The sequence below is a fragment of the Aquarana catesbeiana genome, linkage group LG02 (genome assembly GCF_042186555.1).
Source record: "Aquarana catesbeiana isolate 2022-GZ linkage group LG02, ASM4218655v1, whole genome shotgun sequence".
NCBI lineage: Eukaryota > Metazoa > Chordata > Amphibia > Anura > Ranidae > Aquarana > Aquarana catesbeiana.
In genome coordinates, this window is record NC_133325.1 from 453223661 (window position 1) to 453512018 (window position 288358).

At 44.3% G+C, this 288358-nt stretch overlaps 2 protein-coding genes across 2 annotated transcripts; one reads left to right on the forward strand and one right to left on the reverse strand.

Annotated features, from left to right (window-relative positions):
• Positions 1–8197: 8197 nt before the first annotated feature.
• On the forward strand, positions 8198–229621 carry LOC141128353 (protein argonaute-1). Its single transcript, XM_073615597.1, has 19 exons — positions 8198–8949; positions 112115–112298; positions 122303–122423; positions 135639–135820; positions 135922–136058; positions 136412–136546; positions 149152–149239; positions 149321–149468; positions 161434–161553; positions 168359–168481; positions 182868–183001; positions 186787–186971; positions 194520–194679; positions 196694–196784; positions 198326–198520; positions 198600–198734; positions 223101–223202; positions 225778–225977; positions 226082–229621. The coding sequence occupies exons 1-19, from the start codon at positions 8925–8927 to the stop codon at positions 226188–226190; spliced, it is 2574 nt and encodes an 857-aa protein (XP_073471698.1). The 5' UTR covers positions 8198–8924; the 3' UTR covers positions 226191–229621.
• Positions 173404–180424, reverse strand: LOC141129838 (uncharacterized). Its single transcript, XM_073617899.1, has 3 exons — positions 180330–180424; positions 176587–177496; positions 173404–173451 (listed from the first exon to the last, which is right to left on the reverse strand). Exons 1-3 carry the CDS (start codon positions 180422–180424, stop codon positions 173404–173406), a joined length of 1053 nt encoding a protein of 350 aa, XP_073474000.1.
• Positions 229622–288358: the final 58737 nt, after the last annotated feature.

Genomic DNA, 288358 nt, shown 5'->3' on the forward strand with positions numbered 1-288358 from the left:
ACCCAAGTACGGAGAGTGCCTTTGTTTAAAGCACTCCCCCGCCGCAGCAGTTCAAATCAAAGTGTCCTTGTCTTCAAGCCAGCATTGCCATACTTCTCGAATTTTTTTTGGACAACCCCTACTTAAGTATGTTGCTTTGTAGAAAGGTAGCGCTTTATTGATTATGTCTTTCCAGTAGGACACTGTGGGTGGTTCAGGTTTTTTTCCAACACAATAAAATAGCTTTACGTGCGTAAAAAAGGGAGAGAAATCATGGTTCTTTGTGCCCTTCGTGGCGCCAACTCCTCCACCAGGCCCAGCAGACAAACTGAGACCTTTACAGGAATCGACACCGAAAGTAATTTCTGTATAGTCCGTGTTACCCCTGTCCAGAACTCCTGTATCGGCTGGCACTGCCAGAATATGTGATCAAAGTCAGCATGGTTAGACGTGCAGCGCCAGCACTCTGCTGCACCGATACCACAGATACCAGCTATCTTCACTGGGGTATAATAAAACCTATGTAGTATTTTAAATTGAATGAGCCTATCTCTGGCCGACACCAGAGTCTGGAACGGGTGGTCCTACATATCATCCCAATCCCCCCCCCCCCCCCCAAAAAAAAATCTGACCAGTGCACCCCATGTATCCTTGCATTTGTGCATTTTTGGCCTTTCCACAAATAATTCTTTGTAAACTACTGATAACGGTTTTGTAAGTCTTCTTTACCCAGCATGTTCTCTAATGGGGATGCACCCAGCTCCAGCGTGTCTGAACTCAACAGTCAGGAATGCTTGTCTTAACTGATAATATCAGAATAAATACCAGTTGGGAAGATTGTATTTATCTTGGAGTTGATCAAACGTAAGTAACCACACACACACACACACACACACACACACACACACACACACACACTATGTGTTTCAGTTGTTTAATGCCAACCCTGGCCCATATTATTGGGTCAAGGATTGCACCAAAGTGGGGTAATCTAGGGTTGAACCAAAGGGGGGTGTCCTGTGACCAACCCCCATCTGCCGATTTTCATTGTCATCTGTGCCCTGTCCCATGCGCGTATAGTGACATGCATCGAGCCAGTCAAAGGCAGAGAGGCCTGGGGTTCCCTGTATACTAGGAAAAACTAGGTAAACAGGTGACAGGTCACATCAGGTGACTTACTCAGAGCTATAGCCAGAGGTTCTATCGCTAGAGCAAATAGGGATGGTGAGAGCGGGCATCCCTGACGTGTGCCTCTACCCACTGGAAACGGGGGAAACGCGGCGCCCAGCTTTATTGCCGCCTGGGGTTTACTATATAGTGAGATCCAGGTTATGAAAACTTCCCTAAACCCCATATGGCACAGCACCACTAGCATATAATTAGTCTACGTAATCAAAGGCTTTGGCCATGTCGAGGGACACTACAATGTAAAGGTGGGTTAAAGTGAAACTAAAAAGTTAGCTAGTGAAGAGGGATTAAAACACCAGTCAGATTTATTGATGTCTGTGTCTCCCCATTATGGCAATTGACCCTCACTTTGTCCTAACGACTGTTTTGCCCAAAGAGAGAATCCAAACTTAGCATGGTCACCAAAACAGTAATAGAGGGAGAGACTAGTTCTGGTGCCTTGCAGAGACCTACCTCAATTTGAAGGGATTTCCTCTTTTTGCCGTCAGTTTTACTGTAAAAGGTTGGGTTTTAGTTAAAGCTCAGAGACCACAGACTCCGTTCTATAATCTGCCTTTTTTAAACAAATTCCCTGGTGTAGAGTAAGGCTAAGGTTCACAATTGTTTTCTCTGCAGTGGATCTCTTTTCAGAGTTTGGCTAAGCAGCCACTGTCAGGCATTGAGGAGGTGATCTAACATTTTTCTTTTTAATTTTTTTTGCTGCTTGGTAATTTTCAATGGGATTGATGCACTGCAACCATGAGCCACGTTTGGGTTGCTATGTGCCTCTTTAACTTGAATGGGTGCATTTGATTGGTGCTAATGATTGTCAACATGACATGTTAAATTAGCCACGATGTGTGAACAGCCCCATCTGGTAGGTGGCAAAACTGCAGCTCAGCTGTGTGGTTTTTACCACAGAGTCTGTGAAAAATTCTCAGCAGTGTGGTGTTTAGTGGAAATCAGTAGCTGCACTATAATGGTTGGGTTTTTGTTAATCTGGATGGCTATTGGGCTATGTCTACCTGATGGCTGGTCACCCTTTCACTGTAACTATAATGCCCTGTACACACGATAGGATTTTCCGATGGAAAATGTGTGATAGGACCCTGTTGTCCGAAATGCCGACCGTGTGTAGGCTCCATCACACATTTTCCATAGGAATTTCTGACACACAAAGTTTGAGAGCGAGCTTGCTATAAAATTTTCCGACAACAAAATCCGTTGTCGGAAATTCCGATCGTGTGTACACAAATCCGACACACACAGTGCCACGCATGCTCAGAATAAATTAAGAGACGAAAGCTATTGGCTACTGACCCATTTATAGTCCCGACGTATGTTTTATGTCACCACGTTCAGAACGATCGGATTTTCTGACAACTTTGTCCGTCTGTGTGTGTGCAAGACAAGTTTGAGCCAACAAACGTTGGGAAAAAATCCATGGATTTTGTTGTCGTAATGTCCAATCAATGTCTGACCGTGTGTACAGGGCATAAGTCTAGAGCTGTATTTACCATAAGACTTCTCCTATGATGCTAACCTTTTTTCACTGTGTCAAAACAACCTTTTTGGAGTTCTACTTAATGGTTGTATTTTGGACAGATTTCAGAATGGTTTGTTTGGGTAGGCTTAGACAGTTTTTAGTTGGATTGTGGAAAAGGGTTAGAATTCTTGTCAAGCTATGTTTACCTACTCCATAGATTGTATGTCAGGCTTTCTCAACCAGGGATCTTTAAGCAGTGAAAAAATGACCGATCTCACACATACAATGACTGCCATCATAATTTCCCACTGACACCTAATGTGTCACTGCTATGTCTCACCCAGTGTAAGAGGCCCACCACACCGCTAATCACCAATGTAAAGAGGCAATTCTCCACTGAACAAATATAATGGAATGTTACCATATTCAGTCTGGCCCTTGCATTTTCGTGACTATGTATAGAGCACAGGAGTGTTGCAAAATAACTGGCTCTGGGTATTGAATGTCATGATTTTTTTTTTTTTGTTTTTTTTTTTTTGTTAAAGGGTTAATTCACCTTTTACCGCAAAACTGCCAATGCAGGTAAGGGGTGCCTGTAGAAAAAAAACAAACTGTGCAGTTTAACCAATATTAAATAATGACTTTGCTATTAATGTAGGGCAGGCCATTTACCTATTCCATGAAACCATGACTTTTATGCCTGGTACACATGATGAGATTATCAGACAAATGATGGTCTTCTTTTTTTTTTGCATGCTAGTCTCATTGAAGATTGAAGAGATTACTAAAGTTATAAAAATTCTCATACAACAGAAGAATTTGGAAGTGATGTAATGTTTAGTGTGTTTTTGAACGACAACTGTACTGATTAAATGAAAATTGCATGATTTGGTAGCGTACAAGAAAACATTTTGTGTTTTTGTCCTTTTGGATAGTTTTGCCTTAAGTGTTGGGATTGGCTTTTGAAAGCTGTGTACCAATGATCAGATTATCGCACGATTACTTAGAAAGCCGTATTTTTTGTACAATCGTGTTAATGAGCCTTTAAAGTCAGAGATTGCATAGCTCCCTCCTGCCTTGTTTCTAGGATGTTGCTTGGACACTTCCAGCAGATGCAAACCCCCTCACATGTCGCTACCTCTGTTACAGTAGCTCTAAGCTCCACAATTTATGATAGAGTAGACCACACGTGCAAGTATTTGAGAGTTCACTCTTGTGATGGTGGGGGTGATCAGTACTGGCTTGGAGTGTCTTAGGAAAGTCCTACTTGCAAAGCAGGATGGGATAATGCCATCTCTGGGAGTTTTTCAGCCCAACTCTAATAAAATGGCCATTGGCTCCTGCTGCTGTCGATCAAATCCAATTACATGGGGGGGCCTAAGTCATACATTCGGCGGCTATGGATGCCGAATGATTCCCCCCCCCCCCCCGTTCAATCACTTTAATCTGAAGAAATAGTGGTTTATCTGTGTCCATATGTAAAGTGAATGGGAGTGATCATATACCTATTAACCAGCTGCTGCACTTTTAGGGTTTTGAGTAAAGTGGCAGGGTCTGAACCCCTTTTGATTTCCTATTGGGAGTATCTCACCAAAAATAAAATTTTTGTTGCAAGAGATGTCAAGATCTGACTTGTATCTTAGGGCAGACTTGTGGGAAAATCAGTGAGCCAATCACACAAACAGAAAATGACATTTCAGGGAGAGTCCTGTACACCATTTGTCAACCCTGTCCTCAAGTACCCCCAACAGGCCATGTTTGCAGGGTTTTTCTTTATCTTGCACAGGTGCTTTAAATAAGTCAATGGCTTGGTATTTTGGACAGCTATTTTTTCTAAGAGAAATTCCCAAAACATGGCCTGTTTTGGTGTACTTGGGGACAGGGTTCAAAACCACTGCTGTACACCATCTTGGTACGAGACACTTCCAGGTAGCCATATTGCACTTAACAGAAAATTGCAGTGCTGCAGATTGCAAAGGAAAGTTAATTGACTGATTTGTGTGTGAATGATTTTATTAGTTTACAAGTTTAACAGCTGGCACAAAAGCCATAGACCTATAAAGAGGCATACGAAAACAGGTGTAAGGAGTTGGAGGCTCACACAGTAAGTCTGGTGTATATTTGAGCCTTCCTCTTGTCTACAACATGGTAATTTAGGTTCACAAATGAAAAAGACTGGTGACATTTTGGTGTCATAGGCAGCTTGTAAAAGATTGGAGTAGCAGAAGCAGGAAAAAAAAGTGAGGTTGTTACAAAGGAGGATGGGTTGAAGGAAATTAGTGAGGTGGGGAGGGTTTTGAGGAGGGTTATGGAAAAGGGCAGCTGGAGGTCTGGGTACTTGTTGGAAAAGGCGACCTTTTTGGGTGGTTGTAAACTCTTACATATAGCTAGTGAAGTGACTGGCCTCAGGTGCTACACAGAGATTAGATAAACGGGTAAAACTGATGTAGGTGTTTTTATCTGCAGTCTTCTCTACCTCTGTTCAAATTCCAGAATTTATACAGCTTGCCTGAGCTTTTAGAAAAATGGGGGTGGGAGAGCTGAAGTCACACTCAGTAAGTAGTACACCGTGACCCGATTGGAGGGAAGACACACACTCTCCCCCCCCCCCCTTTTTTATTTTTTTTCCACGCAGGAATAGAGCCTGTCAATCAGCTTGAGGTTGGAGTCCGCAAAACTTATCAGAAGTGATTCATGTTGATAGCAGGGAAATGAAGCAGCAGACAGAAATTACACTTGCTCTAGATTGAAACAAGCACACAAGTCTACAACCACTTAAGGACTGGGCTTTTTTTTGTTTGTTTTACACTTGGCGTTTACAAGTTAAAATCAGGGGTTTTTTTTTGCTAGAAAATTACTTAGAACCGCCCCGAGCATTATATATTTTTTTTCAGACAACCTAAAGAATAAAATGGCAGTCGTTCCAATACTTTGTCACACTGTATTTGCGCAGCGGTCTTACAAACGCAATTTAATTTTTTTTTTTTTTTTTTTACAAGCTACCAGTTTTGAGTTACAGAGGAGGTCTAAAACTACCTCAGATCTCATATTTACACTTAAATGCAATGAAAAAAAATTTCCCCTTTTAGGACCATTGGCTGGAAATGACCTTTGACAAATCGCTTCCATCATCCAATGGTGTGGGGGCCATCCGTTCCCTCACTCGACTTTATGGCTCTGAGGGGAAAGGACCGGATCTTCTCCGCTGACCGGAATGCGGCGGGAGGGGGGTGGGCACCTCTCCCGCTGTTGGCAAAAGCGATCTTACGGCGAACCTGCCACAGAGACCACTTTTATCTGAAAGCGGTCAGCTCGGCATTTTTTAAAAAATATGGAGTTATGGCCGCTATGTGCTGCCATAAGAACGCTATTCAATGTCAAAGTACCGACTTATGAGGGTGGGCGGTCCGGAAGTGGTTAAAGTGGGGTACACACTATAATCGGAACTGATGAATGGAAATTCGGAATCGGCTGTCGAAAGTTGTGTACACACTATACGAAAATGTTTGCCCGATTTTTCTTATAGGGGCTGGCCTTAAGGCTTGAATAGAGTGGAGTCAAAGTCAGCTGGCAAAGGCTGCTCTCCATATTTACAGAATTTGTCCTGTAAGGGTAAGAACATTTTTAATGACATTCAATTAACAAGTTTTGTGTTGCAATTGTATATGCTAGATTTTTTTATTTGGCTTTTTTTTTTTTCACTATGAAAGTGGCGTTACCCTTTAATTTAGCGGTACAGTTGATTTTAGCTACAAATTCTCCTTGCCTGTATACCCAGATTTTGGACATATTTAACCCCTTCATGCTGACGTAATGCAAATATGTGACCTTTGGCTTTAAGGGGTTGTATGGGGGTGATGTATGCAGCTACAGGCATCACCCCAGTACATACGTAATTTCTCAAATTATATTTTTACACGCGCTTTCTTCTGTTATTACAAGCAGCGGGAGGGGATGCTCGTCCGGGCTTTCCCGTCCCGTGGGGAGGCGTGAGCGGCCAGCCAAACATCCGCGGATGTTTGGCTGGTCGGAGACCCGAACGAAGCCAGAATCTGCTTTGATGGGGTCTCGGATCTAGTAAGCCCGAAGCGATGTCATGACATTACTTCCTGTTTACTTGAGCCTTAAAGGTGCCAAATAAAAAAATAGAAAAATTGACGACAGTATTCAAAACGGCCAAACTGGGCTTTTAAGTGCAAATGAGGGATTTGGGGTCTTATAGACCCTCCTGATTCCTCCATAAAGAGTGCCTATTACTGTCACAAGGAGTGTTTACATTACTTGTGGCAGCAATAAAAGTAATCCAAAAATAAATTAAAGGGACAGTGTAAAAATAAAAAAAGGAAAAAACTCATTTAAAGCACCCCATCCCTCTGTGCTCTATATGTAAGTTGCACCTGCAAATGTAAACCGTGTTCAAACCACCATGTGAGGTATTGCTGTGCTCATTAGAGTGAGAGCAATAATTTTAGCACAAGACCTCCTCTGTAAGGCTACTTTCACACTGAGGCATTTTTCAGGTGCTAAAGGGCTGAAAATGGCACCTGAAAAACTCCTCCCCTGCCAACCCAGTGTGAAAGCCCGAGTGCTTTCACACTGGAGCGGTGCACTTGCAGGACGGGAAAAAAATAAGTCCTGCAAGCAGCATCTTTGAGGCGCCAACCCCCGCCCCAGTGTGAAAGTGCCCTATCTCTAAACTAGTAACCTGTAAAAGAAAAAAAAAAAAAAAATTTAAAGTGTCAATTGCGCGGTCATGCTACACTGTACCCAAACAAATTTTTTATCATTTTGTTCCTACAAATAGAGCTTTCTTTTGGTGGTATTTGATCACCTCTGCAGTTTTTATTTTTTGCGCAACAAAGACCGAATTTTTTTTAAAAAAAAAAGGTTTTTCTTTGTTTCTGTTAAATTTTTTTGTAAATAAGTACGTTTTCTTCTTCGGGCACCGATGAGGTGGCACTGATGGGCACATTTGTGGGCACATGTGGATGGCCATGGGGTACATACTGGGCCATCCACATGTTCCCCTTCCCTGGTGGTCCTAGTGGCGATCCCTGGTGGTCCAGTGTGGTGATCTGAGGGGAGGCTGCACTGATAAACAATCAGCGTAGACCCCCCCCCCCATCACGAGAACCGCCGATCGGCTCTCCTCTACTCGCGTCTGTCAGACGCGAGTGAGGAAAAGCCGATCAACGGCTCTTCCTATTGACAGCGTGATCAGCCGTGATTGGACACGGCTGATCACGTGGTAAAGAGCCTCTGCCGGAGGCTCTTTACCAAGCTTGGTGGAGCGGTGTGTCAGGCTGACACACCGCTCCACTGATCGCCGCGATGCATGCCCCCACAGGTGCGTGTCAGCATGTTATCCTGCTGGACGTCATATGACGCCCAGTCAGGATAACTGAACCACTTCCCGGACGTCAATCCGCTATAGGGCGGGCGGGAAGTGGTTAAGTACCATAGTATGTCGCCATTCCACGAGTGTGCACAATTTTAAAAGTGTGACATGTTTGGTATCTATTTACTCGGCATAATATCTTAAGCATTATACAAAATAATTAGGCTAAATTTACTTTTTTTAATTCATGAAAGTGTATTTCTTCCCCCCACAAAAAAGCATTTGAAAGACTGCAGTGCAAATACAGTGTGACATAAAAAAATTGCCATGATCGCCGTTTTATTCTCTAGGGTCTTTTTTTTTTAGCAAAGTATATAATCCTTGAGGGTTCTAAGTAATTTTCTAGCAAAAAAAAAATTACAATATATAGTATGGGGTTTCCTTCACGGTGCCCATTGTTAATCAGACAGTGCTGGACATCCAGCAGTTATAGTTCATGGTGAGGGACTTCCCTTGCCAAATAATGAAGGGAAAGCTCCCCCATGGAACACACATAGATGCCAATTCTTTCCGGGTTCTACTATCCAGTTCAGTGGTTGGCAAGATAGACCTAGTAACTGCTTCGGCATGCGATGGGAAGATGTTTCTAACGGTAGAATAATGGAATCATGCCCAAGCAATGCGCTGCCATCCGCAGCAACAGATTAGTTAAACAGCGCCGCGACCCTATACTATTTTACTGTGCGCGTATCTAAATGTTTCAATAAAGTTAGTTGCGAGGGAAAAAAAAAAAAAAAACAGCATGACGCTTCGCGATTGGCTACACGGCTCGAGCCCCGGTACGCATGCGTGGGCATGTTGGAGGCTTAGGAACACAGACAGCAACTGCAGTAGAGCAGCCAAAGGGCTAGGCTAGCTTGTACACCAGGGCTTATAGCAGGCCGGGTGGATGGGATGGAAGCTGGACCTTCTACACCAGGTAAGCAATGCCCGGGGCTCCTCCAGCCTTCAGGAGGAAGGGGAGAAGTGCTGCACCTGGAGAGAGAAGGAGGGGAAAAGAGGAAGAGTCTCTCACAGCCTGCAGCTAATGGTGATGGAGAGACCCTCTAAAGAAATGCAAATTGGGACATGTGTTTGATGCCAAAAGGGAGGGAGGGACGGCTTATTTTAAAGCAGAGTCTGGGAAAAGATGCGAGTGGTCCATGGGATTATTCAGGAGGGAAGACACAGGAACCTGTTCTGTGCAGTTGGGAAAACTTCTCCACAACTCTCTTCTATACACACTTCACTGGAGGGTTCACTCTACATCTTCTTCTGCAGGGATGCCAGTATTCTAGAAGGATCTACACAAACACTTTACTAAACCATTCTTCACAGCCTTCTTACTCACATCTCCTCTAAAGGACTGCCTTACACTTCAGTAACCATTATGCATGCATTTTACAGGATCGCTATTGCAGGTTAACACTTTGCTTTGCTTGTACTGTGCATATATATATAATATATATTCTAATTTCTGCAGATAGTGTGTAATATTTACTTTTTGATTGTAAATTTGCAGAAAAATACAAATATGCATGCAGAGCTAACGCTCTGACGCTATCATAAGGGTTAAAGTAGATAAACCCAGATACTGTACTTAACTCTAATACAAGCTTTAATGCATCATTTTCAAACGTTGGTTTCAGACTTTTTTTTTTTTTTTAATTTTCTTTCATTAGCACTAGTGGAGCTGCCTTAAAGTGGATGTAAACCCAATGTCATCCTTTCTGAACTACTGCCACAGGGGTTATCTATAAGGATATACATGCCTCCTGCATGTATCTTTACCTGTCTCCCCTCTGTCTGTTATTAGACCCAAAAAACTGCATATTCTGTGGGTGGGTCTGTTGGCTGGAGTTTGGTGGGTGGAGTCGTGATGTCAGTAGACTCCCCGCCCACTTCTACACTTCCCTTGTCAATATGCATTTTCTCTGTGTATTTCTGACACTGAACTTCTGCTATGATCTCTAGCATCCAGTGAAAAGACAGGAAAGTACCCACATGACTTCAGCATGCCAAATCATGGTGAGGTGTGGAACAGCCAATCCTTGCAGAGCTGCTGAAGAAAGGAGTGGGGGAGGGAATTAAAAAATAATGCATGTCTTAGGCTAGTGCACGAGATATGTAAATCACCTGTCACTCACAGCAAGGGGGAGGATTTGACAAAGTTTTTCTCAGTTTGTCAAGATTTCTCTCACTGAACAATAAAAGAGGATTGCTCAGAGATGGATTAACTCTGTGTGGCAAGACTGATAGGAAATCTTATACTCTACAGTATGATATATATATAAACAAAAAAAAATTTGGTTTTACATCCACTTTAAAGTGATACTAAAGTCAAATTTTTTTTTAGTTTAACCACTTGCTTACTGGGCACTTGCATCCCCTTCCTGCCCAGACCAATTTTCAGTTTTCGGTGCTCTCTCACTTTGACAATTGCTCGGTCATGGAACACTGTACCCATATGACCTTTTTTATCTTTTTTTTTTTTCACACAAATAAAGCTTTCTTTTGGTGGTATTTAATCACCACTGTGTTTTTTTTTTTTTTTTTTTTTTATTGCTAAACAAAGACCAAAAATTTTGAGGAAAAAAAAAAATGTTTTTCAGATTTTGTTATAACATTTTGCAAACAGGTAATTTTTCTCCTTTACGGATCTGTGCTGATGAAGCTGCACTGATCAGGAGCCACTGATGGTGCACGGATAGGCGGCATGGAGAGGTGGAACTGATGGGTACAAATTAGGCGGCACTGATGATGAGGCACTGGTGGGCAGCACATGTGGGCGCTAAGGGGACCGATGTCCCTCTAACAGAAGCCGCAGCTTTTTTTATTTTTTCTTCATGCTGAGAGCGTGAAGGAAAAAAAAAAAAAACGATAATCGGCATCTGTTTATTTCTGTGATCAGGTGTCATTGGCTGACAGCTGATCACGTGGTGAGGGGCCTGCTGTGATAGGCCCTTTACCCGATCTCTGATCAGCCGAGTCTCACGGACTCTGCAATCACAGAGCATTGGAGGCACGAGAACAGGAGGACGTCCTGGCAATTTAAGCCTGCACTCTAGCCGTCTTTTGGCTATAGCACGGGCAGCAAGTGATTTAAAATAACAAAAGTGTCTATACTCACCTGCTCTGTACAATGGTTTTGTACAGAGCAGCCCAGATCCTCCTATTCTCGGGTCCCTCACTGGTGCTCCTGACCCCTCCTTCCTGCTGAAGGCCCCCGTAGCAAGCAGCTTGCTATGGGGGCAGCTGAGCCGCTGCTTTGTGTCCATTCAGACAAGGTCCTAGTAGATGACAGCAATGGCATGCAATGCCAAGCAGCTGCAAGCAAAGCCAACAGAATATTGGCATGCAGTAAAAAGAGGATTCACTCCAGAGATGGAACGATAATTCTCCCACTCTACAAGACTCTGGTCTGGCCGCATCTTGTGTAAGCCGTCCACTTCTGGGCACCAGTCCTCAGGAGGGATGTGCTGGAGAGAGTCCAGAGAAGGGCAACAAAGTTAATAAAGGGACTGGAGAACCTCAGTTATGGGGAAAGACTAAAAGTATTGAACTTCTTCTCTGGGGCGAAGAGACGCTTGAGAGGGGATCTATCAATGTACAAATACTGTGCTGGTGACCCTAGCATAGGAAAAAAACTTTTCAATGAAAGGGAATTTAAAAAGACACGCTGCCATTCACTAAAATTAGAAGAGAAGCGGTTTAACCTTAAACTGCATAGAGGTTTCTTTACTGTCAGAGTGGGAAGGATGTGGAATTCTCTTCTATTAGCAGTGGTATCAGCAAGGAGTATCGATAATTTCAAAAAACTATTAGATGGCTACCTTAACCACAACATACAGGGGTATACAATGTACTATTGACATAAACACACACGTTGAACTGGATGGACTTTTTTTGAAACTCACCAACTATATAAGATTTTTTTTATCTTAATGCATAGAATGCATTAAGATATAAAAAAAAAACCTTCTGACTTTGGAACCACTTTAAGGTTCTTTAACAAATGCCGGAGCTGAAAGTTCACAAAGTGCACAGGCATGGTCCACCATTGATATTTTCAGGAAGCTGGGCGATAGCAATTCTCTCCAGCAGATGCTGAAAGCAAATACAGTGGCAAGAGAAAGTATGTGAACCCTTAGAAACTAGTTTTCTGCAGTAGTTTGCCATGAAATGTGATCTGATTCTCATCTAAGTCACACCAATATACAAACACAATGTAGCTGCTGACTTTTAATATTAGGACACATACCTGTCCAGGGATCCAGCTCTGTCCTCACCCAAGCCAATTGTTCAATTCTGTGTTGTGTGCGAGAAGGCTGCGGGGAAAAAGGGGGGTGAACTTCCACTCAGATCACCTAAGCAATTGGGGCGGAAGTGGGAGCAGGCACCTGTGAAAACCAGGTCCCCCCACCCCCCCCCAACCAAAAAAGTGGGCAGCGGAGGAGGCAAACAACCAGAACTTCACCTTTTGGGTTAAGCTCTGCTTTAAAGTGACAACATACAAATAATCATAGTTTCTCGTGTCTTTGTTGAACACACCCATTAAACATTCACAGTGCTGGAGAAAAAAGTAACAGAACCCCCATAGACTAATTACTTCAACAAAAGCTAATTGGAGTCAGTAGTTTGCAGATCTGGAGTCCAATTAATGAAATGGGGGTAGAGAAGGAAGCGCCACCTGAGTATAGTATTAACAAATGATGTTTAATGACACCAGGTAAAAACACACTTACAGGATAAAAACATATAAAAGGCTCATCTGTATAGGTATGTGGTCCTCGGTGTTCCCTCTGATCCTGTGGTGGTGACGCTGCAGGGATGTTGGGCTGCAGAAGATGGATTACCAGACTGGAGCTCCTTCTGTGGCCATCAGGAAGAGACTAGGGGCCGGTGTGGAGCGCACGTGGAACGTGCATGACGTCACAGGTCGTCCGTCCGCTTCCGGGTTCGGTATCCAGGGGAGGGATCATCCAGGGAGGAGGGCTAGCAGGGAGGTTGAGAGAAGGCTACGCACTCAGAGCCACTGCTCCTTCAATAGGCCTAATAGGGAGGTGTCTGCAATGAGCTTTTATATGGCAGTGCTGTGGGATAACAGGTCCCAGCGTCTGTCAAAAGAAAGCACAGCGCCAACTGTGGGTGGGAGGGGAACTACAAGGTAACATAATATACACAGAAAAAAAAAAAAAAAAGTTATATAATAGTCAGTGTCATGGAAACATATATATGAATGGGGAAAAGTGCATGGTAGTAAACATGGAGACAATATTATTAACAATAGTAAAAATGGGAGCAAAAAATGGAGGTAAGTATAAAAAAAAAAATATATATATGTATGTACTTGTGTGTGTATAAAAGCGAAACATAATAACCAGAAAATGCAACAGTAAAGATAACAAATAAATAAAAATAAAAAATAATAAATACATACATTTAAAAATATAAAAAAAAAAATAAAAAAAAAATAAAAAAAATATGAAAGTGAGAATAAAAATATTAATAAAATATGTGTGTATGTAATGTATGTATATATGTGTGTGTATATATGTATATATATATATATATATATATATATATATATATATATATATGTGTGTGTATGTATGTATATGTATGTATATATATATATATATATATATATATATATATATATATATATATATATATATATATATTATAATAAAATAAAAAATATATAAATAAATAGGTAGAGAAAGGTGAAAAAATTATGGTATATGAAGTGGACATGGATAAGGCATGCATATTGGGAAAACACAAGGAACAGGGAAGCATGTATCTGTGCAGGGTTCTTAAAGATATATAAATATATATTAGAGCAAGCCTACATCTGTAGGGGTGGTCTCATGAGGAAACTAGGTGGCTTAAAGTAGTGTGTACACCTCAATATCCTCATTCAACCCCCCAGGTGCTAAAGTGCCCAAATAGTAGATCCAGTAAGTTTCTTGCTGGCAAACACATTTATACCGCTCAGCGGCAGGGTATGTGGCCAGGATTGATTCAATGACCCACACACTGAGGCCAGCTGTAGATCGGCCGTGGTGAGTCAGGAAGTGTTTAGGGACGCTGTGGTGGTCACGGCCTTTTTCGATAAAGCGCCGGTGCTCCCCAAAACATGCCCTTAGGGCTCTGATGGTTCTGCCGACATATAGTAGGTCACAGGGGCAGGTGAGGCAGTATATAACGAAGTCAGTTTTTTTTTTTTAATCTTTACCGTTGCATTTTCTGGTTCTTTTGTATCATCACCATGGGAATTATTATTATGTTTCGCTTTTATACTTGCATATATATTTTTATATTTACCTCCATTTTTTGCCCCCATTGTTACTCCCATTTTTACTATTGTTAATATTATTGTCTCCATGTTTACTACCATGCACTTTTCCCCATTCATATATATGTATCCATGACACTGACTATTATATAACCTCTTTTTTTTTTTTTTTTCTCTGTGTATATTATGTTACCTTGTAGTTCCCCTCCCACCCACAGTTGGCGCTGTGCTTTCTTTTGACAGACGCTGGGACCTGTTATCCCACAGCACTGCCATATAAAAGCACATTGCAGACACCTCCTTATTAGGCCTGTTGAAGGAGCAGTGGCTCCGAGCGCGTAGCCTTCTCTCAACCTCCCTGCTAGCCCTCCTACCTGGACGATCCCTCCCCTGGATACCGAACCCAGAAGCGGACGGACGACCTGTGACGTCATGCACGCTTCACGTGCTCCACACCGGCCCCTAGTCTCTTGCTGATGGCCACAGAAGGAGCTCCTGTCTGGTAACCCACCTTCTGCAGCCCAGCATCCCTGCAGCGTCACCACCACAGGATCAGAGGGAACACCGAGGACCACATACCTATACAGATGAGCCTTTTACATGTTTTTATCCTGTAAGTGTGTTTTTACCTGGTGTCATTAAACATCATTTGTTAATACTACTCAGGTGCCGCTTCCTTCTCTACCCCTCTCTCATCCATCACAGAGCCAGCTCTCTGAGGACAGCAGCCGCCTAGCCTACCAGCCTACTTTAACCATTACATTACCGGTTACCACTTAACCCTTGAACTTCCAGCCTGTCCCCTATGGAGTAAGTTGCTCAGCCCTTTATATCTCCTGTTATATATGGACTTGTGTGTTTGCGCTTACAGTTACCAATACTCTGTCAATTAATAAAATTAGTTTGGAAATGTGGAAGAAAGCTACGTTAATTGATAAAAGATTCTCAACATTTTAAGATTGCTGTTCATAAGAAGTATCAGGTGATCAGAACCATGTCTTGCAAAAAGGAGCTCTCTGAAGACATGGGAGAGTAGTTGATCTGCAAAAGGATAGACAGGGATACAATGCAATCTCAAAGTGTTTAGGCATCCATCAGTCGACAGACAAATTGTCTATAAATGGAGACAGTTTAGTACTGTGGCTACTCTTCCTAGAAGTGAGTGTTTAGCCAAGATGACTCCCAAGGCACAACGCGGAATCCTCAGTGAGGTAAAGAAGAGCCTATGAGTAACAGCTAAAGGCTTAAACTGGAACTGGCAAACATCCCTGTTCATGAGTCTACTTATACGTAAATCTTTGAACAGGCAGGGTTTTCATGACGATGAGACGAAACTTAAATTGTTTGGGAAGAATACTCAGCACTATGTATGATGCAAAAAGAGCACAGCTTGCCAACATCAAAACATCATCCCAACTGTGAAATATAGTGGAGGCCCGGGAACATCGTGATTTGTGCTTGCTTTTGCTGCCTCAGGGCCTGGACCACTTGGCAACATTAAGGGGAAAATTTAATTCTCACGTTTACCAGAATATCCTACAGGATAATGTCAGGGTGGCTGTCCGCCAGCTAAAGCTTAGGTGAAGTTGGGTGATGCAGCAGGACAATGACCCACCCTAAGCATCAAAGTAAATCCACGAGAGAGGGGCTTCAGAAAAAGAAAATGCACTTTTCGAAGTGGCCCATTCAGATCCCAGACTTTAATTCCATAGAGTTTCTGTGGAATTACTACTGATTCACACATGTGTCTGAGCTGAAGCAGTTTTGTAAAGGTGAATGGTCAAAAATATCTCCCGAACGTTGTCCAGGCGTTCTTCAGAGCTACTGAAAGCGCTTGCTTGAAGTCATTGCTGCCAAAGGAGGTTTGACCAGCTTTCAACTTCAGGGGTTCCCTTGCTTTTTATTCCAACACTGTGAATGTTTAATAGGTGTGGCCAATAAAGACACAAGAAATTAGAATTGTGTGTGTTAATATCTTAAGCACTTTTTTTTTTTTTTGTCTATTTTTGTGATTTAGATGCGGATCAGACCACATTTTAATGGCAAATTATTGCAGAAAAACAGTTTGAAGGGGTTCATGTACTTTTTTTTTCTTGCCACTTTACATGTACACTGAAGGTGGCTACAAAGAGAATTTCGAAGAACCAAAGTACTGTGAAAGGTGAAAAACACATTTGCAACACTGCTATAGCAAAGTATATGTCCTCTGTTTAGGGCTCCTTCATATCACTTAAAGTGTAACTAAAAAGAAGTGCCCCCCAACAGAGTACACAGGGGACTTTAAGGGCAACTATGTTGAATAATGGATTTGTATATAATAAAGTAGAGAATTGAAAAGTTGGTGCATGCATCACCATATAGCACAAGGGTCTTCAAACTATGGGCCTCCAGTTGTTCAAGAACTACAATTCCCATCATGCCTAGCCATGTCTGTGAATGTCAGAGTTTTACAATGCCTCATGGGATGTGTAGTTCCGTAACAGCTGGAGGGCCATAGTTTGAGGATCCCTGATATAGCACATAGGTAAAAACAATGAATGCAGTTGCATCAATTGATATTGTTTTTCTCCTGCTATATCGACTGACGCGTTTCAGGATCTCACAGGAATCTTCAGGGGCATTTCATAGGGAGATTTAGAAAAAATAAACAAACGGTCAAAGACATGGAATGAGCATCGGGGGAGATCAGCTTGAGGAAAAAAAAAAAACACACTTCCCGAGCCATTAAGGTTTGCACTTACAAACTGCCAGTGAATTGGCAGAGATATAAATATATACACGTATGTGTGTGCACATATACGAAGATGACTTGTGCGTAGGATCAGACACAGAGTATCTCAGATAAGCTCCAGTACCGGCTCTCCTCGGGACCCTTTCTTGTAGTGTCCTAGACTTCTAGGGCTTCCCAGCAGAAATATAGGGATGCAGATCTTAGAGATTTGTAGGTGGAATTGAGTTTGCAGGTGCTGCTAGTTGGATGATAGCATGTAAGCATATCGCAGTAAAGTCAAGGGGTTCTCTGAAACAATTTAAAGGTCCAAATTCCCATCTCTTTACCCCTTTCCCAACCACCACCCCCTTTTCCTTTCCCCTCCCCCTCTTTTTTACCATTAGGGATTGAGACGATGTCACTTATTTATAGCTGTCGTCACAATTAAAGTCACAACATTGCCTGCTCTTCCTTACGCTACTTTTATTCCACCCCCCCTCCTCCCCTTTCTTCTCCCCCTCGTTTCCTTCCAATTCCCTCTTTGATACAAATATATAAATACATGCACAGATGTCATAGGAAGTATTTGGTAAAGTGATCCTCTATAGAGCAATGGCGTCTCACCCCAGTAGATATTAGGTTGATGTTAGTGACAAATGTAGCATCCCCAAGACACAAATATATAGAGTAAACTAAAAGGCTCGCCTCTAGATTACTTGTGTCACAAAAGGGGAGTCTAGATATGTTATGATAGATCACATGTAATGACAGCCATAGAGTAACCCAGGTATAAATGTGACAGTATGGTTATTGGCAGATAAGCTAATACCTAAGAGCATACTGTTAGTTCATCGGCAAAATATAAGACAGAATCTCCCAGAATGGCTCTAATAGGTAGAGTGATAGTAATATATTATTAAGAGATAGATACTGATCTTCAGTATAGATACTGTTGTGTTTTAACCACATGCTGGGTCCTGCCTGGCAGCTTGTCCGTGTCATGGCGGGGGCTCATTTATATGCCCATAGGATGCCTGAGCACTACAGCGTGTGCCGATGTACGCTGTACCCAGGTGGTGTGGATCAGATGTAAGCGTGATAGCTGTGTCGTCCGAGTGGGTAAGTATCTTGTGTCCAAGGAGCAGCAAGCCTGAGGGGCGCAGCCAGTCGGCGTCACAGGGGGAACAGCTCCGCACGTCCAATGGACCATCCCCTCCTCGCTGGGCTGTAGATGATAGAATTTGAGGGCAGACAAGCAGTACCATGTACCACAGTGTGCACGGATGCCATGAGACAGTGCTGCTGTCAGAGTAGGAGGGGTACATTGAGGTCATGTTTCTACCAGTAATAATACACGTGGGGAGAGGGGAGGGTCCACATAGAGGTAGCCAAGGGCGGCATTATCCTACCAAATGTGTGGAACCCCAATCGCAAATCCACCTGTGTCAAAAAAGGGGTCCAAGCGGCTCCCATCGGGTCCTCAGAGAATAACAGACAGCATGATGAATATTGTCCGTGGATCTAAAATGATAGTAGGGCAATTAATAAGATTGTGTGTGTGCACCTAAGGGAAATTAGTAAGTGCACCTTATGAATCGGTCAGTAATTCTCAAACTTACATCCCGGGAATTTATACGGCTACCACAAGGAACCATGGAAAGAAAGGACAAAATATGTTGCTAACAGACATAGGTAGCACTGTTTTAACACATTCTGATGCTATAACTTATCAGAGAAATAAAGAGAAATAGATAACCGATATCCTCAATTGGGCAGGGTAATAATAAAAATTTAAAAAAAGGGATGAAGATGAAGTGAGTTATCTGGGGAGGAGAAGAATATAGAAAACTATAGGGATTAGAGTGAGTATTTTAAAGTTCCTTTTCACAGACCCCTGAGACGAACCCCGCCAGGAACGATCTATAGCTCAACTGACTATTCAGTCCTGGTGAATTGTTTGTCCCCAGCTCCATAATCTAGTGGGTTTCCTGCTGGAGCAGGAGCTTTATACTAGTCTCCTCCCCTGGCGCTCGGGTGAATCTGGTCCAGGATCAAAAACTGAAATCTGGGGCATCTGCCCTCATGATGGTTCCCAACATGTCTTCCAAGGGGAAGCTCGGGGGTTAGCTGTCAGGATGCTTGTGACATGTCTGCTTGCCCTTTTGTGAAATTCTAGATTTGTTTATTCAATGTAAAAACTTTCACATTGACAAGTTAGCATGTATACAACACCTGCCATCTTGCAATTGGCAAAATGTTGGGGTTTAAGTGGTTGACCGTTAGGTAGTGTGATATCTGACTTGGTGTTCATATATTCACATGTGGTGCATCCACCACATGTAAATGTGTCAAGCCGTTTGCAGGGATCTGCTCTGAAGGGTCCTACAAATTCACTTTGTACTAACCTGTCCTTAATAGATTTTGCCTTGCGATAGGTGATGGCAGGGTGTGCTGGTATATGTGGACTCAGTGTTGGGTCAATCTGAAGTATACGCCCGTGTTTTTTACTAGTATACTTCGAATTGTTCTGTGTTGATTGTTAAATTTGGTAATCGGTTGAGTAGTTTAGCATTTAGTGGTTGTCGCATTGTTTTTAGAGAAGAGCAGATCATGTCTAGATTGGTTATAGGTTCTCCTGAAGTCCTTCAGGTAGGTGAGGAAGTACCCGTGGCTAAGAAGTCTTTGCTTTAGAAGGTTCTCCCCAGGAGAAAACTCATCCGTTGAGCAATTTCTTCTCAACCTTAAGTACTGGCTATACGGATTAGACTGCACTAGGGGCTGTGGGTGTGCACTGGACGGATGCAAGATCGCATTTCCCGCAGTGGGCTTTCTGAACAGCCTACTGGAGGGACTCCCATATACATTTTTGGTGATCTTTATATCTGCCTGCCCTTTTGTGAAATTCTAGTTTTGTTGTTTGAAGTCTGTATTCAAAAAACACAACACAAAAATCTCAGATATGTCACAAACTGATGAGGCACTAGATGACTTGCTTAGTCTCCTCCAAGAAAAATCTGACCCTACTGATTTTATCGATACGGTAGATATTGAAGCTCTTCTACAACAACACGGGGAGATTTATTTACTAAAGGCAAAATCCACTTTGCACTACAAGTGCACTTTGAAGTGAAGCCGCTATAGATCTGAGGGGGACATCGAAGGAAAATTAAAAAACAGCATTTTTGCTTGTACATAATTAGTTGATAATATCAGCAGAGCTTCCCCTCATTTCAGATCTTCCCCTCAGATCTAAAGTACTTCCAAGTGGATTTGCCTTTAGTAAATCAACCCCATTGATACCAAAACTGAACCACCAGCTAACATGACTACTTTTAAAAAAAAAATCAGACAAATTTCCTCCTTTGTCTGACAATCCTAATCTGGCTGCATTTTGTGAACTTTGTGACTGCAGAGATCAAAAAGATGCATAAATGCAAACGAATGAACAATCTAACTAAAGAGGAGAAGACTGCTTTATAGTCTCTCAAGGACCAATATTCACTGAGCATAAAACCAGCAGACAAAGGAGGAAATGTAGTCATTATGACGCATATACAATAAAAAACAATGTGCAAAAAAATTCTTCAAAACAATTCTTGGTACAAGCAAATCTGTAGAAACACTATTGAAAAATTCAACAATAAATTCTATTCATTAATTGATGACGAATTTCTCAATGGTGCCATTAACCACTTCAGTCCTAGAAGATTTTACCCCCTTCCTGACCAGAGCACTTTTTACAATTTGGCACTGCATCGCTTTAACTGACAATTGCGCGGTCGTGCGATGCTGTACCCAAACAAAATTGACGTCCTTTTTTCCCCACAAATAGAGCTTTCTTTTGGTGGTATTTGATCACCTCTGCAGTTTATTTTTTGCGCTATAAACAAAAAAACAGCGAAATTTTGAAAAAAAAAAAAAAAAATTTTTTTACTTTTTGCTATAATAAATAGCCCCAATTTTTTTTTTTCAAAAACACATTTCTTCATCAGTTTAGGCCAATATATACTTTTCTACATATTTTTGGTAAAAAAAAAATCGCAGTAAGCGTATATTGATTGGTTTGCGCAAAAGTTATAGCATCTACAAACTATGGAAAAGATTTATGGCATTTTTATTATTATTATTATTATTTTTTTTACTAGTAATGGCGGTGATCTGTGATTTTTAACAGTAATGCAACATTGTGACGGACAGATCGGACACTTTTGACACTTTTTTGGGACCATTGACAATTATAAGCGATAAGCTATAAAAATGCACTGATTACTGTGCAAATGTCACTGGCAGGGAAGGGGTTAACACTAGGGGGCGATCAAGGGGTAACTGTGTTCCCTGAGTGTGTTGTGTGTGTGGATGGGAGTCACTAGGTGAGGAGACATTTCGTTTTTCCTACTTAGTAGGAACAAACGATATGGCTCCTCTCCTCTGACAGCACAGGGAATTTATGTGTTTATACACAAATCCCGTGCTGACGCTCGTGCACACAATCGCTCGTGGCCGGCAGCGATTGTGCCCGCAGGCCACGCGCATCGGGTCCCCCGCCGTGCAGCGAGCGTGCGCCCTTTGGTGGCCGAAAAAGGGTAGGATGTACCCGTATGGGGTTTCGCCCAAGAGAGCCATTCTGCCGCAGTATATATGCGTGAGCCGGTCGGGAACCTGTTAATAAAGATACCTTGGGAATTCACCCGCACAAAACATCCAAAAATTCCCACCTTTTTACAGTTTACCAAAAATACATAAGGACATTCACACCCCACCCGGAAGACCCATCATATCAGGAAGAGGCAGCATAAAGGAGAACCTAAGCAAATCTATAGCTGCCCACCTAAGACCACACGTAATGAATCGCCCATCTTACATCAAAGACACCATACACCTACTTAAAAACCTAGAGGATGTTTAACTCCTGAAAGCCTGTTAGTAGCAATAGATGTTGAATAACTCTACAGTGCCACCCCCCACCATTTGGGAACTGCTGCAGTCAAACACATTCTATCCCAGTCACACAAAGATGACTGGAAGATTCATCAATTCATCACGACAGCACTAGAATTTATTTTATCACATAATACCTTTACTTTTGATGGATCCCACTACCTCCAGGTACAGGGGGTGGCAATGGGGACCTGTTGTGCCCCTTCCTATGCCAAACTGTACCTGGGGGAGTGGGAACGCTCTTATTGACGATGAAGAACTATCATCACTAACGAGCCATATCACCAATATCAACGATGTATTTATCATCTGGGAAGGCTCTGCTGACACGCTAAATGCATTCATGTCAGCCATCAATAAAAATAACTTTAATCTAAATTTCACAATGTCCTATATAGTGACACTCTAATCACATTCTTGGATGTAAAGATCACCAAAAATGCAGATGGGAGTCCCTCCAGTGGGCTGTTCAGAAAGCCCACTGTGGGAAACACGATCTTGCATGCGTCCAGTGCACACCCACTGCCCCTAGTGCGGTCTGTTCCGTATAGCCAGTACTTAAGGTTGAGAAGAAATTGCTCAACGGATGAGTTTTCTTCTGGAGGCGAACCTTCTGAAGAAAAGATTTCCCAGCAGAGGGTACTCCCTTACCTGCCTGAAGAAGGCCTTCAGGAGAACCTATAGCCAATCTAGACATGATCTACTGTTCCCTAAAAACAGTGCGATAATCACTAAACGCCAAACTACTAGACTGATTACCAAATTTAATAATCAATGCAGGACAATTCGAAATATACTAGAAAAACACTGGCGTATACTTCAGATTGACCCAACACTGAGTCCACATATACCAGCACACTCTGCCATCACCTATCGCAGGGCAAAATCTATTAAGGACAGGTTAGTACAAAGTGAATTTGTAGGACCCTTCAGAGCAGATCCCTGCAAACGGCTTGACACATTTACATGTGGTGGATGCACCACATGTGAATATATGAACACCAAGTCAGATATCACACTACCTAACGGTCAACCACTTAAACCCCAACATTTTGCCAATTGCAAGACGGCAGGTGTTGTATACATGCTAACTTGTCAATGTGAAAGTTTTTACATTGATTAAACAAAACTAGAATTTCACAAAAGGGCAGGCAGACATGTCACGAGCATCCTTGCAGCTAACACCGAGCTTCCCCTTGGAAGACATGTTGGGGACCATCATGAGGGCAGATGCCCCAGATTCCAGTTTTTGATCCTGGACCAGATTCACCAAAGCTCCAGGGGAGGAGACTGGAATAAGCTCCTCCTTCAGCGGGAAACCTGCTGGATTATGGAGCTGGGGGCAAACAGTCCACTAGGACTGAATAGTCAGTTGAACTATAGATCGCTCCTGGAGGGGTTTGCCTCAGGGGTCTGTGAAAAGGAACTCTAAATGCTCACTCTTATCCCTATATCCCTACAGTTTTCTATATTCTTCTCCTCCCCCGATACCTCACTTAATCATCCTTTTTTTTTTTTTTTTTTTTTTTTTTTTTTTTATTGCCCTGCCAAATTGAGGATATCTGGTATATAGTTCTCTTTATTTCTGTGATGTTGCATCAGAATGTGTTAGAATGGTGCTACCTATGTCTGTTAACATATTTTGTCCTTTCTTTTCATGGTTCCTTGTGGTAGCCATATAATCCCTGGGAGGTAAGTTTGAGAATTGTTGACCGATTTATAAGGTGCACTTACTAATTTCCCTTAGGTGCACACATACAATCGTATTATTATTAATTGCCTTACTATCATTTTAGATCCACAGACAGACAATATTCATCATGCTGTCTGTTCTCTCAGGACCCGCTTGGAACCCTTTTTTGACACAGGTGGAGATGCAATTGGGGTTCCACACATTTTGGTAGAGTAATGCCGCCCTTGGCTGCCTCTATGTGGACCCTCCCCTCTCCCATTATGTGTATTGTTATAGATAGAGACATGACCTCAATGTACCCCTCCTACTCTGACAGCACCACTGTCTCATGGCATCTGGGCACACTATGCATTGATGTGATATAATATACATGGTACTGCTTGTCTGCCCTCTAATTCTAGCATCCACAGCCCAGCGAGGAGGGGATGGTCAATTTGGACGTGCCTTTACTGGCAATCTTATGCGTCATCCCCCTCACCATCTAGGATTGCTGCTGCGCTCCATTATAGCAGGGGCCTCCCTCCGAACGGGGTGGAGCTGTTCGACCTGTGACGCACCTTGTGACGCCGACTGGCCGTGCCCCTCGGGCTTACAGCTCCTTGGACATAAGATACTTACCCACTTGGACGACGCAGCTATCACGCTTACATCTGATCCACGCCCCCTCACCACGTTCTATGTCCCTATCTCTCTGATGTCCTACATCGGCGCACGCTGTAGTGCGCAGGCATGGGAGTCCTATGGGGATATAAACGAGCCCTCAACATGACAGACAAGCTGCCAGGCAGGACTCGGCTTGCGATTTACACAACAGTATCTGTACTGAAAGATAGTATCTATCTCTTATCAATAATATATTACTATCACTCTACCTATTAGAGCCATTCTGAGACCCTCTGTCTTATATTTTGCTGATGAACTAACAGTATGCTCTTGGGTATTAGATTATCTGCCAACAACCATTCTGTCTCATTTATAACTGGGTTACTCTATGGCTGTCATTATATGCTATTCACCATAACATATCTAGACTCCCCTTTTTCCAAAGCCCCCCTAATGTGACACAAGTAATCTAGAGGAGAGCCTTTTTGTTTACTCTATATATTTGTGTCTTGGGGATGCTACATTTGTCACTAACATCAACCTAATATCTACTGGGGTGAGACACCATTGCTCTATAGAGGATCACTTTACCAAATACATCCTATGACATCTGTGCATGTATATATATATATATTGTTTCAGAGAACCCCTCGACTTTACTGTGATATGCTTATATGCTATCATCACTAGCAACACCTGCAAACTCAATTCCATCTACAAATCTCCAAGATCTGCATCCCTATATTTCTTCCGGGGAAGCCCTAGAAGTCTAGGACACTACAAGAAAGGCTCCAGTTCTGGCTCTCCTTGGGACCCTGTGTCTGATCCTACGCACAAGTCATCTGCGTATATGTGCACACACATACGTGTATATTTATATCTCTGCCAATTCACTGGCAGTTTGTAAGTGTAGACCTCATTGGATCAGGAAGTATGTTTTTTCTCAAGCTGATCTCTCACGATGCTCATTCCAGTCTCTGACTGTTTGATTCTAAATCTGTGTTATGCTTTGTTATAGATTGTTTGTTTATTTTCTCTAAATCTCCCTATAAAATGCCCCTGAAGAAAGGATTCCTGTGAGATCCTGAAACGCGTTGGGTGATATGGCAGGAGAAAAACAATATCAATTGATCTAACTGTATTCATTGTTTTTACCTACAGTATGTGCTATATGGTAATGTATGCACTAACATTTTTCAATAAATATTCTACTTTATTACATACATATCCATTATTCAATATAGTTGTCCTTAAAGTCCCCTGTGTACTCTGTTGGGGGGCACTTCTTTTTAGTTACAATTTACTGTGATGTTGGCAACACAAAGGTCTTTTAAGGTGAATCTCCCCTCATTTTTATCACTGAAAGTGTAACTCCACTTTTGATGAGAGAAAAAAGGGAGCTATGTACATTGCAAGAATTTTAACAAAGTTATTAACAAAGCTCAGCTTTTTCCCAGAACAGAAAAAAAAGGTAGTTTGTTTTGCAAACTCTTTCCAAACTGATTCATGAGGGCTCATTTTAATAATCTGTCCACTTTAAAAATCTCTTCAGTGTTATTACTTATCAACAGGGATATAGGTTAATAGCCATATTTGGGCCCCTTTAAGCCTCGTACACACAATGAGAATATCGGACGAATGTTTTTGTTTTTTCTTTGCATGCTAGTCTTATTATGAAAATGAGAGGTTACTAAAGTTATGAAAACAGACTACAACTTTGGAAGTGACGTAATGTATTCTTTCATTTCTGAGCATGTGTCTTCTTGGTCTTCCGATTTAATTCTTTTTTTTTTTTAAGACGAATCCTGTACTGATTAAACAAAAATGTTTCGTTCTGTTATCGCACGAGAAATTTTTTTGTGTTTGTCCTTTTGTATAATTTAGCATGAACTGTCGTGATTGGCTGTCAAAAGCTGTGTACAAAGGATCAGATTATCGTACGATCGCTCCAAAAGTGGTATTTTTTTTGTCTGATTTTTTTCATCGTGTGTACTAGGGATTAGCAAACGCTAGTTGACTGGCTTCAATGTTCTAACCTGTAACAAGAATAGCAAATGAAAGGCGGAGAAAAGTCAGAATTCGTAATTGCTACTTCTTCTAGGTGAGTGACACTTAGGGCAGGTTAAAGGCCAGACAGCTTGCATTTCTGGAGAAGTCAGCAATGGTGAGCAAAATATTTCTCTTTGGGACACGAGCTGCTGTTTTAGAATAAATTGTACTTGCAACTGAGAAGTAATCATTGCATAGCCAGTACATTGGCACAAGCCACCTATATCACTGGCAGTCAAGATAAAAGCCATGTTTTATTTTATTTTTATTTTTTTTTCAGTTTTTTCTTAATTAAACTAAATGTATGGCTGCCTTTTGTTCCATGTATGGGGCAGGCTGGTTGTAGAGAAGATTATCTACTGATCAACTTCTGTACAACAAGCCTGTTGGGTTCTTCCTGAACAATCTGTGTCGCCAACTATAGCTGGCAGCACTGATCAGTGTATTCTGATTGCGGGAAAGTCTCCCTGCTGTCAGAGCACAATAGTAGAGCAGAAGTGATTTCCTCCATCCACATCATGTGTGTGAATTGGTATAGCAGGTCGTTTTTTGTTTTTTTTTTGTTTTCAACCTGCTGCTTGAACGAAAAAAAAAAGATTAACGTATGGCCAGCTTTAGATGGGGTCTCCTTCTTGGTTGGAGTCTTTGTCAGCTATTACAACCATGCATTTGTACATAGAGATGTAAATGAAATTCCCTTCTACTTAGAGCCCTTTCACACCGGGCCACCTATAGCGTCGGCGGTAAAACGCCGCTATTTTTAGCAGCGTTTTCCCGTCGGATTAGTGCGCATTGCGGCCGCTAGCGGGGCGCTTTTACCCCCCGCTAGCGGACGAGAAAGGGTTAAAACCTCCCGCAATGTGCCGCAATAATAGTGGCGTTTTGCCAGCGGTATCCCAGCGCTGCCCCATTGATTTCAATGGAGAGCAGCGGTGGAGGAGCAGTAAACACACCGCTCCTTCACCGCTCCAAAGAAGCTGCTGGCAGGACTTTTCCTGACATCCTGCCAGAGCAGCGCTCCGGTGTGAAAGCCCTCGGGCTTTCACACTGGAGACAATGCTGCAGCTGTTTGAGGGCGGATTGCAGGTGCTATTTTTAATGCTATAGCGCCTGCAAAATGCCCTCGGTGTGAAAGGGGTCTTAAAGTGGGGGTCCACCTATCTATCGTTTTGTTTTTTTATTTTTTTTTAGTTCATTCACAAACTTTTCTTCTCAGCATTACATACTCACATATTGTGTGTAATATGTCCGCCTGTGTCTGATTTCGTCGGAAAGAATAACTTATATTATTCACTGCAGGCGGTTTCCATCTTCATTGTGGGCATTTGAAGCCCACAAGCATTTATTTCCTGGATGTGGTGAATGCTGTGCTCCCAGCATTCACTGCTCGTTCCCGCACATGCTCAGTGGCATCCTGGGAAGCCTGAGACTAGCTCCCAGGAGTCTGGGAGAGGCTAGAAACACGCCTACTCCCACGGGAGGAGAACCAGGAAGTGCAAAGAAGAATAGAAAAATAAAAGGTAATTACAGCGATTTAAATCTTTTTAAACGGCATGTCAGCATCTAGGCAAGGAAGAGAATACATACAGATATTGTTCAAAATTTGGGTGGAACCCCGCTTTAAAGTCATGTGTCATGAAAAGACAAATAACAACAGCTCAAATTCAAACCTCATAAATATGCCTATAAGCCCCCCGTTTACAGCGATGCAACTTATTTGTGTCTATGGAACTGTTTAAATCAGTCCGACTCCAACTTGCACTGATTTGAAAAAGTTTCCTGCACTATTTTTGGCGATATCATGTGCGACTTGCATTGACATTTGTGCATGAAATCGCACAAAAGTTGGTAAGCCGCACATGAAATCGCACTGAAGTAGCGTGATTTCAAATCCACATTTAGTGTGAATGGGGCTAAAACTTGTTTTCCTTTATACAGTTGTCATGATCATCTTAGTAGATTTTTTTTTTTTTTTCCATTAACCGAGGTCATATGAGGATATCTTTGTGTTCAGGTTCCACTGGAAATTCTAAAACTAACATTTGCTACAGAAACTACTATAGTGTCCAATAAAATAAATAAATGAAGAAAATAGAGTAATGGCCAAACAATAGTCCTTCAAAGCAAGGGCAAGTTGTCTTGACAACAACCTTTATTGTTCATATATCAGAAGTACACTACATTCTTTAAGTGGGCCGTGATTCTAAAGTTCTCACAAATTGTGCTAGGAGCACTTTTATAGAAGGATGTCTTGCTTTCACAACTTGGCAAGATAAATTGGATTAAAGTATATGTAAAGCCATTTTTTTTTTTTTTTTTTTTTGATTGAATAGTGAAGGGTTATCAACACTGCCAGGTTTTTATTTCTGTGTCTGTCTCTGCTGGACAGCTTCACTCTCTCAATTAGTCCTGGTAATCCCTGTAATTTTGACAAAGTGAGAACAAAGGCAACATTTTACAATTGTGACCTGGACTAAAAAAGGTGAAGACTTCCAATGTGGGCACTTTTTACTGTGACAACTGTCACTACTTTCCTCTTGCTTCCTGTTGTGTCCATGGGACAGTAAGTGAATGGAAATCATTGGGACAGGAAATAAGAGTTTTTAACCCTTTCTTATTCTATCCGAAAGGAAAAGAAGCTTTGTCTTTGGATATACACTATATTACCAAAAGTATTGGGACACCTGCTTTTTACACGCACATAAACTTTAAGGACCCATTCTCACCTGAGCAACTTCAGCTTGTAAAACGCTCATCTCAAAAGTTCCAAAAATGCCCAACAAGCAAAATCCCATTCATTTAAATGGCCCCTGTTTACATCTGAGCTTTCTGTCGCCTGAAGCAAAACGCCCGAAGCTCAAAAAAGTACATGAGCTTTCTTTTGAGTAGATTACAGGCGTTTTTTTGCTTTTTGCAAAGCAGGGAGAAAAAAAGTCAGATTTGTAAGTAAAAGCAGCATTCATTACACATTGTGAGGCAAACAATTAACCCCTTCTCAGCCAGTGTCACTAGTTCAGTGTCCGTGTACAGTAGTATATCTAATCACCTGTATTAGTTTCACTAGCGACGCCAGTGTCAGTTAGTGTACCGCCCAGCAAGGGTCTGTCGGCACTAGATTTCCCGCTACACTATCACAGTCCCAGTACTAGTCGCTGATCACCACCATTACAGTATAGCGTCTATAGTTGCGTAAATTTTTTTGTTTATATAATAGGAAATAAAATAAAACCCAGTGGTGATCAAATACCACCAGAAGAAAGCTCTATTTGTGTGAAAAATTGATATAAAATTTAGTTGCATACAGTGTTACATGTCCGTGCAACCTTAATGCATTCTCATACATTATCTCTATTAAGGTAAAAAACCTTGCAATGTCTTTGCCTCCTCCTAAACACCTGACACCACTCTCGATCTAGCGGTGTTCCCACCAGCAGCCCTCTCTGCTCTCTTTCTGCATTCACAAGCTTTACTGAGAGCATCAAGAGCTGCTGGTTTCTGCTGCTGTCAGTTAGATCATGTACGGAGGGAGCAGGGGGGCACTCAGAAGTGGAGGAGCGGACAGCGCCGACGGGGACCCCAGAAGAGGAGGTGTAGGGCTGCTCTGTGCAAAACCATTGCACAGAGCAGGTAAATATAACCTAATATGTTTGTTATTTTAATTTTAAAAGATGTAGCTTTACAATCGCTTTAAAGCAGAGCTCTGCTTGTCTACCTCCCCTCCTCCAGTGCCACATTTGGCACCTTGGGGGGGAAACAGGTACCTGGTTTTGACAGGTACCCTCTCCCACTTCCTGGTGAATTTGCCACGGTGAACTCAGCTGGAAGGTCGGCCCTCGCCGCAGCCGGCCCATTGAGAAAGCGCAAGGTCATTCACACATGTGCAGTATGAAATGGCTGTGAAGCCACAAGGCTTCACTTCCGGCTTCTCTTACCCAAGATGGCGGCGCCAGCACCCAAGAGCTGATTCAAGAATCCGCTTGGGTGAGGACACTGTGGGATCCCTGGACAGGTAAGTGCCCTAATATTAAAAGTCTAGCAGCTACAGTATTTGTAGCTGCTTTAAATTTTTGGTGGTGGGGGGCTGGAGCTCCTCTTTAAGCAAGCTGCTTTGAATAGGGAGGTCGGTCACCGCCTTTTTATTTCACTGGTTTACATCTACAATTTTTTTTTTGCCATTCTAGGGTTTGTTCTAACATATCTTTTCTTCCATCATGCACAGTGTTGACATAGCTCTCTTGCTGAGCCTTTCCAGTGATGTTGGGCCATTCAGGCCAAATGCCTCTCTATTGCTTGGTAAAATAAGCAGAATTATACTTAGAGCATAATGTGAAGAGTCTGGGAAAGTTGTTTTGTTTGATAAAGCAACCTGTTGCTCTAATGATTGCTGGTGACTTACTGCAGAACTGGTTTACTGACATCAAAACTGTGTGTTACTCTCATTAGGCATAGTGCCAAAATATTATAATGAGACATTCTGAGAAGTATGATATAATTATCTCTTATCTTAATATACAACCCCAGTTTCAAAAAGGTTGAGTCACTGTGTAAAATCTATATAAAAGAAGGATGCAATGATTTGCAAATCTCATAAACCTATTTTATTCACAATCTATCATTTCAAGAAAAAAATAAGGTCATTTTAAAATTGATGGCAGCAACACATCTCAAAAAAGTTGGGACAGGCCATGTTTACCACGCTGTAGCATCCCCTCTTCTGTTAACAACACTCTGTAAACCTCTGGGAACTGAGAAGACCAGTTGCTGGAGTTTTGTGGGGAATGTTGTTCCAAGTCTTGCCTGATCCAGGATTCTAACTGCTCAACAATCCTGGATCTTCTTTGTTGTATTTATCATTTCAAGATGCACCAAATATTTTCAATTGGCGAAAGGCCTGGACTGCAGGTAGGCCAGTTAAGCACTCCTACTACAAAGCCATACTGTTGTCATAGATGCAGTATGCAGTTTAGCATTGCTCTGCTGAAATATGCAAGGCCTTCCTTAAAAAAAGACCTCATCTGGGTGGGAGCATATGCTGCTCCAAAACGAAATATATTTTAGCATTGATAGTGCCTTTCTAGATGTGCGAACTGCCCATTCCTTATGCACCCCCCTATACCATTAGGTATGCAGGCTTTTGAACTGAGTGCTGATAACAAGCGACATTGCGGCGGTCAGATCAGACGCTTTTGTCACTTTTTTTGGGACCAGTGACATTTATACAGCGATCAGAGCTAAAAATAGCCACTGATTATTGTATAAATGACACTGGCAGGGAAGGGGTTAAGACTAGGGGTGGTCAAGGGGTTAAGTGTTCCCTAGGGAGGTGGTTCTAACTGTGGGGTGCGTGTATTGATAGGGAGTAGAGGGAGATCGCTGTTCCTGATCACTAGGAACAGATGAGCTCTCTCTACTCCCCTGTCAGAACGGGGATCTGTTTATTTACATTGACAGATCCCCATTCTGGCTCTCTGTGGAGTGATCGCGGGTGGTGGCGGAGATCACGGCCGCCAGCCATGCGCATTGGCTTCTGCGCCGCGGGCACCTGCTATTACTGTTAAAGCGGCCGACCTACAGCGATTTGCGCAGCCATGCCAACCTGCCACAGTATAATGACGGCAGCTGGTCGGCAAGCAGTTAAACCGGAGTTCCAGACTCTTAAAAAATTATTTTAAAGTCAGCAGCTACAAATAATGTAGCTGCTGACTTTTAACATAAGGACAGGCATCGGCTCGGGTGCAGACGCTGGCATTGCAACTAAAAGAAACCAGCAGTGAATTGGATTGGATTACTTTGATTTTAGCCTGGAACTCCGATTTAAAGTACTTCTCTAAACTAGCAAAATAATAGTATATATAAACAATACAAGTAAACATACACTACAAACAGCGCTATTGTTGAGCAAAAAAATATATATAAATATCATGCGGCCAACTACGCACAAAAGTGATTACACAGAGAGGTACAGAGTCTGTGAGGTGATCAGGAAAATGTCCATAAGTGATAATACAGCTGAATCGCAGTGTGCACCTTCCACCGGTCAGTAGGATTTCACCCTGTGTTGACACTCTCCCCCTAGGGGGTCAAACTCACCAGAACTCCAAGTTAAATAAGCCTCCAAGAGAAGAAGATCTCCTAATCACATCTCTCTCAGCACCACTCCAGGGGGTTCAGGGGGGGGGTCACAACTCCAAATAAATAGATAACAAAGAAAAAAAGTGCACATAGCGTAATTCTATTTATTTAGGTGAACCCCACAATCTTCACAAAATACCCCTCAACCAATATACGTACAAAAGAGAACAGTCAATCAAGCAGATAGAAGTATTGCATATCACCGTTCCGAAGATCAGCCGGCTCAGTAACCAAAGGAGCAAAACACTTCCTGGTTGTGGATCCAGGCTGTGGTGGAGCGCATACCTCACTTCCGGCGTCGTGTAAGCCACGTACTGACGCGTTTCGTCATATCTTCTCTAAACTAAATGAACAGTAGACCCCTTTCACACTGAGGCGTTTTTCAATCGCTTTTGGGCTAAAAATAGCACCTGTAAAGTGCCTCCCCAGCAGTCTCAGTGTGAAAGCACTCGTGCTGAGGCGATGCGCTGTCGGCGCTTTGCGGGTCATTTTGACCCTTTTTCGGCTGCTAGTGGGGGTTAAAAGCGCCCTGCTAGCGTCCAAAAACCTCCACAAAAACAACAGTAAAGCACCATTAAAAAAAGCTGCACTTTACCTCCGACGCCCCAGTGTGAAAGCAGCCTTAAACCCTGCAGTGTAGGCAAAGCCCCACTGCAAGAGATACTTTTCAAATTTCCTGGAGTTAAGCTAATTTGTTTTATTTCTTTAAACATTCTCACTTTTTCTGTGCTATGCCTTTTTTTTTTTTTTTTTTTTTTTAAGCCCCCGACCATTTAGCTGGCCAAAGACCAGACCACTTTTTGTGTATCGGCACTACGTCGGTACTGACAATTGCGCGGTCGTGCGACATGGCTCCCAAATAAAATTGACGTCTTTTTTTCCCCTCAAATAGAGCTTTCTTTTGGTGGTATGTGCTCACCTCTGCGGTTTTTATTTTTTGCGCTATAAACAAAAAAAGCGACAATTTGCATTATTTTTTACTTTTTGCTATAATAAATATCCCCCAAAAATATATTAAAAAAAAAAACATTTTTTTTTCCTCAGTTTAGGCCGATACGTATTCCTCTACATATTTTTGTAAAAAAAAATCGCAATAAGCGTTTGATTGGTTTGCGCAAAAGTTATAGTGTCTACAAAATAGGGGATAGTTTTATAGCATTTTTATTATTTTTTTTTTTTACTAGTAATGGCGGCGATCGGCGATTTTTATCATGACTGCGACATTATGGAAGACAGAACGGACACTTTTGATGCTATTTTGGGACCAAAATGTGACTGGCAGTGAATGGGGTTAACCAGGAGGGGGCTTTGCAGGGGTTAAGTGTGTCCTAGAGAGTGATTTTAACTGTAGGGGGGATCGGCTATGTGTGACACGACACTAATCACCGTTCCCGATCACAGGGAGCTGTGATCAGTGTCATTAGGCAGAACGGGGACATGCTCAGTTACATTAGCATTTCCCCGTTCTTCCTCTCCGTGAGACGATCGTGGGTATCCCTGCGGACATCGAGTCCGCGGGAACCGCGATCACACTCGCAGAGCTCGAGGTAGCGCGCATGCGACCACATGGTGGCAAATTTAAAGGGACTTACCTGTACGCCCATTTGCCTGTCCGTGCCATTCTGCCAACGTAAATGTTAGTGCGGCCATCGGTTAATGTGTGCAAAACTATTAATGTGAAAATTCTTAAATGTTCATGTGAATAATGCTTGTTTGGAGAAAATCCTGCCATAAATCAATTCACCAAACAGTGCAAACAAGGATGAATTCTCTCCACCACCAGTTTCACAGGCTGCACTATTTCATAGCACAGAAAAGTTATCCCCTCTGGGGAAATGATGACACCTGGCAAACTTATGAATCACAGACCTTAGATGAATGGCTCCTCAATAGGGCAAGAACCCAGATCGTCTTGCCCAATGAATATTATATGTAAAAGAAAAGTAACATCTAGTGCTCTTCATTTCCAAAAGATTTAATAGTAAAAAGGTAAATGAATACACTTACAAGGGAAGCACAATCAGCTTGTGAAAACTGCAAGGCATGGCAAACATCCAGTTTTCGAGATAGCCGTGGTCTGATGTCAGTGCGCAAGCTCCTCCCTCTAGACACGTATCGTCAGGGTGTTGACTAAGCCCTTACTGAGGCAGTCAATGCCCTGATGACACGCGTCTAGGGGGAGGAGCTTACGCACGGACATCAGACCACGGCCATCTCTAAGTGCCCAGTAAGGCCTCATGTACACTGCTGCTGGTAAACGAACATTTAGGAGCAGTTGAACTTTTTTTTTTTAACTGCTCCTGAACGCTTCTTTATGTTATTTTATCAGTACATGTACACAGGTTTGTTTATAGTCGTTTCTAGGCAGTTTAGAGGCTTTTTTTGGAACCCCAAAAAAATGCGTTCAGAAGCTGTGTTTAGAGGCATTTCAAATGCTAAATGCGGCTATCCGCGTTTAGGCACGTTTTCGTCTAGTAGCATTTTTAAAAGGAAACATTTTATTTATTACTTTTGAGCCTGGAAAATGCTAAAAACACACCAAAAACTCAATGATCACAGTATGCAAGCTTGATATACCATGTGATGTTCCCCTCATCAGCCAATTATGCTGTACAATACAAAACTTGCATTACTTGACGCTGTAGTTATAGGAATTTCACTCACCTGTCAACCATTGAGAATTTGCAAACTAGACGGGGTCTAACCTTTTCCAAGAGAACGTCAAAGGTGACAATTGACATGTGTGTAAAATTGAAAAATTTCTCTGGGTAATTACACAGCTGAACATACATATTAGAAAAGTATCCTGTGGACGTGCGTTGAGTCATCAATGGATGTGTCCAGTAGCGACAAACTCTGGTCCTCTCATGCAATTTTCTACGTCTTTGGAGCCTCAGCAAAAGCAACATCAGGAGCATTTCCTCACACATGCTCATCATGGGATCCATATTAACAAACCAACCAAAAAATAACAGCTAGCTACAAGCACACTGCTCTCACAGAATGGCTGAAATGGTTAATAAATACTTGTTTTTAGTGCTTTCTAATAATTTGGGAGGGGCTCCTGAACGCAAACGCGGCTAATTGTCACTAAACGCTGCTAAACACACTTTTTAAACGTGGATTACTAGCTGTGACGTTCCAGCGTTCAGGATAGGTTGAGAAATGTTCCGTGTACATGAAGCCTAAGCAAGTGGTTAAAAAATGTAGCCTGTAAACGAAATGTGGCTAAATGCGAGTTACCGCGTTTACAAGCTTTTACAGGCATTTGGCGTTTCAAATGCCTCTGAACGTCCGTCTTGAACGCATTATTTTCCTTTCCAAAAAATGCTTTTAAACTCAACTTCCTAGAAACCACTATAAACGAACCTGTGTACATGTACTGATAAGATAACGTAGAGGAGAGTTGGGGGGCAGCTGAAAAAACACCCAACTGCTCCTAAAGATTCCTTTCACACCGGGCCCCCAATAGCGTCGGCAGTAAAACGCTGCTATTTTTAGTGGCGTTTTACAATCGGATTAGCGGCGCACTTCGGCCGATAGCGGGGCGCTTTTACCCCCGCTAGTGGCCGAGAAAGGGTTAAAACCGCCCGCAATGCGCCGCAATAGCGGCGTTTTGCCGGCGGTATCCCAGCGCTGCCCCATTGATTTCAATGGGGAGCAGCGGTGGTGGAGCGGTAAACACACCGCTCCTTCACCGCTCCAATGAAGCTGCTGGCAGGACTTTTTTTTCCCCATCCTGCCAGCGCAGCGCTCCGTTGTGAAAGCCCAGTTTACCAGCAGCAGTGTATATGAAGCTTAAGGCCTCATGTACACTGCTGCTGATAAATGCATGTTTAGACGCCTTTCACACCAAGGTGTTTTTGCAGTGTTTTAGCGCTAAAAATAACGCTATTAAAACGCTCCCCATGCACCTCAATGGACCCTTTCACACTGAGGCGTTGCGCTGGCGGGGCGTTGAGAAAAGTCCTGCAAGCAGCATCTTTGGAGCAGCTTTTGGGCGTTGAAAAAAGCGCTTTAAAAACGCCCCTCTCCATTTAAATGAATTGAAAACGCTGTAAAAACGCCTGAATAACGCCTATAATCCACCCTGAGCTGTAGAAAATTCACATGATCTCACAAAAAGGTAAACATGCAAGCAGAAAAGAGAGCATCTACAACAACAGTAGGGCTGCAACTAACGATTATTTTCATAATCGATTAGTTGGCCGATTATTGTTTCGATTAATCGGTTAATAAGCTTAAAAAAAAAAAAAAAAAAAGTGTGGTGTATAATTTATTTAATATGTAAAGTTTTAAAAAAAGCAATTTATTGTTAAATATCTCTATGCAGTGGTAAATGTGAATAACAGACAGAAGAGATATACTATTAGAGGAGATGTACTGTATATACTATTGGAGGATATATACTATTAAAGGGTGAATCTGGTAAATTACATCAGACTCAGAGATCAATATTTTTTTATTTAAAAAACAATGTCTTCCTTCAAAAAAAAAAAAATGGCATTTTAAGAACGTTCGATTTTCTAATCGTTAGTGGGGTCAAATCGATGTTCATTTTCAACCATGGTGACAATTTGGAAATAATAGGAAACTTCTTGGTCAAAGGAATTTTCCGACGGTGTGTGTGGTTTTCCTTCATTTTAAAAACAGCATGTTAAAAACAAGTGAAAATTTCAAACATTCTTTCATTCAGCGAATGTACAAAGATTTTTCGTATGAATATTCTCATCTGAAAATTGATCCGTGTGGCCAGCATAAGGCTCGCTACACACCTATGCAGTTTGCTTTTGGTCTATTTCTGCAGTGCTTTTTGCTGTGCATTTTGATTTTTGCACACGTGATTTTGCTGCGATTTGCGTTTTTGCATTTTTTTTGGCCAACTTGTTGGGCAGATTAAAAAACACAAATTTCTGCAAAAACGCATTACATGCTTTTCTGCAGCTTCTCCATTGAAGTATATTGTACCAAAAAAGCACCGTTTTGCGTTAAAAAAAGTCCCTGACCCTTTCCAAATACGCAGCGGCTAAAAAAAGCATAGATGTGAACGCGTCCCATAGGAAATCATGTAAATGAACTGTAGTGCAACCAGGTCTAAGACGTTTAGTAACATAATGGGGTTAAAAAAAAAAACTAAAATTAGCCCTTTATAGTACAAAAAAAACCCAGATAATCACTACTGTAAGGGGTTCATTTTTTTACTGTAGAACTGTGGAAGTAACATTTTACAGTAGCGATTATTTGCTCTTTTTGTACTATAAAGGGCTCATTTTAGTTTTTCTTAACCCCATTATGTTACTGGCCGATTAATCGATTATGAAAATAGTAATCGATTAATTTCATAATCGATTAGTTGTCGATTAATCGATTAGTTGTTTCAGCCCTAAACAACAGGACTGAACTTGTGGGAGGGTCAGAATGATTAAACAGACCATCAAAGTGCCAAAAAAACTAAATTAAAGTGCCAAAAAAAAGAATCCCAGAAAAATTAAGATTTGAAGTAAAACAAGACACTGCTTGTTACTTTACAAGACGCTGCTTATTTAACATGTTATCACAAAGGATAAACATGCAAGCAGAAAGATAGCATCAATAACACATGCTTCAATAACGCTTGAAAAACGCTGTTAAAACGCCTGCAGCGTTGCATTAATTTTAATGCTAACGCCCCTAAAACGCGGTAATAACGCTAAGGCGTTTTAGGGCGTTTTTGAAGCGCCTTGGTGTGAAAGGGGTCTTAGGAGCAGTTGGGGCGTTTTTTTCAGCAGCCCCTGAACTCTCCTCTATGTTATCTTATCTGTCCATGTACACTGATTAGATTACAGTCCTTTAGAGGTAGCTGAGTTTAGTGACTTTTTTGAACACAAAAAATTGCGTTTAGGACGGAAGTTTACTGGCATTTCAAACGCCAGTACTGCTTGTAAACTCGTGTAAAAGCTGTAACCTGAGTTTAGGCACATTTTCGTTTATAAGCGTTCTTAAAGAGGAACATGTGAGATATGGGAAAAACACAATTTTCACCACATGCTGTTGTCTGCAAGGGGGGGGAGAGGGTGAGACAGACAGGCAGAGAGAGGAAAAGAAACAGGCATAGAGAGAGGCAGAGAGAGAGAGAGGCCGTCAGAGACACAGACAGGGAGAGATGACAGAAAAAGAGAGGCAGAGAGAGAGCGAGAAACAGGCAGAGAGAGCTAGAGACAGAGGCAGAAAGATAGGCAGAGAGAGAGCTAAAGAGAGAGACGGCAGAGAGAGAGACTGGCAGAAAGAGACAGGCAGAGAGAGACCGGGAGAGAGAGAGACAGGCAGAGAGAGTAAGAGACAGAGATTGGCAGAGAGAGAGACTGGCAGAAAGAGACAGGCAGAGTGGCGGGGAGAGAGAGGGGCAGAAAAAGAGAGGCAGAGAGAGACAGGGAGTGAGAGAAAGTGAGACAGGCAGAGAGAGAGACTGGCAGAAAGAGGCAGAGCAAGACTGGCAGGGAGAGAGAGGGGCAGAAAAAGACAGGCAGAGAGAGAGACTGGCAGAAAGAGAGAGAGAGACGGGCAGAGAGAGAGACACAGAGAGAGACAGGCAAAGCAAGACAAGGAGTGTGAGAAAGGCAGAGAGCGAGAGACAGGCAGAGAGAGATAGAGACTGAGACACAGGCAGAAAGATAGGCAGAGAGAAGGGCAGAGAGAGAGCTAGAGAGAGAGACGGGCAGAAAGAGGCAGAGAGAGACAGGGAGAGAGTGAGACAGAGCAAGACAGAGACTGGCAGAGAGAGACAGGCAGGCAGAGAGAGAGAGAGGGGCAGAAAGAGAGGCAGAGAGAGACTGGCAGAAAGGCAGAGCGAGACAGGCAGAGAGAGAGACAGGGAGAGCGAGGGGCAGAAAAAGACAGGCAGAGAGAGAGAGACATAGAGAGAGAGACAGGCAGAGCGAGACAGGGAGTGAGAGAAAGTGAGACAGGCAGAGAGAAAGAGACAGGCAGAGGGAGTGAGAGATAGGCAGAGAGAGACAGACAGGCAGAGAGAGACAGGCAGAGAGAAAGACAGGTAGAAAGAGACAGGCAGAGATGGGCGGGGAGAGAGGGGGGCAGAAAGACAAGCAGAGAGAGAGACGGGCAGAGAAAGAGAGACTGACAGAAAGAGGCAGAGCGAGACAGGCAGAGAGAGAGAGAGAGAGAGACTGGCAGAGACAGGGAGAGAGATACAGGCACAGAGAGAGAGAAAGACTGGCAGAGAGAGAAAGCTACAGGCAGAGAGAGAGGCAGAGAGACGGGGAGAGAGAGAGAGACTGGCATAACGAGACAGACTGGCAGAGCGAGACTGGCAGAGAGAGAGACTGGCAGAGAGAGAGAGAGACTGGCATAAAGAGACGGGCAGAGAGAGACGGAAAAGACAGAGAGAGCACGGAAAAGTGCTTGACATTTTGCGAGCCGATTTTGGGGCCCATATCTCAGGGCCACTTGAGCTAGTGCTAGTTCCACTGTGTTTTTACACTAAATTTGGGGTTCCTAGCACCAAGTGGCCCCGAGATATGGGGCCCCAAATTCGGATCGCAAAATATCATTCTCTGCTGCAGAAAAGTGCTTGATATTTTGCGACCCGATTTTGGGGCCCATATCTCGGGGCCACTTGGTGCTAGGAACCCCAACTTTGGATATGTTGTAGTGCTAGTTCCACTGTGTTTTTACACTAAATTTGGGGTTCCTAGCGCCAAGTGGCCCCGAGATATGGGGCCCCAAATTCGGATCTCAAAATATTCTTTGCTGCAGAAAAGTGCTTGACATTTTGTGACCCAACTTTGGGGCCCCGTATCTCGGGGCCACTTGGTGCTAGGAACCCCAACTTTGGATATGTTGTAGTGCGAGTTCCACTGTTTGCACACCAAATTTGGGGTTCCTAGCACCAAGTAGCCCAGAGATATGGGGCCCCAAATTCGGGTCGCAAAATGTCATTCTCTGCTGCAGAAAAGTGCTTGACTTTTTGCGACCTGACTTTGGGGCCCGTTTCTCTGGGCCACTTGGTGCTAGGAACCCCAACTTTGGATATGTTGTAGTGCTAGTTCCACTGTGTTTTTACACTAAATTTGGGGTTCCTAGCACCAAGTGGCCCCGAGATATGGGGCCCCAAATTCGGGTTGCAAAATGTCATTCTCTGCTGCAGAAAAGTGCTTGACATTTTGCGACCCAACTTTGGGGCCCCGTACCTCGGGGCCACTTGGTGCTAGGAACCCCAACTTTGGATATGTTGTAGTGCTAGTTCCACTGTTTGCACACCAAATTTGGGGTTCCTAGCACTAAGTGGCCCCGAGATACGGGGCCCCAAATTCAGGTCCCAAAAATGTCATTCTCTGCTGCAGTTTACCATCATATTTCTGTGTTTTCTGGTACAAAAAATAAGGTTCCTTTAAAAACACTTATAAACGCAAACGTGGCTAAATGCGGTACCGGCGTTTAGCCGCGTTTGGCGTCTGAAACGTGGAAAACTTTTGCGTCTGAACCCATTTTTTTCCTTCTGGAAAAACGAGGTTAAACGCAACTGCCTAAAAACGCCAAAAAACGAGACTGTGTACATGGACACATATGATAACACTGAATGGGTTCAGGGGCAGTTGAAAAAAAGTGTCCAACTGCCTCTGAACGCGCGTTTAACAGCGTCTCGTGTGCATGAGGCCTAAACGTACGTTCAGAGGCAGTTGGACGCTTTTTTTTTAACTGCCCCTGAACTCATTCAATGTTATCCTATGTGACCATGTACACAGTCTCGTTTATTGCCGTTTTTAGACAGTTGCGTTTAACAGCGTTTCTTTGAAAGCAAAAAAATTGGTTCAGACGCAGATTTAGCAACACGGCTAAATGCGGTACCGGTGTTTAGCCGCGTTTTCATTTATAAGCGTTTTTAAAGGTGCCCTATTTTTTTTACATTAAAAATCTCGCAAATGATGAAAAACCATTAAATTAAAAAAAAAAAATTGTAATTGCTTGCAATGATTCATAGACCATTTGTATACCCTAATGAGCCCTTGTTCCAATCCAATACACCACTAGCATTGCTGTTTTCCGAAGTATAATTGGAATTTGACCCATATGTTGTTAGATTTGAATAAGCAACTTGTGCAGGTGACGTGGCAAGTGGACAATCCACAACTTGTGGCTAGTGACAATCCGCAAAGTGTGGCAGGTGATTTGGCGTATGACAATCCGCAACTTGTGGCAGGTGACGTGGCAAGTGGACAATCCACAACTTGAGGCAGGTGACGTGGCAAATGACAATCCGCAACTTGTGGCAGGTGATGTGGCAAGTGGACAATCCGCAACTTGTGGCAAGTGGGCAATCCACAACTTGTGGCAGGTGACGTGGCAAATGACAGTCTGCAACTTGTGGCAGGTGACGTGGCAAGTGTACAATCCACAACTTGTGGCAAATGACAATCCGCAACTTGTGGCAGGTGACGTGGCAATTGACAATCTGCAACTTGTGGCAAGTGACAATCCGTAACTTGTGGCAAGTGACACGCTAAATACAAGTACACTGCTTCTCTCTCAGCTGCTGCTACTCACTCTGGTCTCACAAAATGGCTGAAATAGTTAAACAATACTGTTTGTTGAGCTTGGGGACGGTCTTATGATGTTATCTTAACTAAACGCGGCATGCAAACACGGCTAAACGGGCGTTTTGACCGCCGGTTTCAAGGTGTCAAAAAAAAATAGTTCAGAGGACTTTTTCTCAGCATCCCATGTACATGGAGCCACGGAAGAAGGAATATGTTGCTTATAGCAATCAGTCAGACTCTTATGCCCTGTACACAAGAGCGGAATTTCCATCAAAAAAAGTGTGATGGGAGCTTTTGGTCGGCTATTCTGACCGTGTGTATGCTCCATCCAACTTTTCTTTCTGAATTTCCGCCAGCAAAAGATTGAGAGCTTGTTCTCTATTTTTCCGACGGAAAAAGTTCTTGACGGAAATTCCGTTTGTATGCAATGCCGACGTTTAGAGAACATTTGTGTGACCGTGTGTATGCAAGGCAAGCTTGAGCGGAATTCCGTCGGAAAAAACATCCAAGATTTTTCCAATGGAAATTCCGCTCGTGTGTACAGGGCATTAGGGTTTTATTTCATCTGCTTTTTGACTGTGTATACATTCTTCAAGCTTGGTATATCTAGAGCAAATTTTCAGAGTTTTGGCAGGTGAATTCATCTTCTACGACACTCTTTGCAAATGTCAATGGGGGATTCAGATTCAAGAACCTGTTGAAATTGGGTATATCAATTTGGACAAGCACCACTGGCTCTGAGCTGACAGTGTCCTTGAGAACCAGTGCCAGATGGGGAGGGGCTGCCTGCTACCCAGCGTACAGAGTGCCTATGCACCAACTTACCGTTGATATTTATTACCTCTAGTTTCATTATCTATGAACTGGAGAGATTTTTTTTTTTTTTTTTTTTTTCATTCCAAAAATTTTACTTGATCCAAGGCTCCCAGTATTGCTGAGAGGCGTTCATTAATCATAGTCCACAACAACTTTGTTTTCACCAGGTCGAAGGGGACTGTGGGTTACTTCCAAGACCTAGCTAACGCAATTCTGGATGCTGTAAAGATAAATGCTATGAGCTTGCTCGTGTGTCCTGGTACTTTCCCAACTGTGTGTCCCAGTAGCGTCTGCTGTGGTGACCTAACCAGGTTCACCTGGGTTAGTGAATAAATAAAGTTATAAATGCGGATCCAAAATTGTCTAACTTTTGGGCATGCCCACCATGTGTGGAACACCATGCCATTCATACCGAATCCCTGAAAACGTAAGGAAGAAGTCCCCGGGACACGCGCAGCCACCCTTGCCAGAACATGTACCATCTCAGCAAAACGTTGTAGTTTGCTTAAATCAATAAAGTATTAATGTACGATTTTGATGCAAATTGTACCATTTTAAACCAGTTGTCAACTTCAAGTGTTTCCAGTATGTCTTGTTCCTATTGTTTCATATAAAACAGTTTCTCTGACTTAGAGGTTAGAATATTGTAGATTTTTGAGATGTAACTTATCGAAAGAGCTGCATAAATATTCCATTGGAGAATAGTTTTTTCATTTGATGCAGTAATAATGCCACTTTGTAAAAGTTGTACCCTAGAGAACTACCTGAATCTACCACGTGTCGGTAAAGTTACTGAAACTAGTGTCATGGATTTTTAAATCGGGCGTCTGATTTTTTTGGGGGGCCTAGCACCAGAAAACTGGTGCCAACGCTTTATTGAATTCCTGTTTGTCTTTAATAGACTGAAGTCTTGTTGTTAGGGGTTACTGCACCATACATTATTGCTGCTGTCTTGAGTAAGCTAGACACTCTTTTTGCATGAAGCACTTTTCCTCATACATATTTATTTTTGCTGCCTTATATGTACAGTGGCTATAAAAAGTCTATACACCCCTGTTAAAATCTAAGGGTTTTGTGATGTAAAAAAATTTAGACAAAGATAAATCATCTTAGAACTTTTTCCACCTTTAATGTGACCTATAAACTGTACAACTCAGTTGAACAACAAACTGAAATCTTTTAGGTGGAGGGAAGTAAAAATAAAAAATAAAATAATATGGTTGCATAAGTGTGCACACCCTTAAGCTAATACTTTGTTGAAGCACCTTTTGATTTTATTACAGCACCCAGTCTTTTTGGGTATGAATCTATCAGTATGGCACATCTTGACTTGGCAATATTTGCCCACTCTTCTTTGCAAAAACACTCCAAATCTATCAAATTGCGAGGGCATCTCCTGTGCACAGCCCTCTTCAGATCACCCCACAGATTTTCAATAAGATTTAGGTCTGGGCTCTGGCTGGGCCATTCCAAAACTTTAATCTTCTGGTGAAGCCATTCCTTTGTTGATTTGGGTGTATGCTTTGGGTCGTTGTCATGCTGGAAGATGAAGTTCCACTTCATGTTCAGCTGTCTAGCAGAAGCGTGAAAGTTTTGTGCCAATATTAAACAAGTTCCTGAAGCACTCAAAAGAGGCAGTCAGATGAGGGTATAATGAGAGTAGGGCTGACCCCCAGTGCAGCTGCCAACCACTGGACAGATAGGAAGCAAAATATAAAAAACAAAAAATCAGCGCTCTATGGGTGAAAGTCAGATATATAAGAAAAAGTATGTATGCATGAAAACCAATGCGCCTTGGATTGGATACAAATTGTTTTTATTGTACTTGAGCTGTTGCCAAGCAGTATACAGTGCTTTGCAAAAGTATTCACCCCCTTGGCTTTTTACCTACGGTATCTCACAAAAGTGAGTACACCCCTCACATTTTTGCAAATATTTTATTATATCTTTTCATGTGTCAACACTGAAGAAATTACACTTTGCTACAATGTAAAGTAGTCAGTGCACAGCTTGTATAACAGAGTAAATTTGCTGTCCCCTCAAAATAATTCAACACACAGCCATTAAAGTCTAAATCACTGGCAACAAAAGTGAGTACACCCCTAGGTGAAAATGTCCAAATTGGGCCCAAAGTGTCAATATTTTGTGTGGCCACCATTATTTTCCAACGCTGCCTTAACCCTCTAGGGCATGGAGTTTACCAGAGCTTCACAGGTTGCCACTGGAGTCCTCTTCCACTCCTCCATGGAGACATCATGGAGCTGGTGGATGTTAGAGACCTTGCGCTCCTCCACTTTCCGTTTTGAGGATGCCCCACAGATGCTCAGTAGGGTTTAGGTCTGGAGATCTGCTTGGGCCAGTCCATCACCTTTTGCCCTCAGCTTCTTTAGCAAGGCAGTGGTCATCTTGGAGGTGTGTTTGGGGTCGTTATGTTGGAATGCTGCACTGTGGCCCGGGTTCCGAAGGGATGAGATCATGCTCTGCTTCAGTATGTCACAGTACATGTTGGCATTCATGGTTCCCTCAATGAACTGTAGCCCCCCAGTGCTGGCCACACTCATGCAGCCCCAGACCATGACACTCCCACCACCATGCTTGACTTAGGCAAGACACACTTGTCTTTGTACTCCTCTTGTACTCCTAGTTGCGGCCACTCATGCTTGACACCATCTGAACCAAATAAGTTTATCTTGGTCTCATCAGACCACAGGACATGGTTGCAGTAATCCATGTCCTTAGTCTGCTTGTCTTCAGCAAACATTTTGCGGGCTTACTAGTGCATCATCTTTAGAAGAGGCTTCCTTCAGGGATGACAGCCATGCAGACCAATTGGTTGCAGTGCGCAGCGTATGGTCTGAGCACTGACAGGCTGACCCCCACCCCTTCAACCTCCACATCAATGCTGGCAGCACTCATATGTCTATTTCCCAAAGACACCCTCTGGATATGACGCTGAGCACGTGCCCTCAACTTCTTTGGTCGACCATGGTGAGGCCTGTTCTGAGTGGAACCTGTCCTGGTAAACCACTGTATGGTCTTGGCCACCGTGCTGCAGCACAGTTTCAGGGTCTTGCCAAGCTTCTTGTAGCCTAGGCCATCTTTATGTAGAGCAACAATTTTTTTTTCAGATCCTCAGAGTTCTTTGTCATGAGGTGCCATGTTGAACTTCCAGTGACCAGTATGAGAGAGTGAGAGCGATAACACCAAATTTAACACACCTGCTCCCTCATTCACATTTGAGACCTTGTAACACTAATGAGTCACATGACACCGGGGAGGGAAAATGGCTAGTTGGGCCCAATTTGGACACTCACTACTTTACATTGTAGCAAAGTGTCATTTTTTCGGTGTTGTCCCATGAAAAGATATAATAAAATATTTACAAAAATGTGAGGGGTGCACTCACTTTTTGTGAGATACTGTATTTTGTTACATTACAGCCTTAAGTTCAATGTTTTTTTAATCTGAATTGTATGTGATGGATCAGAACACAATAGTCTAAGTTGGTGACGCAAAATTAGAAAAATATATAAATAAAACTATTTTTCAGAAATAAAAAACTCATAATTGCCATGTGCGTATGTATTCACCCGCTTTGTTATGAAGCCCATAAAAAGCTCTGGTGCAACCAATTACCTTCAGAAGTCACATATTTAGTGAAATGATGTCCACCTGTGCGCAATCTAAGTGTCACATGAGCTGTCATCACATATACATGCCTTTTTGAAAGGCCCCAGAGACTGCAACACCTAAGCAAGAGGCACCACTAACCAAACACTGCCATGAAGACCAAGGAACTCTCCAAACAATTAAGAGACAATGTTGTTGAGAATTACAAGTCAGGGTTAGGTTATAAAAACATATCCAAATCTTTGATGATCCCTAGGAGCACCATCAAATCTATCATAACCAAATGGAAAGAACATGACACAACAGCAAACCTGCCAAGAGACCAAAACTCACGGACTGGGCAAGGAGGGCATTAATCAGAGTGGCAACACAGAGACCGAAGGTAACACTGGAGGAGCTGCAGAGTTCTACAGCAGAGACTGGAGTATCTGTACATGTGACGACAATAAGCCGTATGCTCCATAGAGTTGGGCTTTATGGCAGAGTGGCCAGAAGAAAGCCATTACTTTCAGCAAAAAAACAAAATGGCACATTTTGAGTTTGTGAAAAGGCATGTGGGAGACTCCCAAAATGTATGGAGGAAGGTGCTCTGGTCTGATGAGACTAAAATTGAACTTTTTGGCCATCAATGAAAATGCTATGTCTGACACAAACCCAACACATCACATCACCCAAAGAACACCATTCCCACAGTGAAACATGGTGGTGGCAGCATCATGCTGTGGGGATGTTTTTCAGCAGTTGGGGCTGGGAAACTGGTCAGAATTGAGGGAAAGATGGATGGTGCTAAATACAGGGATATTCTTGAGCAAAACCTGTACCACTCTGTGTGTGATTTGAGGCTAGGACGGAGGTTCACCTTCCAGCAGGACCATCACCCCAAACACACTGCTAAAGCAACACTTGAGTAGTGTAAGGGGAAACATGTAAATGTGTTGGAATGGCCTAGTCAAAGCCCAGACCTCAATCCATTAGAAAATCCGTGGTCAGACTTAAAGATTGCTGTTCACAAGTGCAAACCATCCAACTTGAAGGAGCTGGAGCAGTTTTGCAAGGAGGAATGGGCAAAAATCCCAGTGGTAAGACATGGCAAGCTCATAGAGACTTATCCAAAGCGACTTGGAGCTGTGATAGCCGCAAAAGGTGGCTCTACAAAGTATTGACTTTAGGGGGTGAATAGTTATGCACATTGACTTTTTCTGTTATTTTGTCCTATTTGTTGTTTGCTTCACGATAAAAAAAAAAAAACATCTTCAAAGTTGTGGGCATGTTCTGTAAATTAAATGATGCAAATCCTCAAACAATCCACACGAAAAATGCCAAGGGAGTGAATACTTTTGCAAGGTACTGTAAACAGAACTGTAGATGCTGGTGCAAAGTGCAGTAAAAAGGATAAAAAGCATATAGCTATATATTGATTAGAATAATTTAAAAACTGTACCACCATGAAGGAATCTTGATAAGGGGTTAACTGTTCCCAGGAGGTTTAGCCAGTTGTTAGTGGTGACACTGCATCAGACACTGCAGATCTGAAGGGGAGCGAGGGGGCCACCGCCCACCGTGGTGATGTTGAGGCAAGTGTACAACATCACCGTGGTCGGCGGGGCCCCCCCCCCCCGTTCCCCTTCAGATCTGCAGAGTCTGATCGTGTGTCGGTAGGAAAAGGCTTCACCATCTCACTCCTGATCAGAGCCAGAACGCCCTCCATATATCCCAGGATGACCGTGGTCTACTACTAGGAGCAGTTAACCCCTTCTTATCAAGATTCCTTCATGGTGGTACTGTTTTTTTAAATTATTCTAATCAATATATAGCTATATGCTTTTTATCCTTTTCACTGCACTTTGCACCAGCATCTACAGTTCTGTGTATACTGCTTGGCAACAGCTCAAGTACAATAAAAACAGTTTGTATCCAATCCAAGGCACATCTGTTTTCATGCATACATACTTTTTCCTATATATCTGACTTTCACCCATAGAGCGCTGCTTTTTTGTTTTTTATATTTGTGCCAATATTGACTGGTATTTGGAACTGTTCATAATTCCCTCTACCTTGACTAAGCCCCCTGTTCCAGCTGAAGAAAAACAGCCCCAAAGCATGATGCTACCACCACCATGCTTCACTGTGGGTATGGTGTTCATTTGGTGATGTGCAGTGTAGTTTTTGCTTCAAACATTTCTTTTGGAATTATGACCAAAAAGTTCAACCTTGGTTTCATCAGACCAGAACACATTTTCCCACATGCTTTTGGGAGACTTCAGCTGTGGTTTTGCAAAATTTAGCCAGGCTTGGATGTTTTTCTTAAGTAAAGGCTTCCGTCTTGCCACTCTACCCCATAGCCCAGACATATGAAGAACACGGGAGATTGTTGTCACATGTACCACACAGCCAGTACTTGCAAGATATTCCTACAGCTCCTTTAATGTTGCTGTAGGCCTCTTAGTAGCCTCACTGACCAGTTTTCTTCTCGTCTTTTCATCAATTTTTCAGGGACGTCCAGTTCTTGGTAATGTCACTTGTGCCATATCTTTTCCACTTGATGAAGACTGTCTTCACTGTGTTCCATGGTATATCTAATGCCTTGGAAATTCTTTTGTACCCTTCTCCTGACTGATAGCGTTTAAGAATGAGATCCCTCTGATGCTTTGGAAGCTCTCTGTGGACCTTGGCTTTTTCTGTAGGATACGACTAAGAACATTTCAGAAAAGACCTACTAGAACAGCTGAACTTTATTTGGGGTTAATCAGAGGCACTCTAAGGCCCCTTTCACACTGGGGTGGTGGGGGCGTCGGCGGTACAACAGCGCTATTTTTAGGGCTGCTGTACCGTCGTTCTTGCAGCTGTATTCGGCCGCTAGCGGTGCGGTTTTAACCCCCGCTGGCGGCCGAAAAAGGGTTAAAATCACTCGTACAGCGCGGCTATAGCCGCGGTATTGCCGCGGTATAGCCGCGCTGTCCCATTGATTTCAATGGGCAGGAGCGGTTTAGGAGCAGTGAATACACCGCTCCTTCACCGCTCCAAAGAAGCGGTTTGCAGGACTTTTTTCACCGTCCTGCCAGCGCACCGCTTCAGTGTGAAAGCCCTCGGGCTTTCACACTGAACAAACAGCGGAGGCTGTTTAGGGGCGGTTTGCAGGCGGTATTTTTAGCGCAATACCGCCTGCAAACCGCCTCAGTGTGAAAGGGGCCTAAATGATGGTAGGTGTGTACTGACTCCTATTTAACATGAGTTTGTATGTGATTGCAGTTTGTTTTTCAATTGAGTTGTACAGTTTATAGGTCACATTAAATGTGGAAAAAGTTCTGAAATTATTTATCTTTGTCTCATTTTTTTGCATCACAGAAACCTGACATTTTAACACTGTGGACATAGGCTTATTATATCCACTGTAGACGTAGGCTATATGTAGTAACATACTAAACTAGTTGTATTACCTTCAACATAGCCTTTTCAGGTTTGTATCTTGGATTATACAATTCATGCTACATTTGCATGTTATGTAATAACTTGGCTATTTTCCATTTGATGGATAAGAAGAAATGTTGGATTACAAAAAAAAAAAACAATCTTGTCTTGATATTTGAATCAACAGAGGACTTGAATTCACTATGTGATATGTGACTTGTACACACAGCAGTACATCTGACCCTACAGCTCTATTGAGGAGGAAGTCTTTGTGGCCAGCACTGATTTATGTGCCTGGCTCCGCTTTAGTTCACCCCAGTGACTTCTCATTTCTTTTCTGTGTGTGTAACCCTCCTCCCCCCACCACCAACCTGGCTGGCAGATGGACAGCCTCTCCAGCAGGAGGGATTGTGGAAAAGCCTTTGCTTTTATGTTTTCTGTAGTTCTTAGCCAATGGTGTTGGTGTTTGCACACATTTAACAATAGATAAAATGCACCCACATTTGAAAATAAAACAGAATAAGCATGTTAAGCAGTCTGTAATTTAGCTGTCTGGATTTTTCCCTGTGTTTTCAACATGACAATCTGATCTATAGACTCCATCATGTTCACCTCTTGGTTGTGGTGTTGCTCTTCTGTCTAGCAAATTATCACTTAATAACCCCCTGGCATCTCCTTTGATTGCTGTTTAATATAATTGTGTCATTTATTTTCTAACCATCCTTTATACCAGATTGCTGTCCTTAACAGCTCCCAGTTCATCACCCCCCCCCCTTCCTTTTCCTTCCCAGCTGTTGTATAGCCCCCAGTTCGAGTCTAATCAAACTGTTAATTGAAAAGCTGCTCAGGTGAAAAATGTAACTGTGTTAGCACAGTATATTGACTGTAAGCCTGTTTGGCAGTTATGAGGTTAAACCTCCATGTTAAGGGGCAAAGCACTGTTAAACTCAACATCTTTAGTGTTCTGCAAAAACAAAACAAAAAACAATGACCCATCATGCTAATTTGCATGACAAAGGAAGGCTTGTGAGGCCTTGTGAGGAGAGAAAAATGTGGCCATCTTTTTGCTATGGCCAATCATGTCTCTCTTGGAAGCACACCCCCCATTCTGCTTCATAACCCTCTTGCACACTCTCCCTCTTTCATAGAGAGTCAGTGCTTTGCTCTCATCTCCTTTCATTACTTTGTTCATTAAACACTATGAATCCCCTCAGCTGTCACAGCCACATTTGCTTTCCTTCTTCTGATCCTTTCATCTAATGCTAGACAGCAGGTTACCGTTTTTACTCGCACTACCAGTGTTTCACCAGCTGTGTACGATCTTCTGTTCAGCTGCATAATATAAGTGATGTTTCCATAAATGCTGCTTCTAGGCACCCAGATGAGCATTACTGCCTCAGCAGGAGCAAGCATCTATAAGGAGGCATCTTTTTGCTTGGGTGCAGTGTGTCTGTGGCAACACTAATAATATAGCATGCAGATGCCATCTTTTTTTTTTCATCTCTTTCAGTGTTAGAGTGGGCCTGCCACTCCAAAGATTGAGTCAATTTGCTTACAGTGGTATCCTAATCACATGCTACAACAACAGGTGGAATTGGAAGTTAACAGAGAACCCTTGCCTTGAAAAAGTTTTATTCTAGTATATCTACACATGTAGAATGCATATTTCAAATAACCAAATTTGAATAAGAGATGTACACAGGGCAACAGCTTGCTAGCCGGCTTCGGCATTCTTTCAGCAAGCTTTAACCAGTGCTAAAATTAACTAAAAACCTCAAGTGCGACGCCCAACTCTTCAAGAGGGCCACACAATAGCAGGATATTTTCATGCTTTGAGGTGCGTTGCATCCACACCCAAACATTTCACTGCCGCTGTATTTTTTCAGAGTATCGCAATGCACACTGAAGTAGCTGGAGTACAATTATCCCCCCCAGCATTGGTGGCAGTATTAATAACCCACAGTATTGGTGTTAGTGGCAGTAATATAAACCCCCAGCATTGTTGTCAGTGGATGCCGTACCTTCCCATTTTTGGTGTCAGTGGGTACAATGATAACCCATAACATTGGTGCCAGTGAGTGCAATAATATCCCTCAGCTTTGGTGCCAGTGAGTGCAATAATATCCCTCAGCTTTGGTGTCAGTGAGTACAATAATAAACCCCAACATTGGTGTCAGTGGTTACAATGATAACCCATAACACTGGTGCCAGTGAGTGCAATAATAACTCTCAGCTTTGGTGCCAGTGAGTGCAATAATATCCCTCAGCTTTGGTGTCAGTGAGTACAATAATAAACCCCAACATTGGTGTCAGTGGACGTAATAATAACCCCCTACATTGGTGTCAGTGGATGCAATAATAACTCCCAGCATTGGTGCCAGTGAGTGCAATATTGACCCCTAACATTGATGTGCCCCCTCAGTACCAATAATTCCTCCTCCCCTGCCCCCCACATTGGTGGTCACTGGCAGTGAAATTCAATCCCCCAGCCCACTGCCTGGTGAAAATTGACCCTCAACTCCCTCTCCAGTAAAAGGTAAGCCCCCCTGGATTTATGGTCATGGCAGTAAAATCCCCCCCCCCTTTTCAGTTATGATCACTTACTTGAACCACATACACCTGCGCCCCTCTCCCTTTCTCTCTCTCCCCAGAATGGGATCTTACTTGTACTGTGGGCATAGATAGCTCTGCCTCACAGTATATGTTTTCTTTCAGTGCCGAATGCCCACACCCTGCTGCCACTCTTCCATCTAACTGGCTTACACCGCATCCAATTTGCAAAACATTTGAAAATATGTTCTATTCAATGTGTCTTGGTCACATATGTGCGTTGCATCTGCACTCCGCATTGCACGAAAAATGTGTGCGTTTTCTAGGCAGTGCTACTTCACATTCCCATCGCACAGGTTCCTAGATAAGCTCTCAAAGTTTGGGTGCTGCAGCAACAACCAGCTGGATACTGGTTCAAGTCACAAAGTTTGAAATTGACAACACACCATGGATCGACAAAAAGTAGCGTCCAAACTGATTATTTATTGCATGATCACAACACAAGGAGAGTGCAACGTTTCAGAGTCATGCAGGACTCCTTTGTCAGGCATGTGATGACTGATGAAGAGGTCCTGCGTGACTCTGAAACATTGCACTCTCCTTGTGTTGTGATCATGTAATAAATAATCAGTTTGGACGCTACTTTTTGTCGATCCATGGTGTGTTGGCAAATATCTACTTTGTTTCTAGGCAGTGCGGCGTGAATTGCAGGCACATAATCTTCAATGGGAACGCATCTGATTCACAGATGTGTTCCGTTGTGAACAGGAATTCTCTCCCCCTCCTCCCCTCTCCCTGGTCAGCTGATCCGCAGCTACAATGGAGAGGAACCGCTGAATGAATCATTTTTATCTTCGCAGGGAAACCGGAGCTGCAATTTGCACCGGACTAGTGTGAACCCAGCCTAAGTGACATTTTAAGTCTAAAGCCTAAACATTTTTTACCTTTTTTAATACATTCCTTGCATTAAGGTAAAAAATGTTTAGGCATCAGTATTGGCCCCTCACCCCCTTTTTGCTTTCTGAGCCCTCATTCGATCCAGCGATGCGCATGTCTGCAGTTCTTCTCTCCCCTCTCTTCCGGGTCTTGCTGTCTTTGCTGGGGCACCCGGAGCCATTGGCTCCCAGCGCTGTCAATCAAAGCCAATGATGAGGGAGCAGGGGGTGGGGCCGAGTCCCGCTGTCTGTGTCAATGGACGCAGAAGCAGGGCTCCAGGGCGAGCATGCACGAGTGCCCCCATGGGAAGTGGCTTCCCATGGGGCACTGGACAGAGAGGAAGGGCCAGGAGGTCTGGCGGGGGACCTGAGAAGAGTAGGTTCGTGGCCACTCTGCGAGTGATGGGGTGGCTATACAGCTGCCTGGATCACTTTTACTTTACAGCTGGAAGTTGACTGAAAAAGTATGAGCTTGTAACTGCTGCTGCAGCCATGAGCTTGAGCTGAACCCTTCACTCTCTTCTCATACTATGTATGTCCAAAGAGCGGAAGCGTTTGAACAGGGCAAATAATAGAGTTAATTAAGTACTTTTTATTTACAGTGTAAAAAATAAACTTTATAAAACTAACATTGGTTAATGTTACATTTTACATTATGCTATTGCTCTGTAGGGGATTTTTTCCTTGTCAAAAGAAGTTTATTGAGTATACAATGTTATAAAGATACATAAAGTAAGTTTACAATGATCTATAAAGTAAGCTCATTGTTTTACAGTAGGGTTTATATAGGTAAATATCATGAAATTTCAAATATTAAACATTGGGTTCACGTAAACCTAAATTAAAGATATATATCATTTCCTTAGTTACTTTTGTAGGTATTTAAATGATTTATACCTACTATACATATTGTTTACAAGTAGAGTGTATATAGGTCAAATAAATTCTGATAGTGAGCTTTAATCGTAAGGTGGAGAAAAGGAAAGAGAAAGAAGAAAAAGGGTTGAAAGGTAGAGGTATGGTCCACAAGGTTGTCCCGCTCGTCAGTTTATTATTCTTTTTAGTTCTCTTTGAAGCCTTAGAATGGGTGTCTCTGTAAGTCATTTAATCTGTTACCATGGCAACAGGGCAGAGTCATTGAAGTTTGACAGGAACTGTTGTTTTATCCAAGGATGCCAAAGTTTTTCAAATTTTGGAATTTGGTTTTGATTGATGGCTACCATCTTAGCATGGGACATTGTATTATTCATTCTGTGAATTGTTTCTGCTAGTACCAATGTAGGAGATTTCCATGCCTTGGCCACTGTTTGTTTTGCAGCCGTTATTAGTTGGATCATAAGTTTGAATTGAGAGAGTGTTAACCATTCCGGTTTTAGATTAAGTAAAGTTAAATATGGATCTGGTTGTATTATTTTTTTAAATATTTTAGATGCAATCACGAAGACTTCCTTCCAGAAGGTTTGGATTACTGGGCACGTCCACCATATGTGTAAATATGTGCCTATTTCTGGGCATCCTTGAAAACAAAGAGCTGAGGTATTAGGTGAATATTTTGCCACTCTAGCGGGTACAAGGTACCAGCGAGTTAGGACTTTAGAATTTGTCTCCAGTGCTAAGATGTTGGGTGAAGATGACTTAGATGTGAGCCATATGTTAGACCAGTCCGTGTCTTCTAAAGTTCGTCCCAGGTCCTCCTCCCACCTCTGAACGTAAGAGGGTCTATTAAGATTTGCTGCTCCATATAATTGATTATAAAGTGATGAAATTGTACCTTTAGCAAATGGATCTTTTGTACAGATTGATTCAAAAATGGATAATTGGGATAATGGTGCATCCCCCTTTAGTAATGGTGTATAGAAATTTTTGATTTGGAGATATCGAAATATCTCAGAGTTTGGTAGATCATATTTTTCTCTAAGCAATGGGAATGAAAGGAATGATTTAGATGCTATGAAGTCATTTAGTGTCTGAATGCCTGATGTTGTCCAAGCTTTAAAAGAATTTGGGTAGATCCATGCCGGATAAAAGGCCGGATTTCTGATAAAAGAAAGGAGAGGATTGTGTGGAGATTGTAACTGATATTTGGTTTTTAGTTTATCCCAGAGAGATAAGAAGTGTTTAGTTATGGGATTATGAATTTTAAAGCGGTCTTTAGGATCAAGCCATAATAAATTTGATATTAATAGAGGGTCATTTTCTGAAGCCTCTATAAATACCCATAATGGGATTTCCTGTTTTGCATGGTATTTGGACAGACTGGCCAAATGTGCTGCTCTGTAGTAGTTAGTAAAATTAGGGTATCCCAGGCCTCCTTTATTTTTGGGAAGATGTAGTGTGTGTATAGGTATACGTGGTTTAGAAGAGCCCCATATAAACGAAGTTGCTCTTTTTTGTACTATTCTCAAAAAATAGGAAGGAATTGGACTCTGAATAGATAAAGCAATTTGGGTAGAATAGTCATTTTGATTGCATTAATCTTCCCTATCCAGGATAAAGGAAGTTGCGACCATTGTTTTATTAGATTTGTGATCTGTCTTAATACAGGAGGATAATTGGTTGAAAATAAGTCAGAATGAGATGCTGTTAAATGAATTCCAAGATATGGGATTGATTTTTCTGCCCATGTGAATGGGAGTGCAGCCCTAGCCGGGATCAATTCCATGTTTGTGAGTGAAATATTAAGCACTAGGCATTTCTTAGGATTAATCATAAGGCCGGATAGGGCTGCAAATCCATCAAGAGCTGGTATTAAGTTAGGACCAGAGACCTGTGGTGATGATAGAAAAAGTAATATATCGTCTGCAAATATACATAATTTGTGTGTAATACCTCCTACTTCAATGCCAGTTATAGTTTGGTTTGTTCTGATGTATTGGGCCATGGGTTCGAGTATAAGGGCAAATAATAAGGGAGATAATGGGCAACCCTGTCGGGTACCTCTTTCGATATTAAAGGCTTCAAATTTGTATCCAGCATATTTTATATAGGCTTTGGGTTTATTATATAATGCTTTGATCCATGTTAAAAAGTGGGGTCCAAAACCCCATTTTTGTAATGAATATTGCATATATTGCCAGGATACTGTGTCAAATGCCCTCTTAATATCGAGAGATAGAAAACAAAAAGGGATTTTCCGTTTTTTAGCAATATGTGCCAATAACACTGCCCTGCGTATATTATCGCCTGCCTGTCTATTTGGCATGAAGCCTACTTGATCTCTATGTATTAATTTTCCTATAATGCTATTGAGGCGTTTTGCTATTATTTTTGCTAATAATTTAATATCAAGGTTTAACAGAGAGATAGGCCGATAATTCACACAGGAAGTATCATCAGAAAGGGGTTTTGGGATCATACAAACAATTGCCATTAGTGTTTCTTGCCGAAAAGAATGTCCATCTAGAAGTTTGTTAAAAGTTTCAGTGAGAATGGGAGAGAGTATTTCTGAGAATGTTTTATAGTATAAAGCCGAGTAGCCGTCTGGGCCTGGTCTTTTGTTAAGTTTTAGGTCTTTTATGGCGTTAGCAACTTTATCTATAGCTATAGGCTCATCCAAACTGCTTTTTTGATTCTGAGATAACTCAGGTAAGGTTATTTTTGAGAAGAAGGATTCAGCCTCTGTAGGATTAAATTCATTGTTTGTCTTGTATAAAGTTGCGAGATGTGAGTGAAATTTATGGACTATTTTAACTGGATTACAAGTGTAAACATTTTTTGATAATTTCAAACGTATTGGTTTGAAAGATTTGTTAGTTGAATTTAATGCCCGAGCCAAATATGTACCTGGTTTGTTTGTATTCATGTAGAAATTGTGTTTGGAGCGTTTGAGGGATTTATCAACTGACTCAGTGAGAAATAGATCGTATTCCAATCTAGATTTTTCCAGATGAGATTTTGTACTCTGAGATGGATTATCTTGAAATGATATGTAGGCTGCATTAAAATTGAGTTCTAGTTTTTTTGCTAGATTTTTGTGTTCCCGTTTCAATAGTGCCATGTGTCTTTGTATTGTACCACGCAAGACAGGCTTATGAGCTTCCCACAGTGTTATTGGGGAGATGTCTGTTGTATTATTAATTGATATGTATTCCTTTAAAGCTTGTTCAATGGCCATCTGATGTAGTGGGTGTTTGAGCATTATGTCCGGTAAGTACCACGTTGGGTCATGCGCTTTTGGTATGGCTGAGGCTATAGTAGTGTATACTGCATTATGGTCAGACCACGGAATCGGAATTATATCTGATGCAATAATTTCTGGTATCATTCCTATTGTTAGAAAAATATGATCTATTCTGGTGAAGGTTTGATGAGGGTGCGAGAAATAAGTGAATTTCTTTTTCATTGGGTTACTTTCTCTCCACGAATCTACCAGATTGTATTTGGAAAGAAGTTGAGAAAAAGGTAATCTAGAGGTTATTTTGGATGGTGTAAAAGGTGATTTATCTAGAAATGGGAGGAGGACCTGGTTTGAATCCCCACACATTATCACTGTTCCTATTTTGTGTGTATTAATCACTTGTAATATATGTGAGAGGAATGGTGTAGGTTGTTTGTTAGGAGCGTAGTAGGAAATCACCGTGATTGCTGTATCCATTATATAACCCATGAGTATCAGGTATCTACCTTCTGGGTCTTTAATTTCTGATGATAAGGTGAATGGTGTGGATCGGTGAAATGCAATTAGAGTTCCCCTTTGCTTGGTACAGGCAGAAGCCGTGTAAATTTGTTGATAAAAAGGAGAAATATATTTTGGAGTAGAATCTTTGGTGAAGTGTGTTTCTTGGAGGCATACTATGTGAGCCTTCTTGTTATGGAAAGTACGGAAGGCTTTGGTCCTTTTTTGAGGGACATTTATTCCCTGAACATTCAGGGAAAGTATATTCAGTGGTGCCATGGCATTAGATCAAATAGTTTTGACTTACTTTTTGTTATGCAGAGCTGACTGCGCAGATCAACCTGTGTGGACTGAAGAGATGAATAGATAGAAAAGAAACCAGTGAATTCTGGAGTAAAGAGTAAACAAAAAACATATGAGATTAGATGATACATTGTATAAATTATTTTTTGCAAGTAATCACAATTTACCTGTGAAAGAGAATAAATATCTCTCTCAGGGGAATAAGTGCCTTCGTCACACTCCCACATAATATGGTTGGGAGAATGAGGAGGGCTAATGGGGGTACACGGATCTTCCGCTTACAGGAGAGAAGTGCTATGTCAAAAGACATCAAAATGATGTTTCATTAATTGGAGTGCAGAATATAGTTTTTGTTGAAATTATTTATTCCAGGGTGGTTGTATATGGTTAGTCTTGCCCTAGGCTAAATAATTCAGTTAGAAAGGTACTGTTAATAACTTTGGTATTGATGAAGATAGTTTGAAATATTTTGGGATTTTAACCCTTTTAGAGTAAACAATTACATATTTTATTCATATGTAACTGTTTAGATATGTTAACTCATAAAATTGAGGTTGTATTGCTTCAGATTAGAATAAACAAAAACATAATTCTAGGAACTAGTTAGGTAATAATATATTTGTTTTAAGAAAAGAAAGAAAAAGCTTCCATTACTTCTGGATTATTGAACATATTTGTCCTAAAAAGTAATAAATCTATTGTTATTACCTGATAATATATAACTGAACAAGAATTTCCTTATTTCACTTATATATTCTAAGGCTATATGAATCAGAAGTAATAAGATATAACTGGAATGTAACATGATCCCACACAGTGTGTGACTATCAGAATGCAGTTACATTCAGTTATAAATACAGGTTTTTTATAGAGAACCATCTCTTAGTATAATAAATGAAGAGATATCAGGAATTAGGATGTCAGTCCATTGAATCTTCTTGGTCCATGGATGATGTGGCATAACGGCCTCTTTTGTGAGAATGATGATTCCCATTTTGTTCTGGAATTTTCTGGGTGCTGCCTGAAGGTGAAGATGATGCCATTCTTCTGCGTGTGGGAGTGTTGCTGCTTGTGGGTTCTGTCAGATTTAATTTTAAAAGGGTTTGTTGTAGTTCATCTGCTGATCTGCTTCTGTAAATTGTACCTTGGTGGTTAAATCTGACTAAAAAGGGGAAGCCCCATTGATACATAATGTTGTGGCGTTGCAGTTCCATTAGTTGGGGTTTCATGGATCGTCTTTTAGTAATAGTAAGTTGGGATAGGTCAACAAAAATTTGATAATTGTGTCCTTGAAAATTAAGTTCCTTTTTTTCTCTTGCAGCAATTAGTATTTGTTCTTTCGTTCTGTAATAATGAAATTTTGTGATTATATCACGTGGGGGTCCATCTTTCTTTTTGGCTGTGAGGGCTCTGTGTACTCTGTCCAGTTCTAAACGTTCAATAGGGATATCTGGCTTTAGTTCTTGTAATAGAGCAGTAATAGTAGATTGCAGGTCTGTCACAGTTTCAGGTATTCCCCTTATGCGCAAGTTTGAACGTCTGGCTCTATTTTCGTAATCTTCGAGCTTAGTTTGAAGTATTAAATTCTCTTTTTTTAATTGTTCCAATTCTGTTATATTTTCTTGGGTTGTAATTTCAATTTCATCCATTTTTATATCTAAGGCTGCGGTGCGGTTTCCCAGCTCTTTTATTTCTTTGGTTAGGCTTTTTGTTATTTGGTCTGAGGTTTGTTTTAAAGCCTTATGAAGCATCTTTTCAAATTGTAATAATATTACTGGGGATACTGAGGAGGCTTGTGGAGAAGTTTGTGAGAGGATTTGTTCTGTATCTGACTCAAATGGAGAGTCTTGCTGTGACATTTTCTGTCTGTGAGAGCGCCCTGATGCTGTATCTTGTGAGGTGACTGGAGCTGCTTCAGCTGCAGTGAGTGCCTGTGAGCTCTTTGTGAGGTGATTTTTATTTCTGCCACGGTTTCCTCCCAGTACCATATTTCCTTCCCAAACTTTCACAGTTTGTTCCCTGGGGCAAAAAGGTTTAAATGGATACCTTTTGAGCCTGCAGGCTCCGCTTTGTCCTTCTCTTCTCTCCTCAGCGGTGTGGAGCTCTAACAATGCATGTCTGCTCCGCTAGGCTCCGCCTCCTGCCTGTAGGGTATTTTTTAAACCGTATTTAAAAGTCACGCTTTAATACCGCTTTAAGAAATGATAAAGTAATTGATAAAATAAACATCAGAACTGTAAAAAGTTGCTCTGGTCCATAAGGAGTATACAGGTGCGGGAGTTGTGGTTAATGAACATACCTGCATGAACGAAGAAAACCTATAATGAGAGAAATAGGTAGGCTGCCTTTACTGAATTTTGCTTAAAATGCTAGTTGCCATAATAAGGCCTCCTTCACACGGTTACCGCATACACTGGATTCCAGTGGCAAGAATCGGCAGATTCTTGCAGCTGGAAAGACGGGTACATGTAAATAGCAGAAGGTGCTCAGCTTGTACAAAGTACTGACAGCAGTCACCACTTTTTACATGTAGTCGCACACCAAGTGGTGACTACCATCAGATAGGGATGGGTGTCCAAGCCTGGACACATGCTGTTCGCATGTAGCCACACACAACTAGGGATGGGTGTCTGAGCCTGGATGCAGTGAGATGTGTCAGAGAAATAGCAGGAGCCGCACTTGCCAGTATCAGCACTTTCCTGTGCGGTAGAATAGCGCTCCGGCGATGAGGATGCGTGAAACAGCGGGACGGCTCACACTGGTGCGCGATACAGCGTGACGGCGCGGGGGCGTGTGCACTGAAGCGCGCATTAATGTGACACCCCCTTGCTGGCCTATAAATGGCTGACCAGCCCCTTTTCTAATTGCTGGTTTGTTTCTCTGTCTCAAGTTCTGCTAACCTATGTTTACCTGTTGTGATCTGGATTGACCCTGACCTGCTCTGATCTTCTCCAGCACTTTGACCCCGGCTTGCCCTAAGGACTTCTCTACTTACCTGCTTCCTGTGCATGACCCCAGCTTGTTTAAAGGATTCCTCTGCTTACCTGCCTCCTGTGTTTGACTCCCGGCTTGTTTAAAGGACTAATCTACTGGCCTGCTTTCTGTGTATGACCCCGGCTTGTATTAAGGACTTGTGTCTACTGGACTTCCTGTGGTTGACCCCCAGCCACTTCCTAAAGACTCAGTCTCAGCCATTACCTTGGGTCTGTTGGGTTAGAACCCCGGCCAGACTTCCTACTCTAGTTTGGTGTCAAGTCTACTCCTGCACGGCATCTCTGCGCTACGGGAGATCTCCACTCAAGACCAACCTACCTGCTGGTAACCCATGCCTCTCTGTGCCCTATACCCTCTGTACCACCTTTAAAGTGGGCGCTCAGCTACAAGGGGAGCCACTCTCAGCATCTCGGCCTTTGTGAGTACCCTGGCATCCGGACTCGGACACCCATTCTAACTGCAGGTAACCACTTGATGTGTGGCTACATGTGAACAGCGATGACTGCTGTCAGCCTGTCAATACTTTGTACAGGCCGAGTGGCCACCGCTATTCACAAGTACCTATCCACTAATTCTTGCCGCTGGAATTGGGTGTGTGTGGCTAAACGATTGTGTGATGGAGGCCTAAAGCTATGAGTTTAGCACTTTCTTAATTACTGTTCGGGGACAGAGATCAGGAATTCTGACATTCATTTGTTGATATTTGTTTCATGCTTATTTCGAACACAGGCAGGCAAACAATCCTGATAAGAAGAAGGCCCCATATATCATTCATGATTGGTATATAATGCACATATTTTGCACACAGTCCATGGCCAGATTTTTTGTAAATCTGCTTGAATAACATAGTTGTCATATAGCAGTGATAGAACTTCTTGTTTTTCTCTGGTAGCTTTTGATTTTACCATATAAACAGGTTTAATATGTAAGTTCTACTTCCATACAATATATACAATTCAGTTTACATGTGTGTTTCATAAGTCCTTATCACTATAAAAAGGGTTAACACACTATTATCCTTTGCTTCCCTGAGTTGTAGGGTTGTAGCTTCAGATTTTTGGCTTTTATCGAGGTCCAGATTTGCCCCCACCTTAGGAATCTGATGTATAAACTCTCAGGGGTAAGAAGGGGAGAGGGTGTGCTGGGTTATTTTTTTTTTTTAGTTCAACCCTAAAATCCATGGGAAAATACAGAGGCAGCTGAATACCCGCAGACATCTATACAAGTGACATCTCCTGACAATGACAACTAGCGCAGGAGATGTGTAGTCATCAATCTGGGTGGCAGTAAATGTTTTAGCTCATTGTCAGGGTAACTAAAAATACTGGAATTTTTTAGGAACCGTTTAATGATGCAATCTGATAGAGTTACTACTTAGTACTGTTATTGCTATACAGGATGTAAAAGGTCTTCTTTTGGGTTCATTAACTTAGAGGGCACCAAAAAAATCAAATATATCTTGCATAATTAAAGTGCTTTCTGATTTTAAATGCTGGTTATAACCCCCTGATAATAATGAATAAGTCCTCACAAAAGTGATATATTTGATCCAACTCCAAAAAAGTTTGAACGCTGTGTAAAATCGACATAAAAGCAGAATGCAATGATTTGCAAAAAGAAGAGGGCCTGAAGATCACGGGCATCAATATTGCGTATCAGCTTTTCCCTTTGTGTACAGAGACTTCTTCAGATTCTCTGAATCTTTTAATGATATTATATACTGTAGATGATCTATTAAGACCCCTTTCACACTGGCACCGCTCCGCGTTAGCGGTAAAGCGCTGCTAGTTTTAGCGGCGCTTTATCGTCGTTTTAGCGGCTAAATGTGCCTGAAAAGCGCCACTGCCAAAGCGCTTTGCAGGCACTTCGGCAGCAGTGCCCATTCATTTCAATGGGCAGGGGCTCCTAAACCGCTCCAAAGATGCTGCTTGCAGGACTTTTTCTAATGTCCTGAAAGCGCACCGCTCCAGTGTTAAAGCACTCAGGCTCTCACACTGGGGCTGCAGGAGAGGCGTTTTTCAGGTGCTTTACAGGCGCTATTTTTAGCCCTTTATCGCCTGAAAAACGCCTCCAGTGTGTAAAGGATCTTAAAGTCTTTGCAATTTTTGCAACATTATTCTGTTATTCATTATTCTGTAGAGTCCATTTTCATCCGATGCCCAGACGGATGGAAAAGTAGGGTTTTCCTTCGTCATCAGAAACAGAGCATAACAGAGACTGATGTCAGCGGATGTTTATCCGCTGACATCCGCTATCCTATAGGGATACATGTATGTCTGTTTTTCATCCGAAAACGGATGGGTGAAAAACTGACATACGGTCCCCATGTGAAAGGGGCCTAAGATACTTTTTTTTTTTTTTTTTTAAACCCAATGATGAACTGACCTATTGCCAATTAATCTAATTAGTTACAGAACACATATAATTTTGTAGTTTTAGTTTAGTATGGAGGCAGAATTTGTAAGGTTATCTATGACACTCCCTATGACTTCCTCTCATTGTGTGGTCCATTGCAGTACTAATGCATTAAGTTAAATCAGCTTTAATGCATCTGTGTTGCAGCACACCATTGTGTACTATAGTGCATTTTGGTGCTTAAAATTGGACCTGCACTATTTTGTCCAATGCAAAGTACTCTTTGGGGCTTTAAAGCAGCACACATTAAGACCCCTTTCACACTGGGGCGGTATACAGGCGCTATTGTGCTAAAACTAGTGCCTGCAAACCGACCCGAAACAGCCGCTGCTGTGTCTCCAGTGTGAAAGCCCCGAGAGCTTTCACACTGGAGCGGTACGCTAGCAGGACGGGAAAAAAGTCCTGCTAGCAGTATCTTCGGAGCGGTGAAGGAGCGGTGTATACACCGCTTCTTCACAGCTCCTGCCCATTGAAATCAATGGGGCAGCGCGGCAATACCGCCGGCAAAGTGCCTCTGCAGAGGCGCTTTGTGGTGGTTTTTAACCCTTTCTCGGCCGCTAGCAGGGGAGTAAAACCGCCAAATACCGCCGCTAAAATGATGGTAAAGTGCCGCTAATAATAGCGTCGCTTTACCGCCAATAAACCTCCTGCCCCAGCGTGAAAGGGGCCTAACACACTGCATTAGAATGCACAGGGGAAAGGACTCTTAAGCCTCATACACACGATTGTTGGCAGGGGATTGTCTGTTGTCCTAAAATCTTACCATTAGTACGCTCCTTTTGACAATTGTTGTCCAACTTTCGGCCAACAAATGTTGAATGGCAGGCTAGTAAATTTTCAGCGGACAACGGTTTGACGTCAGATTTTCGTATGGTCAGTACACAAATCCGTCACACAAAAGTCGAAGTACAAACATGCATGCTCGGAATCAATGCCCAAACACAAAATTAGCAGAAGGGGCCCAAAGGGTGGCGCCAGAGAGCTGAAATTGCTTGTAGTATGTCACTACGTTCGTGTTTGTTGCACGACAAGTGTATAGTTAGTATGTAAGACAAGATCCTGGCACACGCCCTTTTGACAAAAATCTGACGCTCGGTTGGCCAACAATCGTACCGTGTGTATGAGGCTTTAGAGTAGAACTGTGGGCAGGCAACTGACAATGACATATATACATATTTTTAATAAACAGTAGCAGGCACTGTGGAGTTATTCATCCTCACATTTACAGCAGAAAATGCTTCCACTTTCATTTCAGCAGCTTAGTATGTTCTACTTCATTTCTCAGCAGTGACTGAGCAACCTTCCCATTAGGGCTGCAACTAACGATTATTTTCATAATCGATTAGTTGGCTGATTATTGTTTCGATTAATCGATTAATCGGTTAATAACCTTAAAAAAAAAAAAAGTGTGATGTATAATTTAGTTAATATGTAAAGTTTTAAAAAAAGGCAATTTATTCTTAAATATCTCTATGCAGTGGTAAATATCAATAACCAACTATATGGTTAGGGAGCAAAATATCTAATCCACTCTGAGAATAACAGACAGAAGAGATATACTGTATATACTATTAGAGGAGATATACTGTATAAACTATTAGAGAAGAGATATACTGTACATACTATTAAAGGGTGAATCTGATAAATATCAGACTCAGAGATCAAATGTCTTCCTTCAAAAAAAAAATTTTCATTTTAAGAACGTTCGTCCGATTTTCTAATCATTAGTGGGGTCAAATCGACGTTCATTTTCAACTACAGTGACGGGAAAATTTGGAAATAGAAAACTTCTTTGTCAAAGGAATTTTCAGACAGAGTATGTGGTTTTCGTTCAGAAATTACATTCATTTTAAAAACATAATGTTAAAAACAAGTGAAAATTTCAAACAACATTCTTTCATTCAGCGAATGTAAAAAGATTTTTTTGTCTGAATATTCTTGTCTGAAAATTGATCTGTGGGGCCAGCATAAGGCTCCGTACACACCTATGGAGTTTGCTTTTGATCTGTTTTTGCTGTGCATTTTGATTTTTGCGCACTTGATTTAGCGGAGATTTGCGTTTTTGCGTTTTTTTTGGCCAAATTGTTGTTGGGCAGATTACAAAAACACAAATTGCTGCAAAAACGCATGACATGCTTTTCTGCAGCTTCTCCATTGAAGTATATTGAACCAAAAAAGCACAGTTTTTGCGTTAAAAAAAAAAAGTCCTTGACCCTTTCCAAATACGTAGCGGCTGAAAAAAGCATAGATGTGAACATGTCCAATGGGAAACCATGTAAATGAACTGTAGTGCGCTTCTGCAAAAAAGCACCAAAAAACACATAGATGTGAACCAGGCCTAAGATGTTTAGTAACATAATGGAGTTAAAAAAACTAAAATTAGCCCTTTATAGTACAAAAAAAAAAAGCAGATAATCACTACTGTCAGGGGTTCATTTTTTTACCGTAGAACTGTGAAAGTAATATTTACAGTAGCGATTATTTGCTCTTTTTGTACTATAAAGGGCTCGTTTTAGTTTTTTTTAACCCTATTATGTTACTGGCCGATTAATCAATTGTGAAAATAGTAATCGATTAATTTCATAATCGATTAGTTGTTTCAGCCCTACTTCCCATCTTTTAAGTAACTACAGAGCAAGTGCACAATAAGTGCTTAGACCTCACCTGAAGCTGGCTACACACATATCTAATGTGATAACACACACTACCATGCGTTGAGGCATGTTACGTCTGTGGAAAAAAAAGGCCAGGTGCGTTTTCTGATCCATTATGGTGTGTTGGCAACCCATTCAAATGAATAGGCTTCGTTAACACAACACATGTTAACGTACAACATAATACTTAGTAACACTCCTCACTGGGTCAGAAGGGTCTTTAGTGGCATCTCAAAGACTTCACCACTTCAGTTTTGAGAATTAATTCCCCCACAGTTCCTGCAGCTACAGAAACCATTAGGGTTTGTTTTAAAGCCTATTTACTGCTTGCTAAAAACTGTAATTTTTTTTTCATTAGCCTGTCTCTCTCTCTATAATAATTACATGTATACAAATGCAGGCACAACAGTTGTGTCTAGGCACATACAGTATCTCACATAAGTGAGTACACCCCTCACATTTTGTACATATTTTATTCTATCTTTTCATGTGACAATGAAGAAATTATACTTTGCTACAATATAAAATAGTGAGTAAAAAAAAAAACAACAGAACCCCAGCGCTAAGTAGTGGAAACCTGAGGAGCAATCAAAAATACGGAAATAAGTCAATGGAGAGGCTTCTGTGCAAAGTACAGCTGGAAAGAAACCATACCTGGTAGAAACGGATCTGACAATCAAAATGCAATAAGTCCAGCGCTCCAAGGGTTAAAGAAAACAGTCCACAACATTTGAAAAAATTATATTGAATAATGAATACATTTATTAAAAGTAGCAGCTAATATAAAACAGTCCTGTTCACTCACAATAGGGATAAAACGATAAGCAGGTTTATATGGTCACTAAAACAAAATCGTTCTCCCAAACGAAGGAAGGGGGAGAGGGAAAATGGATGGATCAAAAGCAGGCAGCCAAACTGAGTCCCTGCTGGGTTTAGGATGTAATCCCATGGGAAACAACTCACCAGTGTACAGAAAGAGATCCAGCGCATGGAGTGGTGGATATCTCAGCCGCGTGCTGCGGAGAAGATGGAACGGAGCTCCGTCTCACGTAGGTCAGTGACGTCAGAGACTTCCTTCCTGAGTCAGTGTCTCGGCATCTCACAAAAATGTGAGGTCACTTTTGTGAGCTACTGTACATCAAGACTGCACAGAGCCTGAACAGTAAAGGTAAAACATTGTACCAACACACACACACTTCTCTCTCCCTTCAGCAAAAAGAAAGGAAAAATACAGTAACAGCTTACTGAAGTGGGGGACAAAGATATATCTTATGGATGCACCACTGAGAACTACACTGACAATCATGATAGAGAGTTGAATAACTCTCTATCATGATAGAGAGTTTGATAACTGGACTGTAAACATGTCCATCCAGGGTTACAATTTCTTAAAACATTTTTTGGATAGGTCCTACCTGTATGAATTTTATGTTTTGAAAGTTCTGAATTCACTTGACATTAAACTTGTTGTAGATTGGGGGGAGCAGCATTTATTCAATTTATAAGTATAGTTTTCTGGCTTGAAACAAAAACACGAGTCTAAACATAGTGCGAGTATAGGTATGAGGAACAAAGTCATTTAGAATAACCAAGAAACAAACTTCAGGGGTCTCCGGGGTTTGAAGGTCCAAGTGGGTTTCCATTACGTTAGAAAAATAGAGATTGGGACTTTATATGAGGTAAACCGGGGCCGTTCAATTACCCTCCTCCATCCCGGGTAATTATATTGAATAAAAAGAAATATAGACGGGACTTTGAATGAAGCACACGGGAGCAACAAAAGATTGTTTAGAATAGAAAGTAGCTTTTTATTGGTTCAGATTATCATAACGTTTTTTTCATATCAAATTATTTAATGCATTTTGCTATATATAAATATTTGTACTTTTATTATAATTCATTAGAACCAAGTATTGCACATGAGTAAACATTCCAACAAGGAGTTAGTACTTATTGTAGGATACGTGAGATAAATATAACATGATTATATGAATAAGAGTAGATAATTGTACAGACTCATAACAATCTCAAAGATATTACTGAAATGAGGTAGGGAAAAGGAACGGCCATACAAAATTTACATAAATTTATACATATGGTTGTTGTTAGCTCTACGCGTTTCAAGGCCTTATAGCCTATCATCAGGAGCAAAACCTTGATAATTATCTATGGATAAAAGAAACAATAAAGTTTATATATTCTAAAGAAAGTCAAAGGGCCAACCCAGGACATGAGCGAACCCCCCATGAGCTCATTTAGCCAACACACTTACATGTGGGTCCACGCAGTGGTGGTGCGACCACGAAGTTCCGAGACCAGCCAAAAGGGCCCCAACTGGGAGCTGAGGGGACGCGATGCGGCAAGCAAAGCCAAACATGGGCAACACCCCATGTGGGTATGAGTATATGGGATAGTGGTGTTGAATGAGATAACCACATGTGTGGGAGACCTCTGTAAAAAGTTTAACAAAAAAACAGCAATAATGCTATTCTGAAGAAATAGATGTTTGTGTCAATAGTGTGTGTGTGTGTTTGTGCTTGTGACTGAGAAATAAGTGTATGTAAAAATGGTGATGAAGTAATGCAGAGCAAAAATAAAAATAAAAAAAATGAAAATATAAAAAATGATAAAACAAAAACCCAGTGTGAACAAAGATGAAAAATGTGAAGTGAATGAGAAGTGTGGATGAATAAATAAATACCTGATTCTCAGTGATTGAGAGGGAAATGAGGTGCCTGAGTGCATCATGTATCACAGATGGAAACGATGTGATCAATACTAGGTGTGAAACCCAAATGAGGAAGGAGTCCATATAGGCAAAGCCGCCGCAACCCACTCCCCCAACGTCATGCGTGAGTCCAATAGGGGGGAGGGAATGGAAGGCGCAGCCAAGCAGGGGGCCAGACCACCATGGCCCCACAGCCTGAAGCACTAACCAGGCCACCCTCCCAACGGGCTAACAGATGGTAGACTCACAGCCGGCAGCGCTGCGTCAATGGTTTCCATTACATTGAACAAATCATTCCCAGAAGATAGCGATTTGTGTACAGGTCCAGCATATGTGCAACATATCTGCTAGGGCAACACCACACCTGGTGCAATGAATTTCAAGCCCCGTACAAAATAACATGGCTGTGGCATAGTGTGGGCGATGGTTGAATTTGAATTGTGTGAACTTGTCCACAGTACTGTTTAGGGGTGCGCATCTTCACTCACCTCACGATTCGATTACGATTATCCCATCCACGATTCGATTCGATTCCGCGATGCATCACGATTAATACCCAAGTGCCCATGGTTTTCAACGTTTCCTCAAAAAATTAATTCAAGCAGTCAGAAATTTAAGAAATATATTTATTTGTATCTGCTATTTAAACAAATTACACCAAGTTCCCTGCATATAGCAAAGTCTGAACAAGAACAGTGCAGCAGACAACAGTATTTATTTAAAAGAGTACTGTGACATCAAACTGTTGTGTATAATACATACATACAGTGCTGGCCCGGTGCAGTAGTTTACATTTTAATATTTTCTTTTATGAAGAAGTAAACTATAACTTGTAAACAGTAACACCTACATCTATATAAAACAGAGCACTTCCAGTTATTGACTGGCAAACATCACAGTGAACCTGTAACACAGTCACACAGTGTGTTGCAGAACTTCCTGGTTCACAGTGATGAATGATTGTTTGCCAAATACCACCACCACCAGCGCCAGTGAGTCAACACAGATGGATGGCTAGATCGGCGTTCTAAGCTCTCGTTGTGTCACCCAGTCACTTTACAGAAAACGTTACCTGCACTTTACCACGATACACCTGTAACTGAAGCCAAGCCAAGCCACCATTAGAGGAAGTCTGAAAATCCTTGACAGAATAAACTGTCAACTAAATCTAAATACCTTGGACAAATCTTTATGGGATCACAAATATACAGTTACACACCACAATACCAAAAAAAAACACACATCACTGAATCATAATGGTAAAGGGCAGGCCATAGGTCAGGCACCGGGCAATGTCACAGTCAGATATGAGGTCAGGTCGGTGTGTGTTTTTGTTTGTGTGTGTATTTGTGTGATCCAATAAAGATTTACTCCATGTTTTAAGATTTAATTTATTCTTTCAAAGATTTACCTTCCTCTGGTGGCTTGGCGGGCGTCAGTTGTCTTGAATTAAATACACTTTTAGAATATTTGGCTGAGGGTTAAGTTAGTTGACACCTCCAAACATTGACAATTGATTGACAATACACATCATAATGTCACCCAGTCACGTTACAGAAAACGTTACCTGCATTCTACCACGATACACCTGTAACTGAAGCCAAGCCAAGCCACCATTAGAGGAAGCCGGAAAATCCTTGACAGAATAAATCAATTGAAGCTAAAAACCTTGAGCTAAACCGTTATGGGATCAGAAATATGCACACACGTCAGTGAATCAGAATCATGAGAAAGGGCAGGCCACTGGGCCTGAGCCACAGTCAGGCAGGTAATGGCACAGCCACTCATCAGTTCACTGTCAGTGTGTGGTTTTTCTTTTGTGTGTGTATTTGTGTGATCCAATAAAGATTTACTCCAGGTTTTAAGATTCAGTTTATTCTTTCAAGGATTTGCCTTCCTCTGGTGGCTTGACGGGCGTCAGTTGTCCGGAATTAAATACAATTTTAGAATTTTATTTGGCTGAGGGTTAAGTTGTCCCCCCCCAAACATTGACATTTGACAATATACACATCAAGTGTGAAAATTCGATGGACACATTTTTGAAGATTGTGTCCATCACAATCTTCAAAAATAAACTATTTTCCATCTCCCCCCAGTGCTAGCAAAGCTTGTTGTCACTCAAGTTATCACTCAGTCACTTTACAGAAAACGTTACCTGCACTCTACCATGATACACCTGTAACTGAAGCCAAGCCAAGTCACCATTAGAGGAAGCCCAAAAATCCTTGACAGAATAAATTATCAATTGAAGCTTAAAACCTTGAGTTAAACCGTTATGGGATCAGAAATATGCACACACAATACCAACAAAAAACACACGTCACCATCACGTCAGTCATGAATCATGAGAAAGGGCAGGCCACTGTGTGAACAACGCAGGCAAGTGGCACAGTCAGCCACTCATCAGGTCGGTGTGTGATTTTTCTTTTGTGTGTGTATATTTGTGTGATCCAATAAAGATTTACTCCAACTTTTAAGATTCAATTTATTCTTTCAAGGATTTACCTTCCTCTGGTGGCTTGGCGGGCGTCAGTTGTCTGGAATTAAATACAGAATTGATTTGGTTGAAGGTTAAACCCCTAGAAACAGACAGGCAGTCACAGAGCATGACAGACACACTGTGACATTGAACACGCCACAGTCACACGACATGATGACACTAGTATAAAAATTATAAATGGACAGTTAGACACACAATAGTAAGAAAACCATTCTCCATCTCCTCCAGTGCTAGAAAAGCTGTAACAAATATAATATTTATATGACATAATATAGTATACTCCAGGTTCAGTTCACTGTGATGATCATTGATTGTTTGCAATTGCCAGTGCCACGGCCACCTGCAGGCCTGCTGCCACCAGTCACAGTCAAAAACAGTGTGACTGTGACTGCGTTGAGTTGACGCTAGAGCGGCTATAACTGGCGTTATAAGGTCTTGTTGACAATGACATAGGGAATAGATAGGAGGGACTCGGGAGGGAAAAAAAAGAAAGAGGGATGTAGAGATGAAGGGGAATGGTGGGGACTGGGGAGAGGGGGATGGTTGTAGAAGGGGGGTGGGGGGGGAGGGGTATGGCATTGGTATTTGGTAGGGGAGGGAAAGGGGACGGGGGAAAAGGGGAAAAAGAGAGAGAGTGAGAGAAAGAGAGGGGGAGGGGGGGAGAGAGAGAGAGGAGGAGAGAAGTTCTCCACCTTTCTTTCTCTCTCTCCACCATTCCTTCTCTCTGAGAAGGAAGGAAAGAGGGAGAGAGAAAAGAAGGAAGGAAAGAGGTAGAGAGAAAAGAAGGAGGGAAAGGGGGAAGAGGGCCTTAAGGGGAAGGGTAGGGGGAGAGGGAAGGGGAGTAGAGGGACTAGGGAGAGGGCAAGACTGGGAGGGGAGGCAGAGACTGGGCTGAGGGGGGAGAGGGGATGAGGCTTGGTTGGCAATTGGCATCAGTTGTTTGGAACTTTTAGTATTTGGCTGAGGGTTAAAGTAACCCCTACTTTTTTAAATAAAATTTTTTTTAATCTTTTTTTTGACAATCTTCAAAAATCAAAATCTCAGTGGCAGACACTGACAGTGCTGTGCTATAAACAAAATATATAAAATTAACAACACTGGTGTGGTCACTGGTGTTGCAGACTAACAGTGGGCTGGGCAGTGGCACTGGCAGACATAACAGTACATCAGCACTTCCTGGATAAAAAAAATGGGTCACTGCAAGGCGCAAGCAATGCTGCTCAGGATTTGGGAATGTGTAGATTTTTCTGTAAGAACACTAGCTGATCCACATGCTCTGCTTTGAGTGCGCTTCTTTTTGCAGTTACCACATCTCCTGCAGTGGAGAAAACCCGCTCTGCAGACACGCTTGTGCCTGGGATACACAAGTATTGCTTTGACAGCTGAGAAAGGAGGGGAAATATGACCTCATGCTCACACCACCAGTTCAAAGGGTCCTCAGTGAGGTAGAGGTGGGGCTTTACAATATTTTTCCATTTCCTCTTCAGCCTTGGCATAGGGGGTCTTGGGTTCTATTGTACCTTCAGTGTCAGTGAAAGACTGTCCCAGCAAACTCATGAGCAGCGATCTGGCCTTTCTTTTGGGAGGAGATGGAGAATGGTTGTCCTCGATGGGTGAACTTTCTTCTTCTTCAAGAGTTTCTTTTCTTCGAGGCACTGTGACTGGATCCTCCTCATGTATCCTCTTAGATGTAATCTGTGTTTGAACAAAAAAGAATAGAAAAAAATAAATAATACACATAGTCAATTGCCTATGATTCTGATGGGGTGATGAAAAAGCACAGGAAACGGACGGTGCAGTTCTTGCACCGCATCAGATTCAGAAGCGTGGCTTACACTAGTATGTAGCAAGCTGTAGCTAGCTACCAGTTACAGTTCGTTCCAAGAAACATGATGAAATTCAAATTAATTGAATTACCTCCAAGGATGCAGCCTCCTCAGTCACTCCTTTGTATATCTCCAATCTCTCCTCCTCTGTGAGGATAAAAGGCAGTCCCTTAAAGCGAGGATCCAGTGCAGAGGCTGTATGAAGGATCTTCTTCTCTGCCTCACTGCTGTACCTCTTCTGAAGATCTGTTCTGATTGCATTCTTGATCTCATTGATCATGGGTATGTCTCCCATGGTGTCTGTCATGCTCTGGAGGAGTTGTGCATTTAGAGGGGCAATGAGAGAAACTGGATTGCGCTCTTCTGACATCAGCATGGTTGCATCCTACATTGGCTTTAATGCATGCACAGCATCCTCTGCATTTGACACATCTGTTTCGTTGAGAGTGCAGAGATCGGATTCTCCTCTTCTGACTTCTGGAGACAGCAAGGTGGCACAGACTGCAGGTTGTTCTAAGAACCTCTCGACCATGTCATATGCGCTGTTCCATCTTGTTGGCACATCAGTTATCAGCTTATGATTCTTCAGGCCAAGACATTTCTGTTTCTCTTTTAGACAGTGGCTTGCTCTAGTGCTGCGGTGAAAGAATGTGGATATCCGTCGCACTCTGCCAAGAAGCCTGGAGAGTGTGGCCACTTTCAGCGCTCGCTGGGATGCAAGGTTTAGTGTATGGGCGAAGCATTTCACATGGGGGAATTTCCCAACTTGAGCTGCAACAATCATGTTTGACGCGTTGTCGGTCACAAGCACTACAGATTTATCGGACAGTTGCCATTCTTCCACAACACGAGACAGTAGCTCTGCCAGATGAGCACCTGTGTGAGACTCATAAATGGCTCTCGTTTGCAGCACATGCGACAAGATCTTCCACTAACGTAATGTGCTGTCATTGTAACATAAGACTCCGTCGTGACTGAAGTCCATGAATCACACGTTATTGCGACTCGACTTGCTTGGCTCATTGACGCAATTATCTGAGCTTTAGTTTCGTGGTAGAGTGCAGGTATAACGTTTTCTGTAAAGTGACTTTGTGATGGGATCTTGTAACGCGGCTCTATCGTCTTCAACAGGTAGTGAAACCCAGTGTTCTCCAAAACACAAGGGCGCAGGTCCTTAGCTATAAAAGCTGCCACAGCTTTTGTTATTCTCTTCCCCTTTTCAGAGTTGGGCGGCAAAGTTGAGAGTATTGTATCAATCCTTGGCTGAGCTGGGTCTGTTGACTTGGCGGCGGTGGTGTTGGTGGTGGTAGGTGTTAGCATCTCTGAGTGAAAACGGCTAGCGTGGTTTCTCATATTAGTAGTATTCCCTAGATATTTAATTTTTGTGTGACAGGCTTTACACACGGTGTATGACTTGTCCAATTCATGCTTCCCACTTGATTGTTCATGTTCATAAAAGCCAAAATGTGCCCAGATGTTTGCTTTTAAAAAGCTAGGTGCATTTTTTATCTGTCTGTCATTTTGGTCTCCTTCTGCCATTTTTACTAGTCTAGCAGTAGCATACCATGTAATTGTTGTTACAGGGGTGATGACGAGAATGTTGTCTACAAACTCTGTCAGTTTTAAAAGAAGAAGAAAAAAAAATTAAGTGATTAAGCCTAAAGCCTGCCACGAGATCACCAGAAAAGTAACAAGTGTATGTAATTGTATTTGATAATGTTAAACAAATAGTTGTCACAAAATCCTTATTCTACCCCACACGCCGTCACTAGCTACTCGCATCGCAGTCGCACTTAGTTGCTTGTAGTTGCTATTGCTACTAGTAGTAACTATCTTCTATGTGTTAAAAATGTGCCCTCATCTTATCTGTGATCTGTGCTGCTAGCCGGCCGCCATGGTCAGACATCAACTGGCAGTCTGGCACTGCACTAGTCAGTCATTGGTCAATGGTCATTGAACACGTCACAAACAGCTACAAACAACATATGTCCCTGTCCCGCCAACATCCCCCCCCCCCCCCCCCCCCAAATGACAACGTATGCCATTTCATTATTTCTAGTTTTATGTATTCATTGTCTTAGTGAATGATTCACATCACAACTTCATTAGTTATCTTGTTTGTGTATTATTATGGTTTTGCAGCAGCATGTGTGGGGCAGTGATGAGCAAAACCATACATCATACAAAAGGTATCAATAAAGTTGTGATCAATCACTAAGACAAGACATTGGACATTCAATAGATTAGAGATAGACCTACATAAATAAACCATAATTAATTAAATGGCGTTGGCAATGGCATTGGTCATGGATTGGTCACTTAAACTCACTTTCTTTAACCCTTTCATGACTAAGCCTATTTCTCAGACATTTGGTGTTTTTTACAAGTTAAAATCCATATTTTTTGATAGAACATTACTTAGAAAACCTCCAAACATTATATATATTTTTTAGCAGAGAATCTAGAGAATAAAATGGCGATTGTTGCAATATTTTATGTCACACTATATTTAATTTATTGTGCAGCGGTCTTTTAAATGCAACTTTTCTGGGGAAAAAAAAAAATACTTTCATGAATTTTAAAAAAACGAAACAGCAAAGCTTAAGTTAGCCTAAATTTTTTGTTATAATGTGAAATATGATGTTACGCTGAGTAAATAAATACCAAACATGTCATGCTTTAAAATTGCGCACACTCGTAGAATGGTGACAAGTCACAATACGGTACCTAAAAATCTCCAAAGGCGACACTTTTAAAAAAAATAATGGTTACCACCACAGGTTAGAGTTACAGAGGAGGTCTAGTGCTAGAATTATGATTATTGCTCTCGCTCTGACGATCCCAGCGATACCTCACATGTGATTTGAGCCAGGTGCAACTTGCCGAGCCAACTTCATGCGCTTTCTTTGCTGCGGGGCGCTTTTAAAATTATTACTTCTTTTTTCTTATGCATTTCATTTAAGAGGCTAGAGCGACGGAAGGCAGGGGATGTCATTGTCCACTGTCCAGTCCACTCCCGAGTCCCGCTCCTCCGGGATAACAACCAAGCGGCTTTTAGCCGCTTTGGTTGTTATCCATGGGAAGGCCGACGGCCCGGCGGCGGCGCCCACAGTAAAAAACGGTACCGGAGGGATGATGCCTGCAGCAGTGCAGTTGTGGGCATCATCCTGGTATAACCCCCTAAAGCCGAGGCAGCAAATGAGTCCGCTCGGTGCAAAGGGGTTAATGTTTAGGAATACAGAATGGCAACTGGCAAGGCAAGCACCATCATTATTAATATTTTATTATTTACATTTTACATTAATAAATTTGGCATTTGCATTTTTTTTACAATGACAGACAGTCCACACAATGCATCAGAGATACAGAGAGTTACCTACCTGTGATGATGATGACGAGCTAAGCAGTGGCACTCACTGGCTGTTGGAGCGGGTCTCTCTCTCCTCCTTTCCTACTGCTGCGCTGCCTGCGACTGCAAGTGAGGACTGGAGTCTGAGGAGTGGACAGGACAGAATGACAAGTTAGTTTAGTGAGTGTACTTCTTCATTCATTTCATAGTGTGCATGTAATAGTGACACTGACATCATGACATGACAGGACACAGTCAGTTACCTACCTGATTAATGATGATGGTACTATAACTGTACTGCTGAGAAGTGGCAGACATTGTGGCACTGTGTCTGTCTGTCTGTCTCTGACGACTAGCACTCACTGGCACTGCTGGTCTCCTCTCCTGCTGCTGCTGCCTGGACTCAGAGTGAGGACAGGAGGACACGACACACACTAGGACAAAATCAGTGCGGCCTGGTGGCTAATGGCTAGCTCGGGTCTCTCCCAGTCCTGTCTGTGTGTGTCCCCTGAGTGGTGAACGAGGCCAGTCTCCCTCTCCCTCTGTAACAGTACAGGTGCTTGGCTTTCCAGTAATTCTTCACTCACTGTGGCGGAGTCTCTGGGGAGTCCGGGAATCGGAGGAGGTCGCACACGCGCCGCTTGCTGCAGTCTCGTCTCCTCTCTCTGAGCTGCGACACAGGGGGATAACGTCAGCGGGAGGCCGCAGGAAACGGCGCAAAAGCTTCGGCTGCTTTCGGCTCCACTCGGAACGGCGCGAAAGCTTCGGCTGCTTTCGGATCCAGGGCGGCACGGCGCGACGATGACGTCATCATTAATAATCGATGCCTTAAAGCTACAGCATCGATGCTGCATCGTGGGCGGTCGAATGCCGATGCATCGATTTGGCAATTAATTTCAACAGCCCTAGTACTGTTTACATCATAAAACTAAGTAACTGTAAATTCATCCATCCTCCATAAGGTCAGATATATATTGGATCTGTTTCTGGTGGGAAGCCTCAAATGGATTAGTTTATAAAAAGTAGTAGTAAGTTTGGTGGGACCAGAGCAATATAAGTGTTCCAGTGAAGATGTGGACAATTCTACTTTTAATGTGCCAAATTGAGCCACAGTGGTGTGATATGGCAAAATGTATTTAAAGACAAATTTGTTGTAAATTTGTTTTTGTTTTTTTGCTTGAATGCCTGAAAATATAAAGATGCCTTGTCAAATTTCTGAGATATACAGATAATAGGATTATTGGACCGCCAAGTCGAGGTAGGCCATATAGTTCTTCAAATCTGTGGTTATGCCATAAGAGTTTTTGAGATTTTACATGCGGTTGATGTGGTGAGAGAATGCTATCAGCTCTGAGCCAGTTTAAGAAACAAACATCCACTGGAGAAAATTTGTTGCAGTGTGACACAGTTGACCAATGAATATCATCCTTGAGTATCAGGGGGAAGTCCCAGAGGTCTAACCTAGGATTGGTAGAGGGCTTAGGGGAGGATGAGTGAAACCAATCATAGATACAAGTAAGATGAGAGTCTGTGAAGTAGACAAATATGTTGGAGTAAGCCAGCCCACCCTCTGTAGGATTAGCCTGTAGGGAAGATCTTGCTATTTTTGGTTGTGTGTTATTCCAGATAAAGGATAAGATAGTAGAATCTATACATTGGAACAGGATATGTAATTTCATGCTTTTGTGATTGATTTTCCCAGAAGTCTGCACAAATAGATACAAATTCTATGTTGTGCATCCCCTGCAACAAAAATTTAATTTTTTTATGAGATACTCCCAAAGTGCAAATAATGTATAAAGGGATCCAGACTCTGCCACTTTCCTCAGAGCCCTGGAGGTGCAGCAGCTGATTGATAATTGTAAAACCACTCCCATACAGATTCACTTTGCACATTGACACAAACAAACATCTATTTCTTCAGAATAGCAAAAGGTAGAAAACTGCAACAAAGTTTGTTAAAATCCCTGTAATGTACGTACAGTAGATTACCCAGAGGGGAATGTTTTTTTTTCTTAAAAAAAGTGGAGTTACTCTTTAAGGGATTCAAATTTGCTAAGAACTGAGTGAACCTGGATTGCCAAGTATTTACATTAATTTAGGTGCTTGTAGGTAATTTGGAGTGTGTTAAGTAAGTACCAGTATATGGTTGCACTGGGCCTTTATTTGCCTTTATTTTGCTGCTTATTAAACATCCCCAACGTACTCCACAGCCTGCATCATAAAAGTAATGAACACTCCAGCCCATTTGGGTAGATTAAAGCATCGTCTGCATTCAATGAGCTCTACTTCCCCAGAGGAACCCAACAAATGCCGCCCACACCAGGGGATTGTCTAATAGATAGTGCTAGTGGTTTCATGGCAGTAGCAAATAGAAGTGGTGATAATGGCCAGCCCTGTTGGGGACCCTCTGGTGGAAGAAGGCCTCCAAAACATCATGGTTCAAATGTGTGCTTTGGGTCGAATTGACGTGTTTTTTGGGCTGGAATATACAAGTTGGACCCACTTGATTAAACTGGGTCTAAAATGAATTTGAGCCATTGTTGCCCACAAAAAAAGTAATTGGACAGTATCAAATGCTTTTTGAACATCTAGAGAAACAACTAAACCACTCCGCTGCAATATAGCAGCACTGTGGATCTAGATATAATCTCCTAATATTTTCATGTGTACCCTTACCTAGCATAAAATCAGATTGGTCTGAGGTAATAAGGAAAAGAATAACTTTGGTCAAATGAAAGGTCAAAACGTTTTAATGTCACTGTTTAATTCCTCTTCCAGTCCAGGCCATTTTTCAGTTTTTAGCACTGTTACGCTTTGAATGACAATTACTCAGTCATGCAACACTGTACTCAAATTAATTACATTTTTTTTGGAGACAGATAAAGCTTTGGTGGTATTTAATCACCACTGTTTTTTTTGTTTTTTTTTTTGCTACATAAAGGAAAAATAGACCAAACATTTTGAAAAAAATGTTTTTCATAGTTTGTTATATAACTTTCCTCATAAGTCTAGGCCAAAATGTATTGTGCTTAATGTCTTTGCTACATTTTGAAAAAAAAAAAAAATAGATTATTATTATTTAGTCTGCCTGAAATTTAGAGTCTAAAATAGTGTTTCTGAAACTTTTTTGTTTTGTGGCGCACCAAAAAGATCTAAAAATTTTGACGGCACACCTGTAAAGATTTAACAATTTTTGTGGTGAAGAACTTATTTATTTTTACATAAATATTTAGTTTTACTTTCGCTTGCTCTTCCTTGCTTATCATTTAACAGTTTCTTTTTCAGAGTTCCAGACTTGATTAAGTATTTCTCCATCGCTAAACAATGAACAACGTTTATTTATAACCATCAAAAGTTGGAATAAAACGGTCTCTATTATTCGAATATAATTAGAGTGCTTGAGTTCTCGCTCAAGTCTCACGTTACGAAAGGAACCAATGAATGACAGACTGACAGCGATTTTTTTTTCATATACCGTATTTATCGGCGTATAACACGCACCCCAAGTTTAGGAGGGAGTTTTAAGGAAAAAAACTTTTAGGAGGGAATTTTAAGGAAAAAACTTTCAGGAGGGAAGTTTAAGGAAAAAAACTTACATTTAAATGCTCATCAATGCAGCCTTATCAGTGTCCATCTGCAGCCTTGCCCATCATTCCAGAATGATCAGTATCCATCTGCATCCTTGCCCAAGTCTCCATCTGCAGCCTTGCCCAAGTGTCATCTGCAGCCTTGCCCAAGTGTCATCTGCAGCCTTGCCCAAGTGTCATCTGCAGCCTTGCCCAAGTGTCATTTGCAGCCTTGCCCAAGTGTCATTTGCAGCCTTGCCCAAGTGTCATTTGCAGCCTTGCCCAAGTGTCATTTGCAGCCTTGCCCAAGTGTCATTTGCAGCCTTGCCCAAGTGTCATTTGCAGCCTTGCCCAAGTGTCATTTGCAGCCTTGCCCAAGTGTCATCTGCAGCCTTGCCCAAGTGTCATCTGCAGCATGATTGTTTAAATTATCGCCGCCGAGATAGAGCCGGATGTCCTGTGTACTTGGCTCCTCTCGGCTCGTCTCGCAGTCCCGCCCAGTTCCGCCCCTAGGCCCGGCTCCTATGATGGACATACCACAAGTCCAATGGCAGGACTGGGTATGACTGCGAGCGGAGCCGAGCGAAGCCTAGCCTAGCCGAGTACACAGTACACTCGGCTCGGTCTATTTCGGCGGCGCTCGGTCTCTCCTTCCCCTCAGAGGCAGCGGTTCGGCGTATAACACGCACCCACGATTTTCCTATGATTTTAAGAGGGGAAAAAGTGCGTGTTATACGTCAATCAATAGGGTATGTTACTTTTTTTAACTTTTGCGACATTGACTTACCATTTAATTTTTCGATATGTTCAAGGTTTCAAAACGCTAGCAATTTTAAATATTTTTCAAAACTCCCACGGCACACCTGCAAATCTCATGCGGCACACAGTTTGAGAATCACTGGTCTGCAATGTATGCTATACAGTTGTGCTTATAAGTTTACATACCCTGGCAGAATTTATGATTTCTTGGCCATTTTTCAGAAAATATGAATGATAACACAAAAACATTTCTTTCACTCATGGTTAGTGTTTGGCTGAAACCATTTATTATCAATCAACTGTGTTTACTCTTTTTTTTTTTTTCCAAATAACATTTTATTGTAATATTTGTATTACAACAGTACATAATATGTAGAGAACGACAAAATAAAAAAAAAGAAGGAAAAAAGGAAAGAAGAGGAGCATGTAATAAGAGACATGTATATAACAATTCCCTTCATTTTTTCCTATAACACTGCTCAAAACTGTACAAGTCGTTAAAGCATTCAAAGCATAGAGAAAGAAAGAAAAGGGAGAAGAGAATGAAGGAAGAGAAGGGGGGGGGGCATTGTTATAATAACTTGTTTACTTGATCATGGTGGATCCTCTCGAAGATGCCACAGCTCCCATACTTTATTATGCACTTCCAGCCTATCCTGTATTCTGGCCGTCATCTTCTCCATCAACTCCACATCTTTAATCCTGGCGTATAGGGCTTCAGGAGTGGGGGGGGGGGGAGTTTTTTTCCAGTGTAGGGCAATAAGACAGCGTGCCGCTGTGACAATGTGGCGCATTAATTTTTTGTAGGGCGTGGGAATCTTTAATTGTAAGACTCCTAGGAGAAAGGACTTGGGGACCATGGGGATCTGTACTTCTAGGAGATCAGTCAACAACTGTTGGACTGCAGCCCAGAAAGGAGTAATCAATGGACAGCTCCAATAGGTATGCAGGAGTGTTCCTCTTTATTTTTGACAGCGCCAGCAGCGATCGGAGCTGGAGGGGTATATGGCGTGGAGGGTGTCCGGAGTCATATACCAGTACAGGAGGATTTTATAAGTGTTTTCCTTTTATAGGGTACAAAGAGAGCTTTTTGCCGCCTGGGTCCATATCGTCTGCCATTGCTCCATGGGGAGTTCCTCATCGAGGGCTTTTTCCCATTTGATCATGTAAGCATGTTTACCTTTAGTTTCTAATGGGTGGGCATTTATTATTTTGTAAATGTCAGAAATTAGGCCCTTCTGGGCCGTGCCCCCCAGGATTAGGTTTTAAAAAGGCGTTGGAAGGGAGAACTGTAGGTCAGACGAAATGGACAGGGCATAGTGGCGTATTTGCAGGTAGCTGTAAAAGGCTTGATGCGGAAGATCATATTTGGTCTGAAGATCAGAGTAGGACAGTAGCCTGCGGGATCTAGGGTCTACTATGTGTCCGTAATGGAAGAGGTTCCGTGACGACCATGAATGGGACATCTGGTGAATGAGACTGTCTGGGATTTTGGGGTTACAGACAAAGGACATTAGGACCGATTTTTCTGAGGACAACTCGTGTAAGTGGGATAGTTTGTTCCACAATTGACGGAGATGGGACATGGTTCCTAGTAAGCGCTCAGGGGGGACCTCCGCCCTCGCGTTCCATAGTAGGCTGTTTGGGTGGGTTGGGGCTAACCATATTTTTTCAATCTCTGTCCACCTATTATAGGACCTTTGAGTGAACCATGAGGCTATGGCTCGCAGTTGGGTGGCTTGGTAATATTTAATGAGGTTGGGGAATGCAAGACCTCCATCTGAGCGCGCCGCCATCATTACCGATTGGGGAATTCTATGTCTTTTGTAGTTCCAAGTGAATTATAAAGGTCAGATTGTAGTTTATTCAGGTGATTGCGGGGGACAGGGATGGGTAATGTTTGGAAAAGGTGGAGTAATTTCGGGAGGATTGTCATCTTAATCGACGCGATCCGACCTAACAGGGAGATGTGGTGTTTTTTCCAGGTTGTAAGCAGGGCTCTGATGGAGCGGTATATGGGAGGAAAGTTTTCCTGGTATAAAGTGTTGAATTTTGTGGTGATATGCACCCCTAGATATTTCAAGGAAGTAGTTTTCCAGTGATATGTGAAATTTGCCTTCAGGTGTGTCGTTTCCGTATCCGAAATGTTAATTGGGAGGGCCTCTGATTTAGAGGTATTAATTTTATAGCCCGATAGGGCTCCATATTTGTCCAGTTCTGCATGTAAATTTGGCAGGGAGATTCTGGGTTGGGTCAGGGTGAGGATCACGTCATCCGCGAATAATGAGATCTTGAACTCCCGACCCCTGACAGAGATTCCCCGAATGTCCCGGTTGCCTCGAATAGAAGCCGCCAGGGATTCAACACATAGTGCGAATAATAGGGGTGACAATAGGCATCCCTGACGAGTGCCGTTTGTTATCGAGAAAGCAGGGGAAATGGCAAAGGGAGTCCTGACCTGTGAAGAGGGATTGGTATAGAGGTGCTTTATAGCTCTCAGGAATGGTCCCCGAAATCCCGCGTGTTGTAATGTGGTGAACAGGAAGGGCCACCCAAGTTGGTCAAAGGCCTTTTCGGCATCCAGACTGAGTAGCAAAGACGCCGATTTCTCCCTGTTCGCCACATCCACCAGATCAATCACCTTTCTGGTGTTATCACCTGCCTGCCTAAGGGGAACAAAGCCCACTTGGTCTTTGTGAATAAGGGATGGGAGGATCAGGTTCAATCGTATTGATAGTAGTTTAGTAAAAATTTTTAGGTCTGAGTTCAGCAAGGCAATGGGTCTATAGTTAGCACATAGGGTAGGGTCTTTATCTGGTTTAGGGATCAGAGTGATAAATGATCGTTTCATGTCTGATGGGATGGGGGAGTCTCGGTAAAAGGCATTAAAAAGTTTGCACATATGTGGTAAGAGGATGGGGAGGACGGCCTTATAATATTCGTAAGGTAATCCGTCTGGAATGGGGGCCTTGTGAGACGGGAGAGTTTTTATAGTCTGTTCTATTTCCTCCTCGGTAATCGGCATGTTTAAAGTTGCCAGATCAGAGGTTTGAGCTGTGGGACTCCGCTCTCCACAAGGTAACGGTGCATACGTTGGAGAAGGTCTGGGGGGGCGGGATTACTAGGAATATTAGGATTATTGTAGAGGTCCTGATAGTAGTCTGCAAAGGTGTCGGCAATGTCTTTAGGATGGGATAGTAGGGAGCCTGATTTATTCTTAATTTGATGAGGTGTGGATATGTGGGAGTTATCACGTAGTTTTTTCGCTAGCAAGGAGTGTGCTTTGTTGCCTTTATCATAGTACAGTTGTCTTAGTCTGAGGATGGCTTTTTCTACCCGCCCCATAGCCAGGTCGCTCAGGGTTGTTCGCAGGTGTATGACTTTTTTAAGGAGGGTTAGGGTGGGGGACCGTTGTAGTTGGCTTTCTAAAGCCCTGAGTTCTTTTTCGGTTTGAAGTTTTGTGGCCAGGGCATCCTTTTTCATGGCAGATGACAGTGCCATGCATCTGCCTCAGATCACGGCCTTGTGGGCTTCCCATAGTGTGGATGGAGATATGTCAGGGGTATTGTTTTCTGCAAAGTAATGAGTTAAAGTGGATATTAATTCAGTTTTCGATGGGAGGTGCTGAAGGAGGAATGTGTTTAATTTCCAATTGTATGGCCTACAGTTGGCGGAACCTAGTTCCAATTTAAGTAAAATAGGTGCATGGTCAGACCATGAGATTGGTAATATCCGTGCCTCTTGTGTATGTCTAAGCGTGAAATTATTTACAAAGAAATAATCGATGCGTGAATGTGTTTGGTGGGGGGCTGAGTAGAACGTGTATTGCCGATCGCCAGGGTGGAGAGCCCTCCAGGCATCGAAGAGAGCATAACGTCTAGAGAGTCTGCGAAAAAGCTTCGAGTCCCTCAGGGCACGAGCTGGTATTGCCCTGGGGCTCACCACCTGACGATCCGCAGTTGTTGAGTGAGTTAGATTAAAGTCGCCTCCCACCACAAATGTCCCATGTTCAGATTTAAAGAGGCGAGTAAATACTTTAGACAGAAAGTTGTATTGTTTGATGTTGGGAGCATAGAGGGTGCAAAGGGTGAGTGCCTGTTTTTGCCATTGTCCTTGAAGGATGACAAAGTGGCCAAATGGGTCACTGTATTGGGCCGTGCATTTAAAGGGAGATCCATTTTTAATGAGAATGGCAACCCCTGCCCGTTTATGTGGACCTGAAGAGTGTTATATTTGGGAGAAGTGTTTGGAAGCAAATGCAAATGAGCCCCCCTTATCAAAGTGTGTCTCTTGGACAAAGATAATGTCTGCTCCAGATTGTCTAAATTCCCTCAGCGCCAGATGTCTCTTTTTATTGGAATTTAGGCCATGGACGTTTAAAGATAAGATCTTAGCCATGATGTCAATTGGAGGGGGATAGATGTCTTACCTGATGTGGAGAGGGTGTTCGGAAGGCGGTGGGTTGGCTGTGCACATACCTCGAGAGGGGAGCCAGGTAGATTCCACGGGTTACCCGTTGGGTCACATAATGGTGGATAGATGAGGGGATTGAGGACGAGTAAAAAGGAGGGAGAAAAGAAAGAAAGAAAGAGAAACAGAAAGAGATTAGTACAAATCAAACAAGCATAAATTCGAACAACTGTTATCAAACGACCTTGAAAGGCAAAAGGGCCTAGGTCGGTACGGGATTTCAGGGATCCTCTGGGGTCCAGAAGGACCAGTCGGGTGGATGCAAGGGAGCCCTAATTTGGTCATAGAAAACATGAACTGTAAAATAGCTATAACTGCTATCATTTAACCAGGAGGGGGGTGGGTAGAAGTGATATCTCCTACTCTCTCAAATCTCCGCGGAGACATGCCCATATTGTAAACTGAGATGTAAACTTGGGGCGCAAGGAGGGGGGGACTAAGTAAACTATAGTGTCCAGGGCTAGTTCACCAGTGGTATCTGGTTGTCAAATAGGCCATCAGTAAGTATCTTTAAGGTGTTATCACGACATCCGAAGTCATCCATTTCCGTGCTTGGTACTCTTGCGTGACGCATCTTTGTTTCGGGATCTGTTGGATGAGGAAACCTTCTGCCAGGTTGCGGGTGGTGCAGGCGGATTGGTGACCAGGTCCCAATCTGGAAGACGGGGAACGGATATTCCCACTGTGTCGCAGAAGGCTTGTAGGTCCTCCGGGTAGCGTAGGATGGCAGATTTGCCTTGGTTTTTAGCTGTGAGGCTGAAGGGGAACCCCCAGCGGTAAGGGATATTTTCTTCTTGTAAGATGCGCAGTAGTGGTTGAAGAAGTCTTCGTTTTTGTAATGTGATCCATGAGAGATCTGGATACAGTTGTACTTGAGCATTTTTGTAAGTCACTCTGCGTGCTAAGCGAGCTTGTCGCATAATGTCCTCTTTCAGAGGGTAGGAGTTAATCCTACATATAATGTCTCTCGGTTGCGTAGCGGCATTCTTAGGTCGCAAGGCTCGGTGGGCTCTGTCCATTTCTATGAACTTAGTGACGGGTTCACCCAAAAGATTGTTAAACACATCTTGTAGAGTATGTTGAATATCTTCTGGGCCTTCGACTTCTGGAATTCCTCTCACTCGTATGTTATTCCTGCGCCCCCTGTTATCCAGGTCTTCCACGTGTCGCTGCATATCTCTTAACATAGTATGGTGGTCTGCTCCCTGAAGTTGGGTTCTGTGGACTGCAAGCTTGGTCTCTTGGATCTCTTCTTCAGCCATTTCCACTCTGTCAGCTAGGTGTTTAAGGCCTGACTGGAGCACTTGTGTTTCCGAGCGACACGTGGACTTTACATCTTCTATCAGTTGTCTAAAGTCCTCTTTAGTGGGGATCGCCTGTAAATATGTTTGCCATTGTGGGGGTGCTGGCTGGGGGTGCTCTGGCACTGTGGACCACTGGGCCGGAGGAGTGCAGGGTGGTAAGGGTGGAGGTCCTGAGGTGGTGAGGCCTAAGGCCTGGTGTGCCATTCTCGGTGGAGAGTCCCAGGGTTCACTCCAAGTTGGAGTCTGTGCAGGTGGGGTGGCCCCTGTTGCGCCCATCCCCTGAAAGCGGGGATCAGGCAGGCTCACTTTTTGAGCATAAGTGGCCTGTGGTATTGCCCGTTCTCTGGGCGAGCCGAGTGCCTGTGGGAATGTTAATTTTTGGGCCTTTGGTGGTGGTGAATCAGGCTCTGCGTGGCTGTGGGGTGCTGGGCTTACTGCAGGCTCCGGAGGGATCTGGTTAGCTGGGTGCATAGGGACCGGTAAAGCCGGAAAGTCCATAGAGAAGACTGAGGAGGTTGGGGAGTCCGGTTCAGTGCCATGCATGCAGGGATCTGATGCTGTTCTCAGCAAGCGGGGGAACGTTTCTGAGCACTGTGTGTACTGCTGAGGAGGGGGGCCGTCATGGCGCCCTGCGAGCCGTGCTGTGCTGCCTCATGAGGCGGGGATCTGGAAGGGGGACTCACCGCTCCCGGATTAAGGGGTCTGGTTGTGCTGCCCAACGGAGCTGATCCGGAGTCTGTGTGCTTCCGCTGCGGTGAATGGGGCGGTGGGGAGATCCGAGCGGAGCTCCGGGAGTAGGCCGCGGGAGTGTCCGGCGCCATCTTGGCCGCTCCAGTCTGTGACATGTCCGTCGGTGGGAAGAAGGACCGGAGGTCTGTGGAGGTTCCCGGAGGGGGTAATGATGATCCCCTGGCTGCCGTGGATCTGGTGGTCCTGGATTTGCCCATATGAAAGCTGTGTAATGTCCCCTATGCGCTGTTTATTCCCGGGCTGAGAGAGAGCAGAGAGATCAGGCTGCCATCCAGAGCAGCTTCCGGTCACGCCCCTTCGTTTACTCTTTTTTAAATCATAATGGCAACAAAAACTACCCAAATGACCCTGATTAAAAGTTTACATACCCTTGTGATTTTTGCCTGATAACATGCACACAAGTTGACTCTAAGGCTGGGCTCACACTTGTACGACAAACGCTCTGACATTGGAAGCTCATGTCGCATGAAGTGTGAAAATCAATATTTCCCTATGAGAGCCATCTTAACTGGTCTGACACAAGTCGGTTCGACTTTGAAAATGCTCCCTGCACTACTTTGGTCCGACTTTGATCCTACTTCAGCCTATTGAATAGCACTAAAGTCGGATCGCTGTCTTAACTGATCCGACTTTCACAAGCGACTTGTGCTCTGCTGATCTCAAAGGGGAACTCCACGCCAAATTAAAAAAAAAAAAAAACGGCATGGGCTCCCCCTCTATAAGCATACCAGGCCCTTCGGTCTGGTATGTATTTTAAGGGGAACCCCCATGCCGAAAAAATGGAGTGGGGGTTCCCCCAAATTCCATACCAGACCCTTATCCAAGCACACAGCCCGGCGGGTCAGGAAAAGAGGTGGAGACGAGCGAGCCCCCCCTGAACTGTACCAGGCCGCATGCCCTCAACATTGGGGGGGTGGGTGCTTTGGGGCAGGGGAGTCCTGCGCCTCCCCACCTCAAAGCACCTTGTCCCCATGTTGATGAGGACAAGGGCCTCTTCCCGACAACCCTGGCCGTTGGTTGCGGGGGTTGCTGGGGTCTGTCTTTAACAAGGGGGCCCCCAGATCCCGGCCCCCCCACCCTATGTAAATGAGTATGGGGTTCACCTAAACAAAAGTGTAAAAAAATAAAACCTAGTACACAGGTTTTTAAAGTAATTTATTAAGGCAGCTCGACGTCTCTTCCGACTTCTTCTCCCCTCTCCGGCTCTTCTGCCTCCTCCACTGATGTCTTCTGCCTCTGCCGGTTCTTCTCCGCTCTCCGCTGATGTCTTCTAGCCCTCTCTGGTTCTCCCTCTGTCCACTGTCTTCTCGCTTTTGCCGGGTCTTCTCCGATGTCTTCTTCCGATGTCATACCCCAGGCAGTGACATCATAAGGGGCAGGGCCTCCGGATGATGTCACACGGTGACCCCACCCCATGCCAATATAAGTAGTGGCACACCGAGCACCCAGCATTAGAGCGGGAGAGAGCGTTGAGTCAACATCGGAAGAAGACAGTGGGAAAGACCCCGCAAAAGAGCGAGAAGACAGCAGAGAAAACCCGGCAGAGGCAAAAGACAGCGGACAGAGTGAGAAGACCCGGAGAGGGCTAGAAGACCCAGAGAGGGGAAAAGAACCGTCAGAGGCAGAAGACATCAGCGGAGGAGGCAGAAGAGCCTGAGAGGGGAGAACAAATCGGAAACAACGCCGGAGCTGCCTTAATAAATTACTTTAAAAACATGTGTAATGTGTTTTATTTTTGACACTTTTTTAGGTGAATGGGTAGGGGTACAGTGTACCCCATACTTATTCATATAGGGTGGGGGGCTGGGATCTGGGGGCCCCCTTGTTAAAGGGGGCTTCCAGATTCTGATAAGCCCCCCACCCACAAACCCCGACAACCAATGGCCAGGGTTGTCGGGAAGAGGCCCTTGTCCTCATCAACATGGGGACAAGATGCTTTGGAGTGGGGGGCGCAGGGCCCCCCTGCCCCAAAGCACCCACCCCCATGTTGAGGGCATGCGGCCTGGTACGGTTCGGGGGGGGCACTCGCTCGTCCCCACCCTCTTTTCTGACCTGCTGGGCTGTGTGCTCAGATAAGGGTCTGGTATGGATTTTGGTGGGGCCCACGTCATTTTTGCGGCGTGGGGGCCTTAAAATCCATGCCAGACTAAACAGTATGGTATGATCTTTGAGGGGGAACCCATGCCTTTTTTTTTTTTTCATTTTTTGCATGGAGTTCCCCATAAAGACTAATACCAGATGCAGTGCCTGGTATTGTCGGGGATCAAAGTTGGATGCTTGTTCATTGAAGTTGGACGGATGTCGGACTTCAAGTCGTAGGGCAAAGTCGGATCCACAGTCGTATGACTGTGGTGTCGTACCAGTGTGAACCTGGCTAAAGTGGTTTAAATAGCTATTAAAGGTTACCATCCTCACCTGTGATCTGTTTGCTTGTAATTCGTGTGTGAATTGATCCTCTTACGGGACTTTAAAGTCCCATAAGAGGATCAATTTCCATGTAACTAGTTCAATTTGGGATGCGGGTTCACCTACCCCTTAGACCAATTTAGCACCAACCCCTGCCTAGGTAATTCGTGTGTGTGTGTATAAAAGCTTAATGAATTTCTGGACTCCCGACAGACCCTTGCATCTTTCATCCAGTGCTGCACGGACGTTTCTGGATTCTGAGTCATGGGGAAAGCAAAAGAATTGTCAAAGGATCTGCGGGAAAAGGTAGTTGAACTGTATAAAACAGGAAAGGGATAAAAAAAAATTTCTCGGAATTGAGAATGCCAATCAACAGTGTTCAAACTCTAATCAAGAAGTGGAAAATGAGGGGTTCTATTGAAACCAAACCACGGTCAGGTAGACCAACTAAAATTTCAGCCACAACTGCCAGGAAAATTGGGATGCAAAGAAAAACCCACAAATAACTTCAGTTGAAATACAGGACTCTCTGAAAACCTGTGGTGTGGCTGTTTCAAGATGCACAATAAGGAGGCACTTGAAGAAAGATGGGCTGCATGGTCGAGTCACCAGAAGAAAGCCATTACTACACAAATGCCACAAAGTATCCCGCTTACAATACACCAAACAGCACAGAGATAAACCTCAAACCTTCTGGTACAAAGGTATTTGAATTGATCAGACCAAAATTGTTCTTTTTGGCCGCGACCATAAACGCTACATTTGGAGAGGAGTTAACAAGGCCTATGATGAAAGGTACGGAGGTAGATCGCTGATGTTTTGTAGATGTGTGAGCTACAAAGGCACAGAAAATTTGGTAAAAAATGTTGGCAAGATGAATGCAGTATGTTATCAAAAAATACTGGAGGAACATTTGCATTCATCAGCCAGGAAGCTGCGCATGGGATGTACTTGTACATTCCAACATGACAATGATCCAAAACACAAGGCCAAGTCGACCTGTCATTGGCTACAGCAGAATAAAGTGAAGGTTCTGGAGTAGCCATCTCAGTCTCCTGTCCTCAGTATCATTGAGCCACTCTGGGGAGATCTCAAACGTGCAGTTCATGCAAGACAGACCAAGAATTTACAGGAACTGGAGGCTTTTTGCCAAGAGGAATGGGCAGCTTTACCATCTGAAAAGATAAAGAGCCTCATCCACAAATACCACAAAATACTTCAAGCTGTCATTGATGTTAAAAGGGACAATACATGGAATTAGGAACTGGGGTATGTAAACTTTTGATCAGGGTCATTTGGGTAGTTTCTGTTGCCATTATGAGTTAAAAAGAGTAAACAGTTGATTGATAATTAATGGTTTCAGCCAAACACTAACCATGAGTGAAAGAAAAGTTTTTGTGTTATTCATATTCTCTGAAAAATGGCCAAGAAATCAAATTCTGCCAGAGTATGTAAACTTATGAGCACAACTGTATATTTGACAGTTTATCAGTCCCAATGATTTGATTGCATCTCATGTCTTGAAGTTCTAAAATGCAAGGTCAGTACAAATACCCCCAAAATGATCCCTTTTTGGAAAGTAGACAGTCCGAGGTATTTAGTAAGACATGGTGAGTTTTTTTGAAGTTAAATTTACATTTATTAAATGTATTTCTCAGACACTTACAATTACGCCCCAAAACATACATGGGATACCAAATGTGAGACTTTTTCACTGCCAAGATGCATAGGGGAGTCCAAAATCCAAGGCGCACCCTCAGGCTTTCAGTGGGCATGAATAATGCACCCGATTTCCTCACTACTTATGGCATTTCTTGAGGCCCTAATGTCCCAGGACAGGATAATCATCCACAAAATGAATACATTTTGCAAAGTAGATCCTTCAATATATTTAATTAGAGGCATGGTGAGTCTTTCATAGATCACATTTTTTACCAAAAGTTTTTGGAAAATGAAGAAAGAAAATAATTTTTTTTTAACACCCAGCTGTCAGTTATAATTTTTTTAATGTAGTCTTTATTTTGATTTTCACAAACATTGAGCTTACAAAGAACAGAGAGCCCAAACTGGCACGAAGGCAAAGGTTACAGACTTGAATTTATCAATTAAAGCGTATTGGCATATCCATCGAAAACCACACATGTTGAAATACAATCTTATACCCGCATGGCTGAGAGGATTAGACGGCACTTGGAGCAGGAACTCCAAGGGAGAGTGAGGCATCTCAATATCCAAGATCACTTTGATCTGAGCCCTGATATCCTGGCAATATGGCCGCAGCTTTGGGCACTCCCACCAAATATGTAGGTAAGTGCCCTTCAGCCCACAGCCCCTCCAGCAGGCATCAGAGACTGTTGGAAAAATCCTGGCCAGCTTAGCAGGTAATCTATACCAACCGGTCAATAGTTTGAAGCAATTTTCCTGCATCTTTGTGTCTACAAAATTAACATGGGTAAGGTGATACAGGTGGTCCAACTGAGTCTCTGTGAACGTATGCTGCAAGTCTCTTTCCCACTCCCGTATGCAGACTGGCTTACCCCTAGACTCTGCCGATTGCAGCATCTCATACAAGACTGAGATTGAGTGTGGAATGGGGGCAGCTGACATACATAGCTTCTCAAATGAAGTGAGAGAGGATGGGGGTCTGATACTCTGAGGCAAGCTGAGGACAAAATGATGCAACTGCCTGTAGCGCCAATCATCCAGCGGGAAGCGACCAAATTGGTCACGGAGCCAGTCCAGGGATACTAGACCCTGTTCTTGTATGAATCTACCACAATGCACCTCTCTGTCCCTTGCCCATGTACGAAAGTAGGAGAGATGTTCCCCAGGAATGAACCAGGGGAAGCCTCCTAAAGGAGCAAGGGGGGAGACAACAGGAGACAATAGTCCCTGTGCATTGAGAGTGTCCCATATTTTCAGAGCATGGGTGGTGACAGGGAACACAGAATCTGAAAGACCCTGATTTTCTCTAGAGAGCCAAGGGGAGTGAGATAGGTTGCGTCCAGCCAGGAATTTCTCTAAGGGGACCCATAATTTAGTGTGTACATTATGGTGCCAGTTCAGTATCCGCTGGAAAGCAATTACTTCATAATATCTGGAGGGATGGAACCCCCAATCCCCCCGATTTTTTAGTGCGTTGCAGGCCGGGAAAGGCCACCCGGGGGCTCCGCCCTTGCCAGATAAATTTTAGAAACAGGCTGTCGAGGGCCGAGAAGAAGAACCTGGGCAATGATATAGGCACCATCTGTAGTTAGAAAAGAATCCGTAGCAACACATTCATTTTTAAGATACTGACTCTGCCCATCCATGAGAAAGTTGTACGGTTCCATTTTAGCAAGTCTGATCGAATCATTAAAGCAAGGGTACATAATTACTAGTGTATAGTTGGGAGAATTGGACCGAAATATGAATTCCTAGATATTTTATGGAAGAGCGACACAAAGTGAAGGAAAAAGAGGCTTGTAACCGAGTACGCATTTCAGGGGGAATGGCAAGGGGGAGAATCTCTGACTTACTATAGTTAATTTTGAAATTTGAAAGTGAGTGGAACCTCTGTAGCTCAGCCATAATATTAGGAAGGGAGATCAGCGGATCTGCCACATAAAATAGGACATCATCAGCGTAAGCTGACAGTTTGTGCTCCGTAGTCCTCACACTAAGTCCCCTAATGTTAGGATTCAAATGAATCATATTCAACAATGGCTCGAGGGTATAAGCAAATATGAGTGGGGATAGAGGGCAACCCTGCCTCGTCCCATTCCGAATGGGGAAGGAGCCAGAAAGAGTTCCACTCACCTTGACTGAAGCTTCCAGGTGGCTATATAAAGCCTTATAGATTTAAGCATTTTGTGACCGAGACCCAGCCTAGCCAGCACAGCTTGTAGGTATGCCCAGTCCACCCTATCAAATGCCTTTTCGGCATCAGTATATAGAAAAAGGCATGGTGGACTGGCATCTTGCGAGTTTACCCAATGAAGCAGCTGAATTGCCCTGTTGGAGTTGTCCCTGGCCTCCCTCCCTGCTATGAACCCGGTTTGTCAGGATGTACTACAGCCTCCCTGCTATGAACCCCATTTGGTCAGGATGTACTACAGTTGGCAAGATGGGCTTCAGTCGATTCGCCAAGACCCACACCAATATCTTGGTGTTCAGTAGCGAGATTGGCCTATAACTACTAGGGGCAGTAGGGTCTTTCCCTTCCTTAGGGAGGACCGTTATGTGAGCCTTCAGAGCTTCCTTGGGGACGATCGTTTCTGAGGCCAAGGCATTAAAGTATTCACACATGGGGCTAGAGAGGAGGGGGAGGAATTTGCAGTAGCAGGTATTGGTGAATCCATCAGGTCCCGGGCTCTTACCCTTTGGCAAGTCCTTAATAACCGGCGTTATCTCCGTTAGAGTAATGGGTGCATCTAACTGCTCGCTGATTTGTGTTGTAAGCTGGGGAAACTGCGCCTCATCTAAATACTGTGAGAGATGTTCCGCTTTCTGTGTGTACATCGACCCGGGGAGGGTATTAGGGAGTTGGGAGTAGTAGTACCTCAAAGCGTCTGCTATCTTAGAGGGAAAAACGGTCAGTGGGCCTGGGGTGGTGGTGTGGAGCTTGTGGACATGACCGGACGTGCGCTGATGTCTAAGAGCCCTGGCCAGGAGGCTCCCACATTTGTTCTTGAACTCGTAGAATATATGGGATATATGCCTCAGCCGGGCCTGAATTTGGGTCTCTAAAAAAGTGGAAAGCTCCTCCCTAAGGGTTTGGAGTTCTGTTGCCAACGCCTGGGTTCATGTTACACTTGTGCCTAAGTTCTGCAGCCCGAAGTTTAATCAGTAAGGACTGCAGTTCCCCATTATGTGCTTTTTTTAGCCTGGAGCCCTGGGAAATTAACTCCCCCCAACCACTGCCTGTGCCACTCCCACACTGCGGACACACCTGTTTCACCCAGTTTTTAGCGAAATATAGGGAAATAGTGTCAGAGACTCGTTTCAGGGCCACTGCATCATGTAACAGATTCTAATTTAAAAGCCAAGTCCACTGTTTGGATTCTGGGGATAGCTAAGCTAAGGAGATAGAGATATGGGCATGGTCAAAAATAGTAAGGGAGACCCGATTGATGCACCGGATAGTAAGGCTGGGAGATTTTCTTTAAAAAAAAATCTGTGATTTTCCTAAAAAAAACTAGATTCACGATTTGAATCGAGTTTTTTTTTTTTTGTGGACACCGCGCCGGTCCCGAGGAGCTGCGGGCAGGAGTTTTTAGGCGAGGCCGCGCCTTCCGTCTAGTCTGCGGCGTCCGGCCTCGCGGACTAGGCCAAAGCCGCGGCCTCGCCTAAAAACTCCTGCCTGCAGCTCCTCGGTACCGGCGCGGTGTCAGCGCCGATCCTGGGGAGCTGCAGGCAGAAGTTTTTAGGCGAGGCTGCGGCTTCAGCCTAGTCCGCGGCATCCGGTCTCGCGGACTAGGCCGAAGCCGCAGACTAGGCCGAAGCTGCGGCCTCGCCTAAAATCTCCTGCTCGCAGCCCCTCGGGATCGGCGCGGTGAAGAAAAAAACAAAACGATTTGCTTAAATTTTGAATCGATTTGACCTCTCAACTCGATTCAAGATTTAAGTCGATTTTTTCCCCAGCCCTACCGCATAGTGACTCTAGAGAATGTTGATCCACTAGCAAAAGATCTATGCATGTATATACATTCTGAGTGGCAGAGTGGTAGCTAAAATATTTAACAGTGGGATGAAGAATTCTCCAGCAGTCAACCAGATGATAAGCATGCAGGGACTTCCGAAAGTGTTTAAGAAATGCAAAGGAATGTACTGAGTGGCCAGAGGAGGTATCGAGCTGTGGGTCAGGGCTTAGGTTGAAATCCCCTCCTAATACCAGTTGCCCCTCCTGGAATGAGGAAAGAGACTCGAGAACCTTGTCCAGGAATGTAAGTTGCCTGGTATTTGGGGCATACACCGTGGCAAGGGTAATTTTACATTCTAATAGGGTGCCTTTTAGGAAGACAAACCTACCCTATGGGTCTGCATAATGATCTAGGGGAATAAATAGGCAGCTTTTGTGTATGGCTATCGCCATACATACTCGATTTTGACCGACGTGAGTTGCTAAGGAACCATTGATCGTACAGGTTGCTTGGGAAGGCGGGGGACTGAGTCAGTTCAAAAATGTGTTTCCTGCAAAAAAGGATGTGTGCCCCCAGTTTTTTCGTCTCGAGCCACAACTCACTGCATTTATGCGGAGAGCCCAAGTCACTAACATTGTAGGACACAATTTCCAGGGAAGCCATGAGGAGTCCATATGTGGAAATCTGTTGAAATCATCAGAAACGGTGAAGAGGGACCTACAACAGCCTGAACCATGAAAGAAGGAGTGCTGGGAAGACAAAAAAGACAAACGAAGGTCTAAATAACAACATTTAAACATAACATACACTAAGCAGAATGCCTGGCAGGCGATCAAAAAATACCAGTAACGACGGCACAAAGATTGCCACCTGGTTCCATGGCCAAATATGAGGTGGCGAACGGTGCACCACAGTTTTCCCCAATCGGGAAACATAACCTAGGTGTGCGTGCAAGTGCAGCAGCAAAAACAACAACATCCCTATGGGAAAGGGAGAGTTCAGTAAAGATTAAGTCAGTCACTCAGGGGGCCACTGATGAAGAAGGCGACGAGCCATCCATGCGAGCTGGACCATTGCAAGGTCTGTTCTGGCCCCTGGGATGAACCAGTTGCCAGGGTTGCGGGCGAGCAGGAACAGGGATCTCCGGGGAGGTGCGCCAATCTGGAATGTCCATTGAAAGCAGTCCAAGGCGAGAAAGAAATTGAGGCAGATCAGATTTATTTTGCAAGGTGACCTGGCGACCATCTTTAGTGACCGAAAGGCTGAAGGGGAAACCCCAGCGATAGGTTAAGTTGGCATCTTGGAGGGCCTCTAATGCTGCGTACACACGACAACAAATGTTCGGTGGGAGCTTGTTGTCAGAAATTCCGACTGTGTATAGGCTCCATCGGACATTTTCCTTCGGAATTTCTGACAAACAAAATTTGAGATCTGGATCTGGATCTGGATTTTTGAAGATTTCATTTATTGCGACATGTTTTTGGAAAATGAAGACATTTTTTTTTTTACACAAAGTTGTCAATTCCTAAAATATTCCTAACATGCAGTATAGGCATACTTAAAATTACACCCAAAAACACAGTCTAGCAACATAGAGGGGCCTATAATTCAAGGAACACCTTCAGGCTTTCAAGGGGCATAAATTATGCATCTAATTTCCTGACTACCTATCATGTTTTTGGAGGCTCTGGGGCACCAGGACAGTATAAATACTCACAGAATGGCCACATTTTAAAGAATAAATACCCCAAGGCATTTTTAGGAGGCATGATGAGTCTTTTGAAGATTTAATCAAATCTATTTCACACACAGCAAGAGTATACTTGGAATTTCACCCCTAAACACATTCCGCTACTCCTCCCCAGTATGATACCAAATGTGTGAGACTCAATGTTTGGATTAGTTATGTACTGGACATTGTATCTTATGTATCACAAAAATCAACCAATCTTTTCAAAACCAGTGTATTGCAATGTTCACCTCTACGAGTGGGCAGGGCATATAGCTTAGTGTAGCATCACCTATAGCAGTCCCCATTCTATAAACCATCTAAACTTAGCCTACTGGTACGTGGCTGCCCCCAGAAATGCCATGTCCACCAGCAAGGAAGTGTCTCACAGGAAAGTAATCAGTGGGCTGCGCAGATGGGTCAGTTCTCTTGGCAGGCAGAGACGTGGTTACCAGACAGCAGAGCAGTACAGTGTCACCGTAGTACCATTGTACTACTCAGGGGGGAGATATTGTTTTTGCTGGTCACTGTAATGAGAACTCTTTCCTCTCACAGCCAATTGCTTGTGAAAGGAAATGGCGGAAAGGCTGCATCATGCAGCTTTTGTTTGCAAGTGTGATTGATGTGAATGGCCACAGCAATCACATGGTACAGGGCCAATGTTGTTGGCCCTGTACCCTGATCTGTGATCACAACATGCACTGCTGTGCACCCTAGAGGGCACACGGAAGAAGCGGATACGGGAGGTTGTGTTTATACACCCTCCTGCAAATAGACAGCTCCCGTCTGTCATTACATTGGCAGGATGGGTATCAGTTAATAACAAAATTGGCTGGTAAGATCCACATGGTAATCTATGGCCTATATACTAAAATTCTCCCATTCTTCCCATTGTGCTCATTCAGGCACACTGATAGATATAGTTGGTTTCTTTGTGTCACATCTACAGCATGAAGATGTAAGGAACAGTGAGCCTCTGCAAGCAAAGCGTGGCTAATAGAACAGAGGTCCCCTTTATCTTTTGTATGGGCCCCCTCTAAGCATGTTTCCAAAGATACTAGAGTAGAATGACAGGAGGTTCTATACACTACGATATGTTTAATATAAGAGCCTCTAGTGACGCCTCAAAATGTTATTAAACGCACCATGGTTATCTTCCATTGATTGAAATTAAATTGTAAATAGGTAATTCTTCCGGTCCTCATTTATTAAAACAAAGCCTCTAATATAATTACCTTATTTTTAATGTCTATGTAGTGACCACGTGATCTTTCCCTGCGTGCTCCTGTCCACAGGGAAAAATATTTGAGAGGAGCATCTAGCTCCTACTGTATGCTAGATGCTGTATACATCATTTATGGGAGTATAAGTTATCTTCCTGTGTCTGCACATCCTGATTGGCATTATAAGAATCACATGACTTATTTAAAAAAAAAAAAAAAATTGAATGCAAAATAAAAGTTCATGAACATGGGCGGAAGTAACTTGCTGATGTCAACTCAAATCCAGATGGACGGGCTGTTTTTGATGTGTATGGCCGACACACCAGACTTTAGGCATTATTTTAAGCTTTTTAATATGCTGTGAGCATACAGATTTTATAATAAAAATGGATACCCCATTCTATATCCATTGACGGGTAAAACCGGAAGTGTGGAGCACTGCTGAGATGTTGAAAAGGCCCCGGCTGGGTATCGACCACAGGCGCACATTGACAAGGGGTCGATAGGACCTGGTAAGCAGTTCACATTATCGGTGGTGGATTCACACTTATTTGGGTGATGGAGGATGGATCATGACACCAAGTATATTGCCTTTTACAAGTGTGGACTTTTCTTTATCGTACATCATAGGACACAGAGCCTCAAGTAATTACTTGGTGTTTTGGGCCTACCTTCAGGTGTTGACACTGGTATAACCAAGACAGGAAGTTGACTCCCCTATATAACCCCTCCTCCTTCCAGGAGTCCTCAGTTTTTTCACCAGTGTCTAAGGTGTTGGTCACGAGTGAAGATGTGCTCTGAGGAGCTCCAGGGAGGGATCCATTTTGGATTTAAAAAACCTCCACAATGGGATCCATCCTCGCCACTGAGGCCATAGGATGGTACCCGGGCCTCGCATTGAAGAACGAGGTTTTGCCTGTAAGCTTCTCTTTGAGAGCTGGACCCTAGGAACCAGGACGCCTTTTGGTTTTTCATATTACCTGAAGTTGTTCCTGAGGGGTGCTATACATAGTCCAAAGGAGCGGAACCCCTTTAAAAAGGGCCCCAGTCTTTGAAGGTTTAAATACGCTGCCCTCCGTGATGGGTGAAGGTTGGATCTGTCTGTTAAATCAGCAGTATCCTGCAGCGAGGATAAGGTAAGGGGAGAAGCCTAGGAACTGTAAAAAGTCCTATGCCCTTTTCTCCAAAAAATACACACATATATATATATATATATATATATATATATATATATATATATATATATATATATATATATATATATATAAAATGTATAACTGTATGCCTTAAAATGTCTCCTCTAGAGGGAGTATATTACACTTGCCTAGTAAGATGCCTTTTTCAGGAGCTCTGTGTCTGGCTATAGCAGCGGGTGTGGTCCCTGCAGCCAGAGGGGAGTTCTTAATTGAACAGATAGTGTTCCTCTTCTGAGGGATCTAAAGGGGTTATAGCAGTAGTTTATGAACATACAAAACCAGCAATTTGCATTTTTTTTGTATAAAGTGAAGTCTTCCTTTAAAACTAGGAGCTTAACAAACACTGCTGATAAAAATTCCCCTCCCCCTCCCCTCTCCTCCTGGAGAGGTGCAGTAACAGCTGACACTTATGTGTAATCAGGTTCTCACCTGAGGCTTAGCACAGACTCACAGCTCTCAGTTCATATGCTGAAGACAGAAGTCTGTCACACTAATGCCCCGTACACACGGTTGGACTTTGTTCGGACATTCCGACAACAAAATCCTAGGATTTTTTCCGACGGATGTTGGCTCAAACTTGTCTTGCATACACATGGTCACACAAAGTTGTCGGAAAATCCGATCATTCTGAACGCGGTGATGTAAAACACTTACGTCGGGACTATAAACGGGGCAGTGGCCAATAGCTTTCATCTCTTTATTTATTCTGAGCATGCGTGGCACTTTGTCCGTCGGATTAGTGTACACGCGATCGGAATTTCCGACAACGGATTTTGTTGTCGGAAAATTTTATATCCTGCTCTCAAACTTTGTGTGTCGGAAAATCCGATGGAAAATGTGTGATGGAGCCTACACACGGTCAGAATTTCCGACAACAAGGTCCTATCACACATTTTCCGTCGGAAAATCTGACCGTGTGCACGGGGCATAAGAGTCACAGGAGCGCTGGGCATGTAAAGGTGTGTAAACAGGCATTTCCAGCACAGGAAATATTATGGTACTCAATAACAAAGGTTGTTCCTTATGATGACATTGTTTTCTTTTACTAAAACTATTGTTCAGCAAATACCATAATTTGTTAAAGTGCCTCTGCTGTTGTGCGTAGCACATTTGATTTCCAGTGTACCACAAAGGTACCAAGGATTCCACCCCCAGGCGCTGAGAACTCCAGTCATGCCTCCACACTGTCATCCTCTCCGGAGATACCTGACATGGCATGCCAGGGTGATTCATTGGAAGCAATTGGTGGTGCAACTGCTTCTCACACTTCAGATGTGACTGAAGATGCATTCTCCTCTGCCCTGTTGGGCTTAGAAGGAAGATTAGCGGCTTTAATCGCATTCTCCATCCAAGAGGATAGGAAGCATGCTAGATCTCCCTCCCCCACCTCAAACCCCCTTTTTCCAACGGAACACTGGGCACAGGATGAGGTGTTATCCTCTGCGGAGGAAACAACAGTTGATGAACCTTGTGCAACCTCACAATCTGACAGATTGATGGTACAAACTCTTACAGAGATGGTTCATTCCACTTTTTATACTACTCCTAACAGAGTAAGCTGAAAGTCCAGGTCCCTTCTTTGGTTTAAAAAAAAAAAAAAAAAAAAAAAAAAACCTTTTTTACAGCGCTCATTTATGGTGAATGGGATCATCTGGATAAGCATTTTTTCCCTCCAAAGAGTTTCTCAGTTCTCTATCATGGAGGAAAAATTCACAAAGGTTGGAAAGTACCAGCAGTAGACGCTGCAATTTCCAGCATCAAGATGCATAATTGCTTAAGCATCCAACAGATAAGGAGTTGGAATTTTTTTGTTAAAATCCTCCTACCAATGGCGCTATGTTTTGCCATAGGTGCCATAAAAGACCCTATCCTCCAGACGTCACCTCTGGCGCTTGTTCTAAAACACATGCTTAGGACCCTGTGGTTAAAAGGGTTGGTCAGCAGAAGCATCTTGCAAAAAAAGGGGTGTCTGACTAGTTTCCCTTTTCATTGGGGAAGGTTTGGTGAAATACATCCTAATGATTTCTAGCAGTAAAGCTCTTTTGTCCAGTAGAAGGTATAAATGTCCTTTTATTTAAAGTGAAGCCACAACAGCTCACAGGTTAAGTACTCTGACGGCCAGTGCAGCCATGGGAGACTTCCTGACAGACATGGGTTCAGATCCACATGTCGGCGTTCACTAGTGAAGGAGCCACTCCTCACAGGTTAACTACTCTGACGGCTACTGTAGCCATGGGAGGCTTCCTGAAAGACGTGGGACCTCGTCCTCACGTTGGCTCCTTGTGACCTTGGACAAGTCACTTAAACAGATTCCTTCCCCTGCGCAGGGGCAGCTGCTTCTAGTCAGCAGTGACGGCCTCCACCGTCAGACTCTAGGGCATGATTTCCAAGAAATACTGTTCAGATCTGTGCGACTTCAGGGTAGTCCCTGCACTCCTTTGGTACCACTTTGATGCGACTTGAGGTCCATAAACCTCTAGAATACACAGGCATTGTTTCCTGTCGCATCAAAATCACGCCCGACGTATTCTCGGCGGCTAAGGATCACAATAAAATCACACAACTTTGGGGTTGCAATAGTGGAAACTGAACCTAAGAGGAGAAAATATTCAGCCCCTGTATACATGATTGAAGATACGTTTTTCCTCCGCCCTGCAGGGCCTAGAAGGAAAATTAGCGACTTTAATCGCATCCGCTATCCAAGCATGAGAAGCGTGTTAGACCCACCTGAGATCCCTTATCAAGGGAACAGTGGGTAGAGGATGAAGGATTACCCTCAGGTAATCGGGAAGAAAGGCAAACCGAGTACTCCTCTGCAGAGGAGACAACTAGAGTTGAACCTTTTTTCAGCCTCGCAATCTGAGAAATTGCTGGTACAAACCTCTTACAGAGATGATTTTTGCCTCTTTCAAGCTACCTCCAGTAGAGTCAGCTGATAGTTCTGTTTTTTTCTTGCGTTTCCTGTACATATACAGAGCCACGCAGAAATTCAACAGATCCATTCTAGATCTAAAAGAATCTAAATCAGTTCCTGAAGATCTGCTCCTTTCTGTGGAGTCGATTAAGTCAGTAGTTTCTATAATGCAAGGAGGAAAACTTCTGTCGCCTATCGGCATCAGGGATGCATATCTGCATGTCCATATATTTCCCGCTCACCAAAGGTTTCTGCGGTTCGAAGTAGAACAGCAGCATTTCAGTTTATAGCCTTGCTGTTCGGGCTAGCTACAGCACCTCGAGTATTCAAAAAGGTGCTAGCCCCACCTGTAGCCAGGTCAAAGGCACAGGGCTTAAACAGTCTTGGCATACCTAGATGATCTATTGCTAATAGACCAATCGCTGTTCGGAGTAAGGTGTACGCATTACAACCAGTTACCTGGAAAGGTCTGGGTTGCATTCTCAACCTAGTAAAGTCTCCATTAAAATCGCTAAAAGAGGGCTGCAGTATTTTGGGTCTGATCATAGATACAGCCCAGAAAAAGGGTCTTCTTGCCCAGAAAAAAAAAAACACCACTCTAAGAGAGTTGGTGCGGATGGTCAGGTCAAAAGGGAGGTCCCTCCATTCACCTTTGCATGAGGTTGTTAGAAAGGATGGTGGCTTCATTCGAAGCAGTTCCCTTTGCCCAGTTCCATTCGAGACTGTTGCAAAACAGTATTCTATTTGCTTGGAACAAAACAATCCAAGTTTTGGACTTGCCAATGCGGCTGTCCCCAAGGGTGTCCCAAAGCCTCAATTGGTGGTTACTAAAGAATGTCCTAAAGGGTAAATACTTCCAACCACTTTTCTGGAAAGTGGTAATGACAGAGAAGACAACTGTCCAAGTGTTCAAGAACTGAAAGAGCCTTGCCCATCAACATCCTAGAGATTCGGGCAGTGCATCTGGCTCTAAAAGCCTGGACTTCCAGGTTAAGGGATTGTCCCGACAGGTTCCAATCCGTCAATGCCACGGCTGTGGCCTATATCAATCACCAAAAGGGACACCAAGAATCTCTCAGTGCAGTGAACCATATTCTAACTTGGGCAGAAAGAAAAATTCCGTGCCCATCGGCAGTCTTCATTCCGGGAATAGAGAATTGGCACGCGCACTACATGTGCCGCCAGCAGATTATTCCCAGGGGAATGGTCTATTCACCCCAACATGTTTCAGGCTGTTTGTCAAGGATGGGGGACTCCGGATGTAGATCTTCTAGCATCCAGTGCAACAAAGTTAGTCAACTTTGTGTCCACAACAAGGGATCCATTCGCATGCAGAACAGATGCGTTGGTGATACTGTGGGATCAGCTTTTACTCTATGCATTTCCCCCAATTCAGTTGCTGCCTCGACTTCTTTGCAGGATCAAGCTGGAAAGAAAACCAGTAATTCTGGCAGCACCAGCATGGCCCAGAAGGTCATGGTATGCAGAGGTTGTAAAGATGGCAGTGGGGGATCTGTGGTCCCTTCCACAAAGGCCAGACCTGCTCTCACAGGGGCCGATATTCCATCCTACTTTATGAATGCTAAATTTAACGGCCTGGCTATTGAGACCCACATTCTGAAGAAGCGTGGGCTTTCCAGGGCAGTTATTTCTACTTTAATTAATGCTAGGAAGCCAGCTTCTAGAACTATATATTATAGAGTCTGGAAAGCTTATGTTTCCTGGTGTGAATCCAAGGGTTGGCACCCTCGGAGATATATATTATAGGCAGAATTCTTGCCTTTCTACAAGTAGGCGTAGAGATGAAGTTGGCCCTGAGTACTATTAAGGGCCAAGTCTCAGCCTTATCAATTTTATTTCAAAGACCACTTGCTATGCATTCTTTAGTCCGGGGTTTCATGCGAGGAGTGATGCGGATTAATCCGCCAGTTAAATCACCCTTAAGCCCTTGGGACTTGAATTTAGTTTTGTCAGTGTTACAAAAACCGCCATTCGAACCATTACAGCATGTTCCCTTAGTCCTTCTGACTAGGAAGCTGATATTTTTGGTTGCTATATCCTTAGCAAGGAGGGTTTCAGAATTGGCTGCTCTTTCCTGTAAAGAGCCATATTTGGTTATTCATGAGGACAGAGTAGTGTTACGCCCTCATCCAGGTTTTTTACCAAAAGTGGTCTCAGGTTTCCACCTGAACAAGATATTGTCCTGACGTTTTTTGCCAAAACCATGTTGGTTATTCATGAGGACAGAGTGGTGTTACGCCCTCGTCCAGGCTTTTTGCCAAAAGTGGTTTCAGGCTTTCATCTGAATGAAGATATTGTCCTGCCATTGTTTTTTCCAAAACCATGTTCCAAAGAAGAAAAGTCACTACATTATCTTGATGTGGTGAGAGCAGTGAAGATCTAGTTAAAGAAAACTGCTCAGATTCGTAAGACTGATGTCTTATTTATTCTGCCAGAGGGTCCTAAAAAAGGACAGGCAGCATCAAGATCCACTGTGGCTAAGTGGATTTGGCAAGTTATAATTCAAACTTATGATTTAAAGGGAAAGATTCCCCCTTTTCAAGTTAAGGCGCACTCTGCCAGAGCAGTTGGTGCTTCTTGGGCAGTGCGTCACCAGGCTTCCATGTCTCAGATCTGCAAGGCCGTGACTTGGTCTTCAGTCCATAAATTTACAAACTTTTATCAAGTTGATGTAAGATGGAATGAGGATATCGCCTTCGGTCGCAGTGTGCTGCAGGCAGCAGTCTAATTCCTCAAGGTCTGGGGGTACCCTACGGGTTGTGTCTCCCTCCCCTCAAGTAGCATTGCTATGGGACATCCCACCAAGTAATTACTTGAGGCTCTGCATCCTATGATGTACGATAAAGAAAATAGGATTTTAAAAACAGCTTACCTGTAAAATCCTTTTCTTGGAGTACATCATAGGACACAGAGCTCCCGCCCCTCTGTTTTATGGGGTGAGAGTATATTGCTTATATTGCTTGGCTACAAAAACTGAGGACTCCTGGAAGGACGAAGGGTTATATAGGGGAGTCAACTTCCTGTCTTGGTTATACCAGTGTCAACACCTGAAGGTAGGCCCAAAACACCAAGTAATTACTTGAGGCTCTGTGTCCTATGATGTACTCCAAGAAAAGGATTTTACAGGTAAGCTGTTTTAAAAATCCTATTTTTTGCACGTGCACTTTTGGAATATTTGAATCCTGGACTTTTGTTCTCATATCTATTAAGTGTAATTATTTTTTAACGCTGTGATTTTTTTTTGTCATTTACACTAATTTATTAAATTGTGTACACTTATTTTTAAATTAGCGTGATTTTTACCTGTTTATAATATTGGTTATGTTGCACATAATTATTGCTGCTTTCTTGTTTATTAGATGTTGCATTAGAGCAGTTTTTAGATATATTTTTAACATAAAAATATCACTAAATAGTTTTAAAGCTTCATATAATTTATTATATATTTTTTGTGTATTAACACAGTCTAAGTGGCATGTTATATTGTTGACAATCACTTTCACTTCGTTCATACAGCATCTACATAAGTCTCACTATTGATATTTCAGGTACCAATAATTCAATGCGATCTATCTAAGAAGCATGTATATCAAATGTAATATTTTTTGGGTGTTTCTTATGTATAGTGTGTGTCTGGGGGGACTAACAGGGAGGTGACACCTCTGTCAATCATAATGACTAGGAACACATCAGAATGAAGAAGAAGGCAGGGAGGGAGGTGCTTTTTACTCATCGCTTTGTACACACTGAAAATGGATCATGCGCAGAAAAGCTGGCAACGGGGGATCCATAGGATCTCACGCTGCAGCAGGGAAGCAGGCAAGAAGTGAGTACCAACCAGGTTTTTCTTACTTTACATAAAACAAACTTTAACCACTTCCATATCAGGCCAATGCTGACATTCCTCTCCTACATGTAAAAATCATAATTTGTTTGCTAGAAAATTACTCAGAACCCCCAAGCATTATATATATATATATATATATATATATATATATATATATATATATATATATATATAGTTATAGCAGAGACCCTAGGGGGGAAAAAAAGGCGGTCCTTGGAATTTTTTATGTCACACAGTATTTGCGCAATTTTGGGGGGAAAAAAACACTTTCATAAATTAAAAAAATACAACACATTTTTTTTTTTTGTATAATGTGAAAGATGATGTTACGCCGAGTAAATAAATACCCAACATGTCGCGCACACTCGTAGAATGGTGCCAAACTTCGGTACTTAAAAATCCCCATAGGCTACGCTTTAATTTTTTTTTACAGGTTACCAGTTTAGAGTTACAGAGGAGGCCTAGTGCTAGAATTATTGCTCTCACTCGAACATTTGTGGCGATACCTCACGTGTCGTTTGAACGCCGTTTACATATGCGGGCGTGACTTACGTATGCATTCGCTTCTGCATGCGAGCATGAGGGGATGGGAGCACTTTAACCACTTTAGCCCTGGAAGGATTTGCCCCCTTGACAGGCCATTTTTTGCGATACGGCACTGCGTTGCTTTAACTGACAATTGCATGGTAGTATGACGCTATACCCAAACAAAATTGATGTCCTTTTTTTACCCACAAATTGAGCTTTCTGTTGGTGGTTTTTGATCACCTCTGCGGTTTTTATTTTTTGCACTATAAACAAAAAAAGACAATTTTGAAAAAAAAATGTTTTTTTCACTTTCTATAATACATATCCAAAAAATATATATATAAAAAAGCAAATTTATTCATCAGTTTAGGCCGATATATATTCCTCTGCATATTTTTGGTAAAAAAATAGGCGTATATTGATTGGTTTGCGCAAACATTATCACGTCTACAAACTACAGGATAGATTAAGGGACTTTTTTTGTTTGTTTTTACTGGTAATGGCGGCGATCTGCGATTTTTAGCGGGACTGCAGCATTGCGGTGGACAAATCTGATGCCAAATTACACTTTTTGGGGACCAGTGACATTATTACATTGATCAGTGCTATAAAAATGCACTGATCAATGTATAAATTACACTGGCAGGGAAGGGGTTAACACTAGGGGGCAATCAAGGGGTTAAGTGTGCTCCCTGGGTGTGTTATAACTATAGTGGGGATGGGCTCACTGGGACATAACAGAGATCACGGTTCCCGATCACTGGGAACAGAAGATCTCTGACATGTCATTAGGCAGAACGGGGAATCGCCTTGTTTACAAAGGCAGTTCCCCATTCTGCCTCTGTACACAGCGATGTCACTGGCAGACATCGAGACGGCTCGCCCACTATCCTCGCAGGAGAGCCGACCTGACGCATTATAATGATGGCTGCTGGTGGGCAAGAAGATGTATTTCCTGCAGATACAGACTCTGGTTTGTAGGCCTCAAGATATTTAAAGAGATTTACCTGTTTAAATTTGAATTAAGGCCTCTAACATTCCACAAGAAAATAGTAACTTTTGACATGGGAATGGTGTGTGTATGCAAAGAATGGCACCAAGTCACCAGCTCTTAATTAAGTGGTACAAGGGAAAAAGCCATACAAACTAGAGGTCGACCGATATATCGGCCGGCCGATATATCGGCCGATATTTGGTGTTTTTTACTTAATCGGCATTAGCCGATTGAGCGGACTTGCAAATGACTTCTGTAATAGAAGTCAATACAAGTTGCCTGAAAACTTCTGTGAAGAGACTTCTCCCCTCCTCTGGGCAGCCTGCCAAATCTGATAAAAAGAACCTGAAGGATACAATGTTTACACTTATGAATGAACTGAGCTCCAAGTGTAGAAGCTCTCAGTTTAACCATTTAAAGACTAAATCTTTTCTGACACTTGTTGCTTACAAGTAAAAATCCTGTATTTTCTGCTAGAAAATCACTTAGAACCCCCAAACATTATATATATATTTTTTTTAGCAGAGACCCTAGGGAATAAAATAGCGGTTGTTGCAATATTTTATGTCACACGGTATTTGCGCAGCGGTTTTTCAAACGCAATATTTTTTGAAAAAATACACTAATACATTTTTAAAAAAACTAAGCAGTAAATTAGCCCATTTTTTTTTCATCCAAAAGTTTTGATTACCTGTTTTTGTGTATTTAATATTTAAGATATAGTTTTTTTTTTTTAATTTTTTTTCTGTATCACTTAAGGTTGCTTTCACACTGGAGCAGGCATGCGTTGACGGTAAAACGCTGCTAGTTTTAGCGGCGATTTACCGTCATTTTAGTGGCGCTATTCGGCTGCTAGCAGGGCGCTTATAACCCAGCTAGCGGCCGAGGAAGGGGTTAAATGCGCCCCTAAAGTGCCGCTGCTGAAACGCTTTGCAGGCGCTTCGGCAGCGGTGCGCATTCATTTCAATGTGCAGGAGTGGTGGAGGAGCGGTATACACCGCTCCAAAGATGCCACTTGCAGGACTTTTTTTTAACATCCTGCCAGCGCATCGCCTCAGTGTGAAAGCACTCGGGATATCACACTGAGACTGCAGGGGAGCCGTTTTACAGGCACTTTACAGGCGCTATTTTTAGCCCAAAAGCGCCTGAAAAACGCCCCAGTGTGAAAGGGGTCTAACTGATTTTATGAGATGAAGGGGAAAAAAAAAAATCGGCCTAATATTTCGGCCCAAAAAAATAAAATCGGCATCACATATCGGCCATCGCCCACCGCGATTTCTAAATATCGGCATCGGCCAGAGAAAAATCCATATCGATCGACCTCTAATACAAACATCCGGCCATACAATGCAACACTTAAACAGGAATAAAGACATAGAATAACACACAATGTAGAACTCCCCTGTCTAACCCAACTGCAATGGAATGGACTTAATCCAGTAACAGCAATTCCGGACAGGGAATGTGTCCAAAAGGCACATGAATGAGCAACTTTATAAGAAGCATCCTCCTCCTATGTAGATGAAGAAAGACCCAAGGGCCTGCTACCTCAAGGATAGAATAAACTATTGAGAGTATAGGTGGTATAGAGTCCTTGGGCAGATCTCATTGGACGTGGTAGAGTTCTTCCTAAGTCAAGGCACTTTCCACTGTACTGAAAAGGAGAGTTTGCCTTTGGTATACGTCTTTTAATTTAGCAGGGAATATCAGTGCACATGTCCAAGGCTCTCACTTTCTGTTTAGCAAGCTGGAACTGTGCACAGAGTTTACAGACATGAGTAGCCAGGAAATATGGAAACCACTGCATTATTAAAGGAGAAGTCCAGCCTGAGCTTTTTAGGTTGGACTTCTCCTATGGGTCACAGGAGTGCAATCCGTTTTGCACTCCTGTGACCCGTTTTCAGCGGAGAGCGGTCTGAAGTCCACTCTCCGCTGACATCACTGCCATCAGTCGTGGCAGCGCGTCATTCCGACTTCCCAAGTCTGGATCTGCCAGCTGCCTTGATTGATGGCAGTCTCAGCGAGCCGCTGAGTCGGCCTCTCCCTGCCAATGAGCGTGGAGAAGCAGACCAGGAGCGATGCTGACTGATAGTCAGGATCGCTCTGCTCAGGGAGGAGTGAGCACCAAGCCAGCAGCAGTGTTTGGTGGCTCGGTTCTCGGTGCAGAGACGCCGGGGGACAGCTGTAGCATCTGACCGATGCTCCATCCATCGAGGTAAGTATGAGTAGCAAAAAAAGAAAAAAACGAAATTTATCTTTTAATGGTTGCGATTTCTTTCATTCTGGCTGCTCTCAGAATAAACTCTCTATCCTGATAGTTTAGAAGATAAGGGGGTAGGGGTCTGCCTAGGAACCTAGGGGCTCTCTCTATAATGAATCACTAAGAGAGAGGTGGTCATGACCTAATTCTTGTATAAGCCAGTTTTTCAGGAATGCAACAGAGTCTGGTTCCTCTACCCTTTTGGGGAGGCTATTAAGTCTAGTGACTTTAGTAAGGGGGTTAACAACATCTTCCAAGTCACTAACCAGCTTTTCAGTAGCATTTACCCTTTCTGTCATCTTATACATGTTGTGACACAGAAGAGCAAAGTATCTTAAGTTCCTCTACCTTCCCTAATACGTTGATATGGTTTAACTAAATGATCATCAGTGCCACCGACAGGGTTGTCTTTGTTTCTCCTTCCAGCGCTTCTGAACTGGGAGAGGTCTGCAAGATAATGTGTGGTTCAGCCAATGTAGCTGGTGAGGGAAGTAAAGGGACATCTGCAGAATCACCAAAGAGCTCCGTTGTAGATGGCCGCAAGCCTTGTTGTGCATTGAAGTGACAGCCATCTTGGCAGGAATGGGATGTGATTGATACGCATTCTCACCGGAGGCTGCTGCTTGTGCTTGGAAATCCACCAAACAGACCCCAAAGTGTAGAATAGCCTTTGGGGACTTAGAAAGGTCCAAGGGGGCAGCCCCAAGATCCTAGGTCAAGATAGAGCCAGATTGTGGAGGAGTGCAACGGAGCTGCAGAGGAGAGCATCTGTTCACATCATGTGCTACTTCATGTCCCAAAATATGTAAGTATTTTAATGGTGATAGAACTGGCCATAGATTTATTTTAGTGTCTGCGCTGCTGTTTTTCTTTAGTTTGAACGTGTGTTAGTGGTATTTGGATTCTTCCCAAGTGTCCTGATGTTGGCCGAATTGTATTTTGTGGACCTTGAAGAAGTTTTTGCAGTAAAGTTGAAGGTTCCTACGGGAATAAACCTATTCTGATTTAAATATTGGTGTCTGGCGATATGGAGTTGCACTAAGTAGTGTGCATCTTTTTTGGGAAATATAAGGCTACTGTGGATAAAATTTTCAAATGACTCCCCACATGAATTTTATTGTATTATGTTAAAAGATGGTATTTGTGCCTTAATACATTGTAAAATCACATCTATTTATTAATTTATATAAATAGCTTTGAATTATGTTAATTTGCCATGTCAAATTTAATGACCACTAAACATTGTGAAATAAGAGCGAAATATTCAAAAAACTTTTTTAGCTTCAGGGTTTCCAAAGTACAGTGCTATTGCTTTAATGGGTCTGCTTTCATCTCTTTGCATCCTTGGAAGCTGGGACATATGGAGAAATGTTATACACAAATAAAATAGACACCTCCCCTTTTTCTGTTGAAAATTGTCTCTCTAGGCCGGCCTTTCTCAACCTTTTAACACAGAGAAACCCTTCAAATAACTGTCCAGCCTCAGGGAAATCCTACTAAAAATTACTATATTTACAACGCATGATACTTTAGTGTGATGGTCAATGGGAAGAATGCTCCTTACACTTGTGGTCACTGGGAAGAATTGCCCCCGTACAGATAACTAAAAAGGGCAATGTGTCAGTGGGAACTTATCTGAGAGGCAGAACTTGCTCATTGCTCAAGGAACCCCTAACAACCTCTGGAGGAACCCTAGGGATCCATGGAACCCTGGTTGCATTCTAGGCTGCATTCTGCTCTAGGTTGCATTTCTCATTTTATTTACAGAGATAAAGTTTTCAACGTGTTCTGCAGCATTGTTAGTAATTTCTCTTTCCTTTTCCACATGGCAGCCCAAACTGGGTATGTTCCACCATTACAGCAAGTGTTCCAAGCCCCACGCCGACCTGGAATTGGCACAGTCGGGAAGCCAATAAAACTTCTTGCCAACTACTTTGAAGTCGACATTCCCAAGATTGACGTCTACCACTATGAGGTTGATATCAAGCCAGATAAATGTCCCCGGCGTGTCAACAGGTAATGCACAGTTACTTTGTTTAGTACACATTACAAAGTCACCATTCCACAGAAGTGGCTTAGTTTAAGGCTCGGTTCACACTGCCGCAACTGAAAAGTGTGACTTTGCCAGGCGATTTGCTGGCGATTTCAGTACTACTTGGTGCAACTTTGAAGCGACTTTCAAGAAATGCCTGGGTAATCTTCCTGTAATGTCGGATCTAAATCACTTCAATGTAGATGAGGATCCGACTTGGAGGCGAATTCCATTAGTCTATAGGCCCAAGGCCCAAGGATAGAAGTCGCCTTGAAGTATTACAGGAACCTTTTCTAAAGTCGGAGCGACTTCAGTAGTGCTAATTAAGACAGCTCTCATTGACTAACATGGAATTTCACATGTCACACAACTTGGGGTCTCAAATGTGGGATCCCCAAGTTGTGGCAGTGTGAACCGAGCCTTAAGCTTAAAATCACACTACATTTTTTTCAGAATCAATGAGCTTTTGAATTAAAAAAAACTATTAAGTTTCTTTTTGTAACAAATTAATAAAATAAATCAATTTTTAAAGTGGTTGTAAACCTGAAAAATGAAAAACAATATGATCTGTAAGTTGAATAAAGATCAGCAGTAGAAAGCATTTGAGCTTAGTTTGATATCTGTCCGCACTCCCTGTCAGCAGCAATCCGACCTGGTGTTCTAAACAGAGTAAAGCCCACACCAGAAAAAAAATTGGGATGGCCCTCCCCTTCTGTTTTGAGTGACAGGAGAGAGGAGATCTGCTGTAGCGTTCCCGTTGAGCTGTGAGAAAGGGGTGTGTCCCTGCTACTCTGTGGGTTTGATTTACTAAAAATGGAGAGTGCAAAATCTGGTGCAGCTCTGCATGGTAGCCAGTCAGCTTCTAACTTGTTCAATTAAGTTTTAACAAAAAAAACAGTACCTTTGCAGATCTTTGTACCTTTGATACACCAGATATTGCACTCTCCGGTTTTAGTAAATCAACACCACTGTGTCTGTGTAATCTGACCTGGAGAGCCAGAATGTGTGCTGCATGTTAGAGGATGTGATGAGGCTTCTGCTTTGTGATTTCTGGAGTCCTTATGGTTGGGGGGGGGGGAGAGACAGAGAGAGAGAAAGACAGACACGGAGAGAGACATAGAAATAGAGAGAGACAGAAAAAGATTGGGAAAGAGGAAGAGAATATGTTGAGACGAGAGGGGCGTAGTGTGATGTCACGTCTACACCCCCAAGCTCCAGTGCTATGCCACGCCCACAGATTGGCAGGGTTACAACCAAATGAGGATTCATTTTTCACAGATACACAAATGCAGTACAGGGTATAACTGTTATCTGCTAAATTGTGCAAAATAGTGTTGTTTTTGGGATATGGGTTTACCACCACTTTAAGATCAAGTCTGGGAATTACAGCAAAAACCTCTTTTAATGGGCCACCCACCCCCACATTGCAAGAATTACATGTTCATTAAAGGATACGTTCACCTTTTAGCAAAAAAATAATAAATGGACATTTTTTTGCAGGTAAAATGTGCATTTACTATTTTTTCTTTCAGGAGCCTCGAAAGCATTGCACCAGCGATCAGCAGATCGCTGATAACATGCAGGTCTCCTGCAGACTGCCAGTATAAGCTGTTTGCCCGTACATCATACGGGCAGGCAGTTTCACACTGACAGAATCAAAGAACTGCCACAGCGCTCAACAGCGCCGTGGTAGTTTATTGGGAACTACAAACTGACAGCCACGAAGGCTGTCAGTACTTGCAGTTTATGAATTCATAGGGATCTGTGGGCAGAGCCCCACAGGGCCGCGCTCTCTTTGAATTGTGGCAGTGAGTACAAAGTGAAGATCCCTGGATCACTGCCACAAGGAGGGGGGAAAGGGGTCTGATGCTGACCCTGTTACATGTTACACCCTAAATATGGGTATAACACGTAACGTGTTCAGAAAGAAATTTTTAAAATGTTTATTTAAAGTGGAACTACACCCTTTTAAACTAAAAAAGGCAGTCATTATAGCCTCTTGTTTGACCTGCAGTTGCCATGATACTGCACTTGCAATAAGTTGTCACACCAGCCATTTGATGACTTGACAGTTTGGTTGAATGCACAAGCGAATGTGAAAGCTAGCACTCACGATATGCCTCAAGTGTATAACCCCTATTCCAAAACAATTGGGATGCTGTGTAAAATCTGCATAAAAAGCAGATGTAAGGTGTGACGAAAATATAAGCGTAGGATAGTTTTGCCTTAACTAGATGTGGGGTGATCTGTAGAAGTAGTGTAATTGTAGATGTAGTTTAATTCTGGGTTATTAAAAATATAGTATTCTATGTCAGTCATGCACATATGTTCTTTCATTAGCATTTGAAAAGGACATAGACAGTTTTTTCTAGGATCGAAGTGACACCTAGATGCCAATAAAAGTTCCCATTAGAGTAAACATAGATTGCCACCTTCCTGGGGCTCAAAGAAAACTGCTAGTCATCTTGGCTACACGGATCTGCAGGGGGCATTCACAAGGCTCCGGACAGTCTGTAAGCTTTGATTAATATCAAGAGATCTAAGGAACCATTTTTATCTCTCATAAAAGCTAAAATATTACCGGCAGAGAGATGAAAATAATTCCTTTTGATCGTACACCTGATGGGTTACGTGTACATGTAACTCTGCATGTTTAGCAGAGGTGGAATCCTAAAGAACCACACAAAACCGTTATATAGCGCCTGATTGCGGCAGGCAGGCAGTGATTGGTACTGTTGCGATCGGACTGATGCGCTGGTATCGGGAATCCTATCCATGACCCAGCAATCAGCGCTGTTCTGGGCCATTTTGACTCTGGTCATTTCAGAACACAAAACATTTGTGGGCTGAGACAGGAACACCCCCCAGGGTTGATTGGCCAAGGGCTAAAGTCCAGCCCGCATCCATATTTCAATAAATTGGGTAGCCTGAGATATGGACATTGTTCTTCCACGAAGCCAGTTCGAAACTTGGGAGTTCCCACATGTTCCAGTATGCTTCTACTAACAAATAGACTTGGGTAAAGTTTATTTCTGTTTTTATCCCTTTTTATTTTCATAGCAAATTGCCAATTGTGTGTCTTTCTGCATTTTTTGTATCTTTTTTCGTAACTCCTTTTTCTTTGTATATCTTTTATGCACTGCCCACTTTCGGGATATTAAATGATAAAATTAATAAGTGACTTCTGTGTACTAAGCTAGGACTCATATCTCTGGAGAGGTTGTTGTATTTTAGTGCCTAAGTACTCGGTTTAAGTTACGTACCAATCGGTATGCAATTGCACTGTGTGTTGGCAGATTGCATGCAAATTGTAAGCTAACAGATCTTCCAGACAGAGATCTGTGTGTGTGGTGGCTCAGCAGACCAGTCTGCGGACAAACTGTTGGGTGGTGGCAGGCTATCGTTTATTGTGTGTCTGGTGTGTGGGTGTGGGGACAGTGGGAAGAGTGATTAACACCGGGGTTAAAGCTTGCAGGATATCTGGAGGAACCCTAGAAGTGTATAGTAATTGCTAGACTGCTCCCCAACCCTTAGAGTGCACCAGATTGTATGTAAGATTTGTATCTGCCTGTGTGTGGTCAGCTAGCTGGATTGGAGTGGAGTCTCCCTCTAGTGGTGGCCAAAGGTAGTGTAGGCTGTGAAAGTACCGCAGCCAGTCTTACATGCGCAGTATAAGTTCCCCCTTATTCCCTTAGTTCCTCATATACCCCGGTCACGGAACGCATGTCGCGGTTAGTTAGTAGCCGTGGGCGTGTGAATCCGTGACATAAGGATTGAGAGTATATCCCAAAGAAAAGGTGGACTTATCACAAGGCAAAATAATTGAAAAAGGTCTTTTATTATCAAATCAATTAAAATTACATAAAACACTTAAACAACACCCTATTATTAGACAAGGTCAACAGATACCCAATACAACTATTGTGAAGGATCCTAAGTAAATAAGGAATTCAATATATATATATAATTTGTGTAACAAATTACGATCCCTCCACACATTGCTTGTCAACACGTTTCACAATTTTGTAGCTTCCTCAGGACATACTGGGTAGGTACTGATAGACCTTGAATCAAATCAAGGGAACACCACACATCAGACTACTCACAACACATCTACACCGGGAGACCAGCTTCAGATATCGCGATCAATATATGTGTATAAATGACTGAAGGAGGGGGCATGTGTAACCTCCACTGAGGACCGCAATTACTGATAATTTCCAGTGCAAGTAGATTGTGTCCAACAATAACAGCACTTAAAGAGGCAAAACAAGAGGAGGGGACCACCCAAATTCAGCCACCAAAAACAGGTGTAGATATAAAAAATATATAGCATAGTATCTCTCTCTTACTGATAGTACTCCTATCCTGTATTCACCAAATGGTTGTTAAGCCTCATCCATATGTAAGTGTGACGGGAGTCACTGTTGGGCGCAGGGTGATCAAGAAAAGAATGAACCCTGAGAATATGATTGGATTACTTAAAATGGGACAGTAATAGTTATCCACAATATCTCCCAGGATATATGTAAAGACTATTCTTGGTTTGTTTGATTCTGAACTCAACATGTTACTTGAGAGAGCTGATCACATTGGCCTCTAGAACTGGGTAGGAGCCGGACAGTCTACTCCTACTATAGTTTGATGCCTACTAGGTGAGGAGGGGGGGAGATCACTGTTTGTATTGTTAATTGTAATTGTGTTTATACTAATGTGTGAAGTTCGGGGACCACAAGTCTGTCCTAAAGGTCATGTCTCTGAGTCACCTAGTCTGGGTAAATGATTTAGTAAACTAGCTCATGTTAATTAGGTTTCTGGTTACAGATGTATTGTTAGAGTAATATGAGCAGGAAGGGGGAACCTCCTCTTTAACTGTATATAAAGACATGTAATTTGGGTTCTAATAAAGAGTCTGATTCCTGTTTGACTCTCCGTACAGAGCCTCGTCTCGTACTTGGGGGGGAAGAATTATTCGTATGGGTTTCTTGTTCTGCTGATTGGAGTGTTTGGAAGCTGCCTTTTGTGTTCGGAAATGGAATGTCCTAAACAGCTTTAACCCCTTTCATACTCGGGGTGTCGTTACAATTGGTGGCTAGCAGCGGGATGATTCCCACAGCCCAAAAGGACAGCTACAAGAGGACACAGGCCAATGGAAGCACAATATGAACGGCTAAAGCGCTCTACCCTCAAGGACTTACTGGAGAACCAGGGCTGACCGGCCAACAACCGTAAGAAGAGGGACATTATCGCAGAACTAGTCGAAATGGATAGAGCCGAAAGACCCAACACAACCGAAAGGCCCAGCGTAACAGACAGGACACCCGAAGAGGCAATTTTTGTTCGGTCTGTTAACGTAAGACTAGCACATTATGGCCCTAACCCTACAGCGGAGATCATAGACCGAGTTATAGCAGCTGTGGAGGCAAATTGGCTACAGCAAAGAGGTGCTGCAGCAGCAGGAGTCACAGCAGCACCAACTGAAGGGAGAAAGGTACATTTTGCTGCTTTTAAACATTTAATCGAAACAGAAGGGGAGATTGATGAGTGCCTTGATGAGTACCTTGCCGATTTTGAACGGCAATGTGCCCTACAGCAGGTGCCCACAGAGGAACGGGTTACCATTTCGTCTGGGAAATTGTCCGGCCGGGGCAGTGAAGCGTTCAGGACCATCCCAGACGAGGAGATTATGAACTATGGGCTGGTAAAAGAAGCACTTTTGGCCAGGTATGCCGTCACACCGGAGGCGGTTCCGAGAGATGAGCAAGCAGACTGGAGACTCATATACCGAGTGGGCATGCCGCCTACACCGCATGGCATCCCACTGGGTCGCTGGATGCCAAGCAGTATCCGGGGAAGAGGTGCTGCAGCTGTTCCTGCTGGAGCACTTCTTTGACAAGCTGTCCCCAGAAGTCAGATAGTGGGCCCAGGACCGAAAACCTTTCACCTTGCCTGAAGCAGCTCGCCTGGCGGACGAATACACAAACGCCCGCAAACTGGATAACTCTGTGGTGAAGACAACAGCTTGGGTGGATTATCGATCAGCGGCACCCCCTCCAGCTGGCGCCTACCAACCACAGTCGTACCGCACTACAGCACCACCTCCAGTGGGCACTTATTCTCAGCAGCCCAGGTTTAACTCCCAGGACTACTCAGAACCCATCAGGTGTTTCGGGTGTAAACAGCCAGGTTGGGCAGAAGGTCTTAGTGCTCAAGCCTGTGAAGACCGACAAGATTCAGGCACCTTGGCGGGGCCCGTATAAAGTAGTGTCCCAGGTATGTGATACTACCTATGTTATTGCCAGCTGTGCAGATGCAAGAATCCAGCGAACCTTTCATGTGAACATGCTGAAGGAGTATCAGGAACGGCAGGAGGATGTTGCTGCAGTATGTGCCCCTGCTGCGGACGACTCCGAAATTTTACCCCTCCCTGACTTACTAGAGAGAGACCCCCAGACTGACCTCATTAGCCTCGTACAGCTAGGGGGGCGGTTAAGCCCCACAAAGATGGAACAGGCTAAGCGGCTTCTGTGGGAGAAACAGGCGGCTTTCTCCCCACAACAGGGCTACACGACCCTGGCTGTGCATAAGGTAGAGACCCCTGGACAAGCACCCCTTCGACAGCCCCCCTACCGTATCCCTGAAGCAGTCCGAGAAGGAATGCGGAAGGAGATACAGGAGATGATTCAGTTAGGAGTCAGTGAGCCCTCTGACAGCCCTTGGGTCTCGCCTGTAGTCCTGGTGCCTAAAAAAGACGGGACTACAGGCGACTCAATGAGAAGACCACCACTGACGCCTACCCGATGCCCAGGGTAGACGAACTGCTAGATCGTAGAGCCAGGGGACGTTATTTAACTACAATAGACCTGTGTAAGGGCTATTTGCAGATTCCCTTGGCCGAGGATGCTATTTCCAAATCGGCATTTGTTACCCCGTTTGACCTGTACCAGTCTAAGGTCATGCCATTCAGGATGAAAAATGCTCCGGCTACCTTCCAGCGTATGGTGGATAGTCTCCTCGTTTGGCTTTCAGGATTTTGAATGTGCATACCTGGATGACATTGCGATCTACAGTGGGTCTTGGGAAGAGCACCTGGTTCACGTAGGGGTGGTTCTGGACAAGATTCGGGCCGCAGGCCTGACCTTGAAACCAGACAAGTGCCATCTAGGTATGGCGGAGGTGCAGTACCTGGGACACCGAGTAGGGTGTGGGGACCAGAACCAGCCAAGGTAGAGGCAGTAGCTAACTGGCCCACACCCTGTACTAAGACCCAGGTATTAGCCTTCTTGGGGACTGCAGGGTACTACCGACGTTTTGTCCCTGATTATAGTGCTATCGCCAAGCCCCTGACTGACCTGACGAAAAAGAAGTTACATAGACAGGTCCTGTGGACTCCAGCTTGTGAAGCCGCGTTTCTAGCCCTCAAGCAAGCACTTGTAAATGCCCCTGTCTTGGCTGCCCCAGTACCTAAGAAAGGTTTCTTTGTCCACACAGACGCTTCCATGTTTGACTGTGGGCTGTGCTGAGCCAAATCGGGGAGGATGGAGGAGAACACCCTGTCACATACCTGAGCAGAAAGCCATTACCCTGGGAAGTGAGCTATGTGGCAGTGGAGAAGGAGTGCTTGGCCCTGGTCTGGGCCCTTAAAAAGTTGAACCCTTATTTGTACAGACAGGAATTTGCATTAGTCACTGACCACAACCCATTGGTCTGGCTTAACCGGGTCTCAGGAGACAATGGCAGGTTGCTGCGGTGGAGATTAGCCCTGCAACCGTACAATTTCATTATCAGCTACTGACCCGTTAAGCAAAATGGCAATGCTGATGGGTTGTCCCGCCAAACAGACGTCACTCCGGCCTCCTAGTTCCGGACATCCCCAAGTTGACCTGAGAAGGATCAAGCCGGGACTGCCGGAGTGTCCAACAAGGAGGGAGCCATGTGACGGGAGTCACTGTTGGGCGCAGGGTGATCAAGAAAAGAATGAACCCTGGGAATATGATTGAATTACTTAAAATGGGACAGTAAAAGTTATCCACAATATCTCCCAGGATATATGTAAAGACTATTCTTGGTTTGTTTGATTCTGAACTCAACATATTAGTTGAGAGAGCTGATCACATTGGCCTCTAGAACTGGATAGGAGCCGGACAGCCTACTCCTACTATAGTTTGTTGCCTACTAGGCTGAGGAGGGGGGGAGATCACTGTTTGTATTGTTAATTGTAATTAGCTCCTGCTATTGTGAGAAGGTGTCCTGTGTTTATACAAATGTGTGAAGCTCGGTGACCACAAGTCTGTCCTAAAGGTCATGTCTCTGAGTCGCCTAGTCTGGGTAAATGATTTAGTAAACTAGTTCATGTTAATTAGGTTTCTGGTTACAGTTGTATTGTTAGAGTAATATGAGCAGGAGGGGGGAACCTCCTTTTTAACTGTATATAAAGACATGTAATTTGGGTTCTAATAAAGAGTCTGATTCCTGTTTGACCCTCCGTACAGAGCCTTGTCTCGTACTTGGGGGGAAGAATTATTCGTATGGGTTTCTTGTTCTGCTGATTGGAGTGTTTGGTATCTGCCTTTTGTGTTCGGAAATGGAATGTCCTAAACGTCTTTAACCCCTTTAATACTCGGGGTGTCGTTACAGTAAGCATACATTGCAACAGGTTATACAGTCTTCCTTATTTTTGGGTTCGCTAGTGAAGCCAGACCCACTTGCCCTATGTAAAGTAAAGGCACCTAACCTCCCAGAGCTGTGTAATGATGGTGTTCCCGCGGCTTGTCCTTAGACAACCATTTGGTGAATACAGGATAGGATTACTATCAGTAAGAGAGAGATACTATGCTATATATTTTTGATATCTATACCTGTTTTTGGCGGCTGAATTTGGGTTTAAGAATAGGGTAGAGCTGCAGCCAGAAAAATTAGGGCTTCTAATCTCCAATGGGGCCACTGCATATAGCACGTGGTCCCTTTTTGATGAAACAAATCAAAGTTTAAAAAACGTAATGAGCGTTCTTCTAAGTCTAGGGAGCAGACTGATCCAAACGGGACAACTTTCTATATGCACTTGGTCCCCTTTGAGATTGAATAAAAGTTTTAAAAATGTAATGAAAGTTTTTTTTTTTTTTTTTTTTTTTTTTTTTCTTTTTAAGTCTAGAAGGTAGGGGAAAAGGCTGCAATATTATTTCTCGCTCCCCCAGTACTTCTCTCCTGTATCTGACATTACAGGTTTTTGGATGGGCCCTCGTTGTCCTCACCTAGAGTGCAGGATTATTGGTCCTGCATTGTACATGATGGTGACTGCTTACGATCTCTGACTGAAGCACCTTAATTTAGAGAGTGCGGTGGACCAGTTGCGCAGCATGGAGGAAAGCTGCTAGAGGGAGGAATAAGGTAAGTATTACAGCCTATTATTTGACCCCTAGATTTAACTAGCATTTAATTCTTGAAATGTGGGAAGGCCCCACTGCAGCAGTATCTTTTTTTATTCTTTTAGCTCCCCATAGTTGGTCTTTAAAGTCCAACTCTGGGAAACTTAAAAATAATCTTTTGCTGTGGGGCTGAGTCCACACTGCTAGGATTAATTGCTCATTTAGGTCTTGATAACTTGTTAAAGTAGATTTACTTATCTGATCCTCTGCACTGCTAGACTGGTTCCCATAGTGTCTTCTCCCCTACACTACATCGGTCTAAGGTCCTGACATCATGAATACCACTGCAGGGTCCAAAGCCCTGCATTGGACGTGATGACCCATAGGGACAGTCCTCTGCCGGAGCATGGAGGAGCATCATCTTCTGGGGAAGCAGAGGATAAGGTAAGTGAAAGTGTCATTTTCAAATTTCCCAGAGCGGGGCTTTAAGAAACACCAGTTGCCAAAGTGTATCTTGCATTCTAGGAATCTACATTAATATAAAATACAAAGTTCTGTTTGTTTTCCTTTTCTTCACATTTTAAATTTGTGACACTTTTTTTTTTTTATTTGTCATCATTTAGGGAAGTTGTGGAATACATGGTCCAGCACTTCAAGCCCCAGATCTTTGGTGACCGAAAACCAGTTTATGATGGAAAGAAGAACATTTATACAGTTACAGCACTGCCGATTGGTCACGAAAGGGTAAAATACATTTTGAGTCTTGGGTGGGGTGGGTTGGTGCAGTATTTAGGACTTGTTCAGACCAAAATACGCACCATACATTGCATTTTATAAAAAATTTTCAGCACACTCTTCAGGTAGTCAGCATTTAGGTAGGTTATCTTAATATTACAGTAGAGGACTGCTGCAATCTTTAGATGATTGGACACTAGCAAAAACTTTTGCTAGTGCCACCACTCATATAACCCAGCCTACTCTGTCTGTGAGGTTCCATTTTTTTCTATTTTACTTAGGTGATGGACCTGTTCTCTGGAGAAGTACTTTTTCTTTTTAAACCATTTACTCTTTATCACCTGCATCTTCTATCAACAATGGTTTGCTTATTGTTTTGTGCTATCTAGCAGCTTCCAGATCAGTTTTTTTTTTTTTGTGTATATCTCAGGAACTGTACCCAGACCCCACTGTACTTCAGGCGATGGATGCTCACCGTGGCATGAAGTGCAGTGTGTGAAGTTAGCTGCAGAGTGCTATACAGGTCCAGGGTCATGGTCCATTCTATAGTTCCCAGACCCTGAAGATTTCCTCAGTGGTATTTCTTCTGTGATGGGCAAAGCCTGGAACTTACTAGGCCTAGTATCCTTGATAAGGTAAGACAGGGTTTTCCTGTATAACGGTTACTGGCTTTAAACAACGCTATCCGCAGGTAATTGCATACTATGTGGTTTAGTGAGCAGAGGATTGGGGTGGTGTTCATTTTATTTTGGCACTTCCTGCCATTTTGTCTCTTATGTCTTGTACACACGATCGAACTTGTCTTGCATACATACGGTCACACAGATGTTGGCCAACAATTACGAACATAGTGACGTACTAGACGTACTATGTGTTTTTTTCAGCTCTTTAGCTCCACCCTTTGAGCTCCTTCTGCTAATTTCGTGTTAGTAGAAGCTTGGTGAGTGTTGATTCGCGCTTTTCTTTTCGCATTTTTCAGTTTGCGCTTTTCAGTTAGTTTCTGAACAGCCGTTCGTCAACCAATGTTGCGGAATCAGAGGAGATAACGTGTTATTTATTATTGCCTTGGAGTTATTGCATTGACATTATTTTTTTGGTTGAATAATGATTTGATTTGGTATATTTTCTATATTTTTGGATGCATAGAATGCACTTTTTGGTTAAGTTCTATTGGAAGATAGCATGTCCATTTTTTTTTTAATGCACAATAAAAAAATTGTGTAGAATAATACTTGGCTATGTGTTTTACTTTAAATGACAGTTTGGGAGTAGGCAGTTACATTTAAAAAAATACAATGTAAAATTGAAAAAGGACGCCAACATAGTTGTATCTTTGATCTTAAAAACTACGGGATAATGGTGTTGTGGTAACTTGCACAAATAAAATAAAAAAATAAACATAATAATATTATTCTTGATATCACTAGGAAAAAAAAAAGCCTTTGAAAATTTGTTTGCAATAAGTCCATCAGTATCACCAGCAAAGCAGCTTCATTATTATCCCATTAAAGAAGAAAAGAATTGTGCGCTGCATTTGGAGATATCATAATTTGCCAAGTCACGAATGTTAATTTTCCATTATAAACGCTAGTTTACAAGACGACCACTTCTGCTTCCGAGCGTGTTTGTACTTTGGACTTTTGTCCGACGGACTTGTGTACACACGATCGGAAAATCCGACAACACACATTTGTTGGCTGAAAATTTGAAGACATGCTAGCCAACATTTGTTGGCAGAAAGTCTGACAACAATTGTCCGACTGACATCTAACATTTCCCGTCGGAAAATCCGATCAGCGAACAGTTTTGAATTTGGCGCTTTTTCCCTCATATCTGAATTTAGCCTCAGAAGGATGAGGTAACTGCGTCATGCCTCCCAGATAACATGCTTGCACCTGCCTCCTCCACCAAGAATGCATGCTGCATTCCCATAGCCATCTTCTACACAGCCATAGGAACTCTTGTCAGCACATGGGTTGTAGTGGCTCCTTATCTGGACACACACATTCCTCTCTCCTGAACCATGAGTACCCCACTGGGGATCTCCTCACTAACGATGGTAGATCATAGGCGCAAGAGAGCTGGGACAAAAGGGTCTAATAGCTTGTGTTCCACAGACTGCGTACAAGAATCACAGCGTGATAGCTGTTCCCTTGTCCTGGAGCATTATCCTATATGAACACAGCTCCGCTCATCTGACTCTGGCTTCCTCTCAGGCACTCCCCATGAGGTCTGTCTGACCAAAACAGATTTCTGCAACACTTCTAGATTCTTTGGTTTCAAGAGCTCTACTTTAGGGATTAGATCCATGCGCCCCCTTCAGGCACCGTAATCATCTACTACAGGTTCTGTGGGTTGTAGAAAACCTTCTCCCCTCTAAGCCCTCTGTAGCTTCTAATAAGCCTTTTTCGCGCTAAAGATTCACCCCATTTTTGGAGGGGAAGGGGTAGTCTACTTACACTTGCCCTAATTTAGAAAAGACATCTGGAACTTTTCTTTCATTTCACTTTTCTTTTCTCTACCATCTAGAAGATGTGCACAATGAATCCTAATTGCTGTCCTCTTTCTCTCTCATATTTATCAATCTCTACTCACTGCTTAGGAAAGAACAGGGTTTTCCTAACCCCATTCTGACCTTATTAGTACAATGGGTATTCATCTCCTTTCCTACCTGGAAGAAACTTAAAGAGGAAGAAAAACCTTGATGGGTTTTACTTCCTCTTTATTCCCCTGCAAAGTAAAAGCATAATGGGCTAGTATGCATCGCATACTAGCCCATTATGTTGCAATTACCTGCAAACGAAGCCCATGATTTCCCCGCTGGTAGTCGCGTCCATCTTCATCCCTCTTCCTTCAGGGCCTGTAGACTTTGGCTCTGTGACTGGCTGGAGTTGCATGACATCACTCCTGCGCAGACGCACGAGAGCCAACAGTCACGGCAAGGGCCCTTTCTATAGTGCACATGCACCGTTGGCGCAAGCGTATATGTTAAGTATCTCCTAAACCGTACAGGTTTAGGAGATATTTCCAGTACCTACAGGTAAGCCTTATTATGTAGGTAAAAGTGGTGTGTAAGGGTTTACCACCACTTTAAAGTAACTGAAATGAAGTCCCACAAGTCCACGGACCCAGCCATTCGTCTACCCTGTAGATAGGCTGTGCCAAAACTCCTGTAGAGCTGAGGCAAGATCACCTATGGCAGGGGTTTTCTTCCCTTCTAGGGAAAGAAAGCTGAAGGATTATATCCATGCATCCTTGTAAGCCTTTTTTTTTTTTTACTGACAAGATTGGAATTTTTTCCCCTTCACCATGTCTTTGTTTGGTGCTGGATTATTGGGGTACTTTCCTCAACGCCTAAGACAACCGGGGGATACCTCAGAGACTTGCGGCCTCCTAAACCTGATTTCATGCATTTAGTGCCTGACACTGCTTCCCTCTATACCTCCTTAAGGCAGTGCCTACATTCTTACATATTTTTTCCTCTGACCTTTTATTGTTAAGTTGCCAATAGCTGGTGCTATTCTGTTTTACAATGGCATGTCCTTCCTAGCTTCAGTCCTCAGGCCTTGTCGTAAACCCCTTTGCGAATCACCAACTCACTCATTTATAGACTTGGGCAACTATTCTGCTTTCTGTTCCTTAGGTCATGACCTTTGTCCTGGGTGACATCTTTTCCTATTCTGTATTATAAAAGGTTGCCATCTCCTTGTTCCCAGGATTTCCCTTTCTTCTCCACCTGCGGTCTGTAGGAGCTTCAACTCTTGCCTACCTTGCTCAGCTTTCTACTTTAGCCTCCAGCTGTGCATCAGCCTTGCCAAATGAATTGCAGATACCCCTACTTGCCATATTTTCATTATGGTAGCACATTCTTTCTGTTGTATTGGATGCTTCATTCAGGCAGATTAAATTCCTCCTGCTCTGTAGTCTTTGGTAAGACAGTTCCACCTAGTGGTCTGATAGGGGACCTCATCCTAAGTTCTGTACCCATTCCTCATTTTATACATCCTTCTGCTAGGCTTTGCTTACAGCATTTTAATTTGTACACTGTAGGTCCTGGTCGACCTTGTACATCCTCTCTTTATTTTTTGAGACCTTGCACCTCCTGTGCAGCTTTCTACTGAAGAGGGTTTTTCATCTGCTGGGAATCCTGCAAGACCTCATGGCCAAGCTGAGCCCTATCTTTCCAAATAAAGGGTTTTCCTTTCTGGGAATCCTCATAAGAGTGGCTTCTCCTTCTTTCTCTTCCCAGAAATAGCAGTAATTTTGCCTTTGATTCTCCTTCTTCCATTTGGAGACAGGGTGGCCTGGTAGCTGGTTTTCTTCTTGCTCTCCTGAGGCTTTTTTTTATCCTTTGGGAATGTCTATTCTTTGCCCGCTAAGTTCTTTCAGACGGCTCAACATATCGTTTTTTGCTCCCCCTAGAGGTTTGGCTCAGGCATGACATCTATGACATGCCTCCCTTAGGATCTTACCCTTTTCCCTACTGAAAGATCCCCTTTGGGTTTACTTCTCTGCTTTCACCTGGCTGGGTGGTCATTTTTTACCTTTTTCTCACTGGGCTTATGCCGTCTGAGAACAAGTCCCTTCTTCCCTGCCTGAATTCATTCTCCCATTGAGGTTGGGTTCTGGGGCCTTTAAAGCACCTAGTGTTCATACTCCTTCTTTCGGTTTCAGGTTTCTCCCAAACCAGTGGTTGCTAGGCGGCTGTTGAGTTGCTGCTGTTGCTTGCTCCAGCAGCATGGTGCTTCTACTGTTAACAGTTGATTTGGGTCCATTGACCGTTCTTGTTTTTTCCTGTGAACCTGTTGCTGCTGCTTAGCTGTTTTATTGGCCACTCCCCTTAATTAGAATTAATAGGAGAATATAGCTTAGTGTAGTAAAAGTCAGAAGACTGACTGCCACATCCTTAATTACATGTGAAACATGAAAATGTAACCCCTCTGGGACTTTATAGGCAGTAAGTAACAGAGTAGTAGAAGTATAAAAGCAACAAAAGTTTTATTCGAATAATGTTAAAACATTGATATATATCACAAATATGCATTAAAAGCAATAAGGATTCACCATACAATATTCGATATACAGTATTCTGGGCTCATTAGTGAAACCTGAGGTAGGTCTCATGTGGGTAAGGCCCAAATTAGAGGTGGGGTTCACCCAAGCGATTCCCAACATGTTTCGAAAAATGATATGAATTCCTTCATCAGGGAAAGATGAGGACAAAGTACAGTACCAGTATGTTTGCCAGTTTTCCTACCCACGCCATCGGTACTTGGGGACCCCACCACCACCTTCTGCACCATAGCCATACACCACGATTGTACTTTGTCCTCACCACCCGTGATGAAGGAATTCATATCATATTCCAAAACATGTTAAGAATCACTGGGTGAACCCCATCTCTGGTTTGGTCCCAACCCACATGAGACCTACCTCGGGTTACCCTAATGAGCCCAGAGTACTGTATAAAGAATATTGTATGGTGATTCTTTATTGCTTTTAATGTATGTTTGTGATGTATATTAATGTTTTAACATTTTTCAAATAAAACTTTTGTCACGTTTATACTTCTACTACTCTGTTACTTACTGCCTATAAGGTCCCAGTGGGTTTCTGTTTTAGTGTTTCATCCCCCTTAATTAATGCTTGGAAATGTCCCATGGTATATGAATCAATTTCTGTTTTCTGTGCAATAAAGAGTGGAGGAATTTTGAGGTAGCTGTAAATTCCAGATCTTGGAGTCCAGTACGGGCCACAGGTTCCTCTCCGCTCTTCTGTGATCTCTTTATTGCTTGCTAACAAAACTGGAGCCTTACAAAGTGGGTGGGGTTATATAGGGACACTAGGGGGCAGACTCAGCCAAGCTTTTGACAATCATCTCTTCAGTCAACTCCTCACTGACTTCTAATACAACAATAGAAGCAGAGCATTCAGATCAGTGCAAAGGCCATGGGAACCATACCCAGAGCCCACACTGGCCTGTAGTGTTGCTTGGCAGATTGTGCAATGAATGTAGTTAGCTGCAGTATTTTATTTTCGCACCCTACTCCATGAGTAATCCACAGGAAAATACCCTCAAGTGAACATTCCCCGAAGGCCCACACAACACTCAGTCTCATAGTAACAATTTTTCCCTTGTATGGGAGTATTTGTCCTATCCTGGACCTAAAATCCTTAAACAAATACCTTCAAATTCCCAAATTTTGCATGAAATTCGCAAAGTCAATTAAAACCTCTTTAAGACCAGGTGAATACTTGGCATCCATAAACATTCAAGATGCCTATCTGCATATTTTCATCTATCCACTTTATCAGCGCTTTCTACATTGTCCAGTAGGAGACAATCGCTTCCCATTTGTCGCACTACCAATTTCCCTATCCTCTGCTCCACGAGTATTTACAAAGCTGCACCTCTTCTTACCCTTCTAAGAACTCAGGGGATCCAGGTCACAAATTATCAAGACCACTTTCTTCTTAAGGACTCATCTCTCTTCTAGCTATCTGCAAACGTTCACAGGACAATTCTCTCCAACCTTCTCTTTACTCTGGAATACTTGGGCCTCATTCTAGACAGCCCAAGCAAAAGTTTTCCTTCCAGAGGAAATAACTGCTCTCTTTCAGAACCCACACTCAGGACTCGAGCTCAAGGAGACCTCCCTCTGTGAGATCCTCCATGAGAGTTCTGGGTCTCATGGTGGCCTCCTTCGAGGCCATCCTATTTACCCAACACAAGGTTGAGACCTCTCCAACACATCTTGTTGGCTTGAAACAAGAATGCTCCTTCTCATGGCTCCCATGCCCATGCCCCTATCCATGAAAATAAATTCCATAGCTTGGTGGATTTCCAACCCCACCTTGACAATCAGGAAGTCATTTCTGTCATATTACTGGAAGGGTATAATGCCAATCTTTCAGACTGAGGAGTGTTTCAGTCACTGCTCAGGGAACATGGTCATCAGAGAAAGCCAAGCTTCCAATCAACATCCTGGAGCTAAGAGCAATAAGGATGACTGGGCACCACTGAACCCTGCCCCCTCCCCCCCTTCAGCAAGGGGCTAGCATTGTTGCAATCGAACAATGCTACGGTTGTGGTCTACATCATTCACCAAGAGGGTGCCAGGAGTCATACAGCCTTAAAGGAAGTAAGCCAGATCATCTCATGGACAGAGAAATGCTGTCCAGCTATCTCTCCTGTCGACAGCCCTGGAGTGGACAGCTTGAAGGGAGATTACCTCAGCTGTCACTGCCTGGACCAAAGGGACTGGGCTCTTCGCCCCATCTTCAACCTGATATGTCAGAGATGGGGAACCATGGACATAGATATTCTGGTCTCTAGACTTTATAGCAAGTTATCTCTGTTTATGACCAGGACCAAGGATCCTCTAGCACTGGCACCAGATGCATCGATATTTTCCTGGTCTCAGTTCAGACTAAATTATGCCTTTCCTCCTGTGTGAGAACTCTGCCTTGCCTGATCCGCAAAATAGGGCAAGAAAAGAAACTGGTGATTCTCATTCCACCAAACTGGCCCAGAAGAACCTGGTACACAGACATACTCAAGCTACTAAACAGCTCCTTAGCCTCTTCCCAACAGGTCATACTGACAGGTCATAAGGGACAGAGGGGTCTCTGAGTCTATCATTGCTACTTTACTTAAAACAAAGAAAGTCATTTCCAGAAAGATCTAATATTGCACCTGGAAATCTTTTCTTTCCTGGTGTGAACACAGGCAGAAGTTACTGTGCCTCGCATTTTGGCCTTCCTATAAACAGGACTTGACCAGAGCTTGGCCTACAGCACTTTGGTCCATTCTTTTCCAAAATACTTCTGGCCTCACTCTCCCTTTTAAAAGCCTTTATTCAAGATGTATCTCGGATCAGCCCCCCCTCACAGCATTATCTTTGCCCTGCAGAAACCACCCTTCAAACTCATCAGGGATAGCCCCTTAGATGATCTCTCCTGCACAGTTGCCTTGGTTGCTATCACATCTGTCATATATGTCTCTTGTATGGAGCTATTCTTTATTCTTTACAAGGAAATGGTAGTCTTGCGCTTGAGACCATCCTTTCTTCCTAAGATGGTGTCAGTCTTCCATCAATCTTCGACACCCTTCAATTTATTTTTGCAGGTGGGTTCTGGGCCTCATGGTGGCCTTTTTTGAGGCAGTTCCCTTTGCCCTGTTTCATGCCATACCCTTCAATCTGACATCCTCCATACGTGGAACAAGCGATCCAATGCCTCCATCAAGTCAAGCAAAGATCTCCCTGGCATGACAGACCTCCAATCTTGCCCTGAAATTGAAAACCTATTTATCTTCACAAAAGCTATAATGTGGCAACCACTGATGTGAGTCTTACCAGCTGGGCAGTTTATAACTCCCTAACTGTTGAGGGGGCACATTTCCAACAGGAGTTTCAACTACCCATCAATTTTCTGTAGCTTAGAGTTTAGAGTGTCTCTACAGCATTGGACCGGTCTTCTTCAAAGTCACCCAGTCAGAGCCCAATCAAACAGTGCCACAGCAATGGCCTAAATAAATAATCAGGCGGGCACCAAAAGCCTCAAACCCCTAAAACTTCTAATACTCCTGGCAAGAAACCTATAGCCCCAATTCTGAAAAAGTTGGGATGCTGTGTAAAATCTACACAAAAACAGAATGCATTGATTTGCAAATCTCATAAATTCATATTTTATTCACAATAGAAAACATATCAAATAATTAAACTGAGAAAATGTACCATTTTAAGAAAAAAAAATAAGGTCATTTTGAAATTGATGGCAGCAACACTTCTCAAAAAAGTTGTGACATTGTATAAAAAAACTGGCAAAGTACAACCCCAATTTCAAAAAGAGGTGGAACAGGACCATGTTTACCATGGTGTAGCATCACCTCTTCTTTTAACATTCTGTAAACATCTGGGAACTGAGGAGAGGAATGTTGTCCCATTCTTGTTTGAGCATATGCTGCCCTAAAACCTTGATTTTTCTTTCAGCATTGATGGTGCCTTTCCAGATGTACAAGCTGCCCATCCCATACCATTAATGCACCCCTATGCCATCAGAGATGAAGACTTTTGAACTTTTGTCTCGCAATCCTTTTATCTGGACTTTACTACAGGGAGTAGCCCATGTAATAACCCCAATTTGACCTTCAGTGTCACCTTGGGATCTCAATCTGGTGTTCTCTGATCCTCAAGGAGAGGGATTAGGGACATTCCTTTGGGAGAGCTCACCTTTAAGGTTGCCATCACATCTGTTAGGCACGTTTCTGAATTGACAGCTCTCTTTTGTAAATAGCCTTTTCTTATTTTGCACAAGGACAAAGTCACAATTTTGAGACCAAAACTTTTCCTTTTTGCCTAGTTTCCTTTTTCCACCTCAGTGAGGACATTGTCCTTCCTTCCCTCTGTCCTGCCCCAAAAGATGACAAAGAAATTGCAGTACATTGCCTGGATTTGGTCAGGGTTATCGGGGTCTAGGTGAATGCTACAGCCCCTATTTACAAGTGTCTCTTTTTGTCCTGTCCGTGGGCCCTCATAAAGGACACCCTGCCTACCGCTCCACCTTTGCCAGGTGAATCAGCCAACTCATTTTGGGCCTTTGTCCCTAAGAAGAAGGTTCCTCTCTTTCTAACCAGAGCCCATTCCACCAGAGCTGTTGGTGTCTCCTGAGATTTTCAGCATCAAGCATCTGTATACCAGATTTATAAGGCTGACAACTGGTCAACTTTTTCAAGTTCTACCAGGCGGGCCTTCAGGCCTCTGTTGATGCAACCTTATGCTGCAAGGTATGTCAAGCTGTTTTCTGAGTATTTTGTTTGGGTTCTTAAACCTTTCTGTTTTTGTGGGCCTGTTAACAGTTATAAGTAGCTAAGAAAAAGCCACAAATAAGCACAAATAACTTCAGGTGAAATACAGAACTTTCTGAAAACATGTGGTGTGGCTGTTTCAAGATGCACAATAAGGAGGCACTTGAAGAAATATGGGCTGCATGGTCAAGTGGCCAGAAGAAAGCCATTACTATGCAAATGCCACAAATTATCCCACTTACAATACGCCAAACAGCACAGAGACAAGTGTCAAGCCTTCTGGCACAAAGTCATTTGGAGTGATGAGACCAAAATTGAGTTTTTTGGCCACAACCATAAATGCTACATTTGGAGAGGAGTCAACAAGGCCTATGATGAAAGGTACGGAGGTGGATCGCTGATGTTTTGGGGATGTGTGAGCTACAAAGGCACAGGAAATTTGGTCAAACTCGGTGGCAAGATGAATGCAGTATGTTATCTAAAAATACTGGAGGAACATTTGCATTCATCAGCCAGGAATTGCGCATGGGACGTACTTGGACATTCCAACATGACAATTATCCAAAACACAAGGCCAAGCTGACCTGACATTGGCTACAGCAGAATAAAGTTAACGTTCTGGAGTGGCCATCTCAGTCTCCTTACCTCAATATCATTGAGCCACTGTGGGGAGATCTCAATGACTTTAGCCAAACAACTAACCATGAGTGAAAGAAAAGTTTTTGTTTTATCATTCATATTCTCTAAAAAATGGCCAAGAAATCATAAATTCTGCCTGGGTATGTAAACTTATGAGCATAACTGTATATATGTGTCTCATGTAGACATGTGTCTATGCGCCTTATGCAAACACGAGTCTATGCGACATGTGTCATATGCTGCCTTACACAGACACGGATTTATGCGACATGTGTCATGTGCCTTATGCAGACACAAGTCTATGCGACATGTGTCTTATGCAGACATGAGTCTATGCGATATGTGTCATGTGCCTTATGCAGACATGAGTCTATGCGACATGTGGCATGTGCCTACGCAGACATGAGTCTATGCGACATGTGGCATGTGCCTCACGCAGACATAAGTCTATGCGACATGTGCCTTATGTAGACATGAGCCTATGCAACATGTGTCATGTGATTACTCAGACTTAGGTCTAAGCGATATGTGCCTTATGCAGACACAAATCTATGTGACGTGTCATGTGCCTACGCAGACATGAGTCTATGCGACATGTGTCATGTACCTTATGCAGACATGAGTCTATGCAACATGTGTCATGTGTCCCACGTCGACATGAGTCTATGCGACATGTCATGTGCCTTACGCAGACATGGAGTTGTCTATGCGACACGAAAGTCTATGCGTCTTATGCAGACATAAGTTGAGTCTATGCGACACGAGTCTATGTGCCTTATGCAGATATGTTTTTGGAAAACTATGTGCTCTTAGCAAACCTAAGCCTTCAAAAAACATAGGCTTTTAGCAACATAAGCTTTTAGTAAACATAAGCTTTTAGCAAGCATACGTTTTAGCAAACATAAGCTTTTAGCAAGCATGAGTTTTAGCAAACATAGGCTTTTAGTAAACTTAAGCTTTTAGCTACATAAGCTTTTTAGCAACATAAGCTTCTTAGCAAACATACATTTTTTAGGAAACATAAGCTTTTAGCAACATAAGCTTTTCGCAAACTTTTAGCAAGAATGAGCTCTCAGCATGCATCTGGCAAGCATAAACTAATGCACATTATTCTGGAGACACACCACTTTAAAATGCACTGTTAGGGGTGTATCGACTTACAGTTGTACAGGCCCCCCAGATTAAGCAGTAAGTTTGCAGTATATAAACATGACTTGTCTGGCCACACAGTTCTCCCATAGTAAGTACTCACACTTCACCCATCACGGCGAGCTTTGTCATAAAAGACCTTCAGGGACTAGGCCCCCCTTAATGTGGGGTCCACTCCCCTGGACCTGTATACCACCCTGCAGGAAAGCACCTTGGTCAGAACAAACACTGCACAGAGCTCCATTATGCAGGGTCCAGTGCCATAAGGCTGCATTACAGGCAAAACCTTGAGGAATCTTCTCTCCTTCCAATGAGGCTCAGGTACCATCCATTTTGGCTGACAGCTTTTTCGAATGGATCCAAACGAAGTCCTTGATTCTAAATAGAACCGCCCATACCTCCAAATATGCTCCAAGATGTATCACATCAGTGACCATTTCCACCTTACAGACACTGGCAAAAAACTGAGGTACTTCCTGTGTAGGAAGGGTTATATAGGGGGGGACTTCCTGTCTTTTTGGTGTGCCAGTGTCCATTCACCTATAGGTGGCGTATAACTCAGTTAGTTATTATGGTTGCTCTGTGTCCCGTGATGTACGACAAAGGAATAACCGGTTCCGACTGCTTAGTTTATTAGGTGGGATCACAGTCTCGTTATTTAATAGACATACCTCGTATAAATATGCTTTACGCACATAAAAAATGTAATAAATAAATATATGTATAAATTATATGTAAAGAAAAAATGTATTCTTTTTCTAAATCTAAAAGGGAAAGGCAAGTGATGCAAAAGATATTAACTGTACTCTAAAGGTACAGCAATACACTATAAACCTAGTATTGCTCAAGGCAGTTAAAGTCCCCCAGTCTGTCTCTGTACCAAATCCAACAAAGCAACAATATCAGATTGAAAGCAATAAACATAATTTGTTGTATGCAATACATGTGAAGCCACACCATCACCTCCAAAATTAGTGGTAAGGCATAGCAATGTATGATCATTGTTAATAGCACCCCTAAGTTAAGAGCGCTGCTGTGCACCACAATGAACAAAATGCAATTGCTCTGTGCCTTGTTGCATACTAGGTTTAAATAAAGTAGAACAGAACCTTGTTTTTTAATGCATGCCTCATATACCTCAGCACAAGAAACACATTTTGGTGTGTTCAGGTGCATTGACAGCCCATTGAACACAAATGGGCTTATTAACACAATGTGCCTCAATGTTTGTTGATGGGTGCATGTAATGTAAAACCCTAACAAATAAAGCAAAGTCACTTTGTATACAGACGTAACTGCTAGAATATATATTTAAAGGGCAATACTAGTTTACAGTTTATGTGAGGAGATAACATGAACATTTTGGGCACACATACCACAAACCCCCTTATATCTATTGCCCCACCATTTTATAGGTCCTACTTAAGCTGCAGTACTTATGTAGTCTCTCTATATCAGAGGTCAGGTGCTCAGTTGCACAGCCTAAGAAGATGGAGCAGGCATAAAAATTGAAAGACTGCACTATGGTACTTTTACAGTGGTAGAGAAAAGGACAATGTTTACTTGTCACCTCACCCTTTTTCTCTAAAAATATTTGGATGGTGGTCTCATTCTCAACTTGTTCACAGGTTGATTTTGAGGTGACAATCCCAGGAGAGGGAAAGGACAGAATATTTAAAGTGTCTATAAAATGGATGGCAGTGGTAAGCTGGAGGATGCTCCATGAAGCTCTGGGAAGTGGACGAATTCAGCTTCCTCTGGAATCTGTGCAAGCCCTGGATGTAGCAATGAGGCACCTGGCCTCAATGAGGTGAGAAATCCTTATTTATGTGTTTCTAAATAGTTGCTAATGAGAGGAATACTATGCAACACAACAAACCAGTTCACCCAATGAAAAACATTTGTTTGCAGGTATACCCCCGTAGGGCGGTCATTCTTTTCACCTCCTGAGGGCTACTATCACCCGCTTGGAGGAGGACGTGAGGTTTGGTTTGGGTTTCATCAGTCTGTACGCCCAGCCATGTGGAACATGATGCTTAATATAGATGGTAAGTACAAAAATTGTTCTGACTGCATTATTTTATTAAAATGCAAAGCCCAAAGTGATATAGAGACTGCTAAACATCTCAGTTCAGCCTCTGCTTATCAGCACATGTATGTTGCTCAGTTTGCATCAATATGAAATGGCGCAACAATAAAAAATATGAAATATACTTTTAAAAAGTTCATCTTATCTTTTCAGATACTTGTTTTGTAAACACTTTAAATACTGCTAATAATAAGGAAAGTAACCATATGTATGTGTTATATTGTATATATTAATTTGTGCTTCTAAGTTAAGGCATATCGTCTAATCATTTTTATTTCTGTGTCTGAGAATTTTTTATTTCTGTGTTTTCAGTATCGGCTACAGCCTTCTACAAGGCCCAGCCAGTAATAGAATTCATGTGTGAGGTGCTGGATATTCGAAACATAGATGAACAACCCAAACCTCTCACAGACTCACAGAGAGTTCGCTTTACTAAGGAGATCAAAGGTAAGTTGTTTTTGAATGGTGATGCTAAATGAGACAAAAACATTGGCTATGACTAGTTTAATGTTATTCTGGCAGTCTTGGAATCTTTCCATCAGTTTTGGTTGTAGAAAGTGATAGCATCGAGTTGAAAGGTCCGCAGTAATCTCTAAATGGTTTTTAATCCTTCTTTCAATTGTTTTTGATCCTTGTCCAATTTTGAGTGACCAAACATTTGATTTTGGGTGGAAATCGACAGGTATTGGCGGTGGTTGCAAATGATTTCCACTGCAATTTAAATAGCTTGGTTGCTCAAAATTGAAAGGATGGAATTTATGGATGTAAAACTTCCAAAGCGGCCTTGTACATGGTTACCCTTGGTAACCTAAAATTGTTATTTAATCTTTGAACAGATGTGGAGTGCTTAAATCACCCACGTTTCCTATAACTGTGAAGTGTTCTAGCAGCATATCCTCTGAGACGTGTGGTTGAAACATGAGGTCTAAATCTGATTCTCTAGCCAAGGTATCTTTCTATTCTTCCCAAGAGATAGGCAGATCTCTTGTGAACTGTTATAACTGAATTTTCCAAATATCACTTTTTATTTAACTACTAATACCTTTAAAAAAAATTACAGCTGGAAATTACTATAATGCAGCGTACACACAACCGGACTTTACGGCATACTTGGTTCGGGGGACCGGAGTCCGTTGGGCAATTCGATCGTGTGTGGGCTCCAGCGGACTTTTTTCCCCAAAAGTTTGACGGACCTAGAAATGAAACATGTTTCAAATCTTTTCAACGGACTCGAGTCCGGTCAAAAAGTCCGCTCATCTGTATGCTAGTCCGACGAACAAAAACCGACGCTAGGGCAGCTATTGGCTACTGGCTATGAACTTCCTTGTTTTAGTCCGGTCGTATGTCATCAAGTACAAATCCGTTGAACTTTGGTTGATCCTGTGTAGGCAAGTCCGTTCATTCGGAAAGTCCGCAGGACAAAGTCTGTTAAAGTCCGCTCGTGTGTACGCGGCATTAGAAACACAGACATGCTTTGCTTTTGCATATCCCTCTCGCTATAATGTATTAGCGTGATTCTGGGAATAAATATTGGTTAAAGAAAATAGAAATAGGTAGAAATAAGTAGGTAAATACAGATCAGTTACCCCAGGGTGCTGATCAAGCTGACACAATGAATCTCCATTGCTGCTGGTCATTCTGAGAAACCCTGAAACCTTGGTGAGAATGCAATATGCAGCTTTCAAATTTCAGTGTGGTGCCGAGGTACAAGGTGAGTCACCTCCCAAAAGATTGTCTCTGATTTCAGTTTGGAAGGTATTGGGAGTGATCCTCAGCACTGAATTTTCAGAAACTCAAAATTACGATTTAGGCACTGCATAGGCATAATAGCTATTATTCTGTAATATTCGATTGTGCTGTAAATGTTTTCAAGGCTAACTGTACTTATACAGAAAAAGGAATATGGGTATAACTGTCTCATGCTACAGAGAAGTGGGTAGGAGCTTTCTTGGGCTGCCTCAAAGTGAAAGCTGGTCAGTGTGAGAGAGATCCCACTCATGTGTATGTAGCCTGATTGCAGACATGTCAGCCGCGATGCAGAAGGCACCTGAAAGGTCTTGTATATGTCAAGGCAGAACAAACATATTAGCTCATTTTCCTGTACAGAGACCCGTAGAAGGGTCTCTGTACATGGAGGTGTTTAGAGTTTTGTTGCAGGTGGGAAGCAGGTGGGAAACTTGGGACGTGGAACTCCTGGTCTTTAGATTCAACAACAAACTGGACAGATTTGTATCTGTTGGGACAAGGGATCCTCTAGCCTTTGCAGTGGATGCCCTGGTGATTTGATTAGATCTGTTCTACCTAATTTACACCTTTCCCCTCAAATTCCTTCCTTGCAAGAGGTTATTCTGATTGATCTCATTGCACAAAATTGGTCCAGGGGGGGCATGGTACTCGAATATAGTCAAACTCCTGACAGAGTGTCCGTGGGCCCTCCCATAGCATCCAAACCTGCTGTCACAAGGGCTCATGTACCATTCTGCTTTACGATTGCTGGCTTTAACAGCTTTGCTATTGAATCTCAGGTACTGACGGACAGAAGTTTTTTGAATTTGGTCATCCCTTCCCTCTTGATAGCTAGGAAGTCCTCTTTCTGCGAGGTCTTCTACTGAAGTTGGAAAACATACTTTGCTTGGTGCGAGACAGGAAGTTTTATCCAAGGAAATGTTCCTTGGAATTAATTCTGTCTTTTCTCCAGTCGAGTCTTGACAAGTCCTTGGCCTTAAGTACCATAAGGGGCAGATCTCAGCTTTGGTGTTCCTTCTTCAAATGCTTCCTATTCCTTGGCAAGAGCTTTTGTGCAGTTTATACTTTGCGTGTCTTTAAAGGGGTTGTAAAGGTAAAAATTTTTTCACCTTAATGCATTATATGCATTAAGGTGAAAAAACTTTTGACAATACCGCCGCCCCCAGCCCCCCCGTTTTACTTACCTGACACCTCGAATCTCCGCTGCTCGTTCCCGTCATCTCTATTGCAGCTCAGCCTGGTCGCTGATTGGCTGCAGTGGATGGATTGAAAGCAGCGCAGCCATTGGCTCGCGCTGCTGTCAATCACATCCGATGACGCGGCGCGCCGGGGGGCGGGGCCGAGTGATACAGTGAGCGGCTATACCCGCCGGCTGTATCACGGGAGCGCGCCCGCAATAACTAACCACCATGCGAGGGAGCTCGCATTAAGGTGGTTAGTTCTTGCGGGGAGGAGCTGGAACAGCCGCCGAGGGACCCCAGAAGAGCAGGTTCGGGGCCACTCTGTGCAGAACGAGCTGCACAGTGAAGGTAAGTATGACATGTTAGTTATTTAAAAAAAAAAATTACCTTTACAACCCCTTTAACCTGGTTTTGTTGGTTCCTCAGAAACTACTGTTTGAACCTACCAAAGATATTTCTGTCCCTGTCTTTACTCGTAAGGTTGCTTTCCTGTTTGCCATTACTTTGGCTTCTAAGGCTTCCGAATTGGCGGCTTTATCCTCTAAGGCAGAATTTCTCAACTCCAGTCCTCAAGGCGCCCCAACAGGTCATGTTTGCAGGCTTTCTGATATTTTGCACAGGTGATTTGATCAGTTTCACTGCCTTAGTAATTACCACAGTTGTTTCATCTGAGGGAAATCCTGAAAACATGACCTGTTGGGGCGCCTTGAGGACTGGCGTTGAGAAACACTGCTCTAAGGAGTCATTCCTTGTGCTGTACAAGGAAAGGGTTGTTTTGCAGCCCCTGGCCTCATTTTTTGCCCAAGGTTCTCTCTTAAACTTTAACCAGGACATTGTTTTACCATCTTTCTGTTTTACTCCTAAGCATCCTAGGGAGATTGTTCTGCATTGTTTGGATGTGTTTTGGGCTGTGCAAGTCTACCTCTTAATTACAACCTCCATTTGTCAGTCTAACCCCCTTTTTGTCCTGTCTGAGGGGACTCGTGAGGGGCAGGCTGCTTTTTGTTTCACTATGGCTAGGTGGATAACTTATGACCTCAAGAGGAATATTCCTCCCTTTCTGTTCCAAGCTCATTCTACCAGAGGCATTAGTGCTTTTTGGGCTTCCTAGCATCAGGCTTAGGTTTGTTCAGATCTGTAAGCCGGCCATCCAGTCTTCTGTGTAAGCTTGCTATATTTTATTAGGCAAAAGTTCAGGTCTTGGCAGATGCTGCCTTTGGTCTCCCCATCCCTCTCTGGAATTGCTTTTAAACATTTCATTAGTATAAGAATTAGCCTGTACGGTGTCCTGTGTTGTATAATAATGAAAATAGGATTTTTGATTTACCCGTAAAATCTACAAAAAGGAAGGCATGTCGTGAGTGGGAGAGGTTGTGCAGAGCTGGGGCAAGCATTGCATTTTGCTGGTGAACAATCACCTGGAGATAATACATAACCATTGGTCTAAAAATGAGCCAATCCTGTGTCTTGTAATGTATTTCAAGAAAATTGGATTTTTGTTCTCACCTGTAAAATCCAATTCTAGAACTACATCACGGGACACAGAGCAGGCTATAAATCATGACTACCTCGGTTATGCGCCACCTATAGGTGAATGGACACTGGTAGAAAAAAAAAACAGACAGGAAGTTCCCCTATATAACCCCTCCCACTCAGGAAGTCCCTCTATTTGTAACAAGCAATGAACTCCCAGAAAGTGGAGAGGAACCTCTGTGTCCCGTGATGTAGTCCAAAACATGGATTTTACAGTTAAATAAAAAAATCTAGTTTTGTTTATCGTACATCATAGGATGTAGTAGAGCAGGCTATAAACTATGACTACCTAGGATCTCCCAAAGCAATGTACATGAGGAGAGGGAGACACAGCATCCATTGTCAGGCCCAAGGAAAACGACTCCACAACAGTGCTGCCCAAAAAAACCTTGTATAGATGTATAGTAGAGTTAGCCTTTACTGAAAAAGGTGGAATCTTACCCTTCAAGTCATAGACTTTGACAATAAACTGACAAATCCATCACAAAATGGTCGACAGTAGCTGCCCAGCCTTTCCTAGAGCTTTTAGGAAGGACAAATCATGAATCCAACAACCCGAAGCACATCTAATGTGTGCAGGGCTTTTCCCCCTGACTGAGGACAGGGAAAAAATGAAGGTAACACAATTTCCCGATTTAGATGAAAACACAAAACCACCTTTGGCGAGAATGATGGATGATGACCCAATACTACCATGCCATGTTGGACTACTAAAAACTGCTCCTTACAGGAAAGAGCTGCCAATTCCGACACTCTCCTTGCCGAAGCGATTGCCACCAAAAAAACAACCTTCCCAGTCAAAAGGACTATCAGAGTCTCATGAATCGGCTCAAAAGGTTATTTCTGCAAAACAGATACATTCAGTTCCCATGGACACAGGGGAGACTGAACAGACAGTACCATAAGGGTTACCCCATGAACAAAAGTGCATACCAATGAATGGAAGGCATTTAGTCTCTGGAAGAAAGCTGCCAGGACCAATATCTGGCCTTTAATGGTACTTAAGGCCAAACTTAATTCCACCCACAACTGCGGAAAAGCCAAAGTTCGACCAATCATGTATTTACAGAGATTAAACTTTCTAGCCTTACACCAAGATGCATAAGACCTCCAAGTACTATTATAAATCTTTCTGAAGGAATGTAGGTTTGACTGCATCAGAGGCTCCTAGATCTTTCATCTCCTGGGTTTCAATAACCAAGCCATTAAATACAGCATCTGTAAAAGGGCATCCACCGCCAAGTTCACAATGTTGGTGTACTATGCTCCCCTGGGCCAAGCCGGTGTGACTAAAATTATCAGTGTTTTTTCCTCCCGGATCCTGTGTAAGAGACGCGCAAGAAGCTGAACTAGTGGAAAGGCAGAAATTAGGGAGAAATGGTCCCATGGTGTTACTAGGGTGTCCACCTTAACTGCCTGCGGATACCTCATTCTGGAGACAAACCTGTCTAGCTTTGTATTTAACCCGGACAATAGAAGATCCACATCTGGTGTTCCCCAACACAAGCTAATTGCCCTGAACACTTTGGGATGTAGAGACCACCCTCTTGGAATCAGTTGCTGATGACTGAAAAAGCCTGCTTCCCAATTCTCCACACCTGGGATATGTACTGCTGACAAGGCCATAACATGGCATTCTGCCCAACCTAGAATACGATCCGTTTCCTTTTAGGCAGCCTCACTCTTAGTGCTGTCTTTATGAATTGATATATGCCACTGCTATGGCATTGGCCAATTTGGACTCTGACTGGAAAGCCCCACAACTGACTTGTCCAGTGCGAGACGAACTGCTCAATGCTCCAGAATTTTGATGGGTTAAATCCTTTCCTGAGGATACCATATTCCCTCTGTAAGAGAATGCCAGAATGGCTCTCCATCCTGTCAGACTGGCATCAGTAGTCACCACCTTCCAGACAAATGGAAGAAACGTCTTCCCCACCTCCAACTTACGGGGATCCATCCACCAGTTCAACGCCCAAAGTGTACTCAGGCCTAAGGACATTCAGCAGTCCAACAACTGAACCCTCCTGTTCCACTCCCAAGTTATTTCTCTGCAACAGCCTGGAATGGAACTGTGCATATGGAACTGCCTTGAACATGGTAACCATCTTTCCCAGTAGTCTCATACAAAGACGACTTGTGTCTTCTCATTTCTGATACCTGATTTCTCAGAAAGAGGCTCGTTCTCGGAGGCAAACATACCTTTAGATACTCCAGGCTCTGCGCCAGTTCCAATGCTGATTTCTCCACATTGAGAACCCAGGCAATATATTCCAGTGTACGAATCATGAGGGATACAGTTTCCCTTAACTGATGCTCCATCTGTTCTCTGAGCATAGATACCCTAGGATGTACACTCCTTGAACCTTTAACATGCCCAGCACTGGGCCTAACACTTTTGTGAATAACTGTGTAGCTGTGGCCAGTCCAAAATTCAGAGCCACAAACCAAAAGTGCCGTTCCTCTATCGCTACTTGCAAGAATTTCTGATGCGCTGGAAAAATTGGAACATGGACATATAGATCCCTTATGTCCACTGACACAAGAATGTCTCCCTGCTGGAGTGAGGCCACCACCGAATAAACTTACTCCAAACTAAATGTCTGAACCTTGAGGAACTTGTCTAGACCTTTTGAGGTCCAAAATCAGCTGCACATCTTTGTTCAGGTTTGGGATCATGAAGAAATTAGAGTAAAATCCGAGGAATCTTTCAGTCATTGGAACCAACCTGATTACCCCTTGTGCCAGCAGATGATCAAGTGCCTGAAACAATAATGTCCCCTTCTGCTGATCTACAGGTACATTTAATCTCAAATTGTGGAGGAGGAAATGTTCGAAACTCTAACTTGTACCCGTTGGGGATTGTGGAAAGGACCCAATTGTCTGCAATCACTTCCTGACAGACTTCCAAAAAAGCCCACAGCCCCCACCCAAACTAGTGGGGGCGCCCCTTTACAGTAAAGAGGACTTGGATTCTGGTTTAGCTGAATTGGCTAGTGAGCACCTCTTTTGCCCTTGGCCCTGCATACTTCCTCTGGACCCAGCCATCTGGGAACGCCGAAAGGACTGCTTAGATAAAGTGGAACCTGAAGCCGAAGTAGAAAAACCTCTATATGAGGTAAGCTTGCCCTTTCTCTTGAGTGGCAAGAGGTAGCACTTTTTCTTTTGAATATATTTATCCAAGTCATCAGAGAATAGGCATTCTCCATGAAAAGACACCCTGCCAGTAAATCCTTACTGGGCAGCTCAGCAGACCAGCTTTTCAGCCACAGAGCCCTACGTATGTGAATAGACACGAGTGCAAAACAACAAAATTTGCCGCATAAAGTCTTTCAGAGCATCTACCATAAAACACAGGGCCTGCAGCAACTCCCTTTTTTTTTTCTTTTCTTTTTTTTTTACCAACCGCGCGGTGATTAAAGTACAACTAAAGGCAAAACTTTTTTTAAGTGTTGGATAGAGTGGAGAGGGATTAAAACACCTGCCAATTGTTATTGCTTTAGGAAGATTCACCCTCTCTGCTTGTCATGTTTACCATTATTATTAAAAGTAAAAGAAAAATACCAAATTTTAGGTTGTCCCCAGAAAATTATTAGAGGGGAAATCTTCCAATGGTAATACTCATTCTGGTGGCCTGGGGGTCCCAAAGTGATTCCCTTAATTTGCAAGGATTTCCTCTCACTTCCTGTTATGAGACAGGAAATAAAAGGGAAATCTCCTCAATGGGACGCAGATGGCAAAAAAATTAATTGACAGGAGTTAAGACCCTCCCTTACTATATTCAAAATAAATAAAACTTTTTTTTTTGCCTAGAAGTCTACTTTAAAGGCTAAGTTCACCTTTATTTTTTTGTTCTAAATTCCAGCTTCCCCTAGCTTTAACCACATGCCGACCGCCGCACACCGATTTACGTCGGCAGAATGGCACGGGCAGGCAAACATGCGTACCCGTACGTCCCTTTGAAATTCCCACCTAGTGGGTGCTCCGCGGGAGCATGCCCACGGGTCCCGCAAACTTGATGTTCACTGGCGGTGCCGAGGTTGCGGTGAGGAGAGGCAGAATAGAGAGATGCCTATGTAAACAAGGCATTTTCCTGTTCTGCCTAGCAACATGACAGGGAACTACTGCTCCCTGTCATCGGGGGCAGTGATCTCTGTCATGTTGTAGTGAGCCCACCCCCCTACTTTTAGAACACATCCAGGGAACACACTTAACCCCTTGGTCGTCCCCTAGTGTTTAACCTCTTCCCTGCCAGTGACATTTATACAGTAATCAGTGGCTATTTTTAGCTCTGATCGCTGTATAAATGTCAGCATTCCCAAGATAGTGTCAAAAGTGTCCGATCTATCGGCTGCAATGCGAGTGCCCGGCGGGCGCAATGACTATTTCCCCTATTTTGTAGATGCTATAACTTTTGCGCAAACCAATCAATATACCGTATTTACTCGAGTATAAGCCGACTTTTTCAGCACATTTTTTATGCTGAAAAAGCCCACCTCGGCTTATACTCGAGTGAGGGTCTCCCACTGTGTCATGCAGTCTTAACTGTTCGGCGTCCGTCCACTGTAACAAAGCCCCGCCTCCTCCTCGTCCGTGATAGACGGAACACTGATACAATGCTGGGAAACTGAACCAGTGTTCCGTTTATCACAGATGAAGAGGAGGCGGGGCTTTGTTACAGTTGACGGCCGCCGAACTCAGACTGCAGTTGCATGGCACAGCGGGAGACACCCACTGTTTGTACTCAAAGGTACAGGTGGGCACAGTGAGGCTGCAGATGGACTCAGTGAGGCTGCAGATGGGCACAGTGAGGCTGCAGATGGGCACAGTGAGCCTGAATATGGGCACAGTGAGGCTGCAGATGGGCACTGATGATACAGGTGGGCACAGTGAGGCTGCAGATGGGCATTGTTTACCAGTAGCTGCTGCATTTCCCACCCTAGGTTTATACTCAAGTCAATAAGTTTTCCCAGTTTTTTGTGGTAAAATTAGGTGCCTCGGCTTATATTCGTGTCGGCTTATACTCGAGTATATACGGTACACCTATTGCGATTTTTTTTTTTTTTACCAAAAATATGTAGAAGAATACATATCTGCCTAAACTGTGGAAGAAATTTGTTTTTTTTATATATATTTTTTGGGGATATTTATTATAGCAAAAAGTACAAAATATTGCTTTTTTCTTCAAAATCGTCGCTATTTTTTTGTTTATAGCGCTAAAAATAAAAACCATAGAGGTGATCAAATACCACCAAATGAAAGCTCTATTTGTGGAAAAAAAAGGACGTCAATTTTGTTTGGGTACAACGTCGCACGACTAAGCAATTGTCAGCTACAGCGACGCAGTGCCGAATCGCAAAAACGCTCTGGTCAGGAAGGGGGTAAATCCTTCCGGGGCTGAAGTGGTTAACGTACCTCTGTCTTTTAGGACAGGCTTTACCTCAGCCTCCAGGGTGTTCATAGACACTTCCTCCATTACTTCATGTTCCGTCCTGAAATTTGGGACGGAAAAACCAGGAGAAGGAAGTACTTCACCAGATGACCTAATTAACACACACCCTGCACCTGCCCTCCCCTTCCAGGTAATTGCTCCCACCCCCCTCTGCAGTTACTGTATTTCCAATGCAGGCAATGTCAGCACATTTCTCGCTAAATGCACAGCCAGGGTCTTCCTCGTTTTGCATGTTACCTTCTTCTTGTATAAGATTGTTCCTTTTACAGCTTGTGCAGAAGCTGAGTGATAACCGCCTATGTAGAGACGTAGCATTGAAAACAGGAGAAGTGGGTCCCTGTAAGCCTGTAAAGCTCACCATATAATATATAGTCGGATTGTACAATCTCCTTTAAATCTACCATCAACTATGTAATGTAAGGGCCTGCCTGACTGGATACAGAGTTATTGGATAGATAGGTTTGTCCTCCTATTATATGGTTTTGGTAAATCTAAAGGCGATTGTACAATCAGATAAAAAAGGAAGGAAAAGGTCTGGTGTCACCCGTAAACCACCTCCATCCCAATATATGCAACACTAGTCACACTTTCGGTGCCATTAATTTTTAATGGTACCCCAAATGCAGATGCAAACTCATATTTTGCCACGTAAAAAAATAGCAATAAATACAGCAAAATACGTAGTAAAAAACATGCAAACCGCAACACGCCAAAATGTCCTATGAGCTACTTTGAAATCAGTGGGCTGCCCTATGTGTGTCACAGGAAACATGAGCTAAAAAATGTGCACTTCCACTATGCTAGGTGTGAATGGGACCTGAATGTGAAATTTTGTGTTTACACAAGAACAATGAGGCCCCATTCCCATCTGCAAATACATGGCAAACAGAAAACGCATGTTTTGGAAACATGCTGCAAACGCGCATCTCAATTGCGTTGCTGTTAAATGTTAATGGCACCCAAACGAGGGTAGCAGACATGCGTCCGTCATCTGCCTGTAAAGGTGAAATTGGCCTTATAGCTGCCATTGCAAGCTGCTTAGCATAGGAAGCTTTTAAAAGCATCTCCAGTCTCTTGTCACCCGGGTCTTTGAAGACCTGGACATTGTCACCTGGGCAAGTCAGACTTTTATTACCACAGGACACTGCTGTATCACATCAACTGTGGGCATGCTCCACTTTTTAAAAAAAATGTAATCCATTGGATAAAGTTGAGAGAACCTCTTTGGCAGCACAGACCTCTTATCAGGGTGATCCCAATCAGCATACATCTCAGAGAAGATGCAAGGGAAAAGATTGTGAATTCTGAGGTGGGTGTAATGACCCCAAAGAGGAATACTTGATGAGGATTCAGCAAGAGGTAATCTGAAATCAGACCAAACCAATTTAGCGAGGGACTGCATTAAAACCCTCTGAGCTTGAGAGTCAGACTGTCCCTGAACCTCTTCAAGCTCAAAGCCGTGGGACCACTCCTACTTCTTACCATCTTGTTCTATGAAGGCTCACATGCCTGCAGTTTTTTCTTCCAGGCCAACCAAAGGAACAGCCAAGTCATCTTTGGTGACATAGGCTGAAGTTGATGCCCCATGTCGGAAAACACAAACTCGGCAGGACTACGACCAGAGTCCTTAGGAGCTGATGATGGTTCTCCTTCGCCCTTCCCAGCTGCATTCCCCCCCAACACACTTTTTGGAAGACATTTTCCAAGTGTGCTGGAGAGGTAACAGGGTAACACCCTCGTCCTTTCCTTGTGGTCTACTCACGTGCATAATGCAGAGAAAGCTTGCCCTGTGTCCTCTCTGCTGCATCGCCCGTGTGTTAGGTCCTGCTATCATCAGAGAGCCATAGGAGAACCGTCAGCTTCTTCCCCATTAATAAGATGGCTGCTGGCTCCACCTCTGTGATGCACTTGCGCTTCCTCTGTGTGTACATTCTGGCTTATGCACCCCAGTACACGTTCACCAATACCACTGAAAGAAGAGAACCGCCTCACAAGGAAAGATCAGCAACCTACAGTATATTGCAGAAGGAGACTTTGACCCAGAGCAAGCCCCATAGAAAATTAAACTTTTAAATATGCAGCAGCACAGGGAACACAAGAAACAACACTGCCCCTAGTGTACAAAAGCAGGAAGACATCTTGGGCAGACTTTACTGTGACTGGTAAAGGGCCTTATATTTGCAGGGACACTCCCCATTCTCGCCATAGGATCTGTCCATTACAAGATCAAGATCCAATCTTCAACCTGCACATCGGGCAATGCCTAACCAGATCCTCAGGGACTCGATCTATTTTTCTTTTGGGGTTCACTGTCCTTGACCTGTACAGTACCCTACCGGAAACACTGTACAGTACCCTACCGGAAACACGTTGGTCCGTAAAAACTGCGAAGGGTCCCGTATCCGTGCCAACTGGCGAGCAATACCTTCCTAAACATCCATTTCCATCGAAGCGGGGCCTGGGTACCATCCACCTTAGCGTCCCAGCTGTAGTAATGGATTCAGATGACCAATCTCCTAATCCCTACTGGAATCACTTGAGAATCTGGTACCAGCATACAGAGAGTTGTACTTTAGTGACCAACACCTTTCAGACACTAGGAAAAAACTGATGAGCTTCCTGAGTAGGAGGGCTTATATGGGGGGACTTTATGTCTGTTTTTTTTTTTTTTTTCTGTGTTCGATCACCTATAGGTGGCGCATAACCCAGAAAGTCATGATTTATAGCCTGCTCTGTGTCAAGTGATGTACAGTCTTACAGGTTAAAGTAAAAATTCCTTTTTTTTTTCACTCATCGAACAGATATAACAAAACACTTCAAGTAGTATACACAACACAACAAAAGGAACAAATAAGAGAAGATCACTGTTAGGGTCTACATATACTTTAATATCACTGATTTTGTGAACACATTTTTTCTTTGTGAGAAAGGAATGGTTTTTGTCGGCACCAACTCTGTAGTAAACATTTACATTTTGCAGACGTCCTGCAGCAAGCATTTGTAAGGAAGTCAGACCAAGCACTATGCAGTTCCTGGTTTGCATTTATGTGCTTATTTCTGTGACAGGTGTGCTTTTAAGACATTTGAAGGCATTGATATAGTGTGATTATATAGTGGCTAACTTGTCATCTGATTGGCAGGTTTGAAAGTGGAAGTCACCCACTGTGGGCAGATGAAAAGAAAGTACAGAGTTTGTAATGTTACTCGCAGGCCGGCCAGCCACCAGACGTAAGTAATAATAAAGGCCATTACTTATGCCAGTGTGAGGAATGAGAAAAGTTTAGTAGTATATTGTCTTATGTGTCTTAGGTTCCCACTGCAGCTGGAGAGTGGCCAAACTGTGGAGTGCACAGTAGCCCAATATTTCAAGCAGAAATATAATTTACAGCTAAAATATCCTCACCTTCCATGCCTGCAGGTGGGACAGGAACAGAAGCACACTTATCTACCTCTGGAGGTGAGACCTTGATTCTTGCATCATACTTCTATAGAACATTTGATTCTTCCTGATATCATAGGAATAGATGTTTCATGTTATAAAACTGTTATAGTAAGTTGTGTCTTTAAATTTACAAATAGTGTCAAGCATATTAAGGCATAGTGGAAAGCATCTGAATATTTCTGCTGTTTTTGGCACAACAGGCTTACTTAGGCTGGCCATACACTAGTAGAATTTTGTACAAACTTTTTCTAGTTTTAAAGTGTTACTAAACCCTCAGTAAACAGTAAAATCAGTCTGTATATGCAGCATAGAATGCTTGTTGTATTCACTGTATAACTTAAAGGGGTAATCCTCTGCATTGTGTAAAAAGGCTATTTTGTCCTGTATGCATAGATCCTTCCCTCCCTGCACTGTCTATCTGGGGAAGGCCAGCTAACACAGGCAGGATAGCTGACCTGCACATGTTCAGTTGTGTCTTTTATGCTGGAGAGAACATCTGCTTGTTCTCAGAGCTAACCAGGTCACATGATATTGACATCACACATGTGGGCGTGTATATAGGCTGTAGTGGAAATCGCCTCCTACCTGAACTCTCAGCACTGGAGAAACTGTGCAGTTTATCACATGACCATGGTATACAGATCATCCAAAAAGGTATATATAGTGGCAGTATTTTAATGTAAAAAGATGATTTATAAGCTGTGGGCACTGTGTGTGTGTGGGGGGGGGGGGGGGGCGGCGGATGAACTATTTTCATATTACTGGGTTTAGTAACACTTTAAGAACATCCCACTCCCATCTTGCCTTCTTCACCCTCCTCCTTCTCCTAGTCTCAGTTGACATTTCTCCTAATCCTGGCCCGCCATTTTCCAACTGCAAGCCACATATCCAATACCTCTCCTCATCTGGCAACCACCGCAAAACACTCAGTTTAATTTCTATGCCCCTGTTTCCTCAAAGCAGCACAACAATCTCATGTGCCCTTTGGAACACTCGCTCCATCTGTAACAAGCTAACATCTGTACATGACCTCTTCATCTCTCATGGCTTTAACATACTCACCATAACCGAAACCTGGCTTCAAAATTTTGAATCAGCTTCTCCTGCTGCCCTCTCCCATGGTGGTCTACATTGGACTCACCCCCCCAGACCCTACAGAAAGAAAGCAGGTGGAGTTGGATTCCGTCTATCCCCACAAAGCACCTTCCAAGTCCTTCCTATCCCTCCCTCTCTATCCCTCTCCTCTTTCGATATGCACTGTATTAGTTTGTTATCTCCTATTTCTCTGAGGATTGCAGCAATTTATCGGCCTCCTGTACCCCAGTATCGCACTTTCTTGATGACTTTGATGCCTGGCTACCCTACTTTCTCTCCTCTGAAATACCCACTATCATTCTTGGCAACGTCAACATTCTTGTCAATGTTAACAGCTCAACTACAGCTCAACTTCTCAACTTAACCTCATCTTTTGACCTAACCCAATGGACACATACTTCCACCCACTACAATGGTAATACCCTCGACCTTGTATTCTCCCATCTGTGCAATCCTGGCATCCTCACCAACACCCCCTTTCCTCTCTCTGATCACAACCTCATCAGTTTCACTGTATCCTTGCCTCCAACCACCCATCCCTCCAAGCAGCAAACAATTATTCATAGGAACCTTTGCCACTTTAACCCTTCTCTTCTCTATTCTGCTACTGACCACCTGGTATATGACATCATCTCTCCCCTGACCTGGCCACCTCTGTCTACAACAGTTCACTCTCATCATCACTAGATTCACTTACTTCTCTAACCAAACGCAGAATCAGGCCCTGACCGTTACAACCCTGGCAAACTGACAACACTAGAAATCTCAAGAGACATTGCCGTGCTCTTGAACGACTGTGGCATAAAACCAACTGCCTACAAGAATTCACCCTATATAGATATGCCCTTCTAAAATACAATTCCTGCCTCCATGCTGCCAAACAAGCCTACTTTGTCTCTTAATACCTTGTCATCCAGTCCCCGTCGGCTTTTCTCAACCTTTAACTCTCTGCTTCGTCCCCCACCCCCTCTATCCACTAACTCACTCACTGCCCAAGAGATTGCCAATCACTTCAAAGACAAGATTGATGCAATTTGTGAGGACACCTTCACTGTGCGTACATCTTCCCCACCCAACATACCTTGCCTAACAGCACATTCAACACTCTCCTCTTTTGAATTGGCTACTACGGAAGAGGTTACAAAACTTTTCTCAGATGCCCACCTAACCAGTTGTCCCTTGGATCCTGTTCCCTCACAACTACTACGGTCACCCTCTTCATCTATACTATGCTCCCTCACTCACATCTTCAATCTCTTCCTCTCTAGTGGCACCTTCCCCTCCCCTCTAAACCATGCGCAGATCACTCCCATACTGAAAAAGCCCTCACTGGACCCCACCAACCTGAACAACTTAAGACCCATCTCATTGCTCTCATTCACCTATAAACTTCTAGAACGCTTAGTCTACAACCGTCTTAGCTCTTACCTCAGTGAAAATAACCTTCTTGACCCCTTACAGTCTGGCTTTCGCTCGCAGCACTCCACTGAAACTGCCTTACTAAAACTCACTAACAATTTACTAACTACTAAAACCAACAGCCAGTACTCCATACTCCTACTACTTGACCTCTCTGCAGACATTGATACCGTTGACCACCCTCTCCTTTTCAATAAACTCCATTCCCTTGAACTCCAAGATTCTGCTCTATCCTGGTTCTCTGCCTATCTATCACAGTGCTCCTTCAGTGTTACCTACAACTCTGTCTCCTCCTCTCCATTGCCCCTTTCTGTGGGGGTCCCCCAAGGCTCTCTTCTTGGACCCCTTCTCTTCTCTATCTACACCTCCTCCCTTGGTCACTTGATAACTACCCACGGCTTCCAATACCACTTATACGACACTCAAATCTATCTGTCTACTTCTCACCTCACTCCTTCAGTCTCCTCTCGCATTACTAACTTACTAACTGACATATCAGCATGGATGTCGCACCACATTCTTTTTTTTTTTTTTAACACAGGTAATGTTTATTGAATAAAAAGTACAGTACACTTGAGAATGCAAATTAAGTATCGTATACAGAAGTATTTGTAGAACCAAATTTACAATGTTAAATGTTATGGTCTAATATACATGCATCATGGGAACATGAGTCATCTATGCAACTTCCCTCCAGTCTATTTACTTACGTAGCATTCTTATTCGCCAAATATTTTGCCAAACACCTGAGAAGATTGTAGCAGTTTTAGGTTAGACACCCCTTTTCGTCGGGGGACCACATGCCTTCACCAGGGACCCTCAGCCAAAAAGAGAGACGAAGAGAAGGAAGAGGCGCTGCATAAGACAGACGCGGGGGAGGGGAGAAGAATAGATCTCCCCTATATCTGTAAACCCCACAGCCCCAAACCCTCAATCCCTCCGAACCAAACGTCAGAAACATCACATCCGCCCTTCTCCGAGAGGTCCCCCTGGGGGGGGGGGGCTCTTGGAAATATCTATATGGTAAGGTGTCTAGCTTCAACCCAGGCCGCCCAAATTTTGTCGAACTTCTGAGGACAGTTTCTACCCATATAAGTAAGTTTGTATAACGGCAGTACCGCATTAACCTGAGCCCGCCACGCCCCCACCGTGGGAGGGTCCTCTGACTTCCAGCGCAATAATATCTCTTTCCTGGCATAATAAGCTGTGTGTAAACACAAACAGTTTTGTATACTTTGCCGTGGCCAAGTTGTCAGTAATGCCCAGGAGAAAAATAAGCGGATCTACCTCCAAGTGTAGCCCCGTCACTCCATTAACCTCCGCCACCACTGTGGTCCAATAATTCTGTAAAATTGGGCATGACCAAACCACATGAAAAAAGGTCCCCACTGACTGTCTGCATTTAGGGCAAGTATCGTCCAATCCCGGGTATATAGTGGAAAGCCTATGCGGGGTGTAGTACACCCTATGCAAAAACTTTAGCTGGATGTACCTATCTCTGGCCGAGATCATAAATGGAATGCACTGTTGCAGTCCCTCTGACCAGTCCTCCTCAGTTAGAGCCGGGATATCTGAATGCCATTTGTTAAATAGCGAAAGTGTTTTAGAGGTAGCTTTGCAGGTAAGCCTAAGGTATATAGAGGACAGCGTACGGTCTATATCTTTGGCTATTAATAGGGATTCTACCGAGTGAACCGCTAGTTCCGCCCCTTCCGGGACTTGCGCTCGGGCTGCATGCCTGAGTTGCAGGAACCGGAAGAACATCCATGGAGGGAGGTGGAATTTACCCTTCAGTTCTCCGAACGAGAGAAGTTGCCCCTCCTTGAAAATATCCCGTAATGTCCGGACATCATATCTGGCCCAGATCTGAGGGTCCGGGACAGATTGAAAGTGCAGCATTGTTGGGTTGCCCCATAGCGGAGTATATGGAGAAACACCCCGCCTGTCATTAAAATATTGAGATACCTGCTGCCAAACTTTAATTGTCGTTTTCATATGTGTTGTAACCTGGGGGCTGTACCTCGGACCTCTATAGACCAAGTTACTGAGCTCAGAGTAAGATCCAAGAATCGCTGCTTCTAGATTGACCGCTGGGTTAGTATTGTCCTGAGTAAACCACCACCTTACCGAGACCAACACTGCCGCCCAGTAGTATTTTTTAAAATTTGGGAGGGAGAGGCCACCCTCTGAAAGCGATAGCTGTAGTGTTTGTTTAGCAACTCTGGGTGTTGTCCCTGCCCATATGAAGGAGGTGATAGCTTGATCTAGTTTAACAAAAAACGAGTTGGGGATGGGAATTGGAGTGTGACGAAAGGCATATAAAAATTTAGGAAGGAAGGACATTTTAATAAGGTTTACCCTCCCAACTGGGGTCAGCCGTAGTGTTTTCCAGACCGAGCAACGCTGGATGAACTGTTGAAGGATAGGGTATACGTTGTCTACTAGGTACTGTTTCGGGTCAGTCTGTATTTGAATGCCTAAATATTTGAACTTCGTCACTCTTTTAAGAGGAAGAGGGGGGCCAGCCGGTGGCGGAGCATCCGTCAGGGGGAACAGGAGAGATTTCTCCCAGTTCACCCTGATCCCAGAAAACATCCCAAATCTGTCAATGATAGTTAGAGCGGCTTTTAGTGATTGCTGGGCGTCACAGAGGTACAGCAGCATATCATCCGCATAAAGTGATACTTTTTCTGTTAGGGGAGGGAACGAAATACCTCCCATCTCCGTAGATGCTCTAAGAAGTACCGCCAGTGGCTCAATCGCTAGGGCAAAGAGAGCCGGTGAGAGCGGACAGCCCTGCCTGGTGCCTCGGTGGAGGGGAATAGAGGATGATAGGATACCATTTGTACAGATTCTAGCCGTTGGGCCTGAATAGAGTAATCGTAACCACTGTACAAAGTTAGGTCCTATCCCAAACTTTTGTAGTACTAGCCATAAGTATTCCCACTCCACCGAGTCAAAGGCTTTTTCTGCGTCCAGGGAGGCCACCACGTTAGCCTCCCCTTCAGCAGCCGGTCTCATTAGTACAGTAAATAGTCTCCGCAGATTAATATCTGTACCCTTGCCCGGCATAAAGCCAGTTTGGTCTCCATGAACTAGCGACAAGATAACTGCATTGAGTCTAGTAGCCAGAACCTTTGCAAGGATCTTCGCATCCACGTTAAGAAGCAAGATGGGCCTGTACGAGGAGCATAGCTCAGGATCCTTGCCAGGCTTGGGAATGACCACAATTACAGCTCTTGACATGGACGGGGGCAGAGAAGCAGACTCAAAGGAGGCAGAAAGGACCTCCAGCAGCCTAACAGCAAGGGTCTCAACATGGGCCTTATAGAATTCAACGGGGAATCCGTCATCCCCTGGGGTTTTACCCGCCTGAAGAGATCCTATAGCATTTTGGAGCTCTTTGAGTGTTATTGGAGCGTCTAGACGCTTACAAGCTGTTTCCGATAGGGAGGGCAATTCAATGGCCTCAACATATGTTTGAAGGTCAGCGGTGGAGTATCCCACCCTGGACGTATATAAGTCCCTATAATACAACGCAAAGCAGGTATTAATATCTCGGGGGTCCAACAACAACCGCCCTGAGGCGTCTTTAATATTGGCCACATTGGTTGAGACCGCTTGCTCCTTAGATAACCACGCTAAAAGACATCCAGTCCGCTCCCCCTGCTCAAATATACGCTGTGTTTGATGAAGTAATAATTTTTTTGTGGCCGTTGTTCGAAGTAGCACAACCTCCCTCATGGCACACTGCAAGTCTATTCTGTGAGCCTCATCCCTGTTAGCCGCATACTGAGCTTCTAAATCTGTTGCCCTCTGTTCAGCCTGCAGCAGAGCTGCCCCAGTCTGACGTCGGGTGAGACCTATAGCATTTTGGTAATGTTCTTTAGCATGACACTTGAACAGCTCCCAACTAGCCGCGGGTGTCGTAGCAGGCGGGTTATCAGTCCAGAACTCCCGCATTGCCACCTCCGCAGTCTCCGCTATACGTTCATCTAATACCCAGAACCGGGATAAGCGCCAAAGACAGTCAGTGGGGGCAGGGGTCATTTTCAACCGGAGCAGGACCGAGGAGTAGTCAGATATACCCCTAGGCAGGTGGGAGACCTCCTGCACCATTGTCAAGACGGCACTCATGGCTAGCACCAGGTCAATGCGGGACATGGCCCTATAGGAGGCAGACTGGCAGGTATATGATCTTAGCAGGGGATTTTTCCATCTCCGGATGTCTGTAAGACCAAAAGTGGCAGCCCACCTGGATAGCGAGGACTTAGTTGCCGCATCCGGCATCAACTTGTCCACATGCGGACACAGAGACATATTGAAGTACCCCGCTAACAGCACCTTATCCGTAGAATAACCCGCTATACACTTCATAATTTTGTGAAGCATCAGTAGCGATACCCTCGGGGTCCAGGTGCAGGTCCAACAGTGTAAAAGATAGGGTCTTGTGCACTAAGACACTTCCCCCCTAGCATACGTGGAGAAGGTGGCGTGGTAGTAGTGTCCTACCCACGTTTTTTTGAGACCAAGGACCCGACCCCCAGTGAGGTGGGTCTCTTGCAAGATACAGACATCTGGGCAGTGCATTTTGAGGAGGTTAAAAAATAAGGATCTCTTGATGCGGGAGTTCAGCCCTTGGAAGTTCCAAGAGATTAATGTTATAGGGGCCATGGGATTTTTAGATAATTTGAAGCAGACTGAGGGAGAAGTGCACCTGGGCCCCCAGGGAAACAGATCCAACCCCTCCCCCATAGCACATTTGAGATCAACACATTGGTTGACATCCATCCTCGTAAACCAGTGTATCTATACAACATACATTCCTGTGTATAACTATCATAACAGTACCCTTCCAAACTTAATCCCCCCCCCACCCCGCACACCCCCCAAACCAAAGTGTGCTTGTTCCTCAGAACTAGTTATGATCATTGATCAATCGGGGTCATGAACTTAGAGAACATGTGGTAGAAATCCACCACTCAAAGGTATAGTAGTCTCAATCTGAAGAAGATGCCGCCATCAAGCGGGAGTTCACACAGATTTCACCTGGCCGAAGCCAGGGGCACACACTTCAAAAATTGAGTTTCCGTCATTCCTCCCCCCCCCTCAAAAACGTAGAGAAAAATAACATATAAGGAGTTTCCGTTTTCTCCTAGACCAAAATTGAAATGCAAGTCAGAAAAAAGGAAAAAGAAAAAAAAGAGGTTAGGTTGGTTGAGCTGAGCAAATTTGTTACATTCCTTGGTCGCACCACATTCTTAAATTAAATCTCTCTAAAACTGAACTAATAATATTCCCCCCCGCCTGTGCCCCCCTCCCTGACTTTTCCATCAAAATCAACAATGCAACCATCAGTCCCTCCCCTCACGCCAGGGTACTAGGTGTAATCCTAGACTCTGACTTGTAATTTCAGCTTCAAGTCCAATTGTTGTCAAAAGTTTGTAGAATTCACCACAAATGAAACCACCAAGCTCCTCATTCACTCCCTTTTAATCTCTCGCCATGACTATTGCAACTCCCTTCTCATTGGCCTGCCTGTCCATAGGCTATGCCCTCTTCAGTCTATCATGAATGCTGCTGCCAGACTTATGCAACGTACAGACGGTCGGACTTTTCGACCGGACTGGTCCGACGGACTTTTGACAGACTTCCGCCTGACTTTTTTTACTAACGGACTTGCCTACACACGGCCGGACTATGGACGCCTTGCCTACACACGACCGGCAGACCTATTTCCCGACAGAGTTACGGCGGATTTTCCAAATGAACAGACTTGCCCACACACAAACAAGTCCGTTCATTTTGAACGTAACTCGGGTACGACGGGACCAGAAAAGGAAGTCAATCTCGCTTTTATCAGCGAAATTGACATCTTGTGAGCCCCGTCGCGGGGCATACCAGGCCCTTAGGTCTGGATTTTAAGGGGAACCCCCTACGCCAAAAAAAACGGCGTGGGGTCCCCCCCAAAAACAATACCAGACCCCTATCCAAGCACGCAGCCCGGCCGGTCAGGAAAGGGGGTGGGGATGAGCGAGGCCCCCCCCTCCTGAAACATAACAGGCCACATGCCCTCAACAAACCACCTTGTCCCCATGTAGGTGAGGACAAGGGCCTCTTCCCGACAACCCTGGCCGTTGGTTGTCGGGGTCTGCGGGCAGGGGGCTTATCGGAATCCGGGAGCCCCCTTTAATAAGGGGGCCCCCAGATCCCGGCCCCCCACCCTATGTGAATGAGTATGGGGTACATTGTACTAACCACAACATACAAACCCATTCACAACTCTGTCCCCGAGCTACATCACCAACCTTGTCTCCAAATATCACCCAAACCATCCTCTCCGCTCTTCTCAAGACCTCCTACTCTCAAGCTCTCTAGCCTCCTCCTCCCATGCTCGTCTCCAGGATTTCTCCAGAGCCTCTTCCATCCTCTGGAACTCGCTACCTCAACCTATCCGGCTTGCCCCTACTCTTGCTACCTTCAGGCGATCCCTGAAAACTCATCTCTTCAAGGAAGCTTATCACGTCTCCAACTAATCTTTTACCACTTCCATCAGCTCATTCCCCTATTAGATTGTAAGCTCTTCTGAGCAGGGCCCTCTTAATCCTCTTGTATTTTATTGTATTATAACTGTATTGTCTTCTTTTTATATTATAAAGTGCTGCTAAACTGTTGGCGCTATATACCGTAAATCCTGTATAATAATAATAATAAGAAAGTTTGATTTTGTAATGGTTAGTGGCGTCAAATCAACGTTTGTTTTCAACTGTAGTGAAATTCAAAGGGGGAGGATTGAAAATTAATTCCTAAAAATGTAATATGGCTTTTGTTAAAGGAATAGCATTCTTCCCAAAAATGAATGTAAAAAGCAGATTATATTGCCAGCTTTACAGGGCATGCTGCCTATAACGTTTAATAAATAATACATAAGGCAATGTGTGTTAGAGCTTCTCATGTTCCTATCCTAGCTGACTTGAGAGCAGCCAGAGGCTGATGGGTCTTAGGCGCTCTGCACACACCTACTGTACAGTTGCAGGCATGCTGCCAAACCATGTTATGATGAGCACAGTTTCAGTAAGTGTGTATTAGGCCTCCAGTGGCAAGAATCAGTGGATTTTTGCTGCTGAAACGAACAGTGAATGTAAACAGTGTCAGCTCCCCAGCTAGAACAAATTATTGCTAGGCTGAGAGGAGCCATCACTGTTCACATACAGCTGTGCTCATAAGTTTACATACCCTGGCAGAATTTATGATTTCTTTGCCATTTTTCAGAGAATATGAAAAACTTTTCTTTCAATCATAGTTAGTGTTTGGCTGAAGCCATTTATCATCAATCAACTGCGTTTACTCTTTTTAAATCATAATGACAACAGGAACTAGCCAACTGACTCTGATCAAAAGTTTACATACCCCGGTTATTAATACTGTGTATTTCCCCCTTTAACATCAATGACAGCTTGAAGTCTTTTGTGGTATTTGTGGATGAGGCTCTTTATCTTCTCAGATAGTAAAGCTGCCCATTCCTCTTGGCAAAAAGCCTCCAGCTCCTGTAAACTCTTGGGCTGTCTTGTATGAACTGCACTTTTGAGATCTCCCCAGAGTGGCTCAATGATATTGAGGTCAGGAGACTGAGATGGCCACTCCAGAACCTTCACTTTATTCTACTTTAGCCAATGACAGGTCGACTTGGCCTTGTGTTTTGGATGATTATCATGTTGGAATGTCCAAGTACATCCCATGCGCAGCTTCCTGGCTGATGAATGCAAATGTTCCTCCAGTATTTTTTGATAACATACTGCATTCATCTTGCCATCAAGTTTGACCAAATTTCCTGTGCCTTTGTAGCTCACACATCCCCAAAACATCAGCGATCCACCTCTGTGTTTCACAGTAGGAATGGTGTACCTTTCTTTATAGGCCTTGTTGACTCCTCTCCAAATGTAGTGTTTATGGTTGTGACCATAAAGCTCAATTTTGGTCTCATCACTCCAAATGACTTTGTGCCAGAAGGTTTGAGGCTTGTCTCTGTGCTGTTTGGCGTTTTGTAAGCGGGATACTTTGTGGCATTTGCGTAGTAATGGCTTTCTTCTGGTGACTCGACCATGCAGCCAATCTTTCTTCAAGTGCCTCCTTATTGTGCATCTTGAAACAGCCACACCACGTTTTCAGAGAGTCCTGTATTTCACCTGAAGTTATTTGTGGCTATTTCTTTGCACCCGAACAATTTTACTGGCAGTTGTGGCTGAAACTGTAGTTGGTCTACCTGACCGTAGTTTGGTTTCAACAGAACTCCTCATTTTCCACTTCTTGATTAGAGTTTGAACACTGCTGAATGACATTCTCAATTCATTGGATATCTTTTTATATCCCTTTCCTGTTTTATACAGTTCAACTATCTTTTCCAACAGATCTTTGACAATTCTTTTGCTTTCCCCATGACTCAGAATCCAGAAACATCAGTGCAGCACTGGATTAAAGATGCAAGGGTCTGTCAGGAGTTCAGAAACTCATTGACCTTTTATACACACACACTAATTACAAGCAAACAGATCATAGGTGAGGATGGTTACCTTTAATAGCCATGGAAACCCCTTTGTGTCAATTTGTGCATGTTATCAGGCCAAAATCACCAGGATATGTAAACTTTTGATGGTAGTTTCTGTTGCCATTATGATTTAAAAAGAGTAAACACAGTTGATTGATAATAAATCGCTTAAGCCAAACACTAACCATAAGTGAAAGAAATGTTTTTGTGTTATCATTCATATTCTCTGAAAAATGGCCAAGAAATCATAAAGCCAGAGTATGGAAACTTATGAGCACAACTGTTAAGATTGGATAAAGGAGCCTGGATGCAGACAAATAAGGGCTTACACTGTTCACAAACACCTGTCATCCCATATGCAAAAATCTGCGTATTTTTGCTGCTGGAATCTGGCTTATGTATGTAATCACCTGAGTGAAGGAATCCTTAAGGGTCCTTTGAGCAGTATCTACATAACTTTAAACAATATGTTTGGACCAACTGTGCATTGGGATCTGCATCTGATGTTTACCTTAAAAACAAATGATAAAAAAATACAAACAACAGAACCTGTTTTGCTTGTAACAGTGTGCTCTCCGGGTTTCAGGTTTTTTTTGGTAATGTGGCTTTTCAATGCCTGCTGTAAATCCTTATGTTTTATTGAAGTTGGTGCTTGGAGTATAATTAAAAAATAAATCCCCTACACCCACAGATGGCAAAGAATTCCTGTTATGGTGATACAGAACTGGATAGGAAACCTATTCATAAAAAAAAAAAAAAAAAAAAAGGAAACCTATTCATGAGCAAGGAGGATAGGGACTAAAAAATGGAAATAAAATACTACATATTGACTAAGGTAGAGGGGAATACGGGGATGTTTGGGGGGAATGTTAGAGATATAAAGAGGTTTTTACAAAAAGATAATTTTTATTGTTATTATAGGTCTGTAACATTGTAGCTGGTCAACGATGTATTAAGAAGCTGACCGACAATCAGACCTCTACTATGATCAAAGCAACAGCTCGGTCTGCTCCAGATAGACAGGAGGAGATCAGCAGGCTGGTGAGAGAAATTTTGTTGTTTGTGTGTTTCTAACAATAATTCTGCAACTGTTTATTGTTATTTACTTATATGCTATAAACATATTCCAAAGCACTTTGTAGCAGTCGTACAGATATATGCACTCTAGAAAAAAGTTTGAATGGAAGAGGATTAACCCACTAGTATGTTTTAGATGCAGTAGGCCGTGTTGTTCCTAATTTGAGCTAAAGCCAGTATCCAGTGTCTGCATAGATTCATTACTAACAACCAAGCCACCATACAGTGGGGGAAATAATTATTTGATCCCCTGCAGATTTTGTAAGTTTGCCTACTTACAAAGAAACGAAGGGTCTATCATTTTTATCATAGGTGTATTTTAACCGCTTGCCGACTGGCTCACGCTGATATACGTTGGCAGAAGGGCACGTACAGGCATATTAACGTACCTGTACGTTACCCTTTAAGACGCAGTTTGTAGGCGCACGTGCCGCGAGCTCCATGAGTGTGATTGCGGGTCCCGCGCACTCTATGTCCGCGGGGATACCCGCGATCGTCTCGGGGAGGAAGAACGGGGAAATGCTGATGTAAACAAGCATTTCCCCCGTTCTGCCCAGTAACACTGACACTGATCACCGCTCCCTGTAATTGGGAGCGGTGATCAGTGTCGTGTCACACGTAGCCCATCCCACCCACAGTTAGAATCACTCCCTAGGACACACTTAACCCCTACAGCACCCCCTGCTGGTTAACCCCTTCACTCCGTCATATTTACACAGTAATCAATGCATTTTTAATCGCACTGATCAATGTATAAATGTGAATGGTCCCAAAATAGCGCAAAAGTGTTCGATCTGTCCGCCATAATGTCGCAGTCACCATAAAGATCGCTGATCGCCACCATTACTAGTAAAAAAAAAATGATTAATAAAAATGCCATAAAACTATCCCCTATTTTGTAGACGCTATAACTTCTGTGCAAACCAATCAATAAACGCTTATTGCAATTTTTTTTACTAAAAATAAGTAGAAGAATTCGGCCTAAACTGAGGAAAAAAAATATTTTTTTATATATTTTTTGGGGATATTTATTATAGCAAAAAGTAAAAAATAATGCGTTTTTTTCAAAATTGACGCTCTTTTTTTGTTTATAGCGCAAAAAATAAAAACCGCAGAGGTGATCAAATACCACCAAAAGAAAGCTCTATTTATGGGAAAAAAAGGACATCAGTTTTGTTTAGGAGCCACGTTGCACGACTGCGCAATTGTCAGTTAAAGCCACGCAGTGCCAAATCGTAAAAAGTGCTCTGGTCTTTTGCCAGCCAAATGTTCCGGGGCTGAAGTGGTTAAATGATAGACACAGAATATCGACCAAAAATCCAGAAAAACACATGATACAAATGTTATAAATTGAGTTGCAACTCAGTGAGTAAAATAAGCTTTTTGATCCCTAAGCAAAACATGCCTTAGTACTTGGTGGAGAAACCCTTGTTAGCAAGCACAGAGGTAAGGCGTTTCTTGTAGTTAGTTACCAGGTTTGCACACATCTAAGGAGGGATTTTGGTCCACTCTTCTTTACAGATCATCTCTAAATTCTTAAGGTTTCTTGACTGTCGCTTGGCAACTTGAAGTTTCAGCTCCCTCCATACATTTTCTATAGGAATAAGGTCTGGAGACTGGTTAGGCCACTCCATGACCTTCAATCAGTTCTTCAACTCTTCACTGTCTTCAAATACAATAGAAGCAGTGCATCTGTGTTGGTGCAACCTCAGTAAAATCTTGGGATCTGTACTTGAACCCAATTCTGTGGGGATGGCCTGTAATGTTGCTTCAGGCACCAGATCTTGCATTAGCTCCACCTCAGCACTAGGTGCACTGGGTGTAGTTAGCCACTGATGCTATGGAACCCAGACCTTTTAGGGTGTGCTCACTGTGACAGGGCATATAGGGACCAGCAACATGGACAGGTATAACGTGTTTACACTGTTTGTATATCCTGAATAGTATGCGTTTATAGTTTCAGGTGGATGACTAAAGTGTTGCATCACACCACAGGTTGCACAATTGACAGCCACTTTCACCTAGAGCCATTTTATAAGGTAATCTGGCACTTTCTCCCTCCCTTTTGCCACAAGCACTTCGCTACAGGACAGTCACCACCCAGGTTGCTGTGTTTCCCTTCTTGGACACGCTTAATGCATTTCCACACCCTGGTCCATGAGAATCCCAAATAGGAAACTTTCACTGATAGCAATAGTGGAAAACAGGATCAAGGAAACTGCAGAAAAAGCTCAGGCAAATATTCGCTTTGTCATAGGCCTGCAAAACACTCAAACCACTTAGGGTGTTGATGCTTCCCTTGCACCGGAGCAGGACACTATGTTAACAACGGTCACTGCATTCAGTTCTAGCTCTATCTCTCGTATTAGACTAAGGCAGATTTTTCTGCAACTGTATCACAATTCCGGTTTTAATACAGCTGTCATAGTCCACCTGTTAAAAGCACCAGGATTCTACTCCACCCCATAGTCTCTCCCTGAGTCTAGAAGAGGTAGACATAGAGGGGAATGAATTGGACCCAAGAGCAGAGTTTCTCATCCTCAGGCTCCTATACAAATGATGCTACGACTTTAAGCAATTGCTTGCCAATGTAGATATGCTCTCTTCTGCTGTGTGCAAAAGCCTCATTGGAATATTCATTCTATCCTAGACCTAAAATCCCTAAACAAGTACCTCCTAGTTCAAAACATTCCTGTAGAATTCTCAAGGTCAGTTATTGCCTCTCTGAGACAAGACATTCGTAGACATCCAGGATGCCTATGTGCATATCCCCATATACTCATACCACAGCTCTTTCTGCACTTCACAGTAGAAGACAAATGTTACCAGTTTGGGAGCAGAGGATAGACCAAATGGAAGTGTAACAGAGTATTCATAAAGGTACTAAAATTCCTCCTTGCCCTCTTAAGAACTCAGCATTGAAGTCACAGGGTATCTACCTTTGTCTGAAGGACTCTTCTTTCCAGCTTTCTGCAAACATCCACAGGACCATTCATTTACTAAAGACTTTTGGGTAGGTATTCAACTTCTGCTTTACAATCTTCCTTTACTGCAGCCTCATTCTAGACACAGCTCAAGCAAAAGTCTTTCTTCCAGAAAACAAACTGGTTTCTGTCAGATATCACACTTGGGACTTCGTCAAAGTCTTCATCTTCATCAAAGATCAAAGAAGCGTCCCTCTGTGAGATTCTCTGATAGTTCTGGACATCATAGTGGCCTCCTTCCAGGCTGTTCCAACACAACTTGTTGGCATAAAGCAAACTTGTTTCCTTTCCTGACCTTCCTGTGCTTCTATCCAGCCAAGGAAGAAACTCCCTAAGTTGGTGGATTTCCAACCCAGCCTTGGCAAGGGGAAAGTTGTTGCTACCATACCACTGGAAGGTAATGAAAACAGATGACAATCTCACAGGCTGGGAAAGAATGTTACACTCGCTCTCAGTGCAGGAAACATGGTCATTTGAGGAAGCCAAGCTCCCCATTAACATTTTGGAGCTCAGAGCAATAAAAATGGCTGTGTACTACTGGACTTCTTCAGGGAGAACCAATCAGCTTGCATTTAGACAAAACCATGGCTCTGGCCTACATCAATTACCAAGGGGGCACCAGGAGTCATGCAGTCTTGAAGGAAGCAAGCTTGATCATCTCATGGACACAAAAACGCTGTTGGGTGATCTCTGCTGTCCACATCCCAAGAGTGGACAATTGGAAGGTGTATTGCCTTAGCTGTCACGCCTGGACCAATTGGTATGGGCCTTTCACCCCAAAACCTTCACCCAGATATGTCAGAGATTCAAGATGTTGATATCCTGGCCTCCAGGTTCAATTTCACGTTACCTTTGCTTGTGGCCAGGACCAAAGGTCCTCCAGCACTGACACTGGATGCTTTGACAATTCCCTGGACTCATTTTTGAATAATCTATGCCTTTCCTCCAATGCAAATTCTGCCTTGACTACTGCACAAAATAGCAAAAGAATAAATTGCTGATTCTCATTGCAAACTGACACAAAAGAACATGCTACACAGACATACTCAATTCCCTTTCCCTGGTAAAGACCTTTAATCAAGTTGTTTCTCAAATCAAACTGCACTTGCAGCACCCTCTACTTCTTTGGGACCTCACTTTAGTTCTCTCTGCCTTGCGGAAACCAACCTTTGAATTCATCAGGGAACTCCCTTTGGCTGTGCTCTTCTGCAAGTTCGCCTTCTTGGCTGCTGTCATGTCTGTCAGGCATGTCTCTGAGGTAGTGGTTCTATCTTGTAAGGAACCATCCCTCATTCTTCACAAGGACAAAATTCTTTTGTGCCCAAGTGCCTCCTTTCTTCTCAAGGTAGTTTCAGCCTTCCACCTCAATAAAGACATAATCCTTCCTTCGTTGCGCCCTGCTCCAAAGCACCCAAAGGAGATTGATCTTCACTGTTTGGATGTGGTCAGAGCCTTCAGAGTTCTACTTCAAACTTAATAAAGACAAAGAAGGCCTTCGCGCTACTACGATGTGTTCAGAATAATCCCCTAATTAATAGAAAGAGGGGAACCCTCGTAAACTGAGAAATTTTGTAGATAAACAATTAAATAACCTAAGTGCGTACCGTGCACTAAAGTGCAATCAAACGAAGTGAAAAAAGCTGTCTGCAGCAGGATCTGACAGTGTTCACATTCCACTCATAAGTACATAAAACCATATAGTGATTCCGCGCTACAGTAATAATAAAGTGCAAAAGGTGCCCAATGAATAGGGTAAATAAACAATGTGTAAATAGTGCCCAATAAGTTGGGTTAATAATAAAGTGCAAAAGTGGTTAGTCCATAAGTTGGTGTAACAATCCAGGGGCATTAGATTCAATGTGGTGATAGTCTCTTATTTCAGCATTTTTCAGTAAATGTCCAAAAAAGGTTTTCTCAAAAATCTGTTTAAATAAATTATACAGCAAAAAGGCGAGAAGTGTATAATCCCATAAATGAGCTCACAGAACCCTCACCTTGATATCTTGAAATGTCAGCATAAGGTAATGTACAGGAATCGATTCCGCTATTCCAACATCCACCACCAGGGGGTCCTCCGTTCCACTTAGTGTAAAACCTGAATGGATACTTCACATCCACGTCCTCATACAATCTTATTTGCTGTCAGGAGTTTACATATTACCCGGCACTGGCAGAGCATCATGATTGTTGCACCTGTTCCCAAGCTGGTACTCACACACTCACAGCCCACTGTTCTGTCTCCAAGGCCATCCGACCTGTCAGCACATGGTAATCTTATTACCACAGGTCGGATGACCTTGGAGACAGAACAGTGGGCCGTGAGTGTGTGAGTACCAGCTTGGGAACAGGTGCAACAATCATGATGATCTGCCAGTGCCGGGTAATATGTAAACTTCTGACAGCAAAGAAGATTGTATGAGGATGTGGATGTGAAGTATCCATTCAGGTTTTACACTAAGTGGAACGGAGGACCCCCTGGTGGTGGATGTTTGAATAGCGGAATCGATTCCTGTACATTACCTTATGCTGACATTTCAAGATATCAAGATTGTATGAGGACGTGGATGTGAAGTATCCATTCAGGTTTTACACTAAGTGGAACGGAGGACCCCCTGGTGGTGGATGTTGGAATAGCGGGATCGATTCCTGTACATTACCTTATGCTGACATTTCAAAATATCAAGGTGAGGGTTCTGTGAGCTCATTTATGGGATTATACACTTCTCGCCTTTTTGCTGTATAATTTATTTAAACACATTTTTGAAAAAACTTTTTTTGGACATTTACTGAAAAATGCTGAATTAAGAGACTATCACCACATTGAATCTAATGCCCCTGGATTGTTACACCAACTTATGGACTAACCACTTTTGCACTTTATTATTACCCCAACTTATTGGGCACTATTTACACATCGTTTATTTACCCTATTCATTGGGCACCTTTTGCACTTTATTATTGCTGTAGCGCGGAATCACTATATGATTTTATCTACTTCAAACTTACAGCTCCTATCAGGAAGACAGACTTCCCTATTGTCCTATCCTCAAGACCTCACAAGGGACACACTGCTTCAAGATCCACCATCACTAGGTGGATAAGACAACAAATTTTAAGAGTTTATACCCTAAAGGACAAAGCGCCTCCTGCACCAATAAGTGCTCAGACTACCAGATCAGTAGGAGTTTCCTGGGTATTCCAACATCAAGCCCGTGTTGCCCAGCTTTGTAAGGCCAACCACCTGGTCTTCTCAAAAATTTGTTCTGCGGATGCATATTTTGGCCATAACATTTTTCACCAGCACTCTGAGTGTGGTCTGTTGGCACTGTTGTGTTTGTCTTGTTGTTGCCCACCCTTCTTCTTCATTGCTTGGGATCATTCCATGGTCAATGACTATCAAGCCTGTGTCCTGTACTGTACAGGTAGGATAAAATGAATTTTGACTTAACCTATAAATTCCAAATCTTTTAGTACCGTACCACAGGAAACCCTCCCCTCTGCTCCTGCATTACTATGCATTGTTTGCTACAAAAATGAGGTCTAAGTTGGGTAGTATTATAGGGGGATACCTACAGGACGTGTCCTCAGAAGCTTTTCCAATGTCCAATCACCTGAAGGTACCAGCCTATACCTCAGGTCTGTACCTCAAGCCTGTGTCTTGTACTGTATTCCAAGTCAAAATTCCTGATTAAAAATGATAACTGCTAGTGGAGATTGTGTACATTATATGACATTCTGTCTATTTGTGTTATGTCTGTGTAATATGTCTTCTTCTATTGCCACAGATGAAAAATGCAAGTTATAATCTGGACCCGTATATCCAGGAATTTGGGATCAAAGTTAAAGATGACATGACAGAAGTCACAGGAAGGGTCCTTCCAGCACCTATTTTACAATATGGAGGACGGGTAAGTTAAAAATCTTCTTTATAGAGTAAGTACAATGTAATATATAAGGCATGTTGTGACATGGTTAATGTTCTTGTAAAACAACTCATATTGGCAAATGCTAACCAGCAATAGTGCAGTGTTGCCCAACAGCAGACTTATCAGCTACTGCAAGAGGCAAACTGCTTAAATGTATAGCCGACGCAACAACTTACTGAAGCCCATCAGGCTTCACAATAGCAAGTGAACCCATCTTTACAGCAGCAGATACAAACCCTGTCAGAGAGGCAGGTGGTGGCGCAGCAGTCAACAACTACACTTGGATAGTTGGAGCAGAGCCTAGAAAATGTTGGATCCTTCCTCTGCATCTCTAAGAGTCACTGAACGTGAGAAATTACCCAAGGAGCAGCAAGCTGATGTGCTAGCACCCTTTTTAACAGGGTAGCCCCAAAAGGCCTACATTGACTTGCAGTCTTGGGATGCTCAGGATTATCTTAAACTCAAAGGAGAAATACTAGCCAGGCTTGGGGTTAACCATGGAAATCAGAGAATAGCATGCATACACATAGGAATAAGACCCTAGGAAGCCAGCTAGGTCCAAGAAGTATGATGGACCATGATCATGGAGCTGGTGGATGTTAGAGACCTTGCGCTCCTCCACCTTCAGTTTAAAGATGCCCCACAGATGCTTAATAGGGTTTAGGACTGTAGACATGCTTGGCCAGTCCACCACCTTTACCCTCACTCCCATGACACTCCCACCACCATGCTTGACTGTAAGTAAGACACACTTGTCTTTGCACTCCTCACCTGGTTGCCACCACACATGCTTGACACCATCTAAGCCAAATAAGTTTATCTTGGTCTCATCAGACCACAGGACATGGTTCCAGTAATGCATGCCCTTAGTCTGCTTGTCTTCAGCAAACTGCGGGCTTCCTTGTGCATCATGTTTAGAAGAGGCTTCCTTCTGGGATGACAGCCATGCAGACTGATTTGATGCAGTGTGTAGGGTATGGTCTGAGCACTGACAGGCTGACCCCCCACCCCTTCAACCTCTGCAGCAATACTGGAAGCACTCATACATCTATTTCCCAAAGACAACCTCTGGCTATGACGCTGAGCTTGTGCACTGAACTTCTTTGGTCGACCATGGTGAGGCCTGTTCTGAGTGGAACCTGTCCTGTTAAAGCGCTTTATGGTTTTGACCACCGTGCTGCAACTCAGTTTCAGGGTCTTGGCAATCTTCTTATAGCCTAGGCCATCTTTATGTAGCGCAACAATTCTTTTTTTCAGATCTTCAGAGAGTTCTTTGTCATGAGGTGCCATGTTAGACTTCCAGTGACCAGTATGAGAGAGTGAGAGCGATAATACCAAATTTAACATACCTGCTCCCCATTCACACCTGAGACCTTGTGACACGAATGAGTCACATGACACCATGGAGGGAAATGGCTAATTGGGCCCAATTTGGACATTTTCACTTAGGGGTGTACTCACTTTTGTTGCCATCGGTTTAGACATTAATAGCTGTGTGTTGAGTTATTTTGATATATACTTACAAAAATGTAAGGGGTGTACTCACTTTTGTGAGATACTGTATGTGATCCTGCACTTCCACCTACAGGGGGCACACGCGTGGCCGCCAGCGTGCCGCTTCTGCTGTGATAGTTCACAGCAGAAGCCGATCTGGGGCTGCCGGGCACTGGATGTCCTCCGGCACACGCTGATCGTCAGCAATATACAGAGGACTGAGATATGTCTTTATAAACAAGGCATATCTCAGTTCTGACGGGCGGAAGAGATTGATCCTGTGTTCCTGCAAAGCAGGGACTAGAATCGATCTCATCCTCTAGTGGAAGCAGCACACCGTATACACAAAAACACTGGCTAGGCACACATTTAACCCTTTGATCGCCCTAGATGTTTAACTCCTTCCCAGCCAGTGTCATTAGTACAGTGACAGTGCATAGTTTTAGCATCCTGAAAAGTGTCAGCTAGTGTCCAATTGTCCACTGCAATATCGTGGTCCCGCTATAAGTTGCTGACCGCTGCCATTCCTAGTTTAAAAAAATAAATAAATACAAAGTCCATAAATATATCCCATAGTTTGTAGACGCTATAACGTTCGTGTAAACCAATCAATATACCCTTATTTGGATTTTTTTTATCAAAAACATGTAGCAGAATACATTTTGGCCTAAATTTTTGAAGACTTTTTTTTTTTTAATTGGATATGTTTTATAGCTGAAAGTAAAAAATACTGTTTTCTTTTCAACATTTTTGGCTTTTTTGTTTATATCGCAAAAAAATAAAAAACCCAGTGGTGATCAAATACCACCAAAAGAACGTTCTATTTGTGTGAAAAATTTATATAAATTTAATTTGGGTACAGCATTGCTTGATCATGCAATTACAAGTTAAAATAACGCAGTGCTAAACAGCAAAAAATGCTCTGGTCATGAAGGGGGTAAAACCTTCCAGAGCTGGAGTGGTTAATACATTCTAGTGGACATGTGGTTGGGAACTATCATACTTAAAAATACTTTTTCCCCCCTTTTGCACTATAGTTATATTTGTCATTTATTACATAAGAGTATATATATTTAGAACTGCCTTTTGAAGATTAATATTCATTTTTTAAAGTCTATGTCTATCTTTAATCCCCTAAAGCATATCTATAGTCTCCAACAACTCGTTTGGCATGTGTGTAGTCACTAATCATCTCCTGCACCATGACTTTAGTCTCTGATCATCTCCTGCAGCATGTCTGTAGTCTCTGACCGTCTCTTGTACCATTCCCTTGGGTGGAGTTTAAGGGGTTGTAGGGGTTGCAATGTCACCCTGCACATGCTTCAGGATATTCAAAAGAATTTGAGAGGTACAGTATGTCAAGATGTGGACAGTTTCCCCAAACCTCTTGAATTGCCCTCTTGATATGTAAATAAAGATCTGAAATACGGTGGGCAGTGCAGCCTAAAATGAAGATTGACATTGTTTTTTGTTTTATCCAGCTATATTTACTCTAATATCCAAGCAAAAAAAGAACACCAACATGTCAAAAATAAATAAATAAAATAAAAATAAAACACTAAGATGGAAAAAGGATCACCCCCTCCTAAAAATGACTTGTAAACTCAATCAGGTGTAACTAACCACCTTCTCAATGGCACACAAAGCCATTTGACTGTGATCAGCTGTGATCAGCTGTGGTCATTTTGATTAGCTCAGCATGAAAAGTGCTTTCCTGGAGCATTTTTTTGATTGAAAATGTATACTTTATTTTGCAAGAAAATATACCAAAAACAAATACTTAAACAGGGTACATTCCAATCTGTACTGCGACGCAGCGCATAAATACACTACATAACAATACATTGCCAAGCATACAAATAAATTACATTCATCCTGCGGTATGATGCCTAATGTGTTGTGCAGAGTAATAATACCCCGAAACATCACATCATGCATGACGCCGCATTACCCTGAAAGCATTACTTCAAACACATGTCACAAAAGTCAGGTCATACAGTCTAATAACATTCAAATGTGCAACGGGTGTGTTGGGGGGGGGGGGGGGGTGGAGAAGGTGGGGTAGGGGAGGGAGAAAAGTGTTCACAGGCCCAAAGCTTTATTTGAACTGCCAAAGGATACACGGGTGGGAGGATGGGGAAATCTTCAGACCTCCTCTTCCTCCTTGAAGTCCATCAAGTGATAGTCTCTGAGCAGACTGTGAACCAGTCTGCGGCAGTCCTCGATGGACATCCTCTCCCGCTGGTGGATGAGGCGCTTTCTGGCGCACCATAAAGCATCCTTAAAGCAACACAGCACCCGCCAGGCACCGTCAATGTCCTCCTGTGAATGAGTTCCACAGAAGAGTCCGTTCAACACACCAAAGTGTGTGATAGCAGTCTGTGGTACAAAGTCTTTGAGTTCAGGTTCCAAGGCTCTCAACAGGTCCTGTGCAAAGGGACACTCCCAGAAAACATGCAGAGCAGTTTCCTCCTGGATGATGCAAAAGGGGCAGTGCCTGTATCTGCACAGGTTTCTGGCATGCATGAATGTCCTGAGTGGCAACCCCCCTTGAATTGCCATCCATGCCAGATCTTTGTGCCTGTTGGTGAGTCTCTTTGAAGAAACATTCCTCCAGACCACTTTACAAGTGGCTGAAGGGAGGCCTAGAACAGTCTCAGCAATGTCCGATGCTCTAATCAACTTGTGGATAGTTTTTGGCTTCCACAAGTCGGGCTTCACTCCATGTAGCCCCAGCTCCTTAATAAACTTGAAGGTGTCCAAGTAGTACCAAGGGGTGTCCCAGTTGTAGGGGATGGAGCTGTCCCATTTGTCCCATCCGAGGGTCCTCCAAAGAGGCAGGAGGAAAAAACGGGACATGGAGTTACCACCAGAGTCCACAGTTCTGTCAACCAGTGTCCTGTGGATGCAGTTACAAGCAAAGCACACCCTCAGTAAGATAGCGATGTCGGGCACGCCCTTACCGCCCTTGAGGGATTCCTTGAACATAACCGCCCGCTTCACTCTGTTCATTTTGGAGCTCCAGATGAAGTGAAACACCGCCCTGGTGATGGCCTTGCAGGTGTTGACCCGGGGAGGCCAGGCCTGGGCGAGGTACTGCAACACAGGGAGGATCTCGCTGCGGAGTACCAGTGTTTTGCCTTCGATGGTGAGTTCTCTGAGGCTCCAAAGTCCAAACTTCTGTCGCATCTTTCCTCCCAGGACTTCAGGGCTGCACCCTCAGCTCCAAACCAGACCCCAAGGATTTTGATGAAGTCCGTCTTGACGCTGAAAGGAATGGGTGCAGAAGAAGGCAGTAAGACAAGTAAAAGAAGGCGCAATACAAAATACTTTATATACCATTGCCTATGCACACAAGGGCAGGATGCATACAAACATATATATGGCATATATATGGGTGGAGTAAAAAGTCATTCAAGGCAGCCGCCAGAAAGAACCAAAAAGCCAGGTCCAATGTGCTAGAGAAAAACAAGGAAGAGGGGCGCCACTGAATATGTATCAAATTAAATTTATTATTAAAAACAATAGCCACTCACATGTAAAACTGAAGTGTAGATCTCAGGTACATCTCATAACACAAGAAGGAGCGGAGGACTACAAGTGGCAACAAGTCCGGATGCACTGACATCACCTCTCATAGGCTGAAGATGAGCTGCACTGAGCCAATGTTGTAGTCCATAAACACACCAAGTACAGGAGAGCAGGGGAGCTGTCTAGGGTGGTGTGGGTTCCAGGAGAGGAAGGTGAGGGCGTCCAAGCTGGTACTTCCGTGTGTAGCGGTGTATCCCAAAGTCTCGTCCGGCGTCCGTGATGGAAGTAAAGCACGGCCGTGTGATCGGAGCCAGAACGAGGCTTGGATCGCAAACACAGTGGCGCCGAGCTGTGACGTCACTCCTGTGCGACGCGTTTCCGAGATAGCTCGCTATCGATGGAAACGCAGAATGCAGAAGAAGGCAGGAACCACTTTCCGAAGAGCATGACTTCTGACTTCCCGCAGTTGACCTTTGCCCCTGAAGCTTGGCCGAAGTCCTCACAGGTCTGGGCGAGTGTGTCGATGGAGCGCCGATCAGCACAGAACACCGTCACATCGTCCATGTAGAGTGAGCACTTGACCTCCCGTCTGTCCGGTCCTGGTGCGGTGATCCCTCTAATCTCTGGGTTCCGTCTGATGCTTCAGGCAAAGAGCTCTATACAACAAACAAAAAGCAGAGGTGAGAGAGGGCAGCCTTGTCTGACCCCAGACAAAATTGGAAAGGGGTCAGTTTTCCAGCCATTTACCAGCACCAAACTAGAAATGTCAGTGTACATTACATTCACATACGAACAAAACATTTCCCCAAGACCAAACCTGCGCAGAGCTCTGCACATAAGCTCATAGGAGACACGGTCAAAGGCCTTCTCCTGGTCAAGACTGACCAGGGCCACGTGCACACGGCGGCCATGAATGTACTGGACCGTGTCCCGGACAAGCGCATGGCTGTCCGCAATCCTGCGACCAGGAATGCCACAAGTCTGATCCGGGTGGATGATCTGTCCGATGACAGACTTCAGCCTATTGGCCAGGACCTTGGCGAGGATTTTGTAGTCCACGTTCAGAAGAGAGATCGGACGCCAATTTTTAAGATCCGATCTCTCCCCCTTCCGCTTATACAGAATCGTGATCATCCCCTCCCTCAGTGACGGAGGCATTCTGCCTTCCACCACCATCTTCTCGTACAGCTCGAGCAGGTCCAGGCCCACGAGATCCCACAGTGCTACATAGAGCTCAACTGGGAGACCATCGCAGCCCGGGGTCCTGCCTCGCCTAAAGGATTTAGCGGCAGAGTGCAGCTCCTCCAACACCAAGGGGGCGTTGACGGTTGATGAACCTGCAGGATCAATTTGGTTAGAGATACCTGACAGGAACCTGTCGGCCACCTGTGTGTCCGTTTCTTTCGGGGAGTAGAGGTTGGTGTAGTAGTCGCTGACCACTTGCATCACAGCCTTCTTCCCCTTCTGGAGTGTTCCGGTCTCGTCACACAGCTCTGACAAGGGTGTGTGTCCTGAGTGAAGTTTCCTGAAAAAGAAAGAATTACACTTCTCACCTTTCTCAAGATTCTCCACCTTGGCACGGAAGACAATGTGCCTGGATTCTTCCTTGAAGTGTCCTTTCAGGCTCTTCTTGGTGTCCTCCAGGTCCTGCCTAACATCCCAGCCACAGTGATGAAGGGACTGCAGCTGACGCTGCAGTCTCCTGAGTTCCCTCCTCCTGGCACACACACGCTGGTGTCCCCTTGCCTGAAAGAAGCTACGCAGCTTAACCTTCACAAACTCCCACCAGTCACTTACCCTTCCGAAGAATCTCTTTTCCTCCGTCCAGGTGGCATAGGCCTCCCGGAGTTCCCCCATCAATTCCTCGTTTTCCAGCCGGGTGCTATTCAGCTTTCAGGAACCCGGTCCGCGGGCAAAGCCCTTGCCCAGGTCACCCCAAAAGTGAATAGCCCTGTGGTCAGAGAAAAAGCAGGGGACCATGGAGAACTCATGATGTTTGACTGTTCTTGAAGTGAGCACGAAGTCAATCCTGGAACGCACAGATCCATCGGGTCAGCACCACGAATAGTTCACGGTCCCTTTCCCTATGGATCCCACGGCGTCCTGCAAGGAGGCCTCCGAGATCATCTCCTTGAGCAGCCTAGAAGTAGCATCAAGTTTTGCATACATGCTGGAGCTGCGCCCATCCTCCTCGATCGGACAGTTAAAATCACCGCCGATCACTACTGTTCTGGTGGTGATGAGTTGGGTCCGCAGGGTCTGGAAAAGTTCCAGCCGCGCATTCTTGTCTGGGGGGGCGTACACGTTGATGAGCCTAACTGGCTCTTCCACCCATGAGCCTCTATGACCAAAAGACGGCCACAGACTACCTCATGGATAGAGTCAACCGTGAAGCGCCCACCCCTGACCAGAATGGCTACTCCTGCTGACTTGCAATCGCCACCCCCGGACCAGTAGGAGGGACCAAGGGTCCACTGGGAGGACAGATGAGTGTACCTCCTCAAGGGAGGAAGGGCGCACTCCTGAAGCATGTAGACATCACTCTGCTGACTTGAAAGAAAGGTCAGGACCGCTTGCCTTCTAGATGTATCCTTGATACTCCTCACATTAATGGAAAAGATTGAGATCTCAGCCATAATGAAAAAAGGTATGAGGGTCTAGTTAACAAGGGTCCGAACTTAGGGGGGTGGCTCTTCCGTTGCGTCTTCTGCCTGTCCTGTGTTCTGGGCCAGGCCCAGCTCCTCAAGGACAGACTCCATCATCTGCTGGCTGATGTGGACGTTGGGGGGGGAGGTCATGCTCGGGGTCGACCACGATCTCCTCCCCTTCCTCCTCCTCTCCTGCAGACTCTAGGTCCTCCACTACTTGCTCTGGTCCATCGCTGTCGCGTTGGACCCCGTTGGGCCGTTTGGTGGCAGGTTCCTCAGCTGTTGGGCTCTCTGGCTTCCGTTTCCGGTTTCCTCTTGGGCCACTGGTGGGGGTGGAGGGGGGTGGGAGGGTGGGGAAGTCCTCCAGGGAGGACAGGTTCGAGGGGGGAGGGGTGGGGGGGTCTCCTCCGGCACAGAGGGGGTGGGTGGGGGTGTGCTGGAGGTAAGGGGTGGGGCAGGGGTAGGGGCAGGGGGGGCGGGAGTGGACTTACCTGTGGCCTTTCGAGGTTCTTTTGGTTTTTCTGGCAGCTTCCTCCTGGGTGGCTTACCCTGGCTCACGGCTCCAGCGTAGGTCCGGGTCCTCTGGGGGCAGTGTCTGAAGACATGCTCTGCCAATCCGCAAAGGTTGCAGGCTTTGGACCTCGGACAGTCCTTGGTCTCGTGGCCTGTTACCCTACAGAACTTGCAAGCAAGCTCTGTACAATCCTTACCTATGTGTCCCGGCTGCCCACACTTGTTACAGTTGTAGGGTATGCCGGGGTAAAAAAGGATTCCTGCGGAGGATCCCAGGGAGAAGAAAGGCTGCAGGTGCTGGATGTCCCCCGAAGGGTCTTTCCTCAGTTTGCAGAGCACAGACCACTTACCTATCCAGAAGCCGTTGGCATCGAAGATTTGGATCGGGTCCTTCACCACGGTGCAGAACCTCTGGAGGTAGGTGGCTATGTCCTTTCCGCTGGTATGGGGGTTCCTCATGGCCACTGTCACCCGCTTTTCGTCCCGTGTTATGGGGCAGTTCGCAGTGAACTTCCGGAAAGGGGATTCAGGGCCACTGGTCTTCACCATCTCCCAGTATCTTCTGCAGACATGAAACGACACAAAAGTTATAAAGAATATACCTCTTGTGAAGGCCTGCACGGAAAGCGTCTCCGCTTTGCTACACCCCTGTTCCAGAATCATCTTCTTTTCGAAGATCTCTGGGGTCATGTCAGGGACTCTTCCGTCCACCTCTTTCAGCTGCAGCACGACCGTCTGCTTCATCCAAGGCTCCAATGCTGGGAGCCCGTCTGCAGGCTGATCTGGCTTGGCTGGTCCTGGTCGGCTGGTGCTGGCCGGGGTAGAGGCGGGGGTTGAGGCAGCGGCATTCCCACGCTCGGAGGAAGTGGCTGGAATGGGGTTCTTCTTCTCCTTTCTGGTCTTCTTGTCGCTCTTCCCCATCGTCAAGGAGTTGGATGTCGCTTCAGGTGTTCTTAGGCGGCTTCCTTCTGGTTCCTCGACGTCTTCGCTCTTTTTGTAGCCTTTACAAAGGCTCTAGCATCTACTGCCCGGAGGTAGTAATGCGGAGTGGGGGAGGAGGGAAGACCGCAATCTCGTTCCCTGTGGGGGCTAAGCCTCTAACCCAATAGCAGCAAGTAGGTGAAGCTGAATTTAATCAACGATCCTACCAGGCCGAGCAGAGGGTACCCCACAAGGACCAATTGGCTTGGATAGATGCAAGTGGTTCTCAACGTCCTAGCTGTGAAGCAGAGACACCCCTAAAGGCTAAAGTCGATACTACACTTGATCTTAGCCAAAAGGCCGAGAACCGATCCTGGAGCATTGCAATACCTGATGCAACTGAGTGCAACTAAAGCAAACAATCAACTATTTGTGGGAAGGCACTGTCAAAAGATCTCTGGGATCAAGTTGTGGACAGGCACAAGTCAGGAGATGGATACAAAAAAAATTTCAAAGACTTTATCAATGCTTAGAAGGACAGTCAAGTCTATTATTAAGAAGTGGAAGGTATTATAAGACTAAAATTGAATTCTTTGGCCTCAACACCAAACGATATGTCTGGCAGAAAGCCAATAAAGCTCACCATCCAAATAACACCATTCCTACAGTAAAGCATGGAGGTGGTAATATCCTGATATGGGGGTGTTTCTCTTTATTTTTTTCTGATGTTGGTGATATATCTTTCACTTGGATGTTATAAGTTGCACTGAGTAAATACAGCTGGATAAAACAAAAACTGTGCCTGTCCTCATTTCAGGCTGTAAAGCAACAAAATGTGAATATTTTAAAGGGGGGGGATTCTTTTCTATATCCACTGTAACTCTAGCCACTTTAAGTATTTAGGCTCACTGTGGGAGTATCTTGGCACATGATAGTAGTGTGGGGCCCCAGGTAAAATTTTGCAATGGGGCCCACAAGCTTCAAGCTTGGTCTCTGGTTACATTCTAAGTGTTCCAGAATGATGGATTGCATTTATAAGCATCTGCTTTGGCATATCTAAATGATGTCATTTTTTAAATTAAATGTTGACCCCAGCTTGTGTATAAAAAAACAGATTAAAGCCTTTTTAAAGATTGTAGGATAAAGGTTTATGCCTAATTTTGCTACTACGGAGGCACAACTTACTGATCCCACCAAAAGAAGCAAGTCCACCATGGATAAATGGAATAAAGAGGTATGAAGAGCTTTTCAGGAGCTTAAAGCAATATTGTATAAGGAACCAGTGTTACCTACCCCTCAGCTTTAGTCAAGTCTTGTACGGATGCCTCTAATGTTGGACTAGGAGCAGTCTTGTCACAGGAAATAAAGGGGAAGAAGATTCAGTAGCACACCATAGCTGAAAACTAACACATTCAGAGAGGAACTAAAGAACTAATCCATTGTGGAAAGGAAGTGTCTCTCAATAAAGTGTGCACTAAAGTCATTGCTGTATTAGCTTTTGGGCTGACAGTTGTGATTGATTACAGAATATTCACCACTACAGTGGATGGCTTTAAACACAGGCTAGGGACTCAGTATGGGAATGCTAATGATCTGTCAAATGTCCACTGTTTGTTGGCAAAATGTGCTTCATCTCACAGGTCAGAGCAGAGGGGTGCTTATGTGAAGCATTGGCTGGTTGGATTGTGAACGGTGTATGTGTGTCTCCTAGGTTTCTCACCTACATATGGTGAGGCTTTTTAGGTTGTGATTGATGAGGAGAAAACATTTTTTTTGTTTTCTCAAATTCTTTGGTCCTGTTCTTGGAACTGGCGCCTGGAGGCTTGGACAAATCTGCTTGGACTCTTCCTGGGTTTCTTCATCTTGTGCATGGTTTACTGCAGCCAATAAAGTCTCACTTACAGCTGTGATTTTTTTTCCATTCATAAACTTTCTGTTTTGACTGCACACTGATGGAAACCTAGGTCTTTATAACATTTTTGTAAACCTTCACATTCTTATAACCTCAGCAGTTCCTCTTTTACAGCTCTATAATTAACTAGGTAAACAGAAGGGCAGGTGAAATCCAGAACTAAATTAATCAGAACATCTAACTGGAATGCGTGACTAAAGATACTTACTTTTAAATTATTTTAGTTAACAGCATTTGTTTAAACCATGGGTGCTCAACCTGTGGCCCTCCAGCTGTTGCAGAACTACAAGTCCCATCGTGCCTCTGCCTTTGGAAGTCATGCTTGTAATTGTCAGCCTTGCAATGCCTCATGGGACTTGTACTTCCACAAAAAGCTGGAGGGCCACAGGTTGAGCACGCATGGTTTAAACCATTTGCTCAGTAAAGATATAGCAATTGGAAAATGTTGTACGTGTTATTCATTAAACAAGACTGTCTTCATTATTGTGATTAAACTCAGAGTAAACAAGATCAAATCACAGCTTAGTCATGCATAGAATAATGCATCTAAATCCTAAAGGTTCAGAAACTTAATGGTATTGTACAGGACATAGGAGTTGATTCTTGGGCCATGGGTTATATGCCCTTACCTTTAGGTGATTGGACTTCGGCTTTGCTGGAAACTACCCCCTCCCTTCCCTCCCTGTGGGCCCATGTAATCCCACCCACTCTGTGAGGCTCTGTTTTTTACTAATGTGCTTAGGTGATGGACCCCTTTTCCTGTTGGGGAAGAATCGCCTTGTGGCACACTAGCAGTTTTCAGATCAGTTACCCTCGATGTTCTTGGAAACCATACCCGGAACCCACAACAGCAGGGCTGGTCTGTAATGTTGGCTTCTGACACTGGATCCTGCTTTCAGCACTCATCCTGGTACCTGGTGAAACAAGTGAAGTAGCTGCAAGGTGCTATAATACAGATCCAGGGCAGTGGTGCATTCTAATACCACCCAGGCCACTGATGACCCCTTGGGGAGTATGCCCATCGTGATGGGCAAAGCCTGGACCTAGAACAAGACCAGCTACATAGATTAAATAGGACAGGATTACCCTGTACTTTACATACCAGTTCTTGACTACACATATCTTTTTGGATTATTACCTGAATATGTAGTAGATACCACATTATATCCTTTTATCCTACAAGAACCTTCTTGAGAAAGGGGGTTCTTACATCCCCGAAACATTGTTTTTTCCTCCTCCTCTCTCTCTTCACCAGGGTCTGGCTCCGCTATCCTTTTCATTACTCTATTCTAGGTACTGAACTCCTGTATGCATTTCTGAACATCAGCTGCTATATGTTCTAAGTGTTGCTCACTGTACCTTTTTACATGCATGTATTTTTGTTCATGTGATTTAACAGTGCAGCGAATAACTATGCTGCATTATGCTTGATGTGATATAACATACTTTAATATTTGTACCTATTGTGCAATTGTATGTATATGCCTAATACAATTTTAATGCTAAAGCATTTTTTTTTGTGTTGTATGCTTACTTAAAATTCTTGTAATAACAGATTGATAAACTGTGGAGAGGTTTAAGCAACCTAAAAAATAATTTATTTTTAGTTGCTAAATGGTGTAGATCGGGGGTTTGAAACCTGTAGATCGGGATCTACCATTAGATCGCGGACAGGTGACTGGTAGATCGTGGTCTGGGCTTGCTTACAATCCAATCCATAGCATCAAACAGAGTGCAATGCAGAGGGACTACTTGTAAAGTTGGAGCTGTAGTAGGGAGCAAGAGCCGCATAAGCCGATGCCTCCTCTGTAGTTGTGGCTCCTGTCCCATGTGGAATGATACCAACTGCACTTCACCTCTTATCTTAACTAGCATTCTCAAGAGTGGTGCCAGCAGCAGGAAAGAAGAGTTTTTCAGGTCAGCGTGAAACAATACACTGGGCATAATAGTATAGGGCTGCTTTCACACTGATGCGCTGCGGTTTACCTACACCGTGGGTGCAGTGCAGTGTACCTGCAGCTTTCCTGTGGGTTTGCTGTGCTTAGCCATAGACTTCTATTATATCCTGTGGGTTTGGTGCACTTTCTGAAAGGGTTTTACCCCCCTCCAACCTTACATGTGAATAAGCCCTAAGGGTGCCACTCCTGAATGCAAGGGCTCATTCACAAGTACAACAGGCACTGCTGCTCCTCTGAAAAGCGATCTGAGTGTGTTTGACAGGTACTAAGGAGGCGATAAGTTGCCGCCTCCACTACCTGATTTAAACCCATGATTGCTGTGCAATGCACGCAGTTACGACACGGTAGTACAGCAATTAGAGGTTTAGATTAGGTGTTTAGATTAGGTCTTTGACTTCTTCCATGTTGTTCAGGTAGATCTCCTCCTCTTTAAGGTTGCCTACCACCAGTGTAGATAATAGCGATGTGCAGCCCTTTATTGCTAATTACACCAGGGGAGGTTCCCAGTAAAGCTTATGCCAGTGTCCAATCACCAGAAGGTAGCACCATATAATCCATTGTCTAAGAATCAACTCATGTTTCCTGTACTGTACTCCATGATATGGATTTTACAGGTACGTCAGAATTTCTATTTTCACATCTCAAGGTACATACACTATATGGCCAAAAGTTTTTAGACACTTGACCATTATATGCTAAAAGTATACGGGCACTTGTCCAAATAGTTTAGTTCAGGCATTTCCATTCAAGGATAATGTTAAAGATACCGTATACAAAGGTTTAATAGACAATTAGATAATTATGCACGTTATGCAAGCTTTTTGTAGCAACAGATTTGAGGAAAGTCCTCTCCTGTTTCAGTGTGTGCCCCTGTGCACAAAGCCATGACCAGAGAAACATGGTTTAATATAAAACTCGAGTGACCTGCAGAGAGCCCTGACCTCAAATCTGTTAATCACCTTATTGATGAATTGGAACATCAATTGTGACCCAGGTGGTCCACCATCAGAACCTGACCTTACAAATATTTTGTATTATGGAAAGCCTTCAAAGAAGAGAGCAAGCTGTTATAGCTGCAAGGTGGAGAGGGGGCACTTTCTTATTAAAGCAATAATTTTGGTTTAAAATGTCTAATACACTCCTATACAATGGATGTGATGGCCAGATGTCCAATCACATTGCCCGTATAGTGTATATTTGTTATCTATCTGCATTACAGATAAGGTTTTAGCTAGAAAATAACATCTATATGTTCATGGGTGTACTGTGGGTATTTGAATTTATGTTTAATGCAATTTGCAGTATAATTGTGACCCTTTTTTCACAATGAGCCTTTATCAATCTGAGCTAGGGTAGTAAATAATACACAATGTTTGTTTTTCCTCTCCTAGAATAGAGCTATTGCAACTCCAAACCAAGGAGTGTGGGACATGAGAGGAAAGCAGTTCTACAACGGCATTGAGATCAAAGTTTGGGCCATTGCTTGCTTTGCTCCGCAGAAACAATGCCGGGAAGAAGTGCTAAAGTGAGTGGGAATATGATGCAGGAGGTAGAAAAGGTTTGCTGAAATTTGTGTCTACAGAAGAACTCAGACCTAATTGAATATTAAGATACTGCTTCAAATGAGCTATTCCTTACAATATCAGTGCAGATAATGTGCAGTTGAGTCCTCTCCACTACAACACACTGGTTAAAAACACTTCTACAAAATTATTAAATTGTATCATGGAAGTTAAAGCTTTCTTTTCTTCTGGTTTAGAAATGCTTAGCAAACAAATACCAAGGAAGAGGAGAGGGCATTTACAGAAGCTAATATTTAAAGAAGTATCCCATTCCAGTTCCTGTTGTGGTTGCTGAGTAAGGTGCTTTAAGCAAAGAGACTTACTTTGTGAGTGTCAGTGCTTGTCCCTGGCTGCAGGGGCCACTCTAGATACCAGCACTGCCGCTCATTGTAGTATGACAGTGCAGCCTATCAACCCAAGGACATCTTCATATGCTCCTTGTGCACTATACAGGCAGTCCCAAACAAGACAGGGCCTATAGGTTTGTTCTTAAGTTGAATCTGTTTATAAGTCAGAACACGTACATTTTATAAGTGTAGCTCCAGCCAAAAAAACTCTTTTAAACTTTTTAAGCTTTTTGGATAACATAGGGAAGGGTTAACACCCCTGTAATGTTTGTTTTACTGTCTGTGCCCCTGTTCAGAAGATTTCACCTCACTTTCTGTCCCAATGACAATTGGATTTAAAAAATTGTGGGTTGTTGTGGAAACAAGGATTGGTGATAAAGCATCAGTGGAGGTACTTTTTTCCCATAACAACTCTTACAGGAGTGAATTTCCCTTCCTAGGGGTAGATTTCTTCTCACTTAGGGTCCTTTCACACTGGGGCGGTTTGCAGGCGCTATTGCGCTAATAATAGCGCCTGCAAACCGACCCGAAAGTGCCGCTGCTTTAATTCCAGTGTGAAAGCCCCGAGGGCTTTCACACTGGAGCGGTGCGCTGGCAGGACGGGAAAAAAAGTCCTGCCAGCAGCATCTTTTGAGCGGTGAAGGAGCGGAGTGTATACCGCTCCTTCACCACTCCTGCCCATTGAAATCAATGGGACGGCGCGGCTATACCGCCGGCAAAGCGCCTCTGCAGAGGCGCTTTGCGGTGGTTTTAACCCCTTCCCGGCCGCTAGCAGGGGGGTAAAACCGCCCCCGCTAGCGGCCCAATACCGACGGTAAAGCGCCGCTTACAATAGCGGTGCTTTACCGCCGACAACGCCCCCGCCCCAGTGTGAAAGGGGCCTTCCTGTTGTCTTCCTCCGTTTCTAAGTAGGAGTCGTTTGTAAGTCGGTTGTTTGTAACTAGGGGACCACCTGTACAGTGTGTCTGCCTGTAACAAAAAAAGTGAATGGCAGTACTTGGATTTGCAGTTCCTCCCTGTTTCATCTGCAGCTGCAGGAGACAACAAAGGGGAGTGATGATAGTGATGAGGGAAGGGCCATCAGTGTCAAACTTTTCAGGAAAAGAGAGCGCTGGTGAAAACAAAAGGGAGATGTGATCAAGGGCAGAGAGTAACCAGCACATGAGGCTGTACACAGACAGAAGGAGCATACACTGATCTTGTTTGTGTGTACAAGTTCAGTGTCTGTACAGTTTACACCACAATAAAGTATACTAATCTGCACTGCACTTTGTGTACTGTAGTACATATATATGGATTACCAGTTCACAGGTACTTGGTAATGTGCCTATGATCAGGTATTCCAGAACTATCCTGTTGTTCTACATTGCAAAGGCATAGGCACATTACTCTGAATAGGAAACACAGCACACAGAGGAGAGGGGATGGGCTTGGTGGTGGTTTTAACTTCCCCATTGGAATGCCCATACTTTTGGCCTTCATTTAGGGTGGAGCTACAGCCAGCACAAACAGAAAAACTATGGAGTTGATTTACTAAAGTGCAAGTGCATTTGCTCCAGAGCTTATTATATAAGGTGAATCTCTGCTGACTTCCACCATCCAATTATATACATGCCAAAATGCTATTTTTTTTTGTTTGTCTGTTTTTTTACTTTCCTTACATATGATTGGGTATCCTTTGCAAAGTGAAACTTCACCACATATACTAACCTTTGAAGCAAATGCCCTTGTAGAGGGCAATTGCATTTGCAAAGTGCACAGTCTTTTTGCCTTTAGTAAATCAACCCCTATGTTCTTTTACTTCCTACCAACAGTACAGATCTCCTGGGGTATTAAAACTTGATCTTTTTAGTCATATTAATAGTTCTTCTTTAAATTCATGTATAGGTGGGTGGTTTATATGAATCGCCAGATCAAATTTATCTTTTTGCAACACTTAGTGGGCACAAATGCTCCTTTTTCAGGGATATTCAATTTGATTATCTAGGAGAGGATTGTCCTTAAAACTTAAAGTGTAAGTAAACCCCCCTATTGTTTTCAGCCAAGGAAGCTGCCATCGTTGCCCCTGTTTAATCTACAACTGCCATGATGCTCCACATGTGATCATTTATGACACCAGCCATTGGATGGTTTGACAGTTTGGTTGAGAGCACAACCAATGGTTACATTTCTGGCACGTGCCGGAAATTAAACTGTTTTATGGATAGGTTTACTTTAACTCCAGGCAAATGGCTGAATACACAGAGGAAATATATGTGTAAGGAAACTGTTTTGCCTGCCACTTCATCCGCCTTCTTTTTTACCAAGTCTTCTGGGTCCCATGTTGCTAATCTCCCATTGGGCAGCCAGCTTTGATGTAACTCCTGGCCATATTCCGGGCATTTTAGAGATTCAGAGAATGAGCCTGGGTATACACTGTGCATGTGCTACAGACAGTGTACACTAGTTTGAAAATGACTAGGAGAAAGCAGAAAACCTGTATATCCTATCAATTTCAACAAATCCCAAAGGTCTTCTTTAAAAATACCACTGAAAGTGTTTTATAACATACAGATAAAACAAATACAGTTTTACAGATAAAGTACCTCTGTTTTACCTGTATAACAGATAAAAATTCCTGTTGATCCTACCAGAAATCTTGGCAGCTGATAATGACCCCCTATGTTATGAAAAGCAGGAGGTTATCTGTAGTTCTAAAACCTTTTCTGTCCTAGGGAGACAGTGCTTCCCCAGAAAGCGAGTCATCCAAGGACAGAAGGTGTGTTAATTGCAAGATCACCTTGTAATACCAAAAGTAAAAAGTGGCTGGACTGCAAAATAAGAAATTAGCTAATTTCTCTGTCACTTCGCTCTCTTCTCCTATCATCATGTACCTTGTTAGCATATGAGCAGTGCAGCAAAACAGGCTAGCTCCTTGTGCTGCTTCCTAATCTTTCAGCCTGAGCTCTGCTGCACAGTGATTGTGAAAGGTTAATACCCAGTCAAAACTCAGGTACTTGACTGCCTGCAAACAAAAAATACACTTAGTGATGTATAAATACAGACCTACAATTATCTTTTATATCTGCCTGGAGTTGAGCTTTAAATATAACTCCAGTTAAGTAACTTAACCAATCATGTTTAAATAAAACTTCCAATTACAATTGGAGGACCTTGTCTCTGATAAACCCAGCAGGGAACCATGCATGTTACAACATCAACCAACCAGTGTACCTTTTCTCTAAAAGCAGGGGCAGGTTCTGAAGGAAAACTGCTGGCAAATATTTAACCAATGGGAACCATTCACAATTTTGTCAGTTCTAGAGTGTAATATGTGTACATAAAATAAAATTAAAAAAACAATAAAATAAGCCAGTATAGTCAGTTTTGTTTTTTTATTCTTTTTTTTTCAATTTTTTCAGGAATTTTACAGACCAACTAAGGAAGATTTCAAAGGATGCAGGGATGCCCATCCAGGGTCAGCCATGTTTCTGTAAATACGCACAGGGCGCGGACAGTGTTGAGCCAATGTTCAGGCACCTCAAAAACACTTACTCTGGGCTCCAACTCATTATTGTTATACTGCCAGGAAAAACACCAGTATATGGTAAGAGAATGGATAAAAATGGATAAAATGTATCATGCCAAAAGTCCTAGTGTTTTCTTCATACCATTATTTTGCCACATTGTATGTGAGAAAAAAATGTTACCTCATTTTAAAGTGGGGATTTAATGTCACAAAATTGTCTGCCTACTGCAGAAATCTGTTGGGTTTTTTTTTGCCCTCCCAGACAATAGCAAGACTAAATAAACTTAGGCCCCTTTCACACATGCAGACTGTTCAGATCCACCTGTCAGTTTTTTCAGGCGGATTTGAACGGTCGCTCCATACAGCTCTTTGGAGCGTCGGATGTCAGAGGTGACATGTCCGCTGACATCCGCTCCGCAAAATCCAGATGGATGGATGTCCTATTTTCAATCCGTCTGGCGGATCAGATGAAAACAGACAGGGGGTCCGTAATCATCCGATCCCCCCATAGGGTTGAGCGGACTCTCTGACAGGTCCGTCCCTGCTCAGAGTGCATCAACAGAGCGATCCCCGCTGAGCAAGCGGAGTAGTAAAAATGGACAGCCCTGTGTGAAAGGGGCCTTACTTGCATGCTTAAATGATTTCGACTTTTACCAGCACACTTTCTCTTCTGCTGCTCTTTAAAGTTCTAGATTTGTAGATCGTAACAAGTGCAGAAAAATGAAGGGAATCTGGAGCAATGGTTTTGAATCTCTTCAATGATACTGATACTTTACTGGTTTTGCACAAAGTAGCCCCGATCTTCCTCTTCTGGGATCCCCTGGTGGTGCTCCTAGCTCCTCCCCCTTCATAGTGTCCCCATAGCAATACCAATTAGCTTCTGCTCCTGTCTTTGAGCCTGTGAGGAGGGAGAAAGAGCAGCGATTCTGCTCTTGCGCACAAAGCTGAATTGAGACCTGTGAAATGGTTTATATCTTTTGTCTGGCACTCTCTTCAGCAAATACTCTACTCCACTGTAAAACAAGTAGGTATAACTGTGTGAGCTGCCACACTACTAACCTAAAAATAAATAGAGATTAAATAAATAAAAATAAGTAAAAATAAAATTAAAAATAAATACAAGTAGATAAAAATAGAAATAAAAGTAAAAATAAACAGCTGCCAACTTTACCCACACTTCCCAGATGTGACAATACAAACTGACATACCAAATGTGTGGCGCTAAACATAAATAAAATAATTTTAAAAAATGAATATAAAACTAATAACTCATGCATATATCCTATAATGTGAAAAAAATATAATATATAATTAAAGTGCACGTGCTTCGTGTGATGCACACAAATCCTCAATAATATAAAAAGTCCATTATCCAAACACAAACTTAGAACAAAAAATAAAATCTTAATGCAATGTCCAAAAATTATATATAGGGAAAGCTTGCGTTCTCCGTGTTTCGCAAAAAAAATTATATATAGGGAAAGTTTGCATGCTCTGTGTTTCGCAAAAAAATAATTAGTATTGCAACAGTCCAAACATGATAAACTGTGATGGTGATGTCTTCATGCAGGTGTGCACACACCCCCACCAGGTGTACCCTCACCTTAAGGGCTTTTTAAAAAAAGCCTGTGATAAATAATATCAGCTTGGGAAGGTCCTCCTATGGTTCCTCTTTCGTGTAGTGGTTAGTGATGGCTTAAATGCTGCTACAAAGATCATTCCTTCCTCCTGATCAAACATATCTATATGTTTGTGCAATACACGGAGCATGCACACTTTCCCTATAGTTTTTGGACATTGTATTAAGATTTTATTTTTTGCTCTATGTTTATGTTTGTATAATGGACTTTTTATATTATTGAGGATTTGCGTGCATCACACGAAGCACGTGCACTTTAATTATATCTTATATTTTATGTTTTTTTCACTCTTCTCCACTGTGCCACCACATAGTTTTAACATCCTACCCTGACCCCTTGGGGTCTCCTTAACCTAGTAGAGGCTCTGATCCTAGTTCTTGTGTCAGTTTAGCTTCTGGAGGTAGGTCTAATCTTTGTCACTGCTCAGTCCATCTAATAAATCCTCCTCCCTAGGGACATGTAAGGTCATTGTGGTATCTGGTGTCCTTCAACGGCATCCCTCCCCCTCTCTAAAGGGATTATCGTACCTGACTGGTCGAATGGAGCCTACATTACTTGCTCTTTGTCCTAGCATGCTTTTGAATCCCCATTGTTGCCCCTGCTCACCTGGTTCTTCTCAGAGTGTGCGCTCTTGTGTCTGTCCTAGTGCCTCTTCTTCTCATCCCTATTGTGGGACAGTCAGATGATGTTCTGTCAAGAGAACAGTCATGGTGGGTCTGGGCAGATGACTCTTTGAGCAGCTGTACTCCAAGATCTGGCCAGGTCTTGCTTCATCAGATTTCCACTTTGGATCATATTGCCCGTCACCTGTAAGCAACCTTTACCAGCAAAGCTCTGTGGTGGCAGGGCTTATAACATTGTTGCCATCAGACATCTCCTCATCGAACAGGAAGTCTGCCTCCCTTGCAGTAGCATTGGGTTTTGAAGGGCCTTCTTTCTTTCTCCCATCTCCTCTCAGTCAATTTCAGCCCCTTACTCTGTTGTTGGTCTAGTTCCTGTGCATAACTGTGTCTGCCTGAAAGGATCAGGTACTTACTGGCCTGATCACTTTCCATTAGACACCAGACAGTTTTTAATCCCATCCTCCGGGTTTCCTTTTATTGGAGAATCATCATTTCAAGGACTGCATTCTGGATTTCTATGATAGGTGGTTCTTCTACTTCATGAGATTCCTCTTTGGTCACCTCTCCTGGCTTGGACACCCCTGGTTACCATCCTTCTACTGCTGTGTCTTTACCATCTAGAAGTAACAGGAGTCCTTCCTGCATCAGAAGAGGTAGTCTGGTTCTGGCTGTGGACAGTAACTGTGATCTCAGTCATTTTTACACTGATTCCTTTTAAAGGCAATCTGGCATTCTTCTGATATCTATTTTTTTACAAATGGTGGCTTCTGGACATGGAAGAGAGGGTTGTTAGATGAGGTAAAGGATGTTAGTTGAGGGTCCCATGTCTCTATGGGCTTTCTGTGAGCCAAAGCATCTAGTTTCCTGCTGCAGGTTTTTTCATAATCAAATTACCGTATTTTTCATTCCATAAGATGCACCTGACCATAAGACACACCTAGGTTTTAGAGGAGGAAAACAAGAAAAAATATATTCTGAACCAAATGGTGTGCTAAAATATTTAATATTATACTACTACTATAGGTGGGTGGTGGACACACAGCAATGCCACCCCTCCTATCAAATCAGCTCAGCTACACTATACCTGGGTGGTGGTGGTGGACACAGCAACCCCCGCCCCCCCTTCCCAGATCAGCTCAGGGGGGGCAGGGCAGACAAACATCCCTTCAGCCTCTTCTATCACAACAGCTCAGGTGACTGGGCAGTGGATACCATACCAGCCCACACCTCCCACCCCCTTATCACTAGCTCACCTCAGGCAGCGGAGGACACTGCCATTACAAATCCACAACCCCCTCTTGCTGGCTGGCTGGCTCTCTGCCTTAGATACACCCGGGCGGGCGTCAGCTAGGAAGGTCCGGAGGACTGGGAACATAGTTTGCAAAAACAGCTGCTGGAGGGAGGAGCAAGAAGTGAGACTGGATCAGGCCACGGTGCCGATGGTGCTCCAGCTGAAAAAATAAAAACAGCCAAGGCTCTCGCCACTCTCGGGATGGTGTCACCACTGGCGGGTTTCACCCGACCTGGGTGCGGAGCGCACTCCCATAGCGACGCCACTGCCACCCCCCCATGTTTTGGCACCCGGGGTGGACTGCCTCCCCCCACTCCCCCTTGGTAGGCGCCTCTCATCCTGACCTCTCTCTTCCACAGAGAAGCCGAGCGCCGGTATTCTGACACGGGGGGGAGTGCGTCTTATGGTGCGAAAAAATGCGGTAGTTGGCAGTTAGGTAGTTTATTGTTACAATGTAAAGTTTTAAAAAAAAAGGCAGTTTATGAAATATCTATATGTAGTGCTAAATATAAATAACCAACTATATGGTTCGGGAGAAAAATCTCTAATCCACTCTGAGAATAACAGACAGAAGAAATATACTGTATATACTATTATGCAGCGTACACACGAGCGGACTTTCCGACCGGACTGGTCTGACGGACCGAATCCGGCGGACAATCCGACCGTGTGTGGGAAGCATCGGACTTCCGACGGACCGTTCCGGTCGGAAATCCGACGGACTTTAGATTTGAAACCTGCTTCAAATCTTTACGTCGTAACTCCACCGGACTCGGTTCCTAACTGAAAGCCCGTTCGTCTGTATGCTGGTCCGACGGATCAGATACGACGCAAGGGCAAGGTACTACATCTCGCGCTCCCTGCAATAGGAAAAACAAATTTTCCTGTTGCGGCGAGCGCGAGATGACGATGGCCCTTAGGTCTGGTCTGGATTTTAAGGTGAACCCCCTACACCGAAAAAAAACAGCGTGGGGTCCCCCCAAAATCCATACCAGACCCCTATCCGAACACGCAGCCCAGCCGGTCAGGAAAGGGGGTGGGGACGAGCGAGCGCCCCCCTCCTGATCCGTACCAGGCCGCATGCCCTCAACATGGGGGGGTGGGTGCATTGGGGAAGGGGGGCGCCCTGCGGCCCCCCACCCCAAAGCACCTTGTCCCCATGTTGAGGAGGACAAGGGCCTCTTGCCGACAACCCTGGCTGTTGGTTGTCGGGGTCTGCAGGCGGGGGGCTTATCGGAATCCGGGAGCCCCCTTTAATAAGGGGGCCCCCAGATCCCAGCCCCCCACCCTATGTGAATGAGTATGGGGTACATCGTACCCCTACCCATTCACCTAGGGAAAAAGTGTCAATAAAAAAAGCACACTACACAGGTTTTTAAAGTCATTTATTAGACAGCTCCGGGGGTCTTCTTCCGACTTTGCCGCTCTCTCCGGCCTCTTCTCCCGGTGTCCGGTTCTTCTCCCGCTCTCCGGCCTCTTCTCCCGGTGTTCGACCTCTTCTCCCAGTGTCTGGTTCTTCTGCTGGCTCCTCCGCTATCTTCTGCCTCTCTTTTGCTAGCGGTGGCTCAGACTTCTGCGTCATCTTCTTCCCTCTTCTCTTCTTCCAATGTTGACAGGACGCTCTCTCCCGCTGTAATGGTGTGTGAGCGCTCCGCAATGACTTATATAGGCGGTGGCCCCCCGCCCCCTTATGACGCCACAGTCCCGGGGCATGCTGGCACTGTGACTTCATAAGGGGGTGTGGTCAACATCACCCGGTGACCACGCCCCCTTATGACGTCACGGTCCCAGAACGCTGGTCCAATGCCAGGGCTCGTTCTGTCTGTCACAGGTGCGGGATCAGGAGGATGGGGCTGTGTGTGACGGCGCGCGGACTGCAATTGTAATGTAAGCTGATACAGCGTGCAAACCCCGCTCTGTGATAAAGTCGGCTCTCTTCCTCCATGCTATAATGATCCGGCCACCCTCTCTGTTCCTCCACACTCTTTTTCTCTGGGAGAATGGCTCCCATTCATCCCCGCCTGACGGTGGAGCTCGCCTCCCTGCTCCCAGACAGCCCAGCTCCTCACCAGACCTCATTTTCCACTCGCAAAATGCAAAAAAAATGAAAAATTTGAGGGCTGTAAGACTTATATCATTCATATATGTATATAATAAATACACCCAGAAGTAGGATATATGGGCAATTTATTATCACATAGTTTTTTGACTCCTTTTAAAATCATAATGATAACAGAAATCGCCCAAATGGCCCTGATCAAGAGTTTACATACCCTGGAATGTTTGGCCTTGGTACAGACACAGAAGGTGGCACACACAGGTTAAAATGGCAACTAAAGGTTAATTTCCCACATTTTTGGCTTTTTAAATCGCAATTAGTGTCTGTGTATAAATAGTCAATGAGTTTGTTAGCTCTCACATGGATGCACTAAGCAGACTAGATACTAAGCCATGGGGAACAGAAAAGAACAGTCAAAAACAAGGTAATGAAACTTTACAAAGATGGAAAAGGATATAAAAAGATATCCAAAGCCTTAAATATGCCAGTCAGTACTGTTCAATCATTTAATAAGTGGAAAATGTGGGGATCTCTTGATACCAAGCCAAGGTCAGGTAGATCAAGAAAGATTTCAGCCACAACTGCCACAGGAATTGTTTGGGATACAAAGAAAAACCCACAGGTAACCTCAGGAGAAATACAGGCTGCTCTGGTAAAAGATGGTGTGGTTGTTTTTAAGGAGCACAATACAATGATACTTGAACAAAAAAGAGCTTCATGGTCAAATTGCCAGAAAGAAGCCTCTACTGCACAAGTTCCACAAAAAAGCCTGGTTACACTATGCCCAACAATACTTTGACATGCCTCATTGGGCTTTTTTGTGGCATTGGCGCAGTAAAGGCTTCCTTCTGGCAGCTCAACCATGCAGCTCTTTTTGTTCAAGTATCGTTGAACTGTGCTCCTTAAAAACAACCACACCATCTTTTTGGAGAGCAGCCTGTATTTCTCCTGAGGTTGCCTGTGGGTTTTTCCTTGTATCCTGGGCAATTCTTCCGCCAGTTGTGGCTGCAATCTTTCTTGGTCTACCTGACCTTGGTTCGGTATCAAAAGAGCCCCAAATTCCCCTTATTAATAAGGGATTAAACAGTACCGACTGGCATAATTAAGGCTCTGGGTATTCTTTTTATATTCTTTTCCATTTTCATAAAGTTCCAATACTTTGTTACGCAGGTCTTTTGACTGTTCCTTTCTACCTCCACATGGCTCAGTGTCTAGCCTGCTTAGGGCATCCAAGTGAGGGCTAACAAACTCATTGACTATTTATACACAGACACTAATTGTGATTTAAAAAGCCACAAACGTGAGAAATTAACCTTTAATTGTCATTTTAACCTGTGTGCCACCACCTGTGTCTGTACCAAGGCCAAACATTCCAGGGTATGTAAACTTGATCAGGGCCATTTGGGTGATTTCTGTTATTATTATGATTTTAAAAGGAGCCAAAAAACTATGTGATAATAAATGGCTTTATGTGATTGCTATCCTTGAATAAAATACAGTTTTTTGGCATGATTAGTCATATTTTCAATATAAATGCCAAAATTTCACAATTTCTACCAGGGTATGCAAAATTTTGAGCAGAACTCTAACTTTAGGACAAGGAAGAAAATAGGAATTTTGTGGAGTCCATTGAGGGACACGGGTCCCAGCACTCTGTGTTTATGCTTATGATACTACTTGCTACAAACTGTTTTTCAAAAGTATTGAAAGATCTGCTAATGTATGACCTTTCTAGGATAATATATGGCATGATTCAAAAACCACAGACACACTTCTTTCTCTAATTCTGGACTATGAAAAAGTGTTGTATGTAGAACATTTATTCATAGTTCTTAAACAACAGGTGACCGAGTTTTGTGCAGAGAATTTTTAGCTGCAGAGTTTCTGATTAATAGAAGTAATATCCATATGATTTTACAGGACTGACATAGTGTTACAACATGTGCTAATATATTGTGACAAAAATGAAAATAATTTCTGTACAATAATAAATGTTGATTAACTTGATTCTAGCGGAAGTGAAACGTGTTGGGGACACTTTGCTTGGCATGGCTACCCAATGTGTCCAAGTAAAAAATGTGGTAAAGACTTCCCCACAGACCCTCAGCAACCTGTGTCTGAAGATTAATGTCAAACTAGGTGGGATCAACAACATCTTAGTGCCTCATCAACGGTAATGTTTTTGTTAGCTTTAAGTTTAAAGTTAATATAGCAAACCAGTTAAACTGATATGGATAATCTTTGTCTTGTCGAGGCATTTTTGTCTCATTCTTTTGCTCATTTAGCAGAGTATGTAAAACTTTGACTTTATTAGATACAAAAGTATTTAACAAGTTGTATGCAGTAAAAACTGTCTATTAAGGAACAGTATAGCCCTATAAGCACTGTATACTAATAAGCCTGGACAGTATGTGAAGTATCTGTGTCATGTACAAGCAGTCTAAAATATACAGATGCAATAAAAAGTATGTGAACCCTTTTGGAATGATATGGATTTCTGCACAAACTGGTCATAAAATGTGATCTGATCGTCATCTAAGTCACAACAATAGACAATCACAGTCTGCTTAAACTAATAACACACTAAGAATTAAATGTTACCATGTTTTTATTGAACACACCATGTAAACATTCATAGTGGAGATGGAAAAAGTATGTGAACCCCTAGACTAATGAGATCTCCAAGAGCTAATTGGAGTGAGGTGTCAGCCGACTGGAGTCCAATCAATGAGATTGGAGGTGTTGGTTACAGCTGCCCTGCCCTATACAAAAACACACATCAGTTCTGGGTTTGCTTTTCACAAGAAGCATTGCCTGATGTGAATGATGCCTCGCACAAAAGAACTCTCAGAAGACCTACGATTAAGAATTGTTGACTTGCATAAAACTGGAAAGGGTTATAAAAGTATCTCCAAAAGCCTTGCTGTTTATCAGTCCACGGTAAGACAAATTGTCTATAAATGGAGAAAGTTCAGCACTGCTGCTTCTCTCCCTGGGAGTGGGCGTCCTGTAAAGATGACTGCAAGAGCACAGCGCAGACTGCTCAGTAAGGTGAAGAAGAATCCTAGAGTGTCAGCTAAAGACTTACAAAAGTCTCTGGCATATGCTAACATCCCTGTTAGCTAATCTACAATATGTAAAACACTAAACAAGAATGGATTTCATGGGAGGATACCACAGAGGAAGCCACTGCTGTCCAAAAAAAACATTGCTGCACGTTTACAGTTTGCACAAGAGCACCTGGATGTTCCACAGCAGTACTGGCAAAATATTCTGTGGACAGATGAAACCAAAGTTGAGTTGTTTGGAAGAAACACACAACACTATGTGTGGAGAAAAAGAGGCACAACACACCAACATCAAAACCTCATCCCAACTGTGAAGTATGGTGGTGGGTGCATCATGGTTTGGGGCTGCTTTGCTGCTTCAGGGCCTCGACGGATTGCTATCATCGAAGGAAACATGAATTCCCAAGTTTATCAAGACATTTTGCAGGAGAACTTAAGGCCATCTGTCCACCAGCTGAAGCTCAACAGAAGATGGGTGTTGCAACAGGACAACGACCCAAAGCATAGAAGTAAATCAACAACAGAATGGCTTAAACAGAAGAAAATATGCCTTCTGGAGTGGCCCAGTCAGAGTCCTGACCTCAGCCTGATTGAGATGCTGTGGCATGACCTCAAGAAAGCGATTCACACCAGACATCCCAAGAATACTGCTGAACTGAAACAGTTCTGTAAAGAGGAACAGTCAAGAATTTTTCCTGACCGTTGTGCACATCTGATCTGCAACTACAGGAAACGTTTGGTTGAAGTTATTGCTGCCAAAGGAGGTTCAACCAGTTATTAAATCCAAGGGTTCACATACTTTTTCCACCTGCACTGTGAATGTTTACATGGTGTGTTCAATAAAAACATGGTAACATTTAATTCTTTGTGTGTTATTAGTTTAAGCAGACTGTGATTGTCTATTGTTGTGACTTAGATGAAGATCAGATCACATTTTATGACCAATTTGTGCAGAAATCCATATCATTCCAAAAGGGTTTACATACTTTTTATTGCAACTGTATTTAGTTACCAGTTATTTTAGTGTCTCTTTTCTTCTCCTTATCCTTTTTCTTCTAATTAGAAGAAATAACGTATTTCTTCTAATAATAAGTGTACCTAATCTTTTTCTTATGGCAGCTCCGCAGTCTTCCAGCAGCCAGTCATTTTTCTTGGAGCAGATGTCACACACCCGCCTGCTGGTGATGGCAAGAAGCCTTCGATTACTGCGGTGAGAAATTTAACCATAATAACTAGTGCTAATTTCACAAGGTGTTTTTCACACCATTAGTAACAATCTAGAAAGTTTTTACATATTATCACAAACATATTGACTTCATATGAGCATTCAGTTATTAGCTGGCCTTAGACTTTAGACCGTTTGAAGTCTTAAAATCTGACCTATTTTAGTTCTTGGCTATTGGCCTCAAACAATTACATAGCTCCATAGATGTGATAATTTTCTGCATATTAACAGATTTTACTAGTGTAGCCATGCCCCCCGTAGGGGTTGCTGATTACTGTGGTTCACCTGACACCCCACTCAGACAGACATCCATCTCTCAATCACTCAGAGACATAGAACAGTCCATAAGCTTTGTTTTTTTTTGGTTTTTTTGTTTTATTGAGGGAATTGAACTTGGATGGCTAAAGGATAGTTATGGGGTGCCCAGAATGATTCAGCACAACTTTCTTGGGACTTCTATATACACACCATTATATATGCTCCAGTCTTCTCTCCATCACAAACACTTGCTTTCAGACCTCTTTTCGTTTACTCCTCCAACACTTCACTTGCTGCATAACGTTACTCCTCCAGCACTTCACTTGCTGCAGACTGTTACTCCTCCAGACTAGCTAGCACCGTGTGGTTGGGACTGACACTAACATCAGCCAGGCTTTAGTGGATTGCCATTTGCGGGCAGAGGCCTCGGGCCCCTATGGTGTAGAAATAGTTCAGGTGCTAACTGTCCTCTATTCAGCGCCAATCCCCGATAGCTTTCTTCAAGCCCTGACAGCCAGCCTGGCTGCAATGATCTCTCTCCACTGCCCTCCCCACAGTCCACTCTTCTGGTTCTGCACCCATCTCAAACTGCAATCTCCCAGTTCTCTCAGGCTTGCCTCCCCAGTCCTCCTGACTGTGCTTCACTCACCAGCCCTCTTGACTGCGACCGGTTGTCCTCCATGGAGTCTCTTAGCAGTTTTCTCTCCAGCTGTCCTCTCCTTGCTCTTTCATATGCCTGTCCTCCAGGATCTCGTCTCCTCTTGGATGCACCGAAGCCCCGGCCCAAGGTCACCCCCAGACTGGGGAGCTCCCTGTAGGCCCCAACAGCCTTCACACTCCAGCACTTCCACCTGGTCAAGGCTACTCAAAATACCCCAGACAGCTCCACCTCTCCTCTCTCCTCTCTTTCTAGCACCTTCTAGAAAGAAAAGGGAGGCGACAATGATGCTACCTGTGAGTCACCCAGCCCTGCCCTGGGCCACTCCCAACCCGGAATGAAAACAAACAGGCCTAGCCACTATCTAGGCCTGCCTAAATTTTCCTTCTCTGCTAGAAAAATCCTTACTCTAGCACCTACCAAACTAGAGGGTGCTACACTAGTTTAGATATGCTCCAATGTAATTGATATTTAATTATCTGTACAAATGTACAAGAAAAAAAAAAATCCCCGTCAAGGAGTTTGCTCACTGCAGCTTTAGAGGAAAATTATATCTATTTAATTACTGCTCTTCTTAGGCACTGATAAAATGTCTTTTAAATGAACACAGGTGGTAGGCAGCATGGATGCTCATCCGAGCAGATACTGTGCCACAGTGAGAGTACAGCGCCCTCGACAAGAGATCATTGAGGACCTGTCGTATATGGTGCGGGAACTTCTCATCCAGTTCTATAAATCTACTCGGTTCAAACCAACCAGAATCATTTTCTATCGAGATGGTGTTCCAGAAGGTCAACTTCCACAGGTAAATGGCTAGTTAGTTTGATGTGTTTTTGTTTGGTCACTAGGCAGCTTGAAATAACAAGTAGTTGTGTCCTCCTCAGATATTGCACTATGAGCTGCTGGCTATTCGCGATGCCTGTATTAAACTAGAGAAAGACTACCAGCCAGGTATCACTTACATAGTAGTGCAGAAACGTCACCACACGCGCCTATTTTGTGCAGATCGCAGTGAACGGGTAAGTGATAACTTATATTTTACTGGTGCATGTTAAAGTAGAAGTCCACCCTACCACTAAAATCCCTGCTTCTACAGACATCCACGATCTAACACTAACCTATCTACTAGCCCTGTAAAGAAGAAATCAGTATACATACCTTTTTTGTAGCCGATCCGACCCCACACTGAGCTGTCAGTTGCGGCTTCTCTGTGGAAGCGGGTGCAGAGGACACAGCCAACGGAAGCCCCATAATAAGTCTATTTCACAGCCGTTGTTGGCTGTGTCCTCTGGAGCTGGAGACCAGATCAGAGCGGTTTCAAAAAAGGTAATTATACTGATTTCTTCTTTACAGGGCTAGATAGGTTAGGCAGGCCATACATGGTTCGAATTTCGAAAGAATTTTCGTTCGTATTTCGCACCATTAGTGGGCTGCAGCAACAGCCGATTTTCGTGCGGCAATCAAATTTGAGTAATCAGGCATGTTGGAAATTTTTTGAAAAACAAACGATTTTCTAATCAATGATGGGAGAATCGTGCAAGAAATGTAATCGAAAAAGAAATGTGCAAGAAAAGAAATTTCCCCGAACGAAAAGATTACCAGCCATGAAAATTCTTTTCTGTAGCAACATGAGGTGAAATTGAAGGCTTGGTTGGCCAAATTTTCGAAATCAATGGTGGCACCATTGGATCACAAAACGTACAAATTTTCTGATTTTCAAAAGAAAATTCTTTTGAAATTCGACCATTTATGGCCAGCCTTAGTGTTAGATCATGGATGTCTGTAGATGCATAGATTTTAGTGTTAGGGTGGACTTATTACACTTTAACTTTGGTTTCTTTGCTAAAGTACAATATTCTGGCCTAAAATGTTGCTGATGCAATTATCGAAAACAGCCTGGTGACTGACCTGTTATATAAGAAGCATGTTCATGATTCAGGTCTGAAGTTTTGATCTTTATAAGTATTTATCCCTTTCGTGACTAGGACACTTGGAAAACTAAATACCCAGACCAAATTTAGCTATATCAGTAGGCATTGGTTAATGTAACTACAACCCCAATTTCCAAAAAGTTGGGATGCTGTGTAAAGTCTACATAAAAACAGAATGCAATAATTTGGAAATCTCATAAACCCATATTATATTCACAATAGAAAACCAAAAATCAAATGTGTAAAGTGGTTGTAAAGGCAGAAGGTTTTTTATCTTAATGCATTCTGTGCAGCAGCCTCCCTAATACTTACCTGAGCCCCATCTAAATCCAACGATGTTGCACGTCGTCATTGAGACAGCAGAGGAGCACAATTGGCTCCCGCTGCTGTTAATCAAAGTCAGTGAGCCAATGAGGAGACAGAGGGGGCGGGGCCAAGCTGCGTGTCTGAATAGACAAACAGAACTGCAGCCCGGGTGCTCCCATAGCAAGTTGCTTGCTGTGGGGGCACTCTGCAGGAGGGAGGGGCCAGGAGCACTAGCAAGGGACCCGAGAAGAGGAGGATCTGCACTGCTCTGTGCAAAACCACTGCACAGAGCAGGTAAGTATAGACACGTTTGTTATTTTAAAACAAAAAAACCTGAGATGTAGTATCACTTTAAAACTGAAAAAATGTACCATTTGATGAAAAAAATAAGGACATTTTGAAATTGATGCAGCAACATGTCGCAAAATAGTTGGGGCAGGGCCATATTAACCACAGTGTAGCAACCCCTCTTTTAACAACAATCTGGGAACTGAAGAGACCAGTTGCTGGAATTTTGGGACAGGAGTGTTATCCCATGCTTGTCTGAAATAGGGCACTAACTGCTCAACAGTCCTGGGTCCACTTTGGTGTATTTTTGTTTCAAGACTGGCCAAATATTTTTAATTAGTGAAAGGTCTGGGCTGCAGGCAGGCCAGTTATGCACCCAGACTCTTCTACTATGAAGCCATGCTACTGTCATAGATGCAGTATGTGGTTTAGCATTGTCTTGCGGAAATATGCAAGGCCTTCTGGATGGGAGCATATGCTGCTCTAAAACCTGGATATATCTTTCAGCACTGATGGTGCCTTTCCAGATGTACAAATTGCCCATACACACTACAAATTGTCCATACACGCTAATGCTCCCCTGGTAACAAACTGATAGGTTCCTCTCTTTATTTTTTAGTCCAGAGGATGCGGCACCCATGGTTGCCAAAAAGAATGTCAAATTTAAATTTTCCAGTTTTCCACTCTGCAACAGACTATTTTCACTGAGCTTTGGCCCAGATAAGATGGCGACGTTTCTGGATCATGTCCAGCTATGGCTTCTTGTTTGCATGATAGCCACTTGCCGACCGCCTCACGCCGATATAGGTCGGCAGAATGGCACGGGCAGGCAGAGTAACGTATTTGTACATTACTCCCCTCCCGCGGTCGGCATCATTCAGGAGCAATCCGTCCTGAGGGGGAGGCCACTGACTCATGGCCTCTCCCTCATGATCGCTCCTGACAAATGAGAAACTTCCTCTTCTTCTGAAACTGTACACAGAAGCAGAGGAAGTGATGTCATCTCTCCTCGTGAAGCCTTTTCGTTCCGGAGCCCGAGGAGAGAAGACATCACTGTGAGTTACACCAACAGCACACTAACACCAATACACGTAGGCACACGAATCACACACCCCCCCCCGCACCCCCTGTCACAGTGACACCAATAGCAGTTTTCATTTTTTTACTGATCACTGCATTGGTGTCATTTTGTGACTGTTATAAGTGTTAGGGCTGTTAGTGGTAGGCCCCTTTAGGTCTAGGGTACCCCCCTAATAAAGGATTAACCCCTTGATCTCCCCCCAGTTAACCCTTTCATCCCCTGTCGCCAGTGTCACTAAGCGATCTTTTTTCTGATCGCCGTATTAGTGTCGCGGGTGAAGCTAGTTAGCCTGTTAGTTATTTAGGTTCACCGTCAGGTTTTTATAGTGTCAGGTACTCCCATAAAGGTTTTAACCCCCTGATTGCCCCCTAGTTAAACCTTCCCCCCCCCCCCCCGGTCACCAGTGATCGTTGTATATGTGTTACGGGTGACGCTGGTTAGTTAGTTTTTTTTTTATAGTGTCAGGGCACCCGCCATTTATTACCTAATAAAGGTTTAACCCCCTGATTGCCCGGCGAGTGATATCAGTTAGGTTTTAGGGTCAGTTAGGGTCTGCGTCGCCCCAGGCAGCGTCAGATTAGTGCCAGTAGCGCTAACACCCACTCACGCAGCATACACCTCCCTTAGTGGTATAATGTCTGAACGTATCAATATCTGATCTGATCAGATCTATACTAGCATCCCCAGCAGTTTAGGGTTCCCAAAAATGCAGTGTTAGCGGGATCGGCCCAGATACCTGCTAGCACCTGCGTTTTGCCCCTCCGCCCAGCCCACCCAAGTGCAGTATCGATCGATTACTGTCACTTACAAAACACTAAACACATAACTGCAGCGTTCGCAGAGTCAGGCCTGATCCCTGCGATCGCTAACAGTTTTTTTGGTAGCGTTTGATATAGTTGCTGACAGGCTAGGAGCTTTTTTTTCTGTGAATCTTACTACTGTACCAGTAAATTTAGAGCCCAAAATGGCAAACCGAAGGTACACTAGTGAAGAGGCCTACACGTTTCTGAGCATGACAGATAGTGAAGAGGAAGTCACTTATCTGTCAGATTCAGGCTCAGAATACGATCCTGTAGACGACAGCGGCTCCAGTTGTGGTCCCTGCCAAGGTCAGGCGTACCCGACCCCGATCTTCTTCTGCTGTTGTTGAGGTGCAAGAACCACAGGGCTCTCGTATGGAGCAGAGAAGTAGCAGCACCCGTACTTCCCCCATTCACTGGCCAACAGTTGATTATACGTCACTTGATTTTTATTCGCTGTTTTTCACGGAAGATCGCTATAGATCTGTTGTGGACCAAAGTAATTTGTATGCTGGTCAGTTCATCACCGCTAATCCCCAGTTGTCCTCCCTTGCCAGAGATTGGAAACCAATTACAGTTTCCGAATTTAAGACCTTTCTGGGCCTATCCCTCCTCATGGGCGTAACTAAAAAGAGTGAGTTGCGGTCATATTGGTCCACTGACCAAATTCACCATACGCCCGTGTTCTCTGCTTCCATGACCAGGGCACGAGCAAATCTTGCGGTTCATGCACTTCAACGACAATGAACTCTGTCGTCCTCGTGGAGACCCTGGATACAATCGGGTCTACAAAATTCGGCTCCTTGTAAACCACCTCAACGAACGTTTTGCAGCCTTGTTTACTCCCAATCAAGTTGTCTGCGTTGATGAGTCCCTGATTACATTTTCTGGCCGCTTGTCTTTCAAACAGTATCTTCCCAGCAAGCATGCCAGATATGGGGTCAAGATGTATAAGCTCTGTGACAGGGCCACAGGCTATACATATAGTTTTATGGCTTACGAGGGAAGAGATAGTCACGTAGAGCCGGAAAACTGCCCAGATTACATAGGGAGTGCTAGTAAGATTGTGTGGGACTTGGTGTCACCCTTATTTGGAAAAGGGTACCATTTGTATGTGGACAATTATTATACGAGCGTGCCACTTTTTAGTCAATTGTTTGCTCATCAGATTGGCGCATGTGGCACCGTGCGATCTAACCCCCGGGGCTTACACCAGAGGCTTGTAGAGTCCTGTCTTAGGCTGAGAGAGAGAGCCTGCTTGAAGTGTAATAATTTACTTGCTGTGAAGTGGAGAGATAATAAGAATGTTTTTGTTCTGTCCTCCTTTCACGCAGACACGACGGTCCAAATTCCTACGGCGACTGGTGGTGTGGAAAAGCCCCTCTGTGTCCACGAATGTAACCAAAATATGGGAGGGGTGGACCTTAGCGACCAGTTGTTGGCGCCGTACCTAGTTGCTGGTAAGGCCAGACGCTGGTACAAAAAAGTGTCTGTATACTTATTTCAATTGGCTTTGCTGAACACTCATGTGCTATACAGAGCTTCAGGACTGGATCCTTCCTTAAATTCCAGAAAGAGTTTGTCAGAGCCCTTCTGTTTCCAGACGGTGCTTCACCTCACCATCCCAATCCAAATGCAGTAAGCCGGCTGCATGAGAGGCATTTTCCGTATGTCCTCCCTAGTACCCCTACCCAACAAGCCCCCCAAAGAAGATGTTGTGTCTGTAGCAAGCACGGATATAGGCGTGACACCCGCTATTATTGTCTCTCCTGTCCTGACAATCCTGGTCTTTGCATTGGTGAATGTTTTGAACGCTACCATACACTAGTGGAGTTTTAGCGTAGGGTACAGCACTGTACAGAATAGGACACACTTTCACAGGGTCTCCCAAGATGCCATCACATTTTGAGAGACCCGAATCTGGATCCGAACCGTTACAGTTACAGGTGCAGTTACAAATAAAAGTGTAAAAAAAAAAAAAATAGTTCTGCAATGTTTTATTGTTATTATGTTTTATCATGTTTGCTTTTCAGGTATGTAATGTTTTTATACTTTACTGTTTACTGTGTTTTATTGTTAACCATTTTTTTTGTTTTCAGGTACGCCATTCAGCTGCAGCGTGGATTTATTTATCTTGACAGCAACAGCGTTTGCTCCCACGATAAATAAAGCAATGACTCCAGCGCTGTAGGAGGTGATTTCACCACCACAGTTAAAAAAAAAAAAGAGCATATATGGCGAAGCATGGGGGCAGCAGGGGTGGAGGAGCGATTTGCTCCTAACTTTTGGGGCAGATGCCCCCATGCTTCGGTGTGTATATATATATATATATATATATATATATATATTTTGGCACAGATTGCGTTAAAAAATGTTTTATTTTTTACTAATTTTTTTCGATTTGCTTTGCAGGTATGGTATGTCTTATTATTATACTGTAATGTTACTTTGTTTTATTGTTAACCATTATTTGCTTAGCAGGTACGCCATTCAGTTGCAGCTCGGATTTATTTTATCTTGATAGCAACAGTGTTTGCTCCCACGATACATAAAGCCGTGACTCCAGCGCTGTAGGAGGTGATTTCACCACCACAGTTCAAAACAAAATGGTGCATGTATGACCATCATTAGAAGTGGGTGGATGAAGAGGGGTATTCTAATGGTGGGCATACCCACCGATCAATCTCTTTTTTTTCGTTCAGCCCACAGGCTGCATGAAAATAAAAAAGATTACAATATATGCCTAACAAGGACCAGCAACGTACTGGTATGTTGCTGAACTTTGAGTGGTTATACCAGAATGATGCCTGCGGGTTTAGGTATCATCTTGGTATCATTCTTTTCAGCCAGTGGTTGGCTTTCATGTAAAAGCAATCCTAGCGGCTAATTAGACCCCAATTTTTTCAAAAACGAGTACCTGTCACTACCTATTGCTATCATAGGGGATATTTACATTCCCTGAGATAACAATAAAAATGATTAAAAAAGATGAAAGGAAAGGCTTTTAAAAATGTATGTAGCTGGGGGGGCGTGTCTGGATGTAGCAGGAACGGGACGTGTTCCAGAGGAGCTCCGCAGATCCTGAAATAATCTGCAGCCATCCTGATAATACCAGCAGCGGGAGAGCCTCCAAACTCTCCCTAAATATTCCCAGGCAGCACCTGCATCAGCCCCAGCAGAGATTGCAGTAATCGGCCGGTCGATCGGGTGTCTACAGGTCCGCGGCCGGGCCCGCACTACAGAAGCCCGCCCCCCTTGAGGCCTACTGTGCCTCCTCCACCCCCGGGCTCGGGTGCCGCAATCCGCAGGAGGAGAGGCGGCGGATCGCCATACACAGGCTTCAGCCATCCCTGGGAGAAAGCTGCACTGCGGAGGGGCCCGAACGGACACCAAGGGCTCCATGGAGCCTGATTCAGGACGCCCGCAACCGCCGCCATCTTGAGGCCTACTGTGCCTCCTTCATCCCCGGGCTTGGGTGCCGCGATCCGCGGGAGGAGAGGCGGCGGATCGCCATACACAGGCATCGGCCGTCCCTGGGAGGAAGCTGCACTGCGGAGGGGCCTGAACGGACACCGGGGGCTCCACAGAGGCCGATTCCGTACGCCCTCGGCTGCCGCCATCTTGAGGCCTACTAACCAAGACACATCCTCCAGGACCAGGTACTGTGTCCCAGCATAGCGGTGCCGCTCTCCTACGCCATAATCCAGGCCCTGGACATACTCTACTGCCCTCCCTGTGTCACCATCTGGGCCCTTGTAATCTCTGCCTCCCCTGTGCCTTTACCCTCATAGAAGTTGTGTCCTGCTGAGGGCCCTGACCTGGTGCAGGCAGTTTACCATCTCAGCATCTCTCATCCCCTTACTTGTCCCCCGGACTTTGCCTGCTGCCCATCGCCATACCGCGGCCCAACATACTGTGGCCCAGCAACGTAGTGCTGTCCTCCCTCTGCCATACTCCGTACCCTGGAAGCATAATATTACCTTCCCTGTGCCATCAATTGTGCCCCATCGCTGCTGCTCTGCCGGCTCTGTGCCTCCACCCTCAAGGAAGCTGTGCCTTGCTGCAGACCCCGATCCAGTGCAAGCAGCTGATCGCCACTACATCTGCCATCCTACTGCCAGAACCCCAGAGCCTGCCTGCTGACCTCCAGTAAAGGAAGTCTTCCCCTGACATAGTTCTTGCCCTGCTCCTGGGCCTTGAGCTCTCGGCCCTTGGCCTCCCCCGGAATCGACCTTCATCTCCGGGTAATCCTCGGATGGGCCACCCTAGGACCCGTTATTCCAAATCGGGCCCCAAAGCTCCTTGTGACCCCCCTGCCTCATCTGCAAAATGATCCACGGCTAGGATGGCGGCCGGTGCGCAGGCAGTAGTGGAGGCTGGGGAGGAGGTGGCTCTCACAGGGGCAGAGATCCTGGCGGCTATTACCTCCTGCAAAGAGACAGCAAAGATTGACTTCTTGACAGTGGATGTCGGCCTGATCCGCCAGGATATAGATACATTTCGGTCCCGTGTTGCTGAGGTGGAGAAGAGGGTCTCCACGGGGGAGGACACGGTCCGGTCGGATTCCAGGGAGGTGAGGGCCCTGCAGCTCCAGGTAAAAGCGCTTCAAGAGCGTGCAATAGACACTGAAAACCGCCTCAGGCGGAACAATATCCGTATACTTGGACTGCCGGAGAGAACGGAGGGCCCTAGACCTGCCGAGTTCACGGAGCAGCTACTGTCCACCCTCTTTCACCTGGGGGATGTACCGCCCACCTTCATGGTAGAGAGAGCCCACAGAGTCCCGCCGCTCCCTCCGAGACCTGGGGCCCCTCCGTGCCCTTTCCTTTCTTTGCGGATGCTCAATTACCAAGATCGAGATCGCATCCTGGCGGCGGCATGCGCCATGCCTGAAATTAAGTATGAGAATACCAAGTAAATGGGTGGTAGGCGGAATGTCCTGATAGATACGGCACCTCATCTCTGAAAAGTAATATAAAGAGGAGCAGGGAAAATTGGATTATAGCGGTGCCATAGACGAACTAGAACACAATTACTATAAAATTGTATTTTTATTAGTAAGAAAATCTAAAAAGTATATATAATTAATACATATACATCGTGAGCAAATAAATGAAAACGAAATACACTATGCAATTTTAAATATTGACCGACACCAAGGATGTTGAAAGGTGAACGATAGTCAATTCATCCCAACTAGTTTTGCCAATATATTGGCTTCATCAGGGGAATAAACAATTAATACAAAGAGGTAAAAACACTAAAGGGAAAGACAAAAAAGAAATGTATTAATGATAAAGCCCAATTATCATAACATAATTCAAGTGAGCAGTCATGTCACGAAGGAATCACAATTTTGTCCAACCTAGGCCCCAGTCCCCACATTAAGGACATACCGTGCCAGAATCCCAGGACACAGAACAAGCACCCCCAGGCAGCCTGGACAGTGGTCGAGCCCAGCCCTGTAATTGGCTACAGGGGACCCAGAAGGGTGCCTAGAAAAGCTGAAAATTATCATATTGGTGATGAATATTAAATTATTAATTAATTAATCATATAGGCTAAGCCTCAATTACATACCCTGATTGAACACAAAAGAAACACACGGAAATGCGCTGGATAAATAACGATGCGATGCTTGAGTGTAGGAGTCAGAGAATGTATGTGTGTCCAAGGAAACTAGAAGCAATATAGTGCATAATGGTAGTATTAGTGGGATGTTTATGGTGCTTTAAACAAAGAGCTTTTTATTAATGAGCAGGCACAGATTGTTAGGATATAAATTAGTTAAATATGTATAGGCGCTTACCATAAAATTGCAGACGCCAATGAAGGTAATAGAATGCACAACATGCATGGGGTCCCGCCGTTAGGGAAGCTGAACACGAGAGCCTCACAAGAAAAGTCTCCAAAGGAGTCCAACAAACTTAATTATCTAAGTATGAATTCAATACATATATGGTCAGCATACAGACTACCATGCAGCATATAGCTAGATATAAATGGAGGAGATAAAAAACTCCTTCCTAGTGTGAGAGAGGAGATAGTATTACCTTAATCAGACACAGCCAAGCCGCAGCGCATAACCAGCAACATATGATGAAAAGATGGGGAGGTTTTGGCAGCCTTATAAGTCCCCCACCCGATCGGCGTAAGCAATTAGCCAATCGGGAGCGGACAGAAGGCATCCAGTTTACGTTGTTATTGACATTTTTTATGTACTATTGTTGATTGCAATGTAACATATTAGAATGTGTTATTACATATTGACTTAGAAGAGTTTGAATGTAAAGTGTTAAATCATATTGCAATACTGTCAAGTCCTCCTATTCCATCTTCTTTATTCATTGTGGACGTCATGTTCATGAGGTCACCTTCTGGTGGTTTTAGTACCATATGACCACCGGATTGTTTGTCCTCCCTGTGCCCCCTTTGCCCTCTCCACTCCCCGTTCCCGTTTTTGGATTGCCCTGCGACCCCGGTCCCATCGGAGCTGCACCTTTATGCTGTCTGGGGACTTTTGTCTTACTACAGCCTTTGGCTGCATGGACACCCAAGGGCTGACTTTATAGTCAGCCCCCCCTTTCGGCCGGGGCTTTCACAGTGCACCCGTTCGTCTTTTACATCTGCCTCTTGTTCCTTCCTCTCTGGATGGGCGTAGTGGGTTCGTCTCCTCCCCCCATCCACTGTCAGGCCCGAAGCCGGTATTGCGCCGCATTGATCATCATCACTGGTAATACTACCACGTGAGACGGTCGGCGCATGGCATTCTGGGCGTTGTAGGCCTCTGACTCCGGTCACTGCGCATGCGCCCCGGCTGCCTTCTGTCCGCTCCCCATTGGCTAATTGCTTACGCCGATCGGGTGGGGGACTTATAAGGCTGCCAAAACCTCCCCATCTTTTCATCATATGTTGCTGGTTATGCGCTGCGGCTTGGCTGTGTCTGATTAAGGTAATACTTTCTCCTCTCTCACACTACTGCATGGTAGTCTGTATGCTGACCATATATGTATTGAATTCATACTTAGATAATTAAGTTTGTTGGACTCCTTTGGAGGCTTTTCTTGTGAGGCTCTCGTGTTCAGCTTCCCTAGCGACGGGACCTCATGCATGTTGTGCATTTTATTACCTTCATTGGCGTCTGCAATTTTATGGTAAGCGCCTATACATATTTAACTAATTTATATCCTAACAATCTGTGCCTGTTCATTAATAAAAAGCTCTTTGTTTAAAGCACCATAAACATCCCACTAATACTACCATTATGCACTATATTGCTTCTAGTTTCCTTGGTCACACATACATTCTCTGACTCCTACACTCAAGCATCTCATCGTTATTTATCCAGCGCATTTCCGTGTTTCTTTTGTGTTCAATCAGAGTATGTAATTGAGGCTTAGTCTATATGATTAATTAATGAATAATTTAATATTCATCACCAATATGATAATTTTCAGCTTTTCTAGGCACCCTTCTGGGTCCCCTGTAGCCAATTACAGGGCTGGGCTCGACCACTGTCCCCGGCTGCCTGGGGGTGCTTGTTCTGTGTCCTGGGATTCTGGCACGGTATGTCCTTAATGTGGGGACTGGGGGGCTGGGGGTCTAGGTTGGACAAAATTGTGATTCCTTCGTGACATGACTGCTCACTTGAATTATGTTATGATAATTGGGCTTTATCATTAATACATTTCTTTTTTGTCTTTCCCTTTAGTGTTTTTACCTCTTTGTATTAATTGTTTATTTCCCTGATGAAGCCAATGTATTGGCGAAACTAGTTAGGATGAATTGACTATTGTTCACCTTTCAATATCCTTGGTGTTGGTCAATATTTAAAATTGCATAGTGTATTTTGATTTATTTGCTCACGATGTATATGTATTAATTATATATACTTTTTAGATTTTCTTACTAATAAAAATACAATTTTATAGTAATTGTGTTCTAGTTCGTCTATGGCACCGCGTTAATCCCATTTTCCCTGCTCCTCTTTATATGAGAATACCAAATTGCTTTTTTTCCCGGACTTCTCTCAAGAAGTACAGCAACACCGCAAATCGTTTACTAATGTGAGGCTCCGGCTCAGGGAAAAAGGAATTCGATTTGGCCTCTTGTATCCCAGCAGGTTACGGATTACTGATGGTGATAACACTCGTTTCTTTGACACTCCGGAGGCTGCGATGGAGTGGCTGGACACCCGCTAATCACATACGACCAGGGGGACTAGTGACTGACCACAGTCAGCAGGGAGTGGTTGAATATTTCTCTCCCTTTCGACAGAATTATTTCCTGATGACTTCCAGCATTAGCTACTCTCTGTCCCCGGTCCTTTTTCCCCCTGCCACGTTCCATCTGCACCCATGTTGAACGTTTGTGCCTTCTGTTGCTGGCTGGCCTGTCACCCACTCCTACCTGAGGAGCTCCAATGACAGCCACTGAATCACCCCACCTTTGAACAGAAGTGCCTCTTGCTCTCCCCTGTTTTCCTCCCTACACGTTGGATTTCCTTCCCTGACTTGAGCCGGACTGCTTCGGGAAGGACTCTATCCACCTCCGGCCCTTCTAGGGGTTCCAGTGACCCAAGGATTCTAAGGTTTTTCCAGTTAAGGGAAAAAACCCTACATCGGTTTGTATGGTTCTTTGGCCTACAGTTTTGGCCCCTGAACTTAGTTTTTACGATGTTTGGGTAGGGTGTTATGTGTTTTGGGGGGAGGTGTTTTTCTGCTCTAAAGAACAGAACATGTATTATGTTGCTCTGGTGTTACTGTATATAAGTGCCATATTTGGGTTTACTTGCATCCACTTGTCTGATGAGATTATCCTGCATTCATTTCCCCCTGGTGTTCCATGTTGCCCTCCTCTGAGGTTGAATCGATGACCATTCTGTCGTGGAACGTCAGGGGGCTTAACACCAAATATAAGCGTTCACTAATGTTTCAATACCTAAAACTGCATAACCCTCATATAGTGCTGTTGCAGGAGACGCATCTAATTGGTAGTAAGGTGTTGGCCCTGAAAAAGCCATGGGTACAAAGGGCGCTTCATGCGACCTACTCCTTGTACATTGGAGGGGTTTCTGAACTGATCAGTAAATGAATTCCATGTGTGGTAAATGAGGTTCACTCGGATCCCCAGGGAAAATTCGTTATGGTGGTGCTGAGCGTATATATAAAGAAATATGTCATTGTGAATGTCTATCTGCCTCCTCCGAGCCAAATACACATTCTGTACACATTGTATGAAAAACTGTCTCCGCATTACCTGGCATCTGTCCTGTTCATGGGAGACTTTAATGCTACACTGTCCAGTGAATTAGGCCCTCCCCACAATCTACTTTTAATTCTGACCTGGGTACGTGGGTTCAGGCAACTGAGTGCCAAGGAGCATGAAGGTGGCTTCACCCCCAGGATAGAACGTACTCCTGCTTTTCGTCCACATTTAAATGTCCTCCCGAATAGATTTGGCTTTTGTCAATGCTGCCCTCCTTGCAAACATCCAGGAGGCTAGTTACCTTCCCTCTGGCTTATCTGATCATCATCCTCTTAAATTGACCATTAGGACCACCAGGTCAAGGAGCAAAGCCATGTGGAGGTTAAAACCCCATTGGATAAATAATGAAGCAGTCTATGATAAGGTCTCTCCCTCTTTGCAGGACTACTGGGTTGATAATGCGGGGTCAGCCTCCCTGGAGGTGGTGTGGGATGCTTCCAAAGCTCACAGCAGGGGTCGATATATCTCGGCTGTGGTGGCGGTTAGGACGGAACTTGGGGACAAGGTTTCTGACCTGCAAAACAAAGTTGAGGAGGCTCTGACTCATTATTTGACCTCGGCTACGGTCCCCAACTTTGAGCACCTTTCCTCGCTTAGGCGGGAACTACACCTAGATGTCTCAGACATCACCAGAGCTGGTATACAAAATAGCAGACAGGAATATTTTGAGCATGGAGATAAAAATAGCAAACTCCTGGCGATGCTAGCACAGCAGGATAGGCCCTTAGCGGTTATACCTGAAATCCTTATGGAAGAAGGAGTATTAGTCACCTCCCAGGAGGATATCCTATCTGCATTTACCAAGTTTTATATCTATCATCATGTCTCCTCACTCCCTGATAGCTTTGACCCTGCTCCAATGCTCTCTATGTTAGACACGCTAGCACTGGGATGGCTCTCTGATGCAGAGAGACCATTCCTTGTTTCAGAGATCACACCAGAAGAGGTCATTAGTGGCCATTAGGTCTTTCCCGGCAGGGAAGACCCCGGGGCCAGATGGACTGCCCATAGAATATTATAGAGCTCACATAGAGACACTCGCACCCAAATTAGCTCAGATGTTTCAGGTCTGTCTCCAACGGGGCTCCTTACCATCCTCTATGAGGGAAGCCCATATTGTTCTCATTCCAAAGCCTAATAAAGACCCTAAGCTGTGCGCCTCCTACAGGCCGATAGCGCTCCTAAACTGTGACCTAAAAATACTAACCAAACTACTGGCCGCTAGGCTTAATAAGGTAATAAAATCCCTGATTGACTCTGACCAAACAGGCTTTATGCCAGGTAGGTCCACAGACATTAACATACGCAGACTATTTTTTAATATTCATGCCCCCATACTAATCAGGGCACTAGGACCATTGCCACCCTCGATATGGAGAAAGCATTTGACATGGTGGAGTGGGTGTATCTGTGGGAAGTGTTGAGAAGAATGGGTTTCCCACTGAATTTATTGACTGGATCCGTACATTATACACCGGTCCCCTGGCATGCATTAAAATGAATGGCTCCCTGTCTCCTCCGTTCACCCTGCAGAGAGGCACAGACAGGGATGCCCTCTCTCCCCGGCCCTGTTCGCCCTGGCGATGGAACCTATAGCTGAGGCCCTTAGAGGCTCGACGGAGGTCCGTGGGCTTAGGGTGGGCTGGCTGGAGGAGAGAGTGGCTCTTTATGCGGACGACTTACTCCTTTTTTTAAACGACACTGGTGACTCTCTGCAGGGCGCACTGAGTCATGGACGCCTTCTCCGCCTTCACGGGGCTGAGGTTGAATTGGCACAAGTCTCAACTCTTTCCGGTGGATGAGGGGGCCAAGTCCTCCTCACCATCCTCTACCCCACTCCAGTGGGTGGATAAATTTACCTATTTAGGTATCATCATCTCAAGAGAGGGCGGGGATTTTGCCCGGCTCAATCTTGATCCTGTCCTGACAGTTATCAGATCCAAACTGAAGGCGTGGGGCAATCTCCCCCTTTCCCTCATTGGGCGTATCAACCTTCTTAAAATGAAAGTCCTCCCCAAACTCACGTACATTTTTAGGAATTTCCCACAATGGCTGACCAAAACTTTCTTTACCTCTCTTAAACAACTTTTCCTCTCCTTCATTTGGGGATCAAAGACACCTAGATTCAAATATACCACTCTGACCAGGCCTGTGGATAGTGGGGGCTTGGCTCTACCTGATTGTCAAAAATATTTCTTGGCCACTCAGCTTGTAACTGCCCATTGGTGGTTGCAGCCGGACCTGACCGATTCTGCGACGGTGCTGGAGGTGGCTATAGTGGGGTTTCTGGAGGCCTTGAGGGGGTTACTATTCAGGGGGCCAAAAACACCTCACTGCCTCACCCCTTCTATGCGCACCACTATGCGGATGTGGAAGGTAGGGGAGGCACTGAGGGCACCCCAGCCGAACTCCTGGTCTCCTCACACCCCCCTGTGTCTGAATCCTAACCTATCGCAGTTCAATACCATCCCGGATCCACAGGCCTGGGCTAAATATAAAATATTGACTCTTGAACATGTGATCACCAATGAGGAGCTAATCCCCTTTCATGTATTGCGTACCGAAATGTGCCTGCAAGTGCCCACTTTCGGTATCTTCAAGTCGCTCATGCCTACAGGTGTCAGTTCTTGGGCCAACCAATTATATTGGAGTATTCAGAACTCGAATCCACCCTTCGAGTGAAGGATCTTGAGAAACCCACGTCTCAGATCTATGGGTCCCTGCTGGTTGCTGGCATCCCCGAGCTGTCCTCCCTCCGCAGGAAATGGGTGGGGAACATGCCGAGGCTGGATGACGTTGACTGGAGGGAGATCTGGGATTTTCCGTTCTCCCCTTTGGTCTCAGCCAGGGACAAGCTAGTCCAATACAAAATTATACACAGAGTTCACTACACCCCCCACAGGTTGCACCAGATGTCACCGGCGAATTCACTGGCGTGTTGGCGCTGCTCTTATCAGCCGGGGGATTTCTTTCACATTTTTTGGGCTTGCCCAGCAATTGCACATTATTGGAAATAAGTATTCCAGGTGATCAATGGAGTCACTGGGCTTGTCGTCCCTCGTGATCCTAAACATTGTCTGCTGGGACTAGTGGAACAAATGCCAATACTCAGAACTAGGAAAATATTAATACCTCTGTTATACTATGCACGTAGGGCCATCAAGATGACCTGGAAACAGTCAGCTCCCCCCTCGGTTAATTTCTGGAAAAGCCTAGTGAACGCCAGTTTGCCCCTTTATAAAGCCACCTACTCGAGCAGGGGTTGCCCACAGAAATTTGATAAGGTATGGTCCAGTTGGCTGGACGACAACGCCACGGCGTCTGATGCGATAACTAATTCCTAAACTAACATTATGGTTATAGTATGCTAGCAAGTTGACCCAACCTTTCTTGTCACATTATCCTGTCATTTTAATACAGAGCACAATGTCTCCTGAATTAACCCTCTCCCCCATTGGGGTATAGATAAGCAAGTTTATATATGTTAAAGGATGTGCCCTGGAGTGGTCTGTTGCCACTTCAGAGGATGCGTGGGTAATGTTTGACCCGTTTGTGGGCAATTCTGTATGACAATATAAAACTTAATATAAAGATTTTGCAAAATTTGTGCGCAATTTTAAAGCATGTCATGTTTGGTATCCATGTACTCGGTCTAAGATCATCTTTTTTATTTCATCAAACATTTTGGTAATATAGTGTGTTTTAGTGCATTAAAATTAAAAAAGTGTGTTTTTTCCAAAAAAAATGAGTTTGAAAAATCGCTGCGCAAATACTGTGTGAAAAAAAAAATGCAACACCCACCATTTTAATCTGTAGGGCCTTTGCTTAAAAAAAATATATAATGTTTGGGGGTTCAAAGTAATTTTCTTGCAAAAAAAAATTTTTTTTCATGTAAACAAAAAATGTCAGAAAGGGCTTTGTCTTCAAGTGGTTAGAAGAGTGGGTGATGTGTGACATAAGCTTCTAAATGTTGTGCATAAAATGCCAAGACAGTTCAAACCCCCCCCCCCCAAATGAACCCATTTTGGAAAGTAGACACCCCAAGCTATTTGATGAGAGGCATGTCGAGTCCATGGAATATTTTATATTTTGACACAAGTTGCGGGAAAAAAACAATTTTTTTTTTTTGTCACTAAATGATATATTGCTCAAACATGCCATGGACATATGTGGAATTACACCCCAAAATACATTCTGTTGCTTCTCCTGAGTACGGGGATACCACACGTGTGAGACTTTTTGGGAGCCCAGCCGCGTACGGGACCCCGAAAACCAAGCACCGCCTTCAGGCTTTCTAAGGGCGTAAAATGGTGATCTCACCTCCTCACTACCTATCACAGTTTCTGAGGCCATGAAATGTCAAGATAGCACAACTCCCCCCACCCCCCAAATGACCCAATTTTGGAAAGAAGACACTTCAAGCTATTTGCTGAGAGGCATGTTGAGTCCATGGAATATTTTATATTTTGCCACAAGTTTCTGGAAACTTTTTCTTTTTTCTTTTTTTTTTTTCTTTTTTTTACAGAAAGTTGTCACTAAATGATATATTGCTCAAACATGCCATGGGCATATGTGAAATTACACCCCAAAATACATTCTGTTGCTTCTCCTGAGTGCGGGGATACCACATGTGTGAGACTTTTTGGGAGCCTAGCCGCATACAGGACCCTGAAAACCAAGCACCGCCTTCAGGCTTTCTAAGGGTGTACATTTTTTATTTCACTCCTCACTGCCTATCACAGATTCGGAGGCCATGAAAAAAGAAGATAGCACAAACCCCCCACCCCAAATTGCCCTATTTTGGAAAGTAGACACCCCAAGCTATTTGCTGAGAGGCATGGTGAGTATTTTGCAGCTCTCATTTGTTTTTGAAAATGAAGAAAGAAAAGAAAAATGTATTTTTTTTTTTCTTTTTTCAATTTTCAAAATACATTTTTCTTTTCTTTCTTCATTTTCAAAAACAAATGAGAGCTGCAAAATACTCACCATGCCTCTCAGCGAATAGCTTGGGGTGTCTACTTTCCAAAATGGGGTAATTTGGGGGGTTTTGTGCTATCTTGGCATTTTATGGCCTTTGAAACTGTGATAGGTAGTGAGGAGTGAAATCAAAAATTTACGTCCTTAGAAATCCTGAAGGCAGTGATTGGTTTTCGGGGCCCCGTACGCGGCTAGACTCTCAAAAAGTCCCACACATGTGGTATCCCCGTACTCAAGAGAAGCAGAACAATGTATTTTGGGGTGTAATTCCACATATGTCTATGGCATGTTTGAGCAATATATCATTTAGTGACAACTTTGTGCAAAAAAAAAAAAAAAAAAAAAAGTTTGTCATTTTACCGCAACTTGTGACAAAATATAAAATATTCTATGGACTCAACATGCCTATCAGCAAATAGCTTGGGGTGTCTACTTTCCAAAATGGGGTCATTTGAGGGGTTTTGTGCTATCTTGGCATTTTATGGCCTTCGAAACTGTGATAGGTAGTGAGGAGTGAAATCAAAAATTTACGCCCTTACAAATCCTGAAGGTGGTGCTTGGTTTTCAGGGCCCCGTACGCGGCTGGGCTCCCAAAAAGTCCCACACATGTGGTATCCCCATACTCAGGAGAAGCAGCAGAATGTATTTTGGGGTGTAATTCCACAGATAACCATGGCATGTGTGAGCAATATATCATTTAGTGACAACTTTTTGTAAAAAATTTTTTTTTGTTTTTTTGTCATTTTTCAATCACTTGGGACAACAAAATTAAATATTCAATGGGCTCAACATGCCTCTCAGCAATTTCCTTGGGGTTTCTATTTTCCAAAATGGGGTCATTTGGGAGCGGTTTGTACTGCCCTGCAATTTTAGCACCTCAAGAAATGAGATAGGCAGCCATAAACTAAAAGTTGCGTAAATTCCAGAAAATGTACCCTAGTTTGTAGACGCTATAACTTTTGCGCAAACCAATAAATATACGCTTATTGACTTTTTTTTACCAAAGACATGTGGCTGAATACATTTGGCCTAAATGTATGACTAAAATTGAGTTTATTGGATTTTTCTTATAACAAAAAGTAGAAAATATAATTTTTTTTTCAAAATTTTCAGTCTTTTTCTGTTTATATCGCAAAAAAATAAAAAAAATCACAGAGGCAATAAAATACCATAAAAAGAAAGCTCCGTTTATGGGAAAAAGGACGCAAATTTTGTTTGGGTACAACATTGCATGACTGCGCAATTAACAGTTAGAGCAGCGCAGTGCCAAATTGTAAAAAGTCCTCTGGGCTTTAGGCAGCCAAATGGTCCAGGGCTGAAGTGGATAGAGCTTTAACTTACATTTTTGGATGGCATGGAGAACTGTATTTACAGACAGTGAATTTTGGAAGTATTCCTAAGACCATAAAACAAAAACTAGTGCAGTGCTAAATTACAAAACTCAACAATCACAAAATATAAATGATATAACATCACAAAATTTGATAGCAAATATATGCATAGCATAACCATGCGTCCAGTAATAATAAAAAAAATATGTATGTGAATGTGAACACTCCTTTGTGCACTTCAAACCAGATAGATACACTATATTGTCAAAGTATTGGGACGCCTGCCTTTACGCACACATGAACTTTAATGGCTTCCCAGTCTTAGTCTGTAGGGTTCAATATTGAGTTGGCCCACCCTTTGCAGCTATAACAGCTTTAACTCTTCTGGGAAGGCTGTCCACAAGGCGTGTGTCTATGGAAATGTTTGACCATTCTTCCAGAAGAGCATTTGTGAGGTCAGGCACTGATGTTGGACGCCCGTTCGTCAACCAGACATGTTGCGGAATCGGAAGAGATAATGTGTTATTTATTATTGGCCTTGGAGTTATTGCTTTGACATTATTTTTTTGGTTGAATAATGATTTGATTTGGTATATTTTTGGATGCATAGAATGCACTTTTTGGTTAAGTTCTATTGGCAGATAGAATGTCTATTTTTTTTTTATTGCACAATAAAAAAAATTGTGGAGAATAATACTTGGCTATGTGTTTTACTTCCAATGACAGGTTGGGAGTAGGCAGTTACATTTTAAAAAATAATAAAATACAATGTAAAATTGACAAGAGACACCAACATAGTTGTATCTTTGATCTTAAAATCTACAGGATAATGGTGTTGTGGTAACTTGCACAAAAAAAAAAAAACAAAACATAATAATATTATTCTTGATATCACTAGAAAAAAAGCCTTTGAAAATCTGTTTGCAATAACTCCATCAGTATCAAGAATACTAACATGAAATTAGCAGAGGGAGCCCAAAGAGTGGCACTAAAGAGCTGAAAAACCACGTAGTATGTCTAGTACGTCACTACGTTCGGAATTGTTGGCCAATATTTGTGTGACCGTGTGTATGCAAGACAAGATTGAGCCAACATCCTTCGGACAAAATTCCACGGTTTTGTTGTCGGAAAGTCTGATTGTGTGTACAAGGCATAAGTCTTTACCTACACATCCTACCTATTCACAAATAAAGAGAAAAAAAAAAAGAATAACCCCCCTCCTCCAATAATTATTATTATTATTATACAGGATTTATATAGCAGCAACAGTTTGCACCAATTAACTTAATTACTTGCAAAATGTTACAGCTCTTCCCTGTTAGTATCATTTACATTGCCAGATTCTTGTTGTCCTGTCCCACCTTTTTTTGAGACGTGTTGCTGCCATCAATTTCAAAGTGACCTTATTTTTTTCCTAAAATGGTACATTATCTCAGTTTAAACATTGGATATGTTTTCTATATTCTATTGTAAAACAAGTATGGGTTTATGAGATTTGCAAATCATTGCATTCTATTTTTATGCAGATCTTACAGTGTCCCACATTTTTTGGAATTTTAAGGACTTTTTTTTGTTATATTTTGTATTAAAGACTAAAAGATGGATACAATGTTTGAAAAATGCATTTTACACTTAAGGCCCCTTTCACACATACAGAGCATTTGTCCGTTTTTCATCCATCCATTGACGGATGAAAAACAGACATCAGTGCATTCCTATGGAAAAACGGATGACAACGGATGATCATTCATTTGCTTCCATCAACATCTGTTTTTTTTGAACGGATGAAAGTCTTATCCTATCCCAACCTATCCGCTGACTTCCGTTTTTAAACCCTTTTTTCCCCTCACTGTATATTAGCTGGTTGCTAAGGGGGGGGGGCTGGGAAGTCGGCCGCTGCATCCTTAACAATCGATGAGTTATCAGCTGTCATCAGCTGAATGTAAAACAAAAAAATTGCGTTAAAAAACTGGCGGGCCTGGTATGGACCTGGGGGGGACCCCCCCCCCCCACGCCAACATTTTTTAAAAAATGCCGGGGCCCCCCCCCAAAATCCATACCAGATCCTTATCCGAGCATAAAGCCCGGCACGTCAGGAAAGAAAGGGGACGAGTGAGCGCCCCCTCCTGAACCATACTAGGCTGCATGCCCTCAATATAGGGGGGGATGGGTGCTTGGGGGGCTCTGCCCCTCCCCCCCAAGCACCTTGCCCCCCAGATCCCATGTGTTCACAATGTTTGGCTGCCATGGTGATGGCAAAATCGTGAACCAATCAGCTGTGGGCTCCAAGTAGTGTGTAAATTAAAATTGCATTTTGAGGAACGTTAACCTCCGGTAGGAAGAGGTTAAATTACATTACCTTGAAATAAAAGTAATAGGCAATAGTCCTCTATTAAAATGATACCATGATTTTCAAGGGGTTTTATATAAAATGCATTCATGGTTAGATTTAAAAATTATTCAGAAGCTTTTCAGAAGGGAATACATTTTAAAAGAAGTTTAATGTAATATGTTCTGCAGTTACCTATACATTTTAAGACAGTGAAATTTTAAATAAAAAATCACAGTCCTGTTATTCTTACCTGCTTTGTGCAAAAGTTTTGCATAGAGAAGCCCCAAACCTCCTCTTCTGGGGATCCTCGTCAGTGCTCCTCCTCTTCTTTGTGTGCCTCCATAGCAAACTGCATGTTGTGGGGGCAGACATGCGGGCTCGATCCCAGGCCAACTTGTGTGTGTCTGTTGATACACACAGTGCAGCTTAGCCCCATCCCCTGCTCCCTCCTCGCAGGATTTGGTTGATAGCAGCAGGAGACGCTTGCGCTGCTGCTTCCATGTCTAGTGAGGAGAGAGTGAGAAAGGAGCACCATTGCTCTCAGGCACAGCGCTGGATCAAGATCAGGCTTAGGTAAGTATTTAGGGAGGGACTGGGGGAGCTGTTTTTTTTTTTACCTCAATGCAGAAAATGGATCAAGGTAAAAAAAAAAAAAAATAAATAAATAAAATTATTATTATACAGGATTTATATAGCGCCAACAGTTTACGCAGCGCTTTACAATATAAAAGGGAGACAATACAATTATAATACAATAAAATACAAGAGGATTAAGAGGGCCCTGCTCAGAAGAGCTTACAATCTAATAGGGTGGGGCAGGTGTTACAAAAGTTTGTAACTGTGGGGAATGAGCTGGTGGAAGTGGTAGGAGATTAGTTGGAGACGTGATAGGCTTTCCTGAAGAGATGAGTTTTCAGGGATCGCCTGAAGGTAGCAAGAGTAGGGGATAGCCGGATAGATGGAGGTAGCGAGTTCCAGAGGGTGGGAGAGGCTCTGGAGAAATCCTGGAGACGAGCATGGGAGGAGAAGATGAGAGCTTGAAAGCAGGAGGTCTTGAGAAGAGCGGAGAGGTCGATTTGGGTGATATTTAGAGACAAGATTAGTGATGTAGCTCGGGGCAGAGTTGTGTATGGCTTTGTATGTTGTGGTTAGTATTTTGAATTTAATTCGCTGGGTGATTGAGAGCCAGTGTAGGGATTGGAGTAGAGGGTTGGCAGACACTGAGCGGTTGGTAAGGTGGATAAGTCTGGCAGCAGCATTCATGATAGACTGAAGAGGGGATAGCCTATGGAGAGGTAAGCCAATGAGAAGGGAGTTGCAATAGTCAAGGTGAGAGATAACAAGGGAGTGAATGAGGACCTTGGTGGTTTCATTTGTTAAAAAGGGGCGAATTTTAGAGATGTTACGGAGGTGAATTCTACAAACTTTTGACAACGATTGGATTTGAGGCTGAAATGACAAGTCAGAGTCTAGGATTACACCTAGTACCCTGGCGTGAGGGGAGGGCCTGATAGTTGCATTGTTGATTTTGATGGAAAAGTCATGGATGGGGGCACGGGCGGGGGGGGGGATATTAATAGCTCAGTTTTAGAGAGATTTAGTTTAAGGAAGTGGTGCGACATCCATGCTGATATGTCAGTTAGCAAGTTAGTAATGCGAGAGGAGACTGAAGGAGTGAGGTGAGGAGTAGACAGATAGATTTGGGTGTCATCAGCGTATAAGTGGTATTGAAAGCCATGGGCAGTTATTAAGTGACCAAGGGAGGAGGTGTAGATAGAGAAGAGAAGGAGTCCAAGAACCAAGCCTTGGGGGACCCCCACAGAAAGGGGCAATGGAGAGGAGGAGACAGAGTTGTAGGTGACACTGAAGGAGCGCTGTGATAAATAGGCAGAGAACCAGGATAGAGCAGAATCTCGGAGGCCAAGGGAATGTAGTTTATTGAGAAGGAGCGGGTGGTCAACAGTATCAAAGGCCGCAGAGAGGTCAAGTAGTAGGAGTATGGAGTACTGGCTGTTGGTTTTAGCAGTTAGTAAATCGTTAGTGAGTTTTAGTAAATTCTTTAAGCCTTTACAACCACTTTAATATGAAATATCGCATATACGTTCTATACTGTTTTCTGCTGCAGCCAGCAGATAGCGAGTGTGATCCTAATGCTCTGTGGCTGCAGATATATTCTTTTACTGCTGTACTGCGAACAGAACTAAACAGAAAGACGTTACACAAACACACCTGAGTGAGTCAGAGGAGGGGCACACCCCACCCTGCTCTCCTGCAAAGATTTTTAAATTACTTTTTCAGTCTGTCTGAATACAGTGACACTGCAGGGAGGATACCCCCATTCACCTTAAATGTGTGGATAGGAAAATCAGGTCAGTTTTTGCTGGTTGAACAAAAAAATAAAAAGCAATCCTCTATGGACTACCTAAACGGGTCTAAAAAAATAAAAGGTGTTTATACTTCCCAGATGCCAGTGTGAATAAGGCCCTGAGCTGTATATAAAGACAAAAGGAAGGGTTAAACCCTCTGCCAAGTTTTATTGTGGTCTTTGTACCCTCTAGGGAGAAGTTTCATCATGTATCCTGATGACCATTGTCACCATGACAGACTATAAGGGTAAATCCTAAATTTTAGGGTTGTCATGAGATCAAGAGGTGAGGGGAAAGGTAAGGTGAGGGGAAACCTTGCAATAGTTTCACATGTTCTAGTGACAACTGTCTTAAGATGGGAGCTCCCCTCAATTTGAGGAGATTTTCTGTCATTTCCGTTTGCATATCCAGACTGCAAAAAAATAAGCTTATTGGTTTCAAACCTTCCCTACTCTAAAACTAAAAAAGGTTGGGCTATTAATTCAGTCTGCCTAGCCTCATTTATCCTAAAATTACAGCTTATATAAAACAGTTGCACACCAAACATGACTGTCATAAGTCATTTTCGGTGCAGGCAGAATTTTGATTATTCTTCGTAGATATTTCATGTCATTCAAAATTTGCTGTTAATACTGGTATTTTACTGCTTTTAACCATATGTGTTCTGTCTTACGTGTTTTTATGTTTTCTGTTTTTGCACATACAGATTGGAAAAAGTGGAAACATTCCAGCAGGAACAACTGTTGACACCAATATCACACATCCATTTGAGTTTGATTTTTATCTGTGCAGTCATGCAGGTATCCAGGTAATGTATATCAAGTGCTCTTGAAGAAAATGGGCAGCAAAATGATTTTAATAAGGGGGAGTGGAGATCATGTTGTTAAATGTTTTCGATTTGAGATTTAGTTGGCTAACATAATTAAGGTTACAACTAGGGTTGCACCGATACCAATACTGGTGCCGACACTAAGCATTTGCGCGAGTATCAGTACTCGCGCAAATGCTCCAAAACCAATACCAGAAGTGACGTCAGCTTGGGCGGATCTTCGCTGTAGCCACTCACCCCTCTCCCTCATCTTGCACAAATCAGCCTAGCTAGCCTTGGTCCATTGTCCGGGATGTTTGTGTCCCGACGGGCTGGGTCCCAATTTTCAGTGATGTGCCATTCTTGCTGTTTCTCCTGGTCACCATAGTGACCGGACACTGAGGATCAGATCTGATCTGTGGCGAGACAGCGGGCAGGTCTGTAGACAGGCTCCAATCCTTGCATGATGTCTGCAGAAAACCACGCCCTGCTCCGGCCCTCTTCCCAGCAGCAAAGTTTGTTTTGGGTAGTCCGACTGCGAAAAGGTGATCTCTTAACTGTAATTCCCAAAGTAATTGCAGGCAGTATAAGCGACCTGGACAGTGGAAAAATATGGGGCTTGGGGGTACAATGGTGACAAGGATTATTTCTGAGATTTGTTAGGGGTACAGAGGTATGCAAGAGGAGTATTGATAGTGGTAGAAAGGGAAAGTGCAGTGGTGGCAGAGGGATATGTGTGGAATAAGAGTGTCGGTGTAGGAGGGGGTATAGTGTTTTGAGGTGTTTGTGGGGAGGAACAGTGCTGGCAGTAATATGTTGTTGGGTTCTCCATCTCCTAATTCCCTCTGCCAGCTGTCACTTCTGCCCCCATGTTCAACCACATATGCACTGGATATTGATCATAAATATATAAGTGTAAAAAGATATGAAAAAATATATATACAAGTGGAATACTCCTACAGCAATATGATATACATTAAGGTGCAAAGTGCTATAATATATGTAATCTAAAATATCAATAAATAATACTCCACAAACAATCCAAACTGTGGTAAAAAGCAAGTGGTAACAAATTATTTAAAACCAATCTGAACCACTACGGTAAAGAGTCCAGCATTGGTGTGCAAAATGTCCAATTCGTGAACAAAGTGATGATAAAAAACCAGTGTCCCAAAAAACAATATAGTCTGAAAAAAACTGTGATGTGTCCATCCAATAGAATAACAATATTCTTGATGTGGCAAGTGCTCCCCGTCTTCCACTGCATCCCCACTCGTGCCCTCACTACCAGAATGCCCAACCCCTGCAGGGGTAACAGGCGTGTAAGCAAAATCCAGCAGTAATGGTCCTTGGTGACAGTCCTCAGCCCAGTAGCCGTCCTTCCCTTCTCTGATGTCATGATCTCCTCTCCTCAGGAGATTTACAGCCTATATGGGGGGGGGTCTTCTGAATCGGGAGAGGCTGAACCCGACAGGATGGATGGATGGAGAAGAGAAAATAAAAATTAAAAAAATTCTATTAGATGGACACATCACAGTTTTTTTCAGACTATATTGTTTTTTGGGACACTGGTTTTTTATCATCACTTTGTTCACGAATTGGACATTTTGCACACCAATGCTGGACTCTTTACCGTAGTGGTTCAGATTGGTTTTAAATAATTTGTTACCACTTGCTTATTACCACAGTTTGGATTGTTTGTGGAATATTATTTATTGATATTTTAGATTACATATGTTATAGCACTTTGCACCTTAATGTATATCATATTGCTGTAGGAGTATTCCACTTGTATATATTTTTTTCATATCTTTTTACACTTATATATTTATGATCAATATCCAGTGAATATGTGGTTGAACAGCGCCAATTTCCCCATTATAGAATTCTGTTTTTTTTTTTTTATTTCACTTAGGTGATATTTTGTGTCGGGGGGCTGCAGTTCTTCTTTTTTCTCCTCCTAAGCGCGGAACCACTGTTTCTCACTTCTGCCCCCATGTCTTTCCAGCTCCCACCTCCTCCACCAGCCTCCATCCTTCCCAACATTGTCCTCAACTCCTAAAGCCTCCTATTCTTACCCACTGCTGCAAATGAATAACTGGCTGACCATACATTCCTTTTATATGTCCACAGCCACCAATACATAGCCCAGCTCCCGTGCCCTATCCTTTACCACCCCAATTTAACACTCCAGAGGTCCCTTCTGGCGATCCAGCAATCTCCCAATGACCCCCCCCCAGTGATCACAGCCTTTTCAACCACTCCAGCCCTCCCACCCCACAACCCCTATCCCAAACCACCCTCAACTACCCTGCCCTCACCCATTACTCCCCTCCCTCTCCACCTTCCAAACCACCCCTCTACTTACTCTTCCTAGGCAACAGGAATCGGTAATTGGTATCAGCGAGTACTTTAAAAAAAAGTATCGGTACTCATACTTGGTGTTAAAAAAAATGTTATCTGTGCATCCCTAGTTACAACTGGCTGAAAAACTAGGGCATCAGCTACCAGCTGCATTTCTTTAAAATTGAACCTTTAACTTTACTTATAGATGATGCTATTTTATCTTTTATAGGGCACCAGCCGTCCATCCCATTACTATGTTCTTTGGGATGATAACCGGTTTACAGCTGATGAACTTCAGATTCTCACCTACCAGTTATGTCACACATATGTTCGTTGCACACGGTCTGTTTCCATTCCTGCACCTGCATATTATGCTAGACTGGTGGCTTTCAGAGCACGGTACCACTTGGTTGATAAGGAACATGACAGGTAAGTGGACCTCTTTAGGTTTTACCAAAAAATTTGAGTAAATACCGTATTGGAGCTATTCCGTTTTTGTGGCGGAGGTTGATGGTTGTTTGCATCTTTTCCAGTGGGGAAGGCAGTCACATCTCTGGACAAAGCAACGGGCGGGATCCACAAGCCTTAGCTAAGGCTGTGCAAGTTCATCAAGACACATTACGCACCATGTATTTTGCATGATGACCAAGTGCAAACCTTTTCTGGTGGACTATTTTGATGTGTGACATGTTTGCCCAATACCGTACCTCATTGGCTCAGAGTAGTTTTCAAAGTTTCTGAGTCTAAACCCACAAGGGTACCTCACAACAAACTCACTAGCCCAATGGCGTCCCACAGGACCAACTTGGAATTACTTCGGACAATGATGCTTTTGTTTTTGCATGTTGTGGGAATGTAAGAGAGCACCATTTTAGCAGGTCTCCTTTGGTTGCCACGGCAAAATCCTCGATGACTTGAAATGCAAAACTGCAGGCAGATAAACTGAAAAGCTGAGCCCAACGCTCCAGTGGAGAAGGATGAATGTGAATAGCAACAATTTTGTGATGAAAGATCATATAAAAAACAAACAGTTTTGAGCCTTAAACAAAAGCTAAATCTGTTGTATTCCCATTACAGTAAAGAAGACTTGATGAGATTACATGTGAGCATAAAAAAACACCCCTTGAGGATGCTCCCACACCATGTGTTTCACAAAACCAGCACAATAATGCCATTTTCTAAGAACAGTGGTCGGCAAACTAGTGGTCAACGGTGGTTCTTTTCTTGTTGTGATTTGATAATATGAAATGCCATGGGGATGAAATGTCCATAAGTCAAGAGATCAAATGTACGCCATATTCATGTAGGAGAGGCTTTCCTGCTACACGGCATGATAACCAGCCAAATGTACTGAATGCTCACTACTTCATGTTTCCCCTGAAATCCGTTTGTGCCATATGGTCGTCTTACACTGAGGCAAAATGGAGCTGGGTTATTCTAAGCAATAGGGTGGTGTTATTTGATGATGACCTGACTCCTGCGTGCCTTCCTGTCTCAAACAAGTTGTTTGCCACATATACAAATGCACTTGATACATTTTAAAACTGTAATATCATTGGTCCAAGGTGGTAAAAGTTACAGAAAATTGTGCAAAGTGCCTTGAACCCTTTAAGTGCTAGAAATGAGGTTATGGTTTCTGCTCCTTTGGCTCGGCAGATGTACGTAGCGGCACTAGAAGCACCAGCTCATTGGGAACAAACATATTGGAGGTGGATCCATTAGTCTTTGCGCAATTACTGAAGGTGTTGTTTGGTAGGTTTAGTGGCTGTCAGTGCTGCTCACATTTCGCTTCAGTTGTGTAAACTGGAGGTTCCCTCGATCATAGAGCCAGCTTTACTTCGATTCAGGATTTTCATTTATCATTTTGTTTGGTCCATGCATATAGAGATATTACAGAAATGTGCAGTATCACTGAAGCAGATACAAATATTTTAAGGAAAATATTAGCAGGACCTCAAAGTAGCAGGTACAGTATGAAGAGGGACCTAGTTCTTACATAAAATGAATAGTTCTCCAAATTCACTCATTGCATTCCAAACACAGTATGCTTAGAGCAAACCCGTATAAGGTTACTTTGTGATTAGTTTATTAAGGAAACCGCTTTATAATCCAATAGTTAAATTGTTTCTATCCAGTAATCTTACTTTACAGTGTTCTGAAGAAAATAATATAGTTCCAAGCCCTGATAGCGAGCACACTTGTGCCTGACGTTGCCTTCTCTCTAGCACCTAGAGCAGTATGGAGGACGTTGATCTGGGACTGGCCTTCTTTCTAGCACCTAGAGCAGTATGCAGGAACTTGATCTGGAACTGGCCTTTTCTCTAGCAGCTAGAGCAGTATAGAGAACGTTGATCTGAGACAGGCCTTCTTTCTAGCACCTAGAGCAGTATTTAGGATGTTGATTTGGGACAGGCCTTCTCTCTAGCACCTAGAGCAGTATGGAGGACGTTGATCTGGGACTGGCCTTCTCTCTAGCACCTAGAGCAGTATAGATGACATTGATCTGGAACAGGCCTTCTCTCTAGCATCTAGAGTAGTATTGAGGACGTTGATTTGGAACAGGCCTTCTCTCTAGCGCCTAGAGCAGTATGAAGGATGTTGATCTTCAACAGGCCTTCTCTCTAGCGCCTAGAGTTTTATGGACTATGTAGATCATGCAGCCATCACCCCTAAAGACTAGTAAGCAGCACTATATTACCTTTTTGCTATTAGGTTTAGATATGCTGTAACTGGACAAAACAAGCTAGTAGAATATGAAGGGGAAAGGGTTTGTAAGCAGAATATACTATATAAAAAATATATTTTATCCTTATATGTCTTAGTGCCCCCAGTAGAGCAAAGGAGATTCTGGGTAAAAAGATCTCTTATTACTTAGGTCTTTTGTATGATATAATTTCTTCTGTTTGTTCCGGTGACCAATTACACTGCCATATCTTGGAATAAGCTCCCTTTCAAGATAATTTACAATACCACCTGTGTTAAAGACGGTAAAAATAAGCCTCGCCACTTAAAATACAATGGATATTGTTACAAGCATGTTTGGTTAATTTCATAAGCAGCATAAAAAGTACCAGATATGTAAATGTTTACATAAGAGCCTAAATTCATAAAATGAAAGGGATACAACTAGGGCAGATTGTAGAATGTCATTGTATTAATTTAGTTTCTGATACGAATTGTTGTTAAAGAGTTGTTTTTAGGCTGAGTAACGTATAAACGGCATATGATTAAAACAATTCAATCAGAGTTAGACCCAAAGGTTTGTCCCCAGTTATATTGAAAAAAAAAACACACAAGCTTTGTTTGCATTCATATGAGATAAATGCAGTCTTGACCAATTTGTTCCGGACCCCATTCTTTATCATATGAAGGCAAATCACATGCTTCACTTTACCACATAATAATGGTCAGTCATGGCTCTGGTCACAGAAATGTCTCCATTTGTTAATTGACCATCTGGTGAATATGCTACAGGACCAGTGCTATAAAGGGCTATACAATTCTGTAATGCTTGGATAAATGTGTATACCTTTTAATTATATCACAGTAAGTGTCAAGGCATCAGATAAAACAACCTTTTCATATAATTTTTATGAATGCATTGAATCATTTATGAATCATTCATGAAGCCCTTCATGTCATATGGGGACTTTTTTTTTCTGTGCACTTTAACTGGGCATTTACTACAGCTTCGACCACTACTGAAGCTCCTCCAATAGTTCATGTATTGTACTTAATTGGACGAATCCATGATCTGTCCTCAGGTGCTTCTATGGAAACACAAAGTGAGTTGGAAAGGCTTGAGGTTTGTGAATTTGAGGAACTCTATCGCATTTTAAATCAAATATTATAGATGATAATTTTTGGATGTATTAGGATAAATTCAGTTTATTCTTATGACCTACCCTTTATATGTTTATTAAAATGTATTTTTGAATTTTTAGCCCTTGTAAAACTAGGAAATGGGTGCAGAATCACATCAAGTCCCGTTGATGTCTGGTGTTAGATGCGCTCCTGATATGGAGGGAATTTGCAGGCAGAGTAAATAAAAAGAACATGCCCACAAAGTAAAATTCGTGAGGTTTTTTTTTTTTAGTACATCCCATTTTTCACTTTGTGTGCATGAGAAGAACTGCCAAGCTCTAGAATTTTCTATGAATAGAAGGACAACCCCCACTGAAATAATTAAAAATAAACACACAAATCAATCTGATCGCTTTATGTATTGTGTTGTATAATGAGAGACCAAGATATATTTTAATGTTTTGTTAGTAGAGGCAAATGTTAGCAATAGAGTTTGTTTTTGACATTAGTCTTTGATATGTCTCTAAAACAAAGTGAGCCTGTATCAACAGTACTTGTGTCACTAGGCAAATGCAGCTTGCTATTTACATCACTTTGAGATACTTCTGAGCCAATTCAAAATTAATTGACAGACACGTTTAACCTGCAGTTAACTTCCATTTGCCCCACTTCTTATAAAGTTGTGTGAGAGAGAAGAGACAAGCAGTTCTGAAACATACTAAAGCCTGGCTAGTTTTTTGCAAACACGCATGGCTGAAATGCTGAAAAAATGGAAAAAGTATATAGGGTTAGATGGTTTGGTGTGAATACACGTGACCTTTAAGTGTCCATACAAGCAGATCTAGGGTGTCAAAGCATCAGAGAGCTGCAAGCTGCATCTATTTCTATGTAAACATAAAATAGATTTGTACATCATATACATTAATTTAGCTTTTAAAATATGTTACAAGTTGTGTGGCTGTCTAGAGGGAGAGCTATTTTAACATTAACTTGTAAGCCATTCTCACATTCACCCTGCCTAAGAGCATGCACCACAACTTGTTCTGCAAAAATCTTAAACCTAAGGCACCTGAACAATGAAGGCATCCTTATTGCCATTGAGGCCCTAACATTGGAAAGAGGGGTGGAGTTGAGGTGAATAAGGCTTTGCTTCAGTATTAGGGAAGCTGTGGTATAAGTCAATATAAGATGGAGTCGGTCAGGATACTACAGATTTGCATAAGCTATTGCATGTGTGCGTGTATATATATATATATATATATATATATATATATATATATATATACAAACTTTTATTCATCCAGGCAGCAAACAGTTTCAGTGCAAAAGGGCTTTGTACAGCAAGGCCATAGCATTAAAAATGCAAATACATGCAAACAAAAAAATCTGCTTGTCTAGCCACTGGCAACCAGGTAATATGTGAACCTTCCAGATTCTATTATGGCCTCCACCACATGTCCTTTGATTGTAGTAGGACAAGAGCAGGCTTAACAAATAGTGACATATGCCTGCCCAGGTCACACTCCATAGGCTCACATAATATGAGGCAATTGGCAGCCACGTGTCCCAGTTCTTGGCACCTCCAGCACATAGTATGCCATTTCTCCCTCTACAGAGAGACTGCTTTTGGACTAGAAGCCATTAAGATCTGGTATTCACTGTGTCTCACCCCCTTTCTCAAAGTGACTCTAAACAGTATCTTTATTCTCCAAAAATAGATCATACATATCCATATATCATGGCCCTGTATTCTATTTTTCCCTTTTTATTTTTCATATTTTTTCAGAAAACACAATAAGAAACAATCTATTTTTAGTTTTGTGTTTTCTGCCTCCCTGTAATGCCCTTTTGTGAGCTCTCAAATGTTTTTTTTTTTTTTTCTCTCTCATTTCCATTTGCTTGGAATGAGCAGTGCATGATAGTTGCAGTTATGTGCACTGTTTTGTGCACACTACATATCCCATAGTCCATAGTACCTAGTCCATCTTGGGAGTGAGCAAGAAAGGGTGGCTATGTTCCTATATACAGTGAGTTCTAGTTACCCTCTAAAATTTGGCGCAGGTACTTGTTTGAGTTAAGAATACATGCTTATCCCCTTCCCAACCAGCCACCGCAGTTATACTGCAGCAGGTTGGCTCCCCTGCGCGATCCGTCGTAGATGTACATCGGCTCTCTAAGACACTTTAGAAGCGTGTCCCCGGAGCCGATGCACATGCCTGGTGGGTGCGATGACCTCTGGGCACCCGCGCTCGCTCATGACAGAGCGAGAACTGGGATCTGCGTGTGTAAACACACAAATCCTGGTTCTCTCATGGGAGAGTTGACAGATTGTGTGCTCCTACTAAGTATGAACACCGATCGGTCTCCTCCCCTAGTCACTCCTATCCCCCCCACAGTTAGAACACACTTAGGGAACACAGTTAACCCCTTGATCACTCCTAGTGTTAACCCCTTCCCTGCCAATGACATTTATACAGTAATCAGTGGCTATTTTTAGCTCTGATCGCTGTATAAATGTCACTGGTCCCAAAAAAGTGTCCGATCTGTCCGCTGCAATGTCTCAGTCACAATAAAAATCGCTGATCACCGCCATTACTAGTAAATAAAGAAATAAAAATGCCATAAATCTATCCCCTATTTTGTAGATGCTATAACTTTTGCGCAAACCAATCAATATACACTTATTGCGATTTTTTTTTTTTTTTTACCAAAAATATGTAGAATACATATCGCCTAAATTGATGAAGAAATTTGTTTGTTTTTTTATTTTTTGGATATTTATTATAGCAAAAAGTACAACATATTGAGTTTTTTTCAAAATTGTTGCTCTTTTTTGTTTATAGTGCAAAAAATAAAAAAAGCAGAGGTGATCAAATACCACCAAAAGAAAGCTCTATTTGTGGGGAAAAAAGGACATCAATTTTGTTTGGGTACAGCGTCGCACAACCACGCAATTGACAGTTAAAGCAACGCAGTGCCGTATCGCAAAAAATGACCTGGTCAGGAAGGGGGCAAATCCTTCTGGCCTTCTGGGGCTGAAGTGGTTAAACAGATTTTTTTTTTTTTACCTTTTTTTTTTTTTTTTTTTTAGCATCACTTTAAAAGCTTGTTTACCCCTGTTATAAAAAAGGAATAGTCTTACCTGAGATTGAGTTTTACCTGCTTCCAGATCCTCAAGGTAGTCCTTGGAAGCAGTATGTCGCTCACCAAAGAACAGCAGCTCATAAACACTTTTTGGGATCCCCTAACGCACCTCTGTATCTTAACAGGCAAGGGTAGAAAAACAAGGTGCGCCAAAAACGAAGTGCAGCAGAGGATACAACGAATGGTATATTTAATTAAAATCAGCCAAGCCAAATGGCTACTCACACTAATATAAAGATCAATAGGCATATAACAGTACAATACTGAGGTCACTCAGTAGGTCCCCGGTGGAAGGTGGTGTGTAGATGTTAACACAGGAGGAGAGGAGAGAAACAACTGGCCGGACATCTGTCTTGTCGTCTCAGAACCAGCATGGAACACACTCGGAGTTGCATTGGAAGTGACGTCAGAACACGGAGATAACGTTTCAAAGCATCCAATTCTTTATCAGATCTTAATGGCTAATGATCAATAGCGGATGCTTTGAAACGTTATCTCCATGTCACTTCCGATGCGACTTTGAGTGTGTCCCATGCTAATTCCAAAAATTACAGGAAGGATGTCCGGCTGGTTGTTCCTCTCCTCTCATGTTAACATTTATACCTCACCATCCACCAGGGACCCGCTGAGTGACCACAGTATTATACTGTTATATGCTTATTGATCTTTATATTAGTGTGAGTAGCCATTTGGCTGATTTTAATTACATATACCATTTGTTGCATCTTCTGCTGCACTTAATTTTTGCGCACCTTGTTTTTCTCCCATTGTTCTTCCAGAGACTGCGTCACTCTCAAGGGAGCTGCCACTAATGCATACGTATACTTCCTGGACTTTATAGACTTTTAGTTGTGTTATCAGTGTGTTTTGGTACCCTTTTGTGCTCCATTCTGTTTTTGTTTTATTCTTAACAGGCAAAGCTCTAATGTAATGGTCACAGGCCACTCGCTTCACAATCTGAGCAAGCTTGAGTACCTCCAATTTCAACCACTTGTTTGTAAAGTGGAACAAATCATACATTTGGGATCTTGCTTACTTTCCAGTTTTATCTTCCAATGTGAACACATGCTGCGCTCGGATAGCCATGGTCACTCTTAGCCTGATTAGGACTTCACCCTTAAGTTTAGGGTACTCCTTGGCATTTTTAGGTTGTAAGTCAAAGTAGGCATTTTGGGACTCCCTCGTTATGAAGGGTGCTAGCTTATCAGCCCATTACATCTTGGGCAGCTTCTTGAGTTCAGCGACAATCGCAGAGATGATGAGGTAGCATCAATATCATCCTCTAGGGAAAAATTCCATAAAGTGCTCTGCACCAGTCGTAGTGGTGTAGAAGTTGGCCCCTGTGCCACAATCAGCCTTTCTAACAGGGCTTAAAAAAACAGGTTGCCTTGCTGCTGTTCCTTAAAGAATGCCTAGTGGGCTCCAGCCAGCTGTTGCACCTGTTTGCCAGTTGAGCAGTTTTCCTCTTGTTTATTAGCTTTGCCAATGTGGGCTGTTTTACAAGTTCCTCCAATAGGCATTTGTCTCTTTAAGACGCATCTGAGCACCAAGTTGTAGGAGGGACAAGCTTTGAAGCTGCAAACCATGCATAAGGCAGGGTTTCCCAGGAATAATACAAATAGGTTCGTCCTGCACTTTTATTCAGCAAGACAGCAAAGATACACATTTTCAAGGGAGGGCATTATACAGCAGGTCCATAAAACAAATAAAATGTGTGCTTATCCGACCCATTAGCTAAACTCAGGTCAGTTCCTATCTAAGAAGGTGCTCAACTAATGGGTTCGCCAAAACAAACTGTCAGCATTTGTACCTTTTTAGTGTTCTGTGAGCCTTTTCACACAGAACCAGGCTCCCACAGCAGAGAGAGCAATATAGATAGGTTGACCTGCATCAGTCAGCTTACATATATAAATGCCCATGGACAACTGATGTCTGGCTACCAGGTAAGATGTGGACCAAGGAATGTAGGTTTTATCCCACCCAAAGCTCTACAAAACCTTCGGGTTCTAGAACACTAAACACAACTTAAGATTTTTTTTTTCTCACAATGTTTGTTTCTCCCTTTACCATTGAAAGACACAGAAATTCAGAAACAGTCTGTTATACTGCCATCTACAGTCCCCTTATTATCCCTTCTTTACCCAGCATGCCTCTGTTTTTTTGCTATTGCCCTAGGAGGTTGAACGCCTTTTCTTCAGCTTTGCTGAATAAAGTCTAACTAACTAGCCTTCTGACTTTTTTTCATGTTAACTTCAATCAAGATTCTTGCTACACCACCACTTATGCTGGCTTCTGTATGGAGGAAGTCTGAATTGGCTGCTCTTCAGCACTGGCTTTGAAGGCCATACTCAGACCCTGCAAGACTGGATGTGCAGGGCTAGCCTAGAATGTGACCTTTTGGCAATGGGCCCTGCATTCTGGTACTTTCTAGACCTTAATGTACTGTTAGCAGTGGAATGCTTTCTAGGTTCAGAGCCATGAGACAACCCCAGGTGTGACCCTGTCTCTAAAGACTCTGTGAAATAGGCTAGTTGGTTTGAAGCACTGAGAGCTACCCCTCTATTGTGCCATTGTTAATCATTTCAAATCTACCACCATCGCCGGCGTAAGAGTTAATGCTGGGGGATTGGGTGTTGACTTCTTCTGTTGGGTGGAGTGCTGTGTAAACACACTCTGCACTCTTTCCTGCCATTCAGCCTGGTAAAAAGCATCGTCCTGCTGCCTTTCCTGTTTTTAAAACACCAAGTGTTTTTTTTTTCCCACTGTATCCCTACAGTAACCTGGTCACCTCCAGCGACCTGAAACCCTTATCAGCATCAGCTGCCTGGGTTTGCAAGTATTTGAGGCCTTAGCTCACTTTAAGCCTAATTGCATTTCCAATATGTGGATGTAACATGCCTTCACTAAGACACACATAGGACAGCGCCGATGCCACGGATGACCTCAGCCTATAATACTTCATATCTGCATTTTGGTCACAAATCGGAGCATTCTGCCTGCAGAGGGTCTAAATGCACTCTGGTACTATCCCCTGCAGTCTAGCTCTGAACATCCTGAACCTCTATCTTAGGCTGGCCCTGATGCTAATGTTTCTGTTTCTTTGATTCAGATTCAGAATACCAAAAATCTATTTCTGGAGATACTTTTTTCAGGTCACCGCAGTCTCTTTCAGCTGACTTATGGGGGATTGTTTCAAGCCCCACTTGGGAGTGTGTGGTAAAATTTGCTTTCAAAAGAGAATTTATAAATTGGTGGTCCTTTCCTGCGATAGTTGCACCAGTGATCCACCTTAACAGGCAGACTGCCAAGTGGGTGGACAGCATTTTCACGTTTAGGGCTCATTCAGCCAGGCGTTGAGTCCTGTCCTCCATGCAGAGCCACATTTTGTTTTGTCTGCATCCACCTCACAGAAGCGTGCAGGCAGCACATAGAAGTGGAGGCAGATGCAGCAGCTGCACAGACACAGTTGCATGTCAAAATTTAACATGCATGCAGGAGCGGGTGCAAGGATCCGAATGCAAACACAGTTAAACTCCCTCCTAAAACCCCATTTTAAATGAACTGGTCTGGCTGTACTCTTATGTTGTTGGAAACTTTAATCTGCTATACTGTGTAAAAATGGGTAGATTCCCTCCATCTTGGGTAGGCCCATGTTTCTTATAATTAATAGAGAAAATGTCTGGAGTCTTGTGCTTTAGTTGTGATGTCTTGCTTCTAAACTGGTTTCTCGCATGGGACTGATGTCTGTACAAATGTGCAGGGTATTCTGACTGTGTGCTTGGGAGGTAAGCACTCTGTGAGCATTTAGCGTTTGTGAAGACTAATTAGAACCTGCTATTATTTTTCAGAAGAGTCATTATACTTATACATGTTTGGACACTTTGTATTTTGCTATGTTACTGGACTTTAATAGCGAGTTTATTATTTGAAGAGTTCATACTATTCTTATTCAATTAGTATCACCTAGAAATTTGCATGGATCACTTTTCCTCATTTTATACTGTTTTGTGTATTGTGTTACACTTTAGGTCCAGCAGCATTTTCACACTATTTTAGTTAGTTTGTTATTGTTCACGTAGTAGCGCGAGGGACCACACTTCACATTTATATTGTGTGCTTGGGATGCTGTCAAAGTGTGCAAGGAGATCTGATTACCCTTCAAGAGACATCTCTTCCGACCTGCACTTGACACCATTATTAGTAACACTACAGGTGGCCGCAGAAGGTATGTGGAGGGGCAGAGAAATCCTACCTTGCTCGTTTATCTACTTCAGTAGTCAGTACAAGTAGGCATCTAAGCCATTCGAGCTGTAGGGCATGAAGTCAGATATTAGCCAACCCCTCTGGTAAGCCTTCTGCATTAAAGTGCATCTCCACTTCTTCAAGTGAAGAGATGTTTGCACATCCTGAGAAAAAACAAGGAAAATGGGGCGCCTCTGAGTATGTATCAATAAACATTTATTATAAAAAATAATATCCACTCACATGGAAGATAGCATATCTGCATTCAGGCATGTCTCTGGATGAGAGGAGAGGGACTGCAAGCTTCAGCATGTCCACAAACAGCTGGCAAATCCACATAGGATGATGTGAGGTGGTGGGTCACAGCGGTTCTTCTCCTTGGCACACAGAACTGAGATGTGATGGTATGTAGAAGCATCCAGGCATGTGTGGGTTCCAGTGGAGGGGGAAGGAGGATGCCGGGTCCTGTCACAAACAGTGCCGTGATGTTGTCAGTCTCCTCTGGTAGCACGGCCGTGGAGAGGGAACCAGAAAGAGGCTTGGCACGCACAGCAAAGCGTGGCGCGGAGCCGTGACGTCACCAATGTGCAACGCGTTTCCGAGTATACAGGCTATGGATGGTCAGTATAGCAGCACTCCTTTGTCAAGCATCTTTCTGGTTCCCTCTCCACGGCCGTGCTACCAGAGGAGACTGACAACATCACGGCACTGTTTGTGACAGGACCCGGCGTCCTCCTTCCCCCTCCACTGGAACCCACACATGCCTGGATGCTTCTACATACCATCACATCTCAGTTCTGTGTGCCAAGGAGAAGAACCGCTGTGCTCCACCACCTCACATCATCCTATGTGGATTCGCCAGCCGTTTGTGGACATGCTGAAGCTTGCAGTCCCTCTCCTCTCATCCAGAGACATGCCTGAATGCAGATATGCTATCTTCCATGTGAGTGGATATTATTTTTTATAATAAATGTTTATTGATACATACTCAGAGGCGCCCCATTTTCCTTGTTTTTTCTCAGCCTGTTTGGACCTTGCTTCTGGTCCCATCGGTGGCAGCCCTAACAGACCAGTCTCTCTCTCTCTCTCTCTCTCTCTCTCTCTCTCTCTATATATATATATATATATAATCATATATAGTTTCCGACCCCCCCTGGACTATCAAGGTATACTCTATAGAGGTACTGTTGCACTGCGCCTGTTTTACTTGTAAAAAGATATTTGCACATCCAGAAGGGTCCTTGAGTAGTTTGCCTCCTTGACATTCGGGTGCCTTGGTCACCCCCTGTAGCTCATGTAGCTCACAGGCTATGTTCTTGTGTCTGGCATCTCCTTCATATTTTCTCTAGTGTTACTGCATTCAGCAGTATATCTTCTCAGGTCTGTTTGGATTCCTCACACCCTGGGACCCCTCATTCCCATACTAGTGTAAGCTTGTCTTTGGGAGCTGTACTCAGCATGGATTTGCACTCCTCCTTTCAGGAGAGTTCCTTATCCTAAGATTCAGTTGAACTAGTAGTCCATACCCATTTGGGGTTCCTAATACCCGCAATACTTACCTTCTACTAGACAAGGCTTCTCAGGTGGTTAACATTGATAACTGGGTCACCGATGGGTGTGAGACATCCAGATGGTCTTTCTGTACCAAGAAACTCCTGGCATTACCTGTTAGTCTCTGGGGGCGAATGAGACTGATGTACAGTCTGTTGAGGATGTTTCTCCATATTTTTTCCTCACCTCTCTCCCTAATCGCTCCTAAGATGAAGATGCTTTTCAGGATCAGGGTGGGCCAATGTACCGTGTTATTTCTGTATCGAGGTTGGCAGATTTGCACAGTTCTCCACGCCAGACCTAGAGACACCTACAGGTGTTAGGCGGATGGGTCCTTGCTCATGCTTATGTTTTTCAGGCATCTTGTGCACCAGTCTGGGTTGCAGTGTGCCCTCATCCATGCCTCTTCTTGTGCAAGTGTCTTTTGTTCACTCTTCTCCCTCTTCAGTCAGTCTGGCCTTGAGGGGGTACCCTTGGGGTTTTTTTCTGGTCTAAAGGGTATTGGCTGTCACTTGGTATATCCTGCTGGGAGGGCTGTCACAATTCATTGACATCTCAGTGCGACATTGTTTGTCTGACCGTAGCAAACTCCTGTTCCTATTTGGAACCTCCTTTCCAAGAATCTAAAGGGTTAGGGTTTTTAGGCTTGGGCTTTCTCTTGCAGACAGACCAGCTGGTCTTTTTGTTTTTTGTTTGGACTTGGTTTTTGTTTGTTCAGCCATAAACCCTAGAACCCCTCACCATATGTATGTGAGAAACCTAGATGACAGCCAGTGCCTCAATAAATATAGATATATGTGTGTGTCATTTTTAAAACAATATCCTGATTGCTGTTAGCCTGTAGTGCAAAATTATAAAATGCAAGACATAATTAAAAAACATCTCCATAGTACCACCCTATAAAAGCACAATAATATAGCTTTTGGCTTTTTAACTTGGTTAATCTGTTTAAATGGCTAAAAAATTAGGCAACTTAGTGCTACCAGTCTGATTTCCAAAGTAAATCACAAATCACCTGCAAAGAACCCATGAGATTCAGTTGATCTGTAGCCTATCTCCAAGTGCCTTTACTTTAGTATGATGCTTTGTGCCATCTTGATACTTGCTGTCATTGTATCACGCCTTTGTTTCAATAAAGAGCAATCCTGGTTGTTAAAAAAGAACCCAGGAGAGCTTTCCCTGATCCACCAATACCATATTTAATAATCTACTAATATGACCTTGTTTCTTCTCTATGACGATAGGATATTGATACTGTGGAACCAAAACTAATGTATGCTCCCAAACCAGTTTTTATTTTAATACGTATAGAACACGTCTTCACAGTTCTTTACGTGTAAACAATAGACAGTAACACTGTTAGTAGGTGTTGGATTGTGGATTAATTGGCCTGCTTGGTAATGTTCTTTTTGTTATTTTAAACTGCCGTGTGGGTTTCGAGGAGTTCTGACAAAATGACTCACTTCATTTAAGCCTTAGACCACACCCTTCTGCATCTTCTGTGGGAACAGACAGGAATTTCATATTGAAAGCCTCAGGGGTTAACACCCTGCCAGGGACACACGCAGGATGATTTGTGTCACTCTGGGTGTGATGCAAAGGAAATACTGTCTGTAGAATAAAATTTATGGAGGGAGAGGAGTCCTGTAATTTCTGCATGTTATTAATTTCTGTTTGTACATTTATTTACAATGTAGTACATCTCCAAGAGAATTCAAGGGAAACAAAATCCTCATTTGTAGCGCAAATTACAAGACAAATATAAACCCAGAATGCTCAGCTGACCTCAAGGAATTGTTGCTGAATACACTGCATGGATTTTAGGACATAAAACTTGTGCCTGACATACTGATATTTTTGGTATACTTGTTTGGTGGTAGTTTGCTGACTTAAGATATTTCTACTTAGAAGACTGAGATATTTAAAGGGTCACATCTTTCTGCTAAACATATTTTTTAATAATTTAGTGTATCTTGGTTACCCGATGGCATAGTCACACAGTGTTTTATACAATGATTTCAGTCTAGGGGCACGGAGCTGTCTTAATAATGGGGTGCTGTAGCCCTCTGTAGTGCATATACTATGCAGTATTATTTAGCACATAGAACAGGTTTTGGTTGAGATTACTTCATGTGCACCAAGATTCTGATCATTAAAACACTCTTAAGGGCTCTTTCACACGGACGATCCGTATGTCCGTTTTTCATCCTTCCGTTTTCGGATGAAAAACGGACATACATGTATCCCTATGGAGTAGCGGATGAACGTCCACTGACATCCGACCTGCTCCGATCCAAAAAAGTGTAATGGAGGAAAACCCTACTTTTCCATCCGTTATCGGATCGGGTGACGACGGACTCTACGGTCCGTCATCATCCGATCCCCCATAGGGGAGAGCGGCGCTCTGACAGGTCCGTCGCTGCACTGCTCAGCGGGGATCGGGGGAGCGATCCCCGCTGAGCAAGCGGGTGTTCACGGGGCGGATCATCACTGTTCCACCCCGTGTGAAAGAGCCCTAAATCTCAAAAAAAAAAAAAAAAAGCACTGATGAACCATTTTACTTCCATCCCCTAGTTGGTCTAAAGATCCATATCGTTGTTGAGTGTTTGGATTTAAGATTCAATATGTGGAACTGGGATTAACCCTCTAGAAGTTCAGACTAAGTGACACTAAGGGCTGGTAAACACAAGAACTGACAAACTTTTTTGAAGTGTACAAAAGTATATTTCATTCATGTCGCTGTACAGGGTGCGATGCACTCTGCTGCTATACTGTGCCATGTAATTCTTTACAGTGCACTGCAATAAAATGCATTTTAGGGCAGCTCTGTACTGCGTTACAATGTGAATGGGACACACAGCAAACATTTTTAAAATGCAGTAAAGTGCTTGTCACCGCACTAAGAATTCCCCCTAAATGCTAGTTTCACCAGATGAAGAAAGCCACACCAATTTCTTATAAAGTTCTTTCTAGTACTTTGTAGTTTTGTTTGTTAAAATATACATTCAGCTACTGGAATACAAATAAAAAAAACACGTTTTTTTAATAAATCAATGTTAGCTTTTAGAGTATTACTGAGTATACCTTCAGCAAGACTTTCTGTTAAATTAAGCACTGGGAGTGTATATATAGAAAAGTGTAGCGCTAAAAATAATACGAAAAGTGAAATAAATACAAAATCTCAACAAATAACATTCTAATATTAGTAAATGTCCATTTTAAATGAGTCCAAGTCCATCATTTTATAAATCATTATAATCACCACGTGAATAGACAGCTATATTCGTGACAATACCCAAAATAAATGGAGGCGTACCAGATATTTTAGACCCAAAAATAGCATAAACCATATGGGTCAAAACAAGCCTTTACTGCCCAATGGCAATAGTAGCAACACTGAAGAATGGCAAGAGAAATGCAGTCTTGAAAGCCTTCTCCAAAGTCTAATATGTGTGAACCTGGGATTGTGCAAATACCACCACCCGAGTGAATGGAGGCTTATCGGAAAGTTGGGACCCAGAGAGCATATGCTGTATGGGTCAAACAAGCTAAAAATGCCCACTGGCAATGGAGGGGAAGCCCCGATGACGGACAAAGGATGAGGTCCTAAGGGTTCTTCAAAGGGGTATCTTCTCCATGTAGATGTTTAAACGTCCTCGAACATAACCTGTTGACCATGATGCATAACCCTGATGTATGTACTGTGGAGATACTGGTGTGCCTAGTGGGACTGGATCCCTTTCTTCTTCTAAGAGTAATGGCTGTGTTGCTTTCAGAGCTGAAGAGAGCTTGATGCTGGAAGGACACCTGTTGCCTCTGACTGGATCCTGCTGGAGGAGAGAAGTCCAGAAAGAAAAGGGAGAAAAGAACAAAGAAACAGTAAAAGGGAAGAAGGGGATCCAGTCCCACTAGGCACACCAGCATCTCCACAGCACATACATCAGGGTTATGCATCATGGTCAACAGGTTATGTTCGAGGACGTTTAAACATCTACATGGAGAAGATACCCCTTTGAAGAATCCTTAGGACCTCATCCTTTGTCCGTCATCGGGGCTTCCCCTCCATTGCCAGTGGGCATTTTTAGCTTGTTTGACCCATACAGCATATGCTCTCTGGGTCCCAACTTTCCGGTAAGCCTCCATTCACTCGGGTGGTGGTATTTGCACAATCCCAGGTTCACACATATTAGACTTTGGAGAAGGCTTTCAAGACTGCATTTCTCTTGCCATTCTTCAGTGTTGCTACTTTTGCCATTGGGCAGTAAAGGCTTGTTTTGACCCATATGGTTTATGCTATTTTTGGGTCTAAAATATCTGGTAAGCCTCCATTTATTTTGGGTATTGTCACGAATATAGCTGTCTATTCACGTGGTGATTATAATGGTTTATAAAATGATGGACTTGGACTCATTTAAAATGGACATTTACTAATATTAGAATGTTATTTGTTGAGATTTTGTATTTATTTCACTTTTCGTATTATTTTTAGCGCTAAACTTTTCTATATATATGGTCTATAGCAAAACTTCTATTTGCAGTGTTAGCTGCTTGCACTATTGAGTAAGCGCAAAGTTATTTTGTTTTTTTCTAAGCACTGGGAGTGGCCATACATTTAATTTTATAAAATCCTCTCACACCTGTGTTAACATGAATGGAAGTAAGTGTCTGCTTTTTCTTCAGTACATTATGATTCCTGCTTGTAACTCAGGACTTTCATTTTTTCAATGTTTAAATGCATAAGCAGTTTAAAATTGGATGCCACAATTATGTAATCTTTCATTAGAAAAGTGTCCGAGGTTGTTAAATGGCTGTAAAGTTTCATAGAAGATAGTCTCATTGCTGTTAAAGAGATAGAGCCATATCTAGTAGCAACCACATTTAAAGTGGGACTGAAAGCAAAAAGTAAAAAATTACAAATAGGCAGGCTTTTTATTGCAGAAGAGACATGCAATGTCTTTTCTGCATTAAAATACAATTGCCTGCCTTTTGTATTCCCCTGTAGAATGTACACTGAGCTGCACATGCGCAGCTCAGTTTACATCCTTGCACACTGGCTGTGCGCCAAGATGAATGCGCTCCTGTGCATGTGCCAGAGTGGCATCATCCTGCACCGGCCAATCAAGATCCCTGAAGACCGCCCCTGAAAGAAGCCAGGCAGAAGATGCCGACAAGGGACCTTTGCGTGCGTCAGGCAGTTGGAACAGAGGTAACTTCTGTGCCTTTATTTCTGCATTAACAATAGAAAATATATTGTCTTCTGTAGAACTGGACTAAAGCCTCGTACACACGGTACGATTGTTGGCAGGGGATTGTATGTTGACAGACTGTTGTTCTAAAAACTTACTGTTAGTACGCTCCTTTTGACAATTGTCCCAATTTCAGCCAACAAATGTTGGATGGCAGGCTAGTAAATTTTCGACAGACAATGGTTTGACGTCAGATTTTCATATGGTCAGTACACAAATCCGTCACACAAAAGTCGAAAGTACAAACACGCATGCTCAGAATCAATGCTCACCAAACACTAAATTAGCAGGAGCCCAAAGGGTGGCGATCAAGAGCTGAAATTCCTCGTAGTACGTCACTACGTTCGTGTTTGTTGCACAACAATTGTGTACTGTTAGTATGCAAGACAAGATCCTGGCACACGCCCTTTTGACAAAAATCAGACGTTCGGTTGGCCAACATTCGTACCGTGTGTACGAGGCATTAGTCTACCCTTTTGGGAACCTTATAAACAGATGCTTCCTCACAGTTATAATTGAGCCATGGAGCCTTGAAAAATATCACAAAAAGTGTAGCTGCTGACTTTTATTAAAGAGCCACTCACCTGTCCCACAGTTCAGCAGTGTACTCATCGCAGTCGTGTTCACAGCCGTGTTCTACCCATGTCCTCCCTCGGCAGCGTGGGCATCTTTACTATGGGCACCCAGTTGTGACGGCTTCACAGCCGGGTGCCCACTGCGCATGCGTGAGCGGTGCTGCAGTCTGTAACTGGCCCCGAAGTCTTCTAGGACCTGTTATATGTCCCAGAAGACTTTGGGAGGGAGAGGTTCTGCTTCCGGTTGCCTAGGTGACCGGAACAGAAGTGAGAGCAGGTACCTGTCAAATTTGGGTACCTGCTCCCCCCCTCCTCCCCAAAAGCTCAGTGTCACAAACATGAGCCAGGGAGGAGGCCTTAAAGCGTAAGTTCCACTTTTGGGTGGGACTCTGCTTTAACCCCTGTAAATGCTTTAGCAGTGAATTATATCTCTGCTGCAAATGGCAAATGTAGACACTTTTAAACAGGACAGCTCCTCAACAGAACTTGTTCATCTCATATAAATAACTACTCTAGGATGTTTTTTCACTTTGCTGCCATAAGGCCACCAAGGAGACTGTGATTTTTTTTTTTTTTTAAATCACTGATTTCCAATAAATATATCTCTTGAGTTCTACATCACTATCATGTTTTGACCATCCACTGACTATAATGATTTTTTATTTCTCTCTGAGTTTTTAGCATGCTACAAAATGCAGTAATTAATGCATTTTTAAGAAAGCCATGCTGACAAATTTACTGATATACTGACCTTTCCTGAAAATGCTAGTTACCTAGCTGTCATACTGACCCATTATATTTAATATTTTACATTAATAATAATGTATTTCAGAGGTTTAACCTTCACTTTGTTGCACCTTGTTCTTGGTCATTAACAAAGTGTTAAATGGATCCATGTTTTAGCCAGAAAAATAGCATCTTAAAGCTGGATTCCTTGAATTCCACAGCGTCCTCTTTTTTGACCAGGTAAAGATCTTGGTGTAACCTTCCTGCCTTACCATCTCTCAGAGAAATTCATTCAGAGAATGCAAAGTATCCTCTGAATGACACCCATGCCAAGTGAGCAACCCCCCTGCGATTACTATGTGGCAGGGTAGCCATTCAGCATGAGATTCGAAAGTCTGTGAGGATCACTGTAGGGAAAGGGGGGGGGGGTAGGGGGTTGCTTAATACAGTGATTCTTTGCATCCACAGGGATTGGCCAGGTATGGAATATGCATACTTTCATCCAAGCTGGACAAATGTAAGCATGCAGAAATATCCATACCTGGATTTCAGCTTTAAGGAGGTGAGCAACAGTACCCTCTATATAACAGTTAGTACAAGTCATACCATAAGGTAAGGTAGATATTGATGCTGCACTGTTGGAATGTACAACTAATCACATTAGTTCGCTGACCTTGGCTAAGCTTATAAATACCATGTCATACTTTGGATGGTTGGATGTTGGATGGTTTTACCATAAATCTTCTAAATGAGGACAGAGGCACATATGGTGTTGGGTGCAGATTGGGATTTTAATAGGAGTATTAGAACTATTTTGATATATTTTCAGAGGCAAAGCTAATTTGCACTTAATGTTTCTGACGATTCACTTTCCTTACATCTCACCGTCACTGTATATGTAAATAAATAGAAAGTGTCACAGTATTTTTTGTATGCATGATCATAGTTATATTAAAGTGGCATTACTAGGAAGAGCCAATAGGTGTTTTATTAAACTTGGATTTTTATATTTTCCTATTCTAAGATATCACACTTTGTGGAGATTGTACAATGTCTATATTTGCTTAGTGATTGGAGAGTTAATGTTGCCTGTAATGGATGTGCTTACACATTGCACTATAGGGCACTTGTAAAGTTCCCTCTATGATGCTGCAAATAATGGTGCTGGCTGCAAGGTTATAGAGCCATAGTATCGTACTACAGGCTCAGTGTTTACTGAATTTTAAATTACAGTGGATTATTTTGTGGTTGTGTTAATTAATAAAAAAAAAAAAAAAAAAAAAAGAAAGTTTGATTATAAATGTGAGATGTTAATACTGAGTGTGCATTTTGCCCTATTTTTGCTGCCTTGGTCTGGGAAACTCCCTAAAAATTGGGATGAGGTATTTGGGTCTGTTGTTGTGATAGCAGCAGCAACACTCTGTATTTGTGTGGTATGACAACAGCAAAGTGAACACAACATTGCTTTGATCTGTTAAACCAATTCAAAAACCAAACTTACTTTTTATAAAGGTCACATAGAGTTTTTGTTTCCTGAAAGGGTGAAAAAGCTCATATACAAGAGAATTAGCCAGAGCCTGCAGAATCAATCAGCTCTGTCAGGAAAGGGTAATATTTAATGTTCTGTTTTTACCATTTATAGAACATTTTGTTTGTTTAAAACAAACAGCAGTCTTTTCATAAATTTGGATAATGCTTATCATTTTGTCTGTATGTTTAACGCAAATTTATCATACATTAGGATTACCTGTTTTTTTATCTATAGTTTGCAAATGCATAATGTTTCATGTGTTTTGTACAGCTGATAAAAGCTTGAGAGAATAATGTACAGCGCCTTGCAAAAGTATTCACCCCCTTGGCTTTTTACCTATTTTGTTACATTACAGCCTAATATCATAATGTGCTAGTATCGCATACTAGCACATTATGAAATACTTACCTTAAAACAAAGCTCTTCAGCGTCACACTGTCACCGCTGACAGGGCTTCCATCTTCACCCGGTCTTCCTTCCGGGTTTGCAGCTCCGGCTGTCTGATTGGCCGAGCCGCGATTACATCACATGCCCCAGGCACGGCACAGAGCTTTGAAGGAATGGCACGGGTATGCTGTTCCTTCAGAGCACATGCACTGGTGACATCACTAGCTCACTGGAATATCTCCTAAACGGTGCACGTTTAGGAGATATTCATTTTACCTACAGGTAAGCTTTATTATAAGTTAACCTATAGGTAAAAATAGGCAAAACAAGTTTATTACCACTTTAAAGCGGAGTTCCGCCAAATTTTTTTCTTTTTTTTAAAAGTCAGCAGCTCGGCTCTTGGGTGGAGGCCTTGGCATCTTCAGTAAGAAAATCAGGAAGTGAAGCCTTGCGGCTTCACAGCCTGGTTCCCTACTGCGCAAGCGCGAGTCTCACTGCGCAATCCCACTGGTCCCTGCTGTCTTCTGGGACCTGTGTGTCTCCCAGAAGACAGCGGGGGGGGGACGGAAGAGGTGCCAGTCATGGCATAGATATCCGCAGATACTGTGGCTATCTATGCCCAGGAAGTGGGAGAAAATACTTGGATTAGACAGGTTTTTGCTCCCCCCTCCCCCCTAAAAGGTGCCAAATGTGACACTGGAGGGGGGGAGGATTCCGAAAAGCAGAAGTTCCATTTTTGGGTGGAACTCCGCTTTAGGCTTTCTTGTGCAAAACTTCTTAATTATGGTCCTTCAAATCATAGATACATCCAGGTAATTTAACAAAAGGTATCAAAACAGATGAACAAACTTGAGCAATGACCAATTTTAGAAAGTGCTAAGCAGTACTCATACACTGAGGAGGCTCATAATTACTATACAAATCTGGATTGGAATGAGCAGGTGTGACATAAGTGTGATATACAGCTAATTGTATATCTCTTAGCTGCCATTCTTTTCAAAAAAATGCCAGTGTAGCGGTTTAGCTGTTTGTGTGAAAAACTATCCATCACCAGCAATCACTACGTACAGGATGTTTAGCTGCGTATTACTGCTCACTGTTTTATCTACCACGTTTTAAAGCAGCAATCAGAAAACGTGGGAGAAATACAACAGAGCTTCTTCTTAGTACATAGTCCGACATCACCACCTGAAATAAGTTTATTTTCAACAGTAGTGACCCAAGAACAAGGTGCTGTACCTGGTCTGCTTGTCTATCCTTTTATGTCCATTGTTTGCTATTCCTCATTATTCAAATATACATTAGAGCAAGCATATCCAATCCATTTCAGGCATTACAATTTAAAGGATCGCTCATAAAGTCAGGTTATTTCCAGTGAGACTGAGTTAGTATTTCTGCGTTTAGGTGTGGTTACTGTCCGAGTAATATGAAAACACTAGTACAGCAATAAACCTATCTGAAAAGTGAGCAATGTGTCAAAGCTTTTAAATCAACAGACTTTATACCTCCAGAGAGCAATCAGATGTTAGGTTTGTGTACAAGTCTGGCATATTCAGTTTAAAGTACACAATAACTATTTATAACATTCACAATTATATGTACCAGCTTAGAAAAATATTACCTATACATAGCTGAGGTCATCTTTATAACCATTGAAGGGTACTACAGCCTCCTAAGTCTACAATAGAAATACTTGCAGAATAGTAAACTGCACTCACCTGCAAAGATAGTAGTATAAGACATCTCTAATTCTGTGCAGGTGTGGGAACTTCTACATACGTAATTGTGAATGTTATAGTAGCTCTTTAATTCTAGGTAAAAGTATGTTTTTTATTTTCCAGGCCTAGTTATATGTCTAGGTGCAGAAAAAAATCTGTTTTATTTTATTAAGGAGTATCTGTTGTGCCAAAATGAAATCACATCAGCAGCACAATTTTTGTTTTTATAGTAATAACACAGAAATTGCTTATATTTTAAAGTTGGGGTTTTTAGTGTTTTATCAGCAAAGACTGATAACCTCTACCGTCATGAAGAGAAATTAAAGAAAACACTCTGTTAGTTGTAAATAATTTGCAAACTGTTTATAAGAATGGTATGCAATAAAGCTTACACTGTATTCATTTTGTTTTGTGTTTTTTTTTCTCTTTGTTGCCAGTTGGTAAACAAAATTGTCTCTGCAGCTTCCCTTTAGGGGAAAAATGAGGCACATGAAAGTTCTCAAGTATGATCATCATTCTGTAGCAGGTTGAATTGTCATATTTCAGCCACTATAGTTGGAGGGGTATACATGAAGGTGCACTTTAACAGCTAATGCTTTATTTGAGGTTCTCAAGCAAACCAATATTAAGGAACAATTATCCATATACTGCTTACAGTATAACCTTATTGATATAGCTGCTCATAGCATTACCTTTAAAGCCCAATTCCAGCCTGGGCAAAAAAAGGTTCTAGCCCTCATTCTCTTGTAAAAATAAAGCAGCTTCTGTAGCCGTACTTATCTTTTCTCTGGTACTGTTCTCTGCGGACTCACTGATCCAGTGCTGCTAATCTTCTGGGTTAAATGATGCCTAGCATCATCCAGCCCACTTGAACCCAGGATATCAAGACCATTAATGGTGCAAATCACTGTAGCATATGAGATGAATCCACCACAAAAGGTGAAGGGGACCTGTAAAATGACCAGACTGAGGACAGCTGAAAAAAAATGTATAAATAATTTTTTAATGCTGCGGAGGTGCTCCTATAAGGAGGAGGGGACAAAATGGAAAGGGAAGCAGAGTTGGCCTTAAAAACCACCAATTGGTTAAGTGTCCTTTTGTGTTCTCATTAGCCTTAAGTGATGAGGGCTAACATTTAATGCAGTGGGTCACTAGGTTCACTTACACATTCTTTCTTATTAAATTACACATTCCGTTCACTATAAAAATAAAAGTGTTGTATTGTAATCTCTACCAACATTACAGGATGTCCCCAGTAGTGAGGGGGGAATTGTTAGAACCTCTCTAAATTATTATTTCTGAATCGTAAATTATAGGGCAGGACAGGATCTTTGTTCAAAATGATTTGGCTATGCAGCTACCTTCAGGTGATTGGACATGGGACAAAGCTGTAAAGACAGCCATAGCATAACCCCTCCCATGCCCAGCAAGCATCAATTTTTTTGCTAGTGTCCTTTGGTGTACAGACATCTTCTGTCCTGAGATAACCAAGTCTTTTCTTTGTTATTTTATTTTTCTTTGCAGATTTGTTTGCATCATGATTCTTCTGTCAAGTTTCTTTCTGCCAATGACCTGTAAGGTACTCCCAATGGATGCCAGCCAACTGGGGTGGAGTTCTGGACACACACTACCCAGGTGAGGTAGCTAATTTTCCAGTCAACATCTTGGAACTCAGAGCATTCAGGTTGTTCCTTCTTTTTCATTGGACCTCTCAACTGCAGTCACCTGACCAGGATTCAGTCAGATAACGCCACAACAGTAGCCTACATTAACCAGCATGGAGGCACCGGAAGTTACGCAGCTTAAAAGAGAAGCAGACCAGATTCTGGTTTGAACAGAACATCCTGGCTCTAAATGCCGTGCACCATCTAAGGCATGGGAAAGTGGCAAACTGATTTTCTCTGTCATCAATTTTTGGATCCCAGAAAACTATCTATTCACCTGGAGGTGCTTTTAGCTTTTTGCCACAAGTGTGGGACTTTGGATGTGGACTTCATAGCATTCGGGTTCAGCAACAAACTGGACAGGAATCCCTGTTTTTGTTGTCAGAAACAGGGATTCCTGAGCCTTTGCAGTGATGTTCTGGTAACAGTGCAGTCGGCTTAACCTGATCTATGTCATTCCCCATCTGAAGCTTCTTCCATTATTGCTCTGCAGGATCAAGATGGAGAGCATTCAGTTGACTCCCATTGCACCAAACTAAGCGAGAAGGATGTGGCACCCAGACATACTCCAATTCCTGACAGACTCTCCATGGGTCCTTCCAGATTGTCTAGATTTTCTGTCCCAAGAACCAGTTCATCATTATTCTCAGACACTGGCCTTATCAGCTTAGCTTTTGAAGCCCAGGTACTGAGTGACAGGGGCTTGGCCAATTGTATTCTAGGAAGTCAACTTCTTGCAAAGGCCACCATCACACCTGGAAAACCTGTTTGTCATGGTGTGCGGCTAGGGAATTCCATCCAGGATGTACTCTGTGAAGGAAATACTGACTTTCTGCCAATCTGGTCTGAATCAGCATTCGGCCTTGAATACCATTAGGGGTCAGATCTCAGCCCTAGCTGTCCGTTTACAAAAACTACTTCTCACTCCTTAGTGAAAGTCATTGTGCAGGGTTTTGCTCACATTGTCTCTCCTGTACACTCCCCAATAATTCCATGGGATCTCAACCTGGCTCCTTTGGCCTTTCTAGAAGAAACCCTGTTGAACCCATTGGGTATTCCTGTGGCTGCCCTTAATCTCAAGGTTGCCTGCCTTGTTTCTTTCACCTCTTTGAGTAGGGTTTCTGAGCCTTATTCTCTAATGAGCTACAAGGTTGTTTTGCGGCCTAAGGCCTCTTTTCTTCCTAAGGTTGTTTCCTTTTTCCGCCTTAACCAGTGCATTGTGCTTCCCTCTTTCCTCCTCCAAAACATTCCAGGGAGTTTTTTTATCCACTGCCTGTATGAGGGTTTCCATAGGGAATTGTCAGGTAAATTATAGTTATTGATCCTACAGTCTGAAGGATGTTTCCTCACTTTCCTGTTAAGGCACACTTTACCAGATCAGTCAGTGTTCATGGGCTTTTCAGCATCAGGAATCTGTTTCCCTTATTTGCAAGGCTGCCACCTGTTTGTTGAGTTAAAATTTATGCTAGGGCTGTCTCCTTACAGCTTTGTTTGCTAATGTCCAGTCACCTGTAGGTGGCTGCATTACCCAATTGTTTAAAACCTTTGTCCTGTAATGTACAATTAAGAAAATAACCTTCTGTTTGGTGAGGCATGTGGCAGTGATCGCTTTGAAAGCTCAGATCTCCCAACTTTTTGAAATGGTAACGAGGGACACTTATTAGCAAAAGTATGTAGGCATAGTACACACACCCCTGCCACACCACCTTAAAGGAGAATTATACATAAAGAAATGATGTTAAATCCAAAAGTCCTTTTTTTACCACTACTATTCCTTTATACTGGCTCTTGAAATTTACAGCTGCAGCAATTTAGAAATTGGATAAAAGGTTTAGCACTGAGAAACACGTTTTGAAAGATAAAAAGTGCATTTTATATACAACTATATAAATTAGACCAAAATAAGGGACATATGAGGAGGAAAGAGGGACTTAGTTCCACATCGGTACCGTCCCTCGAAATCAGAGACAGTTGGGAGCTAAGAAAGCTTTATAAGCTTTTGGACTAAAGGATTGGAAAAAAAGTTGGCCAGGAGATACATTTTGGTTAATTTGAACTGGCTCTTAAGTTTAAACGTCTATAGAATGATTCACCCTTTGTGGATTTAAAGCTATACCTTAGAACCAACTGACAATAGTTTGTTTATAAGATCTAATAGCAAGGTTGTTTTGAGCTCTTCCTGTTCTCTTTCCTCACATCTCAAGACTAGGTGCACACTCTTACTGTCCTGATGGTGGGGCATGGACTTAGTACTTGGTGGTCTTTCCCTAATGGTCCCTCTCACCTTCCCTTTGCTTGTTTTGTTTGTATAGCACACAAATGTATAAAGTGACAAACAGGTCTTGTGAAACAGATTTTTTTTAACTACCTATATGCACCTAAAGAAGTTGTATGCCAACAAAACAAGTGCTGTAAATATTAGCCCATTGAGCTTCATACCATCGTTGTCAATATCCAGGAACAAACTGGAGATGCATGTGTTTATTATATCATATATTTGACAAGTGAAAGTTATGCGCTATTTTAGATCTGGTGTTGTAGAGACCTGAGCTAGGAAGTGTTTCTTGTTTTAAGAGGTAATACATGTAGGTGCCAGGCCAACTGAACTTATGGCATGTACTTCTTTTAATCTTTGTATAAATAAGATATGAACAAAGTTGTTTTATAAACGTATGTGTTGTTACTCTTTAAAGTACCTACTAAGTCCTCTAATGTACATTACTATGTTGTCTTTGACAAAGATCCTGTGTCATGTAATGTACCTCAAGAAAAGGATTTCACATGTAAGCCAAAAGTCCTACTTTTCTTTGTGTTCTTGTGTGAGCGCTATTTAGTCTCCTTGTGCTGCACTTTTCTGAAGAACGAAGGAGTGCATCTGAAACGGAAAATGGATCAGAGTGTAAAAGTATCTATTACCATGGAGAATGGAAAGTTTCACTTTAAAAATGAGTTTCAGGCTCCAACAGTGTAAATGGCACCTTATTTTGTAGCAAAGCCATCGCTGTCCAGCTTGCAGACCACAGGATCTGGCTAATGTTTAAAATACTTGGGGTGCATGGGTGCCTACTGTAATTTAGTTGGCCCCTTCACATGGCAGTGTGCATGACTTGTGATAAAGCATACAAGAAATCGATACTGCAAGAGCTTTAAAAGAACGTCAAGCAACATTTGCAGCAAAATTGGCATGCTAAATATCTACTCTGTAACTCTCTGGTCAGTCTGGGAGCATGATTCCACCTCCGATGCCTTGAAAGCCCTAGTGTCCTTAGATACTGTTTCATTCAATTCCTAACCTATTAAGTAGGTACCACTACCCCCACCCCACCCTCACCCCGTAGTTGTGGGAGACCCACTTGGCGTGGATTCTGGTTTCCTCCCTGAGTATTCCCCATTTTTGTATTTGTGCTTACTCTGCATTACCCAGAGCTCCTCCCACCCCCGCACCCCCCCTTTTTTTTTCCAGCTGCCTTCCCTCCCTTTCCCTTCTGTTGTTTCTCCTCCCTCTTTCTGACCATGATATGTTCTACCAAACTGGAATACATTGTTTCGTTAATTATTGCAAGCAGCATTTGTGCCTAGGATTGTATGAAAAATGTCCCCAAAATATTTTGTGATCTTTTCAAATACCTGTTTATACTACAATATATTTAAACACTGCTTTTTGCCTTGTTATGATATGTTTAATTTGTGAAAATAAACATATATTCAACCATAAATATCTACTCTGTACCTGAAGATGTACAGGCATAAAAGGCCATATTCATGCTTTGAAAATGTCCTCCAAGGATATTTGCTTGAAAAGCCCCAGATGACTACAGCAATGTAGATGTATGTGTTTATGTACTTCAACTGATTAGGGCTCTGCCTCTGTACTCGAAGATTGTTATAGACATCAAGGGCATCTGGTCACAGTTAGAAGAATAAAAAAAAGTAATCTGAGTAGATACGCTGTTAATACATATTTAAACTGCATTAATCTAAATTGCATTTATTATATATATATAGATATGGGGAAAAGAAAATTTCTGGGTTTAGATTAAGTTAAATGGCATGAAGAGACAAAGGGATGGATTTACTAAAGGCAAATACATAGGTATCGAATCCTGCAAGTTCACATGTCTGTTCATAGAAGGAATGGGAACCCACCAATGATCTTGAAAAGTATCTGATGCCTCTCAACTCTTTGGAGTGGATTTACTAAAGGCAAGTAGACTGTGCAGTTGCACTAATTTCCTTGGAGCTTAGTGAATGTGGTAAAGTTCTGATGATTTCCATCATGCAATCTTGTGCCAGCTAAAATGCTGTTTTTTTTATCTTCCTTGCACCCAATTGGGTATTCTTTACATTGTGAAGCTTCACCACATTCACTAAGTTCCGGGGGAAATGAGCACAACTGTACAGTCTACTTGCCTTTAGCAAATCCACTACGAAGAATTGAGAGGCATCAGATAATTTTCCATTTTATTGGTGGGTTCCCATTCCTTCTATGAACAGACATGTGTACTTGCAGGATTGGATGCTTGGCAACCTGAAACTAATCTATTTGTTGAATGGGGATGGGAAACCTCTCTGCAGTAGATATAAATCTAGTTAGATAAATTGATCAATGACAATGTAAATATGAGAAATTACTTGCACATGGTTTTGTCTGTGCTTCTGGAAACATTGTTTAGTAAGATAAAAACACTGCCACATTGACAGGAATATCAACCAAAAACACTTACTTTGACAGTTTGACCAACCAGGCACTTAAAGCATATAGGCTGCCATCTCGATAGCAAGGGACCATTGGTGTGCAGGTCGCCAACAGTATTTATTTTAGCTTGTTTGCTCTTCAGTATTAGACAGGCTCTTAAAAAGGGGAACCTAAAAAAACAGTCCAGTGCTTATAGTGACTAGATATTTTTGGATTGTTGGCGTCTTAAGAATTGGTTAGTTATCAGATCACCAGTCATGAATAGACAGACTTGATATGAGGAAGCAAAGCTCTGCTCCTCTAGTGAGATGGCTAATGCCTAAAAAGCTTGCCCTTAAGCCCCGGTTCACACAGGGGCGGCACGACTTGCAGGTCGCCTCACTGAGGCGACCTGCACACGACTGCCACGGCGACTTGCAAAACGACTTCTGTATAGAAGTCTATGCAAGTCGCCCCAAAGTAGTACAGGAACCTTTTTCTAAGTCGGAGCGACTTGCGTCGCTCCTATTAGAACGGTTCCATTGTACAGAACGGAAGGCGACTTGTCAGGCGGCTAGGTCGCCTGACAAGGCGCCCCTGTGTGAACCGGTACTTAACATCAACAGTGTCCCCAAACAGAACAAAATCTTGCTCAAAAGTCAGTGTGATCCACCAGAGAAGGGGTTAAAGCGGAGTTCCACCCATAAGTGGAAGCTCCGCTTATCTGCTTTCTCCCCCCTCCAGTGCTACATTTGGCACATTTTGGGGGGAGTGAATACCTGTCAAAAGCAGGTATCTGCTCCCACTTCCGTGTAAGGGCGCCACAGCGACCTATGTCAATTGCACGATCAATTGCACAATCACGCAGTTGCACTAATTGCGTGATCGTGCGGCACTGTATCCAAACAAAATTGAAGTCCTTTTTTTCCCCCACAAATAGAGCCTTCTTTTGGTGGTATTTGATCACCTCTGCGGTTTTTATTTTTTGCGCTATAAACAAAAGAAGAGCGACAATTTTGAAAAAACACAATATCTTTTACTTTTTGCTATAATAAATATCCCACTTTTTTTTTTAAATGTTTTTTCCTCAGTTTAGGCCGATATGTATTCTTCTACATATTTTTTGGGGGGAAAAAAAAATCGCAATAAGCGTATATTGATTGGTTTCCCCAACCTCCTAACTCTTATTCTAACTAATCCTGTAGAAGGAAGATGCCTATACCCACCTTCCACCCAGCCACTGCACATATACGGCCGGGTAGACGTTCAGGAACATCCTTCAGAAGGAGGGGGATCGCGCGCATGGGTGCCCACGCAGCGACGCTATCCCTCTGCGCTCGTGTCACCCGGACACGGCGCATCTCAGATCGGCAGGAGAGCTCTGTGATTGGCCCTCCTGATTACATGATGGCTGTGTTCAATCACAGCCATCATGTGATGTAAATAGAGAGCCGGTTGCTAGGCGATCAGCTCTCTTCTCCTCACACGGAAGTTGTCAGTGAGGAGAGAGAGAGAGAGAGCGGATCGCTGCAGCCGACCGGTAATCAGTGAGTATGAGCTGTTTTTTACAGCTTTTTACACACTGATCACCAGACCAGTGTCCCCACACAATGTCCCCAAATAGTGTCCCCACACACACACTTGTGCCCACACATGTCCCCACACAGTAAAAACACCCAATGATCATCTGCACACATATATCTGTGATCATCTGTGCACATCTGTACATGATCATCTGCGTACATATGTCCATGATCACACAAACCAATTATTATGCACTTAAAGGGATTTTTTTTTACCAAAGACATGTAGCAGAATACATTTTGGCTTAAATTTATGACAAAATTAGATATTATTGGATTTCTTTTAAAATAGAAAGTAGAAAATATTGCTTATATCGCAAAAAATATAAAACAGAGTCCTGAATAAATACCACCCAAATAAAGCTCTACTTGTGTGAACAAAATGATAAAAATTTCATTTGGGTATAGTGTTGCATGACCGCGCAATTGTCATTAAAAGTGCGAGAGCGCTGAAAGCTGGAAATTGGCCTGGGAAGGAAAGGGGTGAAAGTGCCCAGTATTGAAGTGGATACTTACCTATTCTCAGGACACTTCAGTCTGGTCATGTGATCTCCCCAGCGGCCATCTTCAGGGGAGAGGAGAGAACATCGACAATGGCTGGAATGTCTGGGCCGTGATGTCCCCAATAAGCGCATTATGAGGCATCCATTATTGGTTGCCCTCCTCTCCACTGAAGCCACTGCTTGGAGCCAATCGTGTGACCGGACCAGAGCACTCTGAGGTAAGTATAAACATCTTGCTTCTGAACGGTAGTTAGTATAGGAGTTAGAAGGGGAGTGGGAGCAGTTATAGAATTGGTTAGTTAGAGCCTGGAATTCCACTTTAAGCCACTTTGAACGGTGTAGATGTATTAGGTGCTGTTACTACTGCAAAGTATGGTTGCATCCTTTGTCATTATAAAATATGCTATCCATTTTCAGTTTGAAACAAACTCAAAATTTAGACCAGATTTTTGACTGCATTGGCTGGGCAACAAGCAAACCCAGCTACTTTGTCAATCCCTTTAATCGGCATCTTTCATCTTCTTTTCACCAGATTACTACAAGCAATGTCATCATCTATCACAATAAATGTTATTGGGGTGACTTTAGCAATTGCTGCATAGAATTTAGGAATGCTGCTCCAGACTATTCAGGTTCTTGTGCAGTAGGATACATTGTGCTACATTTTAGAAGCAGAAACAACTTATGGTCCATTCTAAAAATTAAACACATTCCTCTACTGTATGTGTAGAATCTGGTGTTGGTTATGTGATAAGATGAGGTACTGAGATCTTAAGTAATGTAGAATTCAACTTGTATAGGAAAACAGCATAAATGTGTGAGAACAGCATTACAGGAGGGAGTCAAAGAAAAAAATAAAAATTCCTTCCTGTGCAGAATATACAAGTATATTTAAAAACACACAAACGCTAGTATATCCCTACAGCGCCATCTATAGTTCAGAGTGCATAGTACATGCTGTTGCACTTCCAGCATCTGAAAGGTTTCTAAATTCCTCTTTAAAAGATAAGTATTGGAGAATCATACTTACCTAGGTGGATGCAGCATCCATCCCCCGCTGGCTCTAACACTGAGAACTGAGCGATTAAACCCTGCCCATCACTCAGTTCTCAGGGCTTCCTGAGCAGAGAGCTGGTGACTGTCAGTCACCAGCCCTCTGTTCTGTCCCCTGTCACTCACTGGAGCGCTGGGCTGTGGAAGGGGTGAGAGCGGTCAGCTCAGGCTCTCAGCGTCCCACTGAGAGGCTGAGCCAGATGCCGGCCCAAGGACCTGGGCAGATCCTGACCATATGGTCTCGATCATTCCAGAGCCTGAACTGGCTCTCTGACGTCAGCAGACAGCGGATTTCAGCCCTGCTGTCTGCTGAAAATCAGAGGAGTGCAGAACAAACTTTGATCCACAGGAGAAGTACAGCTAAATGATGTAATTCTCTTTTAAGCATGTACTCTCTCCTACTGTTTTCTTGGAGATTTTTTCAAAAACGAAAACTGTCTCCAAAGCTCCAAAAAGTTGTTCAGTGGTCTCTCTATTTGCTATTCAGCTTCTTGTGCCTTAGGATACATTGTGCTACCTTTTTCAAGCAGAAACAACTTATGGTCCATTCTAAAAGTTAAACACACTCCTCTATGTGTGGAATCTGGTGTTGGTTATGTGATTAAATAAGGCACTGAGATCTTGAGGAATGTAGAATTCAACTTTTCTTGCACTGGAGAACAGCATACATGTGTGAGAACAGTATTACAGGAGAGAATCAAAAAAAGAAAAAAAAAATCCTTCCTGTGCAGAATACACACAGATGCTAGTATATCCCTACAGCGCCATCTATAGTTTGGAGTGCATAGTACAAGTTGTTGCACTTCCAACATCTGGAAGGTTCCTATATTCCTCTTTCAGGCTGACTTCACACCATTGCAAATTGGATGTGGGTTCTCCGCATCCAATTCCCAATAGCAGGAGATTTTGACCGGCTCTCTATGGAGCCAGTTCACATATCTCCGGTGTGAATTTGCACAGGAGTCCTGTGCGTCTTTTGGTCCATTTCAGGTCTGAATTCAGCCAAAAATTGGGGCTGAGATCGGACCTGAAATGGTGAATCAGGGCGCATTGGACCCCTGCTGTGAGCCGCATGGTGTAAACCCAGCCTAAAAGAGAAGAGCGATCCCTTTTTTTTTTTTTTTTTTTACTTTTTTCAAAAACTAAAACTGCCTCCAAAGCTCCGAAATGTTGTTTAGTGATCTCTATATTTGTGTGTTGGAAAAAATTGTATATTTTCCTTTAAAAAAAATCACTCAGCTGAAGAGGTATTCTGATGCTTGTTGTCATGGTTAAAACTGCAGTAAAGTGGTAGTTATAATCAGTAGTTCAGCTGAAAAAAACATGGCTTTACATAAAATTCTTTTATCTTGCGTCTCTGGATCTAGAGCAAGACTCAAATGAACTCAAAGTTACAGCTGAGAAGATATAATGCATCAGCAGTGTCAAAATACTGACCAGTTATATGTTCCAGTGCAGAAACAGACTGTTATTGCCAGTGAAGTTGAAACCAATCAGCAGGCACAAACAAGGATATTATGGATAAAGGAAGTATAAAAGGGTAAGAACATTATCAGTGGCCTGTTCTATGTGTACTGAGGAATACATAAATGTTATGATCCTTGAAAATACCAGGCATCCTTCATTGCTTCTTAATACTCCATAATAATAATACACCAGCTTTTTACAGTGCTGTGGAAAAGCCAACTTTCCAGGGGGCTTCAGTTTTAGGGCTTCAGCCAGGCAAGAGACAATCACTGCTTGGATAGAGCAGACATGGCATAATCATGATCAAGAGTATAGAACAGTTTTCCTGGTGAGATACAAAAAACAGCAGATTTCGTACATTTTTCTAATATGCACTGGAAACAGCAGGAATCTGGTTGCTCTGGAACATAAAAACATTAATTTTTTAATTATTTTTTCATACACCAGTCTCCATGGATTTCTAGGACTGCATGCTTGGAATTGCCTGGAACACTCTGTAATCAACAACCACAGCTGTTAAAAATCACATTATGTTCCAAAAAATCTGTGAAAAATTTCAGTTTCACACAACAACACTGAATTGTAGAATACAACTGATTGTGCAATCCAACAAAAACAGTGGAAGTATAAACATATTAAAAGTATTGGTAAGCTACTTTCTTTTTTCTTACCGTAAGTGTTCTAAAATAACCTTAGAATAAAAATGTATTCACGTATAAGTTAACTAATTGCTGATGTTTAAATCAAAGGCATAATTTTTTGAGCTTTGCATGCATTTATCTGTACATAACATTGGGTGTGTATGGACAACCACAATTTTTAATAATGACTCCTTTTAACAATTGCGCAGTAGTAATAAACCCATTTTTTTGCCTAACACATTAAGCACAATAATATTAACTTCGCCCAGTAGACCATTTGTTAAAATTCCCACCCAAGCACTTGCAGTTTACAACTTTCAGTGTTGCTGGCTCCTGTTTTTTCAGTATAGAACTTCCAGTCTCTAGGAAAGAATTAAAGTGATTGTAAAGGCATGATTAAAAAAATAGCAACTATATCATACTTACCTGCTCTGTTCAATGGATTTGCACAGAGCAGCCCCAATCCAACTCTTCTTGGGTCCCCCACTGGCGCTCGTGGCTCCTCCCTTCTGCTCAGTGCCCACATAGCAAGCCACTTGTTATAGAGGCACTCATGCGTGCTCGCTCCAGAGCCACCTTTGTGTGTCCATAGACACACAGAACGTGACTCTACTCTGCCCCCCCCCCCTCCACTCCCTCCTCATTGGCTGTGGTTGACAGCAGCTGGAGCCAATGGCTCCCACTGGTGTCTCTGAGCCAATGAGAAGGGAGAGAGCCCAGGATCAGGCTGAGGTAAGTATGGGGGGGGGGATTGGGAGCTGCACAGAGAGTTTTTTTACCCTAATGCAGAGAATGCATTAAGAGGAAAAATCTTCCGCCTTTATAACCGCTTTAACAATTTATAATGCATTCTTCAGTCTATCTGTAGACATAGCACTATTTCCTGAATGCAAATGTGGCGCCATAGCAAACTGCAAGAGAAATGAGCCACCCTGAAATAGGAAACCTATGGCAGCAGTTATAGCTTAAACAGGTACAGTGCCTTGAAAAAGAATTCATACCCCTTGAAATTTTCCACATTTTGTCATGTTACAACCAAAAACATACAATTATTTTATTGGGATTTTATGTGATAGACCAACACAAAGTGGCACATAGTTGTAAAGTAGAATGAAACTTAATAATGGTTTTCAAATTTGAAAGTGTGGCGTGCATTTTATTTAGCCCCCTTTACTCTGATACCCCTAACTAAAATCTAGTGGAACCAATTGCCATCAGAAGTCATCTAATTGGTAAATAGGCCAAGGAACATACCGGATCAGGGATAAAATTGTGGAGAAGTTTAAAGCAGGTTATAAAAAAATATCCCAAGCTTTGAACATCTCACGGAGCACTGTTCAATCCATCATCCGAAAATGGAAAGAGTATGGCACAAATGCAAACCTACCAAGTCCACCTAAACTGACAGTCCGGGCAAGGAGAACATTAATCAGAGAAGCAGCCAAAAGGCCCATGGTAATTCTGAAGGAGCTGCAGATCCACAGTCATGCACTCCACAAATCTGGCCTTTATAAAAGAGTGGCGAGAAGAAAGCCATTGTTGAAAGAAAGCCATAAGAAGTCCCATTTGCAGTTTGCGAGAAGCCATGTGTTGGACGCTGCAAATGTGGAAGAAGGTTCTCTGTTCAGATGAAACTAAAATTGAACTTTTTGGCCTAAAAGCAAAACGCTATGTGTGGCAGAAAACTAATACTGCACGTCGCCCTGAACACACCATCCCCACCGTGAAACATGGTGGTGGCAGCATCATGTTCTGGGGATGCTTTTCTTCAGCAGGGACAGGGAAGCTGGTCAGAGTTGATGGGAAGGTGGATGGAGCCAAATACAGGGCAATCTTAGACGAAAACCCCTTATGCCCTGTACACACAATAGGATTTTCCGACAACAATATCCATGTTTTTTTTCTAACGGATGTTGGCTCAACCTTGTCTTGCATACACACGGTCACACAAATCTTATCGGAAATTCCGAACGTCAAGAACGCGGTGATGTACAACACGTACGACGAGCCAAAAAAAATGAAGTTCAATAGCCAGTGCTGCTCTTCTGCTTGATTCCGAGCCTGCGTGGAACCTTGTGCGTCGGAATTGTGTCGGAATTGGAATTGTCGGAAGATTTGAGATCCAGATTGTTGTATGTCGGAAATTCCGATGGAAAATGTCCGATGGAGCCTACACATGGTCGGAATTTCCGACAACCAGCTCCCATCGAAAATTTTCCGTCTGAAAATCCTATCGTGTGTACGGGGCATTAGAGTCTGCAAAAGACTTAAGACTGGGACGGAGGTTCACCTTCCAGCGGGACAATGACTCTAAACATACAGCCAGAGCTACAATGGAATGGTTTAGATCAAAGCATATTCATGTGTTAGAATGGCAGAGTTAAAGTCCAGACCTAAATCCAATTAGAAATCTGTGGCAAGACTTGAAAATTGCTGTTCACAGACGCATCCAATCTTACAGAACTTGAGCTATTTTGCAAAGAAGAATGGGCAAAAATTTCACTCTTTAGATGTGCAAAGCTTGTAGAGACATCCTCAAAAAGACTTGCAGCTGTAATTGCAGCGATACAGTAATCAGTGCATTTTTATTACACTGTTCGCTGTATTAGGCTTCATGTACACGGGAGGTTGTTCAACCTCTCCTGAATGATTTAACTTAACAGCCAGAAACCGGCATCTAAAAACAGCCGTTTAGCCGAGTTTACATGCAGCTTTTAGCCGTGTTTGCAAAAATGTTTTTATTTTTTTTGGTTAAAATGAAAAACGTCTGTAAACGAAACGCCGTTAAATGCGAGTTACCGCGTTTGGCGCTTGAATTGCCTCTAAACACAGCTTCTGAACGCATTTTTTTGGGTTCCAAAAAAAGCCTCTAAAAACTGCCTAGAAACAACTATAAACGACCCTGTGTACATGTACTGATAAAATAACATAGAGGAGAGTTCAGGAGCAGGTGAAAAAAATGCCCAACTGCTCCTAAACATCCGTTTACCAGCAGCAGTGTACATGAGGCCTAAATGTCACTGGTCACAAAAATGTGTCAAAAGTGTCCGATTTGTCTGCCGCAATATTGCAGTCTCGATAAAAATTGCTGATCGCCGCCATTACTAGTAAAAAAAAAATATAATAAAAATGCCATAAATCTATCCCCTATAGACGCTATAACTTTTGCACAAACCAATTAATATACGCTTATTGAGAATTTTTTTTACCAAAAATATAGAAGTAGAAATAAGTAGAAGTAGAAGAATAAATATCGGCCAAAACTGAGGAAAAAATTTGTTTTTGTTTTTTTTTTTAAGTTTGGGATATTTATTATAGCAAAAAGTAAACAATAGTGTTTTGGTTTTTTTTTCAAAATTGTCGCTATACTTTTGTTTATAGCTTAAAAAATAAAAACCGCAGAGGTGATCAAATACCACCAAAAGAAAGCTCTATTTGTGAGAAAAAAAGGACATAAATTTTGTTTGGGTACAATGTTGCACGACCACGCAGTTGTCAGTTAAAGCGACGCAGTGCCGTATCGCAAAAAAAAGCCTGATCAGGAAGGGGGTAATATTCTGGGGTGATTAAGCTCTAGTGGTTAAAATACAGTCTGGACTGACACGTGTTCCTGAAATCGCATACACCACTAGAGCTTAATCACCCCAGAATCTTACAATACACTAATTACATTTTTTTTTAAAGAATACATAACGTTATTAACCACTTCAATACAGAGCACATATACACCTTCCTGCCCAGACCAATTTTCAGCTTTCAGAGCTGTCCCACTTTGAATGACAATTGCGCGGTCATACAACACTGTACTCAAACTAAATTTTTATCATTTTGTTCCCACAAATAGAGCTTTCTTTTTTTGGTATTTGATCACCTCTGGGATTTTTATTTTCTGCTAAACAAATAAACAAAAAAGACCGAAAATTTTGAAAAAAAAAATTTTTTTTTGTTTCTGTTACAAAACTTTGCAAATAAGTAAGTTTTCTCCTTCACTGATGGGGCTGCACTGACAGGCACTGATAAGGCGGCACTGATGGACACCCTTGAGGTGGCACTGATGAGGTGGCACTGATGGGCACTGTTGATGGGCACTGATAGGTAGCACTGATATGCAGCACTGATGGGTACACATAGGTGGCACTGATAGGCAGCGCGGATGGGCACTAATAGGCGGGAAGGATGGGCACTGATAGGTGGCACAGATGGGCATAGATAGGTGGCACCGATGTACACTAATAGATGGTTCGGATGGATGCCAATCCATTGTGGGCACTGATTGGCATCCCTGGTGGTCTAGGGTGGCATACCTGGTGGTGACATCCCTGGTGGTCCAGTGTGGGCATCCTCAGGGGGCTGCACTGATAATCAGCACAGACCCCCCTGTCAGAGGAGCAGCCGATCGGCTGTTCTCTACTCACGTCTGACAGACGCGAGTGAGGAAAAGCCGATCAACAGCTCTTCCTGTTTACACTGTGATCAGCCGTGACTGGACATGGCTGATCACGTGGTAAAGAATCTCCGTTAGAGACTCTTTACCTAGATTGGTGTTGCGGTGTGTCAGACTGACACACTGCAACAATGATCGCCGCAATGCGCACCCCCGGGGGGCGCGCAGTGGCTTGATATCCTGGCGATGTCATGTGACGTCTGGTCAGGATATCGAAACCACTTTGCCGCCATCAATTTGCTATATGGCGGGCGGCAAGCGGTTAAATGGTTTTACCCTGTTCCCAGAGTTAGTCTATAAAGATTCAAAGGATTCAAAAACGAGAAGCATAGCCAAAGCTTTTTGACATCACAGGGTCGATACAGGCTCTCAAAAGATCTCGATCATATGGCTGCTATCCGCTCAGAAGCCTAGACCGGCAGCTGGCTAAACCTCTCAGCGAGCCGTTAAGAGCCTGAGGCAGCCGCTCCAGGCCCCTTCGCAGCTCAGCACTCCAGTGAGCACTGGAGGGGCAGTGCCTGAAGTCTGAGAGCTTACTGGGTGAAAATAAAGGGGAAAGGGCTGAAAAAATAGCTTTTTTAAAACCACTTACCTGTAAAATCCTTTTCTTGGAGTACATCACGGGACACAGAGCACAGTAATTACTGTATGGGTTATATGGCACCTTCAGGTGATGGACACTGGCACACCCTAGACAGGAAGTTCAATTCCCCATATAACCCCTCCCCTTACTGGGAATACCTCAGGTTTGTAGCAAAGCAATACACGTGTAACCAGAAAGAGGGGAGGGACCTCTGTGTCCCGTGATGTACTCCAAGAAAAGGATTTCACAGATAAGCTGTTATAAAAATCCTATTTTCTTTATCGTACATCACGGGACACAGAGCCAGAGTAATTACTGTATGGAATGTCCCCGAGCAATGCTATCTGAGGGGAGGGAGACACAAACAAATGTAAGGTGCAATCAGACCTGAGGACCTATACTGCTGCCTGCAGCACACTGCGCCCAAAGGCGATATCCTCATGCCTTCTTACATCCACCTGATAAAATCCGGTGAATGTATGGACTGAAGACCAAGTTGCGGCCTTGCAGATTCGAGCCATGGAGGCTTGGTGATGCACTGCCCATGAAGCACTAACAGCCCTGGTGGAGTGCTCTTTGATTTGAAAAGGTGGAACTTTCCTCTTCAAACCATAAGCTTGAATAATTACTTGCCAAATCCATTTGGCAATAGTAGATTTTGGCGCTGCCTGTCCCTTTCTAGGACCTTCAGGCAACACAAACAAAACATCTGTTTTCCGAATCTGAGCAGTCGCCTTCAAATAGATTTTGACTGCTCTCACTACATCCAGAGAATGTAGTGACTTTTCTTCCGTAGAACAGGGTTCTGGAAAAAATGAAGGTAGAACAATAACCTGGTTTAGATGAAAACCTGAAACCACCTTTGGTAGAAAGCTAGGATGAGGACGTAATACTACTATCCTTGTGAATGATTAAATGTGGCTCTTTACAAGAAAGAGATGCCAATTCTGATACCCTTCTTGCAGAAGAAATGGCTACCAGAAAAACTAGCTTCCTTGTCAAAAGGACCAAGGGAATATATTGTATCGGCTCAAAAGGCTGTTTCTGTAATGCCGACAAAACTAAATCCAAATCCCAAGGGTTCAGGGGTTTTCTAACCGGTGGATTAAGCCGCGTTACCCCCTGTATAAAGCTTTGGACCAAAGAATGCGAAGCAAGCGGACGTTGAAACAATACCGATAAGGCTGAGACCTGGCCCTTGATAGTACTCAAGGCCATCTTCATCTCTAACCCTATTTGCAGAAAGGCAAGAATTCTACCTATGACATACTTTCTGGGATGCCAACCCCTGGATTCACACCAGGAAACAGATGCCTTCCTTTCCCGCTTGATCCTGCAAAGAAGTAAAGAGTTAGCAGCAGAATAGGAGGGAATGCATAAATCAGTGAGAACTGATCCCACGGGGTCACCAACGCATCTGTTCCACATGCGAGTGGATCCCTAGTTCTTGACACAAAGTTATCAACCTTGTTGTTGAACCTGGACGCAAACAGATCTACGTCCGGGATCCCCCATCTTTGGTATATAGCCAGGAAGATGTCGGGGTGAAGGGACCATTCCCCCAGGAACAACTGCTGGCGACGTAAGTAGTCCGCCTGCCAGTTCTCTACCCCTGAAATGAGGATTGCCGATATTCACGTAACATGCTTTTCTGCCCAGGTTAGGAAATGAATGTCCAGGCCTTTAGGGCTAGGTGCGCTGGCCGAATCTCTACAATGTTGATGAGCAAGGTCCTTTCGGTTCTGGACCATTTTCCTTGGACAGAGGCCTCTTCCAGGACTGCTCCCCAACCCGAAAGGCTGGTATCTGTTGTTACCACCTTCCAGGTAACTGGTAAGGATTTCCCTTTCTGCAGATTCTCGTATATCCTCCACCAACTGAGGCCCTGGCGCACTTTTGGCGACAAACGCATAGGAAAATCTAGAGCTTGGACCTTCTTGTTCCAGGCAGACAGGATACTGTTTTGCAGCAGTTTCGAATGAAGCCACCATTTAGCCACCTGGGCTTTTCTGCCCAGGTTAGGAAATGAATGTCCAGGCCTTTAGGGCTAGGTGCGCTGACCGAATCTCTACAATGTTGATGAGCAAGGTCCTTTCGGTTCTGGACCATTTTCCTTGGACAGAGGACTCTTCCAGGACTGCTCCCCAACCCGAAAGGCTGGTATCTGTTGTTACCACCTTCCAGGTAACTGGTAAGGATTTCCCTTTCTGCAGATTTTCGTATATCCTCCACCAACTGAGGCCCTGGTGCACTTTTGGCGACAAACGCATAGGAAAATCTAGAGCTTAGACCTTCTTGTTCCAGGCAGACAGGATACTGTTTTGCAGCAGTTTCGAATGAAGCCACCATTTTCCTCAACAACCTCATACAAATGTGAATAGAAGGACCCTTCTTTGCCCTGACCACCTGAACCAGCTCCTTTATGACGCTGATCTTTGCCTGGGGTAAAAACACCTTCTTCTGGGCTGTATCTATAACCAGACCCAAGTACTCTAATCTTCTTACTGGCTTTAAAGAACATTTCTCTAGGTTGAGGACCCAACCTAGGTATTCCAGATAGTTGACTGTTGTGACCATGCTTTCGTCCAAGCGGGCTACCGACCTGTCTATCAGGTGCAGGTCGTCTAGGTATGCTATTATCGTTATACCTTGAGTACTTAATATGGCCAGAAGCTTTGTAAACACTCGAGGTGCAGTAGCTAGACCGAAAGGCAAGGCTACAAACTGAAAATTAAGTTTTTCTACTTCGAAACGCAGATATCTCTGGTGAGCGGGTAAAATAGGTACATGCGGGTATGCATCCTTGATGTCGATTGATGCCAGAAGTTCTCCTCCTTGTAGGATGGAGACTACTGATCGGATTGATTCCATGCGAAAAGAGCGGATTTTCAGGAACTGGTTGTAACAAGCCCCTTGCTCGCTCGGTTCCACTCTCCCAACACTCCTCTGCTGCTATAGAATCAGACTGCAGATCGCAACATCTGATTGCTCGGTCATCCGATGCTCCGGGATTAGAACTACAGCTCTGTGGCATTCTAACCCAGTTGTGATAGCTCAGAACAAACACCAGGCACGCTGTATGTAAGTTAAACCAGGAATCTATCTTTATTGACAGGAATACAGTCTTATTTATACAATAAAAGAGGAGGTGCAGACCTCCTGCTCATATTACTCTAACAATACAGCTGTAACCTAATTAACCTAATTAACATGAGCTAATTAACTAATCCCTTTAGACAGCCTAGATGACTCAGACATGACTTTTAGGCCAGACTGGCCATCTTGTAGTTCAGAAAACACAATCAACATAGACTCTTCTTCACACAATAGCAGAGTTAATTAACACAAACGACAATGGGGATCTAATGACTCTTAGATCCCATAGTAGACTTATTTACAATACACATTTTAGCAGACAGCAGACAACAGACAGACAGGTGTTGGAATTTACATCAGCATCTCCTAACAGTATCTGTCCCAGCATTATGAATCATCCACTATATCTAATATGGCAAATCCAGGGTCCCCAGAGTCTGTGTGTCCAGGGGGACCAGGACCCGAATCCACAGTAATACCGCCTCAAGGGTCCCCAGGCATACAGCTCACAAAGAGCACCGTTCCCCCAAATGCCAGGGCCCACGATCGATCGGCAAGAGGCTAGCATACAGTCCCCTCCAAAAGTCTCTCTCCAGGCTAGGTCTGTCACATTTCTCCCCTTTCGGCAGGAGACTAACACAGGAGGAGACCTCAGACGGGTTGACTCCGAAGTTAGTCAGTAGTTCCAGTCCTCTAATGCCTGTACCCACACAGTACCCCAAACAAATTGTTCCAAACAAAGCATTACTCACCCAGCCAACCTCTGCCTCTCTCAGAGAACATATCTGCAGCTGGGGAGAGGCCTGGACTGGCCCTTCTCCCTGGAGTCCTTTCTGCCGCTGGAGAGAAGACAGGGTGTCTGAGCTCACTCCATCATGCTGTTGGGGATCTGGGCTGACTGCCCAGCATCTCTGGGGTATACAGGTGGAGACTGAAGTCCCATCACCTTCACAGGACATCCATTCTCTGTTAGTTGAGGGCAGAGTCCAGCAGTACTCGGCCCTGTTGCCAGCCCTTCTGCTGAAAACCCCACACCATCTGCTCTGGCTAACTGTTGGGGAGGGACGACGAACATCTCCTCTCCCTTCTCCCCCTGTATCCTGATCTGCTGCTGGGAAGTGACCACCTCCTTCTCACCCTGAGCCTCCGGAACCGCCGCAGGTGTAGGGCAGAGATCTTGGACCCTCTGTCCGGTTCCCAGCGCTTCAGCTGGGGAAGTTCCTTGTAACTTCACAGATACTTCTGTTGGTGCTGGGCAGAGCACAGTGAAGTTTGGCCCTAATAACAGCTCTTCTTCTGCTGGAGGCTCACCAGGTTTTTCTTCCTCAGCAGAAAAGTCTATCAAATCCCCTGTCTCTGCAACTGGTGTCTGGGGATAAAGGTTCACCATCTCCTCTCTGTGGAACCCAGAAGATGCTATCAGTGCTGGGCAGAGCACAGTAAAGTTTGGCCCTAATAACAGCTCTTCTTCTGCTGGAGGCTCACCAGGTTGTTCTTCCTCAGCAGAAAAGTCTATCAAATCCCCTGTCTCTGCAACTGATGTCTGGGGACAAAGGTTCACCATCTCCTCTCCGTGGAACCCAGAAGATGCCATCAGTGCTGGGCAGAGGTTAGCAGAGCTCTGCCCTGTTGTCAGCACTTCAGGTTTGGGGACGGCAATCTTCAGATTTTCCACTGCCGATTCTCTGGCATTCTGCTGGACAGGCACATTCCTCCATCCAAGATCATCCAATGCAGAAACAGGTTCATCAAGGTCAGTCAGCACTTGCTGCATCCACCATAAGACCTCCGCCTCCATAGCTGCGGGGCAGGTTGGCAGAGCACACTGTTACTCTGCCACATTGTCAACTCTTCAGCCAGGATTTCAGAGTTGTCAACTGGTATTTCCTGATAGTCCCAGGCAAAGGGAGCCCCACCCTGCTGCTGAGCAGAGTCTAACAGCTGTCTGTAGGCAATCTCAAGCTCCCATTCCTGAACGGCCAGAAACTCCAAATCTTCCTGTGCCCAGTTTACTTCTGAGACATTCAGTCTTCGCTCTCTGTGCTCCATTATTTCCTCCAAATGCAACTCCCGATCACTCCCAAAGTCAGGGTCCCTGGACAGCCTCCAGTACAACAATCCCAGGCCATCATAGTCAAAGCCTTCCGTGGGGCTGTCATCCGCTGTCCACGGGCACACTTGGGCTACATACCACTGGAGGGCTCTGTAGCTCTCGTCCAACCGCATTTCTGCCCGAATCAGCCTGCTTAACTCAGCTGTCCACTCCTGGTTCAGCTGTTCCCCCAATAACAGCAATCGTACTTCATACTGCGACCAGTACCTTACATGGATGGAGGGGAGAACTTTTCCCTGGTTTCGCTGCTCACGGGCTAGCGCTTCCATCCAGAGTTTGCAGCGGATAGAATCAAACCCTCCTAGCAGGACCTGCTCTGATACTGGTCCTCTGTGCTGTATCTGCTTCTCTCACAACCTCCTTCTGAATTCCTCATCCATGGTGGCTGGTATCTCTCCTCTCCTGCTATCTGGACCTTGGATCCAGGTGATGGTTTGGATGTGTTCACGGCAAGGAAGCACGATCCCACCATTCCCTCCACGGCTCTCAAGTAGGTCTTTCAGCGTGGCTCTCCTGCATTCTGGTTTGGAGTGTCCCAGTAACTGGAGAGCAAATCCCACCGCTGCCAACCAATGTAACGAGCCCCTTGCTCGCTCGGTTCCACTCTCCCGACACTCCTCTGCTGCTATAGAATCAGACTGCAGATCACAACATCTGATTGCTCGGTCATCTGATGCTCCGGGATTAGAACTACAGCTCTGTGCCGTTCTAACCCAGTTGTGATAGCTCAGAACAAACACCAGGCAGGCTGTATGTAAGTTCAACCAGGAATCTATCTTTATTGACAGGAATACAGTCTTATTTATACAATAAAAGAGGAGGTGCAGACCTGCTCATATTACTCTAACAATACAGCTGTAACCTAATTAACATGAGCTAATTAACTAATCCCCTTAGACAGCCTAGATGACTCAGACATGACCTTTAGGCCAGACTGGCCGTCTTGTAGTTCAGAAAACACAATCAACATAGACTCTTCTTCACACAATAGCAGAGTTAATTACCACAAACGACAATGGAGATCTAATGACTCTTAGATCCCATAGCAGACTTATTTACAATACACATTTTAGCAGACAACAGACAGACAGGTGTTGGAATTTACATCAGCATCTCCTAACAGTATCTGTCCCAGCATTATGAATCAGCCACTATTTCTAATATGGCAAATCCAGGGTCCCCAGAGTCTGTGTGTCCTGGGGGACCAAGACCCGAATCCACAGTAATACCGCCTCAAGGGTCCCCAGGCATACTGCTCACAAAGAGCACCGTTCCCCCAAATGCCAGGGCCCACGATAGATCAGCAAGAGGCTAGCATACAGTCCCCTCCAAAAGTCTCTCTCCCGGCTAGGTCTGTCACACTGGTTTAGATCTTTGAGCTCTAGAATGGGTCTGACATCTCCATTTGGTTTTGGTACTGTGAAAAGGTTTAAATAAAACCCCAACCCCTGCTCTTCCATGGGGACCACCATGATCACTTTTTGCGACAAAAGTCGGTCTAACGCTTGAAAGAGAGACTTCTTTCTCTCTGGATCTTTGGGGACATTTGAACTGAGGAAACAAGGAGACGGGAATTCTCAGAACTCTAGTTTGTAACCTAGAGCTATTGTGGAGACCACCCATCTGTCTCGAAATTCCTCCTGCCAGACCCTTGAGAGCTGCAGAAGTCTTCCCCCCACTCGAACGAGCGGGGGCGCCCCTTCATAAAGAGGCTTTAACGTTCTGTCTTGTAGGTTTCCTCCTCCAGGACTTCTTTTGTCCCTGGGGTTGACCCTGAGGTTTACCTCTTGAACCTGACAGTGGAGGCCAACGCGACTGCCTGGAGGATGGTGCCCCTGGCACTGGAGAAAGAGCCTATTTAAATGAGGGACGTTTACTCTATTTCTTAACTGGCAAAAGGGTACTTTTCCCACTTGATATCTATTGGATATACTTGTCCAAATCATCCCCAAACAGCTTTTCACCGCAGAAGGAAAACCAGCCAAGAGCTTTTTGCATGGCACTTCGGCTGACCAACTTTTCAACCATAAGATTCTACGCATATGCACCAACCCAAGCGTAAGGCGAGAGGTTTGAAGAATAGAATCTCTGATTGCGTCAATTGCAAAACACAAAGCCGCTGGCAGCTTGGCTGAATCCTGGGCCTGCTGTTCAGGGAAAACCTTGAGCACCTGTTTCAAATGGTCTCTCAAGGATTGACATACCCCAATTGCCAAAAACTGCAGGTTGAGCCACTGAACCTGCCAAGGAAAAAATGTTTTTTAAAAGGAATTCCAATTTTTTATCAGTTGGATCCTTAAGCATTTGTGCAGAGGTGGACTGACAACTCATGGGGCCCCCAGGCAATAGAAGATCATGGGGCCCCCTGTGTCCCCACACTCAAACCACACCTGCACAGGGAGACATGGGGGGGAGGGAGAGCACACAGAGGGACACTGTGAGGGGGGAGCACAATGGGGGACACTGGAGGGGGGAGAGCACACGGGGGGACACTGGAGGGGGGAAGCACACGGGGGGACACTGGGGATGGAGAGCACAATGGGGGACACTGGGGGGGGGAGAACACAATGGGGGACACTGGGGAGGGAGAACACACACAGGGGGACACTGGAGGGAAAGTGCACACACACAGGGGGACACTAGAGGGAGAGCGCACACACACACAGGGGGACACTGGAGGGAGAGCGCACACACAGAGGGGGGCACTGGAGGGAAAGCGCACACACAGAGGGGGACAATGGAGGGAGAGCGCACACGCACAGGGGTCCACTGGAGGGAGAGCACACACACAGGGGGACACTGGAGGGAGAACACACACACAGGGGGACACTGGAGGGAGAACACACACAAGGGGACAATGGAGGGAGAGCACACACAGGGGGGCACTGGAGGGAGAGCACACACACAGGGGGACACTGGAGGGAGAGCACACACACACAGGGACACTGGATGGAGAGTGCGCACACACAGGGGGACACTGGAGGGAGAGCACACACACAGGGGGACACTGGAGGGAGAGTTCACACAGGGGGACACTGGAGGGAGAGCACACACACATGGGGACACTGGAAGGAGAGCACACACACAGGGGCCACTGGAGGGAGAGCACACATAGGGGGACACTGGAAGGAGGGCACACACACACACATGGGGACAATGGAGGGAGAGTGCACACACACAGGAGGACACTGGAGGGAGAGTGCACAAACACAGGGGGACACTGGAGGGAGAGCGCACACACACAGGGGGACACTGGAGGGAGAGCTCACACACAGGGAGACACTGGAGGGAGAGCAAACACAGGGGGACACTGAAGGGAGAGCACACACACACGGGGACACTGGAAGGAGAGCACACACACACACAGGGGGACACTGGAGGGAAAGCACACACACACAGGGAGAGAGCACACACACACGGGGACACTGGAGGGAGAGCGCACAAACACAGGGGGACACTGGAGGGAGAGCGCACACACGCAATGGGACACTGGAGGGAGAGCGCACACACACAGGGGGACACTGAAGGGAGAGCACACACACACGGGGACACTGGAAGGAGAGAGCACACACACACAGGGGGACACTGGAGGGAGAGCGCACACACACACACGGGGACACTGGAGGGAGAGCGCACAAACACAGAGGGACACTGGAGGGAGAGCGCACACACGCAATGGGACACTGGAGGGAGAGCGCACACACACAGGGGGACACTGGAGGGGGAGCGCACACACACAGGGGGACACTGGAGGGAGAGCGCACAAACACAGGGGGACACTGGAGGGAGAGCACACACACACGGGGACACTGGAAGGAGAGAGCACACACACACAGGGGGACACTGGAGGGAGAGCACACACACACACAGGGAGAGCACACACACACACGGGGACACTGGAGGGAGAGCGCACAAACACAGAGGGACACTGGAGGGAGAGCGCACACACGCAATGGGACACTGGAGGGAGAGCGCACACACACAGGGGGACACTGGAGGGGGAGCGCACACACGCAATGGGACACTGGAGGGAGAGCGCACACACACAGGGGGACACTGAAGGGAGAGCACACACACACGGGGACACTGGAAGGAGAGAGCACACACACACACAGGGGGACACTGGAGGGAGAGCACACACACAGAGAGATAGTGGAAGGAGAGCACACACAGGGGGCCACTGGAGGGAGAGCACACACGGGGACACTGGAGGGAGAGCACACACATACAGGGGGGCACTGGAGGGAGAGCACACACACACAGGGGGACACTGGAGGGAGAGCAAACACAGGGGGACACTCGAGGGAGAGCACACACACACAGGGGGACACTGGAGGGAGAGCACACACACAGGGGGACACTGGAGGGAGAGCACACACACAGGGGGACACTGGAGGGAGAACTAACACACAGGGGGACACTGGAGGGAGAGCACACACAGGGGGACTCTGGAGGGAGAGCACACACAGGGGGACACTGGAGGGAGAGCGCACACACACAGGGGGCCACTGGAGGGAGAACATACACACACAGGGGGACACTGGAGGGAGAGCACACACACAGGGGGACACTGGAGGGAGAGCACACACACACGGGGACACTGGAAGGAGAGCACACACACACAGGGGGCCACTGGAGGGAGAGCACACACACACAGGGGGACACTGGAGAGAGGGCACACACAGGGGGGGACACTGGAGGGAGAGTGTACACACAGAGGGAGCCACTGGAGGGAGAGCAAACACAGGGGGACACTGGAGGGAGAGCACACACACACAGGGGGACACTTGAGGGGGAGCACACACGGGGACACTGGAGGGAGAGCGCACACACACGGGGACACTGGAGGGAGAGCGCACACACACGGGGACACTGGAAGGAGAGCACACACAGGGGGCCACTGGAAGGAGAGCACACACACACAGGGGGACACTGGAGAGAGGACACACACAGGGGGACACTGGAGGGAGAGTGTACACACACAGGGGGCCACTGGATGGAGAGCAAACACAGGGGGACACTGGAGGGAGAGCACACACACACAGGGGGACACTGGAGGGAGAGCACACACGGGGCCACTGGAGGGAGAGCGCACACACACAGGGGGCCACTGGAGGGAGAGCGCACACACACAGGGGGCCACTGGAGGGAGAACACACACAGGGGGACATTGGAGGGAGAGCACACACAGGGGGACTCTGGAGGGAGAGCACACACGGGGGGACACTGGAGGTAGACCGCGCACACACACAGGGGGCCACTGGAGGGAGAACATACACACACACAGGGGGACACTGGATGAAGAGCACACACACACAGGGAGACACTGGAGGGAGAGCACACACAGGGGGACACTGGAGGGAGAGCACACACAGGGGGACACTGGAGGGAGAGCACACCCACACAGGGGGACACTGGAGGGAGAGCGCGCACACACACACGGGGACAATGGAGGGGGAGCACACACACAGGGGGACACTGGAGGGAGAGCGCACACACAGGGGGACACTGGAGGGAGCGCGCACACACAGGGGGACACTGGAGAGAGAGCACACACAGGGAGACACTGGAGGGAGAGCGCACACACACACACAGGGGGACACTGGAGGGAGAGCACACACAGGGGGACACTGAAGGGAGAGCGCACACACACAGGGGGACACTGGAGGGAGAGCGCACACACACAGGGGGACACTGGAGGGAGAGCACAAACACACAGCAGAGCACTGGAAGAAGAGCACAAACACACAGGGGGGCACTGGAGGGAGAGCACACACACAGGGGGACACTGGAAGGAGAGCACACACACACAGGGGGACACTGGAGGAAGAACACACACAGGGGGACACTGGAGGAAGAACACACACAGGGGGACACTGGAGGGAGAGCGCACACACACAGGGGGACACTGGAGGGAGAGAGTACACACACAGGGGGACACTGGAGGGAGAGCACACACACACAGGGGGACACTAAAGGGAGAGCACACACACACAGGGGGACACTAGAGGGAGAGCACACAGACACAGGGGGACACTGGAGGGAGAGCACACACAGGGTCCACTGGAGGGAGAGCACACACAGGGGGACACTGGAGTGAGAGCACACACACACACAGGGGGACACTGGAGGGTGAGCACACACACACAGGGGGACACTGGAGGGTGAGCACACACACACAGGGGGACACTGGAGGGAGGGCGCACACACACAGGGGGACACTGGAGGGAGGGCACACACACACAGGGGGGCACTGGAGGGAGAACGCACACACAGGGGGACACTGGCGGGAGAGCGCTCACACAGGGGGACACTGGAGGGAGAGCACACACACACAGGGGGACACTGGAGGAAGAACACACACAGGGGGACACTGGAGGGAGAGCACACACACACACATGGGGACACTGGAGGGAGCGTGCACAATCACAGGGGGACACTGGAGGGAGAGCGCACACATGCAATGGGACACTGGAGGGAGAGCGCACGCACACAGGGGGACACTGGAGGAAGAGCGCACACACACAGGGGGACACTGGAGGGGGAGCGCACACACACAGGGGGACACTGGAGGGAGAGCGCGCAAACACATGGCGACACTGGAGAGAGAGGGCACACACACAGGGGGACACTGGAGGGAGAGCACACACACAGGGGGACACTGGCGGGAGAGCGCTCACACAGGGGGACACTGGAGGGAGAGCACACACACACAGGGGGACACTGGAGGAAGAACACACACAGGGGGACACTGGAGGAAGAGCGCACACACACAGGGGGACACTGGAGGGAGAGCACACACACAGGGGGACACTGGAGGGGGAGCGCACACACACAGGGGGACACTGGAGGGAGAGCGCACAAACACATGGGGACACTGGAGGGAGAGCGCACACACACAGGGGGGCACTGGAGGGAGAGCACACACACACAGGGAGACAATGGAGGGAGAGCAAACACAGGGGGACAATGGAGGGAGAGCACACACAGGGGGACACTGGAGGGAGAGCACACACACAGGGACACTGGATGGAGAGTGCGCACACACGGGGGGACACTGGAGGGAGAGTACACACAGGGGGGCACTGGAGGGAGAGCACACACACAGGGGGACACTGGAGGGAGAGCAAACACAGGGGGACACTGGAGGGAGAGCACACACACATGGGGACACTGGAAGGAGAGCACACACACACACAGGGGCCACTGGAAGGAGAGAACACACAGGGGGACACTGGAGGGAGAGCACACACACACACACACAGGGACAATGGAGGGAGAGCGCACACACACAGGGGGACACTGGAGGGAGAGTGAACAAACACAGGGGGACACTGGAGGGAGAGCGCACTCACAGGGGGACACTGGAGGGAGAGCACACACACAGGGAGACACTGGAGGGAGAGCAAACACAGGGGCACACTGAAGGGAGAGCACACACACACGGGGACACTGGAAGGAGAGCACACACACAGAGGGGCCACTGGAGGGAGAGCACACACACACACAGGGGGACACTGGAGGGAGAGCACACACACACAGGGGGACACTGGAGGGAGAGCGCACACACACACACGGGGACACTGGAGGGAGAGTGCACAATCACAGGGGGACACTGGAGGGAGAGCGCACACATGCAATGGGACACTGGAGGGAGAGCGCACGCACACAGGGGGACACTGGAGGAAGAGCGCACACACACAGGGGGACACTGGAGGGGGAGCGCACACACACAGGGGGACACTGGAGGGAGAGCGCACAAACACATGGGGACACTGGAGGGAGAGCGCACACACACAGGGGGGCACTGGAGGGAGAACGCACACACAGGGGGACACTGGAGGGAGAGCGCACACACAGGGGGACATTGGAGGGAGAGCACACACAGGGGAACACTGGAGGGAGAGCACACACAGGGGGACACTGGAGGGAGAGCACACACAGGGGGACACTGGAGGGAGAGCGTGCACACACAGGGGGACACTGGAGGGAGAGCGCACACACAGGGGAAAACTGGAGGGAGAGCGCACTCACACAGGGGGAAACTGGAGGGAGAGCGCACACTGGGGGACACTGGAGGGAGAGCGCACACACACAGGGGGACACTGGAGAGAGAGGGCACACACACAGGGGGACACTGGAGGGAGAGCGCACACACAGGGGGACACTGGCGGGAGAGCGCTCACACAGGGGGACACTGGAGGGAGAGCATACACACACAGGGGGACACTGGAGGAAGAACATACACAGGGGGACACTGGAGGGAGAGCGCACACACACAGGGGGACACTGGAGGGAGAGCACACATACAGGGGGACACTGGAGGGAGAGCGCACAAACACATGGGGACACTGGAGGGAGAGCGCACACACACAGGGGGGCACTGGAGGGAGAACGCACACACAGGGGGACACTGGAGGGAGAGCGCACACACAGGGGGACATTGGAGGGAGAGCACACACAAGGGAACACTGGAGGGGGAGCACACACAGGGGGACACTGGAGGGAGAGCACACACAGGGGGACACTGGAGGGAGAGCGTGCACACACAGGGGGACACTGGAGGGAGAGCGTGCACACACAGGGGGACACTGGAGGGAGAGCGCACTCACACAGGGGGAAACTGGAGGGAGAGCGAACACTGGGGGACACTGGAGAGAGAGGGCACACACACAGGGGGACACTGGAGGGAGAGCGCACACACAGGGGGACACTGGAGGGAGAGCACACACACACAGGGTGACACTGGAGGGAGAGCACACACACACAGGGGGACACTGGAGGGAGAGCAAACACACAGGGAGACAGTGGAAGGAGAGCACACACACACAGGGGGCCACTGGAGGGAGAGCACACACACAGGGGGACACTGAAGGGAGAGCACACACACACAGGGGGGGCACTGGAGGGAGAGCACACACACAGGGGGACACTCGAGGGAGAGCACACACACACAGGGGGACACTCTAGGGAGAGCACACACACACAGGGGGACACTCGAGGGAGAGCACACACACACAGGGGGACACTGGAGGGAGAGCGCACACACACAGGGGGCCACTGGAGGGAGAGCACACACACAGGGGGCCACTGGAGGGAGAGCGCACACACAGGGGGACATTGGAGGGAGAGCACACACACGGGGACACTGGAGGGAGAGCTCACACAGGGGGACATTGGAGGGAGAGCACACACAGGGGGACACTGGAGGGAGAGCGCGCACACACAGGGGGACACTGGAGGGAGAGCGCACACACACAGGGGGACACTGGAGGGAGAGCGCACACTGGGGGACACTGAAGGGAGAGCGCACACACACAGGGGGACACTGGAGAGAGAGGGCACACACACAGGGGGACACTGGAGGGAGAGCGCACACACAGGGGGACACTGGCGGGAGAGTGCTCACACAGGGGGACACTGGAGGGAGAGCGCACACACACAGGGGGACACTGGAGGGAGAGCGCACTCACACAGGGGGAAACTGGAGGGAGAGCGCACTCACACAGGGGGAAACTGGAGGGAGAGCGCACACTGGGGGACACTGGAGGGAGAGCGCACAAACACAGGGGGACACTGGAGAGAGAGGGCACACACACAGGGGGACACTGGAGAGAGAGCGCACACACAGGGGGGCACTGGCGGGAGAGCGCTCACACAGGGGGACACTGGAGGGAGAGCACACAGTAGGGGGACACTGGAGGGAGAGCGCCCACACAGGGGGACACTGGAGGGAGAGCGCACACTGGGGGACACTGGAGGGAGAGCGCACACTGGGGGACACTGGAGGGAGAGCGCACACACACAGGGGGACACTGGAGAGAGAGGGCACACACACAGGGGGACACTGGAGGGAGAGCGCACACACAGGGGGACACTGGCGGGAGAGCGCTCACACAGGGGGACACTGGCGGGAGAGCGCTCACACAGGGGGACACTGGAGGGAGAGCACACACACGGGGACAATGGAGGGAGAGCGCACACACACGGGGCCACTGGAAGGAGAGCACACACACACAGGGGGCCACTGGATGGAGAGCACACACACACAGGGGGACACTGAAGGGAGAGCACACACACACAGGGGGACACTGGAGGCAGAGCACACACACACACAGGGGGACACTGGAGGTAGAGCGCGCACACGGGGACAATGGAGGGAGAGCGCACACACACAGGGGGACACTGGAAGTAGAGCGCACACACACAGGGGGACACTGGAGGGAGAGCACACACACATGGGGACACTGGAAGGAGAGCACACACACACAGGGGGCCACTGGAGGGAGAGCACACACACATGGGGACACTGGAAGGAGAGCACACACACACAGGGGGACACTGGAGAGAGGGCACACACAGGGGGACACTGGAGGGAGAGTGTACACACACAGGGGGCCACTGGAGGTAGAGCAAACACAGGGGGACACTAGAGGGAGAGCACACACACAGGGGGACACTGGAGGGAGAGCACACATGGGGACACTGGAGGGAGAGCGCACACACACGGGGCCACTGGAAGGAGAGCACACACACACAGGGGGACACTGGAGGGAGAGTGTACACACACAGGGGGCCACTGGAGGGAGAGCACACACGGGGATACTGGAGGGAGAGCGCACACACACAGGGGGCCACTGGAGGGAGAGCACACACACAGGGGGCCACTGGAGGGAGAGCACACACACAGGGGGCCACTGGAGGGAGAGCACACACACAGGGGGACACTGGAGGGAGAGCACACACACACAGGGGGACACTGGAGGGAGAGCACACACAGGGGGACACTGGAGGGAGAGCGCACCCACACAGGGCGACACTGGAGGGAGAGCGCGCACACACACACGGGGACAATGGAGGGAGAGCGCACACACAAGGGGACACTGGAGGGAGCGCACACACAGGGGGACACTGGAGGGAGATTGCACACACAGGGGGACACTGGAGAGAGAGCATACACAGGGGGACACTAGAGGGAGAGCACACACACAGGGGGACACTGGAGGGAGAGCACACATGGGGACACTGGAGGGAGAGCGCACACACACGGGGCCACTGGAAGGAGAGCACACACACACAGGGGGACACTGGAGGGAGAGTGTACACACACAGGGGGACACTGGAGGGAGAGTGTACACACACAGGGGGCCACTGGAGGGAGAGCACACACGGGGATACTGGAGGGAGAGCGCACACACACAGGGGGACACTGGAGGGAGAGCACACACAGGGGGACACTGGAGGGAGAGCGCACCCACACAGGGCGACACTGGAGGGAGAGCGCGCACACACACACGGGGACAATGGAGGGAGAGCGCACACACAGGGGGACACTGGAGGGAGCGCACACACAGGGGGACACTGGAGGGAGATTTCACACACAGGGGGCCACTGGAGGTAGAGCAAACACAGGGGGACACTAGAGGGAGAGCACACACACAAGGGGACACTGGAGGGAGAGCACACATGGGGACACTGGAGGGAGAGCGCACACACACGGGGCCACTGGAAGGAGAGCACACACACACAGGGGGACACTGGAGGGAGAGTGTACACACACAGGGGGACACTGGAGGGAGAGTGTACACACACAGGGGGCCACTGGAGGGAGAGCACACACGGGGATACTGGAGGGAGAGCGCACACACACAGGGGGCCACTGGAGGGAAAGCACACACACAGGGGGCCACTGGAGGGAGAGCACACACACAGGGGGCCACTGGAGGGAGAGCACACACACAGGGGGACACTGGAGGGAGAGCACACACACACAGGGGGACACTGGAGGGAGAGCACACACAGGGGGACACTGGAGGGAGAGCGCACCCACACAGGGCGACACTGGAGGGAGAGCGCGCACACACACACGGGGACAATGGAGGGAGAGCGCACACACAGGGGGACACTGGAGGGAGCGCACACACAGGGGGACACTGGAGGGAGATTGCACACACAGGGGGACACTGGAGAGAGAGCATACACAGGGGGACACTGGAGGGAGAGCGCACACACACACATGGAGACACTGGAGGGAGAGCACACACAGGGGGACACTGGAGGGAGAGCGCACACACACAGGGGAGAACTGGAGGGAGAGCACACACACAGGAGGACACTGGAGGGTGAGCACAAACACACAGGGGGGGCACTGGAGGGAGAGCACACACACACACAGGGGGACACTGGAGGAAGAACACACACAGGGGGACACTGGAGGGAGAGCGCACACACACAGGGGGACACTGGAGGAAGAACACACACAGGGGGACACTGGAGGGAGAGCGCACACACACAGGGGGACACTGGAGGGAGAGCACACACACGGGGACACTGGAGGGAGAGCACACACACACAGGGGGACACTAGAGGGAGAGCACACAGACACAGAGGGACACTGGAGGGAGAGCACACACAGGGTCCACTGGAGGGAGAGCACACACACACAGGGGGACACTGGAGGGAGAACACACACAAGGGGACACTGGAGGGAGAGCGCACACACACACAGGGGGACACTGGAGGGAGAGCACACACACAGGGGGACACCGGAGGGAGAGCACACACACACAGGGGGACACTAGAGGGAGAGCACACAGACACAGGGGGACACTGGAGGGAGAGCACACACAGGGTCCACTGGAGGGAGAGCACACACACACAGGGGGACCCTGGAGGGAGAACACACACAAGGGGACACTGGAGGGAGAGCACACACAGGGGGACACTGGAGGGAGAACACACACACACAGGGGGACACTGGAGGGAGGGCACACACACACAGGGGGACACTGGAGGGAGAGCACACACACACAGGGGGACAATGGAGGGAGAGCAAACACAGGGGGACAATGGAGGGAGAGCACACACAGGGGGACACTGGAGGGAGAGCACACACGGGGGGACACTAGAGGGAGAGCACACACACAGAGGGACACTGGATGGAGAGTGCACACACACAGGGGGACGCTGGAGGGAGAGTACACACAGGGGGGCACTGGAGGGAGAGCACACACACAGGGGGACACTGGAGGGAGAGCACACACACGGGGACAATGGAGGGAGAACGCACACACACAGGGGGACACTGGAGGTAGAGCGCACACACACAGGGGGACACTGGAGGGAGAGCTCACAAACACAGGGGGACACTGGAGGGAGAGCGCACACACACAGGGTAACACTGGAGGGAGAGCACACACACAGGGTAACACTGGAGGGAGAGCACACACACAGGGTAACACTGGAGGGAGAGCACACACACAGGGTGACACTGGAGGGAGAGCACACACACGGGGACACTGGAGGGAGAGCACACACACAGGGGGACACTGGAGGGAGAGCACACACACAGGAGGACACTCGAGGGAGAGCACACACAGGGGGACACTCGAGGGAGAGCACACACACACAGGGGGACACTGGAGGGAGAGCACACACAGGGGGACTCTGGAGGGAGAGCACACACAGGGGGACTCTGGAGGGAGAGCACACACAGGGGGACTCTGGAGGGAGAGCGCACACACACAGGGGGCCACTGGAGGGAGAACATACACACACAGGGGGACAATGGAGGGAGAGCACACACACACAGGGGGACACTGGAGGGAGAGCAAACACAGGGGGACACTGAAGAGAGAGCACACACACACACGGGGACACTGGAAGGAGAGCACACATACACAGGGGGCCACTGGAGGGAGAGCACACACACAGGGGGACACTGGAGGCAGAGCACACACACAAAGAGGGACACTGGAGGTAGAGCGCACACACGGGGACAATGGAGGGAGAGCGCACACACACAGGGGGACAATGGAGGGAGAGCATACACAGGGGGACACTAGAGGGAGAGCACACACACAGAGGGACACTGGATGGAGAGTGCACACACACAGGGGGACGCTGGAGGGAGAGTACACACAGGGGGGCACTGGAGGGAGAGCACACACACAGGGGGACACTGGAGGGAGAGCACACACACGGGGACAATGGAGGGAGAACGCACACACACAGGGGGATACTGGAGGTAGAGCGCACACACACAGGGGGACACTGGAGGGAGAGCTCACAAACACAGGGGGACACTGGAGGGAGAGCGCACACACACAGGGTAACACTGGAGGGAGAGCACACACACAGGGTAACACTGGAGGGAGAGCACACACACAGGGTAACACTGGAGGGAGAGCACACACACAGGGGGACACTGGAGGGAGAGCACACACATAGGGGGACACTGGAGGGAGAGCACACACACAGGAGGACACTCGAGGGAGAGCACACACAGGGGGACACTCGAGGGAGAGCACACACACACAGGGGGACACTGGAGGGAGAGCACACACAGGGGGACTCTGGAGGGAGAGCACACACAGGGGGACTCTGGAGGGAGAGCACACACAGGGGGACTCTGGAGGGAGAGCACACACAGGGGGACTCTGGAGGGAGAGCACACACAGGGGGACTCTGGAGGGAGAGCACACACAGGGGGACTCTGGAGGGAGAGCGCACACACACAGGGGGCCACTGGAGGGAGAACATACACACACAGGGGGACAATGGAGGGAGAGCACACACACACAGGGGGACACTGGAGGGAGAGCAAACACAGGGGGACACTGAAGAGGGAGCACACACACACACGGGGACACTGGAAGGAGAGCACACATACACAGGGGGCCACTGGAGGGAGAGCACACACACAGGGGGACACTGGAGGCAGAGCACACACACAAAGGGGGACACTGGAGGTAGAGCGCACACACGGGGACAATGGAGGGAGAGCGCACACACACAGGGGGACAATGGAGGGAGAGCACACACAGGGGGACACTAGAGGGAGAGCACACACACAGAGGGACACTGGATGGAGAGTGCACACACACAGGGGGACGCTGGAGGGAGAGTACACACAGGGGGGCACTGGAGGGAGAGCACACACACAGGGGGACACTGGAGGGAGAGCACACACACGGGGACAATGGAGGGAGAACGCACACACACAGGGGGACACTGGAGGTAGAGCGCACACACACAGGGGGACACTGGAGGGAGAGCTCACAAACACAGGGGGACACTGGAGGGAGAGCGCACACACACAGGGTAACACTGGAGGGAGAGCACACACACAGGGTAACACTGGAGGGAGAGCACACACACAGGGTAACACTGGAGGGAGAGCACACACACAGGGTAACACTGGAGGGAGAGCACACACACAGGGGGACACTGGAGGCTGGAGGGAGAGCACACACACAGGGGGACACTGGAGGGAGAGCACACACACAGGAGGACACTCGAGGGAGAGCACACACAGGGGGACACTCGAGGGAGAGCACACACACACAGGGGGACACTGGAGGGAGAGCACACACAGGGGGACTCTGGAGGGAGAGCACACACAGGGGGACTCTGGAGGGAGAGCACACACAGGGGGACTCTGGAGGGAGAGCGCACACACACAGGGGGCCACTGGAGGGAGAACATACACACACAGGGGGACAATGGAGGGAGAGCACACACACACAGGGGGATACTGGAGGGAGAGCAAACACAGGGGGACACTGAAGAGAGAGCACACACACGGGGACACTGGAAGGAGAGCACACATACACAGGGGGCCACTGGAGGGAGAGCACACACACAGGGGGACACTGGAGGCAGAGCACACACACAAAGGGGGACACTGGAGGTACAGCGCACACACGGGGACAATGGAGGGAGAGCGCACACACACAGGGGGACAATGGAGGGAGAGCGCACACACACAGGGGGACACTGGAGGTAGAGCGCACACACACAGGGGGACACTGGAGGGAGAGCACACACACATGGGGACACTGGAAGGAGAGCACACACACACAGGGGGCCACTGGAGGGAGAGCACACACACACAGGGGGACACTGGAGAGAGGGCACACACAGGGGGACACTGGAGGGAGAGTGTACACACACAGGGGGCCACTGGAGGTAGAGCAAACACAGGGGGACACTGGAGGGAGAGCACACACACACGGGGACACTGGAAGGAGAGCACACACACACAGGGGGCCACTGCAAGGAGAGCACACACACACAGGGGGTCACTGGAGAGAGGGCACACACAGGGGGACACTGGAGGGAGAGTGTACACACACAGGGGGCCACTGGAGGGAGAGCACACACGGGGACACTGGAGGGAGAGCAAACACAGGGGGACACTGGAGGGAGAGCACACACACACAGGGGGACACTGGAGGGAGAGCACACACGGGGACACTGGAGGGAGAGCGCACACACACAGGGGGCCACTGGAGGGAGAGCACACACACAGGGGGCCACTGAAGGGAGAGCACACACACAGGGGGCCACTGGAGGGAGAACACACACAAGGGGACATTGGAGGGAGAGCACACACAGGGGGACTCTGGAGGGAGAGCACACCTGGGGGGACACTGGAGGGAGAGCGCACACACACAGGGGGACACTGGAGGGAGAGCACACATACACAGGGGGACACTGGAGGGAGAGCACACACACACGGGGGGGGACACTGAAGGGAGAGCACACACAAGCGGACACTGGAGGGAAAGCACACACCGGGGGACACTGGAGGGAGAGCGCACCCACACAGGGCGACACTGGAGGGAGAGCGCGCACACACACACGGGGACAATGGAGGGAGAGCGCACACACAGGGGGACACTGGAGGGAGCGCACACACAGGTGGACACTGGAGAGAGAGCATACACAGGGGGACACCGGAGGGAGAGCGCACACACACAGGGGGGCACTGGAGGGGGAGCACACACACAGGGGGACACTGGAGGGAGAGCACAAACACACAGCGGGGAACTGGAGGGAGAGCACAAACACACAGGGGGGGCACTGGAGGGAGAGCACACACACACAGGGGGACACTGGAGGAAGAACACACACAGGGGGACACTGGAGGGAGAGTGCACACACACAGGGGGACACTGGAGGGAGAGCACACACACAGGGGGACACTGGAGGGAGAGCACACACAGGAGGACACTAGAGGGAGAGCACACAGACACAGGGGGACACTGGAGGGAGAGCACACACAGGGTCCACTGGAGGGAGAGCGCACACACACACACACACACACACACACAGGGGGACACTGGAGGGAGAACACACACAGGGGGACACTGGAGGGAGGGCACACACACACACAGGGGGACACTGGAGGGAGAGCACACACACACAGGGGGACAATGGAGGGAGAGCAAACACAGGGGGACACTGGAGGGAGAGCATACACAGTGGGACACTGGAGGGAGAGCACACACACAGGGGGACACCGGAGGGAGAGCACACACACACAGGGGGACACTAGAGGGAGAGCACACAGACACAGGGGGACACAGGAGGGAGAGCACACACAGGGTCCACTGGAGGGAGAGCACACACACACAGGGGGACACTGGAGGGAGAGCACACACACACAGGGGGACACTGGAGGGAGAACACACACAAGGGGACACTGGAGGGAGAGCACACACAGGGGGACACTGGAGGGAGAACACACACACACAGGGGGACACTGGAGGGAGGGCACACACACACAGGGGGACACTGGAGGGAGAGCACACACACACAGGGGGACAATGGAGGGAGAGCAAACACAGGGGGACAATGGAGGGAGAGCACACACAGGGGGACACTGGAGGGAGAGCACACACAGGGGGACACTAGAGGGAGAGCACACACACAGAGGGACACTGGATGGAGAGTGCACACACACAGGGGGACGCTGGAGGGAGAGTACACACAGGGGGGCACTGGAGGGAGAGCACACACACAGGGGGACACTGGAGGGAGAGCACACACACGGGGACAATGGAGGGAGAACGCACACACACAGGGGGACACTGGAGGTAGAGCGCACACACACAGGGGGACACTGGAGGGAGAGCTCACAAACACAGGGGGACACTGGAGGGAGAGCGCACACACACAGGGTAACACTGGAGGGAGAGCACACACACAGGGTAACACTGGAGGGAGAGCACACACACAGGGTAACACTGGAGGGAGAGCACACACACAGGGGGACACT

Bases quoted from the DNA above. Each gene is read 5' to 3' on its own strand.
- LOC141129838 (XM_073617899.1), bottom strand. From the start codon at position 180,424: ATGAGTGCTGAAAGCAGGATCCAGTGTCAGAAGCCAACATTACAGACC. The intron at 177,497-180,329 runs GTAACTGATCTG...TACCCCGGCCAG, and splicing joins GGTTTCCAAGAACATCGAGG to CACCAGCCGACCAGGACCAG. The intron at 173,452-176,586 runs GTGCCGGAGGAG...GTTTTTCTCTAG, and splicing joins CACCCCCACCCACCCCCTCT to CACATTGGACCTGGCTTTTT.
- LOC141128353 (XM_073615597.1), top strand. From the start codon at position 8,925: ATGGAAGCTGGACCTTCTACACCAG. The intron at 122,424-135,638 runs GTAAAATACATT...ACTTGTTCACAG, and splicing joins TGCCGATTGGTCACGAAAGG to GTTGATTTTGAGGTGACAAT. The intron at 194,680-196,693 runs GTAATGTTTTTG...TTCTTATGGCAG, and splicing joins ATCTTAGTGCCTCATCAACG to CTCCGCAGTCTTCCAGCAGC.